The sequence below is a fragment of the Aulostomus chinensis genome, chromosome 1 (genome assembly GCF_037954235.1).
Source record: "Aulostomus chinensis isolate RoL2024-O1b breed Wild chromosome 1, RoL_Achi_v1.0, whole genome shotgun sequence".
Lineage (NCBI taxonomy): Eukaryota > Metazoa > Chordata > Actinopteri > Syngnathiformes > Aulostomidae > Aulostomus > Aulostomus chinensis.
Window position 1 is genome coordinate 61,614,423 of NC_141320.1, and position 288,358 is coordinate 61,902,780.

Genomic DNA, 288,358 nt, shown 5'->3' on the forward strand with positions numbered 1-288,358 from the left:
ATTAAGTTGATCACGAGTTCATTGGCCCTGCACCCCCTTGAGACACACGCGCACACACACACACACACACACACACACACACACACACACACACACACACACACACACACACCCTGAGGTGAAATGCTTTTAAGTGCTGTGTTAATGTTCTACCCAGAGGTCACCCAGACTTGATTTTTTAAGGAAGTTGTTTGGGTTTTTTGTTGTTGTTGTTATTTTTTCACCTCTTGTCCAGTGAAAGCTTTTTCGGGTCGGACCGACGAGCCGAAATGAAGCGTTTTCCAAATGAGAAGTCGCTGTTAAACTCAGAAACTTCCTCAAAAACTCAAACCTGTCCTTTTTTTACACCACCTCCTGGCGATCTTCGCAAATATTCAGCCCTCCAGAGAGGAAAAAATAAACCAGTGGGAAAGTTTTTTAGAGAGCAAGAGAGATCCTGTAAGCGCATTGCACTTCCAGCGCACTGACATTAAAACAAATGCGCTCACACACCCATCCTGGGAGAGACTGAGTTATTTCTATTTTGAGATTTGCCTAAAATGTTCTTCTCACCAGTCACAAAAAAAACAAAAAAACAACAATAACAAAAAAGAACCTGTGGCCCTGGCTGAGTTCATTAGAAACAAAGGGAATCATGAAAATCATGAAAGGAGTCTTGAACTAAAGACTCCTCCGTGACACTTCCACAGCTTTTCCAAGCTGTTTCGAGTATTTTGGTCGGAAGCCAAACTGGCGCGTTCAGTGGCCACATCAAAACTTTTGCAGGATCTCACAAACTTTTTGTTTTCCAATCGCTAATATCTCCTCCTACCTTCAGCCTCCACAGACTTGTTAGCTCTACCTTGACGACGCGGAAAGAAATATTTCAATGGGGCTTTTAATAATTACCGAAGGACATGAAGTCGTTGGTGTGCGGCAAAAAAGATGGAGCCGAATTCCAGCAAACTTGGTGTGGGGGTTGTGGCACAGAGTGTGGAAGAACCCAGGCAATTTGGGGTTCAATCCATGAAAGCCAGTTAAAAAATGGCCGTTTTTTTTTACACTGGGTTTGGTTGAGGTTGCCTTAACCAAAGTATCTGCTCTCCAAGTGCCCTCTACTTGTCTAAAACTCTGCTAAAACTCCATGAACCATCAATAACGTGTACGTTTGAAGGACTGAATCGCAACATGAGATTCCCTCACACACCCGTGGTGTGTGTTCACTTTTTACACGTCCAAAACAAACTGTTAGGCAAGAATATTGTTTTTCTCACCTTGCTATTAAAACAGAAAATGGGTGTCATGATAGTAACCCAGAAACCACCTCAACCAACAAAGTGTTGTTTAATTTTTCAAACTCATTATGGCAGGGGGAGGGGGGGGCGTGCATATAAATAATTAATACACAGGCAAAGCTGACATCAATAAAGTCTAACAGCCATAATGAGCGAGGGGAGAAAAAAAAGAAGAGATATGAACAGATGTTCAAAATGAAACCCCATCAACAACAGTTATGTAAAAATGTCATAGCGGGGATCCGACACTGGGTGGCGCTGTTGATCCGGCGTGGGATGCAGAGTCAGATTGAAAGGGAGATACAGTGAGAGGGTGAGAGGGAGCTAAGGAAGAAGGCAGTGGAGGGGGAACGAGAGTGAGGAATTAGGGTATAGTGGGAGGGGGATAAACGTGGCATAAACATCATATCAGTCTCCCTGCTGTGTTAATTACATCCATTATTAGCCTGCTAGTTTCTGGGTCAGATAAATTTTTATTCACGTCCTTGGAGGAGAGATTACAGAAAATTACAACAAATACCTTAGTCCTTGTCGGAGAGTGCCAGGCCTTGTTTACGGATAAAGCAACAGCGGAAATGCATTGAGCTCTCCCTAAGGGTCACGCCACAAAGCGAGACATGCAGTTAGCTCTCCTCCCTATCCGTCTCCTGCCCTTCCCACTCCTCTAATTCAACATCCCCTTGGAGGTAAATGAAATTGTACTCATTTGACAACATTTTATTTAATTAAACCAGAGGAGAATGATACTTTCAAGCTGTATTTGTGTAGTTATGTGAATCCCCACAGCACATTGTCTGTGTGTTTGTGTGTGTGTGTGTGTGTGTGTGTGTGTGTGTGTGTGTGTGTGTGTTCTACCTTTTTCAACGAGCGAATATCTGTCAGCTGCTTGTACAGGTTTGCAGACACAACCGCTCTGCTAGGTGACAACAACCCCTGCAAAAGTGATGTAACAGCGATGGAGGAGGGGTATGAGATGGAGATCACACACACACACACACACACACACACACACACACACACACGTGCAGACAATACAAAGCTAGACAGAAGTTGCAAAATTGTGTAACAGATCAAATTGTTGTCAAATCTCTTTCTGAAAGCCAGACAGTAATGATGCAGCAAAACTGTAATGACAGTGCGTGCGTGCGTGCATGCACGCACACACACACACACACACACACACACACACACACACACACACACACACACACACACACTGTTATGAATCATTTATTTATGGTCGCATGAATCATGGAACACAGCAGTATAAACAGTCCGATTTTCTGAGATCTGTCAGTTGCATACTGCTACAAAAAAAGAAAGAAAAATCCAACAGGACGGAATCTGTGATGGCCTTGGCGGTTTTAAATGCTCCCTGTAAGATGGAAATACCAAGAGGTCAGAAGTCATTTTAACTGTGAAAGTAGAATGAAAGGTAATTCCAGGCATATTGATGCATCCATGAAAATATGACGTCTCAGTCACTTTTTAATGTAAATCTGAGGTGAGACGTACCACCACATGCTTCTTTATCGCCCTGTAATGTAGTCCGATTCAAACTAAGAGAATGTGAAAACGTAGGGGCTTTCATCTCACAAAGAAAACCTGTTTAACAATGAAATACTACACATTGTGGAGCAACTTTGGTTTCAAGAGATGGTTTAACCTTTACAAAACTGTCAAAATAATAAAAAAAAACATTTTGTACAAATCTTTTGAAGTACAGAGGCTTAGTTTTAGAATGTAAGGAAGAGAACATTTAACATAAAGGAGTTGAAAATGAATAAATGACTTTTTTGTTATAAATAATAATAATAAGCCTCTCCTTTAAAAAAAAAAGTTTCAAGGTACATGAAACTGACCAATTTTTCTTAGCTGAAAGACACATGGTTGGACAACAGCACAGACATGCTGATCAAAGTTGAGGTTATCGTCAAAGGTGATCCCCAGGTTTGTGCAAGAGTGAGTGATGATGGAAGAACGAGGGCCAAGATGAGGGGTGACATGGTTGTGTGCTTCATCTGGGCCATCCAGTTATTGAAATCTGCAATGCACATGTGGAGATTAGGTAGGTTATTGGTGTTTAAGGATTCATGGGAAGGATGGAATTGGGTATCATCAGCATATAATTGGCAACTTATGTCATGATTTATTGAAAATTGGAAGTTTTACAACATGTAGATGGAAAATGATAAAGGTCCAAGAATGGAACCCTGTGGGACACCATATGTTAATATGACTGAGGATGATTTTAAATGACTGACTCTAAATAAGACAACATGTAAATGAAGGTGTTTACATCTACGCAGTGCACTTCAAGAATGTGACAGAATATTCCACTGGTTATTGCTGACACGCGATTGATACCTGGTTCAGGCGGTGATTATTACAAAATACTGTTTACATAAAGAATAATGCTCCCCGTGTAAATGTAGCCAGTGATGGTTTGCAATCACTGGATCGTCTGGCTAACAGGGAGGGAAGTGGTCAGGTTCCTTCACTTTCATTTTGTCTTGTTGAAACACAATCATGAACCATTTTCGAATCACTAACTCAATTTTTTTCAACGGTTTATTCATTATCTGATGTTGTTAATCTACACTAACTGACGTGATGAATTGAACTCCCACATTCAGAGAATCAGCTGCTCTATATTCAAATCTAAAGGGTCTTTGCTTCGCGGCAGGAATATAATCAGTGACGATCAAAGACACAACACTCTGTTGCATTTTATGGTTTCAAAACACTTTTGAAACTGAATTTATTGGTTCAAAAGTCATTGGTCCCATTGTATTGAAGGTAGTTCTCAACACCTTCGTAATCAAGCTTTTGTGATCAGGACAGATTCCCAACAACCTCTCGTGTCTGGTCTTCACTCTCATCTCGTTTTTGAAAATGATGATGAAGACAAAGTAAATTTTATGAGTTTTCTTTCAAATACCCACTTATGGATACTAGAGATCTTTCAGGGAACTCAAAACCCTTGTTTAAGATGAGAGCAGTTCAGTTAAGCACATTCATTGTCAGGCGTGTAGAGATTCACAAAGCCTTTGACCGCAACCATCAGCTTTTCCTCTCTTGAGTTTGAAGCTCTTTTACATAGTTGAGAAGGAAAAGAAATCTTTGCACTCCCAGAGAGATTTTGATGGGTTGTCTCCAGGTTTTTGCTTCCACACATCAGAGGACATGCATAAAATTGAACCTTACTCAACTTCTTGTGCCACTGGGTGACTTTTGAGTGCCTTTTCTTGTCGGATGGCAGCACCAGCATATTTTTTAAGCTTCACTTTACATTGAATATTATACAGTTACGTCTCCATTTTAGAATGGGTGTGGGTGGCTTATGAGAAGATGGGGGCCCCAGGGTGTAGCCATCTTCAAGGCCTCAGGCTTTTTTTTAAATGTTTTATTCCATCCTGTGTTGTCAGTACCAAAACTCCAAGCATTAAAATTCCTGCACTTCCTGTAACACCCGGTTTTAAGGTTGGTCCTGATGTGATCCGATCACAAGTGGACAGCTCTGCTGAGTGTGTTCACTCTTGGCTTGAAGGTATTGCTTCCCAACATGGAACACAAGCGAACACTGACAGGACTTCCGTTTCCATGTTTTGTTTTGTTTTTAAATCTGCCTGTTTAGCCGGGGCAGGATGAAACTTGTTTATGTGCTTCTGTGGATTGTGTGGATCAACTCATCCACTCATGTCTGTCCCCGTCATTTTAATACTAAAGTAATTACTGTGTTGTTTTGTGTGATGTCGGGTGTTTGAGCAGAGAAAACGAGAGAGAGAGAGAGAGAGAGAGTGAGTGGGCGAGAGACATAAGCTCTTATTTAGCCTACAAATTCAGAGCAGAGAAATCAGACGATCCAGATGGGGCCTGTTCCTCTGCTTGTTCCTGACAAACCAAACCAACCATGTTTGATGCAGCTACATTAATCAGCTCTCCGTGGGCTCTTCTAGCTTATCAGAACAATGCTGCAAGTTTGCCTTTGGGCGACTATTTTAGACGACATTGTCCGCCGCTTCCGCTTTCTGTTTGTTGCTGTTTTCGGACCAGATACAAGCTTGTTAGCAGGTGGCATCCTACACATTGAAATGAGGAAGCTTTGATGAAGCAACGGCTCATGCAATAAGTCAAGCCAGTTCTGTTCTTTCAGGAAAGAGGTGAAAAAATATTCAGCAAAAAATTTGCCGTGGAACAGAAATGTTTTGGATGTTTGGCCTCTGCTTATGGAGAGCAACGGAGGGGCGCCTGGCTACGGGGACGAGCAGCCTGATGCAACTTTTATTTCACAATAGTTTATTGTCAGTTATTTGTATCACACGTTGTTAATGACAGACTGCTTGGTCTGCATATGAAAAAGAGACAAAAAATTTAAAATATCAAATGTGAGGGGTGGAAGGATTTGTACTTTCATTATGGAGAGTTCAATACAGTTTTTTGGGGCCTAAATCACTGGTAAAATCAATTTTAAGAGTAAACTTATCTTTAAATCACACTCATAAACTTGAAAACTTAATATATCCATAAAATGTGGTTGTTCCCCTAGTCAGAATTTGAAGTGATTTCTGATCGCCAAAAACAAGATATCAAAAGTATACTTGAATATTCAATCATCAAATAATTTAAGTTGGAAAGATACAGCAAATAAACACTCACCCATGCTTGGAGTAATCAAGGAAATCAATCTGTTTTGACACAAGTTGTTTATCAAAATGTTAATGCTCAACATCTCCATGAAGTTATATTTGTATTAGAATCTAAAGACCAATGAAAGCAAACATCTGACTTGATCCAATCTAAAGGTTGAATATTTGCAGATTAAACACCTTCATAGGCGATTTACTGCCCCCAAAGTAGCCGGTGATGTCAGCCATTATGAACAATCCCGCAGCTTGAGACAGATAGTATAAAATGAGGCAGTCATTCCCTTCATAAAAGAAGTGCTCACATAATGCACTGCAGTCATTTACTGGTGTGGTTCAAAGACATAATGACTGCAAAAGTCCCTTTTAAGTCAAGCGCTATGATGCATCGTGATTCAAACTCCCCTCTTAAGCAACAGAAAATAAAGTGAACCTAATGAGTGCTTCCTTTCATATATCATGGGCTAATTGGCACTCGCCCGCTCCACCTCATTGTTAGAAGCTCCATATATTTATATATATATATATATATATATGCATTAATGTCCTCGCTAAAAGTACATGTCACACATTCAACGCCTGCAAGATGCATAATGTTCGATTGAGACCAGGTCACTGTATTTTGATGATTACTTTGAGCTGAGATGGGAGGATGGAGCTGAAGACAGTCATCAACGCACAGGTACCTTGAGTTCGACGCCTGCCATACAAAGAGGGGAGTTATCAGCAAGGAAATAGCACATACAGTAGTCATGATAAAATCATGTTACCGGCTTTTTTAGAACTTCAACAGCACAAGCTATGGTAATCTTGCTTCGCTGGCCATTTCTAAGGAGGTTCCCATGCTCTAAACCTCATTAAATCACACGCATCGGTCCTGCCAACAAGTTCCTTGGCCCATCGTGCCACCATATGTTGTTGAATCTTGTCCCTGGCATGGAGTTTACCAACACACACCAGTTTTCAGATCCAGAATACTGTACTCATCCCAAAAGTGCAGTTCAGGTTTGGAAGGAGCGTGTGTCGTCCCAGCAATTGTAAAGTAAGATGTACTGGCCAGTTTGAAATGCAGCTCCAGTAGCGAATGTCATGTAATCCCAGCATGCAACAGTCCAGATCAAAACATATTGGCAGGAAAGTGTTTTGTTCAAATGACTGCCAGATATAGGATCCTAGCCGCTAACTCGTCCCATCGCCCGAGACGTTCATAAAAACTCAGACGCCAGAATAGTTGGACGCGCCAAAAGGAGAACATTTTATCAAACTGCCAAAGATCGTAAAACACGACGGAACTGGATTACTGCCATAAAGCACGTTCAAACCAAGCCAAAGAAAACGGACCGCAGGGAAGCCAACAGCACCTGATAGGTTACTGCCTGTTATGCTAACGTAGCTGAGCCGAGGGAACGCTTGCCTCTCCACTCTCTGTTTTTTAGCTAAGTTATTTTCTTTCCATCTGCCCTCAGGACTCGATACCCCTGGATGGAAAGTTTTCCGTGAACTCCTGACGGCTTGAAATCGACGCCATTAATTTTTACTCCTGTCGACACGGCAACGGAAACAAAACGAGTCCCGTGTCAGATGTGGTGCACAAGGGCGCCTATGTGACATTAACTTGTAGCTACGCTCAAATTTGAATCAGGTTATCTGTTCCTAAAGGTATGCTGCATACTTCAATGCGCACGGAGCGCTGACATTTTCTGACTCTCAGTCGTTTTTTTTCCAACCCTATCCAACTCTACTTCATGTAACATTTCAGGACTTTGACTGTATATATTGGCAATGGCTGCTGGGGTAAATAAATCAAAAGTCATAGTCATAAAGGAAAGTCTTTGTTTGCTTGTTTGTTCTCTATTGATAGTCCCAAACTGTGTGATACTCACAGGGGAAATTAATCATTCAAACAAACAGTCAATGCCAGAGAGCATTAGCTTATTACTTTGGCAGATGAAGTAGCAGCTTCATGTCAATTAGGAGGGAATAAATGAGTTGGTGAAAAACTGCTGTTTGATGCCTCGCCGTCGTGGGACACTCACATTTGGCATTTGCAAACAACAGAGAGAACCGCTTGAACTTCAGACTGCAGCCATTGTGTTGCGGCGGCGTGGGCTGGTGGAGGAGAGGAATATTTAAAAATAAATAAACCCAGCGACAATCAGGACATATCTATTAAACGGATGAGCCTTTCCAACCAAATGTTCAGAAGTACAAAGACTCCAGGACGATGGTGGAGGGGTGATAGCGGGACAAGGACTATTACCTTTGGTGTCACGCTCTCGAGTGACACGGTGGAGAATGTCAGGGATAGAATGAGGCCCGCGTGGTTTCCGGCATGCTTTGCTGAGTAACTAGGCAAATTACTTAGCACATAAAAGTCTCACACAATGGACGCCGAGCTAAATATCCTCTCTTGAATGCTGTCTGTGTGTTGTCTTTGTGGGAGCAAACACTTGGCAGGCTGTGCCGGCAAATGAAAGAATAAAATACAAGGGTTAGAGTCTATATCTAATGGCTGCTTCGGACAAGTTTAATGCTAAAAAGTCCTTTGTTGCAGTCACTGCACCCGTTGGCTCACTTAGCACCTTTGACCTCTGTTGCCGGAAGGACAGGTAGCAGCATCAGGGTCACACAAAGTTCTGGATCGGTTTTTCGGTTCGTTGCATCATCCTGGATCAGGCAATCACACCAAACAGGTGGCTGCCATAAACAGTTTTTAGATTTTTTTTTGTTTGTGTGTGTGTGTTCTTAAAAAGATTTTAAAAAATGCACAAAATAAAGCAGGACACAGGTACGTGACACAACGGGGAATCCTCAATCTGCCTGTTATGCATATAAAAAAAACGGTGTGTGTTTGACACACACACTCAAAAATCTTGCTCTTCCAGGCACATTTTTGAACTGGCAAAATTTTGGCCCTCAAAATGCCATAAGCGAGACCTTTGATGGCACAAAGAAATCTGAACGAGTGCAGCTTGAGACTCCAGACCTGTTGCGTCGGTTTTATTGAGAGATAACTTTGGAGAAAGTAACAGGATTTTCCACAGTCATGAAAGTTCAGTTTCTTTTGACGTAAGATTCGTTTTGTGACAGATACAGAACTGGAACACACGTATATAGTTTTGGGGAAACTGTTGATGTGTGCATGGGTACGTCCGTGTGTGTGTGTGTGTGTGTGTGTGTGTGTGTGTGTGTGTGTGTATGAAGAGCACAGCAGTCTATAAAAACGAAGACAACTGGAAGTTTCTTGAGTACGTTCAATGACTGCTGATGGAAAGTCAAAAACAAAACACGGGCATCCATTTTTAAAGATTTAACACACACGCACGCACGCATGGGCGCACACGCACACACGCACACGCACACGCACACAAAACAAACAAATCTGCCTCACCAGGATTGTGGGAGTACACTCATGGTTTTAAAACTGGATATTTTCTTAAATAAAACCCCCAAAAACCTCACAGTAAAGAGCGACCCTGCATCCGTCTGCATTGTAAGAAAGTTTTAGTAAAAAATCTCAAAATTTGACATTTGAATGACATTTGTGACTATTTCCTCCGGCAATTTCAGATTAGCTGACTCACAGGAAACAATATTGTGTCGCCGTATCCCCAAACCCCCAAACGTGTGTGTGTGTGTAAATGTCTGTGCCGTGGCGTTTGGCAGTCAGCCTTTGTCTCTGTCCTCGTGATGACAGATCAAGCGCTCTGATGCTCCCTCTGCAGATCCCTACACGCACGCACACACGCGCACACACACACACACACACACACACACACACACACACACACACACACACACGTCTCCTCTTCATTGTACAAGTCTACATTTGCTTGCATGGAGTTTTGCATTTATGAATCCAAGCCTAATTGTGTTTTTTGTCGGAGCATAAAGTCCATTGAGGAATTTCTGTCTTCTTTCTGTGCGACTCAATTTGCAAAAAGCTAAATCAAATATCTGCAGGAAGTCAAGTGAAAACCGCCGCTTTCATAAGTTGTTCCTGTGAACGCACTTCTCAAACTGCACGAGGTCAAGAAGCGTTGCTCTTTGACACGATTGTGTCGAAGCCTGTAAGAGTGTAATACCTCTTCAGTGACATAAGAAACTAAAAATTTGCTACGAAACTCGCCTGCCTTTCATCATGGTGATGACGGGACGTCTCGGCCAAACAAAGCCGTGAGTGTGCTGGAACAACAAAGGATTTCAGGACGCGTCTTTGAGAAGAGACTGTCAGAATTAATGATTTCAGAGAGGTAACAATAGCGCTGGACCAGCTGAGGGATTTTTAATATAAAAGAAAAAGAAATTATTTTTCCTTGTCAAGTGCTTTTCATGAGGATGGGAGGAAATCAAAGGCCCTTGGAAAAAAAACAAAAACCCTAAGTCTTGTGATCCTATTTCTCTCATGTCCTGTTTCCTCACGGAGGTGCAGTTCCGCTCCTGTCCACTAGTTGTAGAATCACGGCTACACCTTGAAGGCTTTGTGTGGAGACTGTTGGCCGCCATTCTTGTATCCTTTTCCTATAAATCTAACTAACAGAAATCCCCAGACTTGGGCAGGCAGCAGAAAAATACCTGGTATCATGAGACAGTTATTGAACTAAATGGTATTTTGGAAGTGACGAGGCTAACCTTGCCATACTCAAGACAGAAATCAACTCATTGTCCCCAAACGGTAATTTGTCAGGGGCAGCGGTACAAATGTAATATCTCACACACACACACACACACACACACACACACACACACACACACACACACACACACACACACACACACACGCACACACTTCAGGGGTCAAAGAAATACAAGAGACAGTCGAGCACGATTTGGATGACATTATTACATCTCCTTCGGGAGGACAGTGGTGTTGGACAGATTACAACAAAGGTAAACTGTTTGGAAATGTAAAGCAATTATGAGCGTCTGAAACACAATTTTTTTGGTTTACCATCTTTTAAATGCCATCAGGAGGCGGGTCGGTGGTGGTTTGCAGCCTGACACCCTCCTTTTTTTTTAATCGCAGAAGGCATTCAGGACATGCAATTCCACTTCTGGCCACTAGCTGTTGTTGGGATACTCATTTAGATTTTAGTCGACGCCCCTTGCTTTGCGCTCTGCCACCAGCCAGATGCTCCACTCAAGCTGGCTGCGGACGGTGTGTGGTGTCATTACATCTATTGTCAAGGTGTTAATTTATAGCTGCTGTGTCATCTGTTGTTTGTGTATTTCGTGTCCAAAAAAAGTGTGAATTAGCTTCCAAAATGATATTAAAGGAGGACTTTCTTTGACATATTGCTGTTAATTAAGAGGAAGCGGGGATTAGTAATTCATCCTGCTCATCTGCTGTGCTTGGTGATTACACGTAACATACGCTGTAAATGGCTCCAGACCAATTAATTTTGTTATTAATTCTAAATGGATGCAGACAGATTAATTACCTTTCTGAACTTACGAAAACAAATAGTTGGACTTTACACATTTGCATGATTGCATACAGACTTTAATTGCACAGTTCTGTCAATTGTATGCTTATTTATTTTCATACTGTTTGTTTACTTCTAGGCTTTCTTGTATTCCATGTAAACATTTTTCTTTTGCTTGCCATCAAATCAAATAATCTGTGCACTGGGCTGTAGGGCGTTGAATCGTTCGACTTCATTGCTGTACATTTAAATAAAATGCCTTCTAATTGTTATATGTTTAATTTTTCTTTAAACTAATTTTTGCCGTCGACTGGTGGCATGGTGGTGCAGTGGTTCGTGCTGTGGCCTCACAGCAAGAAGGTTCCAGGTTCCAGCACAGGATCTTTCTGTGTGAGTCTGCATGTTCTCCCTGTTCCTGTGTGGGTTCTCTCTGGTACTCCAGCTTCCTCCCACAGTCCAAAGACATCAAGAGGGGACGAGGCTGATTGATACTCTAAATTGACTGTAGGTGTGACTGTGAGTGTGAATGGTTGTCTGTCTCTGTGTGTTGGCCCTGTGATGGACTGGTGACCTGTCCAGGGTGAACCCCGCCTCTCGCCTGAAGGCTGCTGGGATAGGCTCCACCCCCCCACCCCCCAACCCCAAACAGGATATGCAGTCGGAAATGGATGGATGTTGTTGTAAACCTGTAGCATCAATCCCCAAATTTTGGTCACCAGTTTCTTGCTCCAAATATAGCAACGCCAAAACCCTCAAAAACGTTTTTTATGGGTTTATTGTTAGCCAGCAGGTGGCAGCATGTTGCCATGGCAAAGTCAGCAGTTGAAAACAACAACCATTGTAAAAAGATCCCGCATAGGTAATCAGGTCTGACAAAGCTACAAAACTGTTGTTCACTAGCCTTGACGATAACTTCCACAACGCCAAGTTTCACGTGGGTGAGCCAGGAAGAGTCAGTTCACGCCGTGGCAACTTCGTCTCAGGCTTTGTGGCCCAGATTTGCACATATCATAAATGCTACTGAGCATCTGAGTAAACTCAATTTCCCAGCTCAGCATGGATAACGACATTCTCTGCATTATATTCAGAGTTAATGTGTTCATTGTGCAAAGACTGGGCCTTTGGAGGAGCCTATTGAGAGCTGCCACAGTTGCGTGACTCCATCAACCGATGCAGTATCACAGATCATGACTAATCTTTGGAATTAATTTTAAATCTGTTTTTTGGGTAATTGAGCTAGCGCGAGCCTCGGTTTCAGACAAAGCTAATCCCCCCCCCTTTTTTTCTGTCAAAATCAACAACATACCCCCCCACCCCCCTTCTATTTAGAATTATTTCATTATGCAGAGCCACGGGTGTTAACTAGGAAGAATTGATTGGAGCAGCTGGACTGCTGTTGACTTCAGCCGGGTAATTGTCAGTCACTTCCCCAGGACCCCAACTATCTACTCTAATTAGCTCCCCAGTTCTCTTTTCAGGCTAACGTCCCCATGCCGAAAACCAGACTTAAGAGTAATCATGGCCGTGGTGCATGACCGTTGCAAAGGTCGCCCTGCATTTATTCTCTGCTGTACCTGCATGCCGCAGTGTTGCTGTTACCCTTAACACAGAGATCATGCCAGCTTTTTGCCTCAACATGACATTTACTTTACTGTCACTAACACTTGCAACAAAAAAATAATCAGTCTTAAACCTAGAAGGTTGCCGCCGGAGTCGTTCCGCCATCCTTTGCGTGCCTTTCCTATTCGGTTTGCTTTTATTACTCGGGGATAGTGTTTGATCCCCTCGCCTTGGTATTTCTCGCTTTGCCCAGCTGAGCTGACTCACTGACACTAACAAGCAGCATGCCTCGGATCTCCTCAACCCCCGTTGTCTAGAGTGCCATAAATGCACCTGGCTTTTGATGCGCGTCGCAGGAACAACAAGTCATTTAGTTGTTTTGGTTCATCGAGCAGGCCGTTCGTTAGCTAGCCCCAGGGAGGAGCTGTCTGTCGGAGGCATGGGGATGGGGAGAAGAGGTTTGGGCTGTTTATCATGCTTGCAAAAGAAGTTTTAAGCTTTTTATTAAAAGCAAAACAAAGCTGTACGTGTCAAAGGGCGCTACAGTGAAGAGGAGGAGCTGCTTTCATCGCCTAATTACGCGCTCAGACAATCTCGCCAGAAGAAAAGCGAAACGTTGTTGCGATTTGACGCGTTGTTTAAAGGTTATCTGGCTCCTTTTACTTGGCTATGACAGAGTGAACCACAACCCGCGTGGTGACAGATGATGTTATTACACCTCCTAACCAATTCTAAACCCCAAAAACAACATTATAGTCCGCCTGATGCGTCGCCTCTGTTGAGCGATGTTCCCTCCGAGTCTGTATTGCGGAATATTTTACTTTCTTCTGCTCACCTGAAAGGGCAAACCATGTAGCAGAGATAGTAATTTATTTAAATCTAATTCACGCCATTTCAGATGGATGAAGCGGCTCAGGACTCTTGACATCGGGGCCTCTCTGACCTTCTGACTTTGGACAATGGATTTTCTTCATGCCCGTGAATGCGTGTGTGTACATAATGTGCTCTGTTGTGTGCTAATATGCAAATTCAAATTTAATAAAGAAACTTGGTACTTAGTTAGTTATGGAAATATGGAGTAATTTCACGTTATTTTACGCTGCAAAAGATTTTTAAAATGTGGCTCAGAGAAGATGTATCTTATTTCTCTTACCTATGGAGGTGTAATCCTTTAGAAAGACGAATCACGACACAAAAGTGTTTTTGCACATCTTCCATTTGCATCCTCCAGGTTAAATCCAAAGTAAATAAAGGTCTGTGAAATGAAATGCAATATTCTGTAAATAATGCTATGCATGGATTATCACCCTTAATCTTTCCTGATCCTATTCATGTAAGACGGACGCCGCATGGTGCTCGAAAAGAAGCAGTGGTGCGCTCGACCACGCATGTCTGAGGCAGCGGCTGAGCTGCAGAATCAAACGTACGAAGGAAAATATGAAAACATGCAACATATCTTCGAATGTAGTACAAAGTAACTGTTTGATTGAAAAATTGCCATATCGAGAGGCCTTTTTGGGGCTCTTAAGCTCAGGATCTATGGTGGAAGAGCCTTTTGGGAACATTCAAATCAGCCAAACGATGAATATTCAGGGAGTCAAGATGCAAAAGGGCTGTCATGAGTCTCTAAATTAATCTTAGGTGGTTTTTTTTGGGCTAACAAGATTGTAAAAACCAGTTACATCTGCACCGTCCTCAGCATGTTGCTATGAAAATGTGTGTCTATCTGTGCTGGCAGGTCTTCCTGTCTGAATAATGCAGCAATTTTACGGGAGGAAAAAATAAGATACGATTGTATTTAGAGCTGGTTTTTGTCGGGCGATAGTGCAAACGCTAAAGATCAACACACACACACACACACACACACACACACACACACACACACACACACACACACACACACACACACACATATACACACATACACACACGCTCGAAGAAAATGATCAGTCCCAAGCCAGCAATAACACATGCAATTCGTCATGCATTGATTTCTGAGAACAAACCAAGCCTGAACCATGGCAGCAGTTTCAGGTCCCAGAGTGTTCGTGGATTATCGAGCATATGGCTGGAAAATGAAAATATAGACTCTACCGGAGTTTGTGTTCGAGTTTGTAAATGGATGTTTTACTGTGTTTCTAGTCGCCGGTCTCCATGAGCTTCAAGTTAAATATACATGGCTCGCTGTTTCTGCAATCTGGAGTCACAAAGACAAAAGAAAAAAATCTTCGTCAACTCAAAACATTCTTTTTTGTTTTGTGAGTTCTTGGAAGGCGACATACACATTTGGGCAACATTGTTAGAAAGAAATCATTCTATCGTTGTTGGGCCAAAACAGTTTGGGCGGAAAAGTCTAAAATATAACTTCCTTGAGTTTATAATCGTGACGGAAAGAGGCAGTTTATCACCAAAAGGTTTTATTCCTAATACAATATGGAATGGATCAGGCCTTGAATGAGCTGTTTTAACTCATCAAGAGCGAGAGCAGTGTGTCTCCACGCCACCGAAGGAGCAGCAGATTTCATTTCTTCATCATATTAACCCTTCCATTTATCACCCCACCCCACATCTATGCGTTTTTGCGTGTGTGCACGAGTGACCGTGTCATCTGAGAATGTAACAGCTCTCTAGATCATTAGTCATCTCAGGGCCAGCCAACCGGGGGCTTCCAAAATGTCATGGGGAGGGGGCGGAGGGGGCGGAGGGGGGGGCGGCGGCGGGAGTTTGCCTGCTCTTGCGTGCTCCGACACTCGGGAGCTGAGCGCAGCACATCACTCCCATTGGCCCCAGATGGTGGGGAATTTTGTGTGTGTGTGTGTGCGTGCGTGCGTGCGTGCGTGTGTGTGTGTGTGTGTGTGTGCGTGTGCGTGTGAACATGTTGGAGGAAACCCAGTGTGCAGGAGTTGGCCAAGTAAACCACAAAAAACCAAGCACATGCTCACAATATTATGCCAGGCTAAAATTAAACTTTTAACAGCTTTGCAAACAGTTTTGAACTGATATCAGAGGGATGATAAGCTCCGATTTCACACTGAGGCAGATAGTCGCTCTCGGCGTTTATTTTGGTGCCACGCAGGTTCTAAGCATTTATTTAACATCACAATGTTTGCTATGATAAGATGACAGTAGCAATAGAAATTAATATTAAGACAAGAATAGAAAAGAGAGGCTTGATAGTGATGGAGAGGTCAGCTTTAAAGGGCGAACCACAGTTTTGAATACTATTAATCCCAGAGCATGACAGCGGGAATCAAACTGAGGCTAAAAAAAAAGTAGATCGTGTGCTATTTGATGCTTTTTAAAGATGTAGACAACTGACAAAGAGTTAGATGAGCATGGAGCGGTTGTTAGCAAAGCTTGGCATGTATTCGTGGAGACTGGTGTGTGTTAGAGTCTGGTGGTTGTTACCAGGGTCTGTTGATTATTCGCAAAGGCTAGTGTTAATTTAAGGCTGGTGTTTCTGAGCTAAGTTGTACGTTTGTAAGCTGTGTCTGGTGTTTGTTAGCAAAGGTTAGCATTTAAAAAAACAAAACAAAAAAACAACTAAGGCTGTTGTTAAAGGGCAAAGTCACGTTTTTGTAAGCAAAGTCTGGTGTTTGTCAGCTAAGGCTGGAATTTTTGAGCAAAGTCAGGTGTTCGTTAGCAGTGTCATGTGTTAACTAGCTAGGGCAGGTGTTAGTGAGCAAAATCAGGCGTTTTGTTAACAGAGCCTGGTGTTAGTTAGCATAGTCTAATATGTGCTAGTATAGTTGAGTGTTTGTTAAAGTCTGGTGTTTGTTAGCAGGTTGGACTCATGGTAAATGGACTCAATTTCATATAGCACTTTTCTACCTGAGCGGCACCTTAGGTTGGTGTTTGTTAGCAGGTTGGTGTTTGTTAGTAGGTTGTTGTTTGTTACCAAAGCCTGGTGTTTGCTAGCAGGCGGGTGTTTGTTGGCAGGCTGGTTGTCTGTTAGCAGTCTGGTGTTTGTTAGCAGTCTGGCGTTTGTATGCAGGCTGGTGTTTGTTCGTAGGTTGTTGTTTGTTACCAAAGTCTGGTGTTTGTTCGGCATCTGGTGTTTGTTAGCAGTCTGGTGTTTGTTGCCAGGCACGTGTTTATTAGCAGTCTGGTGCTTGTTAGCAGTCTGGCGTTTGTAGGCAGGCTGGAGTTTGTTAGCAGTCTGGTGTTTGTTAGCAGTCAGGTGTTTGTTGCCAGGCAGGTGTTTGTTAGCAGTCTGGTGTTTGTTAGCAGGCGGGTGTTTGTTAGCAGTCTGGTGTTTGTTAGCAGGCAGGTGTTTGTTAGCAGGCGGGTGTTTGTTAGCAGGCTGGTGTTTGTTAGCAGGCTGGTGTTTGTTAGTAGGTGGGTGTTTGTTAGCAGGCTGGTGTTTGTTAGCAGGCTGGTGTTTGTTAGCAGTCTGGCATTTGTAGGCAGGCTGGTGTTTGTTAGCAGTCTGGTGCTTGTTAGCAGACGGGTGTTTGTTAGCAGGCGGGTGTTTGTTAGCAGGGGGGTATTTGTTAGCAGTCTGGTGTTTGTTAGTAGGTGGGTGTTTGTTAGCAGGCTGGTGTTTGTCAGCAGTCTGGTGTTTGTTAGCAGGTTGGTGTTTGTTAGCAGGGTTTTGTTTGTTGGGAAAGTCCTTTTTACGGATTCCAATTAGCGCTGCAACCTGCCTCCTATGATCACTCTCTCAAGTTTTCCTGGCTGGGTTTCCACTGGCTCGGGGTATTTGCCATTCAGTTTAGGTCAAATGACCCTGCAGTACACATGGGAATTTAAAGGCTGTGACGCTGATCAGCAGTGATGCAGTGACTTCTGTGACTCAAGCCGTCTGCGTTCAAGCAGCACTCCAACAGCGTCCAGTCAGCGTTGAAAAAACAGACTGGAGCATGAAACAATAAGCACAGAGACGCAGTCACAACCCTCCATGCTGCTTTTTACGAAACAGTTTGTTTGTCCTGTTGCCGACTTGAACATGACACAGCAAGGCGACAAGAAAACCCAGAAAGGCAACTTGTCAACTCACAAGTGAAAAGGGGGGGGGGGGGGGGGGGGGTTGCAGTGGGAAAAGGTGAACTCAGGATATCAAATCTTACTTTGTTTGCAAACAGCAAAGGCAAATAACAACCAAAATATGTTTTAGCTTCTTCATCAAATCCTTTATTTCTTATACGAGTTCAGGATGTGTTGGAACGTTCATTGTTTTTATTTTGCTGCATCTGAAAAAAAGGGCAATAATAAGAAATCGTCGAGTTCATACCATCCCAACTGGTTTATCTTCATACCTACCGACTAAAACTGAGGCATTAAAATGCACTTTGTTGTATTATATTGTCTTAAAGTCTTAAATTTTACTTAGCGAACCCTTTGCAGTTTACCTGTGGAAAAAAAAAGATTCTTATACTTCCTTTGCTTGATTTTGATTTTTACATAAGAGAATATTAGTTATAATTTCTCTGACCGCTTAGATTTCTTGCCCGACTGGAGACACACATGGGGAAAAGGAAAAAAACAACAACAACAACTTTTAATTAACAAATGATTCCAAAGCTGTGGCTGAACAGTGCTTTTCATCATTGCTAAGAGAGGTGGAACTCATGAAAAATGCATGGGATGTTCTTGCTTTGCTTCACTTAAATCAATCTACATCTGGGCAGCTTTTTGGCGCCAGTGTTACCTTTGAGCTGTACATCTGTCAAAAACACTATTTCTAATAATGCGGCTTCTACACTGCGTAAATCACTTGTCAGCCATCACTTTCCTGTGAAATAGAGTCGATATTAATGAGTGCAGGAGGCTTACGGGTGGAGAGAGAGTGGGTGGGCTCCAGGAAGAAGGAATTGAGATGTTTTAGATATAGAGAGTTGATACGTAGGGGGGCACCGCCGACAGCTAACCTGAGGTGGAGTATAAATAAGGGATGGTTGAGCTTAGCAATGCACAGCTCGCCTTGTGTGAAGAAACCTACGGGGATTTAACAAGCCTGTGGATGTGTCTTCCTCCTGTGTGTCTGTGTGTGTGTGTTGGACGGGGGGGAAAAAAGAGGCAAAAAAAACCCCTCTTTAGCTCTTTGAAGTCCCTCACCCCCCACCCCTCCAGGAGATTGTTTGCTCGTCATGCATACTGTCCACGGAAACACACAGCACACTGCATACAAGCGCAGGGATAATGTCTTCTCATCTCGCCATGAGAGAAGACAAATTCCCCTCATTCATCAACCATGAATATCTCGCTTCACACACACGCACACACACACACACACACACACACACACACACAAACACACACTTCGTCCTTTGCACCATTATCTTGGTGTGCCCTTGTTTGTGTGAGAAACATTTTCATCTGCTATGACTCATTGCTTTGAGAGTAGACCAGCTGCCCAATGCCCCAGTGTGTGATCATGACATAAAGCATACGAAGGCGAGCATCGGCTGGCTGAGAAGCCTCAGCGGCGGACTAATTAAGCTTCTTACAGAGAGAAAAAGGCAACAGGCTACAAACTGCAGATGGCATGAGAGGGGAGATACAGGCCTTGTCGTTCTGTTAATAAAAGGAGCTTCAATTCTGTGACAGTTAACAGAATGATTAGCTGGTCTCTGGTTGGGTTTCTCAGCCGGGGAAAGAGTACGTTACACTCCGGTTGCCACGGGCAGCCTCAAGGTATAACTGGATACATCTAAAGCAAAGCATGTGAACACGATTCCTCGCCTTCCGAGGGTGAGAACGATCTGTTGATGCTTGTTTGGGAAGCCATTATCTGATTACTTTAAAATGTCATCCCACGCTGTGCTGGAGACGCCCAGCGACTGCCGCTTCTGCCTCTGATTGACGAATTCATTTCATCCACGACCGTTGTTTGCTTTGCATCGCCGCTGAGTTGTTTCAGCGAGTCTGCATCTGCAAACTGGACTTCTGCTGGTCAAAATTTCCATCATTACATAAATAAATAACTCCATATCAGCAAATTGTAATGAGGCCTGTGTACAAACAGCACAGCAGTGTGTGCCTCAAATATTGAGAAGTTGAATAAATCCAACACCAATGAACTCAACCAAAAATCCTGTTTTTTGCTCCAGGACTAAACCCTCTGGTCCACCTGAATCAAAACAAATTGACTCCTGTTGTTTTTTATCTCTAGGAACATGTGATGAATTGGACTTGAGGTTTTCAATTATGTATGAAGGAATAGAAGGTGAGGCGCCACTACGTTTGCTCGTGTTGTATCACTCAGAGCGAAAGGCTGCTTGATTTCTTTGGCTTTGTGATTTGCAGAATTTCTACCCAAAAGAAAACTTTTCCAGGACATTCAAGGAAATCTTGGTTTCATTTCAGTCGAACGCCTCTGAAAATCCAAAGTCCCGCACGTTTTTTAAACCGTTTTCTTGGCTTTCTCAAGTTCTACAGCTTCATTTGATGCAGACATGCATCCCATTTTCCATTTGCTTGTCTGCAACATTGTTAAGTTTACTTAAAGAATCCGGAACTTCTGTCATCGTCGGCTGATGGAATCTAAAATCTGTTGTGTACTCTGTGTGTGTGTGTGTGTGTGTGTGTGTGTGTGTGTGTGTGTGTGTGTGTGTGTGAACGCTCAAGTCCTGAGTCATCATCAGGGTTTAAAAAAACAACAAAAAAAACCAAAAACACTTCTTTTCAACTGTTCGTACAGTTTCAAGCTTGAATTCAACATTTCCTTCCCTCATGTCCAATCTTTTCCTTCCAGGCGTTCGGAAGTTTAGACAGGAATAAAATCCTTGTTTTATATGTTGGATTTTCTTGCCTGAGGTGGATGTTTCTGTTCTCCCTTGTCAGCACCTTTTATATTGCGGTTCAATTCCCAAAATTGAAATGAAAAGAGCATTATCTTGGCTGCCAAACATGCTGATCACTCTTTACCTTGTCACTTTAAAGGCAGGGGGAACGTTTTATTAGACTGGCTACTTTATGTAGCACTTGTAAGGATAAGACCAGATAATAAAAATGCATTCATATAGCAGATAAGAAACAAGTCACCTGACGCTTTCTTTTCTCCTCTAGGTGTGAGGTTTCTAAGTGTGACACTTTGCAACCTTCGCTTTTAACATGATTTCTTTTGCGTTTAACACATCTTAAATGCAAATCAAATCCCCTGACACAATGTAGCAGGCATTCTTAGGTAATTTAGTCAGAGTAAAAGGGCATCAAATCAGCTTCTACTTGCACGGTGAATTTTAAAAGTTCCACTCAAGGAAGCAGCCAGGGGAGGAAAAATTCACCCCAAATGGCATGCTGAAATGTCTCCACGCATGTAGAGAATAGGTTTATATTTCATGCTGGCATTTTAAACCACTTTGTCTTCTTGTTATGGCTGTTTAAGGCAGAGCTGAAATACACATAAACTGATGTATGGCACAAGGTTTATGTGAGCCGAAGATTGTTTTCTGGGAAGTTTTGTTTTTTTTGTTTTTTTTGAGAAATGCGCCGTGAAATAAACATGCTAAAAGCTATAGCTTTAAAGGACTTTATTGCTGATATGAGGAAAAAATATTGGCATCAATCTAACGAAAAGAGTTGCACCATCATTTGCAGTATCAGTTTTGTGTACTCGTATAGTTTGTCACCCTATTTTGATTTTCAATAACTTTTTGTTCATGAGCCAAGGTCGGCGTTTGTTTGCAAGGGCTGGTGTTTGCTAGCTGTTTATTTTATTTGTCAACGTTTGTTGGCAAAGTCTGGTGACTGCTAGCAAGGGCTGGTTTGTCATGTTTGCCAGCAAAGTTTGTAGTTTGCTGAAAAAAATAAATAAAAGCTAGTGTTTGTAAGCAAAGGGTGGGTGCTGGTTTTGTTCGCAAATTTTGTTGTTTGCTAGCTTAGGCTGGTGTTTGCTGGCAAAGTTTATTGTTTGGGCGTCAAGGCTGGAGTTTGTCTGCCAATTTTGTTGTTTGCTAGCTTTGGCTCGTGTTTGTTAGCCAAGTTTATTTTTTGATCGCCAAGGCTGGAGTTTGTTCACAAGTTTTGTTGTTTGCTAGCTTTGGCTCGTGTTTGTTAGCAAAGTTTATTTTTTGGTCGCCAAGGCTGGAGTTTGTTCGCAAGTTTTGTTGTTTGCTAGCTTCGGCTCGTGTTTGTTCGCAAAGTTTATTGTTTGGTCGCCAAGGCTGGCGTTTGCAAGCAAAGTTTCATATATTCCAAAAATGAAATTAAGAGGTCAACAGAGGCATCAGCGGGGGTGACTGTAGGAATTAGGTGTCCTTAGTGCCCAGAAAACTATAAAAATACTGATGTGTATTTTTACATATCTGATATTCTTATTAATATCTATTTTAATGATCTAATCGTAACAGAAATTTTACAACGCTAAACTTTTTTTTTTTAAGAAAATTTAAAATTTCAATATGTGCACTTTTTGAAAATCCACATCTTCTTTGGCAAACATCAATTTACTGAGTTACACAATGTTGCGTTCAGGACAATCCGAGTTCACGGGTGTTCCATTGTAAGGTGTAATTATAAGAATCGGGGCTGCTCATTATTTCTATTATAGTTGTTGTTTTTTTGAGAGAATCTGAGGCGTAGACTGAAACATAATGAGTACAACGTTCTCAGGTAAATAAAAGATCCCTTCTGAGGAAAACAGGAACGAGGGAACAAAGACTTGCAGTGACTGATGTCTGCTGACTCGTGCAATGCATTTAAAGTGGGAAAGAAAAAACTTCAGCTATTTTTGCAATCCAAAATTATTTTAAAGTTTAGTTTGAGAAGAATAAATGACCCCATATTGATTTATATTTGCAACTTTAATCCTTCAAATCACGTGTTCGTCTTCTGCTACTTCCCTGATGCACAGTACAGCATGTCGCCACCTACTGTACTGGAGTGTGTAAAACATCGCCACTGTTTTTTTGTTTTTTTTTAGGGAGGTTCAAGTGAGCTTAAGCACCTCTGATGGTTACCTCATGGACCTTTCTGACCCACATCCTTGGGGGACAATGTCCTAAATTAATTTCATCGTTCCCTTGCGGATACTTTTTGCTCAAAAGTTCAGTTCAGTCCCGAGGCCTTGGGGGTTGCTGAGGTCATGAGCGGTTCAGTTCTATTCCTCTTGTTTTAGAACTGGAGTCTAGAACTCTGTCGGTGCTCATCTGGTTATGAGATTGCTCACATTGGACTGAATTCACACAGAATTTCTAACAAAATATACCGAACAGGCATGATGAGTTTCAGTTATTCACTCTCCTTTTCACTCTGTTTTTTTGTCAGTTTTGAAAGTTTTTGTTCAGCTGGGTTTAAACTGGTGACGCAGTTAGGAAGGAGAGGGATGTAAACTGCGGCCAAACAAAAGGAAAAGCCCAAACAAAAACAACAAAAGTGACACTAAAATTAAAAAGAACAAAAGAAATTTAGCCAATTCCCGAGTGAGTGCACGGATAAAATGTTACATAAAGATGCAAGCCACCCAAAAAACAGTTTTAGGATGAGTTTGATTCACTCCAGCCGTGTCTTTTATTCATTTATTATTTTACCTCACTGCAGTACTGCAAGCAGTTGCTGTGGAGTCACATTGTCTTGCAGTATCTTGATATGTTTAATAACGAGGGAGAAGGAGGTCGGTCTTGTATTTTCTGTGATTTCTGCGGCACTGTGCGAAAAGTACAAGGTCGATTTTCACCAAGCTGGGTGGAGGAGCGTCGCCCGAGCCCAGGCAGAAACAACTCCCATCTGAAAAACACGTTTTTTTTTTTTCCTCGCGTGGATGTTTGCTTAGGTCACCTTCACCGAGTTGCATCCCTCGAGTGCAAAGTATTTCATGATTTGTGCTGTTTTTCAAGCTTGTTGAAGATTTGTCGCCAAAAATGCAGTGATTAATACCATAAAGCCACAGGAAAAGGAGAAATTAGATGAGAAAAATTCAAAAGGTGTGAATCCAATATTCAAATGCCTCCCGGTTTGATAAATCATAAGTAACTTCTTGGTGAAAGGTTATTGCTTTGGCTCTGAGCTCTACTTTCCCACATCCAACCGGCCAATCAGCTGCATGATTTACCAAAACTAAAGAGCAGGCAGTTTAAATTTCAACATTACTGGCCTGCGTAACCCGTGTTTATCAAGCCGACATTAAAATGCGATTCACAGAGGAAGTTGCCTCCCTCGTCACCTTGAAATTTCCATCCCTAAATGAATGGTATAATTAAAAAATAAAAAGCAGTCGGGAGATTGTTCTCCCGCTTTAGTCGTAAAGCAACCCTGCGGCGTCCTTGAGTCCTTGCCAAGACTATCTCCATTTGTTTTCCCCGTGTCCTCTACTGCGTTGCGACACAGTTGGGGAGAGATTACAGTTGTATTGGGTGCTGCCTGTCACCCAACAAATGCCTGTCATTAATTTCGCAGGGGCAGAAGGCAATTTCAGCGAAGTGGATGTGTGCTGATAATGAGGCGGGCTCCGTTTCTGGGCTTCCAACGGCAGTTCAAAGACGTTTTCTTCTAATTCGGCTTGTTTGGGTTTTAAAAATAGATGACATGACCCAGAAGTTTATTGGAGGTGTATCTTAATTTGTCCACCACACACACACACACACACACACACACACATACAAAATGGGCTCCTGTAAGAGGAAGGGTTGAGATGGAGAGGTGGTTACGCTCATTGTTACATGCCGAAACCTGACGAAGGAGCAGGATGTCAGTCCTCTGCCAGATGAATGTATTTATCCTCCTCTCTTTTCTAATAACTCTCTCGCTCGGCGTTGCAGGATTGCATTAGGGTCTTGATAAATGTAAAAATCCCAGCTCACCGCTCAGTGCATTATCCAAAATTGATGCTCACGGGTTGAGAGGAACGTGGAGCTTGTTTTCACTGCAGAAGCGAGAACGTTGCTCCGCAGGTTGGAGCCCCATCACTGCTTTCACCGCCTGTGCGTCGTGATATTTACTTGATTTTCACGTCCCGCCGAATCTTTCCACTCGAGTAGTTTCACTAAAACCTAAAAAGCAGAAGCAGACCGATTTGTTTTCAGTTCTTTCAGCGACCCTAAGATTTTTACCAGAAAATATTTCAACGTATACAGAGAAAATGTTGTGGCTTTTTTTTTGTTTTTGTTGTTTTTTTAAACACGCCTTAGTTTCTTGGTTTGTCGAAAATATTAAAGATGTTTTTGTCTGCCCCGCTCCCTCTACGTGAGTCCTGGCAGTAGATGTTTTTCACACTTTTTTTTTTTTTTGTTGAAATCTTACATTCTGAATATGAACTCCGGGCATGATGCCCAAACTTTGTGCAGCACTTGGATGATAAATAATCCGTGACACCTCTGCAGCTTTTACAGAAACAAGCCACAACTTGTCTTGAGACACCCTGGCAACATGAAGATCACCTTGGCGCTACTTTGGCGTTCCATTTACGTATTTTTTTATGTTGTCTGCGAGTGTGAAGCCCGACTGTGACGTTGAAGTTCATGGCATCCCTCCTCCGGTGCACATACAAATCCTTATTAGGGCCTGCTACTGTACATCATGACAGTGTCTGTGTGGGGGTTTATGATTGTGCTCTGCTGGCCAGTGAAGCCTGTTTGACCAATTAAACCAGGATGTATTTGCCGTGTGTGTGTGTGTGTGTGTGTGTGTGTGTGTGTGTGTGTGTGTGTGGGTGTGAAAATGTTTAGAATCCTCTTGACACCCAATTAGAGAGCGACCCGACATGACCTCCCAACTTCAAGAGGCACCAAAAAGCTCACTTGAAACAACAACCTGGAACAGCTTGACAAAACGGCCACCCTAATGAGCGCCTGTAAACACAGCTTTATTTCCACTGATTGGATTTTCAAGAATAAAATTCACTGTACGTGTGTGTGTGTGTGTGTGTGTGTGTGTGTGTGTGTGTGTGTGAACACCAAACATGTTTCCATGCTTAATGAATGCACAGTGACTGCTCACTGTACTTTTATACTCCACCAGAAAGTGCTGACAGTTGCGGAAACTGTCAATATCTGAGGTGACTTTCATCTGAATTTGCTATGGCAACAGTCGTGTTGTCGTTGTCAAGACCGCCTAAACCCAAGACCGGAGTGTAGAAGAGAAGAAGAGACCAAGACGATTAGGTGTTGAGAACAAGACCAGGGCAGGGTGAGACCGACTCATGGCCGGGATCAAGGCAGGGCCAGCACCAACAAAAACGGAGACCAAGTCATCAGGGAGTTAGCACCGTCTTCCTCGATCTGGCCCTGCCTTAGTCTCGGTCTCGACGCGGTCTTGGTTTTGACTCAGCCTCACCCTGCCTTAGTCTTGATCTTGACTCGGTCTTGGTTTTTATTTGGTCTCACCCTGCATACAGAGGGAAAAAAAAAAACAAGACCAAGTCAAGAGCAAGACTGACGCAGGGCGAGGCCGAGTCAAAACTGAGACCAAGTCTAGACCAAGAATAGGAAGGGGTGAGACCAAATGTAAAGTCTAGTCTAGACTGAGACTAAGGCAAGTTGACACCCATCAAAGACCAAGACAGAGTCTCGACCGAGACTAAAGCCGGGCGAGGTTGAGCGAGGTGGTGCTACTTCCTGATTAATCAACAAAAACATGCCATTCCTGCAGTACTCTATTTTGATTAGAATACCATAAAAGTACTGCGGCATGGAACAATACTTTGACAGTAGTACTGTAACGTAACTCCATGATAGTTTGAAAGTAACCTGCCCACCACCAGTGTGTCACTTGGTGGTTGAAAAGATCAGATTCCCCCTCACAAGATGTAATGTAGCAATTTTATGACTCTTTTTACAGTAAATATGACATCTTAAAGAAGTCTTCCATGTCATGTTCAGTGGAGCAGCCTATTATCTGAAGACTAAAGAGTGAAAAAGGTTGACAGTTTTGTTTTGGAGAAATCTAAAGCGGTTGGCATTTGCCTTCAGCTGTCACGTCAAGCCAGCACACACTGAGCAACGACAAACTCCGTCAGGCTCAAGTCGAAGTCTTTAATGTGCTCCTTGCTCTTCAATGTTCAATCATTTGTCAAGTGAAGGAATCAGGGTAGCGGCTACTTTGATTAAAGTTGCTATTTAAAGTGAGTCACGTTACGTTCCCCACACAATCAGGCTGAATAACAGAAAATCAAAAGTTGCCTTTATTGACGTGGGAGTCTGCAAATCTCCCCAAGTGATGAGACTGGAAACGAGTCCCTGGGACCACGACACCAACGTATCGATCAAGACACGCAGCCGGCGCTCGCCTGCACCGGGATGCTAATTTCTCCATCTATCATTGCTCGTGAGAACGAACAAAACTAGTGATCAAAGCCAGAGGAGTTCCCATGGCCCCGTCTGCAGATCATAGACCAGGAGCAGGTCGGAGGGAAGGTGGGAGGGATGTGGAGGATGAAACGGAATAGGAAAACGGAGATCAACTCTGCTGGTCCTGCTTTTTGATCCATCTATTTAGATCGATATAATATACATATACACACACACACACACACATATATATATATATATATGTGTGTGTGTGTGTGTGTGTGTGTGTGTGTATGTATAAAATACATCACTCATTAAAAGCTTCACCACACAAGAATACCTCCAGTATGCAGATCATTTCATATCCATTCCCTCTCCTGTGAGCCCACCATCACTCATTTCCTATCAGTGCTTCAAATGCAGATTCTTTAGATGTAGATGATGTGTGTGTGTGTGTGTGTGTGTGTGTGTGTGTGTGTGTGTGTGTGTGTGTGTGTGTGTGTGTGTGTGCAAGTAATATGCAACTTTTCCACCCTGAGGCAGCGTATTGTTTGCATATCCCCGTCTCAGTATCCATAAAGTCATCGCTGGAGCCGACGGTGGACGCGTGCGAGCTATAAATAGCAACGTCAGTTGCTGGTTTTTGAACACTCTACTTTCCTAGAGTCACACACACACACACACACACACACACACACACACACACACACACACACACACCATCACTCTAGTTATTGCATTTCCCAGACGATAATCATGACGTGTATATTGACTTGTTATAGTTTCTTTTTTACGAGGCTGAAATTGAAGAGACAGCAAGGCCACGCCGCTGTAATTAATCAGCTTTAATATTAAACAAGCTGCACAATCACCCGCGCACACACACACACAATCAAAAAACACATTCTCTACATGCACATCACCCGCGCACACACACTCGACCTAATTATTAGAGTGCTTAAAGTTGCTGACTGACCCCTTTCCCAATCAACCTGTGTGTCCCCACAGCTCTCCTCCCGCCGATCCATCAAATCTCCCCGAGCTTCACGCCACGGCTCTGTAGCCTCGTGTTCCGTGTCGATAAAAAGGATCAGAAAAAGGGATTATAATTAGTATTTGTGGGACTTTGTTGGAGCTGGCTTATCCCAGATCACGGAGCAAAAAGAGTTTCTTTGATGGCCGAGGATGTTAACAATTAATTCCAAATACCGCTGTAATTCCACAAAAGAAAAGATCTAATATCCTTCATTCATAATTTGTGCTATTTAGATTTGTGGAAATTAACAAATGTGATGTGTTCATTTCAAGATACGGAGTCTCGAAGGGGCCAAATAGAGAAAATACACATGCTTTTTGTGGCCTTAGCAAAAAGAGGGCCTCAAAATATGACTTGTTATTCTGCAGCCTCAAATAAAAAGTTGTTCCCTCAACCTAATTGGTTTACAGGAATGAGTTCTTAATTGGTCGCTCACTTTGATTATTTTTGGACGACAATTTAGAACTTGTTCCTCGAATTTGAGTTATTTTGTGGCAACGAGGAACGCTCCCTCGAGTCACTTATTTTCTGGACGTGAGTTGTTCGTCGTTCTCTCAGCCTGATGAACTTGTGGCAACCAGATATAATTTGTTTTCATCGTTTTGATTATTTAGAGGATATGTGCTCATTCTTGGTCAATAAACTGGATTTGTTTACAGCAACAAATTTAACAAGTTCCCTCCAAATTTTTTGAAGCAACAAGATATAACTTGTTCCCTAAATGTGCTTATTTTATGTTTTGAATTATTTTAAGCCAAACGGATACAAGCGGGTCCCTCATAACTCATGCGTGGCCATGTTACATCCTTCAGATTCGCTTGTTGAAAAAGCACAAAACCTTCTTCTGCGTTTCGGTCGAACAGTTCTCAGATGAAAAGTTATTGTTTTGTTTGAAAATGTCTGTCGGGTCTGAAGGTCAAACGGTTCAAATAAGTATCCAAACTCAGAGAACCTCGTGCGTGAGTGACTGCGTTTGTAGAGGCGGGAGTCTTGAAACGAGGGCTTCTCGAACGAGGGTAAGACACTGGAGGAGAAAGAGAAGAACAGGACGATGAATTCTGATGACTGTCGATTGAAGAGTTCACGCTCAAAAACGGGCGGCGCGGTGGTGCAGTGGTTCGCACTGTCGCCTCACAGCAAGAAGGTTCCAGGTTCCAGCACAGGATCTTTCTGGGTGAGTCTCCATGTTCTCCCTGTTCCTGTGTGGGTTCTCTCTGGTACTCCAGCTTCCTCCCACAGTCCAAAGACATCAAGAGGGGACGAGGCTGATTGATACTCTAAATTGACTGTAGGTGTGACTGTGAGTGTGAATGGTTGTCTGTCTCTATGTGTTGGCCCTGTGATGGACTGGTGACCTGTCCAGGGTGAACCCCGCCTCTCACCTGAAGGCTGCTGGGATAGGCTCCACCCCCCGCCACCCTTAACAGGATAAGAGGTCGAAAATGGATGGATGGATGTTCATAAAAGTAATATGAGCCAATGAAGTTGTCTTGTTATCTCGTGGCCTCAAAATAATTTAAATGTGGGAACAAGTTCAATCTTGTGGAGTCCGTTTTCTCACTCTATGGCTTCTCCAGGTCTTACGCCATTTTTCCGTGGGCAAGAAACTGCAAACGGCTCAAGTTCGCTTTTGCGTTAAAAGCAACTCAGCTGCTTCACTAAGTGGCAACCTAAAGGGAGCATGGAGTGGAAAATTAAGCCATTTTACAGCACGCGTTCACTCACCCACCATCATGTGATCTTAAAAACTCCATCATACAGCAGCACGTGTAGTACAGCACAGGCCCTGCAGGACCCCTGTATAGTGGAAACATTACTAAATCAAGTGCGCTTTCCGGAACGCACTGACAGCAAAGGTCAGCTAATTGACTCTGTTTAAAATAATAGATGTGCTTGTGTTTCTGCAAACCAGGGTTAATAAATATCTGCATTCATCTGGCAATAATGGCCGCAACCGGCTGCGATCATTAATATGGATCATGGTGCATGTCATGTGTGAGGGTGCTGGCAATAAAGCTTCCTTCAGGCAAGTGTTTTCAGTCTCACCTCAATTAGAAACTCGATGGAAGTTTTGTTTTTTTGCTAAGCTATCATCACGCTGTTCCCAGTAGAGTTATTCAGAATCGGTGTGAAATTAGTCAGAGAAGCTAAGAAAAAAAAAAATTAAAATCAAGAAAAGTTTTACTTTGAGAAATGACATGGATTTGAGATAAATGAAGGGTGAAATTGTTTATAGTTGGGGGAAGGAGTGAGGGACTGAATGGTGCCCCCGTAGCGTGCAGGGGTTAAGTATCCTCAACAGGTATGGCCACATGGGTAATTCACCAGAGGCTGATGATTTAGCGGAAGCCTCATTAACCGCCGGGTCGTTCCTGCTGCCTCATAAATTAGGAGTCGTGCCATTTTCATCCGGCACCAGAAGGAGAGCGACCCGGACCTCCTGATCTGTCGGTAAATGTTCCGCCGGCGAGCTCCATCCCCCCAAACACATCAGAGCTGGAGACGTGAAACCAGCCCACCAATTTGAAAATGGAAAGCATCAAACACAAGTTGTATAATGTGTGCTGTAATGCATTTTCAAAATAATCTGTCGTCCACTGAGCTTTTCAGATCGGGGCTCCGTTTATTGCGACTGCTTTCTTTAAAGGACATGCGCATGTGTGCTAACCAGCTCATGGAGTATTCTAAAACTACAATACTTGTAAAAGATCAGTAAAATCAAATTTAAAAAAAAAATGCATTCACAGTACAAAATGATTTGATGATGATGGTGAGTTTGTTAGGATGATGTATTTTTGTTGGCTAACGGGAAAAATCAGCCATCGACAAAAAGCTCTTTGGATCCTGCGTAAAAATTTTCAATCGTTGCAGAAACTACGCTAAAAGACAATTCCACTCAAATGTTCCGTTCAGCATGATGTCCTCACTCATGACCACCGCGTCTTTTATTGATTGTCGTGCAATCGTGTGGCATACAAAGCTAACGTTAGGCTAACGGTATAAATGAAGTGGTTTGTTCGTAAACGCTACTTCAAGACACAAAAGTTTAAAAATTGTGTCTAAATACGAGCGTGCTTCATTCCATCGAACATTTAAAAAGACCTTCTTTCAGGCATTTATCCAGAAAATTGGATGAGAGAACCAGACGTTACCGTCAAAAATATTAATTTCTTCAAATACAAACCGCAGACATCCAATAGGGTGGAATTTTGAGGTCAAGGTCACAGTGACAGGCAAATGTTTGTAAGGCATACAATTAACTTCAGCTGCATGTTTCTGCCTTATTTTTCTGGTTATTTTCAGTGATTTTTCTGAAACCTACTGACTTAGTTGGACCATGAGAAAGGTTACAACCACGATCTCCGGCGCTATTCCTTTTTTCCCTCGGTGGGCCGGCTGTTGCTATGACTCGTCTGGTACTATTGGATTTTGCTTTCGCCCACTCTGCTCAGGTTCTTTGCCTTCAGTGCGTATTCCATGAACCCTGGTGAGTCACTTGACTCTGGCCTCTGCCCACTCCGTATTGACTGTTACATGATCTCTACCTTCACTTCCTGTGTCATCCTCTGGTTTCGGACATGCTATGAAGCTAATGAAGCACAAGCGCAATTAAACCGCTGAACTACATCTATGAAAGAGAGCCAATGAAGTCTTACAGTACTTCTTTATGCGTGCGGGTCATGTAGCCCTCCTGCGGGGTGAGTGTGCGTAACCCATCACTGAGTGTTAGCATCAGTAGCTCTGCAGTGATTTGTCCTCAGATACCTTGAAAAGGGAGGGGTGGGGGTGGGGGGGGGGGGCCTGCACTCTAAATAATACCACTTCCATTAGAAAAGGTACTAATGGATATGACTGGTTCCGATTTGGATTCATAGCTGCAACCATTCCATGTGTTTTCAACCCCACATTCTAAAGCTGCGTGCAAACATTTATTTATACTCCCAAATCCAAGTCCAAATATCATTTGCAAATAATTAGTGCTTATTATCTGCATGGATAATCAAGTGAGTGAGGCATAGAACTAAAGAGACAACTGTACAGCCACAACTTTAAATAAAACACTATCTTGAATTGATGCGCGCAGGCGTGAGAGGCATACCATCGGGAGACGTATCCAAGGCCGCATCAGTCTGGAGAGACACAGGAAACACTTGAGGCAGAGTGAATATTTGACAACCAATCTGCTCAGGGCGGAGGGAGACAAGTGCCCTTGCAAGTGGTGGCACAGAGGTGCATAATGAAAGCACTATTTTATAGAAAAACACGAAGGATGTGTTGATGATGCAGCGCCGTATACATATTCGGGCTCAGAAGAACTGACTCCCTTTATGTACGAGTTCTGCACGTCACGCAAAATACAGTGCAAATAATTAGAATAACACTTGAACAACTGCACGAGATGAAAGCCTCTAGATGCGATACCACACTGTCAAACACACACACACACACACACACATACAGTGTACCAGTAACAAGCTGTCTCAGGTACCACTTTCCTTTTGTTGTTATTTCATGTTTCCTCAGGCAACAAAACTATGCATCAGTAACATAACGTTGCTGTTAAAAGAATGCTTCTTTTCTGTTTTTTTTTTTCTTTCCGGGTATTATCAGCAATAACACGCGTGTTTTTATGTTGCTTTCATCTGGTGCAATCCCCCCCCCCCCCCCCCCGCACGACTGACGAACTGCTGAAAAAATGGAAGATTTCAAGCACACAGAATAAGTCAGCAACATTTTTTTTTTTTTTTTGAAGACAACTGAACTTCGGCCTCTTGTTTAGTTTTCCGTCTGCACCACCTACACACCTCTGGATTAGCTTTTAAACTGCACTGAGATTCAATAGCACCATAGGGAGGTCGCGCATGTGTGTGTGTGTGTGTGTGTGTGTGTGTGTGTTTATTTCTCTCCAAGCCTGTCTGGGTTCAATGTCTCTTATTATTTCCAGCTAACATTTGCTGTGTTCATATGTGGACTGCGCATATTTCTGGATTTATTTCTCTGTGTGTGTGTGTGTGTGTGTAGGGGGGGGAAGGGGGGGAAGGAAACCAAACAAAATAAATCCACGTCAGTTTCATCAATTTTAATCATTAAATCAATTTTAAAAAATACAGAGAAAGCAAAAAGAATTGATTGATATGCCGTCACTCATCCGAACGTCTACATTCATATCTGACTGATCTGGGCATTCAGCATCTGGCATTTCCATATTTTTTTTCTCCACTTTTCTAATTAGCTGCTGATTCTGACATCATTAGTTCCCACAGATGGGCCGAATGTCTGGCTGACACCATCTCATTCACTTACATTTGTAACTTCCAGCTTCTGCAAAAGTTCACCGTCATTACTTTTACCCAACGGGGGGAGGGGGGGGATAAAAAACTTTCTGAATTTGGAATAAAATAGGAACAGGAAGCGATCGCATTATCATCATTGTTGAAATGTGAGCGTCTTATTTTTGATCACGCTGTCAAATAATTGGACGCCACAGACGGCATTGTTCTCACTCGCCAACATGAAAAGAATACAGATGTTTTCAGACTTGATGCTACAAGCTAATTTTCACCTCCGAGGACATGACGGCGGCGCTCAAACGCAACGCAGATCTTTGATCGTTTAACTCCCTTTGTGAATTCATAAATGTCGTCTGGCGCATTTTTTTTTTTTTTTTTGCTGAAGTTTCGTTCAGGCGCCTCTTCCTCTTCTTCCTCCTCCTCCTCCTCCTCCTCCTCCTCCTCTAGACTTTCTTTGACCTTTAAGCCTGGATGTTTCTCAAACAACATTTCTAATGCAAATAGACAGAAACCATCAAGCAAAAATTGGAGAGGCAGAACAAGGGGGGGGGGGGACAAAAGCTGGGAAGATGTCACTCAAAACATCTGAATAAAATGATTTCTGTAAACCACAGAGACTTGGAATCTCACACTTTAACAACTCTCAAAACGTTGCATCATAACAGTTTTTTTGGATAAGAATCTCCTTCACAAGTCTCTCAGACGTATCCGCTGACACATGATTGTGGCCAAGAGGCTTCTCAGAATGCATTTCTATGCACAAACTCAAAATATTGCGAGTTGTACTTTTATCTAGAGCAGGAAATGAGTTCTTGTTTCACGCTGGGCTTGACCTGAGTCAGCTTTGTTCAATTGCTAGTCGTCTGTTAGCAATAACTGACTTTTTCGTTCCATGATACGCAGCCCTGAACGAGTAAAACGCAGCAAAGCTGTTTTCAGCCGTAGGAAACGTGAAATCCAAACAACTTTCCGGCGAGATGTGTGAAAAAGAAAAAAAATATTCAAGATTCTAACATATCGCTGCCAAGATTGTGACATAAAAATGCAAGAAATGTCATAAAAAGCACATTTTGTGTGTAAAATATTGTCTTTTATCATAAAAGGAAACGTCAGCCATGTTACTCTTTGATCTAGGTTTTCTTTCATGACACAACGCAAATGATTACAACATCACAACAAGCCGTTTAGCAACAACAATAAATAACAATACTATTGTGAGAACTGAAAAACAATCTTTGCAAAACAGTCTAAAGATGAAACAATGTTTTTGTTTTGTACGTCATTCTGTATTTCATTTCTCTTATTTGTACACATTGGTTGTTCCTTTGGAAAGTGAATTGCCAATAACGAACTTGTGTGTGTGTGTGTGTGTGTGTGTGTGGGGGGGGGGACACTTTTTTTGCACGCAAGGAATCTGAAGGATGTCGGCCATGTTGCTTGTTTTCATCGTAATGTTGGTCACATGTTGCCAGCCAACAGAAAACACCCCCGCCCCCCTCAAAAAAAGGTCGCCGTCTCACTATTTTAGAGATGTTATTGTGAAACTTGTATGTTCGTCCTTGTGGAGCAGCGCCGCTCGTTCACATTCTGCCATTCAGCGCCGTACTTTTGTTTAACTCGTTGGTGCAATTTTGGTAGCTACACCGACGGCATCCATTTTAAAACCACAATGCGCTTTGTTTGGGTCGGCTTCCCGCAGCACATCCAACCCCGGAACGTCTGACTTTGTTACAGCAGAACATGAGGTTGGAGACACAGTTTGAACTGTCGAGACAAAGCGAGTGTGCAATTCAAGAAGTGTGACAATCGTGTTAGGATTACTTGAGCCCTTTTGGTGCTGAATCCAATTCTTCAAGTTAATTGAAAATGACAAAAGTCTTTAAATAAGCAGCACTTTCCCATTTATAATCTTTCTCTATTTTAGCATCACAGTAATTCTACAGAGCGAGCAAAGCCTGTGTAAATAAATCATCATCTCCTTCAAATTGAAGCCATCCAGAACTTTTTTTTTTCTTCTTCTTCCCCGGACCATGATTGACAGTCAAACCTTCCAAGAATTCCGGCAAACATGATTTTAATGAGTGCTCAGTAGACTGGTGAGAACAGACGCTGCAGCCTTGAGATTCCCGTTGTTGTTGCATGGTAGATCACACAAATACAGATCTACTCTGACGGCCTCACAGAAATCTGATGCAACGCGCAACGTCTGTTATGATCCCGCCGTTATGCGCCGCAGCAGACGCACGATCGAGGCCGCAGCACTTAATTAAATTATCACAATGCATCACTGTCACGGAGTTGCTGAGGCCGCTGAAGCAGGACGGCATTCCCACTTTTTTTTTTTTTTTTTTTTGAACTCGAATTCTGCTGACTTCAAACCGTAAATAAGTCAAATTGGGATTAGCACAGCGATTAAGCATCAAAGCAAAGGTCAGCGCTGGGGCCTGCAGACACACGAGCAAATTCATTCATCCCGACAGAAGCAAACCACAAACAAAAATATCTGGAACGATTTAAAGTTCATTGCCAGCAAATATTCCCAGACTTCTCTGACTGTCACGGCTTTTAAAGTTATCAAAGATGGATTTAAACACTCGTTTCAAGTTCTAGTGGGGGTTTTTTTGTAACCGCAAGACCAGTTTGATTGATTTCACTGTTTGAAAGATCCGTATTTCTTGTACTGCTGTTTAGCTCCTGTTCCCTTGTTCATCTGTGTACTTGTACTTTATGGCCGTGTCGTACCAGGACTGCCGACGCATACTTTTATATTGCTTGTTTTTGTTGTTGTTGTCTTCTGGTTTTTTATTTATTGTTTCTTGCTTTTTCAATCATTTTTGTTATTTATTTTTGCTTGTTATTGTGTGAAAAATATATATTTTTTTATGTGTTTATGTGTCATCCTGATTGCCTACGGACAAACAAGTAAACAAACTTGAATAACCATAAATAAAATGAAATATTATCCTTTTTTTTGACAGTGAAGAAGAGCTGAGGAATCGCCGCCCTTGTTTTTAACAGTAGAATTAGCGACTATAAAACCAAAGAAATGTGCATATTTTAATCCTTGGCGAGCCATGTTTATTTGACCGTTAAGAATTGGAAGACTACGTGAGAGAAAATGAGGTAAAAACATAATTACAGGTCCCTTGAAATATAAACATCTTGGTAAATATGTTGTCGTCATTCAGGCCATTTCTAATTATAAACCGTACACTTTTGTTCTCGACTCAAAATAAGAGTATTTAAATAAATACTCCACAGTCTGTGAATCTTTGGCTATACTTAAAAATATCACAAAAAAGTCTGTTTTGACATCTTTTTTTTTTTTTTTCTTGCCTCTTCAAATACTCGATGGGATTGAGGTTTGCTGACTGCAGAAGGAAATCCTTGTAAGTCAGCTCTTCCTGAAGACTTCAAATAGGCCCAGCATGGCTTTGAAGCATGTTTAGGCTCACGGCATGCCACTGCTGAAAGACTGATACTTCTTTTTTGGCCAGTTGAGGCTGTTCAACTTGAAGTGTTTCTCTCCAAAATAAGACTTTCTATCTTCTGCGGTTCTTTTTTAGACCCGCTGCTGCAACCTCTTTCGCAATTAATAGTCTTGAATCAGCCGCAAACAAACCATCCTGTGTTTACTGACCTTCTAGGATTTGTTTTTTTAAAGACTACAAAGCTTAAGGCAATATTTCCTCTTTGCTTCCTTTATTTTTGAGTTTGAAGGAGCTGAAAAGGTTCCTCGGAAAAATAGTTTAAATGATCTTTTCTTATTGCTGAAGCGCATTCACAGGCAAATGGGCTGCTCCTGGGTAAGGTGAGGATTAAGCTGCACAACAGCACCACTTAAACGTCAAATTAATCCAGATTGAGCGGTTGTACTGCATCTGACACATCCCAAGAATGAGCATGTTCAGGGCGCTTTCAAAGCCAGGCTTTGAAGTTGAACACTGGCGTGGTTTCTCCGGTTGTACTGCTCATTTGGGCACTTCCGGAAGCAGAAATCGTACTTTGGCAGAACCAGGAACAAAAAAAGACCTGTCCAGGAATTAGGACCCACCTGTAGGGACAGAATTTAAATCTTCACTGATGACACGAGGAGGAACCGGTGGGTAAGGAGGAGCCAGGTGAAAAGGCGGGAAAAGCACAGACCTTTGCGACGTTTACAGGTGCGCCGCGTTTGGATGAGGTCCAAATTCTGGTTCAGGTCATATTCAGAAGGAGCAGTTCCAAGACTGCAAACGTGATTCGAGACATTCATAAACAAGTAATAATCAGTGTACATGACAAATATTCATATTAATACAAGCTTGTGACATTTCTTGGTAATGAAACTGATGTGAACCTGTTTACGTGACTTGTACGCAATCAAACTACTGTCATATTCTGATTAATAGAGAAATATGGTGTGCTTTTGAGCGTAGTCGAAGACAGGAAGTAAGCAAGGCATACACAGGAAGGGAGAGATTTCACAATAAAACAGGAACTGACAAAATTCAAACCACAAACGAGAAAACCCGAGGAACACAAAGATCCAAACTGCAAAACCTGAGTACGTAATAATACACACAAAAACTTCATAATTTAACCTTCACAAGGTCACACCCAGTCCATGGGAAGTTCTAAACCACCGAGGTCTGAGTGAACCCCAGAGTGGTGTGGTAGTGAAAACAAATACCTGGGCAGAAGAAGACGTTTTCCAACGCTCAATTTTCGACCAATCAGAAAAACGTCTGGTTCTGCTCTTTTTGACCACACCCCTCCGCAAACCTGTTTTTATAAATTTCATGGTGAAGGCAAAACCTCTATTTAAGTTTGATCTGGACGAGTCACCCAGATAACCTGCATGTCACGACATCCGGAAGGTCGGAGTTCAGGCCCGACTCAAATTCCGCAAACTGGTCCTTTCAACGGTCCCATTTGCTGTTGATTGCAAACAGGAAGTAGAAGGCGTTCCAGAGAGAACAGGAAACAAACACATGCTCTGTTGCCCCATTATTACTTATAAATCACCCTCAGCCCCCCCCCCCCAAAAAAAAGAGTAATTTGATTTTTTAAAAGATAGAAAAACATGTTGACTTTGAAAAAATGTTTAATCAAGGCTTCTGATGTCTGGGGCTATATTATTTGCCAATCATAGCAAGGACGACATTTTCAAAGCTCAAAATCAACCCCGTGATGTTTTGGCACACACTGAGGAACTATATTAGATATTAAAATTAAATCTGCTGATGCTTCAGTCCCCTCGGGCTGAGGAAAAATTCCAGCACCCACAGTAATTTAACTTCTGGGGTCAGCGATGTGTCAGCTTGCTTTCATTATTTGGGACGGCCATGTCTTCGCTGCCATCCACTCCAATTACCTGCTGCCCTGACTACCGCTATTTTTTTAAATTCCTTCCTCCTATTCATGCCATTAACCTCGTTGCCATTCATTTTCATAAACCCCCCCTGCCCCCCCCCCCCCTTTTCTGGTCAGTACCTGCCGTTGCTTACCTGCCCACGAGCCTTCAGCTGAGCTCCCATCTGATCCTTATTAACCAATCTACCTCGGGCTACAGAGCGGCAGCAGCAAACACTCCAGAAGCTCCGGTAGTTAGCGGCACATCTGCTTTTGTGTGTTTGAATTTATTTTTAATGTTGAAATTAGTTCATTTTTTTCATGTTTCTTGCTTGTTTTTATGCCAGAAAGGAACTGTGGGACTGAGGCGTTGGGTTTAAAGGATCCGTGTCCGTTAATCCCGTTATTGTTCACACTTCATTCCAGGAATAACTGGACGAAACGTCCCAAAAAAAAAAGAAGTTTCCACTGGGACTCAAGGATAAACTGAGAGGTTTTGGTGGTCACTTTCACGTCACATGAGAGTAAAATTGATCGTCACATACTCCTTCAGGAGAAAGAGTTTCCAAATGTTTGGCTCAGTGGTCCACTGGGACTCCAGGATGATCCGACAGATTCGGACGGTCAGAGTCACTGTGACAGGGACGCGTCGCACAGACACACCGAGTTTGTCCCTCAGTCCCGTCCGTTCTCATCCCATTCAGTCCAAGCAATGACAAACATCCACTCGGCCTCCGTGAGGAACTGAAAAGACATTGCTGATCAAAGGTCATCCATCCACGATGAACCTTGGGAATCCCTTGAGGGATTCTCCTTAACAGTAAATAGTCCAGATGTTTACTTAGACTTAATAATCTGCGGTTCAAGGTCAAAGGTCAGGGTAACTGTGACCACGCCAATCCCATTCATGGCTTTGGGTCCCTAAGATAACCCCACCAAAAACAAAGCCCTACATACTTGGCCTCACAGTCACTGTCATCTAGAGTTTTGTTTGATTGAATTCCGTTCAATTCCACGCCGGACACAGACGAGGGATGAGCCTGGACAAACACGCCGAGTCAGCTGAGGCCATGATTCCAACGCGCTTGGTCATCTGGTTTGCGTGCAGCTCCCTGTTAGACGCACGGATCCGCTTGAATGACTTTTTCGGTGATATTTGCACAAACGCACTGCAGCAGAATATAATGAACTTGTACTTGTACTACAGTCTTGGTTTTAATGAATTTGGCTCTGTCACACTCTCTTATGTTTCTGTATTCTTTGGCCAACAAATGAAAAGATTCCCGTGAGTGTGAATGAATGGCCTTCCGAGTGTATACAGTATATTTCAGCTTCATTGAGACAAATGATGATGTGTTTTCTACGAGGGGAGGGGGGAGTGGGGGGGGGGGCAAAGGGGTGGGGGTGGTTAGCGAGTTGAGGAATTAGAGGTAGTAAAAACAGCACAAAAGAAGTCAGCGTGTGCAAGAACCTTTTACAGAAATGCATTAAAATGTCTTTGCTGATAAAGAACAAATGGAATTAGTTATTTCAAGAGGGGAAAATAAATGATGTTGGCAAAAGGAGGGACACAAACTTGAGGAAAGCTGAATTACTTGCTGATTTTGTTGATACAATCACACACACACACACACACACACACACACATATATATATATTAAAAAGTTTAATTCAAAGTGAGAAACTTGTGAAACAATTAAAAGTTTGTAGTGTCTCCTCTCTCAATCAGGCCTGTTATTCACCGCTGAGAAACTTCATCAATTTAATGTGCCAGTCAAGATAAGTATTTTAATTACACAGCTGTTTCAGTCCAGGGTCAATAGAAATGGAAAAAAAAAAAAAAAAAAAAACTTCTTATATTCGTTCATAATTATTTCATGAGAAATGACCAAGTCATGTTTAGGTTTGTTTGTTGTTGTTGTTTTTTAATGCTGAGAGAAAAGTAAATGCTTTGGAGTGTGTGTGTGTGTGTGTGTGTGTGTGTGTGTGTGTGTGTGTGTGTGTGTGAGTGTGTTTTCTCGAGTGTTGGGTGGGGTGGGGGGGGGTGGAGGATTGTACGCTTCAGGAAAACAGCCTTGATCCCAAAAAACTGCTGAGTCGTGCACCACTTGTAGGTCCCTGCAGATGCACGCGCGCATGCACACAAACATTTGACTCAGCGCTGCCCTCAGTCTGCGCACGCGCGCACACACACACACACACGCACACACACACACACACACACACACACACACACACACACACACACACACACACACAAAAGCGAACCCTCAAGTGATAAGCTTTAGCGAGAAGGATTGCAATGCTAATCTCCTAAACATGATTTTTCATACTGCTTTGCACAACATGCCTCCGGATTAAAGACATTCTATTAAAGAGAAGGGGCTTAACATATGGAAGGGGAAGAAAAGACAGCTGTACTTGGTTGGCTTTAGCTGTCTGAGCTATAGTTCAATAGTCCCCCCCCCCCCCCCTTATTTTTTTAAGTGCATCTGCTCTGCAGTGTGTGTGCTGTGGGATGATCCAACGAGAGGAGAAACATCAGAGGTGGGAAAAAAGGCTTTTTCTTTTAAGTTTGTAAGAGAATCGAGGTGTCACAACACTCGCCGTGACTTCCACCAGTCTTTTATTCTTCCTTTCTTTTTCTTTTTTTTTTTAACAGCCGGACTTGTGAGTTTGTTTCTCGTAGTCTTTTTTTTTAAAAATTTTTTACTGTTTAATCTTAAACTACTGGGAGGTTTGGCTCATCAAGAAAAGACAGACGGGATCAAATAAAGAGCCGGTAAGAACCCGCACACGGACAGGAAACGCCTCCAGAGAACATCTGCAATACTGAGGCTGAGTGTTACGTTTATTTTTAACCTCGCCTCAAACACTCGTCACACCAAAAATACCACAAACTACAAGTAGTCCACAGAGTATTTTTTGTTATTTTTACTGCAAACTGTCATTTTGGAACATTTGGAGGAGTAAAGTTTGCCAAATGAGGACATTTTTAACGTCTAATGGGACGACAAACTTCCTCCTGGTTTCTGTTCCTAAACAAACAACATTTGAACAAAAATGTACTGTTTTTCTAAAGATGAATCAACCACTAATTGATTAATATGAACTGTAACAATCAACATCAATACAAAATAATGGCAGCAGCTTAGAGGAACTTTGGTATCAAGATTGTTTTATGTTATATTTATTCATTATTCTTTTTGTTATTCTAGTAATTATTATTCTTACTATTCATGTTATGGTGTTATTTTTATTATTCTTATCATTTTTCTTTTTGTTATGCTCGTTATTGTTATTCTTATATTATTATTATTATTATATTTTGTATTATTGTTATTATTTTTCTTATCATTTTTCATTTCTTCTTCTTATCATTATTAGAGACGATTAAATTGTTGCCACTTAAATCTTGTAGGAACCTGATGGAGGCTTTCTGACGACACTGAGGAAACCCTTCTGTCATAGCAAATCTGTGACGAACTCTTTCTCTTCAGCATTTTCAGGAAAAGGAGAATTAAACAAAGGTTGTTTTTTTTAATATCTCCTATACTTCCTATTAGGTGACAAGTCAGTACGTTCTTCTTGGTTCTGCTCTCTCAAAGAGTCAAAGAACCGTTCTGATGAGGGTTCTGTGTTGAAGGGTCCTCCACTTTATATTTACGTTATGCTATGCTACGACATTCCTTCATGCTAACGTTTTTGCTAACAGATTTTTCATTGAACTGTGTTGTTTTAGGTTGTTCTGTGTGTGTGCTGTTTACTCCAAATTTAGGTTTTGGTTTTCTTATCTATTACGCATCGTGTATCGTGACTTGCAGGGCAAGAGGTGTTTGCTGTCCATATATGGTCACACAGGATGTGCACAGATTCCCAGTATAGATGTATCCTGCTCTTTCTACTCTTCTAAATCTATTTTAAAAGCATACCTTTGGCGACGTATATTTAAAAAAAAAAGAAAAGACTCCCAAATGTCTCACCGAAAAACAGCAAGTTAAAGTACAAAAGTTTCACTGAAGACAAGATACGTCCTGTTTACAATACTCCAACGACACTGAATGTATTTCCAGAAAGTTCTATCGCTCTTTTGCGGTCTTCATGGCATGACGCTGACAAATTGATGCGTCTCAGCTGTAAACAGGTGAGAAGTCAGGCCTTTCAACTGCCTTTAAGTTCTAAGAGTTACCGGATTCATGGAGTGAGAGAGGGCGCAAGGAAACACTAAACAACAGAATGTGCTGTGAGCTCTCTTGGAAAGACTGACCCATGCAGAAGCTAACCTGCTTTAGTCATTCCCAGTGATCGCTTCTTTCCTTTTTTTTTTAAAGTCCGCAGCGAATACGACAGTGGCAGCGGGTGGCTTCAAAATGATGAGTCACCCTGCATGGCTGTTTCTAAAACTGCCCTAGTTCGACTTTTTTACTCACACCACCCATGAGGCCTTGAAATGACATGGTAAAGTAAGACATGGAGGGAGCGGGTACCAGCGGCAGCCTCCAATCAGCATTGCAGGTTTTTCAGAAGCGGAGACTGATATGTTAATGTGGAGGGGAGAGGAACTTTGGAAAGGTGTTTTAATGAAAGCGGCCCTCAAAAATCCCTTCAGTCCAGTTGATTGGCAGCCCAATCTCCTTCCCCTTATAAACAAAAAAAAGAGGAAGCCATAATTAGCATCTACTTGGACCTCCAAAGAGAGCGAGCATATAATATCCATGACAAATTTTGTGAGGTTGTTTCTGACTTATATGACAAGCAATTAATGATATGGTGGTCTGAGTATGCTTTTTGCTAAACACACATAATTAGAATGTTATGTGAAGCTCTTGTTTTAATTGAGATGTCGCCCCCATTTAAAGTGTGAAATCATTATTTGTTTCCATCTGCTTGTGGCTGCTCAGTGATTCTGCTAAAACCTCAATTTGCTTCATTTAACCTTATCAGCTGCCACCTGACATTAGCTTCTATCAGTAATGAATTTAAACTGTAATATTGCATGTTACATTCTGCTCAAACTTTCTTGAGGTGAAGTAGAGGAGAGCCAGTTCAGCACAGGCATCATAGCGAGTATGCTCAGGCTTCATGTTTGCTGCAAAATATTCTCTGCAGGTACATAACTTATTAATAAATACAGTTAATATCAGTCCTCCCCACTGCTAGATGAGGAAATAGTTCCCTTTTTTCTGTGCTGCATGAGGTGGCTACGACCCACAACCACCCTCACCTCTAGCTAGCTCAACATAATGAATGGTAGTGAATGGTAAGTGTTAGCATTCATTGTGCTAAGCAGACTAGCTGTGACAGATGTGCACCTCCAAGAATTCCTCATTGTAGTAACTGAACATTAGGTCGCTGAGACCCGTCGAGACTGGCTGTCTGCCAGTTAGCTCAGCATAATGAGTGGCAATGAATGGGAAGTGTTAGTATAGCTCCATCAAAAATTGTTAAATACCCTTTTCTCTGAAACAATCTTTGCTGGCATTAACATGCCGAGAATTGCATTTGCTCGTAAAAAAAAAAGAAAAAAAGATGCTAACCCTTCCCATCCGCTACCAGTCATTGTGCTAAGCTAACTAGTGAAGATAGATTTGCACTTCCACGAATTCCTTATGGTCGTAACTAGAAATTTGGGAGCCGAGACCCACAGTGACTGGCTGTCTGCTAGTTAGCTCAGCATAATGAATGGTAGTGAATGGGAAGTGTTAGCATAAGTCCATCCTAAGTCATCAGTTACAATTTCCATCAAAACAGTCTTTGCCTGCATTCATAAAACTAGATTTGCATTACCTCATTAAAAATCTGATGCCAATAATTCCCATCCAATACCATTTATTGTGCTTAGCAAACCAATGGTGACAGATTTGCACCTCTAAAAATTCGTCAGAGTAGTCACCAAAAACTAAGCTTCGCAAACACCAGCTGATTGCGACTTTTCTTCTCACAGTGAATGGCATAACAAGTGGGAGTGGATGGGAGGTCTAAGCGTATATCATTCAAAGATATCAAACAGACATTTCTCCTGAGCATTTTTTGAGGGCATAAAAAAAAACTACAATTGCATTAGCTTCTCTGAAATATTCATGCCTACACTTCCCATCATTACCATTCCATGTGCTAAGCTAAATAGCAGTGACAGGCATGTATTTCTAAGAATTCCACATAGTAGGCCCTAAACATGAGGGACTTGCTCGCTGCTAGTTAGCTTAGCATAATTAATGGTAGTGAATGGGAAGTGTTAGCATACCTCCACCAAAAGTCATCAAGTACACTTTTTCCAAAAGTCTTTGCCTGCATTAACAAAACTGGATTGACTCATGTCAATTGTGATGCTAACACTTACCATTTACGAACCTTCATTGTGCTTAGCTAACTAGCTGTAGGATGTATGCACATAATTGAACATATATTTGATTATAGAGTTAGACCATCATGAAACCCTTTACCGACAGACATTATAATAAAAATGTTGCCCTCTTGTATATTTGTCCAGGTTTTTTCATTATTTATACTGCAAAAGTTTACATCTCTTTATTAGTTTTCAACAGGAGGCCTTGATCGGTTTATTAAAGGCAAATGATAAAAAAGTTTTAACGGAAAAGAATGTAATCTACCGATTGATAAGATCACATTCATACATTTTAATGTCACACAACACCAAGGCTCTGTTGAAGCAAGGTATTATCTGAGGATGAGGTAGTTTGGTTTGCCAATTTAAAACTTTTATTTCCTTTCAGTCTGTTAGAGTAGGATGACGTATCTCTATTTCAGCTAATCACACTGCTAGCTGCAGGAAATAAGGAGGAAAACTCAATAACCACATGATAGTTTCAGACTATGAAATCATGATTGACATCTCTATTCCTTTCATTTTCGGACTCCATCATCATCTACCTACTGCAAAACCCCTTTACAAACTAAAGGAAATTGTCTTACTGCTAACAGCCTGTATTAGATCAAAAATAAATTAACAGGATAGGTTGACAGACTACATCATCCCTCCTGCAGAGTGACTGCACTACTGATGATATGCAATTCCTGATCTTATAAAGGATTCAACAACTCTGGAGCCAATTACAACAGAAACTAGCTGAACCACAAGCTTTTTCACCTCTTCATGTTTATGTTTCTTATGGTGTTGCTATGTCAATTTCACATCAGGAAATATGCCTTCTAGACTTTGATATCATCTGAATTGACTTTTATTGAAACCCTAGTCATCAGCTTAATGAATTCTATGAATTTCCAGACTGGAAGCTGAACACAGACAGATTTGCAAGACACTTGCCTCAAGAATCATGTGATCATAAAAGGTTTAGAGAGAAATATAGGATGAGGGGGAGTTTGAGGAGGTTTGAGGGGCCAGAGTAACAAGAATAAACTTAATTTGAATAGCCCCTTCAATACAAAAACTGCAGTCAAAGTGCTGAACAACAAACATGTTAATCATGAATATCGAAGAAATAGAATATCAATTAGAATCACAACAGAAACATTAAAAAAGAGGAAGAAAGGTTTGCGTCCTGCTGTTGCTGGAAACCTCCAACAATTTAGTAGTAGGGAGTTAGCAATGGAGCTTAATAAGGAGTTAGCAATGTAGCTTAAGAGAGATTTAGCAATGTATCTTAATAGGGAGTTGGCAAAGTAGCTTAATAGGGAGTTAGCAATGTAGCTTAATAGGGAGTTAGCAAAGTAGCTTAATAAGGAATTAGCAATGTAGCTTAAAAGAGATTTAGCAATGTATCTTAATAGGGAGTTGGCAAAGTAGCTTAATAGGGAGTTAGCAATGTAGCTTAATAGGGAGTTAGCAAAGTAGCTTAATAAGGAATTAGCAATGTAGCTTAAAAGAGATTTAGCAATGTATCTTAATAGGGAGTTGGCAAAGTAGCTTAATAGGGAGTTAGCAAAGTAGCTTAATAAGGAGTTAGCAATGTAGCTTAAAAGAGATTTAGCAATGTATCTTAATAGGGAGTTGGCAAAGTAGCTTAATAGGGAGTTAGCAAAGTAAGCAACGTAGCAAAAGAGGGAGAAAGCAATGCAGGTCACTGGGGGGTGAGAAAAGAAGCTTACGAGGGAATTAGCAATATAGCTAACTAGGGAGTTAGCAATGTAGCTCATTAGGGAGTTAGAAATGTGGCCAACAAGGGAGTTAGCGATGTAGCTCACTAGGGAGTTAGAAATATAGCTCACTTGCAAGATAGCAATTTATCTTACAAGGGAGTTAGCAATGGAGCTAGACCCTGAAAGGCTTTTTGTGTCGTAGGAAGGGACCGATCAGCAGATGTGACTACAAGAGAGGGAGGTGATGCACTGTTTCTTGGCTTGCCAACAGGGGGCCTGGAAATTCAGTCCCCTGCACTTTGACTTAACTTTGACATTGTTGGGCATCCACACAGACATAATTGTATGTATGTGTATCTGCAGGTGTTCTGGTTTTGGCACTTGCGCCTCCTGTGCTCGGCTGAAACTTGGGTGAATCCACCAGCTGAAACTCTTTGCCTTGAGGTGAAAAGACTCAGAGGGGCGAATCCCCATGTGACGGAGGAAACGTCATGCCTCTGCTGGCTTTTGCTGCTGAGGGGCATAATAATTAATCCCTAGTTATTTGATTAACTGTGTGTGGCAGCAGAAAGAAAGAGGTTGATCACTGCTGTATTACACTTGAACTGAAAAAAAAAGAGCTCAGAATTGGCAAGACTAGAGTGCTGTCCAGGTTTTTGTTTGACCAGTACACCCTCTCACAAATTCAACTACCAACGCAGCATGTGTGCAGACTTTTTTTTCCCAAGCTTTTATTTCTAACAAAACCGTGATCAAACCAAAAAGTAATACTCTTAGAAAGAGTTTCAAATACAGTAACTGGAGGAGGGATAATAATAATTGCAGGGTTGGAGCGTATTCTTGCAGATCTCACCTTGAAATTACGTATCAAATCCAATTTTGATTTGTGAATTGAAACACCCCAATCCTCAGAAAACATTTTCTGCTCCAAATTTAACAAGGCACTCTTTATATCTGGAGAAAATACATCCATAACTGTGTTTAAAAAAGAAGAAATTTCATCTTTAAGGTTTCCTTTATTAGTTTTCCCTGCTGTGAGTTAATCTGTGAGTGCAATGTTATGTCCCACCATATGTGTTTGTTATTTTTCCCCCTCTCATTAAATCTGCACAGGGAGAAGAAGGCTGTAGTATCTCATGTTTTATTCATGATGGAGATGTGTCGGCTCGTCTTCAGCTCAAGCTTTTTGATCTTCTTTCATTAGAGGATGTTCAATGTTTATCAGTGCAGTCTCCCATTATTCTGTCCGTGCAACTTTTACCACTTCCGAGTCAGACACGGTTTCATTACAAAAGGTATTTATGAGAGGAAATGTACAGATATGCCTCGGAAATACAGAAAAAGGTTTCATAGATCTCGAATGCAAAGTATTTTTTAGGGATCATTTTCCTCTTTTTTTCTTTTTTGAGTTCATTTGCCTCGACATTTCAGGGATTCAGAAACCTCTCATCCCTCAATTTATAGCAGCGACAGAAAAGTTATTAACTTCCTTCCCTCTCTGTTGCCCCCTAACATTCTGAAGTGGTATTTTTGTTGTTGTTGTTGTTGTGGCTCATCACAAAAATCCAGCTTCTTAAGGAGACAACAAAAACCACCAGAGATAAAGAGGCTTGTCCGTTGTCTTGTAAGGCAAAGACGCCGCGATAGCACGATAGCACAATAGCATGAGCTAACGTGTGCTGGTTAACATGTCGCACCACTGAAACGAGCTGCGTTTACTCATTATCTCATTACGACATGATTACTCACGACAGAAACTAAAAAAAATACGTGGTTGAGAACAGTTCTGATGTGAATTTAGGCAATAAAAAACATAGCAACATCAAAAATATTAGCCTTGACAAGTTGTTTTATTTCTGTTTTCAGTTGAACTCCATCATGTCTGAAGGTAAAAACACATCAACTTTCGGGTAAATGAACACAGCAGCTGGTTGCGGCCATATTGCCCCTCTGTGCAATCAACATTTCTTCATAAATGTATCTATTAAGATATAAGACAGAATTGAAGTCGCTCCTATGTAGCCACCAGTCACTCCTTTTCTGTGCTGCTGGGCTCTAAACATCCTCCATAGCTGTAAGAACGCACACATTTGGGCTTCCTTGTTATCTCACTTGACAAAATAGAGTCGCAGTACAAGGCCATCTTAACCTCAGAACACACAAGCCCTTGTTCTGCTAGCACCGTCTACACCTGATCTTTGTTTTGTTGTATACATCTCATTGGTATGACCGCTCAGTCGTCACACTGCCATGTTGGCAATCTGACCCAGCCTGCCAGCTTGACAGCGAGGGCCATGTCTGTCGCCGAGGCTGAGCCCTTCAGCGTGTCGCTGCGGGTCGAATGTAAGATTGCGACCCCATGGAGGGATGTGAATGGAGTGCTATTTTCATCGCTTTTTATGTGGCATGAAAGAGTAGCCATTACCTCAAAGCCAAACCCCCCCAAAAAGACAAAACAGCTAGTGGCTTTGTCCAGCTGACTGTGAATGGACAGAAGCTTGAAGACTCAGTTTGGGGTTTGTTTTTGGCACCTTAGAAGCATTGGAACAGTCAATATTTTGTCCTTCAGAGGGTCACACTAACCTATTGATACATATCTGGAAGATGAAGTTCTGATTGTCCTTGTCCTTAAAGCCCCAGGGAAACGTAAAAAAACTCAGTAAAACCAGTCAACCACAGTGCCACGAGCGGTCAAACTGAAGGGGTTTACAAAGGGAAAGCAAGAACATTGATTCTTTTAATCCTATGAAACCCTAAATTAGACCATTAGACCAAGTTGGATACAACTAACGTGTATTAAATGAGTCTTCAGGATATGTTACTGTGTGAGGGTGAGAAGTTCAGGCACCCATGAGGGACGTGAAGTAAAGACGCCGGTTCGTTCGTCAGAAGCAGCCAGTTTGGGTGATTCAAGCATCTTGTTAGGATGCTGACTGCCTCCCGAGGGGGGTGTCCTAGGCAGCTGGCCGGAGGCTTTGGGGCAGACCCAGGACCAAGTCAGGGACCGTATCTCAACACTGACCCGGGGAGACCTCCAGATCCTCCAGTCAGAACTGATGGATGTGGGTTATCGGATGATATCGGGTGAGATGTCGGACAAGAGGTTGAGGATGGATGGATGGAAGGATGGAAGGCCATCTGTCGTGATGGTTTGGTTTTGGCAGAACAACAGAGTAAGTTTTCAGGGAAGATCAAGGTTTTGGTACAGTTAAACCCTTTCCATCATCAACAGCTTATCCTTCAGGGTTGAGGTGGGCTGGAACCTATCAAGCTATTCTGGGTTTTGGTGATTATCGCATTCAAAAATGGTTGATTTTGTGTCTTTTCTTCAAAATTCAAGGGATTTCTTGTGATTTTGTTTTCGCAGTGCAATTGCAGGAAATTGCAAATTGTTCAAAAACATGCCTTTTCATATTTGAGTGGGATGAGAGTATAATTAGTGTAATAAAAGTGCATCACTTTGACAAAGTGGCAGCTCTCACAACAACAAAAAAATGCACCATTTGCCAACTTCTTGCATTTTGAAAAATAGTCTAGTATTTGTCTGATTTGATTCTTGGGATCCAAGAATTGCAATAATCTGGAGGGGTTTATGGATGGGATGGACACCCATTCATACCAACAAGCACAGGCAATTTCCACTTCACCCGTGAACCTGACTCGCACTTTTTTTTTGGTGAGTGGGAGGTGCCGCAGCACCCAGAGAGAATTGTACACAGAAATACTGTACACCCAGATGACCTTCAGATTCAGAACCTTGTTGCTGTGCACCGCCGTGCTGCCCTGTTCCCCAACCGGTCAGTTCATCATGTTGTCTCTGACAGACCTTCAGCAGCACCTCCCCTGTTCATACGCCTACCTCGCCTGTGTTCGTGCATATCTAGGCTACCCTGGGTCTTTTTCACTTGCATCCACCTCTCAACTTCCAGGTTTGTACTTTTTGGTTAGTATAAAACTTAAGCCCCTCTGGTTATTGCACGTGACTGCAATAACCGCTCTATGAATAGAATGCGTCCTTACCTTACTTTTACACTGAATGTGTTTCCCTCCTATGCTCTTAACTAGCAGGTATGTAATAATCGACAGTGATCCGATTGGACACATCTTTTCCTCTTAGGTGAGTCGAAGATGAGAAGGAAAACAAAGATATTCCTTTTAAAAAAAGAAGAAGTCTTGCCAGAGGGGTAAAATCTCTGCCTCCCTACCCCCTTTCAAGTGTTGAAAAGCAGTGGTAGCACCAAAAAGGAAGGCTAGACGGAGAAAAAAACCAGACTCGACTGTGAGCAGTAGGTCTCTGATGTGCTGAGAGGATTCTCTTGGATGTTCTCACAGTAACTCCTTTCCATTTCAGCAAAACAGATTTGTTGATTACCCCCCGAGACAAACTGGGTGCACCGCGCAGGATAAATTCTCCTCTCATATTGCACATGTCAGCTACTTTTTAAAAAATAAATTTTATTTATTTATTTTTGTTTTATTGCGAGGAAACGTTCCTTGTCTGCCTCTAAGTTATTCCGAAACAATGGCTGTTCGTTATCATGTCGACGGAAGCTTTGATCAAACCCTCCAAGTTGATACTGTAGATGATGCAAGAGTATGTAAAATTCAAATGACTCTTCTATCATCAAATATCTATGAACAGAAAAATGCAGTCAGATTTTCTGAGCTCAGAAGTGTCTGGTTGGGTTTTCTATGGTGGACTCATGCCACATTCAGCCTATACTTACACCTCTCCTGTCGTGATTGTACACAATATTCCTTCCGACTACCTGCGAGGTGATGTTATGGACTATATTTAGTGCAGCAAAGATATTAAAAAACTGCGACTATAATTGCATTTCCAAGCAATCATATCAATAGTCAATTAAATGTGTTCTCTGGGGTTTTTAGAGCGTGAAAAGAAAGTTATCAATAGCGGTGGTTTATATATGAATGTGACCTTGTTTTCAGTTAAGGCCGGCTAAACAGAGGCTGGGAGAACGTCTCATGTAAAGAAATGGCTATTGATGTGAATTCCACTGAGTGGATATGCGATTGAACTCGAGGTTTAAAAGGAAGTACTTGCCATCAGTTAGCAGCTAGCTTAAAATAGAGATTCACTCTTGCTAAATCCACGAAAGATCCATTTTTAGTGTCACCTGATGGGGGTCAGTTTCTCGAAGGAGAAAATGACAAACTGAGTCCTGACACCAAAAATGCAAACGCCCACTCATGCTTAACGTTAAATCCGCATTTGGAGCCTTTTGTCTGTACTCTGCATCCATTTTGTCCGCATTTCTGCATGTTTCCATGAAGCTAACGGGTACGGTCCAAACGGAGCAGTACCACTTGAAATTGTGGGGGCAGTGTGGCTGTCACAACCCGATACGTCATTCGAGTGAGACACAAAGAAGAAATCGCAACGGTGGAACTTTTTGAGGAGAGATTGTGCGACTTGTGCTACCTCCAACAATGCTGTCTCCATGTAGAGACATACATTATATACCTCCTCCACAGTTGCCATGTTTGTTTTTGAGTTTGTTGTTGTCATAAACTTTTGACTGTGGGACGCGCCCCATTGGATGGACTGGTTAATATCCATGCCTACGTAAAGGATGCGTGGAAGTGTGTTGAAAAAGGTTTCTTCAAAGTTGCAACAAAATTTGTGAGATTTTAGTTTTTGCGGGAAAATTGCAGGAAATCCCAAACTAAAAAAAAGACACACAACAGTGCTACACGATTGTGTCGATGAGAGCGGTATTTGTGCACGTTGCCGTGACAACTCAGAGGTCGAAGTGCTCGATTCTAATATTCATTGATACAATTAATGTTGATATATTTGTGTCTTCCATTTTTAGACTCATTTCTGGTGGTCACACAACACACACACACACACACACACACACACACACACACACACACACACACGCAAAGTTTGTCTTATTTTGCTTTAACTTGTGAAAGAATTGTTGACTGAAAAAATTCACTTCAAGTCCGTGATGGCGACAGATGATGGTGCCATTTCTCTTGTAGCTGCCGAGGCTCAGTTGATGCGCGCGTCATAGGGTGTAGAAGTAGCATTTATTGTGACGCTACTGAAGATTTCAGAGGAATAAGTCACGTAATGATTAAATAACGAGCCACTAGACTTGATAAGAAGCTGCGAAAAGGCAACATGGGGTGGCTTGAGGGTGAAAAATACTGATTCGGTCCACCTTTAATGTTCCCTGGTAAAACCGTTGAGGATGAGCTGTCTTTTCAGGGATGCTGGGATTTTTTTTTGAAGACATGTTAGAGGGAGAGGACACATGTGATGTATCATGGCAGTTTTCCAGTCAGAGCTTTCTAGATGTACAGATATACGTGACTACTGCCTGTCTCAGTCAGAGAAAGCCGGCAGACCTTATCATAGAGGATGCAGTGATGAGGACTGTAGCCAGCAATAAATCTTAGGGGCTGAATGGTGGTCAAACAGCTTAAATGTGGAGGCAGCAGTATTTCTGTAAATTACATCCCCGTAATCTACTGATAAGATGGTCGATTTTATAATCCGCTAGATCGAGGGGAGTTTTTTTTTTCTTCATAAAAAAGCCGATATCTTGCCTGAAGCTGGAATGAAGGCATCAAAAACTCAAACCTATCCTTGCCTCTTGGTGTTAGCATGAGAAAGCTAGCACTGGCTGGATAACAGCTAGCGTGGTAGCTTCAGCAAGCTCTGAAATGACTCAAATGCATACGGCTTCCACTCATAAGTAGATAAAAAATGGTTTCCAGATCAGGAGAACAGTGCTGTAGAGTCACATTGTTCATAGGAGTGACCTCGAAAGAAACTTTTCCATCTGTGTTTCGTTGTGTCAACAAATGTTTGTCAGGCAATAAAAGCTGGAAAAAAGTTGTTTGGTGCAAGGCCAAGACATTGCGATCAACATTCTGACAATGGTGGCGCCATGACGGAGCCTTCCAAATGACGGACCCCCTTCGGCTTCAAGACAAACCACGGCTTATCGATGTTTGCCCTTGCGTCAAGCTAAATGAGACAAATCTCCAAAGCATTTGGAGATGAAACCCGTTCCCCGTATCCAGCCACTCACGACGGATGAGCTCTGTTTGCCGTCTCTGAGCTCTTTTCTGCGCTTGTCACCGGTCAAAAAAGGAAAAAGCTTCTCAGTATCATTCACCAGTTCACATGGAAATCCTTAAAGCACTTTGACAGAGGAGTGCATCCCTCTTTTTTTGTTCGATGTGGACGGAAATAACTAAACAGACAAGGAAAAAATATCGATACGCAAATAGCTTGTGCGTACGTGCCGTGCTTTTCCGCCTCACGAGTTCAGTTATGTTGAGTTCAAGAGGCTGGAGATGGCAAGACAAAGAGCAATGAAACTCTTCTGATGGTCGTATTCTGTCGCTCACAACCGTCTCTCAAAGGTAGAAGTTGCATGCGGGGAGCTGATACTCGCTGCATAGCCCCCCCCCCCCCCCCCCCAAGCGCTCCTCCTGAAAGCAGTGGCTCAAGTGGATTCCAGCATCGTGGATGGAAGTCATCCTTACGTTTGCCCCCACAGTTTCCAATCAATCCGACTTCGGAATGAAGGAGGGATTCCGGGGAGAGCAATCATATTCCCCGCAGAAAGACCCACAGACGACCTCTGCAAGGAAGCAAACCACTGAGCTCAATTAAAGCATTTTGGGCTCAAAACGGGAATCCTATTCAAAAAGAAAAAGAAACGGAGCAGATTCGCTGAAATGCCTGACCGCCACCTCCACCTGATGCAGCACTCCCTCGTGTTGATCCACGCTCTCCACAGCGCGGGAGGAGACGGAGTGCGTGAACGAGTCGGTCCCTTTTCTACACACAGGACTGCAGCTCCAAACAGGAAAAGTCCAGAAAACCTCTGGTTCCTCTCTGTAAAACTGCATTCTTCTTCAGGGATCTGTTTGTTGTTCGACCAGCTCACAGTGCTCCACATAAGGTATTGACCAGCTTTTATTACTTTACCTTTCCAGCGCCGCGCCTACAAAGCAGTAATACCCTCGCTGTAATTTAGCCAGGCAAACAGTGCAGGGCCTCATTTGACTGGGATCGTCTTTGCAGTACCTCACCCATACATTTTGTCTTTCCGGTATACAGCGACTGCAATATCCGATGACTCCACAGGACCATCAGGGGCTTCTGCTGCTGTCCCATCTGGACTGAGATTTGAACTTCCTTTCCTTCCTCTATTATTTTGGCTGTTGGTTTTCTTTCCTCCCGACGACCTATCAATGCACCGTCCTCACCTCACGTCTCCTGCACTCCTGTCTTCCTTTTCTATCGTGTTTTCGTCCAACCCCCTCCCACCCCCCACACCCACCCACCTATCTACTATACAACCAACCAACCCATTGAAACTACCTTTAATCAGCTGCTTTATTTTTTGACATTTTGACATTTTATGTTTTAAAGAATCTGGACAGTTCTGGTGAATTGGAAGAGCTTGAGATGATGTAGATTCGTGTATATATGGGATTGAAAACAATAAATATATATTTATTGTTTTCAATCCCATCCTGTATCACGCTGCTTCCACTTCTCGCCATAAAACATTTTCCGCCGCCATCATAACGGTCCTCCAGCAGCTACACTTAAGATGATCAAATAACACAAGGCTTATGTTTCAAAAATGCAAACACATCTCCATTTGTTTCACTGAGAAGTTGATTAGTCCACCAAAACATAATGGGATCCATCCTCTGGCAGCCATTTGAAGGCCACCTTTAGCCTGGCTGGGGAAAGTACCAGGATGATGATTTCCATAATCACCTGTGATGAGATGGCCTCTTCAAATGACCTGAGAGGATTACGACTTCTCTTTATGGACTCGTTGAGAGCAAATGGAAGCTGGAATATGGGGCGGTGATCACCAGAGTACCTCAAGAGGAGCAGAAAATACCACACAGTTGATATCCGCAGTTTGAAGGTGTGTGTTTTTTTAAATGCTCTGATTACGGCTCCTGATCTCTTGTGGAGCGGACTGAAGTGTCTCATCTTAGCATGAGAAGCTTTCAAGAGAAGAGTTTCCTCTTTTGGAGGAGAAGAAACCCCCCCCCACCACCCCCTCTTCCTCCGCCCTCGAGAGGAAGAATCCAAAGAGTGAAAGTGAATTGATGTCACTTCTAGAAGACCACAGCAACGGAAATTAGTTTTCCAAATTTTGGCAGACTAAAGTGCAGGAAAAATATAATATAATTCAATTTTCATTTAATATAATATATTTACATTTAATGCCCATAACAAGTATTTGTCTAACCCTAACCCTAAACTATCATCCTATTCCTAGCATTTACACTATGGGGACGAATACACACACACACACACACACAGTCCTTTTTCCTGCCTGTCTCTATTGTCTTTGTCATACTGTGTTATTGCGTTCAGGGTTGTGCGCTCCTCTCATCATGTCTCCCGCCTGTCTTCTCATGTGCCGCATCACTTAAAGGACAAAAACACAACAACAAACAATAGAACTGCTGACCTCACCTTTAACATCAGAGGTTGTTTTTGTTTTTTTTGTCTTTTACAAACTAGAAATCTCCTGACATCCTTTTATGACCAATAGACTCCAGCTTGAAAACTGTCTCGCCTGTGTTTGTTTTGCATAGATTTCAGCGTTTGTGTCCATCACAACGCCATCAAATAAAACTCTAATTCTTCCCATGAGACACTTGTCATCATTTTTGAATTAGCATGTGTGACAAACAGGAAACAATGGAAATAAAAGCCATTGGCATACGGGGGAGGGGGGTTCTTCGATTTAGCGATGACACGTGTCATGGCGTAGCAGCCAAAATATATACAGTATATATATAGAGTAGATGTGACATTTTGGTTTGTTAATGCGACTGTGCGTCTTTTCAGTCCAACTGTCAGTTTGTGTTGTCATCAGGTTTTGTGTGACATCCGAATAAAAGCCCAAATCCAAAAAAAGACAATGAAACGTTGAGCCGAGTGTGAAGAATATCAGACTTGAAAGCAGCTTTTGCTCACTGGTCAGGGTTTAACCCCCATCAAATGCAACTGGAGGTCTTTTTTTGTTTGTTTGTTAAGATATCACTGCTAATTTGTTGTAACCATTTTGTTTTTTTGGTTGTGTTTTTTTTCCAGTGTTTACCTTGTGATGATTCATCACCGATTCTGGTTGACGAGCCACGGTTCCCCAGATGTGTGGAGGCATAAGGGCATGGAGAAAATCCACAGAGACGCCTATAAAGGAGTGAGACGGTTAAGAGGATCGGAGGTGAAGTGTAAAATCACTGTAATTATGCTCTGATATTAAATTACCATGTATAATTGAAGTAAAGTTACCACCACAATTTTCTCCACTAATAGCAGCTATATTGCTCAGTTCTGCTAAATAGCCGGCTAGTTATTGCTGGCGTTGTATGGAATTATAAGTCAAACCATCATTACAAGCCCCATCTACCCATCACTTTCTAGAGCACACACACACACACACACACACACACACACACACACACACACACACACACACCAAGTGCACACAGTGGCTTTAATTACACCTTTGTGCGTAGTTTAGTTAATTGAGTTAGAATAAGATTGAAATTGAATGAAAACATGAATTCAACAACGCTGAAAACAGATTGGAACTGGCGCAGAATATGAAGTTGCTTTAGTGACATACTTGGTAACAACCACTTTTTGATATGACAGCAGTGGAGCGTGCTCTCTCCAGCCTTGCTGCAATTGGACAGTTGCATTCTGGGAGATGATGTCTTCTGTGTTAAAAATAGGCCATAAAATGTCATGTTGTCCCTAAAGTTAATTAAATCTTTCATTATTAAGAAGACTTTGCTTCAGTGTTTTCAAGGTATTTACTTTTTTTTGGCTTTCATGAATGCAGCAGTGATATATTTGATGTAATGCGCCACTTCCTGAACTTTTTGTGTGTACGTTTTTTTTCTTCTTTTAACAGTCAATCAAATAAACCGTTGAAATAAAAATGTAAGAAAATAACATCACAAATTACACAGACACACAGACATCAATACATACATGTACATATTATGATAACACAACATTTAATTTGTAACTGCAATATGTACCTGGAATATAAAAAATTTGTAAATACAAGAGTCTTCTCAAAGGAAAAGGAAAATATCTGCTGCTACAATGATGGAACAATTCCAAAACACAGTCAATGATTGGAATGAGGCTTGCTGGCCGTCTCTGTAGCATGAAGCTACTGTAGCACATGTCTGGATACATGTTGTTATGTTTACGGCACAGTCGCAATATTGGAGCTCAACATGTGTGAGGTACGCCAATAAATTATCAAGGAAAAAATACTACAAGAACAAATGAATCCGGAAATGGAAAACCTCCCCAAGCACACAAACAACTCAGAACTCTGAACCAGCCAGCCGGCTGAAGGAATTCTCCAGAGACTCAACAGAGCAGGGAACACCTCCTTCTATAACCTCCCAGCCGGGGTGATTGCTGCCAATAGCTCCGTATTAGAAACCTGTAATCTTAAGCTTCCGTCTGGCCCTCACGGAGTGTTCTTGGTCCTGCAAGAAGAGTGGAGGCCTCAGGTTTCAGACGGTAAATGTTGTTGTTTCCTGTAATCGTGCGTGTTCAAGAGGATGTCGTTCAAAAACTGGTTGGAAACTGACCTGAGGCCTCAGCACGGGTACGGAACATCGGAAATTAATTCTTTTTTTTTTTTTGCTTTTAACTTCGCTGAAAGGAAATAAAACAAAAACAGGAAAGAATGAGAAGATATAGAAAGGGAGAGAGTTTGATGAACTCAACCAAGCAGGGTTTTTATTTTTGATTTGATTTGATTTGTTATTATTTATTGTGATGATGCAAAAACCTCGGAGCTGAATTTCACCAAACTTGGATGGGAGGAACAATTTTGGGGGCGATCTGTTCAACATTCATCTTTCACCTCGGGGTTGAGTGGAGGTTGATCTACATGTTACTTTCGTCATTTACTCAGTTTATACGGGCGCATTTCATTTCCTACAAACCCAACTGTGTGACCCTGGATCTGCTGGGGTCTGATGAAAGCATCAACAACCAGTTCAATCCGTCATATCTGGCTTTCTAAAATGAAGATCTTGTGCGGCAGCTTTTACATGCATTTCTGAGTATATATTTTCCTCTTCACTCAGTAATAGACTTGTTTAAATTATGGATAAGAACAAGAGAAAACTGCTTACACGAACAAGTTTTGCTCAACTCTTTAAGAACCTAAATGAATATAACTTGACTTTATGTCACAAGATTGCAGCTTTAAATTAGTGGGAATAATTTCATTCCAAAAAAAGATGAAGAAAATGCTTACAAGCAGGAAAAATTGTGCTTATGGCCATTAAAGTACTGTACAGTGTCTGTACGGCACAGCAAGGCTGGACAAACTGCAGTTCTGTTCATGCATGTCAGGGTTATTGTCTTCTTCTTTTAAATAAAAAGATATGGAATAACTTCTGCTTTCATTCGAGCAAATGTCAAAGGGTACATTCAAGTTGAGATCCAGTGAGGATCATGCAGTCACAAGCTGTTTGTCGCGTGTGTTGTGTAACACGCCAGTTGGCCCCAAACTAGTCGATGGGGTTAATAAAAAAAAAAAAAAGAGTCTTCATTCGTGGAAACCATGAAGACAGATTGTCAAGTCTGTTACACAGCAGGGGTGTGAATGTGTTAAAAAAAAAAAAACACGACAAAGCTGTCAGAGGAAAGTGACTTTTGTAGCTGAGGTTGACCTGCAGTCCGCTGAGGAATAAACCCAGAACAAAAACAGAGATGTTGCTGAACCACGTTGGCTCCAATCTGGCATGAAAATTTAATAGCAGGGAGCAACAACAGACTGCTGTGCCTTCTTGTTTTGCTTTTTTTTTCCCAATAAATATAACTTTAAACCTGCATTGAGACAACACATGAGTTACCTTTCTGTTTTTGCAAAAGTGATGAATTTTTTTGATTGACATCAAACTTTAAAAAACTTCCAATTTTTTTTAAAGAGAGCAAATACATTTGATGTTTTTAAGACTGAGCTATGTTGCTGTGCTACACTCGCGCAAATAACATTGCTGATTTTGCATTTTAATGGCATTTACCAATGCAAATGAAAGGGATTTTAATGCAGATTTAGAATGGAAAATGCAGACGTCATCTGCATAGAAACAGAGACGTGCAGAGGAAGCCATGCAATTGTCTAAATGGAATTTGCAGATGCGCAACAAGATTTAATCCTACAATCTATTTTAGACTGTGGCTATCGTGTACGTTAAAACATTTTTTTTTTCTAGTGAGATCACGTGCAAAGAAAAAGAAAATTCATAAACAAATACATATTTTTTTGTTCCACAAGTCAAATCCACATATCTTTTAAAACCACGCAAACACTGACTAAAAATGTGTAGTACTCAATCTATACCATCAACAAATACTAAATAACACTGTTAATTTTTTTTAAAAAAATACATAAAATCAATGTGAAAATACTTAAAGGATTACTAATGTAACCCCATGATTAACTTGTTAAAAAAAAGTAATACTTTTGTAAATTAGCAAAGAATTTCAAATTGTGGAAAAAGCCTCTTATAATAGGGAGGATTTATGACAGCATATCACGCAAATTACGCAAGGGACCATCTCTCATTGTCTTTGGCAGCAATTCTTGAAAAACACCAACCAAAATTAATCTCATTGGTACCTGGAAGCAAAACCAGCACAGCCACTTGTAATTTTAATATTTGGTCTGGATATTAATTTATTGCTGCGTTTTTTGGGGTTTTTTTGGGGGGGGGGGTAAAATAATGATAGTGCAAGTAGGAAAAGCCCATGGACCATTTTGGTAACACAGTCCTGTGGCACAGTCATTGTGATTTATTCAATATTTTGCAGTCGAGGAAGGTTTCCGCACATCTTTCGCCGGCTGCCACTATGCTGCAATGGCAGCATGGTGGTGAATGCTAAAAAGACAGATCATATGAATAAGTAACATCTGTAATAACTCAGCTGGGGTGTTTAATTGCGGGATTTTGTTATTTTGAAGCATTTAAACGGATGTGATGCCGTAACTGGTCTTGGATTACCTCTGTTCCTCAGTGCTGAGGGAACATGCTCGACATAGTAAATGACTGTTTACATGAGCTTGTCGTGGAGCGGATTCCAATCGGAGGGTATAAATAACAAAAATAAAATCAATATTTGCCATGCCCCAGATTGCCTTCCCGCCTGAGGGGATAAAGAGACTCCAATCAAGCGCAGGCTCTTACAGATGGATTGACAAGTCACGGTGTCAATCATTCCTCTGGGTGACGACGTTTGCAGGAAATAACGATAACAAATTAGCATCTGTCAAGAGGTTGTCAGGCAGAACCCACAGGGTCAACAGCTGCCAGGCATGGGATTAAAGTGTCTGCTGGAAGCTTCAGAACATACATTTATTGAGAAATGCAGATATTTCCTGCAGATATTGTCTTTTTTTTTTTTTTTTTTGCAGGTGAATTGCATTTGCTGCTCAGATGAAATGCTATTCTGGCTTTGGAGGTGCACACAGCTACCAGTTTTCTGTGCTTTCTTTTTGGCTAAAAGAGCCCATTATTTAGAAAAAGGTTGCCTCTCATCACAAGTTAGCGCTGCAAGAATACACCCTTGTCACCAACCCTGCACATTTAGCAACAAAGCTTCACTTACACACGTATACACTCGAATGGAGAGCAGATACTGTGATGTCACAGGGTCCCCGCTGAAGTCGATGCTTATGGCGTCTGATGTTAGGGGCCCACGCCTGTCTGGACACTCTGAGAGCTTCCTGTCTCCCTGTCGCTTTGTATCTGTTCACCCACCTCCCTCTCCTACTCTCTGTCCTCCTCTCTGTAGCCGTGATCCAGGGTCATCCGTGGAACTTGTCAGCATGCAATTTCACAAAGAAAAAAATTGCCATATGCAGTTGCAGCGAGACAAGCAAATGGGCTGTTTGGGCTCTAAGTGGAGAAATCAATTAGGCAGTTAAGACATACAACTTTAAGTGCAAAACATTGGATTTAGTCTCACGCATCAGTTAGCATGTCATTTGATCCTAAGAGCCCCGCCGGCGAGTACTGGCTAATAACGCCTAGTGGGCCACCAAGGCCACTAACGGTGGGGGGAATAATGGCTGTTGGCTGCGGAGACCCATTTGATGTTGGACCAGACTATTTCCAGATTACACTGTCCCAAAACTGGAGGCTAAAAACCTCAGCACAGCCAATCTTTGTGAGATACCCAAATATGAAACGGGAACTTTTCCCACTCTTTCTTGTCATTGACCACTTATGTGAGGGGATTTTGAGTTAGACTGTCAAAAGAACAACGTTGTCTTATTTTTTCTAAACTGAAAAGACGCACCAGTCAATATCGCTGACACGTCGACTCGCAAAAACTTGCGTGCTTGGTGTCCCTCCTGCGTCTGTCTCTTATGACATCAAACTGATGAAAAACTACGACCCTTTGATGATGTCATCAGACGAAGTATCAGTGTCTCCTCAAAATGAATCCTAGATTGATAACACCGTGGCCTCAGTTTTTTTGTCTGGACCATATGTATCTATCTTGATTCATTTAAGTACTGTATGAGCAGCTCAATTTTACGGCAATATAAAGTGATCCTTCACGCTCAAATGAGATTTTCTCTACAAATTGCCCGCTTTAAAATATTAACACCCTGAAAATCTCACTCGACTCCTATTGTAGACTTGTCAAAAGGTCAGAGGTCAGCTGCAGCACAGCCGCCGTGGAGCCGCCGGAGATTCAGTGCAGTGTCTTGCTCGATTTCAATTTCAGTGACAGATTAAGTGCAGGGTAATCGAGCTATTGCCTCCTCTTTTTCTTTTTTTCATTCAGAACCCAGCTTTATTCGTGTTTATCAGGGATTTCTCTTTCTGTGTGTGTGTGTGTGTGTGTGTGTGTGTGTGTGTGTGTGTGTGTGTGTGTTCACCCCCAGAGTGCAGTGCTCTCTGCAAACTGATATAGAGATAAACAATAAGGACAAATTCTAGGAAAATAGCCAGATGGATCCTTTGAGATATATTGGATCAGGTATTCAGCTGCTATATCAGAGTCGCTGAGATGATGACATTGTTACGAGAGAGCACGGCTCTTGCTGGTTGGAGATTAACAATAAATAAAGGCATCACACTTCACCCCCTCCACCCCCACTTTTTGCTTTTATATATATATATACATATATATATATGTGTGTGTGTGTGTGTGTTCAGAGATATATGCTTCCATTCCAAGAGAAAATCTGCTCACGGTATGCTCAGAATATAGGCTGCAGTGATTCATAACAGCGGAGCGTTTTTAATTCTTTGTGGTGAATTAAAAGGACAAAAAATAGTGCATTAGCAGGCATTCATTATGCAAGGCAATGACTCAAAAGTAATGTGCAAAATTACCAGGACTTTGCAATCCATTATTGTGACTGATTTTCACACTGGGTGAATGGAAAAAGAGTAGAATAGCATGAAATGGAATTAGGAATAAGATGGACTGGAAGCGCGTACACACGCACGCACACGCACACGCACACACACACACATTCCAGCTATCTTTCTATGAATGTCTTTTCAGCAAAATCATGTCAAATCATGTCACAATTCTCCAAAAGCAGAGCTTCCATGTTGTGTGATCTGATATGCATATGATTGGTTCACATTCACTCGCCGTCATTTATTAGCACTGCAGCTTCAACCTGCTGGAGGCGATGTGAGCTATTTAAAGAAGTCTCTAAATGAAGGAAAGGGGGCAAATGAGGCCGAGATGGAGGAAGGAGGTGGGGGAGGAGGAGGAGGACTGAAACAGAGCCACGGAGGTAATGAAAATGACAAGGCGGGGAGGAAAACAAGGGGACGAAATTATGGAAGTCAGGGGAGATCGGGAAGGGAGATGCCAAGGGAGGACAGGAGGGAGCGTTAGCTTCGGAGCGCCGCTTAGACAAAAGAGGTGTAGGGGTCACGGAGGAGTCGAGATGGAAATTCGGAAAGACGAGCAGAGTGAGCTAGGATCATATTAGGGACAGAGGGAAGTAAACAAGCCTTACTTTGAACTGAAGGTAGGGGAGATGGAGAAGGAAAGGTAAAATAAATTATACAGAAAAAGGAGCAACTACAAGCCGAACACCTTTCAAGGCAAATAAAACACCCAAGTTCAGGCTAGCTAACAGACTGTGGCAAAAACATCTTTATTCTGCTTACATTTGGGAAAAGACAGTTCTGAAAGAGTCCAGCCACACGGGCTAATGGGGATTTCTAATCAGGATCTCTCTCCTTGTTTACTAAGCAGAAACCTTCTATTTATTTATTTATCATACGGTACAATAACTCAGAGTCACATTGCAGTTGCATTTAAAACTGGCCAAACTCAGTCAGATACCGACTTCCCAAAGGTTCGGGTTTGGCATTCATGGTAAAAGTCCACTACAATTATGAACTATGAGCTGTAAAACCAGCTGACTTGACAATACTCTAAAATACTGTTCTGACGACTTCAGAATATTATAAGGAGCAGTAAAATTTGTTTACAGCTCAACAACAGTTTTCATTTTCAGTTCGATGAATGTATTTGGAATGTATTGTCTAGACTGCAGTCTCTCCAAACTGAAACACAACACTCAAAACTCTCTGGTATGAATAGTTTGGTTGTACTCCGTCGGTTCAATTAAGATGCTCATTGGAATCAAGTTCTGCAAACTAAACCTGAAGTACTGAAGTTCATCATGGAATTGTCAACATGGAACAGAATAATTTGTCATCCTATGCGGGCTTTATGTCTTTTTTTTGTTTGGAGTTGCAAAATATGGAGGAAGGAAATGGAAAAAATGCAGCACTTATTTGTCACTGTCAACGCTGGGTTTAGCTCCCTCCTGGTTTTGTTCATGACGACAGATCTCTAACCCAGATGTGGCTAAAGCCGCTGATATCCACCGCACTGCAGACACATACTTTCATAAATTGACACGAAATTTCCTGATGATTTTACATAAATCCTTCAAATTTGTGCCCAGACTTTAAAAAAAAAAAAAATCTTGCGTTGAAACAGTCCTACTAGCATCGTAGCTTGCTAACGTGCTCAAGAAACTAACTGTGGTAGAAAATGTAGAATCATGCATTTTGAGGAATATTCACGTAAAAAAAACACATTTAGCTGGAAACCAAAAATTGGAACAAACTGATCTGATGGGATATGAAGAGTTGCAGGATTAACTTTTTTATCCTTCGTGGTCAAACTGAGTTTTTCAACTGTAGAGCATATCTATTTATGTCAAAGCAGATCGAGCCGTTCTGAATAAAGTCTTTCCAAACATCACCCAAAGCACTCTTTGTAATGAACTAGCTTGTTTTGCCACAGAAAAACAATTTTCTCTTTGTCATTGTCAAAATGCTGCCTCAAAAACGGCTGCAGCCTTTGTCAGCAATTAGCAAGACCTCCAGCCAAAGAGGAAATTGGCTTCTTTTTTTGGGGGGGGGGGGGGGGGGGGGCTAAAGCAGCAATTAAGCTACATCTGCTTGTTTAAAAGGGGATTCATTTTACTAGCGACATGCCTCCACTTCCTGCTAGCAGCATTTTAGTACACAGTTCTGTTAATTATTGGGAAGATTACTTGGAACATTCGGGAAAGATTACCGAGAATTTGATTGCAACGTCTGTAAAAGAAAGTTCTAGGTGATCTGATTTGGCCACGAGGCCAAAATAAAAACCTAAAACCTCCACACACAAAAAAAACAACAAGACACACAAGATCGACTTTCCTCAGGGAACTGGTGATTGAATGGGTTCAGAGTTTCTCCGACACAAAAAGAAACAAAGATACTTTTCATATTTAATTGAAATACTTTGACAAATATGAACTGCAGAGACAGACAGTCAAACACGTTAAGCCCCAATTAAATCATACTTTTAAAGTTGGATTTATGTTCCTTTATAATGCAGTTGGAGATTAAATCCCTGGCTGGTGTTTGGTGCGTGTTCCGTCGGTTCCACGCCAATGTTCTACAAGAAAACACCACCATTCTGGACAAATAGACCAAATTTATGCTGTTTGAGCTTGAAAGTTGTCCTTTTTTTCTTCAACAAACCTTCGATTTAAGTCTTGCTTTCATGAGGCACGCTCCTTCCTGCTGGTAAAACTCACGTATGTCATGATTTTGTGTTCTCGAGGCAGATCAATTCTAGTGGATACATCCTCTCTCTTGCTAATGCGCACGCATCCCCACAGAGATCCAGCAACACAACCGGTGAACACGGGCGTTGACGGAGCCGCTGTCTATCGTCACCTTTTGTTTTCGCTCATAAAAGAAATCAGACGTCCACAAAGAATTGAGCAACACTGTGATGACACAAAGTGAAAACCCTCACGCTTTTTGCATTCATTTCACGGTCTACCAAGTGAAATCATGAACCGCTGACCCGTACCTCGAGAACCATTCAACAAAAATGACAACACAGCAGAGAGGCATGATGGGAGACCAATCTCGTAAATATTACAGATCCATGGGATGACATACTGTACCGTACGCGAAATATCTCTTAAAATTTGTATTTGTACTAGCCGTCACATCCCTGTCCTTCCTGATTCACACTACGATGTCCTCCAAGAATGAACTGCAATTACCTCAATGAGCGCTATTGGATTCACACGCTGCACAATGCGGCTCATGCAGTAATTTAACAGACGTGAAAGGTGGACGCGGTAAAAAAGAGAGTGGGAGAGAACAAACACACCCAGGCAGGGAGAGAATCTGCAGTCAAGACTCCCGAGTCAGAGAAAATCAATATGGAGGAGGAGGTGGGTCACGGGATTAGTAAAGGGCCACTGACACCGTCCTTTGGGAAAAAAAAAAGAAGAAAAAAAACCTTTAAATGATTAAGAAAATGAAAGTAAAAGTCGAAAAAGTGAACAAAAACATCAGCGAACGGGTCTTGCCAAGCGAGGATTGGCTGGCCGTCCTGGCGTATTCAGCCGGGCTTTGATGACTGTGTCCCACTTTATTATTAAGTGCTGTTCTCCTTTGGATAAAATGAAATTTGGCTGTGGGACCACAGGGACCAGGGGAGTGTATTACATCTCGCATGGAAGTGATAAATGCGGGTGCTGTGGAATTGTGCTTGTAAGGAAATGAAAAATGTGCTACAGCAATGTGCCGTGTACTACATGAATACTTAGGTGCCGTTGTGTGCTCATGTGTGTTTGGGTGTAGGGGTTGTGCTGAATGTGTCCACGATTGTGCGCTTTTCGTGGTGCCAAGGCTCTTTTGTTTGTGCTCGCATGTTTGGTTGACGCCCATGTGCTTTTGTTTGTGATATACATCACTGCTTTGTGTGCTTTTGTGTACATCTGTGCACTTGTGCTTGTGTTGGGGTTGCACTGTTGTGTTTGTGTGTTTTATGGATTTTATTGCGTTGGATTGTTCTTGTGCACTTTTGTTGGTGTCCGCGTGTTCTTGTTTGTTTCAGTGCAGGTTTGTGTTTCTTTTTAATGCACCTCTGTATGTGTTTATGTGGTTTTGTTCGCATCAGTGCTCTTCTGTTTGTTTTTCATTTGCGCTCTCGCTTCTGCTCATGTGTTTTGATTTGTGTTAATGCGCTGCTGTTTGCGTCTGTGACCTTTTGCCTGTGTTCATGTGTTTGGGTTGTGTTGATGTGTCTGTTTGAGCTTTTGTACAATTGTTGATCCTTGTATATTTCTGCTTGTGTTTTGCACATGTTTGTGTACGTCTCCTTTTGTGCTTCTGGATCTCGGCTTGTGCTTACATGCTTTTGTCTTTATTAAAATGTGTGATTTGTTGTTGTTTTCTTTTTTTTAATAAGCCGTCCCGTGTCTGTGATTTAACCCTGACCGTTGGTGGTTGGCAGCAATTTTGACACTGAATTAACTGGCTTCTTTTGCTCATTGAAATACTGAAACCTTCCACTGTACTTGAAGGCACACAAAGCCTCTCTCTAAAATAATTAACACACATTGGAGGCATCTCGAAGAGTCTAATTTAATCCATCTGTCTGCTTGTGATTGCACGGTGGAGAATTTGGAATAATAAACATTTAGATACATCACTCTTTGATAACATTGCCCCTCCATATTAAACAATTAGCATATCACCATTAAACACTTACTGAAGTTCACTTCAAAATTATGTTAAGCACTTAAGGGTTGAATGCAGAGGGGACACATGCACACAAACAACCTTCAACAAACCAACAATCCCCTCAAACAAGCAGCAGTAATAGGATAGGATAGAAGGATTAGAGGCCCAATCTTGAAAGGCTATTTTAAATGGCACCCGTGGGGCTGGCCAAGTGAGAGTTAGGAAAATAATGCAGGGAAGTGACAACTCACTGGTTTTGTTTCTAAAAGCAAATGACATTCCGATTTACTGAGAGTAAAGAAAGAGAAAAGCCCTGGTAAACAGTGTCATTGTTAGCCGTGTAAGTCATCAATTTTGGACAAATCCAGCGGACTCCCGTAATCCTTTTCTAATTCCTTACAGGAACTTGCCATATGCTCTTGCTGGAGTTTTACGACACCCACTAGTTCTATTAATTGTGCACATTTGGTGTGTTTTCATCATCTGCTTTGAAGCGAATAAACTAGGATATGGAAAGTAATGCCACCAGAAGATGGCGGCTGGAATAGCGAGCAGAAGAAAAAGCGTCTATCCGCAAAAAACACGGAGAAATGTCCTCTGGATTTAACTTCAGTTGGACAAGTTGCAATTATTTTCCAAATCCAGTTTGTAGTGGACATGTTGCTGGTGTCTGGAGAGCAAGTTTGAGAATATCCCTGCAGATTTGCTGCAGCAGAGCTTATTTGAATCAGCAGCTCAAGCAACAAACACCTCAAGCAAGCGAAAATAAAGGAGTTTTTTTTCTTTTCTTTTTTTTTTGCTGTTTCCCGTTAAGATTTTCTGGCACGATACCCATCAAAATATGCTGATGGAATCTCGACCAAAACTTCTTTTCGTCTGGTGTTCCCAGGTGTTTTGTTTCCAGTCTGACAATATCTGTGAGTGCAAGTTATATTTTTGTGTCATAAATATAAATTCATGCATGTATACACTGAAATCCCAAAACGCCATTCCCTTTGCAAGACTGCCATCAATATCAATGTGCTATTTTATTAGCAAGAGATATACAAATACACAGTAACGGGAAACAGGAAGCCAAAGTTGATTTAAGGCTGGATGAGGAGCACAAGCTTAAAATGAATCGCGCTCGTCTTAATGGATTGTGACAAAGGCGTGAAAAACGTCCTCGGTGTTATATTAAAAACACGTTTGTTCCAATCTTGAGCTTCGGAGATGAAAGGAGCCTGAGTGAACCAGTTCTGCTAAAAAGTGATTGAAAGAATATAAAAAGAAAAGCCCTTAAAGTTGCAAGGAAACTTTATGCAGGAGACTGTCTTCAAGAAAAACAATCAGAGAGGTCACGAATGCCAGAAACGATACAGACGTTTATGACACGTGACACCTCGTGGCTGTAAACCACAGGAAAGTCATAGCAGAGGATTAGCAGGGTTTTCCATTAAAACGTAGACTCCGGTGGCCTGTCATCGTCTTATTCACCCCGCCGTGATCTTGTGACGAGACAAAAACGACATTTCTACACCTCTTACAACCAGTGAAGATGTTGAACGTTGTGTGCACAGTTGCCTCAGCAAAGAATCTGACTGTCAGCCACCTCCTCCCTTTGTGCTAAAACACGCACAAATCACTTTCCTTCCTGCGTCTGTCCCACAGGAGAGTTGAGGGAAAGCGTTGTAAGCGATAAGTAACATAAACTAGCATAACGCGGTTTTATCTTGATCAGCGTGACATCCAACGGTATGGCAGAATTCATCATCGTTCTGGTAATCCGATCCTAGCTAACGGTGATTCCTTTCAGCAGCTAAGGATTGACTACGCACAAAGATCTCCACTTGCTCCTCATTTTCTGTTTGCATTGTATTTACTGTGTCAGTCACTCCCTTGTCTCTCATGCTTGGTGGTTAAGTCTTTTATATTGTGTATTGCTCCCTTTTGTCATAAATGCGTTAAACGGTGCAGCAACACATTTTTCTGTCTAATGTTCAATCTGCTCTCAAAAGTGCACCGGATTACGGGATTTAACCTCATTTTGCGCGATGTTTTCGTGTGGTTGATGATGGCCCCACACCCCCCAAGGGGGTCAGCAGGCCATCAACTACAGTCTCAAAAAATAATGCGAGAAACACTGGATTGGGCATTTCCTCAGCTACGGTTTGGAGACCGTCTTTTACCAGCCTTGACCAAGCTGAAACCCACTGAGAACCTATCCTTGGGGGCCCTACAATTTATTGGTTTGTTTACAACTACAACTAGAAGCACTGCTGCGATCATAAAAGAAGATGGAGAAAATTACATTACATTTGGGAGACTTTTGAAAATGGTATGCTAAAGATCTCCATAGACGACCATTGATTGCGCTACGCTAACGCGCTGTCAGCTGGGTCTCAGCTCACTAAAGAAAGCACAGAGGACAGAATGGGATCTATTTTTTTGTCTGGCTCGGTGAAATTTTACAATAAAGCACATTTCCTAAAATAGTCGACGCTCTCCTTTAAGACGACCCGAGAGACTAATTTTTCTGTTTTTGTTTTTTTTCCCCTCCCAAGGACAACCACGACTTGCTGATATGGAGCATTTTTTTTCTCCTTTTTTTTTTTTTCAAAAAATCTGTCATTCTGAATAAATCGCCTGTAACACTTTGCATATTATTGTGTCTTCTATGTGTCTTACACTCATGAACACAGACACATGAGTAATCCCATGAGGGAAATTTACAAAATGTTGAAACATGAGGGCAAATGTGCCAAGGACGGCGTTTAGCTTTGTTTCGCACGAGCACGGAGCTCATCTGAAGGATGAGACGCCGTTCTTGTGTTTTTCTCAATAAATCTGCAATTTAAATATATAATGGGGACAAACTGTAGGAGTAAATTATGTATTTACTGTAGCTCTGCTGTCCTTTTTACTGGATGCACTTGGCGCATGTTCCTGAGAAAAAAGATGACCGTGATCATAAGACGGCACTATTTGCACCGTAATTTCACACTTTCATGACATATACTGCTACTGGCCCCAACATCACTAATGCCCTCACATCATTGAATAATGGATGACTCCTAATAGGCCAGTGCATGATTAATGAATAGCGGATTAGCTGGCAACCACCCAGATCTGTTTATACGTGACCGCTTGCAATTAAAATGACGTCCCGCAAATGGCGAGGCAGTACCGACTCGTCCTGTTCCGGCGCCGCTGACAGTGATTGCAGAAGGGTTCTGATGCGGCTTAATTAGAGCCACGCACTCTGAAATCACACTCCTTTCAGCTACGTGTTTACACACAAGTGAGCAATGAAGTGGTTTTCCACCATCTTGGGAGCCGAGGAAGCGGAGTCTCTTACAATGAACCTGTCACCATGGTGATTTTTATGACATGGAGAGTTGAAACAATGCCATCCAACAGACAGCCCAGCCAGAGACCACTTACTCCTGAATCGACAAGTGCAAATATGGTCTCTCTCCCACTTTTAAGCACTAGATGTGCTTGTCTCATTCAGTTCAAGTCATTTTGTCATTATTTTAATTGCCAAAATAGGTTTATAATTAGAGTCCAACTTGCAAAGACTGACATTTGAATTTCTAATGTTTGGCTCATTTTGTAGCAAGAAGTGTATTATTTGTTTTGGTTGGAGCACTGCATTTGAATTGAAGCAAGAAATATGAAAGACTCAACATTTTATCGAAAGACTTTTCTGCTTTTACAGGGCCAGCAAATGTTTATCTCGCATTTGCAATGAAATGTGCGCAGTTGACAGAAGCTGCTTTGCCTTTTACACCAGGAAGAGTGATTGGAGATTTGTTTTCTACAATTCACAGCCTTTTACTGACTAACTAGCATAATTCCAGACAGGAATGGTACAAGGTTTTAAACTGCACAACAGGGAAGGAAAATATGCTCCTAGGGTATTTTGTTTCTATAATAAATATGATTTTTTAGTCGTTGTTTTTTGCTCTTAGATCCTATTTTAGTCTCCTTTGCTAAGGAATTCAATTTGCAAAAGCAGTAAGCAGAGATGTGAGTGTGGGCGGGCCTAATTAATAACTGCTGACGACAATCCTGCTTAACGGTTATAAAAGCTTGTGTTAGAGCTGCATGAAACAACTTTTTAGTGTCGTTAAATCTTCACATTTTAGCTCGCTTTTTATTCAGTCAGTGTCATGGTTGCTGTAGTGCACTCTATATGCTTTTGACCTCTTATCACAAACAGGGCCAGTCTATTCATCACTGAGGTGATATTTCACAGTAAATGAACGCAATCCATTAAAGTAGCACTTGTTCTGCCGCGTCAAACAACACTATTTGTCTTGCTGGAATGTTATAAATACCTAGAAAATGCACCAAAAAAAACCACAAAAAAAACCCAGCTTTCATTATTGTAAAAACTCCCATCCTTCCCCTGATGTATCGGAACTCAGTGTTCTGTCCACTTCTTGATATCCAACGACGTTAATGACGAAAAAAAGTGCTTCAACCACGCGACGCTGTCCACCCAATGGGACGCGGTGACCTTTTTTTTTTTTTTTTTAAGCGTGGATAAAAATACACACCGATTTGAGTGGCTACTTTATGACAGTGCAAAAATAAAAGGTATCAAAATTAATATACACGACTGATAACAAGAACGTGCAACGGCGTATAACACGCAGCCATTTACCCCAATCAAGTCATTTCCCGTATGCTGCTTGGAGCCTGGAATCATAGCTGTCGAGGGTTTTTACTGAGCCAAAAGTCACGACTCCTTTCGGTGCCGTTAATGAATAATTGTTTCCCCGTCTTCTTTCTGAAATGACTCCATCCAAGGTAAAAGATAATTGGAAACCTTCAGTCTGAGTTGAGCTCTTTGTTCCAGCCGTATTCACTGGTGACAGAACCATTTGGACTGAAACATTGAATACAGCCAACACCAAATTACAGCAACAGACAACGAGGCGCCGATAGCCAGGTTTAACCGTCTGCAGCTTTATTCTCAAACTTATCAAATAGTAATTAAGCTTTCCCCTCCTACATTGAGCAGAAAGCATATATTCTTTTTTGCCGTCACATTTTTTTCTCCTCCATGAAGGTATTTTCACACACACCCTCCCTGTGGACGTCCTTTAACTTTCCTCTTGGAGGGAGAGCTCACTCAGCTGGAACATTAAGTTTCTCAAGTTTCTATTACTCTGCCTTTTAGAAGTAGTAAAGCGACGTGATGCGATCCAGTGACAGACACTGTCAGAGATTCACAGAGACCTTCCATCTTCAGGTATCAAGTTCCGGCTGGCAGGGAGCGAGACTCGATAAATGAAAGGTAGAACAAAAAACTAAAAAAAAAAAAAAAAGGTGTGAAAAGCACTTTAGAGGATGGCTCCTCCTCAGAGGCCTTTTTGACACGTCGACAGCTGATTCTTGGGCAGTAATGGAGGTTTGGCATCGGCCTGATGGGCACCAAGCCAAGTAAGACCGAGCCGGGGAAAAAGGCTGTCCCAATTGCCTCGCGTGGATGAGGCGGGTGACTGTCACCTCTCCTGCGTGCGTGCAAACAGATCGGTTGCTGCTGTGAGTTTTAACACGTGCACATCATTTGCCAAATAAATGCTTTCTAGCTACCTTACTTGATCGAAACGTCGTCTTCCGCTTATTCCTCACTAGTAAGGGTGGGGGGGGGGGGGCTGGAGCCTATCCCAGTATCTACAGGCGGGAGGTGGGGTTCACCCTGGACAGGTCACCAGTCCATCACAGGACCAACACATAGAGACAAACAACCATTCACACTCACAGTCACACCTACAGTCAATTTAGAGAATCAATCAGCCTCGTCCCCTCTTGATGTCTTTGGACTGTGGGAGGAAGCCGGAGTACCAGAGAGAACCCACACAGGAACAGGGAGAACATGCAGACTCCACACAGAAAGATCCTGTGATGGAGCCAGGACTCAAACCCAGAACCTTCTTGCTGTGAGGCCACAGAGCGAACCACTGCACCACCGTGCCGCCCCCTTGATCGAAACGGTTCCGTTGAATTTTTTTTCCTCTAATTATGTTCAGTTGACAGCATGGGAATAGTTCACGATGAGCACTGCAAAATGGCTGCTCCTAACCTAAGAAATGATGCTCCAGTGATGTGGTGAGAGCGTTTAAGGTTAAAACGCGATCACTCAAACGCAATTGACGTGTTTGCTCGCGTGTTAATTGCGTCAAGTTGTCCTACGTAAACGTCCACGTCAACCACCTCCTGTTCATAGTGGAAAAGTCCAGCACCTGATTAGAAACAAGAGTACATTTTGGCTTATTTATTTCCTTAATTACTAATCGACGAATGTGTGACTTCCTTGCAAAAAGAAGAGCCTTGAAAAGAAATTCATACAAAACACCGCAGTCGAATGTTAACGCGCTCAACCAAGTGTCTCAAATTTATTCTCTTTTTAATGCGTAAATAATTTAGTATTTTTATAGTTTTATTGACTTTGTGGTGTGATAAAAATGTGTTTTTTCCATCATAATTTTAGATAAACATGCTGCTTGTTAAAAATCTTGCAAAAAAAAATCAGCTTCAACTTGAAAAAAAAAGAAAAAGTGATTGAGCTGGTAAATAGAAGGACCGTCAAGCCTTCATCTACTCCTGAGTGTAGCTTTTAAAACTTTTGTTACTTTTGCCGTTTTTTTTGTTGGTTAGCGGAGGTTATTTTGAACGCGGCAGTAGAAAAAAAAAAACTGAATCCGATCTACCGTTTAAAAAAAAAATAAAAAATACTGCATGATATACATCACAAGTGATATACAGGACAGGCGAAATGAGTCGGCACGCATGGCAACACGAGAGTCCTCTCACTGACACACTGGTCCTTTACGAGCATCAAAGAAGATGAGGTTAGCCTGAGAAAATCCATCTGATCCTCTGGAATCACACATTTTTGCAGCAGTATGATGAAAAGATGAGAAACTGACAAAGACAAAGCTGCACGGTGACACAGATTTAAGTCGTTTGTAGGGCTTCTTCTTTTCTTTTTTTTTTTGACACCACAGTAGACCCCTGTCTGTCGTGCCGGTTCAAAACTTAAAGCATGATATCTATTTTTTCCACAAAGCTGAACGTCCAAATGCTCTTTCAACTTGGTACTTTAGTCCCTCCGGGGCATATCGTCTTTAGCCTGATGTCTAAAAACTTTGAACTATCTCTGGATCTTTCATCTCCTTACATTCTGCCCAATATACCGAAGCACAATTAAGCAGACAAGAACTAATTTATACTCAGTGGTGACAGTTGGTCAGTGAATCGTAAAATGATATAATTACCTTTCAAAAAATATGCTAGACCTTATTTAAGTGACGTTAATTAGTCAAACTGTGTGAAAGTACAGTTGAAATCCATCCAACTGTGAATGGTTGTACAAGTCCAACTCATAATTAGGCTCTCTACTTTTGCACACATCATCTTTAAGCTCAAAATGTTGATGAGGGTATTATCTGGGGAAGTGTTCACACTTCTTCACTGTGTTACGAGAGTCAATGCACCCTTCAGGGTGATGACATGTTTTCGTATTATTCGCTGCTACACTACACACACGTGGAGTGAATATTTCCATACCAGCCCGATGGCTTAAAGCATCGGCGTGTTAGGATCTAGTGACATCAAGTGGTTTCGGTACATCAAGAGAACCTACATTCACAAAAATCTGGATAATTGCGAAATAAAATAGATAAAGAGTTATGGAAATAACACGTAACCTTCCCCTTAAAGTAGGATTAAAGCGGCGGTGGAAACATCCTCCCACGACCAGGAGTTCATGTCTGGACCTGGAAACCTTCCTCTGCTGAACTGCATTTATACCAATGTGGCTGACAACGTTTGCGCTTTTGATGTTTAAAATCAGCGATGCCGGTGTGAAATAAGAACCAACGGGTAAAAGGTAATAAGACGAGGAGGTTATATCAATGTGAAGTATTGCTCACATGACAGGCCAGTGCACAGGACAATGTGGGATTCAATGCACCCACTGCAGTCCGAATCCCCACTTCTACCTTCTCTAGATGCGCTTTTCTTACGTCCTCTTCACATTTTCTATTTCTGGTGTATTACCGACTTTTTGACACAGCTACTTTTTGTGTAGAGCAGATTCCCAAAGGTACTGGCACATCATCAGTAGATATTGAGCTTTCAAAATATATACAGATTCATTTCTGGGCAAATGTATATTAAACCAGTCCTATATTTATACAGGTCCCAGTTCATGGGGTTGGTTTTTTTTTTAGGGAATAATCTGGAAATCAGCAAATATGTGTCAAAGTCACAATGTTTCCGTGGGTTTTAAAATTTAAAAATCACACAAATATTTTGTGACAGATGAGATCAACGTCAGACATCGCCCTGTTTGTTTTCCCGCCCTCAGATACGACCCAATGAGTCTGCACGTTCCCCTCAAATGGATGAACTACGGAACGTTGACACCGTTCTCGACCAGACAGAACACAAGGCCATAAACTCCACCTTAGCCTGTGCTGTCATTACAGTTTGGGATGGGAAATCGTCCGAATAAATGAGTTTTGGGGAATTGCACAACCGCCCAAACATTTGGGAATTGGACAAGAGCCGTTGGCGGTATGCTAACAGGAAGCAGCTGCGGTAGGACTCTGATGCACGTGCTCACAGAGGAGGAGGAGGAGGGCGTTAACTTGTTTGGTGAGAGCTTGAAGGTTATTATAACTTCCAGCACTTCCATCATGATGAGCTAGAATCAGTCAGTCTGGAAGACCTGAACGTGTAATAATGTGTATTTAAGTGCAATCAGTTATGACTCAGATGTATCTCCGCAGATTTGATCCGTCCCTAATTGGCCTGCCGCCCACCCGTCAGTCATAAAGCCACAGATTGAATGTGTATTGAAAATGGAAGCAGATATCTGCAAGATTCTTTGAACATTTGCAGCAGATTGTTCTTTTTTTAAACACCATTAGTGGTTTCACATAGTGCCTGGTGGTCCCATATGATAATATTTCAAAGACCCCGGCGTTTGATGCTGTTACACTGCGACTAGCACCAAGAGACCCACGTAATTGGCGGCGCTATACGTCTCCTAAATAGCACGGAGCCTCTTGGAGTGAAACAAACAGGCAAAAAAAAAAAAAAAACAGGAAAAAAAACGGAGATTTTTTCCAATGTCTTAAAGCCGGCGAATTTATTACGAGGCCGTTTCCATATTTCATAGTCTCCAAGTACTGATGGGACTAATTTCTGTGTCTGCTATGATTACCCTCAGTTGGCATCCATTACGGGTGTACGACTCTCATCCCGAGCCAAGTCCTCGTATCCTTCCACTCACTCCCCACTATACAACTCCATTCCAGGCTCGCCGTTAAATCCCACGCTGCAGGTTCCCACCCTCGCACAGCATCATCCATCAGCTGTGAATAACACATTTGTTTAATTCTCTGTATTTTTGCTTGCTTGGTACACAAATGGTGTGTGTAAATATGGCAGCGGGGAGCTAATGAATTGATGGGTCCAGGAGATTCAAATGAATGTGTCTCCCCTTTTGTAACTCGACTTTTTAATGCAGGGGTCGTTAAACTGTTCAACCAGCCCCTTCTTCTATCCATCAGGGTTGCTCTCAGTCAAATTAAAGCACTGGGCTGGCACTAAAAAGCATCCGAAAGAGTTCGGCGAATTTGGGAAAGAGACAAGGGAAATCATGGAGGGACTACAGCAGAGGACCATCCCCCTCAAAAGGCTTCCATTCATCACTCTTGAAAATCTCTCACATCAGTCATTTTAGTGATGTGGCACGCAGAGAGCTTGTTATTACGCAGGGCTGTCCACGATGCGTAACGCCCGGCTCGCAGCGGTCGCTGCAGTCTAGAATCATTGCAGTCAGACATTTTTCTCTGAATTGTACTTTTTTTTTTTTCATGCAAGGTTATAGCACAGCTCAGCTGATGCTGTGGAACAAAATAATCCCTCCTCGCTCACGATGCAACACACGCATCTTGAAGGTGTAAATCAGGGCTCAATCCTAAAGCAGACAGCAGCGGCAGAGCGTGACTGTCCAACAGCGAGTCTGAGTGGCCGTCGCACTTCGTCATTTTCTCAGACAATTCTGAGCCAACTTTACTTGTGCGCCGTTTACAAGGAATGTCGACTTGATTCAAGGCCTCATCTCGCAAGCCTCGTGATTTGCTACGAATGCATTTATCATGAATTGTTGGTATGATGAATGCAACAATTTCCGTTTTGGGGGATGTCTTGTGGAAATGTACTACTTTTTCAGTGAATAGCAGCAAGAGTAATAGATGAAATAAGACATTTCAAAGACATGGATGTATACACTGTGGCCCAGCTACACCACCCAAACTCCACATGTCCAGGCCATCGTGGGTCTGTGAACAAACCTTTGGCACACCTACTTGGTTAGACAGGTGTGCAGGAGAGGAGCGAAGAAAGCTGTAAAAAGAAGGTCGAGTCGCAAAAAGTTAGAAAATGCGCAGGAATCTTTTGGTCTTTGAAAAGACTGCAAAAAAAAAAAAGAAAAAAGGCTGCTCTCATTTATATTTATCAGTGTGTACTGGCACACTTTCTCCAATTCTTACCCAGAATATGCTCATGCTCAGGCAAATGCACTAGAAACCCTGATGTTTGTCAAATCAAAAAGAAACACTCTTGGCACTCCAAGCTCATTCCGCCCCCACAGCACCTTCCCCTCTCTATCGCTCTCCCTCTGACTCAGAAATGGTGTAAAATATGTCATTTAGCTCAGTGGTGTCCAGGGAACAGGCTGCAGGCCTCTCGAGGGCATCAGTGAAATCAATGAAGACGCTGGCAGCAGCAAAGTAGAAATATTCCAACTGTGAATCCAACGACAATCTGCTGCTGGAGCTTATTCATCACTCAGAGATAATTGTTCTACTAAGGAGCGATGCAGGTCCAGGTGGCAAAGCAGGTTTGACACAATTACAAACTCGTCTTTGACACACATGCTATACATGCTCTCAGAACCACCCCCCAATTGGGCTGCAAAATAAGAAGGAAGTCTGCTGGCGTATCCATGGTAACAGAGCAGTGGAGATGTAGCTTTTTCTCTTGTTTCCCAAGGAAGTGAATAATTTGAGGTCTCACATTATTACAAGACATTTATTTGGACGCTAATTGAGTGCCTAAGGGATATTTTGGTTGGTTTACCAGGAATTTGGCATCGATAGGGATCCCTTTGACCAAAGGATTTGGGGTTTTTACACTGGATCTAAAATCACGACAGGGAGTTCCTGATACTTTGATGTTTTGCTCAGCGGTATCCTACCAAACAAAAACTTATCTAGTGATAAATGCAATCACTCGAAATTGGATCACGCCACAGCAAGCTTTGCACTTGTTCCTTTTCAGGAGGATGACTCTTCCTGTCACTGACAACCTGTCGTGTCATTTAGCTACTTGGTACAAAGTGTTTAAGGTGAAGACTGCGGCATTTTCATTACGAAACAAAATATGGACTTCCTGTACGCGTGAGGTTGGGCGCAGATAAAACGCGGCAACTACATGAAATTCATTCCTTATAAAAAAGCTGGATGCGCATGGACCAACAAAGAAAAGCAAATACAGCCTCACTGAGGCTATTGTTGAGCACGTTTAGAGTTTGCTAACTATCAGCTTGCTGGTCCAAGCTGATAGTTAGCATGTGCTAGCTGAGGTTAAGTGTACCTCATGTTGTCAGGGGTGGGTGTCAAACGCTTCTCTTGCCATTGAATCAGGGAAGAGGGGCCCAATTTGGTATAATTTTGTGCTTACAAACTACAAGGAACCATGCTCAAGTCTCTACCTTCCACACACATAAAACACAGGACGTAAACACAACGTTTGAACATCTGAAGCTGAACCACAGAACTTATTTCAGACGTCAAACTGAAAAACCCATTCAAAAAGACCAAGAAACCAAACTCATTTCCATGTCTTCAGACTGATCCAAAGAAATAAACGCTCGGGATGAAAACCTAAGCTATGCATGTGTTGGTTGGCAGTTTTAAGCTACTGTGTTGCCTGGATTTAGCCTGAATGGCTGTGAAGATTTCGTTTCCGTCCTCTGATCTCTGAGCTGGTGATTTGATGCTCCTTGACTGCCATTTACTACATAAGGTACATATACATTTTCAGAGAATATGCATCCTGATATTATTCTTTCGAAAATAAGAATTGTTGACCTTTGCCTTTTGTTCGATGCCTCCCATGTGGAAAGGCTTTAGGTTACGCATCAAGAGCGCAGCAATAAAAGGGTGAATTGTCATATAGAGTGTCACGCATCTTGTGGAGCGATGTGTTTGATGCCGGCTTTGATGTTTCCCTCTCTTTGTTGAGCCGCTGATGTTTGTGGCAGCACTGCAAGAGGATTATTGTGGACTAGAATACCAACAAAAATCAAATGACAAATACCAAATGTGACAGTCACATTATACGAAATGATGATGAATACTAAAAGCTAGTTATCACCATCCAAGACATGTTCATGGATCCTTTTTTTAATAAATGGAAGATGAAGCCCTGAGTACGGGTGTGAGCCTGCACAGACGGTAAGGGAAACAGAGAAATTAATGTGGGCCCAAGTGCCCTGTTTGCCTCAGGGTTTGCAAGCAGTTTAAACTGGCCATAAAATCACACGCTGGTTAGAAGATAAAATCCAGAAGGGCAGATTTGACGCAACAATCTATCAGTTTGTTTTTTGTCAACAATCCTGTCTTTATGGTCTTTGTGTGTCTACACAGTAAACATGGAGCTATTACTGTGGCTTGTGTGCACAAGGAAGTAGAAACTCTGCCCAGCAATATTAGCTACTGTGCTAAATTTACCTCAAAGTACTTGTGTTGCAAGTACACTTCCCCTCATTCGTCCTCATTTCTTCGTCCTCTGTGTCCATTTGGTTTCTTGCGCTCATAAATTTACTCCCGTGTGGTTCCCATCAGTGGCTGCCTCTCCAAATCTCTGCCCTTTTTTTCCAGCCATATTTAATGGCTTTCATTGGCCCGATTGCAATCAGTTGATAGCCTTATTGGCCACAAAAATACAGAAGAAAGGTTTGGATGGAAGCCAAACTGTAGGCTCCTCGCTCATATTTTACTTTTACTGGCAGATCTGACTTGGTCTGTCGATGTCAGGCTAAGTTGTAGGTTTTCTCAGTAGCACAAGAAGCAGTAATCTGTCCCTTCCCCCTCTGCTGAGGAAGTAATCGTACTTTGAATGTACATAGGTGCCTTCGTCTCCTTGTGCAGTCAGGAATATAATCTTAAAGCTATCCTAGACACTCCCAAATAGATGCCTTGATCTCTTGCATCACTTCTTTATGACCACAGAATGCAGAAGAAGCCATCGAGGTATATTTATGAGCTAAAGCTAATAGATGGCTAACAACAAGGATGTCTAAAAACATCTGTTTACTTCTGCTTCTGTACTAAACCACAACAATTGAACCAATTCTCTTGCTGTTTAGCTGCTTTTGTAGCGTAGCGTGGAACTGGAAGAAGAAGAAGGTTCTAGCTAGCTTGTTTTTAGCTCAAATCATTGTTTGTGGATTACTCAGCATTCCCATGAATAAAGAGGATATGGATTATTCTACATGATGTATTTGTGAGCTTGGATACTGATGTTTATATATATATATATAGCTAGCTGTGGTTAGCTTTAACCACTAGCTTCACGCTAAATATACGTGGCTGGCTCTTTCTGCATTTACAAACACAGCGGTGAATAAAAAAGAACTCACGACAGCTCACATTTGTGAGTACTCGAAAGGTAACTAATGTTTTTTAGGTGTACAATCACTTTGAACTGCACTTATTTAGCATGTATGGGACGATCGACAACACAATTCAGCATGACAGGGTTGACTAATATTTACGCTGCAGTTTTCCTGCCTTTGCGGCTGCTGCTGCTGAAATTCCATCTTGTAGGAAGAAAAAAAAAAAAAACGCCTGCAGACAGAGATGAGAGCTTTGCATTTCTGGCAAATTAATTATGAATCAATATCGACTGTGATTCATGCACAGTCCTTCCACCTTCAATTACAGACATGCAGCATGTTGTGGACTCTGTAACAAATATCCTTCCTGGAGAGTATTTCTAACTCGCCCTGCCTTTGAAAAACAGCCACGCATGAGCATCAGATTTTGGATCAGGTCTGTCTGACACCACTCACATTCAGAAAAGGTACAGAAGAACCTCCTTAAATCTCCTGCAGCTGTGGAGTCACAGCGAGACGGCGATCATATATCCCAGCTCTTCCTCTTGTGTGTTTTTGTCACACTAGGTTGCATTTCCACCCACTGTTCATCAAGATTTTTACTAACTCGTGACTCCATTAACCTTGCACTGTAAAACGCTTGCTTCCCACTAAATATAAATTACTACTTAATATCCATTTACTTAACCATGTTGTCAGTGTGGTGTTCGAGTGTGTGCGCCGCTAGAATCCTCCTCAGCGGCTCCATTAGAGGAATGAGGCTATGTGCAGGCAAGATAGCCCTCATTAGGGAGGCAGAGAGAGAAGGGTGAGGTGCTTCTCGTGGCATGGCAAAAGGCCAGGGTCTGTGATGGCTGACGAATGACTTTCACTGAGCCTCAGCTTCAAATTTATGCCTCGCCGAATCCACTCTCTGTATCTTAAAGCACTAGTTATTCATGAACTATCAGGTGCACAGGTATAAAAAGGCAGCGAGCGAGATTTAGAGAGGGAGCTGTTTGCCAAAGCAGCAGTAAATAAGATGTGCAAACTCCCGATGGTGATCATCATAAGGCATCAGGACCAGAAATATACAGACAGAATTAATGTGTGCCCTTTTCCCTCTTTGAGAGCGATATAGCAAGTGGATTATGCTGGAGATCATCGGCGGGTGAAGTTGTTTGGTCCACTGTAAACCTCCCAGAAGCAGTAAATAGCTGCCAGAAACCCAGTGACGCATGACATCAAAAAATCTCTAGGAATAAAGAATCAGATGCTCCCGGGGGTTTAAGTCCGCATCAGCAGGTTTGTTAACGTACAACTTGTGTCAAAATAAAGAGGTAGAAATATTTCATGTGTCTGCAACGGGGACCTTTGGCCACCAAAATATTTTCAGCTCATCCTTGAGTCTCAGTGGAAGTTTTTGCGAGAGACAATCACCTCCAAAAAGAACAAAAAAAAAAAGGTCTGAGAACCGAGAAAACGTTCAAAAAGTTAGAAATTAAAATTTTCCGTTAGGTTGAACGAATCTGCCCCGAAATGTCGTGACACGTGTAATTCTGCATCCAGACTTGTGGAGCTGGGGGATATTTCTAGCGTGAGAGGAAGGTCACCATTTCAGGAAATGCACCTTCATGAAAAAAAAAAGAAAAGAAAAAAGGATCGCATCTAAACTGAAGCCGGAGCCTGGAGCTTGAAAAGAAACTGTTACGTCCCCATCTGAGCTCCTTACAAGCCGGCATTCACTGAGTCCAGGAAAGATAACCGGAACACCGTCCACCTCCCGACTAAAATAACTCTTCAATAGGAAGGAGGGAAGGTGAGCAGGGTGAGGAGAACTCCTATCTGCCTTCGCCGGCAAGGAGGGAACTGCCATTGTCCCACATTGTTTGATCGGTAAGGCCTCACCACTCCCCTCCCATTCTTAGGCAGTGGAGAGACCCCCTAAGGGTTCAGAGTTAGATTCCACCATTGTTGCCGTATGTTGTTGCAGTGCGAATGCCTCTTCCCCCGAGGTACAATTCTGTTCTGATCACAATGATACAGCACGCTCCAGCCATCTTTACACCACAGTACCTGCTCTCATATCCTGGATCTATATTATCGACACCAGAGTGGGCCGGTACACCAGAGGCTGCGTCGCTCACTTGCCTCAATCTCCGGCCGCATATGGGGCTCAGCATTAGGCTTAAACTGGAACCAAACTTGGAGACTTGTTTTTGTCAAATTACCAGCAGTAAACATCTGTTTGAGTCTTTACGAGTCCTCTTGTGACAGGGAACTAACACGAGATCCCTGCAGCAAAACAACCGCCACGCCCACATCTTTCGATGCCATGTGATGTCTTACTTTCCTGGCTGCATGCGTCGATTCGTAGTCAGTTCGCCGCTTGCGTTTCCGACCTACGCAACTTAGAATGTTACGCCATTTAGCTAAAAACCACAGTTCTGAGAGCAGAAATGAGCTGAGTTGGTGATCTGAACTGTGTGTCCTGTTTTCAGTTGCGTAGGCAATCACACCAGCAAATATCCAGATGTCGCACAGCCTTTCTCCGGTTTGTTTTAGCAGGAAACAGCCAGTCAGTCTGTCTTCAAACGCGGACGCAAAGGCTGCGACATTTCACTCGAAACGCTTTGCGGCGTTGTTGACGAATTTGCCACGCCAAAACGCAGCAACAAATAATCATGTCTCCAGGAAGAATAAATAAAATTACACAAAATAACCTTTGTGTTTTTTTGTTTTTTTTATAGAAACATCTAAAAGCATGATTTGACACCAAAAATATGGCTGCAAATTTCCTGACATTGTGCTAAAAACGCGTTTTTGTTTTTTTTTGGCAGACTGACAACTGAAATTCTCCTTTCACGCCGCTTCAAACGTCCAGTTTTGCCTGCAACTGCCCCAGAATGTCTGTCCTGATGTCTCGCTGAGGACACTCAGCTTTGTCGCCAGAGACGCAGCTGTACCTGCCCCGATGTATTTGCGAAAAACATTTGGTCGTCCCGGTAGAATTCCTGCAAGTTAAATGTCAAAGCAGTGTTTTTACATTACAGGAACGGCACAGTCGGCCGGTCGGGGGCTCTCAGAGATACACACACACACACACACACACACACACTAGCTGTGACAAACACAGAGAGACAGATTTGCAAACATTTTCGGCGAGTGCTTCTTATCAAGTGCAGAAGGACATTTGGGAGTAAAGAGCTGGAGAGCCCAGACGGATGGTGAGGATTTGGCAAACAAGGTGGTGGTGGTGGTGATGGTGGTTGGGGGGGGAAGGGGGGCTGTGAGTGCTGCTCCTCTGCGGACCCCCAGATGGCTAATTGAGAGAGGTTCAATGTCACAATCATTTGCAAGAAAATAGAGTTTAATGTTTGAAATCTCGGTCCAGTGTGTGGATTTTGCAGGGCTGCTGATGGATCACTTGGCAGCTTTGGGTGGTAAACAACTCTGGTGAGTTGCTCATGAAAAGCAGCAGGTTGTGAGGTCACCTGAAGGGTTTTCTTAGATCTCTCAAGGGTTGGATGGGGAGAACTCCAACACAGGAGCAAAATGAAAGGCCAGAGCGAGAAACTGAGGCCTCCGGCGCTACTGCTTTCTTTTTCTCCCAGAATATCCTGACGTCTCAGTTCATTACTGAACTACAACAGCTTTGAATATTGAACCATAAAACAAGCCTTATTTGAGATAGAATAACACACACTCTTAAACATAGCTGTTAATACGTTTTGTTGCAATAAATAAATTCATTGACAGAGGCGTTATTGAGTATCTGTCATATTAAAGGAAGAGCAGCTTTACACGTTCGAGGTGCAATACATTTTCATTTTTCTCGGCCGTAAATTGCAAGAGCAGGATTTCTGTTGTGCGAAGAGATGATGTAACGAGAAAAAATGGTTTCAAATCAAATCTCGGCTGTTTTTACGACACACTGTACGTTACGGTATAAGCATGCTTTCTTTTCAGTTTCTTGCCCAAGGATATTCGAAAGCAACAAACATACAGTACAGTGCAGTTCAAGCTAGTATACATTGATGGTCATGAGTATTTAATATCTGTAGTTTTATATTTACAAACATTGTATATTTACGCAACTTTTACTGTGCAATATTGTACTTTTTTCCACCCCTGAAAGCTTGACCAACTGCTACTAAAGAATGTTTGCTTCTGTATGGTCTACATCATAGTTCTCCGTACGTTGCGCGGCGAGGGAGGAGCTACGTCACTGAGTGGCAGCAAGCCGAGAAGGTGAGTATGTGGCAAAGAAGAACGCTACCAAGAAAAATGTTAACGTGACTGTACTTTCTCATGTGTTATTTATATAACCTGCAATTGAGAATCAGGCTTGATATGAAACTAATTACGTGCCACATAGCGACATAAACCCCTCTGAGGCTGCTAAACCGCGTCAAGCTAGTAGTGCTAACGTTTCGTTAGCTGCTTCTGTCGGAGAAGGTATGAAATACAACATGGCAGCACCGGACGGGTGGAGGGACTCATTATTTAACTACAGAGAACATGTGACTCCTGTTAAATTCCTGCTAAATATAAATGTTAAAACAGGCAATCATAAAAAAAAAATGGAATTTTTTTTGGAACAAAAAAACCCATTGTATTCTTTTTCCTCCTGTTGTGAGTACACCATTATAGAGATGAATATATAGTCTTCTGGTAAAAAGGGAGGTGTAATAAGCCAAGGCTTCACTGTGTATGCATGTACTTGTACTATTTATTTCTTGGCATATTTTGTTATCTATAAACTACATTTAACCAACATCTTGAACATTTTTAATTTATGCAACATAGAAGCTGTCAGTCACTTTAGCTGCTGTAATTGTTGGTGTGTTTGTGTGTGTGTGTGTGTGTGTGTGGGGGGGGGGGGGGGTAGGACATTCACATGTGGCCGGGAGGAGCAATGTCTAGGTCATTCTCAGCCTAATTTAGGAACTAAACATTGCAGATTAACTCAGGTCAAGGGCAGAATGGAATACCTCTGGGTTACACACACACACACGCACATGCGCACACACACACACACACACACACACACACACACACACAGGTGCACGGCTAATCAGCCATGCTATACATGAGTCAGCTCTTCCTTCAGTAGCGCTGCGGGAAGCACACAGGCGGAATCACGAGTCGTCTCGGAGTCAATGTGACAATCGCACACAAACACGAGAGAGAGAGAGAGAGAGAGAGAGAGAGATGACACGTTATCAAACACGCGGCGGAACTGTACCATCGTTAACGTTCTTGCGTCCTCTGTGGAACGGTAAACTGAGCAGATGGCAAACTCTTGGCTCTGTATGCTAAATCAACACAGCATATGTGTGGAGTTAATATATTCAAATATACATTCAGAGCTTTACAATAAGTACGCAGAGGCTATTTGCTGGGAGATGGAAATGTAAATGTCTATTATGTGAAGCTGAGTAAATGAGGCAGGCGTTCCAGAAACACATGAATAAATGTAACTACATTGAAATAGGATGAAGTTGACACTGGAACCACACGGTGTGAGTACGTGCCACATAGGGAGAACATCAACTGGAGGTTTGGAGGGGAAAAGACGGACACCACGATGAAATCAGGCAATACGGAGGGAGAACAACGTGTCAAGCAGCAGGTTTGGTGGGTGGGGGTCAGTTGGACGAACATAGAGTGAAGAATCTAGAATGTTTTATAATCGTTCTTTTGGCACAATTGCTCATTTAAAACGAACCGATGATCGTTTCTGAACCCAAGCCAAGTGTTTTGGCTAAAGTCACCAGACTTTAGCAGTACCACTGCACCGTGACCCCCACCATAAAACTATAGTTTTCAGGATTTTCTTGATATTTTTTTCAATATGGTAACCTTCTACCCAAACAAACCAACACACTGGATTATTTTATTGCCTCAGAAACTAAATGTACCCCCCCCCCCCCCCAAAAAAAAACCCTGCTTGTTGCTGTGATTAGCCTCCAGGACTGGAAGCATTAATCAGAATCCTTCACTCGGGAGGTAGATTGGTGTGATTTGACCTAGGAGGAGAGATTTAACCCTCAGAGCAGCGGCGAAGGACGAATGTAAGACGTAGACCTTAATGAGTCATTTCTCAGTTTCAGATGGAATCATTCATTTAAACGTGACAAACGCTGAGGTAACACGTGCCGCTGTAACGTATCGCGATTTCTGCATTTCTTTTTTTTTTTTTTTTTCCCTGCTTAATCCCACAAACGAGTGCAGGAGTCCATCCTGAGAGCGTCCGTGACCCTCGGCTCACGAGGGGGGAAGACCGTCAAGTCCCTCCGAGGTATAAATGTTTCAGCATTCCATTAAGCTCCAAATTCTAAATTCCCAGGAACAAAATAAAAAATAAAAAGGTGACGTGACCTCAGTGTTGACTTTAATCATGATGTTTGAAATGTCAGGTTAGCGAGTTCCACATGTCCTCCTGTGTCCTTCCGCTCACAAACTAGTTCCAAAGTGTCCCGGGGACCTTCGAGTCTTGACAGAGATTAATCTGTGTTTGTGCCTGTGTGTGTGTGTGTGTGTGTGTCGACTGAAGTTAACGCTGTCTGTCTCTGAAAGTACCCCTGGTCCCATGAGTAACCCCACTGACGAGCACACACACGGGCACACGCGCGCACTCTCACACACACACAGTCTTAAAGGCATGAGTAAGAAGGGGTTTAGGGACATCAAGGGATGACCTTGTGTCCAAAACTGAATACCCCTCATCACAAATGATTTGTGTCCAAAAGCCACACCCGTCCTCCCTCATACCCACGATTCCTCTCCAGGCTTCTTTTGGAGACACTCAGCTTTGACTTGTTTTTTTGCACTCATCTTCTTGAAATTTCCTGATTTAGACGTGTTACATAAGACTCACTTTTAGTCACCAAAGTGTCTGAAGTCAGAAATATTTTGCGGCGTCGGTTATTTATTCATTTTTTTCCTGGATTGATGGAGGTGACTTGGAAGTAGCATGCTCGTAAAACTATAAAGTAAAAGTATTTACTGACGTAGGTGGAACCTTTACTGAGCCGGACCTTACTTTTCTGAGAAAAGTACATTTACCTCCTTAAGCTGCGACTGTAGTAAAACTTTAACATGAATGTAATTAACTGTTCTTTGGCTTCTCTTGGGGGGCAGCACGGTGGTGCAGTGGTTCGCACTGTTGCCTCACGGCAAGAAGGTTCTGGGTTCGAGTCCTGGCTCCAGCACGGGATCTTTCTGTGTGAGTCTCCATGTTCTCCCTGTTCCTGTGTGGGTTCTCTCTGGTACTCCAGCTTCCTCCCACAGTCCAAAGACATCAAGAGGGGACGAGGCTGATTGATACTCTAAATTGACCGTAGGTGTGACTGTGAGTGTGAATGGTTGTCTGTCTCTATGTGTTGGCCCTGTGATGGACTGGTGACCTGTCCAGGGTGAACCCCACCTCTCGCCTGAAGGCAAACAGGATCGGCTCCAGCCCCCCTGGAAAGGATAAGCAGTCGAAAATGGATGGATGGATGATGGCTTCTCTTGCCTGTAAAGGATTTGAGCCCATGTCTGAGCTGCAGGACTCACTAAAAAGTGGGTCTGTATTCAGTCCTCCTTGGGTGTCATCTGCCATGCAACGAGGCCCCACCCTGTTCCCAACCGGCCGTCCAGTGTGCGGGTGAATGATGCCCAGAAAAAAAAAAAACGTAAGCAGAGCCACAAGTTTTTTTCTTCTGAGCCTTGTTTTGTCTCACTGCACCAATTGCAAGCTGCGCCTGAAGATGCGACGGCGAGCTGCGGCATCCATGAAAAATTTGGTGCAACGTCCTACTCGGATCACCGCAGGCGCGCAGGAGAGAAACGTCAAATTTCTTCGGTTTAAAACTCTCTGAACTTCGACCAATTCGTCACGTTCTTTGACACTTGGGACGTGAACAGTCGAGCGCCACTTCATTACCTCAGGGAACACAATTCTCCTCATTTGAGTTTTTAAAGATGTACAAAATGTAGTTTCTTCTGTTAAAGATGTCATTTCTACTGTTTGAAAGGCTTGGCGCCACAGAGACAGGGGGTTCCAGTTGGCGTCGGTGCTGTTAATTGCACAAGATGACACGAGTTGCCCCAAATTACTCAAATAAAAGGTGATAATGAAGCTTTAATTACTGCAAGACTGTGAAAATTCTATTTGTATGCGAGGAGTCAACAGGAATCTTTGGAGGACAGTCAGAAAGAAAACAACACAAATGTCTGGAAGCGGAGCTGAGAATGAAGCGAATGGAATCTACAATCTGGAATGTCTTCCCGTGTGTCAGCGTTGGTATGCGTGTCAGGCCTGCCTCCAATCTGTCCTTCACTTTGTAATTTTAACACACCAATCCTCCTGTTTTCCTGGTGTTTTTGTTCGGGCTGAAGTCTAATGGTCCGCCCAGCTGGTGTTACGCCTCTCTTGCTCCCATCAGGCCGGATAAATTCCTGCTTTCATGACTCGCTCCAGCCGCCTTTGAGCTGAATGTGCGTCGACAATCCCTGAGCAGATATCATTGATCAAGGCTTGTTGAGGCACTGAGTCCATGTCTTACTGCTGCAGGCGCTGGCTTGTTAACTTTCAGACATGTCATTTTATACCCCCCAGACCCCTACCCCCAACCCCCCAGACAGACCAACCCAGCACAGTGTGATGCATTTGTTGCGCCAAGTTGTTGCTCTTTTGTTGTGTTTTTAATACCTCTTTTCAACCACATTATCAGCTTTAAAGGGTCAAAACACTCTTTGATCAGCAACGGTCGTTGCTGGTTTGAAATTGTTGACTTTATCCTTTCATTTAGCCACTTTTTTTTTTTTTTTTTAGTTTTCTTAAATTCAAGGTGTCAACACGATTGTGACCCTTAAATACTTATTCCAGGGGGGAGCATGGGATCAGAACCACAGACAGTGACCCAACTAGCACCCATCAGCACCATGGACAGAGACCAAGATACTGATCAGCGCCATGGACAATGTCCCAGACTCGCCACAACGGACAGCATCCCTCGCATTGAGATCAGAACCACAGACAGCGACCCAACTCGCTATTGTTCAGCACTGTGAACAGTGACCAAACTAGCAACTTATCAGCATCACGGACAGAACCCCAAGCATCGGATCAGCACCACGGACAGTGACCCAAACTAGCCTGTGAGCAGCTCCTCACTCCAGCTTGACCTGCTCGTGTGCTGACCCGACAGTGGGCCTCGAACCTCCACAGCCTGATTCCTTCTCCTCTGAAGTACCGTTAGCGATCCTCCGCTAACAAATCAGTGTAAATGTGCTTTACACCCTATGTTGATTAGCACAGAACAAACCTCCATCAGGAAAAGCCCAGCGACTCATGACAGAGCCATGCAGAATAAATGAGTTAAACCTGAATTACACATGATTGCATTTGTATTCCTCCATCAGTGGCACAGCGACCACAGTTAGATGCAGTACTGCAAGTCGATTTCCTTGATGGAGGATATGTCTGCCGAGTTTCCATCCTCACGTTCAGGCCCAGACGCTGCGAATGGGTTCTACCTCCGTGGGTATTTTCCACCATAAGTTGGCACGCAGGTAGTGAAGCTGACAAATTAAACATGAAGTAGCAGGTCCAATCTGACCGCGGGGCGGTTGTCCAGCTGTGAGATGTCACACAGAGTCTGGCAAGTATTTCATCTGTAGTGCCCACCATCAAAGGTGACAAACAGCAGTGCACCGTGGGTAATGCGCTGGGGGGCAGGTGATAAAATACACGGTCTTTATGTTTGTGTTTGGAAACATGCGGGGCTCTACGATTTAGTTTTGGGTTGTTGTTTTTATTGTTGGGTTTTTTTTTGGAAGGAATTTGAAGTCGCTTTTATAACCTGACTGTAACAGTTGAAACATGAACTCATGTCACCTTGCTCTGCAGTTACACACACACACACACACACACACACACAGTCCTCAGTAAATCCAGCTGTCAAATTTTTTTTTTTTTTTGCCAGTAACTGGGCAATTTTATTCCTCCATCTGTAGAACACACTCACTTTTTCATTAATACTATTATTCACTGGCGGCTCCTCTGAAGGTAAAGCCAGATAGAGTCAAGGCAAGAGGACTGTAGCACAGGTGGAGACAGAAAGGTGGGGGTGGGGGGGGGGGTGGCACTGGTGCAACCTGATGTCTGATTGATCCCCTCAAATTTCATTTGCCATCACCGACAGTTTTTAAATTCTCTGATTTAATTGATTATAATGTGTTGTTTCGCTCTCACCAGCCCCAGGGTTGCCAGATCAGGTGGTTTCTCTGCACGTTTGGGTTTTTTTCTTAATGACATTAGGTTGGGAAATACAGCGCTTTGCAGGTAAGTGACATTCTTTGGTCATGAATCAGAATTCTGGCCACCCTGGGAAACCCATTTTTAATTTTTTTTTCTCTTTTTACACTTCTTTTTAAAGCAAACGTCAGTGAAACGTGTGTTATTTGTTTTCATCGCACAAACTCCAAGCTCAAAATTGCCGCCCTCTCCCCAGACACTCAAAAGGTCGTCTGGCTCCACCCCTCACTCTTTTATTTACTTTTCCAACCTCATCCAAGTCCTCCTCACGCCTGACGCCTACTGGCAAATTCAAGAATTCATTTTCATAACTCCTGTTTGCTTTGCTTGAAAAATGAGCAGACTAGATGCCATTAAGCTGAATAAAATCGCCGTAATAAAGTTTTACATGACGTTTAGTTTAATATTGATTAAAAGGAGCCTTTGATGGACGACCACCTCAGGTCTGCTTGCATTAAACTGATGCTCCACTTTAAAATGTCACATTATTCAAAGAAGCATTTCCTTGCAGCGGCGCGGGACAATGTTGCCTGAGAGATCACCCATCATTAATTTGAAACTGGTCTCAACACAGTATTCATCTTTTTTTCTTTTTTTTTTTTTTCCGGGAAGCATGCACTGACATACGTAGAAGTGTATTTATCTCTGCAGCAGCGGCGGAATAAATTGTTTTATTCAGAGGAGCTCTCTCTGTGCTCTTGTCAAGCTTAATTTGTTGCAATGGATCTGCACACACCAGAGTGACTTGACAACGTCTGCCGGCCGGAGATGAAGTCATAACACAGACGGGATACGAGTGTCCGCACGGGTGAAAAGGTTAGAAGACGCAAAGTGCTGCAGTGAATGTATTAAGTTGTTTAAAAGGGAGGGAAAAAAAAAGGCATGAAAACTGAGCCTCCTTCTGAAATGGTTCATAATAATAATAATAAAAAAAAAAGAATCCTGTGTTTTTGTATTGATTTGTGAAATATTTTCTGAAGCATGTTGTCTGCTTCTCTAAAGGTCAAATCGGAGGAGAAAAAGAAAAAAAAAGATGAAAGTACAACCTGAAACATCTCCTCCAACTCAAAGCTTGACGGAGAATTATTGATTTTAGCCACGAGGAGCTGAAAATATGAGCGAACGCGAGCCGTGATCATGTGCGCGTTCAGCACACTGAAACGGGCGTTTCGGGCTTTTCTGTCTTCTTTTCACGCTCGTGTTCTTTAACATATTAAACTTCACGCTGAGGTGCTCGGATTGAGGCGACGTGGACTTGAAGAGAATCGGACTGCAAAACCTTCCACAAAAAAATAAAAAGTCAACACATCAGCAAGTTTCTCTCTGTACACTCCAAAACCCTCGAGGAAATCAGGAGGAATTGAGATTGGGAAGAATTTACCGTCAGAAACACAAACCTCCCTGGCTGCTATTGCCAATGTGGATGGAAATATTATATCTTGAAAAGTGGCCATCAGATTTTCATTAAATGTAGAGAAAAGCTTCTAAAGGGACCGGTTTTTGGAGGGATTCTGAAGACCGTTGAGGCCACTGGCGGAATAAAGCTATTTGCGTTATATGTCAGACTTTAATTCCCATGATATCCACTAAGAAAACTGTTGAATGAATGCTGAGTGTGACGTGAAAGGTTTTTTTGAAATAATCATTCGCATAAATGAATTTACTTTTTAATTCCGCCATACTTTGTGTCCTTGAAGTCTCCTTGTATTCGCTGTTCCTTTATGTTTTTAGTTTATTTTTAAAAGTCTACTTTTGCGGTCCTTACCTGCCCTCGTGCTTGGAACCAAGACTCAATCCAGTGCCAATACCAGACAAATGTGAAGCAACTATCTCCAATAACAGTCCGGTAATCAATTCAGAGAAACAGCTGCTGCTAAATGCTACCACCAGCTAGCACTGAGCTAACACATGCTACAGAGATGATGAACTGCTGCCTCCCTTTTCATTTCTTGTCAATATAAAATACTGATTCTGTCATTTTTGATGAAAACGTGACGGATAAATGACTCTGGAATTACGACTCTGAAAGTAATTTTATTTTCTACTTAATAATCTGCATTTGCAGGTTTTGTTGTCTTTTCAAATGATTTTAACTGTTCTTTTAACATCTTTTTAATATTCTTTGTCGTAAAGAAAGCAATGTTTGTGTGAATGCGGCAGTGCTAATAACGCTGATTATTTAATCCGTGTCGCTGGAACTTTAGGAGAGTAGCCGGTTCACACTGCGGAGGATTAATATCAAACCAAGTGGCATTCCACAACTTACAATTCCTCTCTGCTAGCCAGAGATCATTTTGTTAATAGGTCCCACATGGTCCCCCCCCCCTCCCCCACACACACGCACACAATTATACTCCTTTTTTTCTTCCTTCCAACCCTCTATTGCATCTGAGTTGCGAGGCAAATGTCACTAAATGCCAGGCCAGGCTCAACCATTCCAAAAGCCAAATGTGAGTTCATCTGCTAAGTCAATTTCCACTCAGCCTGACCAGTCGATCCCCGGGTTCCAACCTCAGTGACAAGAATATGAGATTAACCCTTTGGCCTGGTGCTGGCTTTGGTACATCCGACATGAAACACACAGCCCATTGAAATCACATCATGTTTGTCATGTTCACAATGAACTGCAAAGTACAATTATAGAGGAATTATGAGACAAGAGCTCATTGTGGTTCTGCTGGTACAGAATGTTATAAAAAGGTGCTGTACAATGAAACGGTTGTTTTTACTTTGAAATGAAAAAGATGGCTAAATCAACAGATAGTGGCGAGGGCCGAACGCTAGGTATCACATTAAAATTTCACCCCGATACACTGCAACAAGCTACAATACCATAAATATTGCAATGTAACAACAACTTTGGGGTCCTGATACAGTTGTATTGTGATGTGATATTGATTCCTAATGCACTTTGAACAGATGACGGTCACAAAAACAATTCGACAGCGTCCAAATCATTCAAGAAAACAGTCACAGAAACAACACTGTACACGATGATGAGATGCAGATGTGATGTGTGCATGTCAACTAAGTGCCCACTGAAACAGGTGTGCTTTCAGCTGCTTTTTAGAAGATTCCGCAGAACCCACAAACTGCAGATTTAAAAGAAGAGAATTCCACAGTTCAGGGTTAGGCCCCTGAAGTTTCACAGGTGGGAGTGAGCAGCAGCCGAAAGAGGCTCATTGCATTGCAGGATTGTGCGGGTAAAATTATCTGGAGCAAAAACCAGTACCTCTGTCTTTCTAGAATTCAACTTTATTCAAACAAATTTACTGGTGTCCAGTCCCAAATGGCACTGATACTGTCCAAGGGTCGAGTAAACCACAAGAACTCACATGGTTTAAATGAAAAGTGGAACTTTCATCAGCATATGAATGATATGAAATATTTTAATTGTTTGTAATCCATCCCAAAGGCAGCAAATCCAAGAAGAATAGCAAAGGCCCCAGAACTGAGCCATGTGGGACACCATGTGACAGCAGAGACTCCAACACAGACAGAAAACGTCTATCGAAAAGATATTTTGAATTCCAGTCCAACACTGCCTGATACTCACATCCGGTCACGCCACCTACTGATGAGGATAGGATGATCTACTTCATCAGATACAGAACTAAGACCCAGAGCACCAACGCAGAGCAACTATTAAGATACGAGACGCTTTTGCTCGTAAAACCTTAAAAAGTAAGGAAGATGGGATTATACAGATGCACCAAGATTGCTAGAGTTTAACCAAAAAAAAAACATATTTATTGTGATACAATATCAATACTACAGTAAGAGCTGGAATACTGATGCAGTATCTTGAAAAAAAAGTGATATTGTCATACAATTGATAGTAGAGGCTGCAATATTGAAAATATGATAACAACAACATATGCCTGTGTCTATTTTATTGTACCCCCCCCCCATCTATTAATTGGTATTTACCTAAACTGTTCTACAAACCTGCACCCCTGTTGTTCATCACGAGTGGTTTTCTCCTTCCCAGTGATTTTCAAATCTAAAGTTCTCGCATCTGGAGGACAATAAGACTTTTTTGTTGAATTAATTAAATCTTTATGAAACACAGAAGACGAAGAAGATGATGATGACCTCATGCCACAGTCTGGGATGCTGGAAGAATAAGAACGCTGCTTCGAAGTCATTAGGTTTAAAAAAAGTGAATCTGGCTTTATTACGGTTCCAAACAGCTTCATAAAACAGTATTGAAACACAGACAGTATTGCCAAGGAGCTTAGAAGATGATAAAGCATATATGAGGGAAGAAGAAAGCAGCTATCCTGCAGATTACGGATGAAATATCTTTTCAATAAAGCCCACTATTCAGAGCTATATTGTCTGCCCTGTTAGTTAGCTATCAAGTGAAAATGAGCAGGCTGCTCTGTGGGATTCAGCCTGACAAGTATGTGCAAATGAAGTGAATCTTTTCAAGTATACCCTCGGTAAGAGTTCCCTCCCTTTCCTCTCATCTTTCCCATTTTCCCCTTTTCCTGCAGTGACACCCAACATCTGTAGCCACAGTGACACAATCTGCAAGTAATCCATAACCATGAATGCGATGACATCTCATCGGGGCGGTGGGAGGGTTTACATCCCCGCCAACACAGCAGCAATATCACCGTCCACTAGCCAAGCATCTCCAGCACCTCCACAGCCTTGAAATTAGAACAACCCAGCAGCAAATACCCGTTTTTTTTTTTTTTTCCTCCTCGTCTTTCTGACACACAGAGTCACATACTGGGTTGGACATACTGCGTATATCATTTGGTCTGCTGATACATCAGGCTAATTTGCCGTTTTATTAGAAATCCGATACAGGCAGGTCAATGTCTTTCACCACCAACATTATGAAGGTTCTTCCATGACCACAGATTCTGAATTTATCACCATCTGCACAAATCAATCCCAGCGTGACATCAAGATGTATTCCCTTAGCTGCCAGAGGAGGCAACCGCCTTCAATCCCACATGAAAAATGTCACATCCTCTGTTAAACTTTCTGTTTTAAAGTTACACATTTTACAGAGTAACATCGCATTCGTAAGTAGCAAAATATACCCTTTCCACCAGGAGCTTACTTGTTTGGTGTTAGCTGATATTAGCAACTTTAGATCATTATTGAATTAGCTCCTCTGTGCTATTATGAAATTTGAGGATTTAAAGGAGTACTCCAAATTTTCTTCTTTTTTAGAAATACAAGTTTTGGACATCCTCTCCAGAGCCAAAAGATGCCCTTCTGTCCTCATTAACCAGAGACCCACTGATTGCTAATTAGCTTAGCACAATGAATGGCAGTGGATGGGAAGTGTTAGCAAACCTGCTGCCTGCTCAGCTTCCAAAATTAAGTAGTTTCTCTGGTCTCTTAAAAGTCAGCCATGATGAGAGGTAGCAGTCAGTCTTCTAGGGAAGTGTTTTTGTTGACTGAACATCGGAAATTTTGAAGAGTCAAATCACTACATCCTGTCAGGAAAGTAGTTCCAGGTTTGGTTCAAATTTTGGAATTCCTGGAAAATTGGAATTGTCATTTTAGAACAAATTTCCCGGAAAAGCCTCGTTTTAATTATGTAAACTGTTTTAGAGGGAAGAAGATTCAAAGACTTTGTGAAGGTATGGTAACACTTCCCATCCACTGCCATTCATTGTGCTAAGCTAACAGGTTTTTTTTAGTCAGGCGTGTGCCCTCGGTTGCATGTTTGTCAAAAGCAATCACAATATCAAAGAATGTTTGGTGCAACAAGAGCGACTGCTTCCAATAAACAACATCTTCTGGACAATCCGTGGCCCAGAACCTGATCAATTTCAACACCGGAATATTGCAAGAGGATGATGTCATACTTTCCTTATTGTTTATATGAAAGAATATTTCCACTCATAACCGAAGCCTTTAATCAGGACGGCTGTTCGAGAACCTGATGAACGCGGAAGTTGCATCATTTTTAATTCGCTCGACAACATGAGAATATAAAAGAGCACTGACAGGAGAGTCCAGCCGCCTGCTGTGTGAAGCTCCACAGTTTGTGTACAAACCGTCGCTTCACATTAACGTGAGTGTTTTTGACCAAACGCAGATGATGTTTCTTCATCTCTGAATGATGATGCTTCACGGATGCTCTATTGAGCTGGTAAAGTGTTAAAAATCTTCATTTTGGGCCATATTTTCATTCATTTTTTGTGTGCTGAAAAGACTTCCTGAAAGAATCCTCCTGTGTGCCCCTGTTCCTAGTTCCTCCAGCGAGCGTCTCCTCTCCTCCAGATGCAGTTTAGGAACGACAAGTCCATTTCTGGGTCACCAGCAGGAGGACGGGGGAGACGAGGAAGCTGGAATCAGAACTGAGAGGATGCTTAGGTTTTGGAAGCCGACTGGGCAAAGATGCTAACTCTTCTCCGCCACCACTGATGGGGCTAATCTAACTCGCAGCCAGCGGGTCTCTGGAGGTCTCAGCTCCCTAATAATGCAGCACACAGGAGAGAAGGGTATGTACCTTGCCTGGCTCAGGGGTTGAGCGCAGACATTATCCCCAAAAAGATGTTTGAAAAGCTGGTTGGTGGCTAAAATAACTGGATGTTTGGGACAATTCATAACTGAATACAGACTTGCTGACACCTGAACTAGATGCTAAATGTAACAACTGAAAACAGATGCACACGAGGTGAGCTGCATCCCAGACGTGAGGAATAATGGAAGCTTGGGATTCCTGCTGCTTTATATACACACACTTTTAATGGCCTAATGCATGTTTGATGCCTCTGAGACCACATGCAAAGATAGATTTTCTAATTAGAGCCACTTGGCCACATTTCATTATTAGGCCTTCTAAACACACGCAGAGCCCTGCTCTGTAAAGCCATTCATCAAGTGAAGAAAGCGTTTGTCTCGAAAGGAAATGTATTTTACGGCGTTTTAAGTCTCCGTGGTCGTATCGAGTTTATGCTAGGTGTCGATCCAAGACTATTTCTATGCTACATCAGCCTCCTCATTATGGTTGGAGCTGCCAAAGTGTCACCATCCAGGAAACAACGCAAAGCTTAAACGCTAATGCTGAGGTCCACTAGAGATTGATTTGATGTAAAGGGTGTGTGTGTGTGTGCACACATGCAAGTGTCATTCAAACATCTTCTCTTTAATAAAAACAGCAGAGTTGACTTATAATGATTCCCATAACAACACGAGAGCCCACAGAAGAAAAAAAAAGGTGAACGATGTGGCTTGGTTGTCATGGTTACAACAAAATAACACGACTAATAATTTCACGAGCATTTGTCTGTTCTTGTCTTTCTGTCATTTCTTTTTATCACAAAATAAACCTTCAGACACACACGTTTTGCATCTTCATCGTACGTTTTGGTGAATTTTAAAGTGAAACACACCTCACACACTTGGGTTTACTGATCTTGCCTCTCGTGGTCAGGGCCTGCACATATAAAGCAGCTTCCAAAATATTAGCATCTGCATGGTAGCTAATTTAGGATGCTTGCAATGTCAAAGAGGTGCTAAATGAAGATGAACTGATTAAAAATTATAGGCGTGTCCAGGGTGATCAGATAACTGGAGCTGTGCAAATTTGGGGTAAACCAACCATGACCGCTTTTCAACTATAGGTTCTGAAGTATTTGTTATTTTAATCGGAGTAAAATCTCACTCTCAATCTGCTGGGGAGCATCGAGGCGCTAATTGCTAATTCAAAGCCTTCAGTGTGTCGTGATGGAGGGAGAACCGCTACATCTCAGCAGACCAGCTAACAAGGCTGCGTGAGAGGCGAATTCAATCTACTTGTCGGTTACGATGCAGACGGGAGTTGCAGCGAACCCAAAAATCCAACTCTCCAGCCACAGAGATGCGGCCACCGCTCAAGCACCAACTAGTGAGTTAAATTGAGGCCTTTTGTCTCTCTTGTGGCGCGCAGCTGTTATTGAGATGTTATTGTGTGATGCGAAACCCAACTTTCTGACCGCGCGTAAGCAGTTCGAATGCCGTTCATACTCGACGTGAACCGGCTGCTGTTCAATTTCCAGGGTTGAAAGTGACTTCAGCTCCAAACAAGTCAACTGTTCATGCACTCAAAGGTGTAAAAGTCTCAAGTCGACCACCTCGGCTTGAGTATGATGGAATATATCATAGTTTGAAGAGAAAAACTACACCCATGCATCCTTAGGGGGAATCATTAGGATAATGAGGTCACTGCACAAGAGGAACAAGCAGTGGTTGTCAGACGGATGCGTTTCTTGTTTTCTCATAATTTGGGGGGGGGGGGGTACTTGATATTTACATGCAGGAAGTGACATTTTCATGCCAGCCTCTTTTGTGTAAAAACAAAAACACATACCGACACTAATCTGTGACATGACGCAAGCGCCTTGTGGCACACGGAGAATTCTCACGGCTCTCGCTGTAATCGTATCAAATTAATGAAATCATGTGATCATCCGAGGGCCCGCTACACCGTATGGTCTTGGACTGTGTTCTGCAATGAATTAAAGTGTTCCAATATGAATATAAATGTGTTTGTTTTGGGCGTTCATAGTGTAAACAGCTGAACTTTAGAGGACAGAAATTAGAAAGGAGAGCGACAACACGTGTAATGAATTTAAAGGTGCCTGCAGTGCGCTCAGCCATCTGTTCTCCCGAAGTTAAATTCATAACCAGAAACTTGTGTGATCACAAAGTTCCCCTTTCGTTGCCAATTGTGTGAATCCAATTCCAGGATCTACTTTTATACTCTGAAGATCATCTGCCGAGCTGGAATCACGTCGGTGTTTATTCAGCGTCGCCGCAGCCTTCAGACTTTCCTTCTCAAGACACTTCAGAGTGTATTTCCTTCATCCTTCACCCTCAGCCGCGCGGCTCTCCCGCTAACGCAGGTGAGTCTTACAGGGCGAGAACGCGTAGAACATGCGACTCCCACTTCATACGTTCTCTAAGCCGCTGGTGAGATACACCGGTAAAGCTGGTGCCCGCTGTGACACCAAGTCTGCAAGTGTGCATTGGAGTGTATAACCGTGCAGGGGGACAGCTGCTGTTGCTCCATGATAATATTAAACCAGACAGACAGACAGACAACAACAACAAAAAAGAACGATGAGATAAAAATGTCCAGTTTGGGCTCTACAGGCTCCATCTTTACTTGATTAGGGGGAAAAAAGAAGCGCTTGAAGCTAAATTAAATATGTTCCAGTAAAATGTTTTGTGATGGTGACTTTGGCTTTTCACCATGTGCTGCAAGCTCACAGTCTGTTGCTTTTCCCTTTTATTTCGCCACTCTGACACAAGTGCTGTCAACTGAAAGAGGAGAGGGGAAAAAAAGAAGCAGGCATTTATCTCGAATGGAAAGTGACTGCGCTCTCTGCCAGCCCTCTCTTCTTGCACTTCTTTTTTATCAGTGATTCGGTTTGTATCACGACTCATTCACTATGGATGCAACTGCAAAGTTAAGTACTCTCTCTCTCTCTCTCTCTGTTTCCTCTCCATCTTCATGTCTGTGTTACAGTCCACAGGGAGGTTAGTCAGATTTCAGCCGGAGCTTTCGGCAGTGCCTCGTCCTTCTCTCATGGATCTCCCCGAGATCACTCCTAATTACAGCGACTCCCGCCGCTTTTGCTGACATCTTTTCGCCTGCGTCGCCATAGAAACGGCTGCTGTCCCGATGAGGCGGGAGAACTGCTGTGAAGGGGATCTGAATTTCCCATCGGCCATATCTGATTAAAAACCCCGGCATAGCTAACAAAGGCGTGGAGGAAGTGTGTGTGTGTGTGTGTGTGTGTGTAGAGGGGGAGTGACTTTTTAATTTCCTCACGCCGCCAGCTCCTGAAGGTCTCATCTCGGAGAAAGATATCCAGGGTCACCGCTCGTGGCTCTAATGGCTGCCGAGGGGGTAAATTGTCAGTGTTGTCGAGAAGGGTGATGATAGAACATATGGGTTAATCTAATTGGTCCCCACTTGTATGATTTAAGTCCATTACCAGCATGTGTGTGACAGGAATTGTCTCCGTGACTGAATGGCTGAAGGAGATACATGCAGTCATGGGGAAAGTGTGTGTACTCATGGTATAGTTTTACTACAAACTTTACTCTACAATCAGGCAAGGACAGGTTGAAGCAATACTTCAACCAAAAAGAGGATGAGATGTCTTCAGCAGGCCAAGACATTTTTTTTCTCCCTTGCGTTATTACTTTGCGTTATAAAATGCGGGGCGAGCCACGTAGGTGTAGCTTGAAGCTAATGGTGGTCAACCTCTGTAAAACTGTCCAAAGACATCAGTGAACAAACTCTCCGACGCTCCGTCTGCTCTATTCCACATCTGCTCTGTGTGGCTGTATGCTCAGGAAGAAGACTTGAGTTACAAACAAACCAATGCAGCACTTCTGGTTTGGCGCGAGCTAGCTGTTGAAACAGAGGAGAGATAATTTGTTAGTTTGTAGCTGAAATCCAAAGGTTGGTGGATGACTGGTCATACACACAACGAAAAACTGGATTATTCTGAACGATACGCTTGACAGTCTGTTTTGTCGCTGTAACTGTCAGTTGCTGCTAGCGTCGGGCTAAATATACGCAGCTCGCTCTTTCTGCATTCCGGAGTCACAAAGAAGTAACGCGGGAGGGAAAAAGTGTCCTTCAAGAGAGCTTTTTGAAAGGCAAAATCCAGTTTTAGGGTGAGGTATCCCTGAAGGAACGGGAACCTCGCTAGCGCTGCAGAGGCTGTGTTTTGGCTGACTCCTCCACCTCATTCCCCTCATGTCTGGCTTGAGTCCGCCAACAGGGGGATGGTCAGTTAATTAAACAGGAAGGAAATGGACTTCATGAAAACTTAATCAGGGTGTTAATGAAAGCAAAGTGGGCTGGACCAGTGCTGCACTGATAAAGTAGTGTTAATCTTGTGTGTGTGTACGCACACGCTTTGGGCAGATGATAACTCTGATTGGCTAAGGAGAATATTGGACCAAAGTCCTTGCGGGGGTAAAAAAAACAGATCCCTCACAATAAAAGCACGCAGCACATTTAATTGAATCTTTCAACTGCAGTTCAGCTTTTGGAAGTCGGTGTTGTGTTTGTGCGGGGATCAGTCAGACTCCTATCAGCAGAGGGCTGTTGTTCTTGGCCTCAGTTTCAAACACGTTACTTTCACTCTCGTCAGCATCGACGTTCCCTCCGTGTTAAAGTCGGGTGCAGACACTAAGCCTCTTGATGTGCGTCTGGAGAGGCTCCGATGTCCATTTTCTACCGCTCACGTGGGACCGGCAAGACTGAGCGAGGCAACGCAGATGACCCCTGTCCCCTGGAACATACTCCAGCTCCTCCTGGGGGGCCCTGAGGCCATCTGCATCAGATTCTCAGACAACTTCGACTGAATCCACTTAAGGAGTTGCAACTCCACTCGTGCACCTCGCCCAGTCTCCGAGGCGATAACCAGCAAGCCTGCAGTGACCACACGTTTTCCTTACTTTTATGTACAAACTCCGTTTTTTTGTTTGTTTTGGTCTTTACTCCAAGCACCGATCACGGGGGAGAGCTGGAATGTAAATCAAAAGCTTCTGTCACCCCAGGACACCATGTGAGTCGAGAAACACTGGCCAGAGACTTGGAGGTGCTTCAGGGAACCCGATTTGTACATTGAATCGACTTCAACAGTTTAAAAATCTGTGTGTGTGTGTGTGTGTGTGTTAGATTTTAAGCTTATAGATAGTTTTATGTTCTATTATATAAATTCTGCTCTTGATCGGTTGTCCATGCGTGACGAAACAATTCTAGCCGTAAACTAGAGGACACTCAAGTGGAGTGTAAACCACTGCCAAGGAAAACCCAACCAAACTCCATGTGAAATAATGACATTTTTAGCATTTTTTTACACTGATCTACACCAAAATTGAATGGCTTCTTTTGTAACTCATGCTACACCTCTAACACCACGTTTGTTGAAATTCGGCTTTATATTTTTTGTTTCATCCCGCTAAAATGCAAACCAAGAAAGACAACTATTACTTCCTCAGTGATGGGAATCAACCAGAAACCAACTTTCGGTATCAAATGTTGTGCTGTAGCTGTCACGGTGAAACCTGCTGTGTCAGAGGGTGGAAATAGAAACAAACCTTGTAATGTAACATGAATTATGCCCTCGTGCTTCAGTCCTTCTCCATCGCCCTGTTATTAGCTATTATTAGCCCTTATTAGCTAATCAGCCCTCAGCAGCACTGAACGCCTGTGCCGACCGTCTCCTAGCCGACCTGATCACCCAACTGTTTCCTGTTGGTGTTTCAGTTCCGTTTCAGGCACGTGCCCGGTTCGTTTCCCCTCGCGTGTTCCACCATCTATGCCTGTCTGCTTGATATGCTTGTTGTTGTTGTTGATGAATAATTTCAGCATGTGGGTCCATTCGGCTCGTAGCGACTCGACAAGCAGACATGAAAAAACTTGAGCTCTAACTAAAAAAAATAATGCAGTACCCCCCCCCCCCCCACACACACACACACATATGCATTATGTCTGCCCCCCTCCCTCCCTTCTGGAGGGCTTGACTGGAGCCACTTGTTGTGCGAGTGCAGGAACACAATGCTCCTTGAAGCCGCACCCGTGGGTGGATTACGTTAGCCCCCACGGTTTGAAAGATGGATGAATGTGGTTTCTGCCTCCCTCTGTAAATAGAGCTCCAACAAAGCTGCTTCCTTGAAAATCCTGCGTCATGCGGCGTGATGAAGTGCTAGAAAAATTTACATGTGGAGGCGACGCTTGTAAAACATAGAAATACACATATATCCGCAATTCTTCCTGACACAATTGAACTTAATAAAAAACTGGCTGTATTTTCCCATTTTCAGCTCAGCCATTTAAACACCGCGCTGCCAACGCAGTCAAGCACTTTACATGTAAACAGCAATTAACACCTAATACACTTCCCATGCCAGGTTACATCACGTCCCACTGTGTGAGTACTTATTCACCTAATTCTTTTCCCCAGGTTCCTTTTGATTGTTCAACGAAAGACAAATCTGGAAGTTTAACAAAAGAAAAGTGAGTTTCCCCCAGCGGGGAAAATATAAGTAGATATACTCACTTCTACACCCAATTTATGGCGAGGTTAAACTAATGCAGTCGTAGTAGTTCTGCAGTGATGCAATAAAGCATCTTTTCATGAGGGTCGTAATGTTCGGTTTTACTGAATTAGTTTTGAGAGATTTATTCAAATGTTCATTTCACAGGCTGTAATTTGTGGTAGTGCTCCTGACGGTGTCCCTAATATTTTGTCCACTGTATTCATACTGTAGGAATCGGGCTTCAGCCACACTTCAAAGTGCAAGTCATACAAATGTGGTATTTCTTCATCAAATATTTATGTGTCTGGAACAGTTTTACACCGGGGAGAACGTAAAAGAGGTACTAAAACTCATTTTTTGGGGGGTTGTAAACTTAACGAAAGGCTTCAAAACACGTACATAGTGGTGTACAGCTGGTTATTTCTTTTCAGATACAGAGAAATGGTCATTTTACTGCTTAAAAAGTCTTCGACTGCCCCATTTGGACGATCGGTTTGCAGGTTTGCACTCGTTTGCATCGCGGACTTCTGTCTTACAGTTCCCGTTTTATTTTGAAATTTATTTCCCCCTTGTGTAGAAGTTTGCTTTACTTCCTGCCCCTGATCGTCTCCACTCTTTTCCCATGTGATTACTTGCCGTTATTTATTTTTGGATTTTTACATACACAACTTGAATTCTTACTTCCCTGTTTTTTTTGGGGGGGGGGAGCTACTACAGTACGTAACATAAAAAAATATCACATTAAGTACGTCAATCTACCAATTATACAGCCAAAAAAAACCAATGTCTTTAAAGTCCAATGTGATCAAGTGAGAGGAAAAGGGATGAGAATAATTACAATTGTTCCAATGTGGAGTAGAAGTTTGCTCAATAAAAGTGGTTACTTTTGCTGAAGTCAATCCGAGATATTTGTAGCTTTTTTTTGGCAAGAAAAAGGCTTTTGAAAACAGGGTGATCGAAGCAAACTAGCAGATCTTACTGTTTTATTCAAGTGCCTCCTTGACATCAAAGCTCAAACTGGAGCAGCGGTAGGAAGCTGAATCCAGGCGTCCATTCTTCCGCATGCTTCGACGTGTCAAAGTGGCTCCTGGGTTGACGGCGGATTTAGCAGCAACACACTGAGGAGGAGAAAAACATCTACTCAGTGGACCTGAATGCGGCTCGGTTCAACGGCGCGTTGAGGCAATTTCAAACAAAACATACAGCCAGATTTCTTCCATTTGCTTTTTCTCTCCTCTGTGCTACAGCGATGCCGTGATGTCACTTCCTGATCCCTGGGAATAGTTCTTTCTTTTGGAATGATCCAGATGAGGGTGGCTGAGAAATCTGAAAGGGTGACGGTTTGTTTCCATCAATTTCTAACAAACGCATAAAACTACAAATCAGGACCCGCCGTTTTTTTATGTTCCCGGACTTTCCAACTTTAAGCAAGAAAAACGTCCAGAGTCAGACTTTTAAGTCAAACCTATTACAAGGGGCAAATATGTTCCATGAAATATTCAGCCAAGTGCATGTCCAGAGAAGTGCAAGCATGAATAATTCACGAGGGGAAGTTAAGAGTCACACTGGTGGATTTTTTTTTTTTTTTTTTTTGCTGTCCGTGTCATAATTCCGGCATTTTTTTATTTTTTTAGCACGTCATGCATCTAGAATTATAATTTCAGCGTTTCATGCAGTCTTGACTTACATGAAACGCTGCCAAATGTGAAAAAAAATGGAAATGAAGCCATCGCAAATCATCCTTTCATGGCAAAATGAGAAATCTATTTCGAGGATACAGAGACAATAAACCCCATTGGCTTATTTTGAGCAAACTGCAGACACCAGCTCGGGTGAATCCAAATTCTATAAAAGAATGGGTTGCGGTGCAGCTTGGGGACGGTTTGCACGTGAAAATTTTTTTTTACAGATCCACGTAAATTAATCGAGCGAACTTTGGAATCAATAACGTAGGCCTCGGGCGGGTGGGGGGGCATGTAAGAGATAGTTATCACCCCAGCATGAGGGACGAGCCGCAGCATCAGATGAGTTAAAAGAAAACTCAGCTTGAAGAAACACGGGATGATGAACGATGTCTCCGGGAGGAATAGGAAGACGGCGCTGCTGCGGCGGAGCTTTGAGTAAAGGATGATGCGCGCGGGGGAAATAAAAAGCTGAGGAAATGCATCGGGGTGCTATTTGACGTCCTTGGAAAAATAGAGATACAGAAAGCCTGAGATTGTGATCAGAGCTTTCAGTCGGGCCATTAGTGGTCCTGCTGTGGGCTCGCCGGAATCCCTCTGTGATAGCGGCTTTCTTTTTTCTTACTAAGTTAATCTACATTGCCTCTCACGATACGCTGAGCTCCCGCAACATAAATAAGAGGTGAGAGCTCAAGGAACGTCTCTCTGTCTTCTGGCTCATTCATCTTCTCACTTTTGTGCTAAACCATGAAAAATATCAGCCGGTATCCTCTGAACTTCTACAGTAAGAAGCTTCTTCCCTAAAAGCATTGATTTTTACAGGAACCTTCTTCATGCTGAAAGGTTGACGTTAGACCTGAAATCCATAAAAGTGATTTCAAGAGATTTTTTGCAACATTGGACACATTTTTGAGATGTTTTTCGCCTCTTAAAACAAGCATCTGCTGCTTTATCCCCCGACCGTGTTTAAACTGCAGATACAATTTGTGAAAGTGACTCCTGAGCTGTTGGGCTTTTTTGAAGATATATTTTTGTGTACATCAGTGGGCTTCGGGTGTTGCTAGGGGCACATTCATTTTGAGATATTGCAGACAGGCAGAAAAGCTGTGACTGATTCACTCCAGAACCATTAATAGTACTTTTATTCGTCTTAAAAACAAAGAGGACAACCTTTGAAAGCTGCTTTCATACTTTTCCTTGCTTGGTTTGGCTAAAATAAACACTGCAGGTTTTGGAAATTTGTGAACGTGAAGTAATCCGAGATCAACTGAAGAGTCGGTCTAGTTTTTGTTACGGTACAAACAAACACCAGCAGGGTGCGAACACCATCCAAACTGACATCTCAAAGTACCTCAGCAGGAGAAGGAAAAGGGCGCATGCATTTGTTGAAACGGTAGCCCGTCCTGGTGAACATTCCCACGTTTCCGTTTCCGAGAGAGGTGTGAAAACGCCCTGAGAACTTTGGTGTTCTTGAAAATTTGAGCCCCTGCACTGCTTGGCAGCTCTTGCAGTTGGGCACATCAGCCAAAGAACAAAAGAATTTGCTACACTTTACACGCGTGACTCAGTCCTTTGTGGCACGTCAACAAAAAGGTGCAAAATGCGACCAAAACTCACCGCTGCAATCCAACACTCAATACCTGCAGCTCATTTCTTTAAAAAGAAGCTCCTAGTCCATTAATCCCAGAGGTGCTTTTGCAGCAGTCACCTCTAACGTCCGACTTACCCCCCACCGTTCAGTCTCTCACAATAAAGTTTTTCCCTCTAATCTGTTTTATTTTGAAATGTGGAAATTTGACCTGACAAGATGGTCCAGTAGTTTTTCCATCTCGACTCAATGCCGGAGAGGGTGCATGTTTATACTTGTGCTTTTATCCCCCATCTGAAGCAAATTGTTTGAAAATGTGTCGTGAAAGCAACTCTGAGTGCAGAACGACGCCACGAGAACCGGAAGTCGTCATTCCGCACCTCCTTTGCATTCCCTGCTCGTTCCACGTGTGTCCCTGATAGTCATGACACCAGAGCTACATTTATCGCCTCGCTCTCAAAGTCAATAATGAGGTCCATCTACCAGCTAGGAATTATTTCAGCGGCCAAAACTGTCTCATTATAAAATCAAGGACAGCGAGAAGTCCTGTATGTATACATAAAGCCCCGATGTGCTAGTTCCCCGACCTTGTGCCTTCGGCTGGTTGGCTGTATTCTAGCTGAAAAAACCCTTTGATCACATGATGGCTTCTTTGAAATATCAGCTCAGCCTGAGGCCTTTGCTTTTAACACCAGAGACTGGAACATCTACAGGAATCCCTATGGAACTGCAGCCCCCGTTGTCACTTAATAACCCCCCCCCCTCGAAAAAATGGCCAGAATTTGCACCAGCAATTTAGAAAAGCGCAAAAAGATCCAAGTCTGTTATCTGGCAGCTGATGTACTTTTCTGTGAGTGTGCGTGTGGGTGTGTGTCCTCCATTTACAACAACTACCTAACAGAAACACACACACACACACACACAGGTATCACATAATGAATACACAGGGCCACTGAGCCGACAGCAGATGACTCAGACGCCGTTGAGTCAATGAAAAGCAGTTTTACGGCTTTTATGAAGAGACGCTGAAGACACAGTTTTGCATAAAAGTAAAAGTGGGGAGGACGTGATTGTCAGAGCTAACGGCGCTAATTAAACCTGTTGTGTTTGGAATGTAAAGGATGCCACAGAGGTGTAAAGGCAACCAATTTAATTAAAACAACAGGAAATGTCAGAGAAAGTGAAGTGAATCTGGTTGTAGTCTTCTTTTTTGCACAGAGGAACGTTTTCCAGTGAGGAGTTTTCGCACTTCTCATGCCATTCAATGAGGCTTAACACATTCAATCTGTGTATTTTAATACACTCGCTGTTGTGTGGCTTATAATATTGTAGGTGAAGGTTCTTTTCTCAAGAGTCCAAGGTTGTGTTATCCTCTAAAGCCCCATTGATCCCTCTAAATCAAACTGTCTTCAGAATATTTTGCAGAGTTATGGCACGGTGTGTAACTATGGTAACACCCACATTTGATTCAGTGGTTGGTCGCTGTGTAAAGGTGGCCAAAACACACACACACACACACACACACACACACACACACACACACACACAAACAAAGCTGTGCCAGGATCTTTACTTTTCCATGGGCCAAGGACAATTTAAAAAAAAAAAAGGATCAAATTTATGATGTTTAAACTCTATTTTGCCGTTTATTGCTGTCATTTACCGCACATAACCTGCCAGTTGCGTGTTTAGACATCTATATTTCTTTGCAAATGTGACTGAAAACGGTTGTAAAACTCCACCTGAAGTCATTTCAAGTTAACCATTTAGCACCACCCCGTCTCTCCTGAATCCTCCCGCTGAGAGTTTCTGTCCTTGATGTTTACATGTATTCCCAATTTAGCATTAGGACAATAGTCACACCCCCCCCACACACACACACCACCACCACCGGTCCCCGATGAAACAGCTTTGACAGCGTTCTCCACATGGACAGCCCAACGCTTCCCAGTCAGGAAATTAACAATCTAGCTTGTCAGCTCTCCAGCGTGATAGCATCAAGGGACGTCAGATAAGAGCAGCAGGAAGACAAATGCATGTATATTCGTTCATTTAATGCGGTTAAATCATTTGCACGCGCACAAAAAAAACAAAACAAAAACTGATGGCAAATGATGGTCCTGCTGCCGCCGCCGCCGCCGCTCAGTCACCGGCGGGAGGAACACTCAGGTCTCTCGAGTGTCACTCGTAAGAAAAAAAAAAGCAGAGGAGCGGCGCAAGAGGTGACAGATTAACTTATCTCATGCTAATGTGGAACCAGCAGGCGCAAACAACGCTAGATCTTGATTAACTGTCAGCTACTTAGCCAATTGGAGACCTCACGAATAACCCTTGAATGATTAAGTGCCTGCGATGGGATTAAACGCAGTCAAGTTCATTTGAGGTGAAGCGCTAAGCTGAAAATAAACTTTACTTCCTCCTTTGTCTTTTCAAGCTCACACGCTGCTGTTCCTGTTTTATCGGCAGATAAAACATTGTGTTTCAGGGGTTTGTGCTTGTAAGGATACACAGAGCAAAATCTCTCTTTCCTGGTAACACGCTTTGACAAATACACATGTTTGGAGCCCAGACACCCTCCAGCACTCCGGGTGATGACAAAAGTTGACATCAGGTAGTCAGAGAGGGCAAACAAAGACAGGCAGATGGAGAAAACTGAGGTTGCAGTAGCATGCATACAAAGGAAAATAATCGTCCAGCAAACTGACCAGTAAATACACTCGGCTTGACGTGGGAAGGTGTGAGCAGGTGGGATTTGATATGGAGTGATTTTGGACGCAGGCCATTTGTGGCAGGAAAGTCTTCCTAACTTCCCAACTTGAAGGATGCACAGTTACGTAAGCAGGTTCGCACAGAAGGAACAAGGCCTTCATGAGTTACCGGCCAATCAGAGAGAGGGTGAGTCCTCAGGGGGATGTCCAGTTCTTCCTGGTTCTGAAATAAGGCCTCTAAGATCCAATATGTTGCACTTACTGGCGTAAATAAATGGTTCAAACCTCGCCACAGACCCATGGAGGCAGGAGAAGTAGTTCAGAGAGGTACAGGGCCTCAGGACCACCGCAAGGGACAAGTGAAGACAGATAATCTGCTGTGGAGGGACATGAGTCGAAATCAAAAAAATGCATCTGTATGTGAGGAAGGGATGGCCCGTAGGTAACCTCTCAACACTTTTCTGGATTGACTCCCACAATTAATAACATGAAAGACTCCTTCCCCTCGCTAGATATCAATGCAAATCCGAAAGGCCACGTGGAGCAACCTGCACCCTCATCACGAGAACAGATGTCTTTCATCTCTGACCGGGAAGAGGAGGAGGCATGAGAAACAGCTCGTGAGAACACGCACAACCACCCCCCCCCACCGCATGTGTACCTCAGAGCCCACACGGAGATTCTCATGCACCACAGAGTCCCTCCTCCACTCCCATCACCCCTGACCAGCAGTGGTCTTCCAGGCTAAGCCAGGTGAAATCTCCTTTTAATGAAGTCTGGAGGTAGAAAGTGCACAGTCTCCCTCGCTGGCGAGTCGGCACTCATGTGCTTTTCATCATTGCAGTAATGTTCCCAGCCCCCCCCCCCCCACACACACACACACACACACACACCCCACCCCCCGCCCACTGAGGAGTTTCCTTTCCAATCCATGTCATCGATGCGTGTTAGAGGAATCTAGATTGACTGCTTTGTCGTTTACTTGTTTCCCCCAACACTCCTCCTCATTTCAGACGAGACCTGAATATGTCAAGACGCTGAACACGGCGCTGCAGCGTGGTGTTGAACCCATATTTATGCCATCTCACCCTCCTCGCGTCGTAAATATTGTGTTTTGCATGTTTAAACCGGGCTCTTGGACCCTGCTCTGTCATGGTAATTGCCTGTATTCACTATTTCTTTCACCATTGTGCTGTTTTCGACAGAGGCACTCGGAACTCCGAGCACAAAAGAGACACACAAAGACACGTTCGGCGTGACGCATCAAGTACAACAACACTGGCAAGAAATAACACCCGTCATGTGAAGTTCTATCTAAAAATCAAACAAGAACATAGAAAAACACAAGCTCACTGAACAGAGTCAAGGCAGTCACGACCGACCCAGAAAATGGCATGACGCGACATCCATTGGTGGGTCAGCGCAGAAGTTAGCATCCCCACCGCTAACGGGATCAAAAGAGCTCTGGTATGATTAGGAAGCGCAAGTGCAACTGGGGCAAACTAGCAGCTTCGTTAGCGGCTGCTAACCTCGTCTTTTACACGCTATTACAGTCGTTTTAGGGCGCGTTTCCCTCGCCGCCGTCCTCTGGCCCCCACTCCCACTTTTTTTTTTGTGCTGAAATATTTACTTCACTCAGAGACAGAAACCAGGCAGTTGAAATAATCAAGGCTTTCTTGTGACATTCCCTCCACATCTTATTCCTGGATTTCCGTTTGAGAGCGTTCCACCTGTTGAATCTGTTCCAGGTGGGGCAAAGGTTGCGCCGACACCCTGCACGAACACCTTCAGGGGGTGTGTGTAAACCACACTTTGAATGATGCATATTTCTCTTCTCCAAAGCGATCAGCTTTTCAAGCGTAATGATGTGTTTTTCTCACTTTGTTGAAGTTTGTTTTGATGCCCTGCAGGCGATCGATGCAGAATCACCGCTGATGCTAGTTTACATCTCGTGTTTAGTACATTACTGTGTGCTAAAAACAACTTAGCCATGCATTTTTATTTGCTGTGTTTAAGAGTATGTATTTATTCCATTTTTTTCCCCAAATGCTGGAGCAGATCCATTCATACAGTGAGTTAAATCAATCAACTCAACTTTTGGAAATTGAAGTTTTACCCTGCTGCTATAATCCACACGTCTATTTCTCCTGCGACATCAACAAGATCTAAAGCCTATTTTCTCTTTTCTATTGATGAGCCGATAACAGATTCTGTCCTTGACGGCTCATTTGATGTTGAGGGTTTATAACGACTTAGAAGTTAGCGGCCGTTTGACATTTCGTCCAGGGAACTGGGCTCATTTGGTAGCCCCCTCCTCCTCAAAACAACTAAAAAAAAAAAAGTGTTTATTCTGTGTAAAGTTATTTTCAGCCTTTATCCTTGAACCAAAAAAAGAATCTTAGCGGGTGTTGGCCTGAACTACGACTGCTCAGCAGATTTAAATGCGATCGAAATCCAAATCGGCTCTTTTTGTCTTTCTTCTGCTTCCACGCTGACATCAGGAGGGCTGTAAATCCTCAGCTGCGTCTAACATATTCATCAATGTTCAATACATATTTATGCTTCATATATCAACCGTCCAAGCGTTTCACTCGATAGAACATTTGGGAGAGCTGATTCATCTCTCAGGCTGCTGCTTCTCCACATTCAAATCATTCCGAGTGTATCGGCCGTTTTCTGCGACGACTTGACAAGTCATTAATGGGAAATAATCATTAATTATCATGCTTAAGACGAATGACGGGGAATTCTGGTGTCAGAGCTGACGGAGTCGTCGATCTGGTTTTGGTAAACAAACATTTCAGGCGTCCAGATGTTCATTTATTTATTTTTGTCCTTTAAGATTTTTAGGACCCCTTTGTGACCCACTTGTAAGAAAGTCACTTGCTTTGAAAGAAAGCAGTTTTCAAATCAAAGAAATTTGTTTAAAAAAAAACAAAAAAAAACTGTTGTCCCTTTGACTCAATGTGGGAGTTTGTCTCCAGCATCAACAACCAACCCACTGTTGCATTTGTAATGTGGCTAGAAAAAGAGCGTCCACAATTATAGACACTGATATGAACTAAATCATGTTTCAGTGGTTGTAGAAATGTTACTGTGGCTGTCTTGTGTACTTATGACTCCAAACTGTTGAGAAATAAAGGGAAAATTTGAGTGCTTGTTCAACAACTGTTTATTTTTCCATGGAATGAACCTCTTAGTTGGTCAACTTCAGGTAAAAATGATGAGACAGCCGGCAGTTCTTTCTCTCTGCTACCCACCGGCCAGCTTCTCTGTGCAGTCTCCTGAAGTTTAAATCGAGTCAGCGCATGCTTTTGTATGCTGGCTGCATGTTAAAAAATTCACGTGTGTGAGGAATACAGTGAAGGTGAGCAGAGAAAAGTGACAGGTGACTCCTCACTCACTCCGGTGATGTGAGCCGGGGGGACGGACCTGGGAGGAAAAAAAAAAAATTAAAAATCTCCCAAGAAGCCCCAGCTGGCGTGTCCTGTCACTGCGACATTTTGTAGCCTCCAAAAAAGAAAAAGCGAGCCGTGTTTTCTGTTCATCCGTTTTTATTTCCCCACAAAAAGTCTGCTGTCATTTCTGATTTGTGCATCTGCCTACATTCTGTCAGCGCGCGGATCCTAACGACCGGTCCCATTAGAGCCATGATGATGATGATGATGATCGGGAACTTCTCGCCAACTGCGATTTTTCTCACTTTTTAACTTGAGTGGCACTTTTGAATTATCACAAGAGTATTTGTGCAGGCTTCATGTATTCAGTGAGTCCTAACTGTGTGTGTGTGTGTGTGTGTGTGTGTGTGTGTGTGTGTGTGTGTGTGTGTGTGTTGAACCTCTGCTTTACTCCTCCGTCATCCTGGGGGTGGGGAGCCCAACAGGTCAAATTCAAGAGCCCCCATATTCAGTCTATAGTGTTCTTTTTAATTCCTGTACATTTATTGATTTTGATTCACAAATTACGGAGAAATAGAAACTCCCACACTTTGTCCTTTTCACTCGCACTTAGAAAAAGTTAATGGAGAAGAAAGTTTGGTACTGAGACCTTCTGACTTGGTCTCAGGCCTGTTTGAAAGGGGTTAGAATTACCTGGGGAACATTTGTCATTTGACTTGATTTCGGAGGACACCTGGGATTTTTATCCCGTGCGAATCGGCCGTGCCTGTAAATTTGTGAAGTAAAAACGACCTTCCACGTTGTACCAAACACTTAGACCCTGAGTGTCAAGTTGACAATCGATATCTCGGATTTGGCAGTATTTTCCCCTACGGCTCGTCTCTGCTCCGCCTCTGCATGCAAATCAATAAAGCCTTTGGAATCAGATCCCATGCCAGAGTTCGGCAAAATCCAGTGACAAGCAAATACATTTGGATTGATTGGGAGTAGGAAGTTAAGCGCCTCGGCGCGCTTAAGTCTCTTTGGCAGTCTCTCGTCTTTGCAGCCTTGCGTAATGCAAAACCCCAAAACTGGAGGTCTTCTGTTCTTTTATCTATTTTCCCATGTCAAAAACAGCGAGCCCGGTTGTCCGAAGGCCATTTTTACAGAAGTTACACAAAGCTTTGTCACCGTATCTGGGAACGTCAGGAATTTGGGTAAACCCCAGGTTTCTCTTCCCTCGGGTAAATGCGCAACACAGACCACAGACGTGAGGGGGTCACTTCCAAATTCCGTGAGGTCCAAAGGCAAAAGTAGTCCTTGGTGAGTCGAGATTTCGTCCTACTTGCAGGTCTTGGAGTCTTGATGAATAAAATAGCTTGTTTTTTAGGAAAACTGATGTGCTCCATCATGTTGGACACAACAGTCCAAACAAACAAACGTCGAGAAAGACTACCAAGCGTAGAACCTCATCAACCCCAGCACTGAAGATCCTCTGCTCCTATTTAACTGCTCATTAACTTCAATATAATTTGTTTTGGCTCTGCAAAACTTCCGCCAGTTAACTGTAATTAGCAGGATTATATGTCTTTCAATGACACATGCCAAATGTGAAGCTTTAAACTGTAGTTAAAGGCAAAAGTTGATAGTGTAATCTCCATTCGCTCTGCAGGGTTTTGACCTGTGCTTGCATTAAAATGGATTTCACTTGAAAAGATGCCCATAAGGGATCCCGCTCAGGTCTTAACGGGGCATATGCAAATGCTTCCAGAGTGCATATTTCTATGATAACATTTCCACACAGTGGGATCTTTTTTTTCTCTTTTTTTTCCACAAGTGATGTGAACAGAGAGGGAGAGGTGCCCTTGGTCCTTCCCCAGTATTATCAGAGTGCTGAGGTAGCCAGAGCCTTTAGGGAGAGAGTAAAGGGTAGTGGAGGGAGGGGGGGGGGGGGTCCATATCTCTATACATGCACACATATTCACACCTGGATTGCATGGCAAGAGTGCACCAGGGTGTGAGGTGAAACTGGCGAGTGCACAGGAGCGATACCAAAAGCAAAACAAGCCTGTGTGTGTGTGCGTGTGTGTGTGTGTTTGTGCAGAAGGACGGAGGCTAGAATCTCCACTAAAATTATCAGACAGAAGCTGGGATGCCTGCATAATCTCGGCCATGTAGCTGCAAAGGAAAGCAGGTGCTCTGCCCGCTATTCCATATCAAAAAGACTCGGCTCGCTGGTTGATACATGTGTAATGTTTCGCCAAGCAGGCCAGCAGAGGCGCGGCGGGGTTTTTTTTTTTTTTTTTAACTTAGACAGCTTCCAGCGTTGCAAAGAAATAGCTTAAAGCTGAGTTTATTTGGTCATTCTTGCTGCAGTATAAAGCAGGATCACGTTGGACTCCTTTGGCCTTCTATCCAAAACATGCCAAAAGGAGTTTAGTGAGATAAATGGTTGGAGCTGGAGCTGCTCTGGAGGCACAGCATGTCTGGTTAGGTTAATACAAAAGAGCGCCACCATTTTCTTTCTGGCTATGTAACAAAATTAGTAGATTACATAATTAACAGACAGGACTTTGGGACCAGAATGCTAAATCAAGAGTGACAAATTCAGATTATAGCCCAGAAACAGACAATCGGAGTGTTGCTTTCTGTCACAAGACAAAGGAAAAAGTGTGTGTATGCGTGCATTCATCAGCATATCAGGTTCTGTATGATGTTTGAACAGCAGTGCTGCAGCCCCCAGTGGCTCATGAAGGTAGCGCAAGTATGTTTTTTGGTTGATAAAAATCACTGATTCTTTTAAATGAATTCCAAAAAAACAAAACATCAGTTGTTCATAACAGGACCTTGACGCCTATGGATGTGACAGTTATTAATACATATTTCTGAAAGTGTGTATTCTTTCCACGGAACTGTTTTACATTTATATTTGCAGTCTTGTGTGTGTGTGTGTGTGTGTGTGTGTGTGTTTTTCAGATGTTTCAATTTGGTAACCAGGTCAACAGCTTGGTGGATTTCAACGGTAAAAGGTAACATCCCAGTTGTCAAAACGGCCGTTCTCTGGTGTCTGAATGATGGACGTTTACACACACACACACACACACACACACACACACACTTTACAGTTTTCCTCATTTTCCTCAAACTGTCCAAAACGTCTCACTGCTGCTGCTTCACTTGCTGTCAGTTTTCTCTCTCATGACAGGAACATCAGCATTACAGATGTGTACTCAGTTGTCAACAAATTGATGGTGTTCACATTTAGAACAAAGGTCGAGTCATGAATGCCATCAGAGGGGTATGGGGAAGTGTGTGTGTGTGTGTGTGTGTGTGTGTGTGTGTGTGTGTGTGTGTGTGTGTGTGTGTGTGCGCTTCCGCTGGCCGAGTCCAGCTCCAGGTTGAAATGGTTCACTTGCTGCTTACGCCGTGTGACTGATACGCCTGTCTTCTCTCGCCCAAGCGAGGAGCTGCTGGGTTTCGGCTCGGCTCGCCGGAATGTTGACACAACAGGTGTTTTGGTGGCAACGGAAGACGATCCAGTTGCTGTTTTATCTGCCTGATTAATCAGCCTTGTTGAGCACAAGCTGTTTAATAGGAGACAGAGAGGAGGATCTCCAGTAAACTGTCAGGAAAATGTTCTTTTGCCTGTTTAGTTAAGTACCCATCATTGCACTTCTCTCTGAAGCTCGCTCATTTGCGATGGCTGATTTAAATCGACTTTTTTCTAATACGATTCAAAGGGCGCTTCTTTTTGTTGTTGTTTGTTTTTGCTTTGTTGGAGCTGCCATTTATCCGTCATTTTCATGGGGCTGATGAAAGAGCGCCTGTTATCTCACTTTAAATTCCGACACATCTGATCCACGGCGTGATTGCCGAAGTGTTCGAATATCCCGATCGCTTCGAGAAACTATCGGTTGATGTGGTTGAGCCTCCTCGCTGGCTACAAACTTAGCATAAAGACTACAAATATGTGTGTGTGTGTGTGTGTGTGTGGGGGGGGGGGGTAGCTGGGTTCAAAGTAAAAAAAAATTTAAAAAAAGAAATGCAGTAGAGAGATTAAGATTACCTCCCAATCCTGGTCCTGCCCCTGAAGCAACAGGTGCTGCACGAAGTTGTTGTTCCTGTTTTTTGATGAAAGGCCAAACAAAGTCAAGAATAACACGTGGGACTTTATTCCAACTGCCTTGTGGGTGCGAAACTTTGCACGGTGCCACTTTTCAGACGTGCCACGTGAAAGGTTTTCCCATCAACTCTCGCAAGATCTCGTCAAATGACTGTATGTTTTTTTTCTCTCCCTCTCTTTCTTTTTCAACCGAATCAGTTCTTCCCCGCCGTCTACATTCAAGTGAAATATCTCAACTTGATGTGCCGGTTGCAGTTTATTTCGCTGTTGTGTCTCACGAGCTGATTTGAATTCAACAACCATCAGAAAATAATCTCATCTCTCTCTCTCTCTCTCTCTCTCTCTCTCTCTCTCTTTTTTTGTTGTTGCCTAGACCCAAATAAGAGCGGCTTCTATATTTGGATGGCCCGGTGCCGTCTTCCTCCTCCGCCTCCTGTTATCATCTCACAGCTACGCCTCTAAATAATCGTATGCTCACTCAGCCTGTTGAAAATGGACTTAATAGAAGCATTCATATTGAAATTTATTCCAGCGTTCACCTACTCTAACTAGGTCTCGAGGCTTTCCTTCATCTCGTGGATTTAATCGGTTAGTGGAGCAGAGACGGAGGAAAAACGAGGCTATTTTGCATCAACTTTTCTCACTCAATGACAGGGCAGGGGTAAAAAAGACTCCTTCCCTGAGCTAAATATAGAGGCGCGGTCTTGTGTGTCTCCTTCGACCTACAGAGCTCCTTCATCCCTTTTAACAAGCTTGAGAGAAACAAGCGGCATCGTGAAATCATAATGCCATTAAACTTGAGGAAGTTGGGACCAAATGACTCGTGTTAACCCTCTACAGCGAGGATTAATCGCTGTAAACACACGCCACACACAGTCTAATAGTTGTGATCAGTCATTTAAGATGGAAAACATCCTAATGGTGTCATAATTTTGACCTTGGCCGGAGGCTTGATTATACACATGGTCTTAATGTGCTGCGGCAAATGATGATTGATGTCAATAATGACTGCTGTCAATCATCGCTTATACACTTTAGGACGCACAGAGGGAAAGAAGCCAAAAGGGGAAAACATGCCCACTTTTTTTTTTTTTTTTTTTTTTTAATGAGTCAGAGTTGAAATGTCGCCCCCTAGAGGTGGCGGCTTTTCATTAGGAACCCGAAAATGCCGTCGGCCGGTTTTTCAACCACGCGCTGCTCCAACCACGTTCTGAAACACAGCGTAACATTTTTTATGTTCCGTTGAGGTTTTTTTTGTTTTATTGAACTTTTTTTTACACTTGGATGCAAGTTTAACTTCACGCATGAATTTGCACACTACGCATGCGCACTCGTGCAAACACACCGACAGCGGAATCCTGCCTGGGACCTTGTCCCTACACCGGCCAGGCCAACCTTAACCTTGGCAAAACATTTTTTTCTAACTCAAAAATGAGGTCTAGCTTTATAAACATGAGGCTTTTTGACCCTAAACCCCTCCCCCCCCCTAAAAGTAAAATGAAACCTGCCATCCACTAGATTTAGTGTTAATATTAAATTTGGGCCTTAAACAACCAGGACGACAGGCGCATGGCTGCCATGAAGACAACAGAATCCTAAAATTGCAAGCGAAGTCATCGAGGAACTTATCTTCCTCATTCGACATTCTCTCCACACCTCTGTGACTTCATTTTCATTTACTTTCAGAGTCCATGCTTGTGTTCTGGTTTTTTTTGTTCTTTTTAATTTATGAAGTGGCAGAACAACCCTCCTGGAGGGATGGCACAAGACGATGCGCCTCTTCTTTTATTTTACTTCCATTTCTGTCACAGAATGAAAGGCCTTTGAAGACATTTGCATTGGGCATGATTGCAGCGCTGCTGATCCATACCAGTGTATATTATTGCTCACCCCCCCACCACCACCCCCCACAAAACAAACATTTGCCCTCTGCTATAAAAATAGCCTTGTTTGCTTGAGCTCACCCCACCACCACCACCACCTCCTCCTGGATCCCCTGACATTCGCCCCAACTACGCCTCTCCTTATTTTTCCGGAGCACTCAGGTGGAAAAGCATTTCATTTGCTAAACAAAGTGGAAGGCTGCCACAACACAGGGGTGTAATGGAGAGTGATGGGTGGCCCTCATAGCAGGAACCATGAGACAAAGCATAATTACTCCTCCTGTCAACAGAGCGGCATCCATCACTTTCCGCTGTCGCTTACTAAAGGCTCCGCGTGCCACGCTGCTACCAACACGTGTGTGTGTGTGTGTGTGTGTGTCTGTTAAGCATCATGCGATTGATCATTCGTAGGTGGACGTTGCGGTGCACCATATTAGCATGCGACTTTGTGAACTTGTGAAAGGAAACGGGGGCACCGATAGATTTCTAGACGCTGCTAGGAAACCACAACAGTCCATTTTGTTGTGTCTAGCCAGCGAAAAGCCCAAGTCCTCAGTATAAATTTCACATAACCCAGATTTTAAAAGCACTCTTTTGTAAAAGCATACATCAGAGGAACTCTTGTGGGCTTCATTTGCAGGACAAAATACATAATTGATGGATTAGAGAGTTAACTTGGGATGGAGAGACTCTCGGCTTGGGCCACTAGAATATTTACAGAAAGAAAAGCAACTGGCATATGTGATGGACATTAACTGTGATGCAAGTTAAATAAGGTAAACGCAAGCTGTGATTCGAAAGTGAAAAATGCATGACAGATTTATATTTTAATATTTTACAGATTTTTGTCGGGGTTGTTTCATTTCTGTATGGTTTTTACGTCGTAATTACCTGACCAGCAATGCACACAAATGAATACACACGAGCAGTCAAATCAGCAGAATATGAATGAGTTAAACTGCATTTTGATCAAAATGAAGGAACATGTGTGGTTCCCGGATTTGTTTTTCGTCATTTGACAACATAGGAATCTTATCGAAAGGCCACAGGCGAACAAATACTAGATGGTAAGTACTTACAAAAGGGTAATAACTGCCAGCTATGGGGCATTCACTCACTGGAGGCCAACAAAGACCAGCTAACGAGCACTCAAAGCGCACATCCCTGTCAATGATGTCACAAATATAAGTTGAACATGGCACTACTGAATGATGAGGAAAACAAGACTTTGTTTTAACACGGAACATGGACCCGAGGAATTTGATTGGAGATTTAGTTAGAACGTACAGGAATGCCATTCACAGCTAAAACCTCAGAAATGCAACGAATGCCTACATCCTGCCAAAAGCCTTGAACCATATTTGGGATCTTACATCTCCAGGTTGATCCACACTGCCTCCACAAATGTATCCATCCATTGGCACAAATACTGTAAAAATATACAATATTGTTCATTCTGTTATTTTTCTGAAAGGTCTTGTATTTGTTGGTCACGGTGAGAGCTAACTGGAACTAATTTACTGTCTCATGTCACCCTACCTGCGGTCGCTATGACCTTTAACCTTCATCTAGTCATGGCCAGTGTTGTCAAGACCAAGGCAGGGCGAAACCGAGTGGAGACCAGACCCGGGCCACTGCCTCAGTCAGGGTTCTGTTGCGGTTTCTACAGACTGCAGAGTCTTTTCTTTTTTCTCCCCGGAGTTTGTTGTCATAAGAAATCTTGATCTTTAACTGGGAAAATTTAATCTCACACAAACTAGTCGAGATATTGGTTGCACAGGAAGTCGAGCGTCTTTATACATACATACACATATATATATATAAACATACATACACACACAATCAAATAACGCACAGGCAATTAAGCAATATGGCCACATTTGTGATCTTGATATAAAATACTGACACCAAGTAAAAACGGGGTCAAATCCAAGATCTTTAAAAAGTGGTCTTGTGAAACCGGTCTTGAGTATCACAACGACAGTCGTGACCAACGGTTTCCCACCCTTGTACACGCCACACCCACTCGCTTTCTGTGTCATCCCTTCCTGGTAAACATTCTTCATCAGCATTTTTCTCCTGAAATGCCTTTATTTTATTTTTATTTTTTTGTACCCTTTTGCTGTGAATGCCTTTAACTGTTGACAATCTTCTCAAACTACATCAATCTTTTACCTTTTCGGTTCCTCCTTGAAGTTGCAAAACTGAACATTCAAGCGTTGATTCAAAGCTACAAAGAGAACTTTATTTTGAAAGTTATCACTTGTGTCATGATTTAAAAAAAAAAAGCCATTACCCACTGTTTCTGACACAGGAATAGGTACTTATATTCGTCTATCAATAATTTAAAGGCCTTGTTCGTCAGTTTGCAATAATCAAATGCGCGTTTTGTTTAATAACGCGCCAACATTTCATGACAATCGGTGGATATTTGGAGTTCTGTACCCCAAAATAGATAAAAGACTGCACATGAATATTTGACACCAGTCCAGTGGGGAGGTGTCCCAGACAAAAACTCCTAATGTCACTCCTTTTTAGTATCCAGCAGTGTTTTTTTTTCCTTTTCTATATTTGTCTGGGTAGCTGTTCTTTGCATTTTCTATGTGGAGGAAGAAATAAAAAAGCTGTCACAATGGCAAACACACTAATGAGACTCCTTTTCTGGCTCTTTATGCTGAGCATCTTCTGCACCATCCGTCTTTACACTAGAGACACAGATTGTCTTCCTCTGAAGAACTCGCTCTCTTTGCTCAAGGGTATGTCAGCGGTAGCAGCTAAAGGATAAGGAAGTGTGTGATCTGTCTAGATCCTGCAAATTATTTCCCAGCATACTGGGGCATGGTGGTGTTAATGCATGCGTGATAGCATTTGATTGCAATATCATCCATTCAACATGTTGCCAGCAGGTGCAGCTACTTATTCTGTCTCATTATGTTATGCAGATGATGATGTTTTGTTTCCCTTTTTTTGTTGTTGTTGCTTCGTTTTTACAGACTGAAGTAAATCAGCTACAGCCGCTACAGCTGCTGTCTGTCTTACTTTTCATTTTGTTTGAGGATTATTTTCTTTTATCCGTGTATTTTTGCGTCCTGATGCGTTCAAATAGCAGAAAAAAAAGGAACCGCTGTTGACGATGACTCAGCTTGTCCCTAAATGCACTTGATAATGAAGACAATTATTGATGTAGGTGGGAAACAACAACAGAAAACTTCAGTATATAAAAATAACCTTTGAGTGTTTTTACCAAAGTAAATCTTTTCAGAAAATCCAGTGAATTTACAGTGAATGTAGTCCAGCCCATTATGGGGTCATTTAAGGGTTAGCAATGGATACGCGACACAAAAACAACATGTTCCGAATGGCTTTTGTCAGCGTCAAGGTGCTTAGTTACTCTTGGCTTTATGACTGTCCTCCATCTCTCAAAGCAATTTGAGGCAGCGGTGAGAACAGAGCAATTATCCTCTCTTTTCTCCTGGCCATAGAAATGAAGGATTGACTCATCCAGACTGTCTCAAGGGGTCCATAGCTGTCGAGGCCGGAGACACCTTCTCACTAATTGTCACCTTACCCCTGGTGTCATTAAATCTTGCAGAGCCGCCCACAACGTGCTGCTGTTTGGGACGCCAGTAAAGGGAAACGGTCAGTTTATTATCAAAATGGACTGAGGCAGCACTACAAATATACATCCTTGAGACTCATTCAAACAGCATTGCAAATGTTTTTTTTGTTTGCAGAACAACTTCACTATTTCTTGACTTCTCATGATTTTCGAATTTACAACGTCATCTCTTGACAATCACCAGGATAGCATCAAACTGGCAGTGACTCCAAAGTGAATAAAATGTGAAGAGATGGTAAAACCATGCACAGTCAGTGCAAATGTACCAACGGCATATCGAGAGTCCAGAGTTCTCTTACTTTGCTGCTCCCTTTTGTTATATTTCCTTCCTCCTCTCCCATAGGAGCCAGTACATCAGACAATCCTGACCTAGTGGCCACTGAAGTCGCCTGGCTGCCAGGAAGAGGTATCGTCCCGCTGTGCATGTGTTGGCATGAGCTTCAGCTGCTGGAGGACATGACGGTAAATCTCCAGGACAATGGGGGAGCCCCAGCAGATCACACCTGAGGCAGTCAATGACCCACAACATTGCCAAATACACAATTTTCTCCAGTAAGACGACCGCACCAGGGCTCAATCCTGGAGCCGTGGTCTGCAGCCCGCAGTGAGCTTGTTGCTGCAGCTTGTTGAAATCTGAGCTGTGGAAAACAAGCTTGGTTCTGTCACACCTTCCCTCTGTAAAACAGGAAACCATTCCTGTAGCAACCTACCAAGCCTAGAAAACCTCATAGTGGTTGGGCAGGCTGGCCCTTGATCCTGCCAAAGCCAGACAAAGCCAAGATACTCCACTTCTTTGAGGTCAAGAGGCAATGATCAGTCAAGCAGCTCTCAGGACTTTCTGAAGTTGGGTCAAATGATCCTTCCAGGAACTGCGGTGCACCAACACGTCATCCAGATATACTGCAGAGACGTCTGACACATCTCTGAGCACAGGGTCCAGCAGCATTGGAAATGAGGCTAGCAAGGCTGGGGGGCAGATGGCACGACGGTGACTCGCAGTGTGGCAAAAGCTGTCTTGAGGGCTGTGACCCTCGAGTGCAAAACCAGTAACCTGAAGTCAAGAACTTGGAGGGATGACCGCTCTCTCTCCAGTCGCTGCATGGATGAAGATTACAGCCAAATAAATTTTGTGCTAATTACAAACTCTTGTCTCTGACGCGTCTGTGACTCTCACTCCTCCTTCATCCTACTCCGTTCACTCACTTTGTCCTGGACGCTGACGGCACGTTACAGATTGCGTTTGCCAACATGTAAAAGTCATCTTAAAGTCTCATTAACATATGCCGTCACCTTTCCCTCATGTTCTATTCAAGACTGAAACCAGCTGTCAAAAGTCATAAAAACGACAAGAGGAATAAAGCCAAGACATCAGTTTGGATAAATTCCTCCGTAATGCTCCGTAATTCGTTTATTCAGCAGTTCTGCCTGTGATTGGTTTTACATGCAAATGAGCACATGAGTTCAAGAACTGAGCATGACAATCCCAAGCAGCATCTGTACTGTTGAAACAGGAAGAGAAGCAGAATTATCTTTGAATGAAAAAAAAAAAAAAAAGCAGCATGGTACACTGGCAAGCCAGTGCACCCAACATGCTGTCAGCCATGAAAATTAAGCCGTATATACCATGTGGGGGCTTAACAACTGGTTCAACAGGACAGATTATAGCAGAGGAAGTCGTCACCCCATCGCCTTTCTTTAAACTCGAAACATGTTGAGCCAAAGATTATCTGATCACTGGCTCTTATAACATTTTCCAGCTGTGCCTTGTGTAGAATAGGGGACAGGCAGAAAATCCTTAAACTCATTAGACACAGAGGATTCAACAGCACTGTGAAAAATTGCTCAATCAAACCAAAAGGAGGCTGGCACACACTTGCATTTTCCCTGGGCGTGTTAAGAATCCAGGAAGTAGCACACTGGATGTTTTTTGAGACTGCTGAAAGCATTTCCAAATCTACGTGTCCAATGATCTAAAAATCGAACCTGCGCAATGCCCGATATGTTAAGTGCTGCTTCTCGTTCAGCGTCGATCCACAGCGTGAGTGAGTAAGTGAGGTGAAGGCTGCGAGACGTCTTTCTCCCTCCTCCTTGACAAGTGTTTCCTAGTCCCTCAGATCTTGTCCCAGCCAAACCGTGGAGTGCATCAATTGCTCTGCTGAATTTCCATCCGTCTTCACGGATGATTTCCCCCGTGGTCTCCCTCGTCAAAATAAGGGGTCTTGTTTTTTTTTACCGCAACATCATCTGTCTGTTCTGTTGCTTGGTCTGAAGGGAGTCTTCCTAAAGTGTGATTGAGCGTCGAGTTAAGTGGTCTACGGCAGAGAAGCTTCTTGGCTCTTTTGCCTGATGAGGTGAGGTAGGGCACAGATGCCAATTTCTGCACAGGCAAGCAGATGCACTCCGCACCGGGGATGCTTTCCTTTCAATTAGTCCCAGCAATCAATGCAATCTGTGTTAGGTAATCTGCTGCACTGTCATTCCGCGGTGGGAAAAACACAACAGAAGACGACCAGGGAGTCGGAGAACTTGGAAACAAACCTACAAAACAATGGAAATAACTGTTTCGGAATGAAAATGTTTTGTTATGCTTTTTTTTTTTTTTTCTTTCTTCAATCGATTGATCTCTCCTGGCTAGACATAGAAAGTCTGCATTATTCCCAAAGTTAATCCACTACCATATGGTACTGCTCGAGGGCTAAAGCAGAGAGAATTAAATCACTTCAGTGTCATTATACGGCAGGAAATACTGCAAAAGTACCTAAGATGATGATGTCCTTCATTATGAATCCATGTGGAGTGATCCATGTGAAGTATTGTCATTACCATCTAACAAACCAGAAAATTGCAAAACACTGACAGAAACTAACCTTGCATACTGAAAGCATTCATGCTGAACATAACTTCTAATCTAGTGGAACATTCAGTCAGTTCCATTCTTTTATTTTTTACTTTCGCTTCTGCTAAGTGGATGATGAAAACACAAGTTTGGGGTGGTTTTGTTGTTGCTGTTGTTGTTGCTGGTGGAGGTGGTGATGGACAAATGTACAAGGTGAAGATGAACTCGCTGACTTTTCATCCAACCGGGTTGTTTGATGGGTTGGAGAATTTCTAACCCAGTTCAAGACGAACTGGAACAACACCAGGGATGCGGACTGCATGTGGAGTATCTGTTTAAAACAGAACACCAGATTTCACTGGACTGATGAGGTCAGGCGGATCTTATTCCTCCCAACCCTACTTCACAAGTCGTATAATTCAACCTAAACAAGATTACCAGTGATTTCATCAGATGGCGTCTGTATTTAGCGAGACTTGAAAGCCTCTGCTTGGTGCGTCGTGACCTCAGTGAGCAGCAACACGTTATGGTAGAAGTCTGCAGAAAGCTTGCGTCCATCATCCTTCCCACCGTCACAGGAGAAAACCGTCCGCACCTCAAATCAAACCAGCTTGTGTGTTCTTGGTGTGTGAGAGGAAGACGGAGAACCCGGAGAGAACATACAAACGCCACACACAAAGGCCCCAGCTGGCGGTTGGCAGTTGGAGTCGGATCCACAACCTTCTTGCTGTGAGAGGACAGTGGTCCCGCCCTTGAAGAAATCTTTATTAAATCAAATGAATCCAAAAAAGACCCACCGAGCAGTTTACTCCACAGGTGTGACCCCTGTTCCCACGTGTGCTCCACATTTTTTCCCCGACGCCTCCATGGAAGATGAAGTAAAGCAGTAGAAAGTCGAAACACAGGAATTCTCCCTGGACTTACTTCTTTGCTACGCCCAAATACATCTGACCAATAAATGTTTACTTCTTCTTGGGTTACTGGCGGTTGGCGAACCAGCCAAAGGAACATTAACCACATGTGACCTGCCTTTCCAGTGATTTCAGTTTGCTTTTATTTCCAGAGTGAAAACAAAACCATACCAAGGAGGCAACACTCCCGATCGGACTCGTGAGGCATTTCAAAACACGCAAAACACACTCAGTGGGATGACCGACACCATGACGACCGACCCAAGGCGTTACCCTCACCTAGCCGGACCATCAGAAAACACTTTTGTTAGTCAGATGTCAGAGAAGCCCAAGTATTCTGTCACAGGAATCCTGAGTGGAATGAGGTGTCCCGTCTTTCAGGTATGACAATATGTTCTTTGCGAGTGTTAGAATCACAACTTCGATGCTAAAAATACATATCGTCCTGTTTACTCTCACAGCGGCGATGAGAGCAGGTAATACACCTCAGTGGGGGAGCAGCGCCAAGCAGAGCGGCTGAATAAATAGCTGTATTTAACAGACAGATATACTACATGCTGGTCTAATCAATGGGAGAGAAGATAACCAAGCACAGAAGATATTTTGGGAACCTGCTAATTTCAAAGGAAATGATACAGGCATGACTATTTATAATTCACAAGGGGCTCTTAGAGGTAGGCAATGCCTTCGATCTAGAAAGTCTCCACAATCACTGAGTGTAGACTATTTCCTGGAGGTAAATAAAACAGAGAAATCAGCATTCTGTTCAAAGCTTTGCAGTATCCCCTCCCATCGATCCCTCTGCAGATACCGATTATCACAAATCCTGCACTGCAAGTTCACTTTGGAGCGCCGCGAAATGTCAGCTTAAGTAAGAGACGTCCAGATAATTAAAGGAAAAATGACCGAAGCAGAAAGTTGTTTCAGCCCGGAGTAAGAATAAAAGAAATAATAAAACTCGCTCGGACGGGGGGGAAAAAATAAAGAGCTCATTCTCTCCACAGATTAGCACATCAATCTCATCATACACATGCTGGATCATCAGAATATTGCGCATTCATCATGATCAACAACGCCATCATCTCTCATCGGAGGAGACAGGAGATGGCTCGGCTGCTAATTTCACACTGAAGGTCACCCTCATTTCTTCGCCTTCTATTAAGTTTGCGCCGGTAAAATCGAAGAGATGTTAATTTAAATGAAAAGTGTGTGTCCGCGTTATTAATCTAAAACAATACAGATCATGTCACACTCCAGGTGTCGCCTCGTTCATTGATTATCTTTGTGGAGTCGGGGGTTTTTTAATTGCTTTTCCGTGACGGACTTCAACAAACACTTCCTGTTTTAATTTACTGACAAGAGTGACACGCAAGTGTATGCTTGCACAAATCCGGCTAGAATTCCACATTCATTCAAATTCTGCAATCACTCCCCTTTCAGTTGATGCTAATTATGAAATTGGAGGCATGGTGATCATGTGAGTTTCTCCCGCTAACACACAGCTTACTGTTTCATGCATTCAAGTGAACGGAAAGAATCACCGCGCTTCTTCTTATTTCACATAATTATTGACGTGAAACTCATTATGTAAATGCAATGTTAAATAATTATAGAATCTTCTGCACATTATGCACACATTTATTATTTAAAGTCGACATTTTAAGAGGCAATTTGACGCACGTGCTCGTTACAATATTCTCACTCCTGCCTTCCAAAAAAAAAAAAAAAAAAAGTTGTTCGGATATACTTTGATGTAGCATTAAGATTAATGCTGTTGAGCACATGCATGATTCAGTTTCAAGGGTTGGTGAGGGAGGAACCCTCATTTGCATGGCGGGTAGCCAGCTCGCTCGACTCTGATGGAAAATCAATTTTGTTTTTTTTCCTCCATGTATGGATCAACAACAACAACAACAAAAAAAGTCCGTACGCTTCCAGGCATTTAGGAGCTTTTGGCATGCTCGGATATACGTTTCATTTCCATGCTCGCTTTTCCACGCCGCAAAAACATCTGCTGCAACACGGGCCCTTTGGAATGTCATGATTCCATTTATTCCAGTCACACTGCATCAAATTGCAGCTCATTTCATGACCAATTCATTTAAAAGAAGGGGGGGGGGGTTGTGGTGTCTGGTACAAAAAAGGTCTGATCAACCTTGGTTCTGCCCGGTCGAGGGGAACCTGAAGATAAATCAGACTCCCCTCTCGCCCTGCTCCCAAGGACGAGCGCCGCCACGGCTCAAAACAAAGTTGATTAATTCAACTATTTGGGTAGGGAATGACGTCAGGGTGAGCACGGCCAAATTCTTTAGTTTGAATGTTTAACTTTATCTGTCAACTCATAAATGCACCAAGAAAATCAGCTTCCCTGCAGCTGCCAGGACTGCTTTAGAGGCTGGAGTCCAAGTCTCTCGTCCCCCGTCACAGGGTGAACAAGCCCCCTAGCATGGTTCACCACCCGAATTTGGAATTAGCCAACAATGTTACCTTCTTTCACTTAACATTAAGTGCAAACAAAACCTATGATGAGTTACCACCTGTTCAGTTCCGGCATTTATGACCAGTTTACTCCCAAGTCTCCGACTCAAATCTGTGGAACCAAGTGCACGCCGCCGCCGACACGCGTGCTCCCTCACATCCCTGGTGCGTCATTCACTACATGTGTACGCTTTTGGACGCTAAATCCTACTTTAATTTCCACCTGCGGTTCAAGGTTGGGACTTCAGAGGAGGAGCTGTCTCAGACTGGCTGTTTCAGCCACCTAGCTTCCAGCTATCCGTGAACAAACGTTTGATCCTCATCTACGCTGCTGCACCTATACGGACCCATACTCCCCCACCCACGCGCTGTCAGGAGACAGCGGATATCAGAGGGAGTCCTGTATGAATGAGCTCAATGCAGCTGGATTAAAAAAAATAAATAAAAAAAAAACCTCTCCAATCGCGTCAGTTGAAAATACCAACAGTATTGTTAGTTACAGCTCCAGTGATTTCTCCAACACTCCACATGCTTTTTCCAGTGTGCTAAAGATAACGTTCTACAGTGTACACTTGTTCCCCAGGACTCTGTGACTGGAAGATGTCAATCAAATCATGCAGCCTTGAGCACACTGACTCATCTCTCCTTCACATGGCACTTGCAGTAGGATTGTATCTGCGGCGTATCCTGCCAAGTCCAATGTCTTAAATTGCTTTTACCGTCTCACCAATGCCAAGAATTTGATTAATCCACCATAACTACAGCAGATTTAACACTGGAGGACCCGTTACTGTGTGTACACAGTCAAAAAACAGATGCACACGGATACACACACATATTTAATATTGCTTTAATTGTCTCTTTGTTCCCATTATTATGCTAATATCCATCTCAAGTCCCCTGTGCTGGGAACTGAACCTCTCGGAGCTAAAAAAAACCTTTGTTAAAATTGGGCTCGTAATAATGCACCACAGTACACTCAGACTTCACGACCGGATCCTGCTGGGGTGATTTTCATTTCTTTTTTTTTTTGGTAAGATGTACCAAATGCAAGAAATGAAGCCAAAATATAATAAAGACACTGACTGCTTTGGGTGGAAATCTACCAGTAGGCTGTTCTATCTTATTTGACTGAGAGTGCGATTGCAATGAGGGAGAGGATAAAGATCAGACATATTTTTTTCCTTATTACAGATTGAATTCGTCAGGATTAAAACACGCAGTTGTCGCTTCACTTTACTCTGCATTTAGCCGCTAACGTAAGTTTACGTTCAAGGGAGAAGTTTGACCAGAGCGACTGTTGCAAGAAAACCTTATACAGGGTTAATGTTCTAGTTTAATCCAAACCACGACATTGTCGCTAAGCTAACAAAGTCATTTTGATCCCTTAGCTTAAGAAGACTGGGATAGAAAATTGAAAATAAATGTTTGGTGTCTTTCTTTGTCAGAAATGGCCAGAAAATATTCAAAACATCTTTGTTTAGGTTACACATTTTACTTTAAAGGAGCAGTGGGCACGATTTAGTGACATCTAGTGGTCATGGGGAAGGTGACAACACCTACAACGAAAAATCTTTGACAAAAAAATGGAATTCTCACCTCTGCTCTTTGTCTTCCTCGTCAAACTAAATAACCACATTAATGGGGTTTCCATCAACTTAGCATGGTATTTGAGAAGGGTGATGCAAACGGCAACATTTGAGGTGTCTATGCCAACTTCAAGGTTTTGGTTGTTGTTGTTGTTGTTTTGAATGGGTATACTCGCAATGAGGAAACGTGAATGAGCTTTGCAGCTGTGTCCCATATCATCAAGGATTCTCTAAAACTTTGTCTTCAACTCTGGACAGCGTGCGACATGTCCAAGACTCGCTGGTACTGAAAGACAACTTGTCCAACTGCAGGTCATTCAAGATGTCGCCACTGCTGAACGGCGTTACGACGCTTTGTGACTTTGCTCCAAACGCTATGATTTTTCCGCCACATCTCAAATGACTCGCATAGCTCCATCATGTACTGAAGTAACTTCATATGCGAGACGCTGGTTCATCTTTCCGTAATTTTTCTTTTTGCTAAATGTACGCAGAAGAGCGGTTTACAGATGGTAGCATACGCAAGTCGCGTCAGTCGATTTGCCCCAAGTTCAAATGAAGGTCTCACGTTTTCTGAGCCGAGTCGCCTCTCTGATGCAAGGTCCTGGGAGGCAGCCGCTGTCCTCTTGTATCTCGTCTCCAGGGATACGACCAGACAGCAAACACATTACAGCACATCTTCATATCTCACAGCCTGGGATGACTCGACTCAATGCGAAGGGGAATATTTAGTGTGAGATGCATCAGCAGGTATTTATTTTTTTCAAGGTAGCGCAGGAGTGACAGGATTTTATAAGTGCCAGCACTTAGTCTTGATATAACCAGAAAAATGAGACTGCCAGTGGTTATCTCAAAACTTTCAAAGTAAAAGAAGCCTCACAGACAGACAAGGATGCGCCCCTGGTAATTTCCATCAGATATCTGAGGTCAGCACATTTTCTTATTAACACTAAAGCACCAATATCTATTCCACTAACTTAATATTATCAATGGATTCTATTCTATTTCTTCACCTAAATCATTACCGCTGCAGGACAGCTGAAGCCTACACTAGTATTAAAAACTTAACTTTGTAAATGTGATATGTCAGCATTCAGTGAAAGGAGGGGCAGGGGAGTGTAAACACTCTGCATTCAGCTGACGGATGGAAGCGGCTGAAGTGAGAGACTTCAATGGGAAGATAAGGCCGGCAGATCGGAGGACTCCAGGCTGTGTAAGGTGAAAGTGAGTGGGTTGCTTTTCATAAAGACTCAGCAAAAAAATCAGGACGTGATAGAGATAATGAGAGAGGCCATTCATGGGAAAGTTGCAGAGACACTACAGAACTTCTGAAATATGAAGGGGAGATACAAATGGGGACTGGTGGTTGTGCTGTTTTAATGATGCCTGTGCATTGTGTGACAGTTTAAGAAGAAATTACGAGCGAACATCACAGGAAAGTTCAGAAACACACATCCTACATGCTGCTAAATGAGCTGAATAATATATATATATATATATACATACATACACACACGTACATACACATAGACACACACACTCTGCCTTCTTTCTAAGACTCAAACAAGAGATAAGATACTCTTCTCTCCTGTGTGTGTGCATAAGAGACCCAGAGAAACCAGCTAACCACTAATTAGCTTAGCACAATGAATGGGAGTGAATGGGGGAGTTAGCATACCTTTGGCAAATGTCATCAAACAGATGCAGTCCGTGATCTTGGTTTTACAGGTGTCGTCATCCTTTGTATTAAAGATGCTGAATCAAAAGCTAGTTCCAATTATGTGTTTTCAGGAGAAAGTTAACTTTGAAGAGAAACGTGTACTTGGCGAGCTACGCCAGCCTGCTGATCTGCTGTGGTTCATTATGCGAAACCAACTAGCAACAATTTCCCAAAAAGTTCTTTTTTTAAGTGGGATTTGGAGGGAAAACAGTTGAAAAAGATGGATCACATCAGTGGGTTTCACTCTACAGGTTGTTAGGTTGTGAATTTGATAAAAACGTGAATAAAAAATTCAATTTAAACCTGTTTTTTCCCCCCTTTTTTTAAAAATAGAAACAGGCATGGAAAAATGAAGGAGAAAAAAAAAGCCTCCTGTGTTTAGAGCTTTACATTTCTACTGTTGGAGCACTTAATGAGTGTGAAACATTACACACACACACACACACACACACACACACACACACACACCGCTGTAAGGAAAGCTATTCTCATCACACTTGTGCAGCTTGCTGTAGGTTACCTGGTACAGAGGCATAATTAGACCACATTAGTGTCACTCTCCTCGTGTGTGTGTGTGTGTGTGTGTGTGTGTGTGTGTGTGAGCTTTATGAGTTTGCTCAAGCAACCTTCAACCACTCCATCACAGTCAGTAATGCTATTTGACTCTTACAACATCCCAGATTTTAAATTAACAGCGTGAATTTATAGGCTAATATATTACAATGAAAAATTGTAAGGGTCCTTTGTTTCCCGTCAGTGTCTATTAAGGATGACAAGGACACCTCTGAACTGCAGACCCTGCTATAAAAAAATCTAGTTGAATATGTATTCATTTATATATAAAACTCCTTTTGTGTGAGTTTGATTTATCAGACATTCAAAGTGCTCATAAAAGAAGATAAATCAGGTCATGATGATGATTAAATCGCCTTTTCATCCCAGGTTGGATCTCCTAAAGATTTCTTTTTTTATGATTTTTTTTTTTTATAAATGTATCTTTTTTTTTTTGTATGTTTTGACTTTTGACCTTGTGAAAAAAAAAAAAAATCCATACTGCACATCCTGAAAACACCTGGAGGAACAGTCCACAAATAATGAAGCTGTTTTGGGTTTAATATTCCATCTCAGCACGCCGGGTGTGATCTTCTTCAAGGAATAAAGTGCGATATCCCCCTGATAGTATCATGCTAAGTGAACAAGATGTTGCCTTTATCAGAAAAGAAGGTGCTGGAAGTATTCTTTCAGTCAGGAATTGTGGTCACGCTTCCCCCTAATTCACATGCTCAGCAGTGATGAAATATTCTATTTGGATTTGAAATTCATATCTCATGCCCTCGCTGTGCCTCATCCTCCCAGCCCGTGCGATTCCCGCTCATACATTTTAAACCAAATATTCGCTTCAGCACTTGTTGTCGCGGGCCGTGGGACATCGCCTCATGCTGTAATGTGTTTCCATTTGGCGTCTGCTGGCGTCTCCTGACAGGAAATCAGAGGAGAGTGACCGATTCCCAAAGTGTTTATGAAGACGCCGCAGATATTTTTAGAGAGAGAGAGAGACTCTCGCTGGAAAATAAGAGCGGCCGGATTCACTGGCTGATTCTGTTACAGGACAGGTGCGAGACACGCCACACGGTGCCGGGGGACGACGTTACAAAATCACGAGCAAGAACTCTTGGTATTTTACGTTTGGGTGGGGAAGACTTGTGCGTGTTCTTGTGTTTGCTACAAGTTGAGGGCGGGGACTTTTTTGTGGAAAGTGAGGACACAACCTACCAGACTGTTTGAAGGCCAGTGTTCCTTTTAGTTTAGCTTTAGCATTGAGTTGTGGTGGTTGAGGTTCGGGGCTACGGCATGCATTATGGCAATGAGGGTCGTCACACAGGTAGAAATACATGTGAGTGCGTGTTGGGGGGGGGGGTGGATCTTAATGCAGGGTTCGTTTTCGGGATCCGTTTGCGAGAGGAGTTCCTCGTTTTTGCCGATTTCTCCGGTAAATCGAACAGCGCCGCTTCTTGCTCTGTTCTCCACAGAAAATGCTGTGATGCAAGCTTGACGAGAGAAGAGATAAGAGAAGCCACAATTGGACAAATTGTAGACCGACTGTCCGACGTGAAGGATTGCAGGATGAGCTCAGGGAAAATGCCCGCCTCCTGGTCGCTGAGCTCAACGGCCATTCAGTTGCATCGCCCTTAGTACGTGCAGTTGTGGACCGTCTGCACTCGTCCACCAGGTGCTGCCTGACTTTTCAGCCGTTTCTAACCCCTCTGCTGCTTCACGTTGCGTCCCACCAGCGTGTCCACTGGCAGGACATTGTGCAGCATCCCTTTCTGTCTTCCTGATGGCCTCTCATCATCCAACAAGAATTTTACGAGGAGATGAAAAGCAGGCGCGACGAACCAGACGTTCTGTCCTACAATGCGCAGACTTGGCTCCTTCACAATGTTGATATCACTAATTTAGCTTTGCCAAATGCATTTTGGTTTGAGACATTATCGCTGCCAAGATTTCATTACGGCTTTTTTTTTCCCTCCCCCTTCCCTCCAATGCAAGAAGTGATGCATGAGACTCGTTTGAGATTAACTGCGCTCATGCCTGGAGAGTAGATGAGATCAGGTGTCTGCAGCAGGAAATGATGAAAAGCTTCAGTCAAGACGTGCAGTTTCCAAGAACAACAACAACAACAAAAAATTACATCCTTTTAGATCTGATCCCGGTTTAATAAAATGTTATCAGATCAATCCAATTAGCCAGCAGTGGGAACAAAGCCTGTCTGAGTAGAAAAGAAACATCTGAAGGATCTATGAGCTCAGGCCGTGATCTCAGGGCCTGAAGTCGGCATTTCAAGTGTTTTTTTCTTGACCTTTAACCCTATGTACCAAAATACTCTGCTTTGTTTCCACCGGCAAATACTGCACTGGAACTTTTTATTGAAAATGACATCATTTCAGCAGAAAGACCTTCGTCGGGTAAATATTTGTTGATCTAACTAAAAAAAAAAGGCATCAGTTTCCTGTTGCTTCATTGAAACTGAAAATCTAAAGAGAATTTTGAAGGATGTTAAAAATGTCAAATGTTTTTCAAATCTTTACTAAGCTGCCCGGCAACATTCTGAGGATGTTTTGGGTTTGTGTTGAAGGAACATTCGGTTGCCTCAAAAAAACAAAAAAAAAAAACAACCAAAAAAAAAAGCATCCAGAAGGTTAGGAAGATGGTCCTGGCAACATTACACATAATATTCTGTCAGTGCAGTACATGCCACAGCTTTTGGCCAGAGGGGGCGCCAGACTCAACACAAATTCCCTCTGTAGCTTGCTACTATCTAGCTCGGCTTTAAAAAGCACGCAGAGATCCAAAGAGGTACGGCTCTCACCGACAGCAACACAAACTGGGGCGCTACAAATCTGTCACACAACGGTTGAAACCAAAGGAAAACTGCAAATGCATGTCTGAACGTCTATATTACACTTTTTTTTTTTTTCAACTTGGCAGCCGAAATCTCGTCATTCTTTTCATCATCATTTTGTTGCCAGGAAAAAAATAAATTCTGGACCTGCCAAGGCTGTATTGTCTCAAAGATAAGAGTCTTCCCTTCCCTCCCGGCGTTCGCATGTCTGCTGTCGCGGTACATCCAGCATTTCAATGAGCCTCTGGTACTGTGCCTGTTATTACAGACTTCTCAGTGCGTCGCCACATGGCAGGCCTGTCATGCTCACCCCTTACTTTCATCGCAGCTCCATCCTGTAAGACAGACTGTAAACACCCCATCCGACTTGAACACTTCTGACAAGTGCATTATGATTAGAGGCACCTGTCACCAACCGCCTTGTTTTGTTTATTTCCCCATTTTCCTATAGATTTATTCCAGCACGTCTGGACTTCACCGTCGTGGAACAAGGCCGGATCATTTCTCGTCCTGCGATTTCATCTGGTATTCTTTTTTTTTTTCTTTTTTTTTTTTAAACAGGGTGATATTTGGGCTTGTATCCATTAGCATTCGAAATAGGAGCGAGATTTACCCTCGAGAAACATGCCAAACACTCCCAACCACAACTGTGTCATACACAGACGCCGCCAAGCTCCGAGGGGTGAGACTCAGAGTGTGATGTCAAGAGTTTTTTGGTTGTTTTTTTTTTTTAATTTGTAACCTTTGGGGAGGTTCATTTCTCTGCAAATGGAACATGAGCTCGGTGTAATCAAGTCTAAAAAGATAATGACAGGATTATGGATGGCCCTAACAAGTGGTCTGTCTGCGCGTGGATTTATTTCTGTCTGTGTTGGCGAGGCGACGTCATTTCACAGGTAGAGGTCAGGTTAGGTCTCCTCCAGCTGCCAAACTCCCGGTAATGACGGCTCTTTGTGCTCGTGATGTTTTGACAGATTTCAATAGATCATAAAAAAGGTTTATCAGGGCGTGAAACACGGACACGAGGCTGATGTGAAAGGTCCTCGCTGGAAAAATGACAGCATCGCCTGTGACCCTTGTACTTTTTTTTTTTCTTCCAATAAGCCCCGTTTGTGTGAATAATGTCCTCTCAGGAAAATTAACAGCCTTTCTCTGAGGTTCTGACCCTTGACCTTCCAAGCTCACTGGGGTGCTATTGACCGGGATGAGAGTCAGCGTGTCAGATCTCGTGGTCCCTTGGATGAGTTGGTGGATTTCAGGGTGTGTGTGTATGAGTGTGTGTGACTGAGGCTGAGAAATACTGATGTGTGAGATGGATCTTTAACGCAAACACTGCAGCTAATTTCCAGGAGGACTGGGACTCTTGGTGCAGCCCAGTTGACCTGGTGTCGGAATCATTAATTTGAACCTCCTCCTCTGAGGTTGGGCTTCTGACCAGCGATGCCTTGACCAACCCTGGCATCAGGAGGTTGAACGCCATGACAAAATCCTGTTTAAGCACTTAATTCTTCATCATCATCATGTTGTTACTGTCTTTTTAGGTGCAAAATACCACAGAGAATGTCAGGAACTGTCTCGCCTAGTTGTGTCGCAGTATTATTTACAATGACCTGACTATTCTACTGTGAGAAAAACACACGTTTTCATGATAATCGACCAGGTTTAAAAGGGAAGCAGACTAAGGCAATGTCTTCTTATGTTGAATGATCATAAAATGTTCAACAACACCAGAATTAAACTCAGTTTCATACGACTTTGATCAAATGTGCTGATTGATTAAATCTAAATACACAAATGGAGGTGTTCTCACTTCGCCCTCTACAGGGAAATTCACAAAAACCTTTCTGGCAGGAGAAATGAAATCAACTACGCCCATCAGTCTGCCAAGCAAACATTCCGATCTTCTTGCCCTTCATCCAGCCAACAGTGACCCGCGACGACATGCAGATCTCAACTCATTGGAGGTTCACCTCGGTTTTGCCGTTTATTCGTGTGACGCATTGAATTCCATCGTAAATTTCCCCGCGTAAACGACTGCTGTGGGTGTGACTCGTGCGTCAGTTGCTATCGTTGATCCTGTAGGCCGCAGCAGAATCTTCCCTACGCGTTCAAATGTAACAGTGGCCTTTGAGATCGGCTCAAAACCTCCTCAGCTCGATGGCAGCTTCTCTTAAACAGCATCCCCGGTACTAGCGCAGTGGTAGTAGAAGTATCTGTACTAGCATAGTGAGAACGTACGCTCCCGAGCAAAGAACACGCATATTTTTAACTCTGGCAGAAGTGCCGGTACTGGCAAACATTTCAAGGAGTGAGTAAAAACTTTCTTTCGTCTTGTAAAACTCTAACAACAGTGAAGTTGACGTACTGATTTAACTTCTTTACCCAAGTAAAAATGAACAAGTACAGGTTGTGAAATGTATTCTCTGGATAAAAGTAAAACAGTGGCATTGTCTGCTGCTACCTGGAGCTCATGTCTATTGAATATGATAATATTCAAATGGTTAAATGGAAGCAGTATAACTCAGAGATACTCCAGAACAAATGGGCTCCCTGTTAAGATTATACTAGCTTAGGCTGTGTGTTTGTATCTCGGTGGCGTAGAAGAGGAAAAGAATATAAATTTAACAAAGATCCAATTCACTTGCTGTCACCACCTTTATAAAAATTCTTGCAGAAATAACCTGGTACAAGAATCCGGTTCTGAGAGGACCGTCTTGATCTATGAGGGCTCTAAATTACATCCGCTCGTGCGAGCCGGAATAAAGTCCAAGCTCAAAGTTGCAACGTATCGAACATGCGCGTCACGTTCCGCGGGGGGGGGGGGGGGGCTGCTTATCATGACGTAACTTTGACGGCTGCCCAATAAACACTTGAGGAGACAGTGCTCCTCGCGATAGCTGCTGCGGTGGAGGGAGTCGGTTGAGGATAATGGTGTCTGGTTCCCACACTGAGGCGGGTCAATCCAAGGGCCTTCATTTTCCTCTCAGGGCTGTTCAGGGGTGTTGTGTCCTTGTGGTGGTATTAAAGCAAGAGACTGCAGCCACTAGCGAAGCATGCTAAACTCACTGTCTGATGTTACTCTTCTTTTTTTTTTTGCCCTCCTGCTAATTCACAAATGTTAATTTGACAGAATGGCTCACCCACCCCAGAGCTTTAGTGCTGCCGGGGAGAGAAACATCCAAAGCTGCTCTCATGCCTCTCACGACCATCACACGAGTCATAATTACAGGTTTATTTTATTCACCTCATGTAAAACGGTGCACCAAATCTCAAATCCGCGCCCCCCCCCCCCCCCCACACACACACACACACATACACACAAAAGGATCTCATCAAGAAAAATTGCTTAAAGGAGCAGCACAGAGGAGGTCGCAGGAGCGAGATAAAGAAGTTTTATTCGTGCTGAAGCAACAGATGGAACTCTCCATACTCTTTATTAATAACATACAAGGGCAGACTGGGGTTTTTGTTTGTCTTTTTACTTTAAATCCACATTGTATCACATCAACGCCTAGTCTACAAATGCACTCTTTCATAATTTTAAAGCCCAAATTTAGGAGATGACAAGCAGACATTCAAGCGTAATTATTTATTAAAAGCATGCCAGAATAATCCATGACTGCACGCTTGGCGTGAGAAATAAAAGTTTTTAGATGTTTTGCCTTCCTCGCTCTGTGCTGTGATTTTGACTTTGACTGGCGTAGCATCTGAAGTGCATTTAAGATTTCACTTGAGTGCTAATTAAAAGCCTTAATATTAGCTTTGGGTTATATGTAGAGATGCTAATTCCCCCCCAAAAAAAATCCAGTTTGTAAGTGTCACAGGATATCTTGTCTTGTGCTCCGTGTTAAAAGGAATAATTCAGATTGTTTCTTGTTTGAACTTGACGGTTATCCACCGACTAAATAGTCGGCTCATGAAAAAATCAAGAATCTCTCCACATGTCGGGTGTATTTTTAACGTTTCCAATGACAGCCCTCACTGTTGGCTCCATAATTTAAATAATAGCAAAGGAAGCTTCTGCAGTCCAGCAGCAGTTTCATCGGGGGACGTCTCAGTCTGATGTCACCGTCTTTTTTTTTATGTACATGAAACTACAAAAACTGGTTTAAAATGTGAAAATGTGTGATGTGAAGTCGGGCAGAAGACTGGGACGATGCGAGTTTGCCATCATGAAACACACAGTTATCATTCAGATTATTCTTTTCTATAGAAAATGATGCTTCGCTCCAAGGGAGGGTACAGCTGTAGGCAGGTGTACTTGGAATTCAGTGCTACAACAAAAACTACTTTTTTTGGGATTTTACCTTCTCTGTAATCCCTACAATGCAAATTCAGTCATTAAATACAGTTCTTTTTCATTTCCAATACGCTCATGTCAAACACAAAAAGGCTCTTCGGGGTTTTTAGCTCCACGTCCTGGTTGACTGGTCATTTTTTCAGGTTCAGTGTCCTGCTCTGACCAACTCTGCACCTCAGAGCCTTGTCCAAACACCAGGTGTGAACCTCACCTGGTGTTTTGGTGAGGTGCTGAAGCAAAAGAAGCATTTCTTGGGCCGACAGCACCAATGTTTTTCATCAATAAATTGATGACCCCCCCCCCCCCCCTTAATTTATTCCAGTCCTTAAACTTTAAAATCTTTTCAGAAGCTGATGTGGGGGTGCAGTGGGATCGGTTGGTGCCCAGTTGGCACCTTAAATTAATCCCAACATGGGCAGGCATATGGCAGCCAGACAGTGTTTTACATCACCTATAAGCTCTCCATAGCAGTGGAATGTTGTAAATGCACCATATGCCCAAAGTGAAGAGGATTCTGGGAGAATTCTAAATGGGACGCAGGCAGTGTGAGTGTGTGTGTGGCTAAGAAACAACAAACAGCATTGTCGCTCTGTGAGATGAGTTTAATCGTCGCCTTCTGGCTACATCTGCGCTCCGCGAACGCGCGCGCACACACATACACACAAACACACTTTCAATGTCACCTGTGACTTCTCTTCTGTCTCATTCTCACGCTTTCTTCTTCACCTTTGCACCTCTCCTCACCCTAGCCGCCTACAACAGACACACACACACTGACACACACCGCCTTCTTCTCATGTCTGGGCAAGGGCACAGTCACGCTGACTCACCCAGAATTGAGCTGTCATCTGTGTCACCTCAGGGTTGTTTGTGTGTGTGTGTGTGTGTGTGTGTGTGTGTGTGTGTTAGCATCACCTTGGGCTGGGAGTGTACTGTGGGAGGTTACTGTTAACATGCACAAGCTGGGGTGTATGGGTAGAGGCGCAGGACTTGATTTGATCATCATCTCAGAGACAGCGAGAACATGACTAATGTGCCAGTGTGTGTGTGAGAGAAAGTCCTCCTGGTTTTCAGAGAGCATACCCTCCTACACACACACACACACACACACACACACACACACACACACACACACACACACACAGTGCAGGGTTCCCTGATTATTAACAATAAAAGAACATTATTAAGTTGAATGGAGAGACGGGATGGATTCACCATCCTAACTCCCAGCTATCCCTGTTGAGCGCTCTGCTTTTGTCCGATCCTTCACACTCACACACACACTCACACATACAGATTCAAAACCTTTCCTATGAGCATCTGGGCAACAGACAGGCCTATTAGCCCACAGGGCCTCGCAGTGCCAAAATAACAACTGCAGCATATGCCTGTGTAATAATTACATTAATGTTGAACATGTCTCTGGGGGGGGGGGGGGGGTCTAGGCTGGACGACTTGGGGGAAATTAAAGCCTGTTCTTGAAAGCATGAAATTAGAGTTTGGTAAATATTGGAATGGAGGAAGGGTACTGCTAATGGTTGCTCACAACATCGTAATGGATGACAACTTCATTTCTAGAAAAAGAAAAAATCTCTCGACGTTTGCTGTCGCGCGTTAGAACGTCGCTGCAGAGGGCGCGAGAGCGACGTCATTACAACGCCCCGCTAAACCACCCAGACGAAGAATACCGAGTTGTGATCCTGCAGCCCTGTGATGATCGTCCGTCTATTTTTTAATTTATTCATCTCTATTTTATCTATTTATTATTTATTTGTCAAAATGTAAAAAATGAATGTATTTTCACATCAAAACCCATCTTTTCTCCTCATTTAAAAAAAAATCTCCATTTTTAGCCACGCAGCACTTAAGTGTAAGCATAAAGCAATGAAATCACTTTTTTTTATGACTCTTGCTCCGTGAACTAAATTCCTTTCCTCTTGACTTGAATTTGTAAAAGAAACAGCAGCTGTGAAAAGGTAAATAGTTTTGAGTGCCGCGATCATAATTCCATCCGTTTGGTCTGACACTTTGGAACACAATCAAGAGAAGCCACCACAATTTCTCACCAACATTCAAGCTAACACAGGGCTAACTGGGAGTAGCTGGCTCTGCTGTCGCTCAGCAACAGTCGTAACTAAAATGGCGTGGAAGTGTTTGTTTTATTTCCATCACGTAACCTTTAAGATTGGATGGATTTGGTCTGATTACATCAGAGACGTACTTAAGAGCTCCAGAATTATTAATCATCCACATTCATGTTCGCAGAGGGCTAACATGCTAACGGCTACTTCTGGTTAGCTCTCTGCTACCATGCGACATTCACGCATACTGGCTAATGTAAATCAAAATATGTGGAAATCTCCTCCCTGTTTGACAGCAATCACAGCTGTTGAACTTTGCAAAAAAAGAGGTCAACAAAATGCCGTTTGACTCGAAACGATTAGCATATTAGCTTGTGTTAAATGTTTCCTTTGGTCGTGAAGTTGCTCAACAGGTAGCAGCGTGAGTGAAAGTGCATCACATTATGACATATATGTGCGACAACACTTGGTTCCACAGCAAGAATAGTTGTACCTCTATGAATGGCCGTGGATAAACGATTACATTTACCAACACATTGGTTCCGTCTTAAATATCACGCCAAGCTGCTCTACCACTCACGTAAGCGTGCATTTTGAGCTTTTAGTGAGACTGACAAGAGAATAGCGTTTTAAATCCTAGCCTGGCTATATCCAGGTGTGCTGACTATAATCTCTGCAGGAAAAGCACCCAGGAGGCATTTTAACATCCTGTCTCTATTATAAACCATTTAGCATGGTGAGGTAGATGGCAGACAAGCCCCCGTCTCCCCAGCCCCCCCCCCCACTACAAAGAAAAGAAAAAAAAATTCCATTTAGTGGCTACATCACCTTGCAAAGTTACAAATTGTTTTTGTGCCCCACAGCTAAACTTAATGAAGATTCAAGTCATGCCAGGGAACGCTGTGATGTGTGTCCAAACACTCACATGTGCATACACACTTGTCTAAACACTTCCATACCTTCACCGCCACCACACAGGTGGTCATTAGGATGCAGCGTGGAGGGATAATGTGGTTTAAGCAATCAAGGAGCTGGCAGACCTGTTCCCCTGCTGAATTAGAGATAAATCCAAACACTTTGAGGGACTAGATTATAGCCCATATGTGGATTTGGCCCAAACTTGTACCCGTGTGTGTGTGTGTGTGTGCGTGTGTTAGAGAGGATGTGGAGCATGTTTACAGCCCGACAGTGGAACACAGCAAGCATTTGTCGGGGAGATACGTACACATGCAGACACACGTGCAGAAATAATCCATTAGAAATATAACATGGAGTCCTGATACCTTACAGGCAAACATTATTCAGAACAATCAGAGAATTCCAATATTCAGTCTATGCGTTGCAATCCTGTGGCGTGAAATCTGGGAAACAAATGATGCGGCTCATTTTCTGCAACAGCAGCCGCGTGTTTGGGTAAAAATAAGGGTCAGAAGGAACCGGGAAAAGGTTCCGCGTGAATAAAGAACGTTCTATCATGTGTAGTTCAATATGTGAGACCTTCAAGAAAATCTCATCCCCTGCGTTGTCGATTTGTTCCATGACATCCACTCGTCAGAAATGTCTGAAGAAAACTGAAGCAACTCTGGTGCTGAAGGAACCCATCCAGTGTAAATCAGGGACACTGGGACAGACATGATCAACAAGGACTCTGAGGAGTTCCCTCCACACAGGGTCCAGGTCTTCCATGTCCTTCAGGCTGCCATTTTAGTACCATTTTACGCAAAAGGGGAAGATCAGAATGAGCCTCAGCCCGGCCTTCACCCAGCCTCAGGACACCCGGGCGACGCTTAAACCAGGATAGCCCCGCTTCAGAGGAGCACCTGAGGGATTTCCTCATGACAGTGTAGATGGTGACTGGCTAGGACTTCCTAAAACCTGTTCCTGGAGGAGAGGGGGGCGGCTTTGCACCGGGCCCAGGAGAAGAAGAACAACCTCTGGGCGTCTCACGCTCATGAAGTGACGGAGGAGACGCGAGGCTAAAGTCGCAGCTAACGAACATGTAACTGGCAGCCACTCTGGGATACATGAACGTGTTCCAAACATCTGGATCATCTGGATTCTCGGCCGTCATAAACACATTCATTTTCAACAGTTGAACGCTTACAGATGCCATGTTGGTTTTGCAGGACTGCGATTTCGACCTCGTCTTGGCTCGGTCACCCTCAGCGTTACTACCTAAATCAACAAAGATTTAATACAGTTTTAGAACAAAATGTGTTTGGTGTCAGAGGTGTAACCCAGTTTGTGAATACAACGTCGCATTGTGCTCCTCAAGCTCATTTTTGGGATTGAACAAGACAGTTCAGGCCCTGATTTGCTCGATTTGCACGTGAGGAAAGTTTGCTGGGAAAAGTAAAATTTCAAAGTTTTCACTCTCACTTGACTTGGGTTTTTTTTTTTTTTGCCTTGAATGTGCAGTGAAAGCGGGAACCTTTCATTCATGTGCTTGTTTGTGGTTCGTGAGTGCACGGACACCATTCAGAACTTACAGAGTAAAGGTTCCAGAGTGTGTGTGTGTGTGTGTGTGTGTGTGTGTGGTTATTGGGACTGGACAATCTTGTTTTCTGAATATTCAACGGAGGGTTTTTGTTTGTTTTTAATGAACTCATGTGCAGTTTTGTTTTGAAATATACTGTTTCTATGTTCACGTACAGTTTACTCCTTCCCCTCTCTTAATTTCACCTGCGTCTAATCAGTCAGTCCGTCAGCCTCCTGTTGCTTTAACCCTGCTTATATTTGCACTGTGCCGTTTTCTTAATTTTGATATAAATCTGGATTCTCCAGCCTGCTGTCTTTTCCTGTTTCCTACAAAACAGTGAAACATTCAGGAGTTTTTAGAGCAAAACCACTGAAAGTCTCGCGAATAATCGACTTGGTGGAGCGTAAAATACATCAAACGGATGATAGTCTACCACTTTTTTTTTCATATCCACTTTTAAACACCTGTTTCTGCTGCGCTGAAATGGCCGGGGGGGGGGGGGGTTCACATAACACACGACTGCAAATTTAGACGATACAGTTCTTTTTAAGTGGGAATTTTACGAAAATTTACATATAAAAATTAACATATACTGCAATGGAAATGACACGCCGCGCCTCAGAGTGAAATATGAAAACGTCCACACAGGCAGGTGAAAGTCGCAGCACAGAAAAGTGATTTGCACAGATTGCATGTGCTCACGACTGTGTTTGTGTGTGTGTGTTTCCTGCCGTCACACACGCTCCTCCCTAAAAATACATGAATACACACTCATGCACTCAAAAGTTTCCCATCCACACCTCAGAGACACAAACATCTGAGCGACACATTCAGGGATTCCGCAGCAGAAAGACTGTGGTGACAGTTTTGATGATGCTGCGCTGCGTCGTGAGATGATGTTTACAGTTCAAAATTCACCGTGTGTGAACAGGTGTTAAACAGGGCGGTTACCAAAAAATAATCATAATAATAACAGTGAACAGGTTACCTTGGAAACAAGATCCAAGAGCAGCGTGCAAGCTTTGAAAAGTGTCAATCAAATTTGACACCGCCGGGTTTTAAAGATAGCAATTAAGTTCAGCCATGAGCCGACCCCTCCCGTCTGTTAACGGGGCTTCTGTGAGCAGCTCAGAATGTTTTGGGGTTTTTTTCCCCCCCACAATGTGATGCTAATATATATAATTAATATTGTAACTCAGCTGATTTTTCTCTTTCGGTGCAGTTTGCAGAACGAATGAGCGTCAAGGTCTGAGTGGCGTTCGCCTCGCACGAGCCGAAGCACGAAACAGTCCCGTTTGAAAAGACCTTTAGGACAAATTTAATTGTTCTAAATCCTGCACGATCTCCTGGAACGATGACCCCCAAGAAAAAAAATAAAAAATTCCAATCAAATACGATCACTTTCAAAGTTTTCAAGTATTTATCACGAAGAGAACAGTCCAGTTTTACATGCTGTTGGATGTTCACCAAGCTCAGAATGTGACAGTCATTCTGCGGTCGCAGTGGAGTGAATTCACGTTTTTACACGATGAACTTGTGTGCCATCGACTATGAATCTGCTGGATAAAATGGCACAAAATGTGAAGCGTTGACCAAACTAACTTTGGGTTGTTGATTAAAAAAAAAAAAAAAACGTCCTTTAACAGTTGGGCGCTGTGTTTTTTCTGGCCGCGGAGACCTACCGTTGTTGGGGACTATTTTTAGTTGCGTATGAACACATGTAGAGTGCTGCGGGGATGATGTATTTGTGTAGCTCCATCGACAGCGGGAGTTTTAGCCAATTATCTTGACCCAACACTGGATTCTGGACTTATAAATGTTACATAAAAAGCAATGAAGCCCTTTTTAAAAAAAAATGAAACTCGAAGGCGTAAGAGCACGTATTCGGGGCCGATCAGGTCAAACTGGTGCCCTCATGTAAACATACAGTATATATTCATCGTTTCACAGTCAGTGGGAAGGAGAAGCATCACCCTGATAATCAAAGTCCGCTGCTGGAGTGGATGTTCTCTCTTTGGCGCTGCCTCTCCCTCTGTGTGCATGTTTCTGCTGCCCTCATCCTGTTATTCCACTGTGAATAAATCCACTAGATTTCCCGTTAATTCTGACTCAGTGGCGTGTCATGAAGTTGGCACAGCCTGCCGGCGCTCTCAGCAATCTCATTTGTTTACTGTAATTACATAATGTCCAAAAATACCCAAATGTCATTTTACCATTGAAATATATATATATATATATATATATATATATATATATATATATATATATATATATATATTTTTAAAAGGGCCTTCTGAATTCACTCCAGTCGTAGCCAAAGAGTGGATTGCACTGCACACCTGCTACATCTCCCTAACATGTGTGCATGTGCATGTTAAGGAATTAAAGGGTTATCAGTCTTTATTTCTCTAAACTGGGGCAAGCTGCATTATGTAAAGTGCTGAATTATATATCAGATCTGCCTGCGCGCTGCTTTGGCCGAGGGGAGAGTGGCAAAAGCGAAGGGGGGGGAAAAAAACGCCCATGAAAATCTCTTTTGTTATCTCCCTCGCAGCTTCACACAGATTCTCCGTATCTCTTACACAGATAAACGTGCGGCGTTGTTCTTTTCCTTTCTTTCTTTTCGCGCACGTATGTATACATGCTATCTCACACAGGCACACTGACAGATGGGAGCACCAGATGATGAGCGCCACCAGATTTGTTTCTCGCGGTGGGAGCCATCGCTGACACCATTTAAGCTGAGAGAACACTCAGGCGTACATTAGCAGCCTGCTAGTGTCCATGCATGCACGGCGTGTATAAGGTACACGCATGCCCCAATGGACGTGTGTGTGTTTTTTCAAGAGTCTTGGTCTAATATTAACGTCTCAATACTCGCGTGTATGCACAGATGCACACTATGTAAATGAGGAAGTGGGCTTGACGCTCTTGGTTTCGCTCAAGCTGCTTTTATCTTGGCAATAAAGAACAATGTCCTATTGGACTCCCCAGGCCAGCCACGCTCAGGCTATTTGCACATCCTCTCTCTTTCCAACCCCCACCCCACCCTTTTTGTCCCTCCTCGCTCCGCCTGCTTGCCCTGGTCCTCCCTGTAGACCCCCAAGTCTGAACTTAACCAAACTAATCTTTGAAAAAGAAGAAAGAAAAAAAAGTGGGGGGAACAGCTGACTCCCCCTCCTTCTCCTCTTGAGACGCCGCTGACATTTTCTGATGAGAAAGTGTGTCATATTGGGTGGGTGGGCTCTCAGAGGAGGGTTGGGGGGGGGGGTAGAGAGAGAAAAGAGCATAGAGCATGAGAGAGTTGACTCAACTCGGAGCGGGCAGTGTTCCGCGGGGACTCGGCTCCCACATCGTCGCCTGGCAGCTCTCAATGAGTTGTTGCTGACACACAATGATGTCTCACCCTCTGATAATATCCCAGCATGCACGGGGGGGGGGGGGGGGGGTCCAAGTCACTGGCCATAGCCACTGTTGTAAAGTGGTTTGAGACCTCCCAGGTGCTCGGTTTCCTCTCTGTCTTCTTGTTTGTGACCTCATGGCCTCACTGTCACGAGGTCAGACGAGGACTTTGGAGTCAGAATGAGCAACTAATTTACATTCAATCTTAAATACAGGGAGGGATCATGAAACGATTGTGGTTTTATTTTATTTTCCACTTTAAATTATTAGTTTTTGGTGAACTACCAAACAGTGTCTGTCATATTCTTCTAGATGCAGTCAATAGACTGAAGTAATTCCAGTGGACTGGCAGATGATCTCACCTATTTTTCACAGGATTCTCCATAAATATCAATCTGTATTTGTTGTGCGGTGTTAATTACTTGATTGCGCGGGTCAAAAACAACACAGGTGAGGGAAAGGAGCAAGTGGAATTCGGTGTGTTGCTTGTAGCGGTTAAATTGCTGTCTAATTTAGCATAAAGGACAATGCCTGCTCTTTTGCTGATATAATTAATGCTTCATGAGCTAAATATTAACTAGAACCTGCAGTGTGTGTTGTGTTTTCTTGTCTTAAAAAGCTTGTGAGTTTGCAGTCGCTTGAAACGCTGGCGTGAACCCACTTTGCCTTCAAATTTATTCAACCAAATAAAATGTGGTTTTATCATTTCGCTGTAATATCATAGAGGCTGCCATACAGACAGGGGAGGGCAGAGCTCCTCCTCAAAGGTCATCTGACCTCCTGCGCTGCTCTTAGTCTTATGAATAGAAAAATGTTCACCCAATTTTATGACACCATTTTTGTCCCATTATCTCATTTCATAAAGAAACTCCCGACATTTTGCACTGAACTAAATAAAATCCTTTTTTCTTCCGCCCTCCTGTCCCTGGGGTTCACCCCGTGTGCTGCACTTAGTCTTTCCTATTGTTGTACGCTCTAAACCTGGTATTAGCACATGCATTTGTACATGTGCTACAGGCGTATTACACTGTTGCGCCTGATGATTAATTCAGTAAACATGCACTGACGATGAATGGAGCAAAGCAACGCAAGTCTGGGGTGCTACAAGAAAGTTTCCATAAAAAGTGACATCAATATTTTACAGTGTTCATGATCTTCCGTACACTTTTTTTTTTGTCGTCAAGATGGAGGAAAAAAATAAGGATGGATATGTGAATAATTAAGCTATGAACCCCAAACATGGTCAGACACTGGCCTACTTCCTGTTTTTCCACGATGATATGAAGCCATTCATGCCGGCACGCGCCCTCTTATGAAAAGCCTTAACCAAGCTCAGGTCTTGTCTTAAAATCCTGGTTCTATTCCAGGCAGGTTTCAGGATGAGTCAGCTCCTCTCAGATGATTAATTGGTGTCTTTAGACTCTGGAAACCATGCAATTTTAATTGTCTAACACCCCACTGCCAACTACAGGCCATATTTAAGTGTACTAAAGGCATATGGCACGAGTGCCTTTGGGGAGTGTCCATTCAAATTAGTTAAACAATGAATAATCTGGGTGTGAAATCTGATGCTGCAGACCTGAAAGCATGCAACACCATCAACAGAGGCAGCAGGGAGCCAGCACAGCTCCCTGAGGTGAAGCAGACGATGGTAATCTCTCAAATTGGAATATTTTAGATCTTGTCTTTGACAAGTTTGTTTTGTTGTTCGTCCCTGAAAAACAGGACATTCTGTCCCAAAGACTTTAAGCCCTGTGTTTTTTTTTGTGTTAGTTCATGCAAATACTCTGTGCTACATCAACATCGTATTGAGTGCACCTGACTAGGTGTTATTTTTAGACCAACACACTCATGGGTGCAAGGATGGGCATTAGCTGTACAAACAACATGCGCTGTGAGCGGAAATGACAACTGCATCAGTCAGAAACCAGCAATGACCTGTGAACTGCTTCAGGCAAAAGTTAAAGCTACTAATGATTAGGACACTAAAGGTTACACATGCAGACTGGTGACTGGAGGATTGCTGGTTCAATCCCCAGGACCAGCAGGACAAATCTGGGTTGGTGAAGTGAAGAAGCAGTGCTGGCCAAGCCCTCGAGCAAAGTATGGCCTTTAACCTTGAGTGCTCCTGTGGAGTTGCGCAGTGGCCAGAAGATCAGACTATGGTTCCAGGTGTAAATATGGTGTGGGCAGCCCTGCGCGTCTGAGTGTTGCTCTGGGTGAGTTCCCCTGACTGAATAAAGGTTAACAAAACACATTTGAGGTGACAAGAATGCTGAGGTGTTTAGCTTTCAGTGTCAGAGGTTCGCAGAGGACCAACCAGGGGATTTGCAGCCTAATCTGTATGCATGTATCGTCCATCATACATCTGTATGTATGCATACACTTCCATCATTGTCTCATGATTAACGGAGTACCACAGAGCTCCATTTCAGGCCCTACTGTATTTGATTTTGCAATGTGAAGTGTTGTTATTATTCTGCCAGCAGAGTCAACAGAAACCATGAAAGAGTGAACAAGCATGTCCACCCAAAAGGCTCAGAAAAAATTTTATACTGACTTTGCTCACAAGCAAAATCCATTTTTGTGTGTGTAGGACTATGAAACGTAGTTTGAGTTGCGTTACTGCTTCACACTCTGGGAAAGTGAGTGCTATGACGAAGCCAGAGTAAAACGTGGAGTAGGCAGGTTGAGTTACTCACTCATCCAGCAGAAACACTCCTGCCAAATATCCGTCTGGGCGGTCTTCTCCCCTCTCGGTCTTCTTCGCAGTCTTCGCCGCCTCCTCCTCCTCTCATGCACAGCAATACTAAAAACATGATATAAGACATGAACAGTCACATCACTTCCAATCTGTTTTTAAGCATTTAATGAATGTTGAAAATCATGACCCGTCACGACTAACTTTTTCTGTGGATGTCGTTTCCATCATCCGTTTGCTGTTCCTGCCATAAATTGTTCCGCCTCTCCTCGAACCTGGTGACAGGCGGAATGTTCCAGTAAGTGCTCAGACTGGAGGGGTGACTTCCACGGTAATTTACACTCAGCAATCATCATTTTTGTTTCGCAAATAAAATGTCTGGAGCCACTTTAAGCTTCAAACAACAAATGGCGAAGGATTTTTTTTTCCCTCGACTGAACCAAATATCTGGATAATTATTTGCTTTACAGTGAGCAAACCCATTTTAAATTATATAAATACAAGTCTTTCCTCCCACACACCGTCATCGTGCATGTTTGGCTTCTCTAAACTGAGTGGGAACAGGTTAATATACATAAGATAAAAAGACTCTTGCAAGATCACATCCAGAAATTGAAAAGGTGTGCGTGGCTCAGTGGTTTAGTTCCACCTGTCTGTGTGTATTTATTGAAAGTGCCTATCTCTCCATCTTTCTCCCTCTCTCCTGTCTTATAGTGCATTAAATTTCTCCCTGAGGCTGACAGTACAAATATGGTCTGTTAAGGCCGCCAGAGCAGTGTCGCTCATATCCAATTTCTGTCAGTCCGTAGTTCTGTCTGTCTGTCGGAGGGTTCCTCTCTCCCTGCGGCTCCGACTGGGAAAGCTACCACGTTGTGCATCCCATCACATCATTACTCAAACAGATGTCTGCGAAAAAAATGTTGTCCAAAAATTCTACCCGCTAAGAGATGATTATGTGAATTATTGACAAGGTGCCAGAAGTGGGTCAGTGTCAGCTGGCTTGAGCTGTAATCAAAATGTTGCCTGTCTATTCATTTGGATTACAAAACAAATCAGACAATTAATTATAGTTGATTATGGGAGAGAATTCACTCGCTGCTTTGTTTCCGCTGCTGAATTCAAATTTGAACGCTTTTCAAAGCTGTGGTGGTAAAGCGGTAGGGGCTTTGAGGTCAGAAGCTCGTGCCCGGAGCAGTTTTGGTTAATTTAACGCATCTCTGTGGTTAAACTGGATGCATCAGAAGCTGAAAGCGTGAGCCGAGGAGGGATAAATGCCTTGAAAAGAGGCCGATGTGTTCACCTTCCAATTCTCAAGTTTTTACGACGAGAGCATAAAGCAAGTTGATTACTGGTTTGAACTGCTGTCAGGAGGCATCAAAGGTCAATATATCAGAACCCTAACTGCTCTACAACATACTGTAAGGACAAAATGACCTAAAAGGAGAATAGTTTAATAATTGTGGCCCCTCACAAACGCCTTTTACAGTTATATTTATGGGAGAATCGCATGGACGTCAACAAAAAAAATGCGAGAAGAATTATGCGAGGACTCGTCGCCGTCCAGGTTCTGGTTACACCGAAAAAAATGGAACACTGAAGACGATTTGCCCTCCGTTGCTGTGTGAGTATAACAACGCTTATGATATATCAATAATACATGCATATAATGATACATACACAGATATTCACATTTGTGTCTGTATAAAAGCAAGTCTATGATATTCATAAACTGAAAACATGTAAATATTGTCAATATTTAAAACAGATTTATTCCTCCTTCGCTTTGAAAAGCCTTTCGATAACGTCGGACTGATTATGTGTGATTGATTCATCATCCTAAATGACAGATGATGTGCAAAGCTGAAGAGGTTCGAGCAACAGTGCATTTTACATGCGGGTTGGCTTTCGTGAGGCAAGATAACAATTTAATTTACTTTATATCCAAGCAAGCGTTCTCAAACCCAAGTTAACGAAAACTGAACGTGTGGGTTTGTTTCAAGAATGGAATTAATTGTTTTATTCCATCCTATTTAATGATCAAGATAATTTGACGCGGGCATACAAAGTTCATTTATTACTGTCGGTGGCAATTTCCAATCCAGATGCCTCAATCAAACTAGATGGTATTCACCAACTAATTTGACTGTTTAGCAGAGTTGTAAACAAATTAGGAGGAATCAAAACTTAATCACAGAATTATTTCTTCAAATCAGCGTGAGATGTGCCGGTTTTACGGGAGGGGGCGAAGCTTTTTTAATCTATTTTCTGCCTCTTTTTTTAATACGGGTCAGAAATTTGTTTATTAGCTTTCAAAAAAAAAATTGCATGTCATTGGATTTTATGAAATCTTGGGGGGGGGGGGGGGTGAGCGATTGAGAGGAAACGAGATGGAAACAGTTTCGATGGTTCTCGGACCTGCCAGAGTCGTGAATTGTTCCCAAGGCTGGAGAACCAGCGCTTTTTTTTCCCCCCCAGTCTTTTTCCTGCCCTCAGTGCATCTGTATAAACGGCTTAAATTCCAGTATTTGCTAAATCCTGCATTAATTTTGGAAAGCACAAATAGAATCTCCAAGGGTAGGATTAGTTGATGAATAAATATAATCTCAATCTAAATCTGAACTCTCCATCCCACCGTAGTGCAGTCAAACTGATGGCTGGGATTTTTCTTGGCTCTTTTATTTTTGTGGCACCTTCACATCCGGGAGAGTTGTCCTCACTACAGGCCAGCTTGCATCCCAAAATGCAAAGCAAAACTCAAAAGGTTTTAATCTCTAATTTGCATGAACACGTTCAGACGGAAGGTCTTATTACCCCTGCCGAGGAGCTCGTGGTTTCACTCAGATTGACAGCAGGATTTCATAGGAAAACTGCAGTTTTTTTTCTATTTTTTTTCCACCAGCACTGGCAGTGTGCTCCAGGGCGCCCTCAGAATTATGGATGTGCGAACACTTCATCACCACAATACACAGAATGACCCTGCATAACACACAATCAACAGCTGATTTACTTTGATTTGCATCGCTAATCTTTACGCCACAAAGATTTGCAGCACGTTATCAATGCATTGAATTGTTTGTTGTTCTGTTTTGTTACACAAGGAAATACGAACGCCGTTTATCAGATGCAGCGGTTTGAGTGAAAGTGCCATCATGCGACATTCCTGTAGAAGCCAAGATCACATCCACAATAAAAAGAATAATAAAAAGAAGTTAAGTGTTCAGGCTCCCTCTTTTCACCTGGATCACCCTCTCCAGTGTGTGTTTAGCGGCCCCGCGAGTGACACACATACGAACGCCTGACTGTCCACTGAAGGACGGCTGAGGTGGGAAAAAGCCTCCAAGGAAAGAGACGCTCAGGTGCGGAGAGACTGAACAGATCCAGTGATATAAATACCGTGATTCACCTCAGTCAGAGTTCGCTTTGTTCAACGCACGTGAAGCTAATCGATGTTTTTATTTTCCGCTGCACGCTCTTCGCTTGCCATATAAGACTATCCAGCTGAGGTATATAAAAACACATCGACCGATGTCATGAAATTGTGGGTTTGTCCCTGTCTGAACGGAAGCACACGGCTATAAACACACGGTGTAAACTCCAGAGCGCTGCCTCCTCTGCCTTTCAAAGCCTGTTTCATTTGGCCAAAACGCTTGGTCGCAAGGCTCTGGGAGGACATCAGGACATCTTTGCAGACTTGTTGCCTTTGTCCAAGGTAGAATTATTTTGTGAATACAGGCAAACATGCATCCTGGTGTCTGTGTGTCACATAAGGTATGTTCTCATCTTCAATGTACTACTGCTCCTGTCGGGAGATCTGCTCTTTATTGGCTGCAAACAAAAGCTGGATGACAAAGCAGAGATAAATCAAAGGCAAGTGAGTGCAGAGCGTGGACGTGCGTGCGTGCGCGCGCGCGTGTGTGTGTGTGTGTGTGTCTGCAATGTAGATTGGAACAAAGGTTGTGTGTAAGCAGACTTCCCAGAGAAACAAGGTCAGCGGTCCTTAAAGGACAAAAGATAAGCAGGGAAGCGTGAATGCAACACCTCACTGTGGCTTTTCCTCAAATCATACCAACATTGCACCTTTTCCTCACAATACATCAGCGCCATGAAACATTCCCGTTCTGAGCATAGAGTCACTCAACACCCTGGCAACCGCACTGAAAAGTGTATCATTCCACATTTACAGATGGGGTTTTTTTGGGGGGGGGGGCTTCTTTTTTTTTAGCTAACACTTCAAAAACTAATTCATTCCTGAGACACCGGGAGAGTTCCGACCCCCTCAGAACTGTTCTACCAGGAACTGAACCAACCGGCGACAGCTGTGACCCCGACCCGCGCAGGACCGAGGCCTGACACGGCTGGGGGCGTTGCTAACTGCCGTTAGAAAGGTAATGATCAGTTGCAAGTTGTCAAAACCAAACTTTAAGTTGTCGTAGCATCGCCATCTGAACTCGACCGATCACACCCAGTCCACTTGTTGTCATGGTAACGGGTGGGGTAAAACATGGCTTATTTGAACCCGGTTCACAGAATCGACTCTTTGCCCTTTTGAACATTAGCAGCTGCTGGCTAATGTTAGCATTGCTAATCATCTTTCATTTGTGCCACCGATCGATGGCAGTGAGCCGATGACGCTTCCTTGACATGATTTGATTGGTTACTTACAACACTCAGTCTCAAAAGCAACCAGTAACTTGATGAGTTACTTTGGAACATGACCAGAGCTTTGCTGCTCCCCCTGCCTCCTGGTTCTGGTCTTGATTCGGTCTCACCTTGTCTCAGTCTTTGTCTTGACTTATATGACCTCTTTAAGTCCTGCTCTTGGTCTTCCTACACTGTGGTCTTGGTCTCAGTTCAGGTGGTCTAGACCACAACACGAATCGCTCCGTTACTCCACAGTATGTCAGACAGTCCCTTTGATCCTGAAAATCCTGTGCGCCGTGTGTGATATTGAAAACCCGGCATTCCATCAGGAACTCCTAACCGTCGTATACAAACGGATCCGTCCTGCATTTTGAGCAGCCCTCTACGCAAGACTGCATCTGTTTTCTAAGTGCTAGAGCCAGGACTGCACAGCGTCTGCCAGGCTATCTCTGAGGGATGCTTCGGTTCAGAGACAGGATCCAAGGAAATGGCTCATTAGCTAACATTATCCAAGTCAAAATATTATTTTCTGCCTCTCCGGTAGGTAGAAAGTCAAAACACCAAATATACACACACACACACACACACACACACACACACACACACAGCTCTGCAGTTTGCTTGGAAAGTTGAGCAGCACACTTTTTATGCAGAGGTACATTTCCTATGTCTACCCCCAGGGGCACACTGCAAAAGAGCACGTAGAGGAGGAATCAAAAGAGGAGACATGCCGGCTGTGAATCAGAGACAGCAGTCACCTTCAAACCTTTAGATTTACCACACACACACACACACACTGAATTGTTTAAGTAGATGTTTAAGCTCTGTAAATACACACCCTGCTGAGTTGCTACAACGTTCCACACATCAAAAACCTACTTCTCTCTGGTACCGTGAAAGAAAATCACATGTGTAGTTGCCTTCTTAGCCAACGTGGATGTGACGCGTACGTCAAATAATCACAGCGGCGTACGGGATCGGCTGAGATCAGCAGCAAAAACAATATCATTTTGACAATTTGATTCGCTTGCTGCTGCTGCCCCATTTCCACCGGTTCAGCGGAAACAACCCGGCTCACTGAATCAGGTTGCCAGCTGAACAAAGCGTAAGATGGGAAGAAAAGAAAAAAAAAGGCCCAGGGTTGATACATATTTAATAAGATTTAAAGTGCTGCCTTTATGTGCAGCTGTTCCATATTTAAAAGCTACAAATACAATTTGTAATGCATTCAGTAAGTAATATTGTGGTTGTTTAATAAAGCCTACAGCCGAAGCCACAAATAGCGTTGCATGTGCCCACACTGGCATTAATAACACCTCTATGGGATAAAATGACTTTTATACCTTGTTGCATATTAACTGGGTTCTCTCATCAAGTCAGATCCCAGACTCCCATCGCCACCCACAGGTGCCGAGCGCCGACTTTGCACATTTGCGGCGCTTCAATGTGAAGAGTCGACAATAAAAGATTAAAAAAAAAGAAAACGACTCCGTCGTGGGTTAGGAGGCGGTGCTTGGATATTCACCGTGCACTCTTCCTCCTGCGATGCTTTGTGTCCGCACAGTAACCCTAACTTTGTTACTGCTGCATTTAGTGTCTCCACTCTCACAAATCCCAGAACCTTTTCTTTTTTTCAAAAACTTGGGACGCTAACAGTTTTGTTTTTTTTGTTTTCTGTTTTATCGATGGATCTCAGTATTATCATTATTTTTAGTCGCGGTTTTAGTACTTTACATGTAAATTAAGAAGGGTGAATTTTAATGTTTGCATTTGATTCCAGTGCGTTTAATGTCACAGAATTTACCATAAAACTATAATTACATGTTTAAGATCATAAAAAAAGCATTTGTTGAAGCATGAAAATGAACCCTTTGTGGTCGGACCAAGGTTGACGGTGCAGTACAAACACAACATAACTTATTCACATAAATGCTCTCAGTTCTGAAACTCAGAGATGTGCTTTGTTAATCCTGGGGTTGGGGAGGTGGGGGGGCGGTGGGTGGGAGGGAATCTGTTAAATTTCCAGCTCAGCTACTCAGCATTCTGCATGAATGCTTCACACAAACTGTTGCATTTTCAAGGCTTGGCTGGAATCAATCAAGGGCGTTCTGTGCTGCCGAATTCACCTTGATAGTTGCTCGGCTGCAGTCTTTGGAGAACTGTTTGCAGGACCGTGTTAAAGCTGGAGAACCACGTATTTATTGCATCAAGAGGAGTTATGGAGGTAGCGGTTAGCGGCAACTGCCATTAGACAATGCCTGACAGGCTAACATTTATCTCTAGATGAAGCAACCTGCTTCCACTCACTTTAAAACCAGCTTGTTTAAAATGGAACTTCTTCTCTTGCAATCTAATCTCTCTTAATGGTCTCGGAATAGACATGATAAATCAATCACAGAGTTAACAGCCTTCCAGTAGCAATCAAAGCAAGGCCTCCGAGTGCTTGGATGATTAGGTTCAGGGACCTAATCTTCCATTGGCTTGGGCTTAAAGAGAAGTGTGGTGTGGAAGGACCTTTGGGGAGCCCTCCCCCAGGAGGCCCCCCCCCCCGTGTTTAAGACTTTGCTACTCATCAGTCAAACAAGAGACAACCTGCTAAAGCGCTAATCTGCTTGATAGCGGCTAACCTGCGGTACCAGGAGGCCACGCAGGGATCTTGAACTAACCCGCTGCATAAGTAATGGAGAGATTAGACCTGTGCGATAAAAGGTCTTTGTCACGTGACCTGGATGGGAACTACGGGGAGAGAGTTCACCTCCTTCACATGAACTCCTCTAATGATTCCCTCCTTGTAGCCATAATTAAACCCGTTACCCATTGTCTTGATTTATTAGCTCCACAACCCGCTTTGCCAACCTTGATCAATTACGTGACCACCTATCTCAGCCCAGCTCTTTAGTTAACACTGTCACGTAGCTTGTGTAAGTGACAGCTCAGGATGTGTGTGTGTGTGTGAGAGAGAGAGAGTGTGGGAGGCATTATCATTCCACCCTGTGATTAGAGGAACCTTAATGGATGTCTCAACAGCGGAAGCACTAAGACCAGACAAGCGTTTAGTACATGTCTAGACGGAGTGTGTTTGTTGGTCATGTCAGAAACACTTGAATCCTCCTGAAACACGGCGGATTTATGCTTCTCTTGACACTAATTAATGCAGGGCTCTTAATCTATATTTCGGTTTTTCTGTGTGTGTGTGTGTTTGCGGGGGGGGGGGGGGCAAGGACAGTTGGGTAAGGTAATAAAAGTGCAGGAATGACACAATCATAACCAAAAGTTGTTGTTTTTAATATAATTTCAAGTCTTAAAAGCGAGCACATTTATCACGTTTTGGTCCCGTCAGAATGATTTCATTTTCACGTCATGCAAAATTACTTTCTCTCGCTTTTGTGGTGCGTTCTTGATTCGCCATGGCAACCGTTATTTTCTTCTTTTTTTTGTGTTTCCTCAAAACTCTAGTATACCCTCCGTATATCCAGCAGCTGCGTTCGCCGCTCATCACCTAATCTCCACTCGTCTGGAACTCAGTCCGCCATTAGCTTCCTGCGTCCTCTCGTTCGGCTCCAGAGGCCTTAAACACAGCAGTTTCAGCTTCTGTCTGCTTTTTAATTCTGAGGCTTTTCTGACTGGTTCTCCCCTTCGGATGAGCTCATCCTCTGAGTGCACAGCTCGTATAGTCGCATTATCGTCTGGTTATGGGTTTATGTGGAGTTCCGTTTGCTCTGGTCTGATAAGTCCGTCAACGTGGAGTCTTTCAAGCTTTGCGTGGTTCGTTTCACGGACAAAAATCCAAGCGTAATGTGTCAACTGTCAATACCCCCCCCCCCCCCCCCATGACAACATTCAGTGCTCTTGGTCTCAAGTGTCAGGGACTCCTGCATACTTTGGTTCTGCTCATTTGTAGAAGACGAAGGTAGATGCAAGACGAAGGTAGATGCAGAAATAGAGTTTGTTTCGCCTCATTTGCGGTGTTCCACCACGAGAGGGACATCCGTCTCCATCGTTTGACCGCAGCAGAACAATGCTCGTAGCTCTGCGGCTGTTGTAGGTGGCGCCAAGTTCACGGTGGAGGAAGCTGTTGTTTTGCATAGCGAGGAGGACTCGATCATCCTCCGGACAAACCAGACTAAAAACAGACTTTACAGTTCATTTGGTTTTGGTTTTTTTTATGGAAGAAAACGAGCGAGCGAAGCTGCTCGAGCTAAATTGTCCGCGAGATGGGAAGTGTGATCAATCAGAGTTGGCGATGTCCAAAATAACCCTTCATAAGGGGTCGTTCAATCCGTTGTTCAGTTAAAAAAAAAAAATTTGCTGTGCGTAGCTTTGTTAAAGCTGAACTACCACATATGCAGCCACACCAGCGACGGCACGGCCATCTTGTGTTTTGCCCTCTGGAGTCATATCATCCTTGTTGCTTTGACAGCTTGATTTCTCGTGTGTCGGAGGGGTTAAACCAGGAAGTCACATCGTGAACAAAACACTCCATATTTATAGACAGCGGTTGAGGATTAACATGGAAATGCTGACAGACATGACAAAGGAGCGACGGAAACACAAACAAACAGCAGATAAGGCAGGGAGGAGATAACGCGGCAACAAATGATAGCAAGAACAAGCGGCGGAGCGGAGCAGACGTGCACTGCACATTAGGAGGGGAACAAACCCAGAGCAACTGAGGTTGAACAGTTCTAGAAAATATTTTTGTCTGAAAATCCGACAAATTCCTCTGAGATTAAAGAAAACCTGCTCCTGCTGAAGATTAGTGCTCTTTAAAGTGCATTGAGTTCCAATCCCTTTTCTCCCCTGCATGATCTGTTAAGAGAAACAATTCCTTGACACGTGAAGTCAGAGGAAAAGCAGATGACACTTTTTGAAGTCGTACATGTCGTTTAGTTGGACGGTGCATGTCAAATGTTAAAAGACCGACAACCAAATCTGCTTCACTACAGCTGGACCGGGTCCCTTTCTTACATAATCCGAGCTTTTGGTTTGCGGCTAAACAGCGTAAAATAATTCCACCTTGTAAACAGCAACAGAAATAAGCCATAACACCACCAAGATTCCCGGAGGTCAGACAGGCGCCGTGTCGGGCCCACTCAAGCCAAACACAAGGACACACTCTGGATCCGGGCTCACACTGTGGCTTTTGGACAGCTCGATAAACGCCCACAAAACCTTTTTGTCATGGCCTCCCGGAAAAAAAAGAAAGAAAAAAAAAACAAACTCTGAGCATATTTTCAAGCTTCTCTGCAATCACAATCTCCACACGGCCCGCGGAGAAACATATTTGCCGAGGAGATAGGGGTGTGAGGACTGCTGTCATTTTCTGATTATCAAATCTGATGAGAGGGCGACTGGTGAGGAAGCAAACAGCGGGGATTATGTGCAGGATTCTGGTTGGTTCACACGTTTGCTGTAGTCTAATCTAAGCAGAAGTCGATAGAAATCACTTTAACCAATATTTCTATGGATGCATTTACACATAGGCTGCTTATTTTCTACACCGTCATCAGGCTGTTTCCTCAAAAGTGTAAATAAATAAATTTGCACGTGGGATTTTTTTGTAGTTTCAAGCTTTCAGATGAAGTACAGCTTGGCATATGAAACTTCTACTGTTCTAAAAACGCAAATATTTCAAATGTATGCGCCCAAAGACACGAGTATCACAGACGAGTACTGCACAAAGCACATTTAAGGAGAAAAATGATCGAAAAAAAACAGTGTTTGCTTAATTCTGCCTTCACCTTTTGGCGCCGTTTAACCTCATTTTTGAGGATTCTAAAACCTACGTATTATAAAATACAGACATCCATAAGTTGTATTAAGGATTTTTCTTTTGTTAGGACCTTGTTTGGAGTTTAACACCCACATAAAAAGGATATTTTGTTTGTCTGATGAATTCAGGTGAGAGTCATCATCCAGCAAGAGGGCATTTCAAGATCGCTTTTCCTCCCCTCTAGTTGAACTCAACCAAACTCCATGTAAAAAATGCAATGCAATGCAATTTTTAGCTGTGTTAAATGAATCTGCACCCAAATTTAGGAGTTGCTTCCTCGGTCCATGTCACAATTCTTCACCAAGTTTAGTCAAATTCAGCCTGATGGTTAGCAAAATCAACAAAAACTAACAGGCACAAAATCAGAGCACATTAGCGGGAGGCAGGTATCTTGCTGGTCCTCCAGAGTAAACACCTATATCCCAGCAGCGAATGATGCCAGCACGTAAATGTGTGAACAGACAAAATCCTGAACCCTGAGCGGGTTCATTTACAGAAGCGTGCATTAAAGCAAACGGGCGAGCTGTAATACCTGGCAGTAACTGGCTCAGTCACAGCTCATCTGACTCATGTGACGCAAACCTGTGAGTGGAGGCAGGAGGAAGAGAGGGAAAAAAAAAAAATAGAAACGTGTGAAATCAAACTGTTGCAAAGCTGGCGAAATCAAAGGATTTACATTTAATGGGACGTGTCAATCATGATTATTGCGATGCTAAAAATAGCATTCAGCTGCCTGCGAAACTCTGAGAACAGAAGTTTACAGTGGAGTGCGACAGCTTAACGGTGAACTTTAGCTCTGCTGCTCGGAATGGAGATGCATTATTATTATTGGGCCGTTTCCCACGGCAACATGTAGTTTTATTAATGTCTCTCTTCTTGACGATGTTGCCAGAGTGGAAAATGATGAATTCAGAAATGCATTCGCTCCTTTTTTCTTTTTCTTTTTTTTTCTTTTTTAAAGCATCAACATTAAAGCAATCATAAAAGTCACTGCTGGATGTCGGGAGTCTGATACGGCGACATTACAGCGGCGGCGCTCGTGGAGTGCTTTGCCTATTTTTATATCCAGGGATTTTATTGCCCCATTGAGGCTGTTTAATCAGAGTTAACTCCATCTGGAACTGAATTACAGGGCAACCCTTCTGCCTGAGCCCCCACAGACTGTGGGCCTAAACAACCCCCCACCACACTACCACCTCTCAGCCCACAAACACACTCACAGCACTCTCCTTCGCTCTCTCTCTCTCTCTCTCTCTCTCTCTCTCATTCTAGCTGGAGTGATCGAGGGTGGTGCAGGGAGTGATCAATATGTTTGTGCTATAAATAGCCGGTAGCGCAGTGTAGCACTAAGGAGGGGGGATGCAGGGGTAATATATTTGATGAGGTGGGGGTGAAGTGGGTGGGTGGGTGGGGGGGGGGGGGGGGCGGGGGGCAGCATGGAAATGTTGCTGCGCATTCACAAAGCTCCACCAGGGAGTGAAGCATTACTGCTGTTTGCTACCTGGCTGAGGCCTGGGAATGCATCAGAACCGGAGCGATGCCGTCGCATCATACGGGACACCACCGACGGCGCGGCAACAGGGAGGTTCCATGATTCCGGAGAACCAAATGTTTGGCTACGTGAAGGAAATACATACTGAATTCACAAAGGTGGCATATCAAAGTGACAAATAAGCAATAAAGATGTTTTTTGTGGGACACAGCAAGCCAATTGTGTTGGCATTTAAATGTGGCGCTAACTGAAGTGTAGATTTGTCACAAAAACTCAAGAAATCCTCATTTAGTGGGTTTTTAAATTGCAGCATAAGAAATGTATATATGACTGAACACAGTCGAGGAGCTGTGAAAATAACTGTAATTACCAAACTGCTGTAAGAATTAACATAAGTATCATAATTCCTGTAATTCTTGAACCTTCAGTACCGTAATTCTTTAATAGCTGTGCAAATACTTTCCCTGGGTTAAGTTGCAGCAGAATTTGGTCAAACTTTGTGGCGGGGTGCATGACCCAAAGAAGAACCCATTATAGTTTGGAGCAGATGTGTTAACCACAGCAACAAAATTAGTAATTTTTCTATGGGGTTTGGTGAGCGGCAGTTAACCTGGCGGCTAACATCACGAATGGTTCTGCATCTCCAAACACTTTTCTCTTCATTTTCCTGAATGTTTGTTTGTTGATGGCCTTCGTCTTGATGAGTGGGCTGATAGAATAGAAGTTGAAGGTTACATCAGTCTCTCTCTCTCTCTCTCTCTCTCTCTCGCTCTCACACACACACACACACACACACACACACACCATCAGAGAATGGGCTATAATCAGATGTTTGACAAGAATCAATTCTGCCGATGGTTCCAAAAATGTTTCACAAGTGCAGTTTCAGCGCTGAACACAACAAAAAAAACTCCAAAAGTTGCAACGGAGTCGACTGCAGTTGTTATGCAAATAAGTTTTAATTTGAACTGTAATCACAACAGACAAGGCCCCTCGGGGTGTAATGACAGATGTCAGCCTTTGATTATAAATGTCAGTGGAGAGAGGAGCACTGTCCTGTCTGCCTGGCCCATCTCCTGCCTGTGTTCAACACACACACACACACACACACACACACACTGCCAAACATTTATTTTCTCATTAGTGGCATGTAATCACGGTATTACAGCGTGCTGTCACCGGGTGATATTTTGAACTAATGTTTGATTGATGACGGACTGTAATGAAGGTGTTGGAAATGGTGGTACAGAAATGTCTAATTAAAGGCTGTTTTCTATTGAGACGCAAAAGAAAAAAAAAGGAAGAACAACTTTGAAAGCTTGAGGGCACATTTTGATTTCAATTTTTCCATTTTTTCTAAGATATGACAAACTTGTCTGTTGCTTTGAATTCTTTTTGTTTTGCTCCTGATGTACCAGGTGATTCGGGTATTGAAAAAATGCATCTTAATCTGAGATGAAATATTGATTTTTTTCATTTTTGTATGTTTTTTTTTTTTTTTAATTTTGGTGTCCAAGTCAAACTGCAACCTATTTTTTTTTGTCCCCCTCAAAATAATATCTGCCTTACACTCCACGGGAATGAACTTTGATCATTCAGAAGGTCGGCGCTGACACACACACACACACACACACACACACACGGATCTTCCCTCCATCAAGAAGTTTACGGTAGCTTTTGTTTTTCATGGAGTAGCGAGTGATGGGGAAGTAGCGAGGCAGGTAGGAAAGAAAGAAAGACAACAAACAACCAAACCAAAAAAAAAAGAAAAAGAAACAACGTCAAGTGTGTGAAGGCAGCAGACGGAATCCCATCCAAACGACTTCCTACTTAACTTTAACCCCTCGATTCTCCAGCAGATGCGATGACATAATTGCGCTGCAGGATGATATTGACAATCTCATTGAAATGGTCACTTTCAGTATCATAACGCCGTAGAAATGATTTACACGTGATGGAATGTGGCGTACTGATGACAAGATCGATTGGCTGGGTGTCAGTGACCCCCGGAGCAGCAGCCTTCCTCAGGATACGCCGTCAACGAGCGAGTATTGATGGAGACATCTGATCACGTCATTGCGCAGCAGCCTGTAGAATTCTGTGCCGACACACTTCATGAGAAATGTGACGGGACAGAAGCGCCTAGCTGTCACGCGGCCATCATGGCAGAAGCGGAGAAAGGTTGGGTTTTTTTTCTTTGTCGTGTTTGCTTTCTGCTCTCCAAAATGTTGTCAAGAAGAATGGAAGGGAAACACGAGGTCCAAGCCACGTTTGCTTCAAAGCTTTTTGACGATTTCTTTTTTATTCCAGAGGAAGGAGGTTTTCTTTGGTGTTTTATGTCTACGCGTGTTCTCAAAAGCAGGTTTCAGAGCCGTTCCTGGATATTTCTGGATCTTAATCCCTTGTCTCCGGCCGCCGCCACCGCCGCCGTTGCTGCTGCCAGCAGTATTCAGGATGTCACAATCCAGGAAATGTTTTATTGAGCAGTCGCCACTCGCTCCCTCAAGTCATGTACCGCAATCGCTGGAGACTGATGTTTCGTATGTATCTCCTGTTTTAAATTGCTTAAGTAGTTTTCCAGCTGCTTCATTTCTCCTTCAGGCTGTTTCACTGCCGAATATGTCGCATTTATTGGGTTGAACAAAGTGGGATTCACTGGCAGTTTTATCACATTTGCTACCCAATAAAATAGGTTTTGGTTTCAGTTATAAGGTTGGGGACACAGTAAGTGAGCCACATGATTAGAGCGTTCCTCCTCCATTACATCTTCTTTATTTATATCGTCAGGATATATTCACATCTCCTCGTGGTGGATTTTGTGAGGTGGCTTTTTTGGGGTTTTTTTTTGGGGGGGGGTAATTTTGCCACATTTCTTTGTACCTTCTGTGTAATTCTACAGAAGAACCAATTTGAAGGTGCGTGACGATCAATATTAACATCAATATCGCCCCCAATCCTAGATGCGAAGACGCTGGAGGCCAGGGGTACTGGGGAGGATGCTGTGGCAGTCACTGAAAGTCAAACAACTCATATTAATTTAAAAAAAAAAGAGCGTTTCAGAATGATTTCGCTCAAGCATTCTTCAAGAAGTCTTTCTTAAAATGTAGAAATACACAATATTTGATGATTTCTTTTTTTGATGGGGTGCTAGATTTTTGTAGACTGACACGGGGGGCGTGTTTGCTCCGTTTGGTTGCAAAATGTTAGTCCCACGTGAAAATCTCGTGCAGCACTGGATTCCTCCAACGATGACAGACTTCCCTGCATCATCCGTCTGAGACGCCAGCAAACATGTTCCTTCTTCACCTCTCACATAGAGCAAACCGGCAAACGAGCAAGGCGCCCGAAAGGTCGGAGCCTTCCGTCTGCGCCTGAAGGCGCCACACGGACACCGGATGACACCTTTTTAGAAACAACACGTTCATGTGTGATGTACGGATTAAAAACCAACGTCACAAACTTGACGATCAATTGTTACACCAAGACCGGAAACGTAGGGCGAAATCCCCCACGGGCCACGGTGATAGGATCTTCACCATTTTCATAAATTCAAATGTCACATATTCTATTCTTCAGCGCTGCAGACAATGCATTGAAAGACGGTAGTCATATGCTAATGTGGGTAATCTATTGGTGTGTAGTTCATTAGTCATGGTTGCTGTACAATGCGCCCGCACTGTATAGAGCTGATAAGGGCGCTTGTGACTGGGAGGCAACTTTTTTGAATACGCGTGTCAGTTTAGGAAATCTGTTTGGGAAAAGTCAATTAATAGAACACAGCCTGTCCCTCTGACTACAGGACAAATGTGGAGCCTCGCTGGACAGCGTGGCTCTGTGATAGTCATCAGCGGTTCTAATTGGATCTCACTCAAGGCGGCAGCAAGTAGGAATAATTGCAAGGGAGACAGAATTGAAGTGATGAAAATGCTAATTTTGATTCGAAACAAATCAATTTGGTACCTCAGCCAGTGGTGCAAGAAGAGTATTAATACATAGAGAGGCAGGGGGTCGGCAAGGCTGCTCAGGACGATCGCACAGATTGGGAGAAAACCCTCTAAACAGAGGGCATTAATATCTAAAATGAAGACAATGACGTGTGATCAAATGTCCCCCAAAAACAATGTCCGGAATCATTTGACCGTCATCTCCTGTGCTTACAGAGCGTCCTGTTCCAGTCCTTTGAGCCAGGCTATGATTCAAAGTAGGATTTAGAAATGATGTACCTGTCCAATGCTCCAAGTGGGCAAGAAAACCAGCAAATCTGGAAATGCTAGGTTTTGTTGAGTCTTAAAATGTTTCGAATCAGTGAGATGGGAATTCCAAACCTTTATTATTATTATTATTATTATTATTTGGGTGGTTTACATTTTTGGTGATATCCATGCAGGAACACATTGTCTGCCTTTGCAGTTTGTCCTGATTTGGCCAAAATTTTGCACAAAGTATTTACAAAATATGAAATCAGGGAAAGTCAAACACAATACGACCAAAAAAATCAAAGATTTTGATAAGAAAGAGAAAATAAATGGTACGTCGTCTAAAAACGTCTCTTCTGTTTTCTTGAGACTCCTAATTTCAATGACTGTGTCCTTCTCTACTGCAACAGTTGATTGGGACTACTACCCCCGCCCCCCCCCCCCCCACACACACACACACACACACACACACACACACACACACACACGAATCTCCTTGCTTGCTGTTTGTTCCAGTTGGTGCAGATTTACCCAAGCAACCACCAAAGACTTCTGTTGATTTTTAAGGTGAGAAAGTTCTGGATATGTAGCAAGTTTATCAAAGTAAGGCTTATTTGGACCTTCTAGCGAAGTGCTACAGTTGTTTTGGTACCGCCAGCCCCAGACTCCAGAGATGACTCCTGCACCAAAATGTCGTCATTCCACAGTTACAAAGCCTCGGGATTCTTTGCAACACCGATTTCTGAGCAAAATAAATAAAATAAAGGATTTTAATGCAACACCAGGCCCTTGGCTTCAGAAAGTATTCATAAGTGGCTCCACTGTGTATTTCGCTTTTCCAACCCCTGAACTAGCTGGCTTGTTAAGCCAAGAAGTAAATAATAAAAGCAGCCTTTTTTTCAGTTCTTCTAATAATTGGCTCATTTCTTGAAGACATAACTTGCAAACATCGTCTAACGAGACAAAGGTCTGAACCGAAAAGAAAGAGGGGAATGACATTTGTAATCACAGTCATCTTCCAACGCATCGGCTCTGATTGTAGATAAAAGGCGTGTATAGACGGTGCCGGTCATTAAAAAGCACTCGAGGATGGACGACGGCTTAAAATCTTTAGATGGTTCAATGTCTCGCTCTATAACGCCACTCTGATTTAGAGTTCTAAAGCCACAGAGGAGCTGCACTCCAGAAACAAAAGACGGAGAACTGACAGCAGGTGAGACACACACACACACACACACACAGGCGCGCGCGCGCTCCACACCAACGAGAAAGTGCTTTCAATTAAGGCCGATCGTAATAAAAGACAAACCCGGAGACCTCCAGATAAATTGATTCTAATTAAAACAAGTGAGTGAAAGGACCGCTGGGTCCAAGCTTTAGAAAAATGTTTCATATCATTCAATCTGAATTATGAAGCTAAATCCTTCATTACTTTCTTCCTAAGAAATTCCATTTAACATTCTCTTTTTTAATCATCTTTATTTCTGCTCTTATTAACATCTGGCCTGCTAGCAATTTCCTCCCTCCACCCCTACTCCCTTTGGGAGGGGCAGCAGGTTGGAAGTAGAGACCCCAGGTTTGCTCTCCCAGCTCCTCCTGGGGGAGTTCCACAACCCCCTGTAATCCGTCAGAAGTCAAAGGGTCGGCCTGCAACCGATGTGTCAACTACGTCTGTCACAGCCAACTCCTTGTGGGGCAGAAATACAGACGCCAGGACCTAAAAGGACCTTTGGACTTGTAATGGCTCCTGCAGGGGCAGGACGGCAGTCTCATGCACACACGAGAGGCTCGGTCCGGTCAGAACAACAAAGCTCGCCCGCCTCTTCCTACCATCGCTGATCTCGGATACGCCTGCTACGGTTAAGCGACGGTTATATTGCAAGATCGCACACACGCCGTATCAACTAGGCATTTGGTGGAGACTGGGTCAAAATCTAGTGGACAGCTGGACTGTAAACAGGAAGTCCAAAACAATAATCACTGATTTTCTAAAGGGAGTCTGGACGAGAAGAAGGAGGTGGAACTTTAGTGCCTGAAATCGTCATGCGGAGACCAGGCGGACCCAAAGGAGAAGTTCTGAAACAAAAAATCAAGCTCAAATGTCCACTGGGACTCGAGGATGAACTAGAGGTCAAAGGTCAAGGTCAGGTCACCTGTTCTGTGTGACGTCTGCCATTCTTGGTATTTCAGGACTATCTCCAGGGAATTTGTCCACATCCGCTACAAATATCCTCGACATTGTGAGGATGAACTTGAAAGACTTTGGGCGTCTTCGGTTGAGGTCGGCATTCTGTACTCTTCAGGTGAAGCCGGCGTCGTCAAGGTCAAGCGTTTCTATGATTTCCTGCCCTCAGCCGGGGTAACTTCCTCCTGAACGGCAGCAAACAACAACAAAGTGAAGACCGCTAAAGGACGTCTGACAAATGACTGAGCTGGTTTCATTCCAAATGCCAATACTTATATTTGCAAGTGCGACAAAACAAATGGACAACAGTGCAGTACGGCAAACCGGGGACCTATGATCATTTCATGCATCATTTTAAGTGACACAAGGCTCAATACAGACATCCCCTATTGGGAAATCAATACAGCCCATGAAAAAATAACCGTTAACTTTGAGGTAAAAGGATAATTTTTTTTTCTTAAAAATAACACTGGGGTGTAGAGAAGCACCTGAGGTTCTCAAAAACGAAAAAAAAAAAGACTTATTTTTGATTCTACTCCACTCTCTCTTCCTCCCTCCTTCCTTTCCATTTCTTTGTAATATGTTGGATAGCTGTAGGCTACTATGAGGCTAAGTTTGTGAGGGTGTATTAATGAAAAAAGCACCTGCACCAAAAACCATTTATCACATCACACTGGGGCTAGCTGACACAGGGAATGGAGTGTGCGCACTTTGTGAAGGGGTAGGTGTGTTTATGCGTCTTTGTGTGTGTGTGTGTATAAGTGTGTTTCTGCTTGCCGTTGTGACACATTCATCATGGAGGACATAAATGAGCTGAACTCAAGGTGTGGAAGGGCGCAAGGGTGGGGGGGGGGAATGGCTGTTAACTGTGGACAAAAAAAACAAAAACCATGAGACAGAGAAGGAGGATGGGTGGGAAAAGAGGAAACAGAAGGGAAGTGACATTGGTGTGTGAAGGGAAGTGTCATGAGGCTTAGTCTGAGGAGAAATGTGTCTCCTGCAGGGTTTCAAGGAGCTGCCATCACCTTCCACATCACTTGGCTTGAAGGTTGCACCATCCCAGGACACAGTTTTACTGTGGCTCAGGTTCCTGCGAGTGCCGAGGTAAATACTTCACCTCTGCTTCTCCATTCAGGCTCCGCGGTGCAAAATCTATTTCCATACGTAATGATACATCACCAGGGATAGGCCCCCTATGTAAGAAACCCAGAGTGGAAGAAACGTGCGCTCCTCGCGGGGGGGGGGGGGGGGGGGGGGGGGGGGAGGAGGATATATGCTACACGTTGTGTAATCATGGCGCTTGCTGTGAATGGACGGAACATCACAAGACAGGACAAACAGCGTAACTACGTCGACTGTCCCCCGCAACTACATAATGAGACAAAGCTGCTTTTGTTAAACTGTCCAACCGCAACACAGTAACTCGCATGTTTCCTTTAGTTTGGGCTGATAGCAGATAGCCTGCAGGAGTCTCGTGCGCCATTTTGCTGTGAAGAGCAACGTGCTAGTTTTCCCTTTATATCTGGAAGCTGAACTTGTTTTTTTTGTGTCATGCACTCGCGAGTAGCTGTCATAGAAACAAAGAGGCCCCGCCTACAACACTGTGTCCAGTAATAAATATGATCCCAAGGGTGTGTTCGTGTGGGACATCCAGCAACCAACCAGCCGCTATGTTTCCAAACAAAAACGAGCATCACAGGTTGCTTTCTCCCGCTGAGTCCGACGCCTCTCGCGTCTTGTTTTTAATTCAACTGAAACTTTCAGAAAAGAAATCCCTCTTTCATGCAGGTCTTACGCATGAAACCAGAAACTTCACATTGATACCGATGTCATTTTAGGCATCTGGTTGAAACAGCTAAGAAGCTAATCTGCTGGCGTACCTTCAAATAATCTGTTATGAAATTAATTGCAATTGGGGCGTATTATTTTATCTCACTTATCTGTAAAAACCAAGTGTAACATCAGCTATATTCTGCTGCACTTTCAGAAATTTCCAAAACCGTTTCGTCAGATATTCTGCGTGGCGATGACGACAATAACGCGTCGTTTTTCTTGTATCGTCTAAACCAGCTGAGCCGTCGGAGTCAGAGAGGCCATTACTGACTGTGAGCTCTTTAAAAAGCACCAATAATTCTGCAGCGATCCTTCTAGCCAAGCCGTTTATCCCGTCGTATTTCAAACTGCTACATTTCAATAAAAGGATAAACTGTCGTGCCATCTCTCCCTTTTACCCCCCTCCCCCCAAAAAATTTAAAAAGGCAGACACGTGTGTGATTTCTTGAGCATTTAGTTGACAAATGAGAACTTAATCAGCTTGAGGACAGTTACAGATTTGAAGTAAAAAGGCTGCTGTTAGTGAGCCGACTGAAATGGGCCTTTTCTTCATTTGCTGTCGTGTCTCATTTTTAACGGTAAATTTTCCGAATATAATAACCTAGATAAAATCATTTAAGTGTTTTTTAATTCCTCTCTTACTGGAGATGCGATCCGTTTTTCATATATTCAGTTTTGCAGCTTCATATAATTTCCTCCCAGATTGTAGCTGGCAGCATTTCTGAACTCCTCGCACATCCCAATAACCACCTCACCTCAGGGTGCAGGGTGCAGGCATGCTTAAAAGATGAAGGGGAAAAAATATTAAGACAAAAAAATAAAAACACAATCATAAAGAATCACAGGAAGTGCAGCCTCAGCACTCGCCTATGCAAAAGCACGGTGGTGATTATGCAGAGACCAAAGAAGCCTCGGAGCACTAACAGCTGGCCCGGTCTCACCGAGGATCACGGAGAGTCTTCTGATCTTCCTAATATATTCAGTAATCACTGATAGGTTTCGACAGTGTGTGTGTGTGTGTGTGTGTGTGTGTCAACAACCCAGCAGATGAAAGTTCACCTCTTCTGACGGATGATCATCCATACGATACGATAAGGTAAATATTCTGAGGCTGCTCTCATCCCGTGCAGCGTGGTTTGCACGCCGTCCCGACAGGAGGAGCACAAACTCCACCCACATCAATAATACCTGCTCTGACTCTTGTGTGGCAACAGTCTTTTGCCGTTTGTTCCAGACACCGTTGCAAAACCTCAACTGGTGAACTATCTGTCAGTTAGCAGGAAGGGCTAAGGGCGCTAGTTTTCTCCCAATTTGGTAAAGCGGGTCGAGGAAGGACCCACTACGTGTTGGGGCTGATCAGTTTTACGTTGTTAAAAATGGCCCTTTTTTGCATCGGGTCTGGTTGAGATCTTCAGGAACACAAGACAGCAAATGGTCACTGATGTCAAGTTGAACTTTGTTCAAAACAGCAAATGCGGCGCGTCCACGCATCTCAATAACGCAATATTTGACTTCTCGTGGACGATATTTGCATGAGAGGAAAAGGTGAGACATACAGACCTGAGGGTTTTTGGATGCAATTCCATTTTCAGTTCAACAAGACTAACTGGTAATAGAAAAAAAAAAAGCAAGTGATTTGTATTCTATTGTTTCAGCATGTGAGATATTTCTGAAATCGTAATACTTGTGATCTCTATTTTAGTAGAGAATCCCAGCGCTGTATATAAACACAGTGGCCTGCGGCTCAGCGTGAATAATTCACTCCTCCCCTCTAAGCCCACTGAGTAAAGTTCATCCACTGTTATAGTTCTGTAATAGTCAACAGCAGATGTCGAGATTTGGAGGTTTTTGCTTTTTTGGAATAGGTAATGACACCCTCTGGTTCATATCATCATCATGTCTCCCCACGTGGTGAGACACTGAGCTGTCTCTGGCATCTGGGCGGCTGCTGCAGGTTCGTTTGAGGAGTGCAGAGCAGGACGGTCCTCAGCCTGAAAACCAGTGGAATCTTTGTTTCGTTCTGCAAGGGGCGTGATGTACTCTTCTGGAAAAATGCTGCTGATTGGTTATCCAAGTGTCTGACTTTCTTATTGCGGTGTCTTTCTTTCTTTTTTTTTTTTCCCAAAGCGATCGAAATTGCCGACGTCTCATTCCTAACTGTAAAATGTCAATTTATCAATGGACTGATAGGCTGAGTGTTGAGGAGAAGTCACCCAAGGACAGGGACACTGAATGTAGTTAAGAGTCTGACAGCTTAACGCTTAAAGGCCAACCGCCGCTGGGGCTTCAAATCACTCATTCAGCGTCTTCAATCAAACGGCAGAAATGATTCCCATCAAGTCCACAAGTGGGCCGCCAAAGAAAGGGCCCGCAAGAGGTGAGATGAAAGTGACAGCTGCTTATCGATCACGGACCATCAGCCACACAGAAACCCAAGATGAGATCAGAGCAGGGACCAGAATCAGAACCACGGGGCGACGACTGGAGGAGGTGTTTGGGGTTTTTTTTTTCCTAGTAATTATACTTCTCTTAATTCAATCTTGAGGGTAATTTGTAGTTTTTATTGCCTGGAGCTAAAAGGTTCGACCACAGTTTGCAACCCAGTTACATTTTGACGAAAAAAAAAAAACGCTTTTCTATTCATTTTAATCAATTTCTTGTTGATTGAACAAATATAAAAAATGTAATCATAAGAGAAAATTGGGCGATTTAGGCGTAATTATCTGCCAATATTCTGACAAATTTCCAACCACATGAGCAATGACAGAAGCGAGTGCCTGCCTCACTCACCAAGAAGCTTTTGAGATATGCTGGCGACAATCGATGGCTCCCTGAGGTTTTGGCCTCTTTCCCTCTCATGCCTTGGCATGACTTCAAGGCCAGCGTGAGACATAGGTGTAGCTCAAACTAAATGCCAGACCTTCATTTTATTCTCAGAGGAAGCTGCAATAATTCAGAACATCGAAGATAATACAGCTGAAACTGCTGAAAAATGTCCAAACTTCTTGACAAAAAAAAAAAACCCACATTTTTCTCCAAAGAAATATGGCCGCAAATGTCCTGGAATATCAGTAAACACCTGGTTGCAGCTGCCAAAACTGTTGGAAAAGCCCAGTGTGATTAAAAAGAGTCAGTTTGGTGCCAGAAAAACAGCAGCAAATGTCCTGATGCCTCGCGAAATACACAGAGCAGAAATACTGCTGAAAATGTCTTGGAATCTCACCAGACACCTGGTTTTAGTTGCCAAAACTGCTGAAAATCTCCAGTCTCATTAAAAATTATGACAATAAAGATCCTTGAATCCTTGAAATGGCCCGTTTGGTACCAGAAAAGCAGCAGCGAATCGCTTGATGCCTCATTAATACCACCTGGTAGAAATTTGGCTGAAAATGTCCTGAAGGCTCACGAAACATCTGGTTTTGGTGGCCAAAACGACTGAAACACTTGGTTTAGTTGCTGGGAACATTGCCGAGAATGTCCTGAAACTCACCAAAAACACTGAAGCCAGAACTGCAAATGTCCTGATGTCTAAGTAGAAAGAGTGAAGTCAGCGCTGCAGCACTTGAAGGATATGCAGACATATATTTATAGATACCCGTATAATTGAAGTTTTTGGAGTGCCCTGCTTCTGTACCTCGCACTGATAATCAGAAGCAGCGTGTGGTTTTCTTTGGTATCGCTGTAAACAACAGATGTTGCAGACGGAGGAAACAAATTGAATACAGTTACAAATATCTGGACTTCCTGGGGCAGGCGATGTCCTTCCAGTCTAACAACAGCGGCACAGTGAAAGAACATCAGTCATAAAATATGTTCCAGCCATTGCTCTCTCTGTTATTCTTCTTTGGGTTTTATGGGTCCAAGCACAGTTTGGATGTGGCCAGGTGAGGATACAGCTTTGAAACATCGAGTCAGCTAAAAGGGTTGAGCTTTGTCAGCACCCTGCAGTGCCTTTATAGTTTAATACTGAAAGCGGAGGCAGGTTGACACAACACTGCAGTAGCAACCTTGTACTTGTGGATACAGGAACTGCAAGTCCATAAGATAGCCGGTCGAAACGGGTCATGACATCTTAATGAATGGTTGTCTTTTTTCTTCTTTTTTTTAAAAAAAGGAAAAATTCTGGTGGTTCGCAAGCAATTACAACAAGAAAAAGACTAAAAATGCAAACAAGGAGAGTTTGCAAAGCAAAGACGCTGAACATCTGAGGCATGAGTGTCAGCTGTTGAGCCGGAACATTCTGCCTTTGTTAACTTATCCATAATGCAGCTGCCACATGCCGGTTGTGTCAGGATGATCAAATGAATGTCTAAGTCAAACAGTTTGGATAGCTGCCGCCGCCGCTGCTACTTCGTTGTGTTTGTTATTGCTGTTGTCAAATTTGTTTTCCCTAAATCTGACCTGAAAAAGGCGACCTTTGACAAATCCGGGAAATAATACAAACAGAAGTAAAGACTTTTACTCGCAAGTATGGGTTAAAACCTCCCACAGAGCATTTGGAAGTTAATTTTAGATGTGTTGCTGTAACCCCCCCCCCGCCGCCTGCACGTGCACCCCACTTTCTCCCGGTTGCATGATTTTTCTGCCTGCGGAGCAGCTTCAATAACCCACGGGCCATCCGCGTGATGTTCTCCCTCTGGAATTCTGTTGCATGCCGTGAAGTGATGTGCTTACTCATCACTCGTATCTTTCTTGTGTTTTATGTCTAGCTGGAAATACGAGGAGGGATGACTCAGCCAGCCATGGAGCCAGTCATGGAGTCGGTTGAATCTCAGTTCATTTGGTTAATTTTATGCTCGCTGCTGGAATGCGTCCACACATTTGTGCAGACGGGGGACGACAGGGAAGCAACCTGCTTTAGGCACTTTTTTCAGTTTCTGCGGTCTGTGATTGTTAATGGATTCTCTTGGGCGTCGTCAACCATCACTTTGTTGCAATTTGCACCGATACTGATAATGAAGTGTGACTTCCAGTGTTGGGAGAAGCTCAGCGACCGACTCGTGGGGGACGTTACCCGGATGAATCTGTAAATGCTGCGATTCAAGTCATCATTTCATTAAAGCTGAATTTTTGCATCCAGGCAGCACTTAAGTTTCCTGAGGAGGACAATTAAAGGCATGTTAACCACAGAACAACTGTGCATCTGAAGCCTCCCTGGTCAAATCAGACCCATTATCTGGTTCAAGTGTGCAGAGGCAGACAGCATAACTGATGCATGGCTGGAGCCTTAGTGGTGCCAAAGGAGCGGGCAGTTGTGTGTTTGCATTCTATACCAAAGAATGTGACTGAAAAATTGTAGTTGATGAAATTAAATGTATGAATTCATGTCTTTTTTCCCCAGTTTGAACATCAGGAAAACAACAGTTTTGGATTGGGGTGCATGAACACGAGCTGGGCGAGATGCCACCAAAGCAGCTGAACGAACATGAGATTATTTCTTTTTTTCCGTTAAAGATATCCTGGTATCTGGTAATGTAACCATGGCAACATTGCATGGATGACTTGGTTCGGTTGCTGATTATTAATCATGTGACTTTAGGCGTTAATCATGCAGGATAACCAGCGGAGGCAGAAAGCCCCGATGCTAACAAAAGCGGGCTCGGAAGAGAACTTTCCACATTCACACCCTTCCTGGAAACACTTCATCTCATCGTGGAAAACTTAAAGAGTATAAAATACCATGTTTGGATGTGTTGTGTCGCTTTTTTGAAAGGTGAATCCCCCGCTGCATCTCCTTTAAGGATGCTGATCAGCTCAAACACAAGCGGCTCAGACGCAAACGGAAGCCTGACAAAATGTTTTCAAGACGATTTTTATCTGGAGTCCCATTGAGGCAACCAGCCCCACCGATACAGGATCCAGCTGAAGAAGCAATTCAGACTTCTAAGTTGTAACACGCAGAAGGAAACAAAGAAAATCCCACGCCCTCCTCACGCCGTGTCATGGCTCGCTCCGTGGTACAAGCAGTTACCCTCGCTACTGTCCGTCTAATAGCATTTAATTAGCTCTTAACTGCTTCTAAATGCAGGCGGCGTTGTGTGAGAGGCCAGCCACCTCCCTCCAAGGTGTGAAAGTAGATCTCAGGTAAGGGTTAAAGTCAGCAGGTCAGGACAAGCGGCTGATTGATGCTGCAGCCTGCAAAGGAAGATGGGAGACACACGGACGGGAGACGGCAAAAGTGAAGGTCGTCTCACGGCCTCTTATTTGAAGTGTCCTTTTCGGTAGTTCAGCGATCCAGACACAAAAGGACAAAGGACAGGAAAAAGCGAGCTTTTTTTTTTTTTTTTTTTTTTTTTTGTGGCGATCCGCTGAGGATTCGCACAACAAACAGGGCAGGAGTTGTAAACATGACTCACGTGGAGTGACGGACAACAGCTTCGATGACCCGTCAGCTCACGTCAAGACAAAGCTGATGAGAGGACGGACTCCCAATCATCGTCTCTGGTGGACCAGAGAGCAGAAAACACCCAGAAATCTGAATTTTGATCCAACCTTTTCAGATGTGATACCTAATAACTGGCAGATAGGATCAGATGAGGTTTGAATGTTAAACACACACACACACACACACACACACACACACGGTAAATGTGTTCAAATTCAACCATTTACAGCCTCTGCTTCAAAGTACCCAGCACTTTTAAAACCGTGAGTACTCCGAAGCTTTTCACAAGCTTTTCAAGTGTGTTTAAGCACACACACACACACACACAGCTCAGCCTGCTGTACAAATCTGACTTGATTGGCCTTGACAGTTTCAGACAGTAAAGACAGAAAAATCACACACTGGGCCTTTTCTTAGACCCACCCCCCCCTGCACACGCGCACACACGCAATATTCAATATCTGTTCAAGTGTTAAACCAAGTGGCAGATTGCTACCAATCTTCTCCGGCTGGCACGGATGCCTTCCAACTTGGAGAAGTGAAAGGGACGGTCAGAATGTTGGATGTTTTACGGGTCAGGAATTTAAAGTCTCTTTTATCTGCAGGATTAGAAATCAACTCGCGCTTCTAAACCAGAAACAAAAACCCCTCCAACTGCTTATTTTCCCAACTGAAAATCAGTCAATGTGGGAATGGAGTGGTGATGCGGGGTGATTCTGGTCCAAATGTTTCTTATTTGGGTGTTTAAATTCCAGATATGGCACTGTAAGGGTGCATCCAAGCCCTCTACTGGTCAAACGCAGCCACTGCAGGGAGGTCCTGCTATTGGCTGATCCGTGGCGGGTGATGTCACAGCGCCAACTTTCATCAGCCGGCCTGGGTACTGCTCAGATCCTTGTTAGTGATACCTTCACTTTGATACCAGTTCCTGTTGAATACTTTTTAAAATACTGAATGAATCCGTTGTGACAAATTAATATTAATGTTACAAATCTTCGGTTTTATGCTACAAAATTGTTTTACAACATAAACCTGGTTCATAGGCATTCTTACAATTGACAGCAATTTAAAAAAAAATTTTTTTGCAAGAGGTTGTGATAGATACACATTATCTTTCAGTGTTTTCAGAGTCATCCGATGATATTTATATATTTGACTGTGAGATGGGAAAAAAGGAAAAAAGGTGCATAATAATTTTGAAAAGTATCATGAGATGAATCACAATATTAGTTGTTCCACTAATTAAACAGCAATAATGACAATTTTCACAACTTCTGCATCAAAACCAAATCCAGAAATCCATGTGAAAATTTCACCAGCACAGACGGACCCACAGTTAACAGCAAGATCAGCGACTCTCCCCCAGTCGAAACTGAACCACGTCGACTCTTGTTTTCAAGGACTTCTGCAGTACATGTCCATGACTTTTCCAGGTTCTTCGAGACCAAATGAACCCCGAATAGTTAAAAATAAATCAACAAACTGGTTATTGAAGGGCATCTTTTGGAAAAGGATGGAGGAAATCCCGTCAGTACCATGGAAGTATCAAAGTTCTGTTGGTCAGTTGTAACTGGGAAAAGGGAGCTGTAGATTTATCCGCATGCACTCTTTGTGTCATCTGTTGTGTGGCATTCAAAATAAAAAAAAAAAAAGTCATGGCTTTGGTGCGGTATCTACAAATGTCTGCAGAATGTTCCAGACATACATGCAAATACCAAATACTTTGCTCAGCATGATTTCTTGGATGAAAATAAGCGCGGAAATGAGCAGAACCCCCCCCCCCCCCCCACATCCATTGTACTATTGGACTTGTGACAAGCACACAGCATTGGCTTCTCCTGCTCCCTTTACTTGTTGGTAATATCAGACTGAATTGAATGTTCTGCCTTGGTAGTTCACACACACACACACACACACACACACACTGCTAAAAATGATTTGCATTCTCATTTCACAGATGAAACTACAGCTCATGAAGAGAAGAGACGGTGGAGGTTCTGAAGGTTGACTGCAGAGGCGTCACAGTGGCTTTACTCGCCCGTACTGTAAGTCTCCGTTATTACCCAGCGCAGCCCAGTCGGGGTTATTTGTATCCGTCGCTCACACACAAGACATCTGTGGAGCTATATAATGGAACTAGTTGTGGAATCCGTGTGCTCAGGTAAATCACTTACCCCGGCAATGACTCAAGAATATTCCCCGGCTCAGTGTGAAGTCATTTTCTAAGTCAAGAGAAATGAAAGACACGGTGAGGACAGCACATGTCTAAATCACAGCGACATGACAGCTTTGGGCTAACCCAGAGTTCCAGGGCGAGAAAAGAGACACATCTTGTGTTCTCCATCACCAAAACACTGTACCGTACGTCCTCTAATACTGGCCCAGGAGTACATTCCGGCTTCCAGACTTTCACTGTGAAATTTTGTACAAACATTTAAAGGAACAGTTGTCAGGCCCACGTCAATCGAGCGTACAGATATTTTTCATCGGTGGTGCCACGAGAACGTCTCTGAGTGTTTGGTACTCACAACGCAGCTGCTGCCATCTGGAGGCACGTTTAAGTTCTACTAAGCATACGTCACTAAACTACGGATGCACCCAGATACCAGGATGTCTTCAGATACGCACCCACAATGACACCCAAACTAATTATTGCTCTGCCTGTTGTTGCCCTGCAATCCAGCGCTGCTGACCCGCAGCCGGCTCAGTCTGGACAACACACAGCCAAGTCGAGTTTCAAACATTTTTTTGACCGCGAAACACATTTTTAAGGAGATTTCCAGTCAAACTGAAGACATTCAGAGAGAGAGGGAGAGATTTCTCTGATTGTTCCATGCCAAAGGGGGTGGAGGTGGGGGCCAGACTGCTCACTAACACATGGTTTGGTTAGGGGGAAAAAAAAAAAAAAAAAAAAACTCCAGTCAAGACCACGCCCATTTCTGGGATACAATCCACAAACCAACACAGAAACAGACATTAATGTGTGGTTACACAGCCATGATTGGAGACCTGGCTTTTGACGGAATTCTATTGGGGGAATTACAGTGAATTCATTTCCTCTATCATAACTACACACAGCAGAGTTTGGGCATTTGCTGGAGACAACAGTGGTGACACCTTGTGAGCCCGTCTACGGACCCGGTGGACCAGTGTTTGCCCAGCTAGTACCGTAGAACCCTGCAGTACCCACAGAGCCGCATGTACCGAAAGATTCCTTCATATCTGAGCTGGGAACATAGGTCTCTCCTGCAGCCACGGCTTTTAGAGTTCACCACAATCACCTCCAAATGTCTGCTGTGCACGGCCGCTGCACTGTTTGGTTCTCATGCCCCAGCGTGTGCGATTGTTGGCTGCTGGATCCCAGCGGTGGCGTACACGATGGTAATTACTGGGAATTATCTCCTCTGGAATGCTGTTTGGAGAGCCACGAAGGCCTCGTCGCTACGTCCATGGCATTACAGGCATCCCACACTGTTGCCTTACCTTTGCTTGCATTGGTCACACAGGATTTCGCTTGGCAGGTACATATCTGAAGTCCTTGCCAGTCACAGATGCCACCTACAGCTCCTCTGTGTCCAGCGCCAACACATGTACAGTACAACGGCCATGATTTTAAATCCTGGCAGCATCTGCCACATTGATGTTGCAGCTGCCTGTTTGTGCATACAAGAGAATCTCATTCCTCTCGGATCACGATGAAAAAAAAAGGGGAATAAATGACTAAAGAATCATCTAAAAATCATCTATGACTTGCCAGAAAGTTTGCCTCGAATTAGCAAAAATATTTGAATTCAGTGTGAAGATTATAAATAAAAATACTGAAATTTATACTGTAAATACTAAAATGTCTTCGTAAAACAAATAGAAGTTCTCATTTCCTCAGCATCTTTTTGATTTTTTCCCCATTTATCCATGACCCAAGATGAAGGAGGAGGTGAAGAGTGGGAAAATGAGAGAACGACGGGGAGCCATCGAGGGGAGGGGGAGGGGAAAGCCCGTTAAGAGCAGCATGTGTTGCATGTTTCTAGTCGATATGTGGGCAGAGCGACATGGGACGCCATCACTAAGCTTCCTGAGAATGCCGCCATCACCCACTGGGGAACCGGAGTAATTACAGAGAGCTTTTGTCCCCATTTGCCTGCAGTAATAAGCCTAAAAGCCCGGCAGCTCAGGCATTAGATAATAAAGATTCACTGGTTGTGCTTAAGGCTTGTTAGCTTTTGTCATTTACATTGGACATTAGCGCTTTTGAAACGCACCTTTCTTTTGTTGCCATTTGTCTACATATGGAGGCGACAATATAGTTTGATGTTCGTCTTTGGCCTTTTGCCTTCAGCCTGCAGACGCAGCTGGAGCTAATCTCTGTTCTGTTTCTAGCAGAGAGAAGATTTAGGAGTGTCCATCTGGCAGTGTCAGAGTCCACCTGGAATTTATAAAGTGCTCAGGGTTTACGGCAGTTCCTGCTTTGTATGCAAACAATATCATGGGCTCTGTCCTTGGATAAGAACCCTCTGGAGCACTGGATTATCAGTGAAGACATTTAGTTTCACTTCTTCAAGACACATGATTTCCAGAGATTATTAAGTAGTTATCGGGGCTGGAACATTTCCCTCTGCTAAATAGCACTATGCACAACTGCATGGTGTGATGGTTTAATTCACTCCTGTCCAGATTTATTTGGTGGGAAGACGAAACCTGGACACAAACTTTAATTTGGAGCCCACCTCTGCAACCTCCATGTTTGCTATCAACAATATCGGAAGTGAAAAGGAAATTTTAGTCACCTACGCCAGAAACTTCGATGACATTTTATCATCTGAGCCACAAACTCAACCCGTCTGGTGTCCAAACAGCAACCTGAGCGCAAAAATATAAGAGAAACTCCATCACTGTCTCCCATGCTGCTTTGACTAAAGCTGCCGAAGATTACCCACGAGCTCAAGATGCTGCAATCCGGCGCTGTTGTGACAATGCCGATCACGTCTTTCCAGTGCGGCGATATGAAACTTGATGCACCACAACCTTACAGGGATTAAAAACCATGTGTTCATGGGCGTGTGCAGTGAAATGATCTCCATCTGACAGTGCAATTTCCTTCATCTTTGCGTCTGTCTAAGATTCCCTCGCCTCACTGGGAGAGACTTAATGGCGAGAATCCAATCCTACTGCGGTCAGGAACTCATCATCTTGCTAGCCTACAGCTGGGATTGACACTGCACTGATTAATCTGCCCTTGCTGGTGGCCTCTTAGGCTACAGTAGGGAACATTCGCTGGAGGTTCCAGCCTAACCACAAAGTCCTTCAACTCTGCACGGAGACAACACTTAGGGACACGTAAGAGCTACGCGTGTTTTACCAGAATCAGGGTACAGCCTTGCAGAGCCAAACAGACCCCTGGCACTGTCGCGCACACATGCACACACACTCCCACTGCTGTCATTTATCTATCTTCCAAGAACATAACAAATTCAAAGCCCCTGCCAAAAAGTTTAGGGGAAAAAAAAAAAATCAATCTTAGAATATTTGCAGGGGACCGTACATGTATTGATCCATCTGTCAGAAACATTTCCCAAAGCCAAGGTGATCAGGAAGTGGACAAAAGATCAGCCCTTGCAATGATAATGGCTTGGAGGTGAAACTTTGATGGAGTGATTCACCGCATGTTCCCGCGCTGTTGATTAGGGGAGCCAGCTTTTAAAGCTGCCCTTCGAAATGGGGTGTGTGTGTGTGTGTATACCAGGTTATACTCATGTTGTGGAGACAAATCTGGCAAAAGTTGAGGTTGCCACACATGACAACAAGCACCTGAAGCTCCTTCCAGCTCATTCAGGAAAACATCAATTAAGCAGCAACTAATTGGTCTGAATAATGCAGAGAGCTGCTAATCACTAGGAGAGAGCGAAAGACGTCATTTTCAACTTCTGAGACGCTCTTTGTCTTATCCTTCATGTCCTCGGGCCCTACGGGATGCTGCGTCACTCCGCATCAACTTAAGCATCCATCACATTGTTGAGTTGAAGTTGGCGAGACAGGGTGCGAGGGTCAAGGGAGTGTGAAGTTCCCCTGAGTTCAAGCTACGTTCGAGGGTTTTTATTTAGCAAACCATGTGTGAGTCATATGCTTTAATCTGCATATTAGATACAGAAAGTTAATCGTTTATGACTTCAGTGCTTATTAATGGTGGTACTGTTGGATCTCCTGTGGTATCTTTTGTTATGTTTTGGCTTAGGTAGGTCAATTTTGAAGCAGGAAGTTGGCCTGGATTACAGTTTAGGGAATACAAAAGTGAGTCGTAAGTAAAGCAGGCCAGGAAACGTCCCATATTCCAGATCCGTCACCAGTGCAAAGGGCTGTTTGGTACATCCTGGTTATAGCTTGTACTTCCTTTCCCGATGTTTTGGACTGAGTTCGCAAAATATCTGGAATTTGCACGACTCAAAAGCCCGCCGTTAGGAAGAGGAGTGTCAAAATTTCAAAAGGCAACTCATCGGCTTTTTTTAATCGAGTTTGTGTTTTCTAGAGAAAATGCAAACACAAGCACAGGAAGTAAAGTTTCAAAATTCAGCAATTAATTTGGGTATTTTGGAGGCACTTACCTACACTGTACACAAAATGGGAGAAATGCATTTCTGAAGTTACTGAAGAATCCTGCATTGGTTATATTTTTAAGATATTCAAAAAATACATTTTTACTGCATTTATTAAGTATCTTTACCATTAGATAGCATTTTTTCACAAAACAGTTCTGAATTGGGTCAAAAATTGAAGACTGTAAATTTTGTCTTTTAAGCCTTTTATTTTTTTGACTCACAAGTTGAATTAATTTTTGGGGGGCTATGTCAAAAAAAAAAAAAACAGCACAGTCTCTATATCAAAAGTGGCTTTCCTTTTGAATAACATAAAAAAAAAACCACACATTTCCCAAGAGGCTTCACTCCACTCTGCCGCCCGATGCTTCTATATATGCTGCTGGTGTCTTTAAGTAGGTCTCCCTCATCACTGCACACTACATTTATTAATAGCAACGTCATCGAAAAATAACTTTACATTGTTTTCCTGATTGTGCATCTGCGAAAAAGCATCACATTTAGAAGAGTGCCATTACTTCCCTCTCCAAACTGCATTTGTTTTAAACTAAGAACCTACTCTGGCTGCGTGCAGGCAACGTTGGCAGAAGACCTCTGCAGCGGCTGCCAATCCTTCCCCTTTCCCCAAAGCCTGCAGTGGCATTTAGTCATCACCAAGAGTGCCTTGTTGTTAGCACTTAGTCTAAGCGCTTTTTACCTGCTTATCTTATTACCGAGTGTCAGCAGGAGAGTATGTTGGCAATTGAAGGGAGTAACCTGCCAGTTGAGGTGTATCTCGTTCATTTACTTGATTTGTATTGTTCTCCGCGGATGGTTATGAAGGAAATACCTCGATAGGGCCCGCAATCAAAGCCCAAAACAAGACATCAGACAGAAAGAATGCGTGTCAAAGCGTTTCACTGTAGGATTTCTCTAAAATGAGGCTCCGATCTTGCTAACACATTGATTGTGGGTTGCACTTTCCCGTAGGTGCGCTGAGGAAGTTGTCCGTCTTCTAAATGAGACAATATTTTGATTTGTTTTGTGTCATTTTCTCCTGGACTACGCCCTTGTATACCCGTGTGCACGCCTTACGTCGGAGTTGAAACCATCATGTTGTCGCCGTGGTACTTTTGGTGTACTTGCTGATAATACAGAAAAATGCGCTTCGGGCGAGTTTGCAACAATCATCATAAAGCAGTTGGACTGCTGCACATGTCGTAAAAAAAAGGGATTAAGGTCTCTACATGTCGACAAGTGTACTTTACAACATATTCTTCTATTGCTTATGAAAAAAAATAGACCCTGTTTATCGCTAATTCAACAACGCTAACTATAATAGACCTGTACGTTTTCCCTCCACAGGTTGCTTCCATACCTCAGTGCTCTCCCCATCCAAATGTCAGCTCCTAGTCTGTTCATGTAAGGGAGTACAAATGGCAGACACTATGGGACTACAAATGACAGGCTTCAGAGAGGAGAAGTCGACCAAGAGTCAGCGGGTCACCGAATGAAACAGCAAATGAAATGACAGAGATGCCCTCACAACAAGAGAACAAGAGGGAAGGGAGAGGGGAGAGGGGAGAGGAGGAGGAACAGAGTGGGGAAGTAAACACACACAGAGAAAACACGATGCCTCGCTGCGTCACAGTGTGATGGACGGCACCCACGACTAATAAATCAGAGGCAGCGAAAAGGCAGGATGCTGAGAAGGGTAATCGCAGAGACGCTAGCCGTGCTCTGGGTTGCCGAGAGAGGAGAGACGTGTTGGGAATGCGTGAGCAGATGCTCGCACACGTCGAAGGAGAGACGAGCCTGGCCTAATTTAGCCAGCTTGATGAAAAATGGACAGGAAAGTGCTTACTCGGCTTGCCCTTCCCTCCACTCCATCGCTGCTCCTCATTTCCTCCTCCCGCTTGGTCTAACCCCTTGGCTCCTCACTTTATACCCTTCATGCCCTTTCCTCTGCCTCTGTCTCTCCTTGATTCACACACTTTGATCTCTGTTGTGTCCACCACTTTCTCTCTCCAAACACAGATATTACCACATTGTCTTGGGACATATGCATTCACCATTCCCCACGTGGACGTGTTGGTATTTATATAAACAGAAGGCAGCATTTTGCTCGAGCGAGCTGGGAATGCGAGAATAAGAAGGGAAACAGAAGTACAGAATTGAATTTTGGTGGCTGGAAGCTTGTTTAAAGTGCTATCCAGTCATTGATTGTGTGTGTATACTGTCCACACAGCAGCCAGCAGACCCATAACGATTCTATTAAAACTAATTTAAGGGTTAAGATCCTGCATCATTAACACTGGAGAATAGCTGTGCGCAGGTCAAGCTTAAAAGGTTATATGTGGGTTAGGAATACATTTGCACATCTGTGACATGTATTTTCTGGGCTGCATATAATTGCTATGGTGATATTTGAGTTGGACATATTTGCATGTGGGTTGCACATATTTCCACATGTGGTAGACACGCCTCTTGGGCTTCACATGTATTTGCTATTGTTATATTTGGCTTGCACATGTACTTGCACATGTTGTACACCTACACTCGTCAGGTTGCACTCAAGTTTAAGCATCAGTTACAGACACTTATTGGGTCGCACATCTATTTGCAAATGTTATATAGGGGGTAACATACATTTGGACATGCGTTTGTTGGGTTGAGCAAATGTTTTCACATCTTTTATTCATACACTTGTTGGGTTTAGTGTATATTTTCACATCTGTCATATAAATACTTGTTGTGTTGCGTGTACATTTGCAATAGGAAAACCCTAGAGCAGTATTACAAGTTCTTTTCACCTTTCTCCAAATAAACAAATCCATTCAGGGCTGAGGGCTTGGCTTGATGACCCGTACCAAGAACAGACTGTGCACACGTCTGCATACACTGATATCATATTTTCTCACATACATAAAACACATTGTTGCAATTGATTTATAAAAAGTGTGTTCTTTCATTTGTGACGGGAGAATGCACAATGCATTGTGGGTTATTTTCAGTCCACATCACGAATACGATATAATAATTCTCCCGACACACAAAGGCAGCACTTCTGAAAATGTTGAAATCACAATTTAGGTGAGTGGTTTCACATGTTTTCCTGGACTGAGGAAAATGAGGAGAAACTGGTGTTGTGGAGTGAAGAACAGAACCTCTTTGACACGGCTTTCCATTTGTACCACGATAGAGTGCAGAGGAAAAATAAGTGAAAAGAGATTGCTTTTTTTTCCCCCTTTTTGCCTGACTTTTCAGTGAGAACCACAACACACACACACACACACACGCACGCACACACACACAGGGGTAGCTGTGGCTCAAAGCTGTTTCTGCTTCTTCCCCCCCCCCCCAACTCCTTCATGAAATTTTCCACCAGGAAAAGGACTGAAAAATAATCTCAGTTGTAATCTTGCAAAAACTGACCTTGTAGGAGACTAAATGTGGTCTGTGTCTGAAACGAAAAAGCTCAGTTACTTATGACAAATAATAAGTTCAGATATGTGAGAGTGGTCTTGTAGTATATTGCAGATATTACTCACATCTTTTCCTAAAATTACTTGAATTACTCATTTTTTATTGATCCCCCCCCATTTAATATTTTTGGCTCATGTTGTGATATGATATATTGTTTTAAATTACGAGCGAGTCTGTTGGGAGTAGCAGTGTCAGCTTTCAAGGGTGGGATAGGTGACCTCCTCGTGGCTACTATGTCACATGACTGTACACCTGCTGGCTAGGCTAAGAGACTTTTTGTTGTTCATTCTGATGAAGCGTAAGAGCTGGAAACAGCTCTGGCAGTTAACTATGAGAAGGAAAACACATCATTCCAAATTATTTGGCATTCTGGGACATGTTTGCAGATGATTTGATCCCATTTTCATGATATGCACTCAAATCAACACTAAAAAAAATGGTGATTTTATACCTCCCGGTCTTGAACTTTGACCGCCGACATTTTTCACATCATCCACAAGTCCCAATGTTTCGGGTTTTTTTTTTTTTTTTTTTACACGGTTTGACAATACTCAGGCATTCCTGATTTGAGGCGACAGGGACCTCTGAAAAAGGTTTCAGTTCATCCTGGAGTCCCAGTGGACATTTGAAGCAATTTTCAGGGAAATCCCTCAAAGCGTTAACAAGAACAAACCAAATGGATGATACAAAAACCAAAATGCCTCTGGTGTGCTGCTGCCACAGAGGCATAAGAATAGCAATAACATCTTACCTTGGTAATGTTTCAGTCCAGGAAGCCATTCTTAAAAACGCTTGAGTCAAAGAAATAAAAAGGGGTTCATACTCTCTGCCTCCTCCTCCTCCTCCTCGAGTGTGTGAGTGTGCGTGCTTGATTACAGAGGTGGGATCAGGTGTCAGGTGCCAAGCTGTTGTTTATCACCTCCAATCACAGCTGCTACTAAGCTTCATCTACTGCACCAGCTCTTAGGCAACACCATCCAGTTGCAATTGCATTTGCAGCTGCTGCTGTTACTAATTCTGCCTGCAGATCCACCCGCCTCCTGTCCCCATCTCCCTCTCGCCCTAAAGACTCTTTGCCACACAAATAATAATTTCCCCCTTGTTCACATCCCTGGTCTCTGTTGTCTGTATTTCAGCTTGCACAACTAGTCTGCATAACAATGCTAGAACGGGAGACATTTATAATTCCAGGTCATGTTTTACTGAATTAAATATTCAGGTTTCATCCACAACTTGTATAATCATAGCTCAGCAACCAGAACTAGGCACAGCAACAAACAAAACTCATTTGTGATAGAGTTATGTTAGGTGAATACATTGGTTTTTCATCATCCTAAAAGCTTTTGTAATGTGAAAAGTTAGTTAGAGCTCAAATACACACAAAACTTCAGTCTCGTTTGGTTACGTGTGAAAAGGCCAGTAATCGTGCTTGTCGACGGGCCGATGACATCCCACTCGTGTTTTACAGGCTGCACATCTTTTTTAGGGCTGGCATGAAACTGTGCGCTCACGCCAGAACGACACCGTACAACGGTTCATTTCTCCTCTTTGTTCATTTTTGCATGTCAAGTCTCGTCATCAGTTCCACCCACGAGCTAAAAACTGGAAATGCCTAAAAGCCACAGGATGAAACGAGCAAACCCAGAATTACATTCCTTTTCTAATAATTTAATTTCTAAAAATTATTTTTCCTTCGTGTTCTTTCCAGCTAATCCCTGAAATAACTCAGCAGGTCTGCCCTCTTGATTCAAATCTTGATCCAATCATGTGATTTTTGGCGAGGGTGTGTGACGCTGACTGCTCGCCAGCTCAGAGGTTGTCATTTTACGTTGCGAGGAGGACTTTAGTCCGGGGGTGGACAATCATGTGCCATGGAGGGCCATGTTCCTTCCAACCAAACACTTGAACACACCTTCAGCCACAGAAAAGTGTTAATCAGTGGAATCACCTGTTAAAGGGTTCGGTTGGGAGGAAAACCTGCATGCACACAGCCCTCCATGGCACAGGGTTGCCCACCCCTGCTTTAGTCGTTTTCACATGAAACAACATGGCCGGTCTTGATGAATGCAGTCTGACCTCAACATTATCTACCCAACTGCGTCTCTGTTCCTCTTTCCTGCCCTATTTCAGCCCCAGCTGGTCGAGGCAGATGGCCGCCCCCGTACAGGCCATCCAGTTTTCCGTCGCCACTGTTACTGAAGCGCTTGCTCGTAGATAATCCTCGGATGTCTTTAACACCACATGAAAGAGTGTGGATCTTGACCTGCCTTACTTGACAAACTTTATGATCATCAAAAATGGTCCTGTGCTTCGGGCTGGTGCTGTTGACATTCCTCCGTATTACAGATGAAAAGATTAAAAAGGGTTCAAATGAAATAACATCGGTGTTTCAACAATGCGCCGGCAAATAATAGCTGTGCGCTTGCAACTACTCAAGCCTCTCAATGGAAATGCATCCATTATTCTCTGCTTCTCACAGACCACTATTGGTGTTGATTGCTTGACTTTCCTTGCACACACGTGACTGTTTGTGTACACGAGAAGCGCAGGGCGCATCGTGGGCAGATTGCAGCGATTTCACAGTGAGCCATTACGTTTGTGCCTGTGATGTATCAAACAGGAATTCTGCTTTCACAGATCGCCCACACACACTCGGGGAAGATCTCACGCAGAGCGAGTATCCCGGTCTTCCATCTCAACTTGTCAGCCAAGAGTAGTGATGCTTTCTTTTGGCGATGGCACGGGGTATATTTCACTGACTGATAGCGTTCAGTCTCCTCGCTTTACTATCACTTCATCAAGTTCCCTCTGACTCTCTCTTTCTATCCGTCTCTGTCAGACTGGGTTGCTCTTTCTCTCCATGTCCTCTGTCTTTGTTTTGTTCACTTTTTGAAGGATGGCGACCGGCAGTCATAATGAAGGTTACGGGATGGAAATGCAGATGCAGGCGTTCTCTACATTCGCTGACGTTCTGACAGAAGGAGGGACGGGAGGCAATGTCTTCACCTACACCATGTGACATTTGGAATAAAATGAAACATTTCCTTGGCCGGTTCTCTTTCTCTCCTCACACACTCAAAGCTGCAGTGATTTCGTGCATGGAATGTGCACCGCAGATTTGCTCTGTCCTGAAATTACTTTGTTTAGCGTTTCTATTTTACCTCAACACACACCGATGCGCAGCTGATTTTGAGAGACAGAGCCGTGGACATGCAATTTCATCTGTTTAAAGCTGCATGGTGTTTCTCTTTTCGCTGAACGTTGGGTTTGCGAAGGACAAATTAGAGTCTAGCACCGCAAATAAACTGTCGACCCATGGGAAATTGAGCAGCTGAGAGTAAACAAAGTTCAAATTCCTTTTCTCTGGGTATTTTATTCGGTATTTTGTATTCAAAGCCGACATATAAAACCAGTTTACGGTGCAGAATATTCAAGACTTGTTCAACCTCCGTGTGCCCATTCACACCAGACTGCTGGCCACATTCAACCAAGTCATGCACCAGTGACAGAAGGCCATATAATGGGCCTGTAGTTGTTCAGTACCACTGCATCCACAGTAGGTTGTTTTTTTTTCCCCTATAAAAAAAATAAATAAAAGAAAACTGTTTGATTCCTGTAGCTTTCAGGGTTATCTGTAATACATCTGTTGCCAAGCAACAACAACAACAAAAAACTCATAAAAAAGGAAAAACTGAAGGCAGCAAATCAAAGCAGGGAATGGAGAATTTGAGATGTAAAACAAATACTTGAACGGTTCTGACATTTGTGAAAAATCTTAACTGCAAGTGTCCATGATTGCTGAGGTGTGTGATTGAGCTTCAGGGATGAAGCAGTGAAAGTTCGCCAAACCTTCAAAATGTTATGTGTGTGTGTGTGTGTGTGGGGTTTGATTGTAATTTAGGAGGACCGATGTATTCATTTATCCACGGTGACAAACAGTATTATTCGGCCTAAATGCTGTATAAAAACCATACACTGCCAGCAATAATAATTATGGCAAGAGCTGAGAAATACTGTACTAAATATTATGTGTCACCATAAAAGTGAATAGTATCATTAGAATAACTGCAAATAGCTTGGAAATACACTCAATATGCGTGACAGCTATCTAATAGTGTAAGAGTGGATTTACTCTCCTAACAAGAGATCCTGATTATGAGGCTGCTTAAAGTAGATATCCAGGGTAATTGTGTAGCACTCTCTAACTATCTTTGTAGCAGTGATGGTGACTGCTGAGCTAATCTCTCATCCCACTGGTTCACCATCAAGGCAGAAGGGTATAATCCTTCTGCTGAGAGAGCCTCGGAGGAGGAGAGCAACTCTTTCTATATCTACTCGTGTATTTAACTCCACCAACACTCGTAGTGTTGAATAACTTGTTCCGTGTAGCTTTGAGTGGGGAAATATTTATGAGAAAAATTAAGTTACCAGCTTGTGGTCCTATGCCTTCGGCTAACGACCCCGTTGAAGGTTACATCCGCGTCTGTGCAGGACCAGAACTGTGTTGTCCAGACATTCCGGTGTCAAATCATCGGTCCAGTTGGCAGCTGAATGTGAAGCATTTGGACTGAGGATCAGCACCTCTAAATCTGAGGCCACGGTTCTCAGGAGGAAAACCTGCTGGCACCAGGTAGAGGATGAGTCCTTACTCAAAGAGAAGGAGTTCTAGTATCTTGGGGTCCTGGTCTTAATTGAGGGGACTATGGAGCTGAAGACGGACTGGAGGATCAAAGCAGTAGGAGCAGGTTTGGTGGCTGTTTATGCCAAATTTAAGGATATTCCCTCAAGGTGTCTTTCAGATTTTAATTGAAAGGAATAAAAATAATTATGAATAAAGGCCAAATGAATAGTGATGAGGATGTTTTGGAGGGGAGTTTCTGTGCCAAGTGAATTAGTTGGTCACCAGCTTTGGTTAGGGACAAAAACAAAGGTTCCCTGGATGCAAAGAGTGACAATTCCTCGGGGTTCAGAGACAAAGTGAGGAGCTCAGACATCCAGAGGGAAATCAGAGTCCTTCATGCCGAGAGGAGTCAGCTGAGGTGGTTCAGGCCAAGTGGTAAGAGGCCCCCTGGAAGATCCAGATCACACTGGAGGGACGATGGCTAAAGTGGCCTTGGAGCTGCTCGGGGGGGGCACATTGAGGAATCTGCTCTCATCTTGCAGCAGACAATTGAGGTACAAATGGACAGTTTAACGAAATGATGTTTTTACAGAGGTTGGTACGGTCAGTTTTATTTCCTTTCCTCATCTTTATTCTAAATGCCCTTCCAATGTTAGCCCACAAATAACAGCATTTAAGGACAAATGCTCAACAGATTTTTACGACATGGTTTAACAGTCCCTCAAAAAGAGCAGTACGGCGGAATACATCCAACAAGTCTTCAGAATCCAACGGATTGACGAGCTGGCAGAGCAGAGACACAAGAGAGATTTTGTTTACAGTGCTTCAACATTGTATTGACTCGGGCAAAGATACTGCGCTCTGCTAGATAAAATGCCTCTGAAAAGCCATTTTGAATTTGGAGACAATAACAAGATTAGCGTGTCAGTCCAGGCTTAAACTCCAGTGTGTTTCTGGCTCGTCCAAAGCGCGCAGCGAATCATTGTTTGAGAGGACGTCCACATTTACTTCCACAATGATCACACACATGTTGCACCTCAAGTTTGGCAAAACCTTCACAGCAAAAAAAAAAAAAAAAAAAAGATAAGAAAAAAAACCCGCCAACAACAACAAAAATTACTCGTCTTTAAGTTCTTCCGAAACGGAAAACATGAACTTTAATCACACATAAAAGGATTTTCTCCCACCATCAAGTCAGCTGGTTGGGCTGGCACGCATTTTACACTACATTGCTTCCAAAGGTCAATAGCAGCTTCTTTTTCCTGCTTTTCATTCAGACGGTTAACATTAATGTTTCATCAACACAAACCAACAAGCAAATGGGAAGGAAAGTGTCCAGATCTCACCGTAGCCATTATTTGAGTGTTTATCACTCGTCTCACATATGGAGACCTTTATTATTTCTCACGGTAAAGGGAAATGGAGTGCACAGTAATTAAAACACATTATTAAATACTCCAGAGATGCTGGCTTGTGTGTGGATAAACAGCTCCCACACATTTTAATGGGTCATTATCACGAGGCTGAGTGGAGGTGCTGCTTTTACATGGTCTGCATAAGTACATTTCATGTTTATGTCTGCTTTTGTGAAATCTCATTCCATGTAAACATAATACATGTTGACACATACTGCACCCACTCCCACTTGACCTCCCACTGTTATTTATTACCCATTCATTCATTCATTCACCCATACTCTCTCTCTCTCTCTCTCTCTCTCTCCTTCACGGTCACCAATTCTCCAAAGGGCCTCTCCTGGGATGTAGCTGCTTCCAGCCCTGGAGTTGGAGAGAAGCGCACTGGTCCAGGTTGCTATGCAAGTGCTGGACTTCCATAGAACACTCTCTCACAAAATGTTGAAAATTCCTCACTCCCAAATGAAAAAGCCCTCAGAAACTGAGTCGGCATAGATTTGGCTGTTCATTACAGTCGACCGGCCCTTGGCACCCCTCTGCTGAGAGCTTTCATTGACGGTCATAATGACAGCAAACTTGCTAGGAGTGAGGCAAGCTAAGTCCAGCGGTTGTGACAGTTCTCAGAGTGTGAGAATGGGTTGAGTTAGCATAGCAGTACCACAAGAAGGGGACCCCGCGCTAAACTTTAATGTCAGGTACGACGATACACCTGCATGAGGAGGACTGGCGACCCAGACCCCAAGAAGTGACCCAGGAGATTCGCCCACAGTGCCCTGCAAGTTCAGAGGCAACACCAGCTCTGCAACCAAGGGGTTGTCACTGGTGGCCAAGAACAGGTTGACGTGGGAAAGCTCACGTTAACGAGCGTGTTAAAGTTAGATCGACCGTAGGCTTGAAAACAACCACAAAGAAAAGCTTCCACAACTACGTTGGAAACTAAAAGATATTTCAAATTCAGAGTGAGCTTTTTTTCCAGTTGTAGTACAGCAGAAGTAGCAATATTCCTGTGCTCTGAGCTCAACGGTAAGAATCTCAGTGGACTGGAGGGTTTCCCAACATGAAACTCTGGACTGCCCCCGATATTCTGTCAAGCCATAATGTTCATCTTCCTATGTATTACAAGTATGAGACAGTTCTAATAATTGTGTTGTAATCGTGTTTAGTACTGTATTGTAAAGTATTTTATGAAGAAACAATAAGACCACCGCAGGGCTGTAGCAGTGTATCACACACCCATGTCATCGCTGTCTGCAGATTGACAAAGCAGCCGAAACAAAAAGATTGCTAATTAAATTATACAACAAAGAATCGTTTGTTTCACCCAGTATGACTGCACTTGTCCTCACTGTTGCTTTTTTTTCCCCCCAGAGTGTATAAACTACATACACATGACAGGGAGAAGTGGCTGCCAGCAAGCAGTTTCTTCACGCTGTGTGTGTGTGTGTAGCTGCTCAACGATCTGAAGGTGATGAATGCGAGGCTGAGAAGTGAATAAGGGGGCTTTGGGATAATGGCTGGGAGTCAAGCAATATTTGACTGTTGCAGGGGTAATCCTCTGCCCCTATTCCCCCTGCCTGAAGGTGATAATGGCTTTGCTCAGCTGCTGACTGCCACATGCGCCTGGGATGAGACGCTGGCGCTGAGTCACGTCAAAAGGCACTGCCAAAAAAAAAAAAAAAAAAGTGTGAGAGTATCTTCGAGTAGAGAGGCACTCTGTGTCCATTTATACTTTCTCAATCCATGCAGTCGTCATCAATCAGACTGGGAAGTAGAAACAAAAGTACGCACTTCGGACAATAATTCTGATTTTATAGCACGTCTGTGTAATGTCAGTCTCCCATTCAATTGTAACCTCCTCTTATTGAAACAAAAGCCAATGAATTATGTGTTAAAGTAGTTCTTTGATCGCACACCGACACAAAAAAAGTGAAGGGAGAACATCTTTGTTTTTTTAACTGTCTGAAATAGAAATATCCCACAGCAAACACATTTTTATCACCTGATTGTTCGACATAATTAAGAAAAAAAAACATTTGAATACTAAAGATTGAACATTAACTGTCTAATGGTCCATATTTACCTATTTAATTTGTTTCACACAGCACATTTGCTTTCAATACACATGATGGATGAGCTCCAAAACAATTTGTTGCTTTGCCTGTGTAATGGGGTCAAAATCACCTTTTATTCAATTGTAAGATAGCGTGCAGTTTTATTTTTCCAATTACGAGCATTGGGTTTCTCTCCGCTGCCATTTTCAGTGGAGATATGAAGTGTTTCTCTGCTGTAATGTTCGAACTGCTCAGGGTTTTATTCATCTTATTTGTTAAGTTACAGTTCAAGGATATTCGTTTGGGAAAAAAAAAAAAAAAAAACAAAAACACAAGAGCAAATAAAGGGTGAGTTAAGTGCTCTTTTTGTCAAAAGAAAACCTATTAAATTCTTGATGGCTTTCCTTTTTTCTGGATTGCGTTGAAGAACAAAACGGAAGATAATCAATTTAAAAGAAATTACACTCAAATTTCTACAGATTTAGCTGACTAAAATTAGCATACTGACCACGTTTGATGACCACAAGTGTCTATATTTTATGTGTCACTTTCTCTTTTCTGCGCGGTGTTAAATCTGTATTCATGTACATGGAAAATACATAAACATAAGAAATGACTTATCTCGTAATCACGAGATCTGGAAGTTTGATTGGGATCAGGTTTTGTTTACCGCCGTCGTGTCAGGCATGTACTCCTGTAGAATCTAGGACTTTTTTTTTGATTCAGTGAGTTCAAAGCTCTTCTACAGTAAAAAGTTCAAGACATACAGGCTAGTTTTAGTGTACAGTTTATAAGTTTATTCTATGTAAGTTTTGCAGGGATTTCACACCTGCTTCATGTGGTTTGTTGATTCATACTGGAGTTTGTTTTCTCCCTTGGTGTGGTTCGTTTTGGAAGATGACAATGTAGAAATCTCATGCGCGCCAAACTGCCATGGTCTTTGTACACTTCCAAGTGGAACTAATGCGGCCCATTGAGTAATGACAGGAAATGGACCAAATATAGGAAGCAGAGTAAAAACTGTGAACTTGATTTGCACGCGCACACACACACACACACACACAGGTGTCAACAACTGATTCGATGTTTATAGGATTTCAAGAGGCTAAACAGAAGATATCAGCTAAGTGACAGAAAAACGAATCAGCGGCTTCATCAAAAATGATAAAGATTGTAGTCTTACACGAAAGAGAGGCGCCTGAAAGGGGGTCTGCAGACAGTGGCGGCGAGTGTGAAGTAAAGACGCACCATGTCAAAGGTGGTGAAACGGCAGTCAAAGCAAATGTCAAACGAAATCGGAGGCGACTTTGATACTTGTCGACGGTAAAGCGAGAGGATTTATGCAAAGCTTTCTAAACACATATGTAAATATGATGTCACGACTCGAGACGTAATCAGACGTGTTATTCCCTCACTGCAGTACGTGTCAGGTGACACAGCAGGCAGTCACCAGTACTTTGAAGCTGAGTTATCCTCAAACTGAAGATGAGGATTGGGGGGTGGGGGGATTTGTGGACTCCTGGGGGATCGCTGGTGTCACTGCAGCAGCCTGACTGATTGTGTGTAGTTGGGGTGGGGGTGGGGGGGGGGGGGGTTGTCTTCACTCAGGCAGGCCTTGTTAATCGCCACTCACCACATGTGATCACGCACAAAAAACACAAAGAGTCCCATCATCAATTATGTCCTTGTGGGTGTTTACGCACGGTGAGGGGGCTTTGAGTTATTATTCAATAAATACATACAATGGTGGGCATGCTCAGAGGTAGGCTCGCACGCACGGATACACTCACAAGTGTTCTGCTTCTCCCGATCATCATTAGTGAGGACTGGCTTGTCTAATGACAGCTATCCCTGCACTCTCTCCCACTCTTTCATTACCCGACATGAATACCTCACTTGTTACCCTCTCTCTCTCTCTGTACACACACACACACACACACACACACACACACACACACACTCTTCTTCTGCACAACGTGCCTATAATCCATCGATGGAATCCATCCACACGCTCAAGCGCTTGACCCACTCAACCACCCAATCACACACAGCAAGAACCCCTGGTGAGTAATGCTAGCTGATCCTCGGTGACCAATAAAAAGAGCCTGGAGACTGACAGGTTGCTTGCTAGCTCTGATTTATCGAGTTGGGGTCTCCACTTTCTCCCCCTCTCTCCTCTGCTTTAATTACTTTTCCTTTGCTCTCTCCTGGATTTCTCTCACTTGTTTCTATCCTTATCTTTCACCGGTGGGGTTGCGGCCATTTACAACCAAGTTGGTTGGTTGCTATTAATAAAATTAGCTGAGGCAGGAGAGATGGCGGAGTTAGAGGATGGGGGACGATACAGATGGATAACAACAAAGTAATCTTGAGGGGATAGCAAAGTAATGGATACTGCAGATCTCAGAGATATCACGACAGGCGGAGAATTAAATGTCAAAAAAACTAAATATCACTTGTGCAGAGTGTAGGAATGCTCCATGCAAGACCTTTGTGTTGATGAAACATCTGCTTGTTTCATTATATTTGCATTTGTTGGCACTTATGGAATGTATTGCTAAATAAAGAAGTCAAGTGGTGAGGGCAGAGGTTTGCTTTTAAACAGGTGGAAGCAGCGTAGAGGTCAAATAGCTCTCGCTACAGTTAGTATTTTACCGTCTAACAAGAGTCAAAGGTGAGGCACTGTTACAGAATCACTGAGACGTGAGGTTGAAATAACTTGGCACTGAATGTACTGAGGTAATAATTTGAAAATAGCCCTCCAGTCTACCCAAGACGGTGCTTTACTCAGCTTTGTCGGCTGGTTCTTGAAATGCTGGCTGCACATGAGAGGATCAAACGGGGTGTGATTCTCCGCTCCCTGTTTGACGCTGGTCAGCAAAATCTCCGCCGTTAAGCCCGCGTTGAAACTGCAGGTAAAACTGATTCATGTTCGTTCTGTCCACTGTAACCCACCAGTAATCTGCTGTATCCAGATATTGCCAATCTACTAGACACAAACTCAAGGAGACAAATATCAAGGGTGGGGAGATCAATGATCTGTTGTGGTCTGATTGGAATCAGAATTCAAAACCACCTCTAAAATGCGTTTTTGTGTTTGTTTGTTGTTGTTTTTTGGTGGTTGTCTAGAATAAATCCTGATACAGCACAAATCTAATACAGCCTGGCAGTCTGAACACGGTCTTAGAGGCGTGTTCCCGTGAAGTCCACAAGGGCTTGAGGGCTGGACCATTGTCAAGCCCTCAAGTGCCAACATTTCAAGCTCAGTTAAGTCCAAATATTAGTAGATCCTCTTTCGTTTGAGGAAAATTCTCACAGTCTATAGTTCCTAGTTCCAGGATGCTACATACAAGTTGCCATGATTTCCATAAGGGTTTCCCAGATTTTTTTTTTTCTGCTAAACATTTTTCAATCAGTACAAAATGTAATTATCAAAGGAAGGTTTTGAAAGGCAGTCATTTACATATCCCTGGACTCGCCACTTTGAAATTGTTTAGGATGAAGTGGTCCAGCATTTTGATTACAATGTCTGGTCTGTGCAATCTTCGGACTGAATATTTCTAAAATGTTTTACGAGACGTTTAAATCTTTAGATTATTCTCTGTCTATTCTGCTTACCCTGTACAGAAACTTGGGGGAGAGACGAGGTACATCCTGAACCAGCGGCCAGTCCACTGCACGGCTAAAATATCGACATCGACCCACACTCACCCCGATGAGCAGTTTAGCTTCCAATTAACCTCACTGTTGTCATGCGGGTGAGCAGTTTGTGAATTATGTTCCCCATGCCAGTGTTGGTGAGAGTTGTCATGAGGTGAGAGTTGTCATGAGGTAAGTTAAGGGTTGGGTTCCAAGGGCCAGTTTTAATGGGTACTAGTATGTGACTGGGTACGTGTTGAAGTATTGGGAAGCTCCTTAACAAATGGTGCCACCACTGGTATTTCTTAAGTTAAACATTAAATCAATGTAACATAACTGGTAAACATCCCCTGATGATGCTGAAGCAGATGGCACCACACAGACATGAGTAGCCAGCAAGCTGAAGCTAACACTGCTACCACACAGACATGAGTAGCCAGCAAGCTGAAGCTAACACTGCTACCACACAGGCATGAGTAGCCAGCAAGCTGAAGCTAACACTGCTACCACACAGGCATGAGTAGCCAGCAAGCTGAAGCTAACACTGCTACCACACAGACATGAGTAGCCAGCAAGCTGAAGCTAACACTGCTACCACACAGACATGAGTAGCCAGCAAGCTGAAGCTAACACTGCTACCACACAGGCATGAGGAGCCAGCAAGCTGAAGCAAACACTGCTACCACACAGACATGAGTAGCCAGGGAGCTAAAGCTAAAACCGCGACCACACAGATATGAGTAGCCAGCGAGCTGAAGCCAACACTGCTACCACACAGACATGAGTAGCAGCGAGCTAAAGCTAAAGCTAACACTGCTACCACACAGACATGAGTAGCCAGCGAGCTAAAGCTAACACTGCTGCCACACAGACATGAAACAGTGATATGACCACAATTCCTGTCAACAAAGAACAAACTACTAAATTATGTATTTCAAAAGTAATTCTGTATAACAGAAAGAACTCAGTGAGTTCATGGACTAATATTTATGAAAGGTTTTCATTTACAGAAAGTGTGTTCCTCTCATCTCCTCATTGATTCCCATTGGCTGGACTGAAGGACTTGTCTTGCGGTGCTGAGCAACTCTTTGATATATGTTAAAACGGAGCGATGAACATTCTCAATGCATGCGTGAGTTGCACTTTGAAGCTGCATGTCATCACACACACAGTTCATGTTCAGACAGATGCCCAAGGTCTCACATCCATATGGGAGACAACTTTGAAGCCGAATCGCTCCTCTCTTGTTAAAATAAAGTCTCACTCCCAACGCAGCATGTCACTTCTCCATATTCTCATCTGTTTATGTTTGAACATAGTTTCACCATGGAGTTAGACTCAAGTCCATGACAGTATTCAGGCTGTTTCATGTTTTTTTAGTGCAACTCTGGTTAGTCAAGACAGACAGAGTGGAACCAATTACTGCTTTGGTTTTACATTTTCTTTTTGGGAGTAAGAAGCTGTTAAAGCTGTGGTGGTGTGCCCCCCTCCAGCTGGTGGCTATAAGACTTTCTAATTCACCTTTTGCATTACAAACCAAGCAAGTTAGCATCCTGGCCAAAAAAACAAAAACAAAATGAAAACAAACTCACAGCTTAGTGAGTTTAACCATGTCTGTTCAAATATGTGTTGTTTCTTTCTGAAACCTCTTTCCTCTCCTTTTATTTTTCGCTGAGTTTCAAAAAGGTTCATAGTTGGGACCCTGATTCTTCTTTGGTTGGGAATCAAAAAAGCTTGAGAACCTCTGCACTAAATTCATCTTCCCTCAGGATTTGTGGGCCTGTCTTAAAAACATTACTCCTTTCACTGTTGGGGTGGGTTTCCTCTCGTCCTCACCTGGTTCAACAGCCTCTGAGTTTATACGATGGTCACCCGGCTGCAAAGCTGCTGAACGTTAGCTACTAGTACAATGCGAGACCTCCGGGTGCACGCTTCTGTTTTGCAAGCGATGAGGAAAACTCGGGACTGCCAATGAAAAGTAAAGAGTGGTTGCTCTTTTGTGTTTCCTGCTGTAATACACACGCAAAATGTCAATCAACCATGTTTTAGTCAGATGGTGAGAAGTAAAACCCACGTAATCTTCACTTGACACACAGAAGCAATCAGAGATACGTGTCCTTGCGTAGGCGTTATTTTTGTTCTGTCCCTTTTTGTACAGTAAGCACAGGCAGGAAAACACGTGTTGGGTCATTACAAAAGAAGCGATGCTTTGAGTTTCGCTTCCACCTGTGTGGCCAAGGCCAACTGGTAGCTGTGTGGATAATGGCGCCAGGCTAAAAATCCTTCCCTGTGTGCCGTTACTGTCCTTGTTGCCAATAAATGATTTGCAGTTACGATAAATATAAAAACATTTTTATTCAGTTTCCTTTTATTGGTATTTATTCTTCAAATTGATGGAAATGGGAGGTTTTCCCCCTGCTTCACATCAGCATGATTCAAAGTAAAATGATGCCCTTTAATTCTACTCTCTCTCCCCGGTCTGCACGGTTAAAGTTTTAGGAGCAACTGTGTGCTAGCAGATAACTCAGGCTAGCTATAGCTTACATAGCGTTTCCATGTGCCAGTCCTTGCAGGTGTCTGGTGGGCGGAGCAATCAGACTCAGCCTTGCTCATCTGGGACATCAAACATCCCCACTTCAGCATTTCTTCTCTTCACCTTCCCAACATGCACATCAGATCGGCTGCTTTTACTTGTTCGCCCAACTCATCCACCACTGATTCCTACAAACTAATCCTGACGTACTTCAACAACGATTTAATTAGCTCTCTTTTATCTGTCCTCTGAGCCAGGGAGTGACAATTCTGTGAATGACAAATGAAAACCATGACAGCCGGGGCACCTACAATTTAGTTTTCATGCACAACGTCTGGCATTTTTGTAGGCGATAAATGGGCCAATGAAAACCATGAAATGTGGATGAAAAAAACAACAACATTAAAAAAAAAAAAACACCTCTTTCCCTGGCAGATCTGACAACTGTTCCAGGCTGCAGGGCCTTTTAAAACTTAATGAAGACAAATAAATGTATTAACGCTGGAGATGAAGGAGGGGATCTTCATCTTTAAAAAGGTATTACTTTATTTTGAAAGTGCTGCTACTTGTGTATGACCTTTTTTGGGTTGGGAGGGGACACATGAATAATTGAATTTCAGCAGAGGTTCCTCTCTCATTTCTCCACTCTGTGGGGTGTTGGACAGCTGTGTCTGTGGGTTGGCTGTTTTTTTTTTTTATTCTCATGCCAATGTGACCTCATCAGAGCCACCAGTCAGCGGTCATTCCTGACTCCCTGCGGCCCCTGAAAGAGCTGCTCATGACAATGGATTGACACCGAAATTGAAAAAGACATGAGAGGGGAAAAGGGTACGTTGTGTGTTTTGTTATGCTCTAGCAGATGTGTGTGTGTGTGTGTTTTATTATGTTCTGCGCTGAAAGCCGCATTTTTCCATTCTATTAAACTTTCCCTGATAAAGGGCAATTCAATTCTGCGCCGACATGTTCATGGAATGTGGCAGATTTTATGCAAAACGACTAATTAGATGTCTTAGCATTTTGTGAGTCAAGTAAACAATTTTTTAAAAAACGGACGTGTCCATGGACGCTGGAAGTGTGTGTGTGTGTGTGGGGGGGGGCTGCAATGCAAAAAAAAAAAAAAACGTTCTAAAAAAAAATTCTTACACTGTTAAACTATTATTTAATTTACAGAACTCTGCCAACATATTTTACGATTAAACGTCAAAAGCGTGATTTAACTTCTTCACATAATCGTACCACAAACACAGCATGACGTAGCTCTCCACTGTGACTGGACATCAACAACCAGGCTCGCGCAGCAGTGCTTGAACTTAAGCGGGCTGCATTTTGGATTGCTTTTCAAAGATGTGTCAGTACTCAAGGGTCTTTACCACCACCGTCATCTGACCACCTGGAGGAGAGCTGGGATGAGCCGGCAATGCTAACTGCTGAGGCAGTGGATTCTGGTAATGCTAGTGGGGAAGCTAGCACTAGCTAGAGTCTGAGTGACTGTGTGTGAGTGTGAGTGAGAGAGAGAGAGAGAGAGAGAGAGAGGAGTTCGCCTTTTTAACGTTGAGTAGAAACTGTTAAATCCGTTAGCCTTCTCGCTCGTTACTTGTTCATAACGCTGCCTAATCAATCCACTGTGTGTGAAATGAAATCGGTCTTAATTGAAGACATTCTGAGAAATATTTGCCTGTCCTGTGTGGTTCAGTGTAGCACATTCGCATGCCTAAGTTGAGAATTACGTACCAAAAACTACAGTAGGTCTAACACAGTTGTGATGACTCATCGGAGCATCCTTGGAAGTGTCTTGACGTGAGGATTTGCTTTGTTGGTTGTCAACATAAAAGATGACAGTTTTGTTTGAATAATGGCAGTATAAATCTATACACCTGCAATAAAAAGCCTGAACGTAGAATTTTATTAACATCTATTCTTTTTTTGAAGATCAACAATAAAAAGAGGAGTGTGTGGCACATCCTACATGAATCATGTGCCTTGAATATTTACATTCTGCTCTAAAATGATTTGTGTCTTCCAAAGCTGATGTTGCTTCAAGACTGCTGCATCTCATAGAATGTATATTTTACGAGGAGATACACACACACACACACACACAGCAGTTGATATATCATTACAGGTGTGTGGAACCCAACAGGAAGACAGCACCATTTACAAAATGAAAATACACACTCAGGAATATTTGATCAAATGTGGTATTTTTCAAGCGAGTTCTGAATTTGTTGAGTGTGCTTGCTGCGCGCGCACGCGTGCGTGCGTGCGTGTGTGTGTGTGTCTGTGGGGGGGAAATGTCTTGTTTGAAATGAAAGATGAGGGTGGAACTGAAGCGGGGGAGGGGGCAAAGGCATTAATTCAGTTCATTCAAGGTTCATTTTGATAAGTTTAGAAGAGCTGCGGTATGATTTTTGTCTCTGAATAAAAATCCATCAATATTATTTCTACTCCCAGAGATGCACGTTTTTCGTCTGGTTTTGCTTTTCGAAACAGGTTACATGATATCTCAGGGTTTGTTGAGTTTGCTGGTAATGTTTGGATGCATGGGAAGATGAGCTTTCCTTCAGTTCTTTTTTGAAAACGTGTAACCTGCGTTGTGAAAGCACCTTCTGCCACTGGACTTGAACCCTGTACAACTGGCATGAGAGGCACCAGCAAGGAGGATAAAACTGCATCTTCTTTTTGAGCGTTGGGAATTTGAGGCTACTAATATCTATCTATCTATCTATCTATCTATCTATCTATCTATCTATCTATCTATACTGGTACTAGAAGGTTGAGTTTATTGTTGATACCAAGAGACTAACCTCAACTTTGTTGGATTGGAGGTCATCAATGTCTTTCTTGCTTTTTCCTTCGAGAGGTTCTGGTGTCTATGGAGACGCCTTTGTAGAGGTGGTAGTTATGCTCAATCAAAGCTTCCACATCTGTGAAGATAAGAGAAGATAAACCTTTTATTGGTCCCAAGACTGGGAAGTTTTCCGTGTTTCAGCAGCAAAGCTGCTCGTCAAGTTGGGAACATCAATAAATACACAGGAAGAAACAAACAAGAGGTTGTCATGTGTCAGGTTCGCCTGTTTCGGATTCATAGCTAATGGACATTGGCTTTGATCTGATCCACGGTGTTGTTTTACACCTTTAGAATGACATTTAGTTTCATTGGCCACTGTTACAGTGTTGCAATCCCCGTTTTGATGCCTGATACAGCGCTAATACCGAGCCACTCCTTCCACACACTTAAGTGTTAACAGCGTAGCAAGTAACTCTCCTGCCCTCAGACTATCTGACGCTCTCCTGCTGATCCAAACAAGGTTCCCTGATCATGGATCCTGTGACCTATCAGTAAATATTTGTAGAAAACCTTGTGGCTGTAGAACTGCTGCAGTACATTGCACTCACATCGGCCACTTTGACATGAAACCGAAGGTAAAAGGGAAAAAAACAAAACAGATGTAACAATGCCATTAATGGAGCTTTTAACTGAAGGAATTAGTAACATCTTTACCAACTAATTCATACATGCAAATAAAGTGTACACTCGTAAGTCGAGAATCCAAATGGAAAGCACCACAGGGACCAGATAAAATCCAAAAGCCCAACACGGGTAAAGCTCAACACGCGAGGTAGACTTACAGGCCTTGGACTTGGTCTCAGTCTTGCCTTGCCTTGGTCCTGGCCTGATCACGGTCTCGGGACATTCAGGTATTGATCCTGACAACAACCCTACAACAATCCAAACTGGACTTTGACTTATCCGTCATGCAATACCAGACATCGGAAGAGATTGGTGATTTCTGAAAGCCAGATCGCAGCTGCCGTCAAAGCAGCGAACAAAGCCAAGCCCTCTCCAGTTGGTCGCCGACACCGGCCGTAGCAAAACAAACTCTTTCAAGCTCCCTAATTGTTTGCACCATGTGGAGGATGTGAACCAGGTCAACACTGCACTTAAACATCAGCAGTCTCCGAAAATTGCATACCTAAGAATGTGAGAACGCAGAGAGTTTCCTCAAAACTGTTCAAAAACTGAGTGTGGAACAGGGGACACTATTCCGCGACCCTTTACGGACCAGCATGCATCCACATACAGGTGTAAGTTCAACAGTCTCCGTCAGAAATCCTTGTTGGGTCTGTAATGATTTTGTACCATTAGCGTGCCAGCTAACTTTAGCATCCACTGGCTAGCTCACATGCGCCTCGCTGCGGCAGAGCTTTTTAATCAGGCGTGGAATGTTGCGGTATGCATTTGGTTTGTTTGTGCTATTTTCTTTACTGCTGAACATTCTTCCGTGATAGACACCTATTTTTTTTTTCTTCAATTTACCATTGAAAACGAAATGATGAAGAAAGGCAGATGGGGAAAAAAAACAAAATGCAAATTGACAGTGCGCAATTATGGAGAGCACTACCCTGGTTGAGATAAAAGGGATACTTAAGTACTCTACGCTAAAATACAGTACACTTACAGTGTAGTACAAACACAAGTACATGATTTGGGACAAAGCCATCATATTCTCCCGAATGCTCACCCCCTTGTAAACTTTCACTCCTCAGCCTGCTTATTGGAGAAGACAAACGTGGCCCTGGTCGGAATATTTAGATTCCGACAGACTTTGAAGTGGGATAGAGACATCAATCATTTGTTGTTGTTTTTTTTGGTACAATCAAAAAGGAACAACTGGTGTTAACATATACTTGTTTCAACATGTGCCGCTCCAAGTGCTTCGAGTGTCATCAAAATTGGCCACTTTGTCTCAGTCCAAAGTAAAATTTCAGACAGGATTGTGGAATTTAAGGATTCCCAATACCATTCAACAGTAAAAGAAGTTCACAAGATACGGTGTTGCTAAAATTCCACTCCTATTGTTGCCTTGCCAACTTGTGAAAGAACAAAAATTAAGATATTGGTGATTGCTTTGGGAAAATAAAACATAATAAGCATCATCTCAAGCTGTGGCGGTGACCCTCTCATCTGTCTGCTCGCCCTGAGCTGAGGCGAACCCAGACTTGCAGTATGGTGGCATAAAGACGTGAGTCAGTGTGTGTGTGTGTGTGTGAGAGAGAGAAGGAGAGAGAGAGAATTTTTGTCTTCTCTGGCATGCTGGCACATTTTGTAGGGAACAAAGTTGTGATTTCTGCCGATGGTGCGTATGCATGTTGGTGCAGCCATTATTGATGAAAGAGAGAACGTAGCATCTCTGTCAAGAGTCTTTCATCCAAAATAGAACAGCCTTTTATTCCCTGTAATTAGAGGAGGTTGGATTTGTTGAATCCATCCATAAACATGGGTTAGTGTTGATTTGACAATCATGAAAAGTGTGAGGGAGGATCAAACGGCACGGAGGAGAAGGTCCTCCACTCCAGACAATCCTCCTTTTGATCTTCTCAAATTTTTGAATTTAATTACACTGGTAGGATCTCTTTGTTTGCGTCAAAATTCACCAAATTTTAAGTTGCGCAGCTTTAAATGTGAAATATTGAGCGGAGGGTCATAGGCCCTTTTGGCTCAGTGACGCTGACCCATTTTTGTGCTTGGAATTCTTTTGCGCCTCTGTAACGACACACTGTTAATCTCGCAGATTAAAAACTCATTTGAATAATTATGTGGCCGGCCACGCAGGTTAAACATTGCATTAGCCGCCCCAATTAGTGCCAACGTTGTCATACTTGGTGGAATCCCACAGCCTGTTCTATTCCTTTATTTTGTTGTTCAACTCTTTAAAAAAAAAAAAAAGAGAGACACCAAAACATGGTGCATTTAAAATCCCTATTAATACGAAACGACACGCACGTCCTCCTGAATGCTTTTCCTGCGCACATTAGGGAAGATGAAGTGACGATGGAAGCAGTTCTCTCCAAACAAGCAGGGCAAACAAAGAAGGTCATCAAAAAACAAACTGGGTGACCCCATGTGGATCTTGTGTTAAACTCATTTCTATAAGCTTTTTCAGCAGAGGCAAGGAGCGAGAGAGAGAGAGGGAGAGAGAGAGTGATGGGAAAGAATAAAAGAGATTGGGAACAGCAGCAATAGGAAACAAGGAGATGAGGTGAAGAGATACAAACAGTGAAAACAGTGTCTGCCAAGCTGAGGGAGTTTGTATTGAGGCTGCAATCCTCATTCAGTGAGAACTCATTTCATAGCCATCACTGCCAACACCTGTGGCTCCCGGGGGATGGGGACTGTGCGTCTGAGCGAGGGAGAGGAAGAGAAGGGTGGGGGGGGGGGGGGGGCAAAAACAGCATAAATCTGTTAGAGATCTGACCTGAATTTACAGCACGCTTGCTGGTAAACATCCGCCTTGCAGCTCCTCTGATAAAGCCTCAGTCTGATAGCTGTGTGGCGGCTCACCCCCACCTCGTGATTGGCTTTGTTTGTACATCGATTTATTGACCGACGCTACTATTAAACATCTGCTGCATCCACAGGTGCGCCATGTTCCGGCCGGGAGCGCCTGTAGGAAGATCCTCAAATATTTAATACCCATCCGCATGAATCAGACATGCACTGGAGTAACACCGTCCACAGAGCCAGATGGGATTCTGTCACTTTGCTGAGAATACGTGTTTGCACACGGACAGTTTGACGCAATGGCGTTCCTCTTCAACATGATCTCATGGGATGGTGTCGGAATAGACTCCAGCCTGCTCGCCACAATGCAAACCATTGTTGTGTAACATCAAGCCCGTCCAGGAAATCGCATGAATTCACGTCCGTTTAGGAAGAGTTTTTTTTTTTAAATCCTCCAACAACTATCAGAATTATATACTCAGAGGCTGCCAATCAATAAAAGAACTATTTTAAACATTTTGTATTTAAGCTAAGTTCACCACAAATCCTTTTGTCCGTATTTAACACATTAAATTTGAATAGATTTTGATGAATCTGAATTGTTGAAAACGTTCCTCAGTTCATTTACAAGCAAGGCCACCATGAACGTCTCTGGCGTGTTATTCATCCATTAGGTGATCTATCCATTCATCCAAATAATTCATCGTCATCTCCAGATGCAACTTGGTTTAATCCCAACCTTTTTTTTTTTTTTTTAAGTCAGTTAACGAAACGTCTTGGACTTCATAAACTTGAAATCTGAGTGGGTTCATGGCCTCAGTCGAATTAAAACATCCTGGAGAAGTCGTCCTGTGACGGTTTTCAGGGACTGGGTTGTTCTGGGGTGCCAGCCCGGCATAAAGCCTGACAAAGAAATGATACTTGATTATTTTGACTTTAGTCTTTTTGTGTGTGTGTGTGTGTCAGTCACATTTTAGACCCCTCACACACAAGGGAGCATCAATGATCAACTTTGATGACCACAAAATATATCGACCCTGAATACAAGCAGCTAACAATGAAACCTTCCCTTCACCAACTTAAAGGTACCTCGGCCCAGAACGACAGAAACAGTCAAACAACAACTCACATTCGTTTTGAACACAATTACAATTCTCTTGTTTTTCCCAGTTCATATTCATCCAAAAAAAGAAGAGAGGGGGAAGAAGGAAAAAAAAAAAGGATTCTAAAAGAATCTCAGTCCAAATTAATGATCCAAAAAAAATTATTCAATCCAATATAAAAAAGGAAGGTAATCAAGAAGGAGGAGGGGAAAAAAAAATCCGTTCACTCAAGGAAGTTAACCTAGTTAAAAAAAAAACAAACAAAAAAAAAACACCACTCTCATTCAAGAGGAAAAAAAAAAAACTGGGGGAGGGAAAGTGAGAGGAAAAAAACCCCACCAAACACCAGCTCTCATCATGAAGGAGCCAACCCCGAGACCACACGCTCTCAAGGCAGAGACGCGTGAGGTGTCAGTCGGTTCAGGCAGCCACCGTTAGCCTTTAGCCTACCGGGGAAAGCGATCACTTAGGGTGGCAGATGATCGGAGGTCGTCGTCGTTCATCCACCGGCGGTGGCCGCTTGGTGACAACATTGGACTAAAACCCGATCCCAAACCAACGGCGATCCGGCGAGGGACTCACTACCCCGACTGACGAACCTAGCCGCGGGACGCAGCGCTAACGCGTCCGGTAAGGTGCTCACCCCAGCTGATCGGGGCGCCATGTTTAAAAATCCTGCCAGCAAATCAGGGGGCTCGTTCCACCCGCCAGCCAATCCGGGGTGACGTTAGTCCCGTTTGAAGCCACCGGTGAATGTACAAAATGGGCAACACGGAATTGGATTCAAAAAAAGAAATTAACTTTTACCGTAATCTCCATTTATTTCTCCGATTCCAGTGTTCCAAATCAACGGCACCGACTTCCTTTATTTGTTCAACTTGCGGTTTCTCCTTAAATTTCACTGCAAATTCATTAGAATCAAGGGACAGTCACAAGACACCACACCCCTCCTCACCAGGTGTTTCTGTGCCTGAACCATCCCGGATGATGTCGGCCTGCCTCACACTGTCAATTGTCGGAGGATTTCTGCTTCTTCATCACGCAGGTCAGACGGATGTCTGCACAACAATTTAAATATTTAATACACACCACATGTCTATTGATCGGTCATTCATGACGAGCAGTAGCCAAACAACACGCTGAATTATAGATGATCAATGGGGTCACATGATACGGAACCCTGCCTCAATCATTTATGACTACGTACCGTGGAAGGGGAGACCCTCCCTCAGGATCCAAGTTCAAAGACCTCCGGTGGTGCCGTCTGACAAGAACCCTGATCTTTAACACAAGCAAACGCCGCCAGCTGAATGATGGATGCTCGACAAGCCCCACCTGCGGCGTTCAGCAGCCATCTTTAATCTTCCAGCCGCCAACTGTTTCATTGAGCTGCACCGCCAACTGGCCCGCACTTTTGTGTCAGGGTTTTGAGAAAAACAGGACGCGAGTGCAGACAGCAGCCACGGGGAGCTAAAAAAAACTATTATCAAAAAAAGGAAAAAACTATAACACAGGGGGGTTCAAAGGTCAACAGAAGGAAAAAAACAAAGCATCAACAAAAGGGGTCAACACACCGAAGTCCTGGACAGATACAAAGTACAAACTAAGGCAAGTAGAGAACACAAGACTGGAAACTAAAAACTTATTGGGGAACAGTAAGAAGAATGACCGTGAGGAGGACTGGGACCAAAACAGCAACAGAATCAATGAACCGCCACCAGGCAGTGGGAAACCCAGAGGTTAAATATACAGGGACACCAGACAGGTGGTGCAACAATCACAGGTGAGACACATGAGGTCATCACGGAAGGGAGCACACAGGAAGACAGGACACAAACTACAAAATAAAACAGGAACTCAAGACAAGGATCATGACACTTTGTGGAATTCCACTAATTTGCCATCTTCCCCAGAACCACATGGGAAGATAGACACCCTTCCTCTTCGTAGCGGGAGGACCACTAGTTATTTTAGCACAATGAATGGCAATAGATGGGCAGCTTAGCATACCTCTGTCAAAAGTCATCAAATTATGAATTAATTAGTCAGTCAAATTGCATTAATGCAACTCGGGTGATGCATAACATTAGCTAGGATGTAAAAATGTAAAAGTCCAAGATACTTCAACTTCATAACCACGTTGAGAGCCAGAACTACGTAGACTGAGCACAGTGAACGGACACGGCATCAATTCTAATGTCAGAGAACCACTCTCTCGACCAGTTTTGGCCGACTTTGTAATGAGGACTTCTAACTGAGGTATGCTAACGTGCCCATCCACTTCCATTCATTGTGCTAAACTAACTAGCGATCGTGTGGTCTCTGGAGGTCTGCGATGCACACACAACGGATATCAGGCACGTGAAGGGTGTCGATCTTCTTGTCTGGCTCAAGAGAGGATGGCAAATAATTCCCCACCAAAAGTTAGTGTATTCCTTTAAAGTTCACATTTTATCCTTGACCGAGTATATGTAATATTTCCAGAGAGAATAATGAAAATGTCAAGGTTTGCCCCCAATTTTAATGGATATTCCCTGGCGCATGGCCCCCCTCCCGGAACACAGTTTCATAAAAAATAGTGCAGGTACTTTATGCATATTACCTCTGACAGATTAGACCACAGAGAGAGCGTTGCTGTTGATGTCTTAAACAGATCGCCCCGAACTGTAATTGTTGTAAAAAGGTTCGAACGTGTGTTGCTTACACATGCTTGACTGCTAACTGACTTGCTAATAAAAGCGTTTCTGGGGCAAGTTGAGGGGGCTTCTTCAAGTTGTCTGTAAAAATGTCAATTTTTAATCGCACCGGAGGAATGCTGTCATTTCCCTGTGCACGTTATTTTCATTTCACCCTTGCTGAAACACTTTGTAAAGTCATTTTCCATATCATCGTTGTTAAGTCGGTGATTTTCTTTTTATTTGATATGAAGGAACATGCGATGGATTCACTGTACAGGTGCTATTAAAAGCCTGGTGATTGAACAAAGACGACTAACTAGGCTGCTGAGAGCACTTTTCCAAGGCAGACACTTTTAAAGCAAAGACGGGAGCTTTATATTTGACACTTGGTGTAAGAAATCAGCTCATGCAGAAATCATTAGAGCCTCCATATACAGAGACAGCGTAGCGCATGTTGGAGTTTTTCAAGGTTTGGGTTTTTTTTTTTAAGCGTGGAAATAAGATGATGGGTGTGTGCTGTATTTGCAGGTTGGTGTGTAGCGCAGCAGTGCACATAATGTGCTCCTAGATAGATTTTTAAGGCTGTCAACAAGAGGGAGTTCAGTCTTTAACACGGGAATGCAAAATTTATGTCCTATACACCCGTGAAACTTGAGAATTTATGTTCTCCAGATTGCTATCATTGGAGTTTGACAAGCAGAGAAACTGAGAAAACGACAAACCAACGCAACCTGTTATCTGTGCTAAATCTTCAGGGATATGTTTTCTTTTTTCCCTCTCGTTTGCCTACATACACAACAGCTGTAGTCTTTTAATAAAGTAGCGTGTGGCCTGAGGGGTTGGGAGAGGTTTTTGTAAGCTGACGTGTGTGTGTGTGTGTGTGTGTGTGTGTGTGTGTGTGTGTGTGTGTGTGTGTGTGTGTGTGTGTGTGTGTAAGCACTCAGTCATGGCAGGCGACTGATTGATGGCTGGGCAAGACCAGGATGCTGCGTGGCCGCTACAGATTGGCACAGTGGAAAGCTGGCAAAGTGCTCCAAAACACACACACACACACACACACACTTTTTTTTTCTTTCATCTGCAAACCATCCAAGTATGGGTGGGTCGTTGCACACATCCCCTCCGCATTTTGCGCAGAGTGTAGCTATAAATGTAAGGAAGCAGCGTTAGCATTAGCAGCTATTTTAGTTCAAACTCAAAAAGCATACATACGAGTGTGTCGAGCAAAAAAAAAAAACATACAGGAATTTGACATCATTTGTTCATCACTTCCTCGGGCTGATTTACAAGGATGATTTATGTTTTTTCAATGATGTGAAATGTATTGCTTCTTCTCCCCAGTGCTTCCTGAACAAAACACTTCTCACAATGACAATAATAGATAGTTTTGTTTTTTTTATTGTTGTTAAACATTAAAAAACGAGCAATGATGTGTTGGTAGTACTAATGAGTCTTCTTCCAGCGAGCTCCTGTGACAGTTATGAACGAGCGCATATAAATCATGAAAACGATATGAATATATTGAACTCATGTTTGCAATTATACATACAATCATGATCAAGGACGTGGAATGTGTTTTTAACAGACGTCTGAATATCAATGATGTATGGATATTTGTGAAATGTGAACATTTCCATAATTTACAGATGCTTGCTTTTTAAAGCCTGACAAAAAAAACAACTGCAGGTTGTGCAGTTTGTGTGTGTGTGTGTGTGTGGTGTGTGTGTGTGTTGAAGGGGGATTGTTAAAAGAAAAATGAAATTTTAGGACTTAATAACTTAAGTGCTGCAGTGTTTTTGCTGGAATAACAAGATATCCCGAAAGTACAAAAAAAACTGCTGCCTCCAGCACATTCAGGGCTATCCTCCATGGCCCACACACACACATACACACACACACACACACACACACACACACACACACACACACACACACGCACTCGTACCTTTGAGAGGACTGACCCTACCCTGACCTTTAAAGCTGTGAGGACCGACCAAAATGTCCTCACAAGTCAAAATGTCCCCACAGTGTTGTCGTATTTGTTGGTTTGGGTCACACAAGAATAGAACGACATGCACACACACACGCATGCTAACGCATACAAATGCTTGTACACAAGCTTCATGACAAATTAGCACAAAGTATGTACTTGTAAACATGTGGCAGATGCATCCTGCCTGCGAACCAATACACCCACATTCTAGGTGACCTTAAACCCCGCAAGCTGCCCCGGAGCGTTCGAAACTCAAACCTTCATTGAAACTTTTAACTTGCTTTCTGACACCAAAATCGAAACAACATGATTTCGTAGGTCAAAGCACGATGCAGCTCTTGAGGGCATCAAGGACTAATTTGACAAAGTGTGTTATTCGAATCCAAAGCCGCCTGATACTGCATCCATAACTGACAATACATCACTTGACGATGCATTACATTGGCAATCCAAGTCAACAGTTGCTGGTTTCTGATATATCAGGACATCCCCTGCTTCATTACGTCCGGTCTAGGCAGATGGCAGCCCACCCAGGACCTGGATCTGCTCAAGGTTTCTTCCCTGCAAAGGGGGGGTTTCCTCACCACTGCTGCCAAGTGCTCCCTTGTAGGGGAGCGGTGGGTCCCTGCACATAACATGCTCTAGATTTGCTTATGCAGCGCTATCACCTGGCAAAAGTTATATTTCATGAATATTTTCAGTGCTAATTAGCAAAGCGCTACCATGCAAGCAGCCAGAGCACCAGGGCCAACCTTTTAACAATGAAGAAAAAGCTAACAGTCATTGAACGTGTTGACATTTGACTTTTAAGAGGATTTAAATGACAAACTATTTGAGCTAATTCACCAATAGCCAGGAATGTATTTAAAAAATAAGAATAATTTGCTAGAAGGGTAAAAATAAAGGTGGTTGTTTTATGTTGCCTGGAGGTTAGCGTGTCATTGCATGTTTCACCCAGTTTATCATCAGCGTCGCTTAAATGGGAACAAAAGCAAAGGTGCCGCTCTTGTTTTCCCACTGTGAACCAGTCTAATCGCTGCCAGAGGCTCTCTGTTGTACACTTTCTTTTTTTTGTCAGATTTCATCAGAGCTGTATTAGGCTTGAGACAAAGACGTGGCTACATGGGACCACTCTCAAAATGCTGTTTCATGACTGAGTGATTCGGTTGCATCACAAACTCCCAGCAGCGTATTATAGAGACGTAATGGCTGAGCAGTCTGTGAGACAAGTAGGCCAAACGAAAAGGAAGATACCTGGGGGAAAAAAACAAAAAACAAAAACGAAGTGGTGTGGGAAATTTAAGTGATGTGATAAAAATTGCAATCATGGTTGATTTGTGTCCAAATGTACAGCCGGTTGCTGTGACGAGCTAAATCACGTCCGTCATCCCTCTCCGCTGCTCTCAAGCTTAGCTCGGCTAATCTTAAACAGATGGTTTTCTTCGAAGAACCTTCAGTAACCTGAACAATGCCTTTCCCATGCCGCTCATTCAAAACAAAGCAAGCCACACAGTCAAAACAGGCACCCACATGTCCCTCAGGTCAACTCCAGGTAACGTTGAAGGCCAGATAAAACGCCTGCGCTGACTAACCAGCAGGAAGTGCTGCAGAACGCCATGGGCTTGTGTTGTGCAGGATTTAAAGGTAAGATTCTTCTCTTCTCAAGGTGAAGAAATCGCCCGCCTACAGAGGACTTTTTCCATCTCTGTAAGTGGGCCGACAGCCACTGAAGTTCAGGTGTTCTGCTTATCTGGATGAGCGACCCTGATGTTAGCGAGGCCACGCTGTATTTTGGGAATCAGGACACCTGGTCACGTCTGATCTTTGATGTTCGCTGTGAGGACTCATCCGAATATTTCAGTTCAGGTCTGTTTCTGGAAAGTATATTTAGGTATGAGCTTATTTTTGCATCGTATTTTGTATGAATTAAATTGTGCCCAACACATAAAAGACTTTTTGGGTTCACCCACTTATTAGGGTGTAAAAAAAAAAAAAAAAAATTCCATATGCATTCTTTTTGCAAAGATCCTGTAAATATGGTTGAAACATTTGTGGCAAAGATTGGCGGCAGAACACACCATGAAACAATCAATAGCTTCCTGTTCAAATCAAACCAAGCTACTTTGCCTGCAATAACAGGGTTCACATCAGCGAGAATCTGCTCATGAAAACCACTAAATCGCGAATACAGGCTAACATCAGCCCAACATGGACCAGTTTAACCTGAGTACTCAATCTGAACCTAAAATGTGACAAACGATTGACTAGGGAAGGTCTTCCTAAATGTAATCAGTCTAAATCGGGACAGCGAAGTGTTTTGGCTGGGTTTTGTGAACAATTCATCCACCATTTGACAGCACCAACAGCAACGGTGAGGCCTTTGACCTCAGGGCATGTCAGAGGTTGATTTACCTGTCCCTGCCATAAGATGGAAACAAATGGTCTGCCCTATAGCTGTCATATATTAAAGAGAGGGAGTCATTGGGAGGGTTTAGGCCTCCATCTCACTTGGGCTTGCATCTATACAGCCGAAGCGTTCAACTTAACTTGCTTGGCATCCCGCAGATTTATTGAATTGTATGAAAAGGAAGCAGTGTCATGTTAGGCGTGAGAGCAGTTTGCTCACCTGATAAATAAAAGCAAGGGAAACAGTGGGTGGATGCGGAGGGTGTCTAGAGATCAGCTTGATTAAGCAGATGTTTGCTCGGCTTTATCAGACTTTACTCGCTCGGTCTGCTTGAGTCTTTTTGTTCTATTTCAATCATGTTCATTCCGGTTATCTCATTTGAAGTAATCTGCAGATAGCGCACCTTTTTTTATTTATTTATTTTTTTGTTTTTGATAGGCATCCCATTGATCCCTCAGAACAATGGAGGCTTTTCTTTCAACAACTCCTCATCAGCAGTCCAGAGTGGTGAGTATCATACGCTGCTGAATAATTGCACAGATACATCCCCCATCCCTCCGCAGAAAGATACAGAAGAGTGATTTTACGATGGTCCCTCTGTGACCCGCTCATTTGCAATTTATTGATTGCATTGTCGAGCTCTTCTGAAAACTCCAACTCCTCACCTGCCCTCCATTGGGAGCTTTTGAAAACACATTAAGCAAACAGCAATTGTGAAAGCTTCAAGATGTCCTCACTCCGAAGCTTGGCTGTCTCACCATCTAGATTTTCAGGATAAATCTATAATTTTGAGGTATACTTCTCAAGAACTTATTCTCGCCAATTTTTGTGTATCCATTCTGCAGAGGCTGCTTGAGTTGAAATCTGCTGAAGTCTAGCCTGGGGGTGACCACACCAGGCCTCCATTGCTTGTCTCTGTGGCTCTTGCATCAAAACACAAGCCTCGTCTCAAAAAGAATTATCAAATAGAAGTGCATGTCTTACAGAATAACGCCAGAGAACTTTAAAAAAAAATGTGGCTCTGAATTTCTTTTTCTTTTTTTTTTCCTCCCGTGCATGAGAATGACTGGAACATTCATCTGTCCGGATGCATAAAGCATCACAAGCTAAAATCTCATGCGGCCAAGTTTCTGTGAAAGTCATGAAGCAGCGGGTCCATCATTTCTAGTCTCAGCATAATGCATTAGATCTTTGAGCTTTAAGAATGTCAGCATAATTCATAAACAGTATGAGACTGAAGAGTTCAAAAGATAAGAAAACTTACTACCACAGGCAGATGAAGGCGGTGGTGGTAGTAGGAGATGTCAAATGGGTTGTAAAACTGTGGGTCACCATCTTAAAATGCAGCCTCAGTGACTGGAGCCCCTCCTACACAGGAGATTGAAGGCAGGGATAAAGCACTGTTATTAAAAGGACAGTATTTATATCCTGCCTTTCTACCTTTGTGCCACTGACATGCTGCTGCATTCACTCATCCTGGTAAAGACCAATTAGGGGCTCCGTGTCTTGTACAAGGTCCTGTGACATTTCAGTTTCTAGAAGGCCAAAGGTTGCACCCTTGCTGCAGAATGCTGAATTATAAATTCCCACAGTGGGGAAACATGAGGACGGTATTGTTTGATTTTGTGTTAGCTGTAGCAAAGTCACTTTCATGGTGACACAGTGGAGGGTCCATACTATCCAAAGCCCAGAGGGCCTTAATCAGCTGCTGGGGACACCTTAAAAAGGTACTTCACAATCAAAGGACCCCCACTGCATGCTGCATCACACATTCACAGCCTCCTTGTAATGTGAGTTGAGACACTCACGAAACGGAAGGTGTCAGACTGTCACCTAATCGTCGCAAGAAAGAAAACGCATGAATCCCATTCTGTGTCATTGTCCAACAAATTCATGATACGGGCACAGACCTAAGTTCACTGAAATAAAGATGAAAAGATCTGATGGAAATTCATGTGAAGAAAAGGTAGGGGGGAAAAAAAGACATATCAAAGCTTGGCTATTCACAGACACATAGAAAGTGTTGGGGGGGAAAGGTGGTAAATGGAAGTACACTGAGAATAAAAAGGCAGCAGCAGCAGCAGCAGCAGCACAGAAAGAATATGAGGCAGCAAACAAAGCAGTGAAGAAAAGTGTCAGAAGTGACAAAAAGAAGTACATAGAGGATTTAGCTCGGCGGGCAGGGGATTCAGCAGAGGAAAAAGCAATCGGAAGGAACTCTATCATGGCATAAATAAACCCACCGGCAAATTCCAATAAGCACAAGTACACATCAAGGACACAAAAGGCACACACAACCAAGGAAGCTCAACTTCAGAGATGGACCGAGCACACAACACAATAGTAGAGATGCTACCATCTCCTCTCCAGCTGGAGACAAAATACCATCCAACAATGAGGGCATACTCACAATCCTCGCAATACTAGCAATCCATACAGTACCTGTACACGTTTGACCCCTAAAGTGCTGTACCTGGGCACAGCTGAGGAGGTGGGCTCAGGCACGGTTCAGTTGGACTTGGGCACAGTAGAGATCTAGTGTGCTCGCTGACTGTGCCCGAGCAAAGACAAATCCATTGTGTCCTGCAAATGTTTCATGAACACAAAAACAAATCGCACTGTGATAGCACTGGCCCAGAACATAGGAAATATAATGAGAGTGCCGGCCAGCAGGGGGGGCAATCAAAGTCTTAGCAAGGCCACCCAGGTCTTGGCAGGCCTGTCCTGGTTTTAGAAGAGCCACCGAGGTCTTGTCAGGTCCATTAAGGTCTTTGGAAGGCCATTGAGGTTGGATAAGAAATCAGCGGAGGTCCTCGTGACAGGCAACAAAATCTCTTCCCCTCCCCACCGTGCATTTCTGTTTCCTTTCAAAAGGGAGATTTAATCCATTCTGATTCGAGAGAGTAAAGATTGTCAGGATGGGGGGAAGGTGCTCAACACACTCTTTTATAGAGCCTTTTATCAGCCTCTTTGTGAAGCCTGAGGCGATGCCAAGGAAGCACAAGATTATCCTCGAGCAATCTCATCATCACCAGGAGGACCCACCGAGGGATGCAATGTTGCCTTCTCAAGCATGGAAGGAGGGTTGCCCATCAGGAGCACCCGAGGTCCTGCATGGTGTGCTGCAGAGATGTTTGCTCCGATCCTTCCTTTGCATCGACTAGACCGTGAGCCTGACCACCAAGCAACCACCAGAGGATCTGGAGTTTGTTGATGATACAGCCGTCCTTGTGCGCAAGAGCCTCAACGCCCTCCGTCCAAATTCTCTGGCACAACACGCAAGAACACTTCAAAAGAGCTGTCCTGACTCATAGCTCTTCAATCAAAGTCTTTTCATCGTGTGACCCATCACCCTCAACTTGTCTCTTTGTTTTCATGTTATGTGTCACTTCACACCATTTGATTTCCTCTCCAATGCTTTTAATCGCTCCAGCCAAAAGATGGCCTGTTACACTTAAAGGTCGATAAAGGTGGTTTTCGCAGCTCACATTTTTCCTTCTTTTTTTTTTCCTTTTTCTTGGGAGCATCATCTCTCACACACTCTGAATCTAAATGATGCTTTGCACAACTGAAAACTGCTTTTTTGTTTTTTTTTTTGGAAAGCCCAGGAGACACCACAGCACATCTGCTAAGGCCAGAAAAAAGATGTTTCACTGTTATATTTTAAGCTGCGTGCTAAATAATTTTGAGCTGTATTGTGTGGCCCATTTGCATAGCACAACAGTTCACGGGGGAGATGCTGGTTCAAGGGCGATGCAGAGCATCTTGTCAGTTCGCCAGTTTCGCTACAAAAGCCTTGAGTGAAGTTGCCACACATTAGGCAACAGGACATCTGTTAAAAACGCTGCCAGCATATTAAGACAGAGTCTGTGTTTCAATCTGAAATGTGCTCCGAAGTGCAGCAAGACAAATCCTCCCAGCCGAAGCAATGACATTTATGTGATGCATAAAGAGCTACAAGACGGAAAGGAGACCCACTTTTATTCAACAAAACTCTCCCAAATAGACTTTTTCTTGCCCGGGTGCACCCAGTTCTCTTTCACTTCACCTGACTTGAAATCTTATCCCTTGAGCATGTCTGGAAACGCTATCAGTGGCACTTGTATCCTCGCTATCCGTCAATCACAAACATGGTGGCGTGGACATACACAGATATATCAGAACTGAGTACCGAATCCACTTTTTGAGGATTAAAGTCACAATCTGATGCGAGACTTAAAACTTAATCAATGATGAGTCCAATCCTCAGTTTAATCCATGCAAAGAACACACTTACACACTTTCTCAGTTCTATTTATTTGAATCCGGTGGTTAAAATAAAATGTTAAAAAGATACCCAGGGCTTATAAAGTTGGCATATAATATATTTATGCCTCCCCAGGACCTCTGTCCCGCTACATATTCTTATTAAAACCAGTAAGTCTGTTGTTTGAGATATCTACCCAGCGTATTCAGCCTTATCTAATGTATGTCCTTGAATAAACCTGGAAGTGAGGTGCTGCATTAAATGGGATATTCTAAGTGCCAAAACTTTTTTGTGACGGTGAATCACTTTGTTGGTATTGCGGGCCGTACCAGAGCTTTTTGCTGAAGCTTTGTACCCTGTTTTATTCACTGCGAGTCACTTGATGGCTTTGATCTGCATTTCCTCTTTTTGCAGCATCTCTGAAGTTCAACATAAACTCGTGATTTTTCTTTTTTACTGCGCGGCGTCATGTTTTGTATTTTCAGATTATTTTAACCTTCAAGTCTGTTTTAAGAAATACAGCTGGTGCGGATAGTTGTACTTTATGGTTAAAAAATAAATAAAAGGAAGAAAAAATGGCCCAAGTTTTAATTATCCTCTCAGGGGGTTCTCTTTAAATTCAGAACCTCTCCTCCAGTTTTAGTTATCATAATTTTTCTTTGTATTTATTGTGTTATTCTCCTGTTTTACTTAAACACAACTATAACTCTTTCTTGTGCCTAACAGAACTAATCAAATTAATTGGATTGTTTAAGAAAGAAAGAAAAAAAATTGCTGGGACTCCAGACATATCTATATTTATTACCAGATATGGATTGCGTACATGTCCTCCTCCTGCTTCCACCACATCCATCAGATCAAACCACAACTGACACATCATTTGAAATTAAATTTGGATAATTAAATAAATATGGTGGCAGTATATCATTGTTCTACGTGGGACTCGGTGACCAGCCAGTGGAACCAATAGGGAAATCAATACAGCAATTCAGCTAAAATTAGCAATCATGAATACTAATGGAAAAGCACGCTGTGTGGATCTTTAAGGACTTTAAATTGTCACCCGGGCTTTAATTGTGGTGGATGACAATGAGACGGGGGCTTGATTTGATTAGATCCAAAGTGATGGAGTCTTTTGTTTTAGTGTAAACTGGTTAATTTGTGTTTCTGAAGCTTGGAGCTAAACTCTTGTCTTCTTGAGTTTGTCATTATCGCATGTTAACGGCTTCTCCTGTCTGCCTCTATGCGCAGGGTGAAACATCTATCCTCATTACGTGGACCGGTATTCAGCACCTCACCATGGATGGGGCTCAGGAAATTGTTCTCTGCTTCACCCTCTCAGCTTTCCTCACTTCTATGCCAAGAAATGGTCGAAAGTAGGAGTGTGGACCCTCAGCGTTTGACATGATTGCAATCAGAACACGAAGAAAACACGTTTATCACAAGTGCCCCCCCTCTTCGTATTGTGTATTCGCTCTTCATGTTGATCCGTCACGTGTCCCAATCAGAGGACAAGGGTGACAATATTCTGTTATTGAGAACAAATCTTTCCTTGATGTGAGCTGACGCAAGATGCGGCAGCCACAGTCGAGGCTCTGCAGGCCTTTGATGCCACACTGTGAAAGGCTGTAACTGAAGTACTGACGACATTTGAATTTTAGCCCAACAAATGGAACTGGATGTCAATGGATACTTGTGGCAAAGTCTGTGATAATCTATCCAACGGTTGTCAAGGGATTTCCGTAAAAGGTCCCACTCGTGAAGGCAGTAGAGGACCCCTGGGGACTGTGCTAAAAACGCCCAATCCCAATCGAGCTCGTTGTCTCGTGATCCTGGCAGAGCTTATTATCTTCAATGAGTTTGGTCTTTCCATGGAATGGAAAATGGGGGGGCGACAACAGTATATGTTGCACGTCTGATTATCAAGCAGTGTTTGCAGACAGGTGGCTTGAATTAGATTTACGCCAAGAGAGGACTCTGAAAAGTGCAATAAGCTACAATTATCAATTTGCAGTTTTCTCATGGACCAAGCTGCCTCTGCTGTTATTGCCTTCTTGCAGCTATTTTTTTTATTATTTATTTATGTTTTTGTGTATCTGGTTAGAAGGTTATGAAAGTTCACAATGTATCATTTCCATGCGAGACCTCTGGAGCGACTGAAACTATGGAATCCCAGCTTAATGTTTTTCATTTGAAAGCTGATTTAGTACAACTTTTTAGATTGGAAGGGAAAAAAAGAAAGTGTCTGACATTGAAATATCAGACAGCATTATTTATTCATTCATCTATTTCCTTTCGGCCAGCCACGCGAGCTATAATATGACTTTGACATGAACAAATACATGTTAAAAATAGCGCTGCTGTTTTGTGCCATAGCAGACAGCATGCTGGATATATGAAGGGAACTTTATGAACAACGCCTCGTCTTTCTTTTTGTAGCCCTTTGTCATTTACCCCTCATTCTTTCTCCACATCACATCTATCAGCCCTTTTGTTATCCCTTCAATGAAAGGGAATCTTTCTATCCAGATCATGAGAGAGAGAGAGAGAGAGAAAGCACTTTTTAAAATCGAAGATTATTCCACACATCATATTATTTGTTGTTCAGCCTCTTTTCAATTCAGGTACTAAATCAAAATCCAAGGCTGGACCAAGACAATGGCCCATTTGTCACAGGAAAAATGCTCATGTGCAATTTTCTGTGGCGTTGGCAGAAATGTTTGTTCTTAAAATGAAGATTCATCACTAAAATCAGTACTGCACCACACTTGACCACTGGATTAAACATCAAACAGCTAAACCACCATCTCCTTAGTGGCGGCCAACTTCAGACAAATTCATTTGCTGTTGCTTTTCGACCTGCTCGGCAGCTGTCTGGACCTTCGGTGCAACTGCCAGGTAGGAGGAGAGCTTCTCCTTGATGCTGCGCCGGCCCCCTCATCACTTCTCCAGGTCCGACTGATTTCTGGACAGAAGCCTCAGAGCCGTGAGCAGATGGCCTGTTGGACGCCACAGCGGCTAACAGCCCAAGACACGTCTCTATTTTTTTGACCAAACCCGTGTCTCCGGTGTGTCTCAGGGGTGAGGCTTTCTCAAAACCATGTCCTGTTTAATGCTTTAATGTACTCCAGACTGGAGAGCTCGTGCTTCTGGACAGTAAAACCATTGTTGCTCCTACTTTTGAGAGTTGAGGACGCGTTCACTCACCGATGACATCACATTCGCACCCGATGGGAGGAGCTGATGGAAAGCTCGGCTTCTGAGCCACAAACCCGTGAAGGCTCTATTTTATTCGTGGACACTTTTCATCGGCGTGTCTCTGTTTTTCATCGACAACATCTGCATTTTGCCTCTTCTATAATAAGACGATTCTCGTGGGAAGAGTAAAATGTTAACCTGTGCATAAAATAACCAAAGAAGAAACATGGACATGAATAGCTTGTCAGTGGACGTGTTGTGAGTGACAGCACAAAGAGATGCCAGTCTTGACTGTACCCCCCCCCCCCATAACTAAACCACAAAGAAACAGTGATGCCTCTCTTCATCATGTGGCGTCAAACACATATTCAGTGTTTCTGACAACCTGTGAGGAGGCTAATAGAGACCTTTGAATGCATCTTGCAGTGTGTGTGTGGGGGGGTGTGTGTGTGGGGGGGGGGGGGGGGAGGGGGGGGCTGACACCCGTCCATCACAGTCCATTCACCTGCTTCATTAGGCATGTGTCAAAACGTCTTCGGATACCTGCAGGGACGAGCCTGGCAGCTTTGTCTTCAATCGATAGCGGAGATGAGGTGCTTTATGTGAGAATATGCATGTATGTATTTATGTATTTATATATGCGCGCATATTTATGTGTGTGTTTGTGAGTGTTTTCCGAGCGGGGCTGAGGTGAGCAACAGCTTGCTGCAGTGCTGTCACAGCGCCAGCATTAGTGTGCATTATTTATCCGCCTGCAGACTGATCCAGAGAAAGGCATAACCATAGCAACCAGAGTCCATGCACACATACACACACTGCAAGGAGAGAAACATTGGTTATGCTGGTATGGCGGTGCTTCGTGCTGCCTTAATCTGAGAATCCCCCCCCCCCCCTCTTCTTGCATCCCCCCCTCAAAGAGCGAGTAAAGAAGAGCTTTTGAAGCTTTTGAAGATCGCTCATTTCTCTTGCAGGAGGCTTCAAGGTGCCAAACAACGAAGATCTTTTTTCTTTCGGAGGTCGGTCATGTCATTGGAGTCGGTGTTTCCTGGCGCATCAACAAATGCAGGGTTACAACAGCATCCCGCTACACGGAGCCTCTTTTTTTCTCCCCCCCCCCCCCCCCCCGATACGATTCCTAATTGAGAGAAAAGGATGTGTGGAGGTTGACTGATCGATTTGGAGGTTGTGACACTTCGCGTGTAATATTCTTTTTCCCTTCCGCTCCCAGCTTGGCGCAGTGCTTGCTATAAACTATGAGTGAAGACGATCCATGACAATCAGGACGGGAGAGCTGCGTGTGGTCATGATACTGGATGTCGCAATACTCCTGATGCGATTCTATCACCCTGGATACCGATACTCGATATGATTCACCGAAAGGACAGCTTGACACCTGGGTAGTCTAACACATGCAGCTGGTGTCATATTGATAATCAAGGGACAAACGGAGTCAAATTTATGTTCAACTCCACCTACGTTTCAATCAGAATTTCCATTCAACTTCATTCGAGTGATAATTTGTGTACTTGTACTTTACTGAGCTCACTAAATGTAGCTGCCGTCACATCATGTTGAGAAATATAACACTCGAGTATCAACAAGAAGGGCTGGAATATCCAAAATGTACGATAATGATATTTTGGGTTGGAATAGTGAAAAACAAATACTGCAATATATTGTGATACAGTATCGATAACATCAGAACAGTATTGTGAATAAAATACCACGATATATTGTAAGACAGTTCCCATACTCAGGGCTGAAATAGTGGAACAGCTATAGCGATATTGTGGTGCAATATCAGAAAAAAAGACTGGAAAATCCAAAAAGTACTTGGAAAAAAAATAGAGCAATGTCTTTCAATGCGATATCAATACTAATGTCTGGGATAGGAAAAGTAGACTGTGACGCATTGTCAAGTGATATCAATCATGAGGGATGGAATATCAAGACGAGGCGGCACGGTGGTGCAGTGGTCAGCACTGTTGCCTCACGGCAAGAAGGTTCTGGGTTCCAGCCCAGGCTCCATCACAGGATCTTTCTGTGTGAGTCTCCATGTTCTCCCTGTTCCTGCTGGGTTCTCTCTGGTACTCCAGCTTCCTCCCACAGTCCAAAGACATCAAGAGGGGACGAGGCTGATTGATACTCTGAATTGACCGTAGGTGTGACTGTGAGTGTGAATGGTTGTCTGTCTCTATGTGTTGGTCCTGTGATGGACTGGTGACCTGTCCAGGGTGAACCCCACCTCTCGCCCGAACGCTGCTGGGATCGATAGGCTCCAGCTCCATCCCTGTGACCCTTTACAGGATAAGCGGTAGAAAATGGATGGATGGAATATCAAGACAATATTGTGAAAAAATATATATTGCAATTTGTCGTGGCGCAATCGTAACACCAGTGGCTGAAATTTTGAAGAGTACATTGGGATCGTCCATCCATCCACCGTCATCTTCCGCTTATTCCTTACTAGTAAGGGTCGCGGGGGGGGGGGGCTGGAGCCTATCCCAGCATCCACGGGTGAGAGGCGGGGTTCACCCTGGACAGGTCGCCAGTTACATTGGGATATGATCGATATTTCTGACTGGAACTGCAGTCGAAATCAATATATTGCGGTAGGATATCAAGGTTAAGGGCTGGAATTTGAAAACAGTACCGTTAAAAAAAGGAAAAGTAACATATTGTGATTTGATACAGATACGAGGGGCCGAGCTGTCTTGAGATACATCTCAATTTATAGATGCAGGGTCGCGTGGCTGTGAGTGCTCGGCCCCGCAGGAGCACCAGCAGGATCACCAGCAGGATCACGCTGCTGAGGAGGATTTATTTCAGTCATGGTGACAGGTTCTCGCTCAGGTCACATCTGTGGACGGCATAGTGATGATGACAAAAAGGGGCACAAGCCAGCCAGTCATGGTGGGGGTGTGGTTGGGGGGGGGGGGTAAGGCACCTCTGTGTTGCTTTGCTTCAAAGGAAAGATTTCACACTTTACCTCCTTCATCCCTGTAAATGTCAGCGAGTTGTGAATACCTTTTAAGACGTGCATGAATCAAACTGTCAATAGCCGCGGCGCAGTTTTAGCGCCATGATCCACCTGGCAGCTGTAAAACCCTCCTCATGAACCCCCCCCCCCCCCCTTTTGTTTACCTCTGTCTTCGGCAATATTGCGTGATCCTCAAAATGCAACAATTTCACGCTGCGACAAAAGAGCATCCTACCGAGTTTGATAATTTCATCCTGCCAAATTGCAACGAGGCGTCCACCTGCTGCCGTAGCTGCCAAATCCCACCACCGGCCCCCCTCTCTTGTTATGGGATGCCACACGGCTGCTCGTCAGACTGACTGACCAGCCTTCAGAGAAATGACACATGGCACTGTTGTTGCCTGGATGAGCAGTGAAGAGCCCCTGTCCCCATGATTACCTCCACCAAGGAGAGCATGTTCTATTTTTCTTTTTGTCAGCAGGATGACACAAATTCTTTGGCTGGTGGTGTAGAAGGGGCCAGAGACGATTCATCCACACAAAGCACCACCTTTTAGTTTGTTTTTGTCCACTTAAACATACTCTTCCCAGTGGGCGGACCGGATCCTCTTCAAATTTGGTGCGAAACATCGTGAGCACTTGTCGACGGGTTACTGTGAAGACGAAGCTTTCCCTGAAGGGGAAGGCGAGGCGGTTTAATAGTTTGCCAGACAAGAGGGGCAGTTCCAGCCACGTGTTTGGACTATCCTGGTCTCAAGACCTCCACAAGCTCCCTCCTTTGCTCTGGATTGTAGGACTTTTCATTTGATCCAAAACCAAAGCTACAGTTGTGAAAGCTTCCTCTGACTACGGGGATGGAGGTGTGACAGGAAGCCGACCAAATAGAGGAAATGATCCCCCCCCCCCTTAAAAAAAAAAACATGGATGCAGGTGACGACGCTGGGAGATGACGAGTGAAGCACGTTCATGAGAATTAAAAAAAAAAAAAAAAAAAAAAGGTGATTAAGCACGACGCCACAGGCCATCTTGAAGCAGGACAGGGCAAACTGCAGGTGTGAAAGTGAGCCAAACTGGACCAAAAACAAACAAAGACAAGGCAAATCAGTTCTTCAGAACCAGAAGTGAGTCACTGTCAGTGTGAACACAAAAAGTTCTAAATCCCCTTCGTCTTCTTGCTCCACTTTGAGAGTTTGGTTCTGTTATAGGTGAGTCACAGCGCCTCCTAGTGGTCACAGGAAGAGAGCCGGCTGTATAACAACACTGGATTTTCATCTACATCAAGCATCGTGACATTTTTAGCCGTCTCTTGTGTTTAGACGCGCATGAATACCAACTGTGCATCCTTAGCGCTATCCTGATGGCTCAGAGCAGGATGGTGATGGTTTGGTGGTTAATTACTGAGAAAATCACTACTGTGCAAGGCTGTTATTAGGCATAGGCAAGCTCGGCGGTCACCCAGGGTGCCACCAGCTGGGGAGGAACCAGATGAATACATTTATTTGTAATTAATGTCACACACACAATCTACATTTTGAAATCTGTCAGGCCCAATCTGTGCATTCCAGAGCTCATTTTTATTACAGGAACCTCTGGCTGACACTCTGCACATTCGGTGACATGCAGTTCATTGACTGAGGCAGCTGCCTAAGAATCATGTATTCATACATTATATCCTGAAAATGAGCCAAAACTTAATGAAGAATGAACCCATTAAATGAACATACAACACGCAGCGGTTTCAAATTTATGATATAACAAGGAAGTGATGCGGTTGATAATTAGCCAGCTGGCCACATTTACAGAAACGTTGATTTAATTGACCTGACAAATGAATACTTGGGTAAAAACGGTGAGAGCAGAGCTGAAACCGCCTCTTTGTCGCTGTTGTTCTGTTTATTTCAGCTATTCTTTTGCAGGGAAAACAATTGCTTTTGTCATTTTAATTTATTCTGGTACAAGTGTCTGCTCCAACCCTGTTTTGGAAGGAAATCGTTTCACAAAGGGTCATAAAACACAGACGGGATGAATGAGATGAAACCTTAAGGTCGAAACAGAAACCAGGGTCAGATGAAGATAATGGTTGCGTAATTTTCCATAAATCAATTTTTTTTTTTTACATCAATAGAACCTGCTAAGAGTTAAATAGAGTCCAGTACATTAAAGTGTGGCTGGCGTGGGCCAGAAAAGGGTTCCATTCATCCCGGTTTGGGCCCGTCATCCAGAACCCATCTGGGCTAACACATGTGGAGCCTCCATGAGGATAAAGTTGGCTTGGCGTGGATTAACCCAGATGCCACCCCACACACACACACACACACACACACACACACACACACACACACACCAATGCGCTAGCTAATCTAATCTCAATATTTTTTGGATTAGATTACTTCAAAATCTATGTTTGGAGGGGGGGAAAAAAAAGAGTATACAACAACAACAAAAACAAATGCATAAAGCTGTAATTTTTTTCCTCCGAACATTTTGGAAGCATTTTTTTTCCCCTTCATTTTTAATGTACCGCGGTTAAAAAGCAGCACAAACTCTACTTACTTTAAAGTTTCTAAATACAGTTTTAATTCAAAATGTTTCTGTGACTAGAAAACAAATTATCAACGTTCTTAAGGATTTTTTTTTTTTTTAAAAGGGCTTTAACAGTACTTCCGTTCTTATGAATTGAAGTAACTTTGTAGTAGTGTTGTACTTTGGGACATGCAATCAAAAAAATAGCATTCTTCGATGCAATTTAGACGAATTCTAGTATTTTGTTTTTTTAGTCAAAGATATGAAGATAAAACCTCTTTTAGAACAGAACAGGAGTACAGATTTAAACTCAGACGGACAGGATCGCGTTTTAAATCCTGCCTTTTAAAGATTTCAGCTCACACTCAAACCAAAAGAGGCAAAGTACAAACTGACCCTTTATCTGTCCTCCCAGTCGTACACTAATCTTTTTATCGTTTTTTTTTTTTTGACCTCGGCAAGTAAAACTCGGGGGAGTAAAGAGGCCCTGCCAGCTTTTAAATTTCCAAATCACCACTATAGCATGCATAAGGGGCTGATGCATGGGCAATAATGAAAAGAATTAATGGAAGCGGAGCAAAACAACAACATGACAACAGCAGAGCAGCAGAGATAAGAGGGTGAGGGTTGTAGAAACATGTAAGTGTCCTACATCCACAGAGTCTTTGTACTTTGTAATTTACTCTGAGTGGCGCTGCTTTTGAAAGCTCTTATTGATGATGGAGATCGAAGAGCGAACCTCTTATGCGACCTGAGCAAATTTATCTTCTCTCTTTTTTTTTTCTTTTTTTTTTTGTTCGCTTGCCTGAATAAAGCGAAGAGGTACAGTTGGGAGACTTTCAAACCAACGTCTGGTTGGACTGGATGTTCTCATTGATCCCTCTTTTAATCATCACCAGCGACGACTGAAGGCAAACACAACCTGGTCCCATTTGCTCAGTCTTGTTTTGAGGAAGCCAGCGTGTGTTCCTCGGGATGACGCGGCGAGGTTTTCGTCTTTCTCTCTTCTTTGCTGAACAAACGCTTCATGCAAATGCTGCTGAGGTTGCAAAACACTTCACTCGCTCCATCTAAGAGGGGGCGGTGGGATAAAGAGAGGCCGGCGCTCCCTGACTCCCACCTCTGTCCTTGGCCGCCCAGTCGATAGCTGGTGTTTTGGCTCTTGTCCTGAGTGGAGAGCGACAGCATCACTGTGATTTGGTCCCGTCGCCTGACAGACTGCAAGTCTCGGTGTCAAAGCTTTGTTTTCTTCTTCAGGTTGGCCTGTTCGCCTTTGTCATTGCAGAACTAATCGACATTAGATTAGATCTTAATAGATTTTTGACCTCGAGGATGGTCAGCCGAGACACACACATCCATAACCTGGTCTCATACACACACAGCACGTGCTGGTCAAGGTTAATGACTCTAAGAAGGTGTTGTCATGGACCAAAATCTGAAACTCCAGCGATCAGATTCATGCTTTTGTCCCTATGAACAAAAAAAACAAACACTGCTCCGGTACTCATTACTGCACTGTTACAAGAGTACACTGGAGTCGTTACTACAGTACTACACAAGTACACTGGAGTCGTTACTATGGTACTACATGACACAAGTACACTGGAGTCATTACTACAGTACTACACAAGTACACTGGAGTCATTACTACAGTACCACACAAGTACACTGGAGTCGTTACTACGGTACCACACAAGTACACTGGAGTCGTTACTATGGTACTACATGACACAAGTACACTGGAGTCATTACTACAGTACTACACAAGTACACTGGAGTCATTACTACAGTACCACACAAGTACACTGGAGTCGTTACTACGGTACCACACAAGTACACTGGAGTCGTTACTATGGTACTACATGACACAAGTACACTGGAGTCATTACTACGGTACCACACAAGTACACTGGAGTCGTTACTACGGTACCACACAAGTACACTGGAGTCGTTACTATGGTACTACATGACACAAGTACACTGGAGTCATTACTACAGTACTACACAAGTACACTGGAGTCATTACTATGGTACCACACAAGTACACTGGAGTCATTACTACGGTACTACATGACACAAGTACACTGGAGTCATTACTACAGTACTACACAAGTACACTGGAGTCATTACTATGGTACTGCACGACACAAGTACACTGGAGTCATTACCAGGGTACTACATGACACAAGTACACTGGAGTCATTACTACAGTACTACACAAGTACACTGGAGTCATTACTATGGTACGACACGACACAAGTACACTGGAGTCATTACTACAGTACTACATGACACAAGTACACTGGAGTCATTACTACAGTACTACACAAGTACACTGGAGTCATTACTATGGTACTGCACGACACAAGTACACTGGAGTCATTACTAGGGTACTACATGACACAAGTACACTGGAGTCATTACTACAGTACTACACAAGTACACTGGAGTCATTACTATGGTACTGCACGACACAAGTACACTGGAGTCATTACCAGGGTACTACATGACACAAGTACACTGGAGTCATTACTACAGTACTACACAAGTACACTGGAGTCATTACTACAGTACTACACAAGTAAACTGGAGTCATTACTACGGTACTACACGACACGAGTACACTGGAGTCATTACTACGGTATTACACGACACAAGTACACTGGAGTCGTTACTACGGTACTACACAAGTACACTGGAGCCATTACTACGGTACTACACAAGTACACTGGAGTCGTTACTATGGTACTACATGACACAAGTACACTGGAGTCATTACTACAGTACTACACAAGTACACTGGAGTCATTACTATGGTACGACACGACACAAGTACACTGGAGTCATTACTACAGTACTACATGACACAAGTACACTGGAGTCATTACTACAGTACTACACAAGTACACTGGAGTCATTACTATGGTACTGCACGACACAAGTACACTGGAGTCATTACTAGGGTACTACATGACACAAGTACACTGGAGTCATTACTACAGTACTACACAAGTACACTGGAGTCATTACTACAGTACTACACAAGTACACTGGAGTCATTACTATGGTACTGCATGACACAAGTACACTGGAGTCATTACTAGGGTATTACATGACACAAGTACACTGGAGTCATTACTATGGTACTGCACGACACAAGTACACTGGAGTCATTACTAGGGTACTACACGACACGAGTACACTGGAGTCGTTACTACGGTACTACACGAGTACACTGGAGCCATTACTACGGTATTACACGAGTACACTGGAGCCGTTACTACGGTATTACACGAGTACACAGGAGTCATTACTATGGTATTACACGCGTACACAGGAGTCATTACGATGGTATTACACGAGTACACAGGAGTCATTACTATGGTATTACACGCGTACACAGGAGTCATTACGATGGTATTCACACCAATACTGGACTCACTCGAGTGTTACAAAGCTATTACATGATTACTCAGTTGTCATTACGACATGAGTACTCAGCCATTACTGCATTACAGGAGTGCTGTGGAGTCATGACTGCGTTCTGGTTACTCATTTGTTCGACAGCATTCGTCCTTATGAAGTTTCGTGACTGCGTCTTTCACGGTTGATCACAGTCACAATCAATGAAAACCATCTCCGGTTTCTACTTCGTAATGCAGGACCTGGTCCTTCATCACAGGCTTTTTCTCTAATGTTGAACATTTCTTGGAAGTACTGGTCCACACCAAATATTTTCTGTCATTTTCTCTCCAGTACAGTACATCTTCTCTGAGGGTTTCCACTCCAGTAACTCAACAGAAGAAAGTGACCAGCTGTGTTTCTGGCAGTTTAATGTTGCATGAATTCAGGGACTCAGTAATAGACGCCTGCTTGGAATGGTCCTGGACTGAAAAACCTATTCTGGAGACTCTGTGACAGGCCATGAGTTCGCTGTGGAGACAAAAAAAACACTTCTTCCTAAATTACGTCTCCTTTTTTGGGGCTTTGAGGACTTGTATCACCACCTCTGGGGTTAGAACTTCATAAAAACCTGAAGTCACGCATGGTATCTTTCATCTAGTACTCCTCCGTCCCAACTGTCTCACACCTTCGAAACGTCTTTCATTTACTGTTTATATCTCTCCCATCGATCCTGGTGTCATCGCAAAATGACTCAGCCACTCCAGCTTCACTTTTTTTTTTTCCTCCCCATTGTTTTCGATCGTGCCATTTCACGTCTACTTTGAATACACTCTGGCGCTGTCAGTAAACGTTGACAAGCGCTCGCTGTAGCGCCGTTGCATCGGTGAGACAGCTGTCTGCTCTACAGAATGTATTTCTGTGGACTATTTGCTCTTTAAAGTCACTGGCGGACTTATATTCTCAATGGCCTTTCAAGTCAACGGCCCATCTATCAAATGTTCTCAAAGGGATAGTGAGAAAGGTTGAAAGTAGGACACCAGTACCAATCCACCGGGGGGGGGGGGGGGGGGGGGGTTGCAGATTCCCTAAAGGTTAGTTAACGTGAGAAAATTATTCAAATAGTGACATAAACTAGACCCTACCATTATCCCCTTCACAGTAGGGGTCAGAGTTCTCCGTTTTCCAGAGACGGCCGTCCCCAATCGATTCGAGATGGTGAGAAATACCGGGAAGGCCACCATGCTCCAATGAGATTGATTCCATATTCCATCAGACTTTAAAGTGACGATGCAGTTTGAAGCGGATGAAAATGGTCTGTTGAGCTGACCCCTTTCGTCTCAAACATCCCGTAATTAAAATTGCGGGTCTCTTCCCAACGAGCTTGGCCCGATTTCCCAGTGTTGTTTACTTTTTTAGATACTGGTAATTTGGTTGTTGTCTCTTGGTTTGTGTGTGTCAATCACCTGGAAAACATGGCGTCCTTTTCCGTCCATTTCTGCAATCAAGTGTCATTCGTGCGGTGGCTTCCTGTCTGCCTGGATCTGCCAAATGAGGCAACGTCGAGCAACATGTCGCCGCGCTTCTGGTGGAATCACCAGGGTTATCTTGAGTAGTCATGATCAGCTGCGACTGTCATGGCTGGAGGACGCTTTTACACCTGGTTTGCGTGCACTGGTCTGAATCGGTTGATGAGGCTGTCACCTTGGTACGGTTTGTTTCCACCCTCAGAACCTGACAAACCACGTTAGATGGCGGTAAAGCGCCTCTGAGCTGGTTTGTCAACTGCCAGTTTCGCCAGAACTAGAACATTCCCTGTGTTTACTGGTCGGGATTAAGTGAGTTCATCCAGGTAGAATTCAGACAAGTGCCTTTTTTTTTTTTTTTATGCAAACTGATACATTTGGATGCTCTGATTTAAAAAAAAAAAAAAAAAAAAAGCAAGTAGACCCGGCTCAGGTTCAAACTAGCACGGTACACTGGACAAACGAACTGCACCGGAATTTGATTGGGATTTTGTCTCGGCTGGCTTGTTGGGTATGATTTTGTTGCTCGCGAACCCAGCGTCGCCAAGATCCAGCTTCCGACAACAAGCACAGCATCAGTCATTTTGTCGAAAAGGGTCGTTAATCTCCCCTCCAAGAAGTCTGCTTAACTTACTTTGTGAAAGAATTATGTGAGCAAATTGGGATCAGACAAGCATCAGTAAGGTTGTGTTTATAAAGCCTTCGGAATAATTAAATTAACTGTCTTTATAAATGCACAATACACCTCCAAAATGACCCTGAATCCCCAGAAAAAGCTGAGGATTTTAATCAGTCTATATGGTTCCCGGACAATTAAACATGTCCATATATTTGCCTTTATGGTCTTGATCTGTGAATGGGAGCAAATTACCCCCCCAAGCTTGTAGACTTTCATTAAATTAAACTAAACAATGTCGAGGAATGAATCAATCTGCATATAATAAGAATCGTTACTGTGTCACTGTTGACGCTCGACTATTGATCCCAGTGTAATTACATTCCCCTCCAACTCCCCTCAGGAGTGGAGACACGCAATTAAAGAGGACAGGTGACAGTTCGGAGCCGTGTAGCTCAATAAAAGACCCCTTCCATCGGGTAATTAAAAATCATAGCATGTCCTAAATGAGCAAAAAAGGTCTCTTCTTCCTTCACTTCTTCTTCCACAACCTCACCCCCCTGGAGGAAACGGAGAAATGTTTGACTTTATTTGCTCTAATTGAGCAATTTCGTTCAGATAAAAGAGTTGTTTTCCCACCTGCTCAGAGATTGGAATTGTCCTCGCAAGTCATTTTCCGCAGAGCGGGACATTAGCTGGCAAGCTTGCCAACACTGCCAGAGAGGACCATGGGAGTTTGAGATAAAAGGAAGGGGGGGGGGGGGGGGTCGCGCAGAGAGAGTTTGCCCGTAGCACAGTTGAGATTCAGCAAATCCACACAGTCGCTTTGAGGTTTAAGCAGGCAAATGACCGCATTTGGACGCTCTCTTAGCCCACCAATCACTTCTGAATGCTCTGCAGGTGGGCTACTTGCCCCGGAGCCCGACGGCCGGGAAGTCATATTGACAAAAACAACCATGAAAGGTTTACAGGTCGACTGAGAGGTGGTTGAACCAAAATGATTGACACCCCGGCAGATTCCTCAGAGAAGCTTAATGCTGATATATTCAGTATTAGTTCAGTCGTCGTTCTTGATCCTCGCTTTGCAATTTTTTTTAGCCATTGGTTTTATTCATCTTTGGATTTTTTTATTTTTTTTTTTAAAGAATTTATCCTGTTCAGTTTACATTTGTTCACCCCTCAGTTTCATTTATTATTCATGTATCTATTTTGTAAATGCATTCATCTTTGGGTTTTTTTTTAGTTATCGCAAGATTTTACACCGATATTTTACATTGTTTGCTGTATTTTTATGATCTTATTATGTCCCTTATTATTGTGGTTTCATTTTGTCTTGATCCATTTTTGCTACTTTTATTAGATTTTTGTATTTCATTAAAATTTGCTTTGATTAAAGTTTATTTTGTTGTTGTTGTTGTTGTTGTTTTGCTGTTCTCACAGGTTACACTGTCTCATTGACTGACTGACTAAGCACATCTGCACTAACCTGTATGGAAGTTGCTGTGCAAATACACTTCGCCTGATGCCTCATTTCTCCTCTCACACACACACACACACACACACTATAATTTGCATGATCTTTTCAACACGGACTTTTCATAATGTGTTGCAGTCGAAGCTGTGACGGCACGACAAAGGCTGCAGGCAGAAAACGCGACATTGTCGGTAAACAGAGAAAAGCTTTTGAATCAATGTGACCAGGAATGGAAGAAGAAATCCTGGTCCAAATCTCTCCCTGCTTGTTGGACATTTTCTCCCCACAGTTTGTGTCTTTTACCGGCTGTTGTCGCTTATTTTCTTTTTTCTGTCTTCAACAATGGAGGTGCAAGAATTAAATTCAACAAAAGGCAAGTGAAGTAAGTTTTGACCCTTTTCAAGGTTTGTTGAACAAAATGGAATGGAAATAAAAAGATGTTTTTTTTCGGAGGTGGGGTGTAACTTAAACAGGTTTTATATTGATGAAAGCAAAAATGCAAAAGAATGTGACAAAGAAAAGACACAAAGTGGAGGAAGTGGGTGCAGAAATTACATAAAATGTGGAAATGAGGCCTATAACGGTGATAAAATATTCAGGTCGGCGTGTTTCTGTGTCGAACACAGAAACATGCCGGGTATAAATTTACAGATATCATTTAGCCTACAACCATACAGGCTGTCTGTAAAACCTTTTTAGCAGCCGAAGCGGTGGGAGGACGTCTGGCTATTCTTGTCCTGAATTAGGCAGCATGGATCATATGTGCCACCCAAACAAAACCTCAATGCCGGCACATTCCACATGAATGCTCGCAGATGTACTCGAGTTTAAAGTCTCTGAAGCTTTAGCCAAGGACAAATTGTTCTCTCTTGTCTTGGCCAATGAGTGCATTGGATTTCTTGTCCATATTTCTGTTATAGAGAGAACACGGCAGCGTTGATTAATTTGACCGCTTTAACTCCTGTTTTAGTCATTCAGGTATTAGTTTCTGATTCAGAGACTTGCTATGTCTTAGTTTGGGTGGCTTTTATGTGATGCTAGTGACTGTTAGCATGTCAAACAGCAGCAGCAGAGCAGATGCTAATGGCAATATACAGTATAATAGCACTTAAAACCTGGGAACTGCAGTGTTTTAAGCAAAACCAATATTTATTTGTGTGAAAAATTATTTCTAAATTCAAAAAAGGGGAAAATTGATATCTGAGCTAGCTTGATTTAGGAGGGTGATTTAGGTGTTCGTGTATTAGCTTTTAGCTCGCAGTGTCAAGTAAGCCTGACAGTGCTGCTAGCATGGCCCTAAACTTTATATTTTCCAATATGACACATTATAAAGTATATCAAAAGATTTTTGTGACACCGGTATTAATAACCACTGAATTTCCATGGATTTTCTTCAACATTTCAGTGCTAAGCAAGCAATTAGCTGCATGATGCAACCTAGCCTGCTAGCTTCTGTCTGTGCTGTTGCCTGTTTGCAAGGAGCTTTTTGTTTTGTTTTGTTTTGTTTTGTTTTGTTTTGTTTTGTTTTGTTTTGTTTTGTTTTGTTTTGTTTTGTTTTGTTTTGTTTTGTTTTGTTTTGTTTTGTTTTGTTTTGTTTTGTTTTGTTTTGTTTTTGGCAAAAAAAAAATTCCCAAGTCTGTCAGGACCGGGAACCAAAATTAATTGAACTTTCTGTACAAATAGTTTTGTTACCATAAGGACCTTTAATTTGTTACCCAGTGCAATCATAACCAGGCATTCTCAAATGGTCCGAGACTGTCACAACTCAGAAACACACACCGAGAATCCTGCTGTTTTTATGTCGCACAACATTTGAACGCTTGCAAACGAATCGATGTGAACCTCTTCGAGATCCGACCGCGGCAGCAGCAGCTTCAATCTACACATTTATCAGTTCATTGGCAATCAGAAGAATCAATAATGATCACAATGCGACTCACCCGAGAGTCCGAGGATCAAATGATGTCCCCACAAGGTCCAGACGGTCCATATCCAGGCAAAGATTTAGTCCAAAATATGTTTCTCTCCCTCCAGACCTGATAGTTCCAGATTTAATTGATGTCACCTGGTGGATGATGGAGTGGGAGGGGCTGTGTGAACAGGAGTGGGGCAGCGTTACCATGACAACTTCATCAACAAGTCCACACTTCTTCGAAAATCTATATTTGCAAAATTATACTCGTGTAAAAAAAAGAAAGAAAAAGAAAAAAAAAGTTTGGTTTCCCGTTAGGAGGTACAAATGAGAGATGAAGAGTAAAAATACTATGACAAATACAAAACCATAGACGTCAGGGGTCAACACAAAAAAGAGAGTAAATGTTGGTGGCGGGGCCGCAGCCTCCTTCTTTCCCCAGGAGTTTTTTTCCTTTGCTAATGTCTCCAATATCATAATTAGATTTGATATAATAAAGAAAATGAAGTTTGACTCCAGCAAATTGATGCTTATTCAATGTGTTACCATTAAAATAAGACCAAACTCATTTAAGAGCTCAAAATGGCTTTCACTTCACTTTGGGTACATGTTTTTTTAATTCTATTTTTATTGTATTTCGATTTAGTTTTAAGAGGATTTAGCCAGCAAAGCAATTAGTGCTTCTGAGTGGTCTTCACTTCTACTGTTTGGGAAATACCACTATCTCTCTGAAGCAGTGGTGGAACATATTTTTACTTAAGTAATGTAATTAAGTACAATACTGAGGTTTGTGTTCTTTGAGTATTTTTTACTGTAGGAGACTTTTAAAATTTCTGCTATCACTCGGCAACAGTTAGGATTTATTTTGAAGAATAAAACAAAACTTTGCTGAAAAAAATGTGACGACGACGACAATGATGATGATGATGATGATGGTGATGATGATGATGGTGATGATGATGGTGATGATGGTGATGATGATGATGATGATGATGGTGATGGTGGTGATGGTGATGGTGGTGATGGTGATGATGGTGATGGTGGTGATGGTGATGGTGGTGATGGTGGTGATGGTGATGGTGGTGATGGTGATGATGGTGATGATGGTGATGGTGGTGATGGTGATGGTGGTGATGGTGGTGATGGTGATGGTGGTGATGGTGATGATGGTGATGGTGGTGATGGTGGTGATGGTGATGATGGTGATGATGGTGATGATGGTGATGGTGGTGATGGTGATGGTGGTGATGGTGATGATGGTGATGATGGTGATGGTGATGGTGATGATGATGATGGTGATGGTGATGGTGATGATGATGGTGATGGTGATGAATTTTCAAATTTAAAGCTGCTAACTTCAAGACATGACAATCAGGAACACACACACACACACACACACACACACACACTCACACACACCACTCGCATGCACTGGGATACTCAAATATTAAGTCGAATATGTACTTTTACTTTTGATAGCCAAACCAGAACCAGAACTGCCAGAAACGCAGTGTATCAAATTTTTCATGAATGACAAGAAAATGTTGAAGAACATTTTTCAACATGTACTGCATTTATAACAGTTAGTTAAGTATTTATAAGTGTTGGATAAGTGTTTCTCAAGCATAATTAACCATTTATTCATGGTCTTTGTGACCTTTATTGTCGAGTGTTTTTTACATTTATCTTTGCTGGAAGCTGTATTAGCAAATGATATTAGCTTCATTAATTAACTGTTAACTAAGTTTTAATTAATAACCTTAAAGTGAAGTAACAATGTTTGGGTTTTTTCTGTATTTGCAATGAAACTCCAGCTATTCCCCACAATATCAACACATTTTTAATCCTTCTGTGCAGAACGCACGATTAAACAAGATCCTGCGTTGCACTTTTCTTCACTGCCATAAAAAAAATCGTCACGAGTTTAAAAAAAACATGAAAATATGAACCAAATAAAGTCCCTTTTTTTCAGTGCTGATGGTTTAACAAACCATCTGCTGAGCTCTATATGCAAAATGGGAGTTGTGTGTATGTGACTGAGAATATAAACAGATATGGCAGACAATTATAAAACTGGAACACGTGTGTCACATAGGTCATTAGAGATGCATCAACTTGATTTCTGAGCAAACATGGAGGAAAGACGGCGCCCTGTTGTTGAGATTAGCCTGTCAAAACACACATCTAATTAAAAGATTCACAAAGCCTGCGCCCCAGGACTTGGCTGTGTTCCTGTGTGTGTGTGTGTGTGTGTGTGTGTGTGTGTGTGTGTGTGTGTGTGTGTGTGTGTGTGTGTGTTTTCACAGAGAAGAGAGTCTGTTTTTATCTCTATTACCACACATGTGGTTCTGTCCGTGGCGCCGAATCGCTGTAAACGATAACGCTACCAACCATGTAATTTCATTTTCCCTCCCCATGTCTCTCCGTGTGGATGTACACTGGATCCATTTACACTTCAATGTATGTGCTCGGATGCTATTTTTCTACACAGAGTGTGAATGTCATCATTTATATATACAAATACACATGCGCACTTGTGTGTGCGCGCGTGTGTGTGTGTGTGTGTGTGTGTGTGTGTGTGTGTGTGTGTGTGTGTGTGTGTGTGTGTGATAAATGCATAAAGAGGACGGCATGCCAGCGGTGCAGCACAGTAGAACTAGCCATGGCTGGAGCTGCTTCCCTCCCTACATGTCGCTACTAATTAGGCTGATGGCTTGCGTGCGTGTGTGTGTGTGTGTGTGTGTGTGTGTGTGTGTGTGTGTGTGTGTTGTCATCTCATCTCCTTCACCCTCGCCTCTAAACAGTGTCTTTTTGTCCCATCAACCATGACACAGCAAAAAAAAAAAAAGTAAACAAACAAACAAACACTAACTCCCCCCCCCCCCCACAGGAGCTAAGTCTGCTCTCAGAGACATCGAGAGGAAATTGATGATGTGACATCACACCAGCGCCCGGAATTAAAAACTCTCCCACTAAATATAGATTTGGTTTATTCGTGACTGGAGGTGTTTGATCGAGATTAGCTTCGGTGTTTCCTCCCCCTCTGACTTTCCTCTTCCTGAGCGTCGAGTTTCTGTTTTTGCAAAAGTGCTGGACGATTCTGCAAGTTTTTGCACTTGTATCAAGTCGAGACTTTGATCCAAAACGATTGGTAACGCCAGATTAATAGTTATATTCTAACACGCTTAAATGTGGTTGAGTTAAGGGAAGGGTCATGGATCGAAGACGCTGCGTGCTCGCAGGTGTTTGACAGCATGCTGCACCTCATACTAATGCTAAAAGCTACACGAGGGTACATCAGATGAAGACGGCTGCCATCTGACACTTAGCCCCCGCGGAGGCTATGGTTTTTCGCAGTTCTGGCAGGTGTTTGAGGACAGTTTGTCACCATGAAGGCGGCGCACAGATGCAGTCCCGTCACCTATGGCGGTTGGGTTTTTTTTGCCTCTCAGTAGGATTACGCAAAAAAAACCGACGAGGCTGATTGTGCTCCTCCGAGGGTCGCCCATCTCAAAATTGGTCAGAAATGCCCTGGCAACTTAACGATGGGTCACTGTGACAGCTGTGTTTGCTGAGACCTCACGTGATCGCCTTTAGCGCTCGTCGCTGCTTCCTTTAGATTTGTTCTGCTCTCCTTGACGGAGGATCGCGTTTTGGAAGATGGCTCTTGGCCTGCACCTGCTGACAGGTGCAAAAGATTTGGCCCCAGATAATCATGAGAATAATCCAGCCTCTTAATTTGACCAGTGGGGTTGCGTCCTGTAAAATCAGAGGTCAGGTGGGCTACCATCCCTCTAATGTGGCTGTAAACAAGCTCAAATTGAAGCTGAAAGCCTGCACTTTAACACCAGTCATTGTTCCATTTGAAAGCTAATGCGGAGGACGTACACAGCTCATACGCCTCATTTCCCTGGCTCACCTTCTACCTGCTAATGGTGCAAATGAATCTGCTGAATGGTGCTGTTTAATCCCAAAAATACCAGTTTGATGGATGTTAGAGAGGGAAGGTTATTAGGTTGAATACGGAGAAACCGTGGGGCCGATTTTCACCAAACCTGGCGGAAGGCTGTAGCCTGGGTTATGGAAGAATTCTTAAAATTTTGGGGGCTTAATTAAATTGTTTTGTTTTGGGTTTTTTTTACGATGAGTTTGGTTGAGTGCACGTCGGCGGACCTGTGTGAAAGCTGCATCGTTACATCAACTGAAGGATCAATCAAGCGTCTATCATAGATCAGATTGCTCATCGCGACACATTTTCCTGAGCTGATCTTTTTTGGGATCGTTTGCAGTCGGGACATTTTTAGAGTTTGAAATGAAACTTGACCGTTTCCAATGCCGTGTCTTACTTCGTTACGCACTCCGAAATAACGGATACGAACCACCTCGAGTTCACATGGCCAGTGTGCACCCACATGCTTTTGAAGTTATGTTGAAAGCATTTTATTTTTTTGAACAAACTTCCAAGCCTGACATTATATGCAGGGTTGACAATGTTTCTTAGTGTCAGTGCCAGTATTGCAAGAGAAACGAGCAGCACGCAAATGTGACAGTACCCTGGTGTGTTGTGTAATACGCCTGGAGTCTTTTATTCTCCCCTCCCCTCCCTGAAAAAAAAAAAAAAAATCTGCTGCGTTAGGCCCTCAACTTTTCATTTGGCACTTCTTCCGCTGCAGAGTCCACTAACACAAAGCACTTGCAGCGTGTTTACATTGTTTTGAATTGAAAAGCAAGCAGTTTTTAAGAAACGATCCTCGGGTGAACTTAAAGCGCGTTATTATAAATGAGGTCCCTAGCCTGGGACTGTGTGTGTGTGTGTGTGTGTGTTTGTGTGTGTGTGTGTGTGTGTGCGTGTGTGTGTGCGTGCGTGCGTGTGTGTACAGTTCTCTGGTGGGTCAGTGAACCGCTCCGAGATAGAAGGGGATTTGCAAACACTCAACACACTTTGATGCTCCAATGTGTTTCAAGGACTCACTGCAGAATCCGTCTGCATGCGCGTCCGCCCTTGAACCGCCTGAACCGGCCTGAGTGGATGGAAAAGACATCAAGCTGCACAACTTAATTGGTCCGTTGAGGGCTTAGCTGAGAACGGAAGGGGAGAGCAAAAGAAATACACCACCAAAAAAAAAAAAAAGATAAAGTATGCCAATAATGGATGAAAAGTCTAAGAAGAGAGGAGTCACAGGGATAAGGTTGAAAGAAAGATGACAGACAGGTGGGGGGAGTGAGACAGAGCTTGTTAGAGAGCTGCTGAAAAGAGTGAGAGGGGTGTAGAATAAGGGTTGGGGGGTGAGATTGAGAGATTGGGTTGAAATGAAAGCAGCTGTAAAGGGAACTGAGGGGGGAAATGAAAATGGATTGAATGGGGACACGAGGGGTGGAAACAAAAGAGAAAAGATGAGCGATGGTAATCGAGAGGATGCGTGCGAGTCGTCAACTGATGAGAACGGAGGAGCGGGAAAGGAAAAAGGCTTTCATGTCTCTTTTTGTGCCGCGATTGGAGAATGAATTATAGTCGCGGCTGAGAGAGGGAGAATATTAACCTGACACTCATCCTGAATTCAGATTTCACTCCTCGCCAGGTTCAAACTGCCCCGTTTGTGCTCGCTTTCAAATAAGCAAGAGCGGAAGGGGAGTGACGCCTCGCCTGCTTCGTCTCAATCACACCGTCTCGGAAAAGAAAGACCCCGTGAGGCTGAAAGGCCACAGTGGAGACGTTCCCTCCAGAACCCCTCGACAGGAGGTGTTGGAAGATTACAGTTTCTTTATGTTCATATCAATTATGATTTACCGCCATTTTGATTTTTTTTGGTTGTCTATTATTACTCTGAATTTGTCGAGTGCCACCCCGAATCCTTGAAGATGCTTCACAATCAAAAATGAAGTTGTACCTGCGATGTACGTTTATGAACCGTTTTCATCGTATTTGTGGTATTAAAATGCATTCCTACTGCTTTTCTGGGTCTTCGGGGTTGTTCTTTTTTTTGCAATCAATGAATATTTATCATCATGCAAATTTGCATTTATTTGGGTTTTTATATCCATTTGTGTTTTTCCAAGTCCTAACAGATGCTTTACAATGGCAGAATCTTTACATTGCAGATTATTGTGATTTATTCCAAGTAATTTTTTTCCCCTATTATTCTTCTTTGATGTTACATTGCATTTTTTTTACAGTGTATCACTGAGTAAAATCATCAAAGTCGCATCAAAATATCCCCCTCGAATTTTGGGAGTGAAAATTCTTTTGGAAATATCTTCAAGCTCAACGCGCATTTCGATCCGTGTTTTTCCGTCAACGCCGCTCACGGCATCCCTCCCAGGTCCTGCATAACAAGCGCTCATTCATGAATGAGGCTGGTGTGATACATAGGCAGCGTTGGCTCCCACCACCTTTTATATAATACATCTGCCAGTGGGATGTGTGACTTTGCCCGCATATGAAAATCAAAGCTATAACAGAAATGTAGGCGTGCGTCACTCGGTAAGTCCCCTTGATCATTCTGGGCCTTCAGCTCGAGGCTCTTTGCTCCTGCTAGTTTCATTAATTTTGTCCTTGCTTGTATTGTTTTTCATCTGAGAAAAGAAGAAAAAGAAGAAGAAGAAGAAGAAGAAGAAGAAGCACAGGAAAGACACCCACATGGATTCCATCACTGCCAGCTTAACTTTCAAATGACCCCATAAGATTTTAGGACGCGGTGGTGCAGCAACCAAAATTTTTAAAAAAAGAATTTCAAGATTTAGAGCCCGACGTGCCAGAGGCAGAGGTGGATGTTTCTTCCTCTGCGGAGAAAAATTCACTGGCCTTGTTTTCCTCTCCTGTGATAGTGGAATTATTCAGCAGTAGAACAAGTTCTCTTTTACACCAGCCAATCAGAGCAAGTGTTGGAATCATCTCATACGTTGACTCACATCCTGTTGAGCTCCGTCCAGATGATGTCGCCCCTGCACCAAATCTGGTTACCGCCTGCTGCCAGAACGTGGTTGAAATATAGAAGAATGTAAGAATAAATGGAACCATTCTGTCGGTCCTCCTGGGGGGAGGGGTTGGTTCTTAATGTGACACACAGTTAAAAGTTACTTCCTGTTCGATTCCCCGGTGGAATGAAGGAGAACATCATGTGGCGCATCCCTCAAGTTCTGATAATGATGGAGCTGCAGCCATGGTGCATTGATGGTTTGGCCCTGCTACACCTCCTCCCAGACCTACTTCTCCTCCCCCCAATCCTGATTCACCTCCTCCCAGGCTTGCCCCTCCTCATCCCAGACCTACTCCTCCTCCTCCTCCCAGCACTACTTTTCCTCCTCCCAGGCTTGCTTCACCTCCTCCCAGCGCTACTTCACCTCCTCCCAGGCTTGCTTCACCTCCTCCCAGACCTGCTTCACCTCCTCCCAGGCCTGCTTCACCTCCTCCCAGGCCTGCTTTGGGTAGATGCTTCAGTAGATTCCTGCTGCTCCTGTACACAAACACAAGACGTACTGTATGTGCCCTCCTTCACCCACTGCAGCAGGAGGTCCATTTCTCCAGATGAGACGCGCTCACTCCTCCACGGTTGAATTGTGTGCACCACTGAAACAGCAACACCCCAGGTCCTGGATCAACCTGGGGTTTCAAGGGAATGACAGAGGCTCTGATTGGTCGGTGGGATGTCACGCCTGAAACACACCTCTGAATGATGAGTGTTCTAACGTCGGCCTCCTTGTGCTGTGGTTTGATTACATGCCCTCTAAATACAAAATACCACATACCAAAGGAGAGGCCAAGGCGGTTGAATGGTCTCATGTCATAATCCCTGAACCCCGAAGGCACCATTGCACAGAGAGGCACCGAGTGGTTTCGGACAAAAGTTAGGAATTGATCTTCTGGATTTGGGTTGGACTTTAAAAACTAAATGCCTGTTGGTCTCAGGTCTATTTCCTAAACCTTTTTAGCCCTCAATTTAGTCGTCCAGACAAAGGCAAAGGTCAAACATGACACCACTTTGAGGACTTCTCCATGTATCCATTCACAAATGACACGCAGCACTTTAACCTTCAGGTCCGTGTACATGAATGTGTTCAGATGTTGATGCTGTCTGAAACATGCTATAATGAGACTGGAGAGAAAAATGAAAGGAGAGAGTAGAGAACCAGTTTTGCCTAGAGACAGAGTAGATACAGTAGGTACACATGAGCACACACTCTGTACTCGCCAGCCTGCCAGTCAGCAAGCCAGCCAACAAGCTAGCTAGCTAACAAAGCAAGAGGAGAGCGTGGGTTGTCACTCCTATGTTTCTGTAGCTCCACAACCATAATTTAAGCCCCTGGGAGAGACCGCGAAGCAGCTAGGAAGGGATAAAGAGTGGGTGAGAGAGAAAGAGAGACAGACAGAGACAGAAGAGAAGACAGGAAGGGAAGAGATGAAGCCTAGAGACCAAACATAAGGCCCCAAAGACTGAACAAGAGAAGGAGTGGGAGGTAGATAGCCGCCCTCCTCTCCCCTCCCCTCCCCTCAGCTCCCCTCCATCCTCTCTGCCAACCGTGCACCGCTGAAGGTTTTCATCATCTCCGATTTTTCTGGGGTGATTTTCTGATTTGAGATGCATTGCATCAGCGAATGTGGATATTGTGGAGATCACACAGGCTGAGACAGACAATTTGTAGGGCTTGTGAGTTGCACAATGGTTCGGGGTGTATTGAGCAGCTTCGGGTAGAAAGAGGAAACAATGTGGAAAGAATGCATGGAGGAGTTCCATCACACGGCCTCAACCAGGGGGGAATTTTTACCTTTTTAACCCACAAATGTCACATCATTCACATGAAGGCGCCGCGTCACATCACCTGGACACAAAAGTGAACGCTAATTTTTCCTGTATGCTAAGCGGCTTCAGCGTGAAAGGCTTCCTCGCAGGAGGGGGTGTTGTGGTATTGTTCAAGGAGATGCAGTCATCCATCAACTGGCCATCAAGGGAGAGATAGTGACAGCTTATAGATTGGCTTGCTCGCTCTACCCCCTCTCAGTGCTCCACAGTAATCAGGACCTACACCAAACTTTGGTCATTCTTAAGATTGCAGCACTTGAAACACGGCCACATATCTCCATCTGAGTCATGCCTGGAGTAGCCTCTTGAAGACGCAGGCACAACATTGACCTTTCCAGTTGTTTTCCAGCAGACGTTCTTACAGGAACAGTAAAACACAGTCAGTAAAACGCATCCTAAAAATGTTAATGCACCATTGCAGGCTCCTCTCTCTCTCTTGTTCTCTCTCTCTCTCTCTTGTTCTCTCTCTCTCTCCACCAGATGCATTTTAGGAATTGACACATCCTTCAAGAAGTCGCGCTCAGATCGCTTTCCAGGTCACAGGAGGATGGAGAGCTCAACATCCAACACAAAGGTTGGTGCAGGAAGTGAGCGGACAGAGACTTCTACAACAGAACACAAAGCCAAGCAGTACGAGGTGGGCAGACAGACGAATCCGTCACATTTTACATTCTGCTCATCCATGGCATGGTCCATTTTCTGGATGTTCAGACCACGCCACGACAAGAGAGGTGCAGTGTCCTTTTGGGACGTACAGTACAACACTCAAATTATAAAAGTCTCACTATAATCCATCCAAAGCGCCGAGCCATCTCGCTCGTAACTGTCCAAGTCAACAAGTATCAGTTCCAGCTAGCTTAAGATACTCAGACGTGGATATAAAAGAGTTTATATACAAAAACATGAGGGTGGGGTAGCAAGTGGCGAAAAAAGCCTACAAAGGCTGTCACTGATATTCAACACCAAAAATAGAAGAAGAAGCTACTGCAGCGACGTCATGCAATACGCACGACGACTGCATTTATGCTTCAAAGGTCATGTGGAGCTTCATCGCCCAGCAGATCTGGCCGATGTCACGGTTCCCCAGGTGACCGAAAGTGTCTCTGTGCGCGGAGAAACTCGTTCTCCTACTAAGGGACAACGTACAGGTGAGAGCGTTGATGCAAAACTCTCGGGTGAGGTGGTTGATCCTCTCTGGAGGTTTCCAGATGAGAAAGACAAGTTGCACTTAACACTCAAAAGCAAGCGGTTGCTTATTTTCTGCAGTCACCTGAAGTCGAGCGGTGTGTGTGTGTGTGTGTGTGTGTGCGTGTGTGTGTGTGTGTGTGTGTGTGTGTGTGTGTGTGTATGTGCGCGCACTCTGTATTAGCGCTCTTGGCTGAATGTCTTTAATCTTTTAGCTTTAATCTTTAATTCTTTAGTTCTAGTTCAGAACTCACAGCCGTCTAGTGCAGCTTTTACAGATCTGAAAACCAAGCGGTTTCATCTCAGGTCACTCACACACTCCAGAAAAACCCACCTGCCCGTGTCACTCACATCTCTTTTACTCTGGAGCTTTAACAACAGCTTCTCCCGCTTTACTTGGCAGAACTTGCAGGTTCCTCGGCTACGCAGCAGGTGTACTGTGGAGACATGGTGTCCTACTGCCGTGGAGGATGCAGGAGAGACACATTTACAGAGCTAAAGTGGCAGCACCAGCGGGACTCTCCAGAGCTGCACGAATTCACACGGCAGCTGATGTGGAACGTCTTTGAATTTGTGATGGACTTAAACACTGCAAAAGTGAGTACAAACTCAGCTCAAATAAATCCCCGGATTCTGGTGCTGCTTGACAGGTGTGACACAGTAAGTTTAGTTGATGTGCACATAAATAGACTGCAGATGATTTACTTTAAATCTGGCTTGGACACCTCTAACTGCGCCCCTCATTACTGCGGCAGCATCGTAATCCTGTGCAACATTCGAAATTGGCTTCATTGCCGCTGCGGGACAGATGTTCTTCACACTTCTACCGTCTCCGGCTTACAGTTTAAAATGTGCCAGCACCTTTTCTTTCTTTTTCTCTCATTCACTGAGAACAGCAATCATTTGTATCGTTATTGAATTTTAAGAGGGATAAACTAGAGGTATAGGAGGCGGCGTGGCTCAGAGGTAGAGTGGCTGTCTAGCAACCGAAGGGTCGCTGGTTCGATACTCACTTCCCCCGGTGACCATGTTGAAGTGTCCTTGGGCAAGATACTGAACCCTAATTACTCCTGATGGCCCTGCGACAGACTGGCGACCCGTCCAGGGTGAAACCTGCCTCTGGCCCAATGTTTGCTGAGATAGGGTCCAGCCCCCCCCCCCCAGCAGTTTCTCAACCTTGATCGTACCTTGAAGATCCGGTCATGGCCGCCACAGATAAGAATCTTTTGTTTTGACAGCCACCGTAGGACTGATCTACTCCCTTCTGTCTCTGATTTTGGGCTTCATTTGCCAAGTGCTTCTGTTCAACAACACAATCACGAGCAGGCGTCACCTTTCAAGCTGCGCCAGGAAAACTCGTGCTTCGCTTTAATGGGCAGGTGTTCTTTCTTTCAAGCTCTCTAAAGAGAATCAGAGCTTTGTTTTTCCTGTTTGTTCGAGGGGCTAATATTTACAATGGTGTAAACATCTTTCATTAAAAAAATGAACAGAACAAAACAACAACAACAAAAACGGAAATCTCTTGATATGGAAAGCATCCAGCAGACAAGTCAGACTGAAAGGCTCAGGGTTGACTTCTTAAATGGACGCGATGCCTCTGCAGTAACGGTCCAGACAGTTTTCAACCTCTTCCCCCTCATTGGTGATGTTTATGCTCTTTGGTCAGTTCATCACAATATTCACTGTATTTCTATTTTTTTTTTTTTTTTTGTGGCTATTCTTAGAGTTTTTAAACTTTTGTATTTTGCTGCCCTTGAAACCTTCAAAAGCAAAAGCTACAAACCAAAAAACACCATAAGAAAGACTCGTGAAAGACTGACAGTTAAGAGTTGCAGAGCAGCAGATTTGTTTTAAAAGGAAAACACACACACACACACACACACACACACACACACATACACACACACTGCAGCCTGGAAGAAAAGTATCAAACTAAAGATGACAAATAGAAAGATGCAGAGTGATAAACTTCATCTAATCTTGGATGCATTCTGACTCATATCACCAAGCAGATGCTGCCAGTGTGTCCTCTCTGATATGGCCTCCCACCTCCTCCTCCAACCGGCGTGGGTTGGGGGGGGGGGGGGGGGATGTGTATTAGAATGTTATGGAGTGCTTTGAAATTGCAATTCTTTAACCTTGCTTTCTCTCCGTATCATTTGCCATCTGTAAGTTGGTTCCTTTCCCCTGTCCTCCATCAATAAATGCAATCAACACCCATCCACCCCACCCCCCACCCCCCATCCACGGCCTCCTCCAGGCCTCCCTGAGTCTCACTCTGGTGACAGCTACTCCCACGGGCCTTCTCCTATTGCTCACATTTGTTCAACACGATCGCAGGCAGGCTCGGGACGGCAGACCGCTAACCGCAGCTCCTGTCAGACACGACGTCAGAACTTTATCACCGATTTAAAATGACAAACGTGGAGGAAAGATAACACTCTCGACAGTAAATCTGTCACATATTTAAGGTTCCTGCATCCCTTCACCTTCCTTCTGTAAGATAACATGTGATGTACTCCAGCAAGTGCCCCTTCTAGACATATTTTAATACAAACACGTGAATGGAATAATAATGTCTGATGTGGTTTTCTCACACAAACACACACACACACACACACACACACCTAATAAGCAGCATTAAAATCATGTAAATGATTCCTTCTCCCTGCATAAGGAAAAAAAAAGTTTAATTAAAAGTGTTAAAGCCAGGAAGTAGACGCCTTTGAGTCTTGCATTTGTGGGAGATTCAAGATGTTTTACTGCCTTTTGTGCAGTAAAAGTACATCAGAATTATTCACCTGTACTTGCCCTGGAGGTTTAACAAGGAAAGATCACTAAATCACTGAAAGATCACGAGCATCATAACTTAAAGGAACATGCAGACTGGAGGAATCACTGCTACCCTCCTGGAACTATGCTAACCAGCCCATTCACCTCCATTTATTGCGTTAAGCTAACTAGCAGTCGGCAGGGCTCCGACTCCCTAATCCACTCACAGATGAGAGAAAGGTCTCTACCTTCCTTTCTGGCTCGAAAGAAGGAGACAAATAAGCGCACTTTCCAAAAGTAATGACATGTTCCTTTAACTTGTGCACTTGTTAGCCGCTCAGCCTGACGGACACTGACGTTCTTGCTAACAGAGAGAACAGCTTCTGTCTCTGTGGTCGCACATTTTCAAGCCTGCTGGTACAGGCACTCTAAAAGCGATCAACCCATTATCGTGACGAAAAAAACAGCAACAGCAAAAGTTACATCCAGATGATACAATAGAATTTTGTGGAGTCAACCAGAAGTTGGCATCTCCGCGAGTCCGCTTGACAAAAAAGCCACATCGGATTTTTGAACATTGAAGAAAATTAGCTCACTGGCAAAGAAAAGTTTGGGATTTACATGTTTTGTTGTGCAAGATAATCCACTTTAATGCTTTGAAAGAGTAATTACACTCGCGTCCTTGTTAGCTCTCTGGGTCAAATGTTTATGAACCACTTGTGATGTCATCCTAATCGTCCTCCCCTGTCTACATTAACATCTCTCCCTGGTTTGGCAACCACCTTGCAAACAGCTCCAAAAAACACAAAGACGAAAAATACAACAACTCAGGAGGACAACCGAAGGACGAGAACGCGAAACGCTGAAAGGCGACTTTCCATTTCTGCGTCATCTACCTTTTTGCGTGATTCCTGATGAGCAGGTTTAAGTACATGAAGGTTTTATGTGTGTTTTAATATTTTACTCACATCCAGATCACAAAAATCCACTAATTCCAGGCCCCTCAAAGCACGACAGAGAAAAACAAAACCTCTTAATCTGCTTGCAAACCGCCGACACCGCCGCTCGGAATGTGCGGGCATGTGGCGATGCATGTGTGTGTTTATGTGTTTGTGTGTCAATAAATGCAGCTCCAGTGTTCTTTGTATGAGAAGCGAGCTAGAACGCCCAGGGCATCTGTTGACCCAGCTGGCATTTGCCGAGCGCTTGTAGTACGCCAGGTTAAGGACAGCATTTATCCAGAATGCATTTGTATTTGTGCACGTGTGTGTGTGTTTGTGTGTGTGTCTGTGTGTGTGTGTAGGAGAGAGACTATTTACCCATGTGGGTGTGTTGTATGTGTGTGTGCGCGTGTGTTTGTTTTTTTTTGTGTGTGTGCGTTGCAGGGTTAGGTCAAGGGTAATCTTTCTACCATGATGCTGTGAGGAACATGGAAAGGAGAAAAAAAAAAGGTTTGGTTTTATTTTAGGGGAGGAGGAGGAGGGGTGAGGAGGGGGGGGGGGCTGACAGCAGTCAGAAATAGCTGTGAAATAAATCCCATCACATCAATTTCACACTGATTTCATTGCTCTTAATATTTGTTGAGACAATCGTCCTGTTTGTCACCACCAAACCTGCCTTCCCTTCGATACCATTATCTCCTCAGCATGAGCACAGTAACGGAGCCTCATAGCCCGAGGTGCTCAGCTACAACTCCACACTGCAGCTCAAAAAAAGAAATAAATAATATTAAAAAAGAAGAGAAAACCGAGAAGAGGAGGAACATGCTCTTGTTTTGAAAAAAAAAGAAGAAGAAAATCCTTCAGGCAATGAGAAGGTGGCAAACTTTTCTTGGAAAGCAAGATGCAGCCTTTTTTATTTTTTTATTTTTTTCATTTTTATCCAACTACATACGTGACGGAAAACGCATCCACACGCGTGTGCTTTCTGTCCTTGAGGGTGAAGTTAAAGAGAGAGCAGCACTCATTTTTCTCTGCTCTGACATGAAAAACACAACATCCCCTTCGGTCGAAAATGTGTCTTGAAGTTTTCGCTCTTAAAATACGCTCAAAATTATACTTTGTTTGCTTGTACTGAAAAGTACAAAGACTCAGTACTTGCACTTCGCCTTTGACATCTGTACTAAAACTACAATATAGGAAGTCCTTGTAAGTATTTTATGGCTACGCTTGTCATTTTTGGAATAAATTGCGAGGCACGATATTGCAACAGTCGATTTATACCTGAAATGTATACTGCAACTTTACATATTTCCAATAATATTGTGATAGAAGTGCATATCAGCAGTATGGGAATTTGTATTCTAGTTAAGAGCGTATTTGTACTCTGAAAGGTTTCCTACGTCTTTGACGTCTTCAAAAAAACAGAAATGTGTCACTAATTTGATTGTCGTTGCTTTAACTTTGTTGCCATTTCGGCACAAACGCATTAAAAATTCCCCTTCATAACCTTGACGCGTTCCAGATGAAAGACTCTTGAGTTGTGTTTCTGCTGTGCTTCAGTTTGGCCTGTATTTTATTACTATCGACAGCATCTTTTTATTACCTTTCAGGCAGAGCTCTCTCATAAATCTCAAACAAGTTTACTTGAAGTTCTAGAATTTTGTTCATCAGAACGGAGAACCGGACCTATGCCGGTCCAACTGAACCCCAGCTGGACAGGATAACGACCTTCCACTGCCAGAACAGGAACTTGTCAGCAAACGATGGACCTCGGGTGCAACAGTGAGCTCAGTCTTAACTCAACTTGCAGGCTCTTTTTTTTTTTTTTTCTAAGATTAAATTTCTTGCATGGAGAACTGGAACACTGCAGCCTCCTGGTTCCCACAGTCTGCAGGTGGAGATTGGAGCACTGGAGCCCTCTCATCCACAACTCTGTAGCTGGAGCATCATCACATATGCATCAACAGTAAATCTCTATGGAGGAGGTGTCCGCATCAGAGGTCCACTTACACTCTGTAGTCTTGAACCAAATAATTGAAAAAAAAAAAAAAAAAAAAGCAATGAGGATGTCCATGAATTTAAGAAGAAGGAAAAAAAACTTTCCCCAAACTCCCAGTCGGGATGCTCCGTAGCCACGTGTGAGGGATGGCGTGTCCTCTACATCAAATCAATGAGATAATCAATGAGCGCGGGCTGGAGGAAGAGGATTACTGAAGAGCTGCTGGAGGAAGCACTCGGTAGGCCGTTCACTCATCCTGATTAAAGTCCCCACTTGGTGGTTGACTTGTGACACCAAACCTGGGTCAATTATGAGCTGGGATCCTTTTAATTACTCGGAATGTTTGCGCTATAGTCTGTCTTGTGAATATGAACAAGGCGATTGATTTCTCCTCTCACGTCCGAAACTCCCGCAGCAAATTACATCCGGGGCGGCCGCAACTTCTCCTGAACTTCCTGCATTGTTCGCTCCAGTCAGACTTTGATCTAAAGCGCCACCCCGGATCTGTTTGAGTTGTCATCAAGCCAACAATACAACAATAGAAGACTGATCAGCCACTCGGGACTGCTCAATAACACTGCAGACAGCATTTAACCCGGCACAAACAGCTTTTACCCCCGAAAGATTTTCAGCTTTTCGGATGTGTTTGCATGTTGAAAAATTCCACTGGCGTTGGTGATACCCTCTGCTTCAGTCTAGCAATCACTGGCACCAAGCTTTAAAGAACAGAGGGTAACTATTGTGCTTCACAAAGAACATAACGGCTAATAAAACCCAACCACTGAGACTTATAGGCTTTGTGGTGCTGCTAATAATATATGAGAGTCACCCTGGGGAGAATGCCAAATACTCCACAAGCCCTTGGGCTAATAGTTGCAGGAAGAGACTCCAGAGTTGCAGGACTACTGGCAACTCTTCACTGCAAGACTTCATCAAACGACAAAAACCCAAACCGGGAATTATTCTGGGAGGTTTTTTTTTTTTTTTAACAAAACAAGAGCAGGAAAGCTGGATGGGACCACTGGGAGACAGATGAAAGAGAGACATGGACACTTTAGCACAGCTGAAATGGGGATTTTTAGATTTGGATTGATTTGAAATGTGGTGAGAAAAGACGGGGTGACAAATCTGCTCTCCCTTCTTCTCTCTTAAAGCAACACTTTATGGATTTTGCCTCTCAAGTGCTGACAAGTATGTGTCTTCAACCTGTCCCCCCCCCCTCTTAAATCAAGTCAGACCCAGCCACGTATACTTAGCTTGAAGCTAACAGTGGCTAACAACAGCAAAACTGCCCAAAAAAAAGGTCGCATCATCCAGAATAATCCACGTCTTCTTAATCCAGCCACGTGCTCAATAATTCATAAACTCTTGAATTTGACCTCAGAACGAAGCCTGTTCTGCTTTCACGCTGAAGCGCATGTTTCTTACATGGTTTGTTTGTGGCCCAAATGACAGTCCTTGTCGGGCACTGATCATACACCTGAATCCAGAAGAGTCAGATTCAGACAGCTTTATTTATCCTCCTGGGGGGCAATTTAGGAAAAGACCCGGATTATGCTCTTTAGAGTTTGTAATCTGCCATTTTCCAGGAAATTTTACTGTTGTTATCCCGGCAGTCGACGTTAGCTTGGAGCTTAGTATACGTGGCTGGCTCCTTCTGCATTCTGGAGTCACACAGAACTCATGCAGGAGTGAAATTTAACACACACACAAAAAACCAGTAATTTCTAAATACTTGAAAGGCTAAATATACTTTTATGGGTGGGGGGGAGTTAAAAACAAATGTTCCATCAGAAACCTGCTTTTGTTCACATATTCCTTTTAAAGATCAGGGTTTTTTTCTCAGATAAACAGTGGAATACAACAGCAGCAGCGAGGAGGAAAAAAAAACAAAAAACCAACAGAAAGCCGGAGCGAGCAGGGTAAGTAGTGGGTGTTGAAGCTGAAAAGGGAATTCCAGCTGATGAGTAACCGCAGCTAATGTTTTTACAGCAAAGCATGTGTTCTGCTTTATCCGTACCCTCAGGATTAAGTAGCCCCCACTTCAACCAAAAGCCAGACCATTGAGATTAACACCAAAAAGATGAGTGTTATGAGGTGTGTGGATGATGTTATCCCAGCTGGAAGTGTTGCATCAAGCTCCTCGGAAGGGGGGGGGGGGCGGTTTAGATGACACAAACTCCGGTCGTAGGCCTGCTGGGCCACAACACACTTGTAGCGCTGCGTGCCCAGCATGTAAAACAGGCTAATCCATACTGCTGTGTTTCCAACAGCTATGATCCATGGCGTTAATGAATGAGTCACACAAGCCTGATGGAAAGAAAAAAACCTCCAAACAAAGGAACCTTCTGTATATTTTAGCTCCATATTTGCAGTACTCTGTATTTTAAACACTGGTTTAGAGCAGTTGGAACTTCTGAAAGAAAAATGACCATGTTAAAAGCTCCAATAATCACATTCCTGAACAACAGATGGATTTGGTACACACACCCCACAAAGATAACATCTCTATTATCTGGAATCCTAACAACAAAAATAAGCTTTAATCATCGCTGAAGGTTCCATATATTCCATATTAATGAGCACAGAATGAAGGCAGTGTGCTAAATATGGAGGACACATCACGCCTCGTGTCGTTGCACCGCCGCCACCAATGAAAATCCCCTAAACATTTATTTTACTCAACCTCAACCACACTTTATTTAACAAAATAGAAGCAGGTCAAATATCGCAAAGCATATAAATGTCATTTTTGAAACACAGGGTTTGAAAATTATGACAGATCATCAGTGGGCTGTGGTACAGTAATACTCCCCCACCACCCCCGCCCACACACACACACACACAAACACAAAGACACACACACACATACACACACACACACACGCCTCTGTGGTTGGACAGGAGGGACAAAATGAAGGAGATTCGTCACATTTGTTCCAAGATGATACAAAACATAAAATGCTGCTGACTTGGCGCCGCCCCGGGCTGGCGGAGACGCTTCAGGAGGGGTGAACACTGTTTTATAAAGCGATTCATCACCTGGAAACTTTATTTTGCCTTTCAAGTTCTCACCAGCAGGTGCGTCTCACTCACAGAGATGTTTTTCTCACGGCCGCTTCGCATCCGTACGACTCCAGAGTGCAGAAAGAGCCGGTCACGTACATGTAGCTTGAAGCTAATGACGCCCCGAAGTACGACGTCTGTTTGCAGACTAATCCACGTCCTCTTCATCCAGCTTCATGTGTAAACGGACATTTTTGCAGTTTTTGTTTTCTTCGTAGACGGACGTAGCCATGTCAAGCTAAAGATGCAGGGCTGGCCCTTGCAGCATTCCGGTGTCAGAAAGAAGTGCTGCGGCCATGAAAAACACATTTTTGAGTTTAAGTCAAATATTTTTGAAGCCAAAAAAACCCAAAACCATATTTCTGTGCGATACATCACATTAAGAGCTTCACTAGCTGGGTGTTTTGCTGGCGGAATGCTAACATGGAGGTGTTCGTCTGGGATCTGGTGAGTCACGTCGGCCCTCTGTCCTGGACGGAGGCATCATTATCGCTCTAATTTATGCAGGTTTTAATTTGGAGTGTGTGATGAGGAAGGGTGAGTACCGCAAATGTGTAAATGCAGATGGTCAACTGCCCCCTCTCTCCCTCTCTCCCTCACACACACACACACACACACACACGCACACGCACACACACTGACACAGAAAGAAAGACAGCGGGTGGTGATTCAGCACCATGGATAGCGCTAGCCGGCATACTGGCGCAAATCGGTGGTGGATTTTTTTTAGGGGGGGGGGGGGTTTAGGGGGGGTTCAGGGGTGTAAACCCGTCCCACATCAACTCTTCACACCCTCATGTGGCTTCTTAGCTGAACTCAACTTTTTATCATCTTAAGAAAATCAGCTGGCAGTGTCAAGAATCAGCACAGGGATTTAATGTCTTATTAAAATAGGATCTGTAAAATAAAGCACGTTCCTTGCATGGGACACTGCAGGCCACAATCTCTGCCTTTTTGTTTGTTTGTTTGTTTCACGTGTGTGTGTGTGTGGGGGGGGGGGTCAAATCCACCTCATGTTAAAGCATTAGCTGCAGAGCAGCATCATGAACCCACAAACACCATGCGACACCCCAAGACAAAATGCTGAAATCCATCAAGAAGAAGACACCCCCCACATGCGGATTCCTCGCTGGAAACCCCCGCCTTCCTCCTCCTCCCTCCTCCCCCTCTTCACCTCTTCCTCACACCCACCCCCCCCCCACCCCCCCATAAAAACAACACCGGATTTCAAGCACACGTTCTTGTAAATACAGTGAGTCTCTTATTTGGACAAGATTAGATGGCTTTACAAAAGCTCACACATGAATGAAAGTGAATCATAGCCATAAGCTTTTTTCTTTTCTTTTCTTTTCTTTTCTTTTTTTTTTTTGGATGTGGAGGAATGCTTTTTTTTTCTCTCACGTTGAAAAAAAAAAAGCATCCCACTACCTACCTGCGATCGGTTACATAGAGATCCAATTACTCTGAAAACAGTTTTTGAAAAAATATGATGGTATAAACCCCCCAAACTTGTTTTTTTTTTGTTGATTTTTTTTTTCATCCTCCTCTCACCCAAAGCAGGCTATATTCATTGATACACACACACACTCACACACACACACACACACACACACACACACACACACACACAAAAGAGGAAGAAATTAAAACAAAAAAAAGAACAGAAAAAAACCACAGAACTGTTAATTTAGCTACATTAACTTTGCAGCATAAGCATCTGAGTGACGTTAATTGGGTCATGCTCATCTGCATGTCTGAATATCTGAACAATTGGCACACCATAAAATAACACAGTTGTACATTCATAAAGGAGATGATGAGCTGCGCGTGTGCGCCGTCTAGTATAAATAACCCCGAATATTCATCGACAATCAAATGATAACGAACAGAAAGTAACATGCACTGACAGCACTTCCATCGCTCCTCTCCCGTAGTCGTCATTATCCAGTAGTTGGCTGTTGTTGTTGTTGGGTTTTTTTTTTTTTGTTTTTTTTTTTAACCTCTTTACTCCAAACAAAAACAACAAATACAAATCCTAACTCACAAAAAATAGAGAAATGGCACTTTGTAATAGTCATATATAATTCTTAATATCTATATATAGTCGTCATATTGATAGAACATGAAGGAAAGGGAGGAAGAAGGGGGGAGAGGGAGGGAGGGGGTCGCTTCTTTGTTGGTGGTTATGGTTCCTCGCCGTCGTGTGTGTGTGTTGAAACCATGCGGAATATCATCATGCAGATTATGATACATCGGTCCGAGTATTTACATGTACATTCATGCGTTCGTGCACCATTCCCCGGGTCCTCGGGCCCCCCGCGCGCTCTCACACACACCTCCCTCTTTCCTTGACAGATCCGTAGTCCAGATTGCGGCAAATAGCAGAGGAGGAGGAAGAGAGAGGGAGGGAGGGAAGGAGGGAGGGAGGGGGTTGGGGTGGGTGGGTAGCCAAGGAAGGAAGGAAGGAAGGAGAGGTGTGGAGGAGCCAAGGAAGGAAGGAAGGGAGGGAGGAAGGGAGGGAGGAAGGAGGGAGGGGGGGGCTTGGCATATACATATATTACAAGAGTGGAGCTGGAGTAAAACAAGACATAAACAAGTCTGCCTTTGCCGAACCCAACAAAAAAAGAAGAAGAAGAAGAAGCAGAAGAAGAAGAAGAAGAAGAAGAAGAAGCTTTGAATCATTTCTCAGTCTGTCTGTGTTTGTAATCCACGAGTTCCTCTACGCATCGTTTGCGGTGGAGAGGTGCGTGCTGCAGTCGAAGCCCCGGTGCGCGCCCCCGTCAGCGTGATAAGGCCCGCTGTGCCAGTAAGACGAGTCACACACCGTCTGTAAGGAATTGATCTCCGAGGCCGACGAGTTCCCGTCCCTCCGCTTTGACCGCTTCCGGTTGCGCAGTATAAACACCAGCATCCCCACCACGGTGAACGCGGACGTGACGAACACCAGCAGCAACCCGGGGACGAGCACGGAGATGGAAACCCGGTTCGGTTCCAAGTAGGAGTTCGAGCGCGTCCCCGAGTCCTGGGTGAAAGTGCTGTTTTTGGAGAGGGAGGTGGGGGAGGTGCGGTCGTAGAGTTTGGGGCACATGAGGTCGTTCCGGACGTAGCGGAAATCACGTTTCCAGAACTCCTCCGGTGACTCGCACTTGAGGTCGCTCACGATGACGTCGGCCCCGAGTTTCTCCGTCCACTGCTTGAAGGGCACGATGTTGCACGAGCAATCCCACGGGTTCCCGTGCAAATCGATCTGAATGATGGAGTTGAGCTGGTCTAAGACTCCAGCCACGGGGAGGTGGGAGAAATAATTATTATGCAGGCTAATTTTCGATAAAGAAATCCCAAGGAAAGCATCCGCGGGCAAAGACTTGAGCAGGTTGTTGTTGAGGAACAGAACCCTCAGGTTGGGCATGGGGCTGAAGGCTCCCGCCACCACCAGCTGGATGTCGTTGTATTCCAAACTGAGATATTCCAGATTGACGAGGCCCGCGAACATCTCCGCCACCAGCGTATCCAGGTAGTTCTTATCCATGTAGAGCCACCTCAGCTCGCTCTGGTTCTGGAAGGTGCTGTTGTCAATCACCTTGATGTTGTTCCCCCCCAGATCCAGCAGGTTGAGGCTGGAGTAGCCCAGCAGCTGGTTCTTCTTCACGGCGTGGATGTTGTTGTCCCTCATGTTGAGCTCGTGAGCGGCCAGGGGTTTGGGTTTCAGGTTGGATAAACTCTCGATCTTCTTCCCCTCGCAGTTGACCCCCAACCCCTGCCTGGAGCCCACCAGCTTGCAGTTGCAGGGCTGCGGGCACGTCATGTTGCGCAGCTGCTCTCTGTCCCCGTTCACACCTGTCAACACCGGAGTGGGCTTGGTTTTCAGCTGCCAATTCTCGCGAGATTTAGAGCGGTTCTTGGGCGTAGGGGGCGCGTCTCCGCTGGGTTTGTAAGGCGTGGGACGCGGCGGCTCCAGGGTTTCATCCTGGGTGGGAGGGGCCACCAGGCTGGTATCCACTCCGCCGTTCTGTGAAGGACACAGATCCGCTTCTGACGTCTCGTTCAGGTCGCTCCCCTGCAGCCTGGTGGGCGCCTCGCATATCACCCTCCCGATGAGCGCGTTATGCGGTATGTTCTCCAGCCATTCCTTGAGAGAAACCAGCTCGCAGTTACAGTCCCACGGGTTGTCCTCCAGTAAAACCTCCGCGATGCCCGGTATCTGCTCCAGGATCCCCTCATAAGGCAACGTTTTGATCCGGTTCCCCCGCAGGTCGAGATGCGTAATGGGCACATGTTGGAACACGTTTATAGGTAGCGCGCTGATGAGGTTATCATTAAGTATTAACACTTCAAGTTTATTTAGGTCCCTGAAAACAGCGGGGTCGATATCCCTCAGTAGATTAAAATCAGCTTGGAGATATTCCAGGTCGTCTAACCCCAGGAACGTACTCTTCCTGAACGACCGGATCTTATTGTTATTGATGTGCAGCCGCTTCACCAGCTGCAGACCCAGAAAGGCGCCTGGGACGATGTCGTGAAGACCATTGTTCTCCAGATGTAAGCTGACGGCGTTGTAAAAGTTGGCGAACTCGTTGGGGAACAGCCTGGAGAGAGAATTCCCGTGCAGCAGCAAGTGATAAAACTGCGAGCTGGGGCCGGTCAGGTGCTGCAGAGTGGTGAAGCTCCTCTTTTCACAGTCTATGTGCAGATCTCCCTCGATCTCGTTGCAAGAGCAGATCTGCTCCTTACAAACGTCCCTTGTAACATTTCCGCTGGCAACACAAAGAGCCGCATTCAGCAGGACGATCCAGAGCAGCATTTTTCAACGTGGACGAGTCATTTCCCGGTTTTCAAGACATATGAATTTTCAGTCTGCATCGGCGAGAAAGAACAGAGGAGACATTTAGTTCTGGGAGAGAGGGAGAGAGAGGGAGAGAGAGGGGAAGAGAGAGAGAGATAAGGCAGCTGAAGAAACCAAGCCTCAGATGCTCCTCAAAATCAAAACACAAATCTCTTTTTTTTCTCCCTCTTTGTGTACGTATGTATGTGTGTGTGTGTGTGCGCGCGCGCGTGCGTGCGTGCGTGTGTGTAGTTCATTTCACTGACCTTGGCAACAACAACAACAAAATCTTCCCTCCGCTGTCGTGCCGCGGGAGCTGTCCCCTCTCCCCCCGGTGCTGAAATCACACCCCGCCGCTGGGGCTTCACAGGCGATGCCACCGCTGGAAAACACCCGCATCCCCTCTCACGTCTCCCGGCGTCTCACCTCTCTGGTTTGCGCCGTTCCCCCCAGTCCGCGGCGATCCGGGGATGGTAGAGAAGAGGGAAGAAGCGGCGTTCATTCTACACGGCGAGGGGAGCTCTGAGAAAGATCTGACACCCTCTGCTGAGCTGTAGTGGCAAAAATCCCACGACCGACTGAGGGAATGCTGAGAGGAGGGAGACGAAAAGGAAATCAATCCACATTTATCAGCCCGAGATATGTGTTTCTGTTGTTGTTGTTTCGAAAAATAAGACTCATTTCCCCTCCTTCCACACCAAAAAAAAAAAAAAAAATTAAAGAAGAACAAAACGCAGCTCCTCGTCTTTTACAGCTTCCACGGTAAAAGAGTCCAAGTGTTGCGATGCCCCGGTTCAACAATCAGCTCCATTCTTCACCAAATAACCCGCATTACAGTTTTAGCGCATCTCTTTGCGCTCCTTGTGACTTTCAACCTTTTTGCCTTTGAAAACACTGTTGAATGCGGTAAAAACAATTACCCGCGACAGGCATGCCTCTCTGCCCAGCCGAGAGAGAGGAAGGGAAAAAACGCACACACACACACACACACACATACACACACACACACACACTTACAACAAACGATGCGTCAGTGTGGCGGTGCGGATGCGCATGTGTCGTGACGTTTTATTCCCCCCTTTTTTTGAAAAAAAAGAGAAAGAGGGAGAAACAATGCTTTGCGGAATTAAGAAAACAAGAAAAGATGCGACGATTCAAGCGCGGTGCTTTTGAGTGTTACATCGGTGTGTGTGTGTGTGTGTGTGTGTGTGTGTGTGTGTGTGTGTGTGTGTGTGTGTGTGTTACAGAGTGAGATAGTTACCACCCTCCCTCCGCCCCCCTCCCCATCCCATCTGCAGTGGAATTAGTGCAAATGTCTCTCACATCTTCTTTTTTTTGTATGTGCAGAGAGGAAACAGCGCACTTGTGCAATGAGAGAGTTTGAGGCGGGAGAAATCCAGTAAAACGTCACTGGAGCCACCAACACGTGGCCGTGCATTTATTTGGGGGGGGGGGGGGGTTGTATCTCGTCATCACTTTCTGTCTGCACTCATTTCTGTAGTCACAATCATGTGTCAGCTGGTTCATTCTGCGGGTTTACAATGATTCATTTTCACGTTTTCCATCTTCATGAAAACTAACAGATCAGACAAAGATGGCGTAAAGAGATACTTTGTTATTACACTGTAATTACACTTGTTTGTTGTTACTATGTTATTACACACTGGTTCCACACTGAGTGTTAAAGAAACATAAAAATATACCCATGATTATGGAAAATGATGCAGGTTTTCTTCATCCAGTCATATATGTCGTCATCGAAACAAGCTAACTGCATCATAACTGTTCTTGCCAGGCGCCGCACAGGAAGTGTCATGACATGTCCGGTTACGGTTAAAGATTCAAAAATAAAGCAAGGACTATCTCTTTGTCCCAAAATGTCCCGAACTTGGACGTGTGCTGCAACTACAGATGAATAAATCATGTTTTATGAAATCTTTTTTTTTTTTTGGAATTGTTGTACACATATAGGGCAAGCTTGCTAACGACCTAGCATGAAAACATGTCTGTTTAGGAAATCAAGAACCCATCCCAAACAAGCTCAGCGTAACTGTGGCGACGACTTCTTGCTCGGAGGGGGTCTCAACCTTCAACACCTTCCCCGTTTGTATAGAGCGCCCTCTGGTGATTGACGGGGTGACACCAGTAGGTAATAGCCCAGTGGATGGAGGAAATGAATAAGATCAAACACCCCAAATACCAGCAAGCCTGGAACTTAAAGCTAACAGGAACGAGAACCGCGGCTATAGATCTGAGTCAGGGCTCATGTTCAAGTCGCACGTCTCCAGCAGAAACTGATGCATAAATAGTGACGTCGCACACTTTCACACCTGCTCCGATGCTACCTGAATCCTCTGTGGTGGTGCCTCTATTGTCCTGGGACCTGCTCGGTGGCCCTCATTGGACCGCCTGTCTTGCTAAAGCCTTGCCTGCCTGCTAGCACTCACATTAGATTTAATTTACTGTGTTAGGGACACACAAGTAGTCTGGACGACTGCATTTGCTCTTCAGCTTTACCCTTCAGACCAGCAGGGTCCAAATTTGATCCCCTAGAGGGCCAAACTGGAACTTAATGGAGCGCTGCACGCCAAAGGCAACACACTACATGGTGTTACATTAAAAAATGCTACAAAGAGCTTAGACATTGTTGAATAACAACTTATTATTGTTCCAGCAATAAGAAAATAGGATCAAAAGTGGTTCACTGCAAACTTTTAAGGATTTTTTTCACCTTTTTATGATTTAATGTGGGTTTTTTTTTTTGTTGATTTTATACCTTACTGGCTAAATTCAAACTTATTGCTGACCAATTTTTGGTACAAATTAAATGTCCCAGTTCTTTTTCGTAGTGGAATGTGGACTGCAGGCTCTGGCTGGGTCGTACTGCTGCTAACGTTGCAGGCCACAGTTGAATATTTGTTTGAGCATTATATTTTTAGATGTTTCCCCCGGTGCAGTATCAGACACGAAAACCAGTCCCTGGGGACATGTGACATGAACTAAAACCACAAGAGTCTCTCCTCCATGTTGTCCATCTTAACTCACATGATGCGTTGGGCTAAAACCTGCCCTCCTCTCTTCCTTCCAGGCTCTTTTGTTTTAATGGATGCTGACTTTCAAATTGCACCCCGTGCACCCCCTGTGAGGCGTGGGGCGACGTGCCGCAGTAACTGATAGTCAATCCAGGTCCCTGGTGAGCAACAAGCGGAGGGGCGGGGGCTAGGAGGGGAGGGTTGAAGGGACACGCCGCCGAGCAGAGGTCACGCTAATTCACTCTAATTAACAGGATGTTCGATACATGTGCACGAGAGGTGGTGAGGGTGTTGGAGGAGACACCTGCTGGGTGCATGAGATATGTGTGTGTTGAGTAGGCCTGCAAGCACGCATATCTACAGGGACAAGGGGGGGGGGGCATACAAACACAGCTTAGTCCCACATGAGCAAAAAAAAAACCAAAACAAGACTGATAAACCACTCCATTTTAGCTGGGCTCAGTCCTTGCAGGCCAAACATTTAGACTCTGTTATAATCCCCCAAACAGGATAAATCATATTTGTATCAGGACAAAAAAAAATCCTCATCTTGGAGTCAAACCTAATTGGATTATGAATATGAATGTATCCCAAGGAATAATTGCATGGGGCTCAGCATCACGATGTGATGCAGATACTGTCGGCTTGCATTAGCGTGATGTGGGACCAGAGGAGCTCACACTCATATGTCACTTACGTTCAGACAAACAATACAACACCGCAGCACAGCGGGATTATGGGAAGGAATTCAGTGTGTTGGTACTATTTTTTTAGCACGGTGCTGATTTTAGCACGGATAGCATTTAGCATCCCAAGGTGGAGCTTGGTGTCATCTCAGAGAAGCCATTCCTGACCAAGTGACCTGCGATATATGGAAAGTAACCAATACTACTTACATATACTTCCACAACTGTGGTACGCAGATTATTTACACACAAAAACAAAAAATACCACAGTCTTGGAGAATACAACACTGAGGTGAAGCTTAAACTCCCGCCATTGGCCTGGAGCAGCATCCACGATCTATAATTCAACCCAGATTACCAATCTTTCCACCAATTGTCAATAATCTATGATTCATTTTTGAGATATTCTGCAAACAAATAAACACATGTCTAAAAGTGATTCAAAAAAATCTTTATTTGTTTCAACCCAAAACAGTTTTGTCCTGTTTCCTTCATCCCGTTCTCCAAGTTTAAAGACAAAGGAAACATGCCAGCACTTGTCTGATTAATCTGGAGTCCCAGCAGCTTCGACAGGAACATGCTGCTGACACGCTGATGCTTCAGAATTGATAAGAGACAATAATCTGTCAGGCGGAGGAACAAAGTAGTACTTGAGTTTTGAGTGTTGCTGGTGATACATGCGTGCTTCAGCATTTCTCCTGCCTCATGGAGGGTTTTGTTTTTTGTTTTTTTTTTAGTGTGTTTGTGGGTTTGTTTTGTTTACGCTAAAGATATTTTATTCTTTTTTTTCCCTCATCAATTCACAAATCATTCATTTGAATTTCAATTAGGAACAATAAGAGCCCCGCTTGAGAATGAGATGCGACAACGAAGAAGGAGAACGTAGGGTGCAGAGGGATCTGAATGGTTCATCCGTCGCTCGACCACCATGATGTCAGTCATCTGTTATACTTCGTTTTTACAGATTGATGAAAAATTAAAATAAAGACAGCACCCTTGAGAGTATGGAAGTGCATGATGGGATTATATCAGATTCCTGTGCTCAAATGTTACATCTTACATGAAGAGGCTTGATTGTTGGGCATAAAGGGACTTTACATGTGAGATATTTTCATTTCATTCTCTTTTTTCCCCACAATATTGATAGTTAAGCCAGTGTTTTGGAGTTAGTATAAACTGTCATATTCAGGATAATGACGACGGTTGTTGAGCCCGTGCGTTTGTCTATTTGCTGCAGTGTTTATGGTGCAGTTGTCATAGCACTGAATCTAATCAATAGAATCCAATCAGGAAATATGACACGACAATATTGCTGTTTTCTCTCGCCTGCTGCCTCTCAGATCTGGTTGATATCTGCGAGCGGTTTTTATTAGCAGTCAAATCTACAGCCGAGTGGCATGAAGAGAAACATAATAATCAACAAGCAACCTCCCTGTTTTGTTAAAACAAAAAAAAAAATCTGATTGACCTCCCCTGCAGGTTTGCATTTTGCTTCCCTTTCAAAGGATTTTGATGACCCTGCTTTGCAATCACAACAAAATCAACAAAAGTCGCCGCTGCTAAATGTTTGACCAACAACAGCGACAAATCTAAACCATCCAATCAAAGAGCAAACAAGATTGTTGCCCTTGGCATTAAGAATCCTCCCCGCTGAGATTTTTTCTCCGGGAGAAGTGCTCCCTTGCAGGGTTTCAAAAAGGCAGGAGGGTTTTGAGCAAGTGAAATACTCCTTGGGTAATTACAGAAAGGTCAGGAGGCATGTTAGGCTTGTTTTCACATCAGCATGTTCAGCTCAGTGTGCACAGGCAGCATTCAAAATAAGACGTGGTGGTTTAAGGTTTCTGGTGATTCGTATGTTTGGAGTGAATAACGTTTGATCAGTGAGTTGACTATAAGGACTAGAGGAGGGCAGGACATTGAGAAGAAAGAGGGAGCGTTGAGGAGAGGACTGAAGTTCCCAAAACTAGAACCTGGATCCACGAGGACTAAAAGGAACGTGACAGCTTTTTGGAGAACGGATAAAGAGAGTCACATAAGAGGACAGATCCTCTTCTCTCCTCGCTGCGTTACAGACCCAGAGAAACCAGCTGTCAGTTAGTTAGCTTAGCATAATGAATGATAGTGAATGGGAAAAATGTTGCCAATTTGAGAATCGGACACAAGGCCGGAACTACTTTCCTGCATCAGCGCAGTGATCTGATTGCTGCTGCTGTCAATCATGGCTGAGTTGTCAGTGAGGTTGAGGAGGAAAAACCTAAGAATCCTGAAACTGACTGAGGGGCGCTAACACTTCCCATCCATTTCCATTCACTATGCTAAGCTAGCTAACATTAATGTCAGATCCCAATAACAGTAGAAAGATCTGGCTGCGGGGAGGACGGCAAATAATTTCCCAGAAAGTTACAGTGCTCCTGTAAAAGCCCACTATGTTTGCTTTATGACCACCCATATAATTAACCACCATGCTTTCTTTTTGCGTATGTAGCAAAGGTCATACAGATGTAGCAAAGGTCACACAGATGTGTCATGTACAGAAAAACGTGGGTCAAGCACGGACTGGAAGTCAATAGGACGATTGGCTAAAGCAGCAGCAGCAGCGCCCCTCAGGTATCGACCCCTCATGCTGTATGAGGAATCAGCAGAATGTCTGACTGTAAATCCATACACATCTATCCACCCCCCCCCCCCACAACCCCACCCACACCCCATCTTTACCATAATCACAGCTCCCAGCTGGCCTGCTGAGAGCCATCCAGTGAAGCAGGAGGAGCAAAAAGAAAACATACATGTTGTCATCTGCCAAAGACGACTTTTTTTTTTACACTGTGCTGCACCACAAAAAAACCAGAACCCCCTCCAAATATTCATGAGAACATCCAGTTCTCATCATATGACAAAAGCCTGACACAAGCATTAGTCATTTGCCTTAAAGGAGAACTAAAATTAATTATAGCTTTGAACCACTAGGCTGATGCTTCATGACACAGCAGTCTGTATGTGGCTTCAAATATGGATACAATTTTTAAAAAAAAGTCTGTCGTAACAATTCAGCTCTTTTTTTATATTTTAACTCTTGTGTTTATTGACATCTGCTTTCATCTTTTATCCGACAGTGTTTATGTCCCTGAAAGAAGCTAAACTGACAATCCAGCTGCCTGCAGGGCTTTAATTTGAAGTTGCAAAAATGTTTTCAGAGCTTCAAAAGACAACGCAGATGATAAGTGTCTCAACACTGAATTCCCATTCAACATGTCACATGATTTCCTTTGCTTGTTGGCATGTCTTTGTTTTGAATGTCACGGATTACCATCGCTGGATACAACTCCTGAGTGCCCTTGTGAGATGAAAATAAACACCGGATTTTGACACATTATTATCAAAACATACATGTACAAAGAAACAAATCATCTTTCATTGGTGACGTGGGCAAGAAGGCAACAGACGTACACGCTGACAACAGAGCAACACAGTACAGCCAGAAATCACAAGGAAATAGAACAGAAATCACAAGGCAGCAAAGTTTGGCCGGTTAGTTTTTGCATTACCGTTGTAACAGCACACATTCAAGTTCAAGTTAAAGAAATTATTGTTGTCCCACCAAGTAGCAAATGAGCATTCGGTGCAACAACAAATGAAATCCCAAAGCATCTGTATCATCTATACATGTGGCACAGGGAGTATATCTCATCAAAAATGGTATGTAATGAAAAGAATAAAGGCCCCGTAATAGATCCGTGGGGAACTCCTTTTTTTGCATATTAGGGATACATCTTTTCCTCGTGTAAAAGCTCCTCTGTTTTATACAACAACTCATTATTTATCCATGTCTATAAGTTAAGAAGAAAAAAAAAACAAATATTTAGCTTGTTGTTCAACTCATGAATGGATTTTTTTTTTTTTTTAAATTTTACCTCGAACTAACAAGAAAATGCCTCACATTTAACTGGCGGGGTGTGAAATAATGAACCAAACAAAAGAAGAAACCCAGACCATCCCCTGATAGAGAATAAAGGAACCAGAATATATATTATTTCTCTCTTTGTTTTTTTAAAAGCTTTGCCAGCCAAGAATATACTGTCTGGTCTCCTTTTATTCTTTTTGTGTATCTGCCTGCCTACATGCACATTTACATATAAAAGCTTGGCCTAAATTGTTTTTTGCAGGACCTTGCACACTATTATTCAAGAAGTGATGACACCAAAATTAAATAAATATATATGTAAGCCATAAGAACGTCTGATTCATTGGTGGAGGGAATATGTGATGGGGACCTACATTTTAAGGTGTCACAATTAATACCACTGTGGCTTGTTACCATGGCAGCCAATTCATCTCTGCTGGATCAATGGTGGGTTTCTTTTTCCTCTTTTAAAAAAAAGATATTCAAGAAGAGTCAGGAGCAGCCCTGATCTCATGGTAATTGGCAGGAAATCACATGAAAAGACAAGTAAATAAAAGCTTGGATTGGATGAAAAAAGGGCCGCAACGATTGATTTGAATCAGTTTAATTAGGTTGATGATGAGCACATCGTTACGGGAGTGAAATTAATTTGGCTTCAAGAGAAGAGAGCAAAGGTCGCTGTGTTTGGATAGGAGATATTTTGAAGGAAAAAGCTTTACTCTTCTTCAAAATACGGGCGGAGAGTTTATCATATAAGTGACAAGATCTCCTCCAGCGTTTATTCAGCGTGACCTGAAAACTTCGGAGAGGTGATCCGTGATCTCTGACAAGCTCTGTCCAACACGATATCAGCTCCGGTCGGATGGTTTGATGATCCTGACAGCCTCACTGCTCTGCTCTTTGAAGAAATACATATCATATATTTAAAAAATGGACATATCAATAAGATAGGACTGACCTCAAGGCTGTAACATCATTACAACGAAGGAGGAACAATTTATTTGCTCAATAACACATTTGACACCCCTGCTGCAATCCAGTCCCTTGAAATATTTAAGGACAAAAATGTCGTTTTCTGTTAATTCTTTTAAAGAATTTTTTTTGTTCAATTTCTTTTGAAAATTGTTGTGTAGTTATTTGCTCACACACTGGTCATTAGTGCTCATAATCTCATTGAAAAATCATTGTTTTTGTCTGGCTGATTTTCAGGTATTTCTCATTATTTTATAAGAAATCAAGTGAATTTTTTTTAAAGGGGGTGGGAGTTGATTGGCAAACTTGCAAACATAAATTCATTAACTACATCGAGAAAAGACTTTTTCCTTTCAGGATAAGGAAAACAAAGCAATTCCTAACAGAGCATCTTAAGGTATATTTTATTGATGTTTTGGAAGGTCGGATTAGCGATGCGTTTATTTGTTTCAATTCTGAACCGCTGCATCTCTAGGAATATTTTAAGGGTCCTTGTTGAGCAAAAAGACAACAAAAAAAACCCTTAAAAGTGTTAATGCTTTCTTCTGAGTCAACTTAAAGGACCAGAACATGAAAAAGTTCGTAAAGCGCTGCTGTAGAAGGCTGCAGGCTGAGCGTAGAGGGTCATGAGCTCACATTAGTCTCTCCTCTACTCCCGCTGACGACCACACATTATATTCCTTTTTCCTTTTGCACCTGCAACACCTCCACAGCACAAAACCCACACAGACAAACACATCCAGTGAGATCCTGCTCGTACTGCGAAGTACGAGAGGAAGATCTCAGGGAAGCATTCAAGTGATCACGACCAATCACATGAGCCTAGAAACAAGCTGGGACTCTCTATATCATGATATACAAGACAAGTATATAAGCTGTTCTCCCTCCAACTCCATTAAAGTTAGATTTACGGTCTAAGAAACCTTTGAGGGCCAGTGTAACGCAGCTTCACGTGATGAAGGCGATGACATACGAGTTCTGCGTGTGAAGTAGCTGCAGATCGATGTGACATACGTCTCGTCTGGGGAACCCGTGTCATGTCACTCTGTCCACACGTCCACCTTCTTCTCGCTTAGATCAGAGCTGACTTTTTGAGAGTTTTGACAGATCTAGCCCCCGGTAAGTGATCAGAGCTCAAATGTGCTTTGTTATATCCACACAGAATTATTTTTGGCCTCTCGGGATCCGAATTTCTTTGATGATTTCATTAAGTGACAGTAGCTTTTATCTTCCCAGCCACGCCTGAACAGAGAGATGATTATATCTTGGAATTGCCCTTTTTTTCCTCTTCCTAAAATGTGCAGATTTTTGAACTTTATGTGCACTTAATCACCAGGATGATGTAATGGGTAGAAAGTTGAAGAGTGAAGTCGTGCTCAGGGAGGAGTTCACACCAAAATTATTAAAAAACAAAACAAAACAACTTTTCTAAAATCCTGGCTGCAGCGCTTTCAATCAGTTTTGATGATTTTTTTTTGTAAATTTAATTCATTTACTTTACTTTAGGTATTCAATTTTAATCTTTTTTTAATTTCTTTTATTTTCACCCTTTTTATTTGTTCATTTGTGGGTTGGTATGTGTCTTATGTAGTTTTTTGGGTGTGTGAAGTGTGTGCTCCGACCGACCTGACACATAATCCTTCAGCATTGTGTTGTTTGATTATATTTATTGTGTGGCCCATGTTTGTTGTTGTTGTTGTTTACTGTCTGTGTCTCTTTCCAGAAATCATGGCCTGAGCATTCAAGAAAATGAGACAGAAGAAAAATAATTCCGACAATATTCACTCAATTCTGTGGCTTTTCTTTGTGATTCGACTTCATTTTATGGATTTTTCGTTAACTTAGGAGAAACTGTGCCTTCAATCGCTAAAATAATTGAACATGTTTTGTTGAATTTCAGTACAACCTCCGATCACCTGGAGGCGGCTATGAAACAAATAAGTAGAAAGTATGGGTTTTTTTCCATTATTTCATCTTTCATAACAATTCGTATTAAACCCAGTGGCTTCTTTGGTTTCTGAATATCAAATTCAGAACCAATCGCGGTGATTGCATCACTGACCACCGCTTCCTCAGCCTTTGCACTTGCCACGCGGAGTTTTATAGCTTGATGATATGTAGAACATGCGCCCTGATCATGCAAACACATGTATGTGTTGTGGATCACTCAGACAGTTTAATGGTCTCCCCAGCAAACACTCTCTTGCTCTCACGGTGGCATTTATGTGGCCGGTTTGGAGCCTGAAGCCTGTCTTGGAGCGGTAATCGCTGGATGGGGAGGATGATGGCTGCATGATGTATCTGTCATATATACGTAGTTTCATTCATTACTTCTTCGCGCCAGAGTCTCTGCAAGGGAGGCCTTCCCGTGGCTACGTTTTAAATGAACGTGATGGAGGATTTACAAGAAAAACAGGCCTTCATTCATAAATACTGCACATCACGTATATGCGTATTTTGTTTATGCAGAAGATAAAAACGCCTCCCTGACTCATTTCCATCTCTATCTATTGTAACTTTAATTTGTGCTCTGCAATGCCGAAAAATACATCACTGCTGCATGCAATCGTTTTGCCATTTATACCCTGAACTCTGCCACAAATGCAGCCGTATTAAAGTCTCTAACACGGCTCATTGTGCTTACTTAGCCTCCAGGTACGCAATATAAAATCTTTTTCAGCAATCTCATGGAATTAGGTACTTTACTGGGAAAGCATTCAGTCATTTCCTCTTGGTCATCTAGTGTAAACCCATCACAATGACAGTAGAAAAGCAGGTTGCCCTCTGTTTGAATGGTTTCTGGGCTTATATCCAAGCTTTTTAATCCTCATTTCATTGTGCACTCAGTCTAGCAAAACTAATACTGGCATGCTGTGTTGTAGCCCAGTCGTTCAGTTTTTATATGAACTGTGTTGTACAGATAGTTGGAGCAGAAATGGGAGCTCTGCACTCCATATAGCTGCTACGTGATGTGTGTCAAATGTAGATTATTGCAAACCACTTGCAGGAAGGCAAGCAATTTCTTTCATCAAAGATATATTATTATATACTCACACTGAAAATGAATCAATTCTGTTTTGACTGCATTGTCACTATCATTGTTTGACATTTACACGTCTTTTTTTCTTTGATGAAGCAGTGATGAGATGGAAACAAAGAAACGCAGACGATACAGGAGGTGAAAATTTGTTTCATTCTCAGTTTAATTTCACATGAGCAGGCAAAGAAAGAGAGAATGAATAAGACATGAAAAGAATGCTGAAATAGCAGCCTGAAAGGAGGGGGGGGGCAACAAAGGGCTATGAAGTGGTTTCTTACAGTGAAAAGAAAAGTTATAAAATACAGAGGAAAAAAAACAGGGACTGAAGGTCAAGACGACATAAATTTACAAGTGTATAAATAAAGTCAGGAGAGAAACCAAAGACCAAAAGAACACCAGAACAAACAGCCGCCTTAAGTAAGGCGTTGTTTCTTTCAATACACGCATGAATCTGACCTCTCCAACAACTGCGAGAGGTATCTTGTCCTGAGGGGTTCGTCGTCTGCACAGACCGCCTCAAGCCTCTGGGGTGGATTGTGTGGCCTCAATCCTGCTGAGGAAAATTAAAACACTAAAATAAACACAAATAACACAGCTGAAGCAGAACCATATTTAAAACTAGCGGATGCACATTTCTGCCAAGGTGGAACAAGTGAGAGTGAGGTGGAACCTGATAGTTTTTTTATTTTTTGCCTGAAGCTGCAGACTCATGCTGCTCTGCGGTGATGATGTCACTTCCAGCATCTACTAGATGGCGCTTGGAAAACACGCTCTTCCACGTTGCTGTAAATCACGTGAAGACAACACTCAACAACACGTGGTTTGGATGTTTGTTGCATGTGGCTCACCATGGTAACCACGTTTCACAAAAAGTCGCAGCCTTCACAGTAACCCATCACGAATTTTTAGATGGGTCCGGTTGACCCAAAGAACCAGGAAGTGCAAAAAAAAACAACAACCCAAAAACATGTCATTCTATCGTACCTCCAGGTGGCGCTATGACCAGTCAAGCTCTATCATCAGCATACATGTGATGTGTGCATCAGAAATGACATAATAAAATAAATGATAAAGTCCCCAAGGTAGATCTTTGAGGAACTCCCTTATGCATGTTAGTGTTTAAAAAAAAAAAAAAAAGTCAGATTTTTGCAAATTTACTGAAAAAAATGGAGGGATATTTTTAATGAAGATTTAAGGAAACATGATCAGTCAGACGTTAGACAGTTGAGAACACTAAATATGACTTTTCAAGTGGATGCTGAACACCTTTATGGTGCAACATAGGCTACTTTCTGTCATGGAATGTGGTGGAGGAAGGTAGACCCAGAAGCAGACTGAGTATGGGAGGGTGCACAAAGAGGCTTATTGATGAGACAGGCGGAGACTTGTGTCTTGAGGCTGGAGACTTGAGGCAGGCGGCTTGCGACTGGAGACGTGTGACTAGGCTTGAGACTCGGGACAGAAGACAAAAGACCGGAGACTCGTGACAAACCGTGTAACATCCGAACGTAACGACAGCATGTAGTGAAACAACTAACTAACAACAATGACCCAACCCCGAACAGGGGAAAACACCGAGGTTAAATACAGGGGGGAAACAAGGCACAGGTGTGGTAATCAACCAGGTGAGACACATAAGGTAATCACAGGAGGGAGGACAGGAAGACAGGACAAGACTCCAAAATAAGACAGGAAATGACTAAACTAAAACCAGAGACACAGGACAAGGATCGTGACACTTTCAGTTCTTTCAAAAACAGGAGGCTTAATTAAAGATTTGTTTTAAAGTCCTTATCTCACATTCTTTATTCATTCTCATTAGAGTTTTCTCTTTTGTCTGATGAATCCAAACTGTGATCACACATGATAGATCTCCCACTGCTGATAAAACACTTGGTGAGATATTTATACCTTCTGAGATATTCAGTCATAATTCAATAATGAACGGTTTTCTTCACCGCCAGCTTCTCCTCTAATGGAATTAGTGACTACCTGACCATTATGACATTATCACTGAGCCCAGCGCGCCATCCATCTTCATTTGTCCGCCCATGTGTGCTCGCCACAGTGCTCCCCGCAACAAGAGGTCAAAGGTGAAATGCCATTTCGGTTGACAGTTCACCTGTCACCTTGATGATTTATCGCTCCAGCAGTGTCTGCGTTTTATTGAATGACAGGAAAAGACAGATGAGAAGGAAGGATGGAGATGAAGTTTGCAGTTCTGTTCTGTTTACTTTACATTTACGCGGCTTTAACCCCGATGTCAGAAGTCAGAATTTGACGTTTGAGGCGTCGTCAACCGTGTGATCAAATCAACGCGAGCGCTTGTTGCAGCAGTGAACGCGTCAGCCCTGCTCGTGTGGCAAGTGAAGGTAGATGACGAGTACATCGTTAGACAAAACACTGATGGCCTCTTTGAGAGGAATTTTGGAAATGTCACACTTCTGTTTACCTGAAGTTGAAATTTAAATCCTGCACAAGACTAACATTGATTGAAATAATAGCATTCATATCTTGAAAACCTACCGTTCTGACTGCCTTTGAGGTTACATCCTGTCGAAACTTAGACCTCAAAGATTCTCAACAACATTTCTTGAACGTAGTTGCTCCGATGACATTGTTGTCTCACGAACTACAGAACAATTAAACATGGAATGCTCTCCTAAATAGAGGTTCCCGAGCAGAAAGGAGGAATATCTTCATTTTAGTACACAGCAAAAACGATAAATGTGACTCTCTTAATGGGCTTTTTTGTTTTCTCTGTGTTTTCCTCGATTCTCAGTGGTTTTTTTATTATTAATATTATTATTTGATGATGTTAACTATCCTTTGTTTTCCTTTTTTGGGGGACCATTGGTGGTTGTTGTTGTTCAGTAAGGAATTCTTTGATGAATAATACATACGGACAAACTGCACTGCATTTTGATTTGATTCTATTTATTTGCCGCTGTAACGATCAGATGATCTGATCATCGCGCAGATGATGTTGTTTAAGGGCGTCGCGTGAAAAAAATTATTTTGATTTTTAAAAAAAAAAAAACTCTCAACGCTTCGACCTCAATTTAAAGTATGTTAAATGAACAATAAAGAATAGATACAGATGCTGCAGATGCAACTGCCCACATTAGATTGTAAGGCGCTAACACATGCGCCTGCAGTGTGTGTGTGTGTGTGTGTGTGTGTGAAAGACAACATAAGGCAATACCGTGCAATCATAACAGCTGAGAGAGACATAGCACAAAAAGAAAAAAAAAAGATGTTCATGAGCGCGTGGAGACGTCAGCGTGGAGCGGCGTGTTATTTATCAGGGTTCGGATGCTTCCGGCTGATTGACACCTCACCTGTAACAGTGCTGGTTCTACAGCGCTACTGGGCCCAAGGTTGTTGCATTGATTTGTATACACACACACACACACACTCGCACACCCACTCTCACACACCCATCAGGCAGACACATGGATGTGTGCAGATCAAACACACAAGTCAATAATCTGATAGGTGTCAAACCCAGCTTTAGTCTGCCGCCCCCTCCCCCTCGTCTCTCATTTTAATTCCAGCATTCTTCCAGCACCAGAACTCCAGTGCCCCTGAGTATTAATTATTTGTATTGCCTGCGCTCTGATCTACAGTCTCCTGTTAGGATTTGCATGGATGGTGCAAGGCAGGCATGTCTAATCCTTTGCCACAGAGAATACAACATCTTTATATCATGAAGGAACATGGAGAAAAGTTCCCCAGTTTCATCGCAATTGTTGCTCAGATTTTCCTCCAAATATTTAAGAAGGAGAAAGTGCAAAGAAAAAGAGGAAGAGGAGGAAAGAATGCAGATCAGAATGTCGGGCTTTTTACCCGTATCAAACTTTTGGGTTTGGCAGTGGATCACTCAGAAAGAACAAAAAGATTTCCTGATGAATTTCCATTATTCACGCACTCAGGGACACATGGAGGCCTTAAAGTGAGGCGTGAACACCCGCCTGGAGTGATGCCTCAATTAGACACTGAGTTGAAATTAAATTACCAGTAGTGAATCCCAAGGTCACAGCCGTTTCTTGGCTAAGGGATTTTTGTTTTGTTTTTTTTGTAATTTTAACGCCCACTTTTATCTGCGAAACTTTGTCACGTGAAGCTTGAAAGATGGTGTCGGGGATTCAGAGGATGGGCGGAACTAAACGCTCCCTGACCAGCCATAAATGCCTGCAGGACTGAGACGTGTGGAAGCGGACAAGCAGGGAGGAACTCTTACACACATGGAAAAGAAAGACGATCCCATGTGTTCTTCATATCCATTTTCTAGCTCCAAGGGAAAAAAAAAAAAGAAACATAAACAAGAGAAGGTGTTGTCTGGTTCTTACTAGACTGAATAACATCATTTACTTCCAGGCTCCAACTTGTTCCCACAAATACGTTCATTTGTAGCCAGAAGATAGAAATTCTTTCCACAAGAAGATTATTTTTAGTGTCACAAGATGGAACTTGTTCCCAAGATTTGATTTATTTGGAGCCCTGAGACAAATTGTTCCGATACTTTGACTAATCTGTGGCTATGAGACATCCCTTGATTAATGTATGGTTTGGACCATCACATGGAACTTATTCATTTGTAACCAAAAGGTGTGTATTTCCTAAAATTTGAGGTCACAAGAAAACAAGATCAATCGCCCTCCTTTGAAATATTTGTGGGAACAAATTACATCTCATGGCCACGAGTTATTTGTGGAGGAACAGATTAATTTGTATGTATTTATGGCCTCTCTGGGGTTCCGTAGCCAATCACTTCGCCTCTGTACGACAGAGCTGACATGTACAGGTTTGTCTTTTTTTTTTTTCTTAATGTCAGCATTTATCAGCATCCGTCCGTCACTGTGCTATCAAAGTTGTTTCCAAGCTTAAATGTCTCCATTCTGATGAAACAGCAGCTTTATTTGACAGGAACATTTCCACACTCCTACTGGATCCCTTTTACCATCTTTTTGCTGAATTTCACGCCAAATGTTTCTTTTACTTGCTTAGAATCAAACTCCACCACTCAATATATTCACCCCCGCCTCAATTAGGAAGTGCTACAGCTATTCCCCGGGCATTGCAGTTTTCTTAATCTCAGCTTTCGTCTTACTCGCCTCCTTAAATAAGGAGGAATAAACAACAAAGGAACAGTGGATATATATGTTGTTGTTGTTGTTTTTTCAATTACATTCTTTAAATAATTAAAATGAAAGTTTTGCCTCAGGAGTTGTTTTTGCCTCTGGGAGCAGGACCTATCTGAATGTCCTCACTGCTATCAGTCATCGCTCTCTCTCTCTCTCTCTCTCTCTCTCTCTCTCTCTCTCTCTGTCCGTTGTTCATCTGCTTCTCTTTGTGTTTTGTGCTTTTTTTTAACCCAACTAAAGGAGGTTTATCTCTCATCAGCAGCGCGAGCCTCTCTCCATCTCTCACCACGGAGGGTTTAATTGAACTGAGCTCAGTGTTTACCAGGGAGAAAACAAAATAAATCCACCACAAATGCAACCAAAAACAACAAAAGAAGAAGAGAAAGAAGAAGAAGGAGAAATGCATTGTGTCACTGTCCGTGGTGCTGAAACTTCCAGCTCGATAATTGTTGGTCATCTGGACAAATTGTGGCGCTGTCCATGGTTCTGAATCCAGAGCATGCTGCATTTTCCACAGTTCAAAGTGTGTGTGTGTGTGTGTGTGTGTGTGTGTGTGTGTGTGTGTGTGTGTGTGTGTGAGCGTGCACTGACTTGAGTCAATTTCAGTTTGAGTCAGTTGTGTCACTGTTTCACAACTTTATGGATCTTACTCCTCAACTGTGCATCGATCAAAAATCCTCATCACTGAGTAGCGGCTAACAGCTAGCATCCGCTGCTGTCACTCATCCTCCCAGCATGCACCTGGCTTCGGGAGCTAATCCAGGATCACACTACTGACTCCTTAGATGTTTGGAAGCACTTCTTCTGCAACACAGGTTCCCAAAAGAAGGTGACACTGATACTGCTATTTAACAATCCTCACACTTTTAGCACAAACTCATCCAATTATCTATATTTTAGCATTATTTTCCTTGGAGACGAATCAGTTTGTCATCAACACAACAGGTTGGCAGCATCTTATTGAGCATCTGTGTGTTGACCATTTAATTCATCCTCTGCAGCTCTATAAAGCCAATAATGACACGTTGGCTCAGTGGGTGTCATCCACTCGCACTGATTTTCGCACTTCACTCTTTTGCTAATCTTTCTGTAGCAATTCGCTACTCATTCATTCGTGTAAAAGCTTTTATTTTGAAGGTAATGGTACTAGACTAAAGCATGATGAATGTTGGATGGGAAGTAAATTAGCGCTGAGGAGCGTGTGACGAGAATGGGAAAAATCAAGACTTTTAATTGGGAGCCGTACCGCATTATGAGTGCAACACATGTTGGTGCGCGCGCACACACACACACACACATACACACACAACACGCGCACACACGGGTGTACGTTCATAATCCTGATTTATTCATAGGCTTTTACAGTGGTAGGAATACTCCATTTTCTAATGCATCTATTATTTAAAGATAGGACCCTGTAGACACAGCTCAACAGATTGTCGTGTAAAAAATGAATGCAAAACCGAACTGGAAGCATGCATATGACCGCGCACGGCTTCCTCTTGTGTTTTTGTGTCTACCTGGCAAGAGTACATCCTGCTTCCAGGTTCCTCTATTCTGAAAGAGTGCTTGCCACACTTTGGGCTTTTTGGCTTCTCTATAATAGATGACAATCATAGCAGTTGCCTCGGAATGCACCTGCACCTCCAAGATAGAGTTAGAGCTCCTCTAACACTGAGCAAAATGTGTTTCGGAGGAAAACTTTCTCAAAACACAATTTCTGTTGGTTTTGAGATCCATCGAGAGATTGGAGACCTTATATAGATTGTAAACACAATTTTGTACACCGACCTAAATATATAAGAGCGAGAAGAGCTTCTGAATCACTGTCTTAAAATATATTTCCATGAGCTACAGAGTTGGGAAGGTGAATATAAGCTGGGAAATACATTATTCTGTATGAAATGCAGATGCAAATAAAAGCCAACCCTCACGCAGACAACTCACCAAAAAAGAAAGAAAGAATAAAGAGAATATCTTAAGTGTGTCTGGAAGATTCGTCTGCGCTGTGCCCGTGAACATCCAGGAAAATCATTCAATATAACATCAGTAACCTGCACCACACTGTCATTCCTACTGTTTGTTAGCGTGCTTGAAATTTTTTTTTTTCTTCTAAAAAGCATGTAGGTGGGTGCTTGATCGGTTCTTAGGAGACACGGTGCAAAAAGCTGTCGGGCAGAGAGAGCTAAGAAGCCAACCCTGATGGAGATGCATGGGAGTCTCATTCTTGGCAGATGTTGAAAGGTGTGAAATGCTCACTCTCATTACGGCGGTGGCGTTGCTTCTCTGAGCGGCAGGTGAACACGCTCCAGGGTCACTTTTGAAGACCTCCGCGTGGTTGTTTCTTTAAACAGGAATCCCTCTTTTGACCCGCTCGACACGCAGGTCGACGCAATACGCTGGCGAGATGTGGGAGGTGTTTGACCTCCAGTTTCAGCTTCTTCTCTGGAAAGGATTGTGGAGAAGCAATTAGAGATTAAAGCAGCGGGAGGAAAGAGAGTCCAGCTAATTCAATGGATTTTTTTTTAACCTGCATTCGTTTGATCGCTGATCACTTCAGACATGTAGATGGAAGACAAAAAACAACCTTGTGCTCTCCTTTAGATGAATCATTCATTTATTTTCAATAGAAAGGCTTTAATGTTGTAATTGAAAAGTGTTTTTTAATCTGCCAGTTGTAAAACTGTGCATTTAAATGTGGTTCAAATAAACAGTCTGCATGTAGCGTGCAGCTCAAGCTAAACAACAGAGGTGCGCATCGTCGCCTTCTTAAAATAATCGCCTTCGTCATTTATTAGTTTTTCAGAAAACACAAAAACACAGGAGACAAAGCATCATAAGGAGTTGTTTTAGGCACACAAAAAAAACAAATGCCAAAAAAGTACTTTGGCAATTATTTTAAGAAGGCGACAATATTTCTTTTCCTTTGACTTTTGGTCGGTTTTGAATTTAGCTTGTGTCACTTTCTCAGTCCTCGAATATGAAAAAGGAACAATTTTTGAGAGTAGAGCTAGAAATGTGCTCACAGAAGTATTTGTAATCATCCAGAAAGTCCTGAGAACTCTTTGGCTCAGATGTAATCGGGTGTAAGTAGAAGTCAAACTCGGACATTTAGTTTATACCTGGACAAAGACCGCGGGCCAGATTGGGTCAGATTGTGCTCTCACTGCAATTGATCTTCTCTGAGGATCCTTCGGGAGCAGTGTTGCACAGGTTGTTCTGGTCCACACAGAAGCACTATCACTGCTTTCACAGTGGTTGAACCCCACAAGGGTTTCGATTAAAACGGACCAGATGCTCATCTGGATTCAAAGAGGAAGCAGAAATTAGAAAATCCTCTCTGGAATCTTTACCAGGGGTTATATAGGCGCTCAAAACGACCAGTACGAGCGGTTGAAGATGTACTGCCTATTCCTCTCTTAAAATTTGGAGCCATCAATTTTAGCGCACCACAGAAATGTCCTGTCAGTGCAAAACGGCGATCCACTTCAACTCATCAAATACGTAGGGAGAATCTCACCTCAGGGGTTACGTCAGGAAGAGACATTTCATGAAGGATTTCACAAGGTTATGAGACAGTCTATGGAAAAAATAGAACTGGGAACCGAGAAAAAAAAGAGGTGCCGAGGTGGATGAGGTCAGGTCAAGTCAGGCTTACTGGGTTGGGGTAGAATTTTATGTAATTTATTTTTGCTGCCCCCCCCCCCCCACACACACACACACACACACAAAACCCTTGATGAAGAAGCGGTGTAAAAGATGGATGGATTATTTTTGCCCTTTCCATCGTCCTCCTTCATCAAAAATGATCCTGTCTGATTTAATTGTTTACAAGACATGAATTATGAATCCTCACCAAATTCTGGGTGAGATACTTTCACTTCACCTCATTCCAACACCGTACCCCAAGCCGAATGACACAATTTGGGGTCAAAAGACTTCATTTACATGGAACTATAACTTGGTCTCAGGAAAAGAGGTCGATTCTGAGAGCAACATGAACAACGATTACTGGATTCATGTGTTTTTATACAATTTTATGTTTTTTTTTGCTTATTTGTTGTTGTCTCATGGTGGAATTGTTATGATTTGCTGTAGTTCTTCATTTGGAACCCTTCTATTTACCCGCCGCCTGCTTTAGGTCAGCATCAGACCCACACCCGTCATGAGTCAGGTCCGTATGGAGCAAATCCAAAGAACATTTTCTTACATCGGCTGGTTTGGCTTTGTCTGAGGAATGCCTTCTGCCATTATTACTAGAAAACCCGTCCAGCCCTTCCAGTGTGAGGTGAGCAGTGGCAAGCCGACGTTGTGTTCACCAACTGGTCATTGGAATCTCCACCTAAAGGTGTTTTTAGTCTCTATTAGTCGCATGGAGTCTTCCAGGAAGCAGATCCCTGAAGGAAGCACCTCATTAACCTCTCTGACACTCATTACAATGTGCGACTCCCCCATGTCACCAGCCTGAGAGGGGAAACCAGGGGAAGTCACTCATCCACACACACCCCTGATGCTTTCAGGAGTGTTTTCTTAAGCCTCATTTTCTTTTTTCTTCCACTTAAATGATGGTGTAGACAATCCTCTCAATTGAGGTCGAGTTGTACGATAATGAAACTGATCGTGTTAAGTCGTGAACCACTGTCCTGGAAAATTCTTTTATCTGCTTACATAGAGGCAAGACAGCTTGTCAAGCATTCAGCTCATGCTTTTGATTTATTTATTTTTTCCCTGTTTTTCCTACAGGGTTGTGAATAAGCCTAATTAGTCTCAGGATCACGAAGCTGTAGAGATGTTCTCTTTTTTCTCTTCAAATACTGATCTTTTTCTGTCGTTAGCTGGGATTTAGAAACAGCCAGAACAGTACCGCCTGAGTATCAGAGGGCAATGCAGCATTAAAACAAGGAGCCAGCTCATGAAGTGTTTTAAAACCTTCAAACTTACTAGTATGCAGTAAAAAAAAAAAAAAAGAAGCTTGAAAAGGAAGTGGTTTATCAAATAGACCAGCACTGTACTGCCATATAGACTCACGATATTCAAAAGCATTTTTAACCTGCCGAAGGTCTCACTTTAAAAGAATGTTCTGTCAAGTGTATATGAACTTTTCTTTCATCTTTTTTATTAATTTCTGAAAAACAAGCTTTGAGGTGATGCCTGCACATCTTTTTAAAACAGGTAGAGATCCAAGATCTTACCTAAACTATAATAAAGAAAATACTGTGCTTGCTGATAATGTACAGAGATAAAATGGGCCAAAATTGGAGCCTTGAGGAACACCGCAGGTCAGGGAGGTCTCACCAGTGACAGCATGTTTAGTGTGGTAATCTTATGAGCCCTGTTTTCATCAAATGCACATGATCAAGCATTTTTAGCGTTTGAAACAAACGCTAAAAATAAAAACCCCAACCATTGACCAATCCATGACCCACAACCCTTAATCTAATACCAGTCCTGTTTTTAATGGATTTAATCAGCTTTTTCCATTTTTTTCTGGAATTTTTCAGCCAACTTCAGGTTTTGAAAGCCACACAACAGGTTGAGTGATTCACAATTAATGCCAAAACACCAAGTCCAAGAAGTCTCAGTAGACCTCCTTGATAAAACCTGCACAGATCCAGGAAAGTGCATGAAACCATGGTGAAACAGGAAGAGCCTGACACAAGCGCCCCTTCCTTGATGATGGTGGTGGCAGCATTAAATTCTTGGGAGGGGGCTTCATGCACCACCTAAGACAAGGTTCATCTTTCAGCATGTTAACACTGGAGTGGCTTTGGAACGCCTGTCCTTATGTCACCCAGCCAAAGCCCGTCGTAAACCCTTCAGAACATGGAGAGCCTTGAAGATGTTTCCCATCTAATCTGATGGGGCTTAAGGGGATCTGCCAGGAAGGATGGGATAAACTGCCCCAAATCCAGGTGTGCACACACATAACCAAGAAGACTCTCAGCTGTAATTGTTGCCAGCGAGGCTTTGTATACCGAACCGAAGGTTTAAATTTAATTTTTAATGTGTGGAAACAATTCTAAAAACATGTTTTCACCGCAGCGATTATGGGTCAAGTGCAGATTCACAGGAAAATGGCAATTAAAACCACTTAGAATTAATTTTGCAAAAAAAAAATATCTGCAAAAAGCAAAACAGTCTGAATACTGTATTTTTGGAGCTAGTATGTTTTTTTTTATTGTTAATACCACACAACAAACTGAGTTTCTGATTGCTGGGTGGACTGATGCATGTTTACGATGAGAAGGAAGACAGCCAGAGAGCTATCAAATAAATAGTCTGAAAAGAATATGTGACAGACAACCTTTTCAGACTAAAACCAACAAAAACACATCATTGTAATATTGCAGCTGCATCCTCGCGACTAAAGCCGAGGCAGCTCCGGCGAAGGTTGTGAGAAGGTTCCTCCAATGAGTTCTGCCATGCAACACATGAAGGCAGATTTTCAAATTCCTGAATAAATGAATACTTTAAGCTGAAATCTATTAAGTGTAGACATCTTAGCCGCTAAATCATCTGGGTACCACACATTCCTCTCGTTTTTAGCATTTCTAGAAAAAAAAAGAGTCAGTAGTGAACACTCTTTCTGTAAATCCTTTAAAATCCTGTATCTGGAATTTCTCGCGAGCTAATTTGCGTTACATGATCCAGAAGAAATGGGCACTCGACCTTAGCCTCGTTAGGGACGTCAATCAAAATGTTTTCACCATCAATATTTCACGCAAATGCACTCAAAGAGTGAAGAATTATTTTTGTTTTATTATTTATTTATCACATATATTCTTTTCTCCCCCCCCCCCACCCCCTGCACTATTTATTCAACTTGTTAGGATTTTTGTATTGTGCACTGATGTCAGATGGGGCAGAGCAGTGAGGAATAAACCTTCACGCAGGAGGAGTAATGCAATGGTTCAAAGCCGAGCCGTTTGACGGTTGCATTATTCAAATTTAAATGGAACAACGACGACTCAAAAAAAAAAAAATCCCACATGTGAGGGCCCAGACAATTGAACTTTTAGGGCTCACAATACATGGATGTCTTTTCTTGCATTTATTTTTTTTCTCACAGGGGGAAGCAGAGGACAGACTGATGCAAAACGGCATGGAAAATGAGCTGGGACAGGTTGAAACCCTGACTTTGCTTAATGCCTGTAAACAATCAGAGCTTAGCCAGAGTTCACTGACGGGTAAAGGGGTGCTCACATCTGAATATGTCTGCTGCAGAAATGTTTTGACAACAACAATGAAGAAGCAACAGGAGCGAATAGTGATCTCAGTCTGGCCCAAGTGTCCTTATGAAACAAATTACCCAGATAAGAATCCAGACGGATGCATACGAGAGTATAACAATGGACACAAGCAAATATTCACTAGGGAGATCTACCTTGTTCGTCTCTCCTGGTGTAAATATGCTATGAGCCTTCCCCTTGTTGATAATTTCCCTGCGAGATTCTGCGTCCCGCGCTTCATGTCCTGTTTCTTTCGAGAGCTTTTCGTTTGAAGAGGCCCCTCTCTCTCCGTACTCGCACACCCCAGCGGAAAGCAGCGTCTGATTCGATAATTCACGACGAGCTGTTTGATCAAGCCACGGGGGCAAATATTCCACAACATTTCCAACGTGGAGAACCACTTTAAGAGTGGGTCTTGTTCTTTAAAAAAAAAAATCACTCTGAGTTCAAAAGGCAGTGTGGGTGGATTTTTAATCAGGGTACATTCACACAGGCCACATACTATGAACAGAATGCACTACAACTTGTGGTTAAACCCGAAGAAGCAAATAAAACTGCCTTTTTTGACAATGACAGCGCTTTACGCATTGAAATTCAGTGAAATACATCACATCTCTAAAAAATGGAATACTGACGTTTAGCATCTTATTTTGGAGGGTCAGTAAAGGATCTCAGAACAATAACAGAGATGCCACAAATGTTTGGCTTGAATTTAATTCTACTCAGACATCTGTAGAATAACCCCTGGAGAGAATAATTTTGAGAAAAGTGTATCCGCCTTTTCAAAACAGTCTGTTTCTGCGAGTGTGTTTGCGAGCGTGTGCCAACACAAGCATACTGTATGAATGTGTGGGTGGACTTCACTGCGAGCACACCCATGCACATACATATTGTGGATGCATATATACAAGTGTGTGTGTGTGTGTGTGTGTGTGTGTGTGTGAGCTATATTTAGAGTGTTTATTTTGTCTGCGAGCATCTGTCAGGAGCACTGAAGGAGCATCGCAGCTGAAGCCTGCCTGTTCACTGCCTTGCTGGCCACACTGTTGACCACATGTGCATCCTCCCCCTCGCTCTCCCCTTACACACACACACACACACACACACACACACACACACACTTTAAATATAAGCATGCAACCCCATCCCCCAGCCCCCGTCTTTTTGTCTTTTTTTGTTTTTAGCATACACCCAACATCATTTCCTTCTTGGCATGCAGGCTCCATGTGTCAAGGTCAAGACAGTGAGTCTCCTTTCTCTTCGCATTTGTTCCACTACCCATCATCCCGCTGCCTCTGGCCACTGCTGCGGCCAAGGCCATCTTACCTAACCCTTACATCAACCACTGTGCTGCTAGCTGCCTCATACAGCACAGCGGTACAATCCAACACTGTACTTCCAGGTAATTTGCTTGTGTGGGTTGCTGAAAGTCTGCGTCCTTATACAAAGTATTATCACACTGCTGTGCGAGATAATAATTCACAGAATAAGTGCGGTATCCCGTCCACCTACATCTGCAGCGCCGAAAGTGTGGGTGCATTTGTTTGTGTCTGAGTCTGTTTGGGTACGTAGGAAAGGTGCGAGTCAATAATTCACCCAAGGATTTCACAATCTCTAATTTTTTTCAGACTCTTTTATTGTTTTTCTTTTTTCACCTTTCGACAAGTGTGGTTGTTCTGACTTAATGTAGGGAGGGAAATAAAAAAGACAGAGCTGTGGCCTTTCTTTGTCTGCTGACACGCAACGTGACGGAGCCGAGGAGAGAAATCAGAATCCAAATCAGAACTTCCTGTGTGTTTATCTCATCTTGTTGATTCTGGGAG

At 43.2% G+C, this 288,358-nt stretch overlaps 1 protein-coding gene and 1 long non-coding RNA gene across 7 annotated transcripts; both read right to left on the reverse strand.

The window, feature by feature from the left end:
• Nucleotides 1–2,615: 2,615 nt before the first annotated feature.
• On the reverse strand, nucleotides 2,616–210,681 carry LOC147272627 (uncharacterized). Of its 5 annotated transcripts, none has more exons than XR_015115930.1 (8): nucleotides 210,441–210,681; nucleotides 205,409–205,528; nucleotides 151,993–152,063; nucleotides 151,790–151,896; nucleotides 106,112–106,234; nucleotides 105,888–106,026; nucleotides 56,921–57,012; nucleotides 55,195–55,681 (listed from the first exon to the last, which is right to left on the reverse strand). It is a non-coding gene; the product is annotated as an uncharacterized LOC147272627 (long non-coding RNA). The 5 variants fall into 5 exon arrangements; XR_015115928.1 differs by lacking the exon at nucleotides 106,112–106,234 and adding an exon at nucleotides 170,044–170,260 and having other exon boundaries at nucleotides 210,441–210,680; XR_015115929.1 differs by lacking the exons at nucleotides 55,195–55,681; nucleotides 106,112–106,234 and adding an exon at nucleotides 2,616–3,318 and having other exon boundaries at nucleotides 210,441–210,679.
• A 48,233-nt stretch (nucleotides 210,682–258,914) lies between these two features.
• On the reverse strand, nucleotides 258,915–263,498 carry slitrk1 (SLIT and NTRK like family member 1). Of its 2 annotated transcripts, none has more exons than XM_086198465.1 (2): nucleotides 262,795–263,498; nucleotides 258,915–262,560 (listed from the first exon to the last, which is right to left on the reverse strand). In XM_086198465.1, exon 2 carries the CDS (start codon nucleotides 262,505–262,507, stop codon nucleotides 260,426–260,428), a length of 2,082 nt encoding a protein of 693 aa, XP_086054591.1. In that variant the 5' UTR covers nucleotides 262,508–262,560; nucleotides 262,795–263,498; the 3' UTR covers nucleotides 258,915–260,425. The 2 variants fall into 2 exon arrangements, with proteins under 2 accessions (XP_086054591.1, XP_086054600.1); XM_086198474.1 differs by having other exon boundaries at nucleotides 258,915–262,597.
• Nucleotides 263,499–288,358: the final 24,860 nt, after the last annotated feature.

Coding starts and splice junctions, on each gene's coding strand:
- slitrk1 (XM_086198465.1), bottom strand. CDS start 262,507: ATGCTGCTCTGGATCGTCCTGCTGAATGCGGCTCTTTGTGTTGCCAGC.